This window comes from Mixophyes fleayi, chromosome 1, assembly GCF_038048845.1.
Source record: "Mixophyes fleayi isolate aMixFle1 chromosome 1, aMixFle1.hap1, whole genome shotgun sequence".
Lineage (NCBI taxonomy): Eukaryota > Metazoa > Chordata > Amphibia > Anura > Limnodynastidae > Mixophyes > Mixophyes fleayi.
The window spans coordinates 318,359,944-318,648,301 of NC_134402.1; the positions used below are offsets into that span (position 1 = coordinate 318,359,944).

Below are 288,358 nucleotides of genomic sequence, written 5' to 3' on the forward strand. Positions count from 1 at the left end.
GACCCTGACTGCAGCAGTCGCAGCACACAGAGCACAGAGCAATCATCGTGAACGTGAAAGGGAACGTCAGAAAATAAGAGAGCGAGAACGAAAGAGAGAAATTGAAAAACAGAGAGAAAGAGAGAGAAACATGGAGAGAGAAAAAGAGAGGAGGAGGCAAAGAGAAAGGCAGAGACAGGCCGAGAAACAGAGACAAACGGGAAAAGAAAGGAAGAAAAGAAAGAAATAGGTTGACATATTTTACTTTTACTGTGTACCAGGTTCCAAAAACAACTGTAATATCACCTGTACATATATCATAGCAAAATGCTATTCAAGCCATACAATCCTTCTTGTCGAATATAAATTCCCAGAGATTCTTTCCAATCCTAAGCATTTGTATCATTGATCCCATTGCCTTTGGTGTCTAAAGAGTTGCTGAGAGAATGTTGTCCCTTTTGGAGAAACCATTTTGATAAAGTTGATTATGTAGCCTTCAGTACATAATTGTGCGTGAAATGTGCAGCTCCCCCTTATTTTGTAGGCCTGTAAATACCTCAACTGCTTGGCCTTAAACTGGCCCTTCTTAATCTTGCCATCCACTTGCCCACTCCCATGATCCTCTGTTATCTGAAATGGAGATTCAGCTCATGCACCTTCTCTCAGTGTTGGAGGATCAGTCCATTATAATTTTTCAGTAGAGCTCTATACATTCTTCCATATAGCTGAATTGAGGCACTGTGGAAGGCTTGTTGTGTGCTAAGTAGAATGAGACGCAGCAAAGCGGCTCTTCAGAATAAGTAACAGGTGGGTTCCTAGGGGAACCCCTATTTGATATACTTAGGGGACAGGATTGGTTGGGAGTTGTCCAAAAGTCTGTATATCCCACCAAATATGTTTTATGCTTGTAAGAATACATGTAATCCCAAGATCCAAGCAAGTGCCTGTCTTGAAAATTTCACATTTAAGATCTAATTACATCTCGTATTCAATATTAAGGAGTCTATTTAATAGATTAAAGGCCCTAGCTCCAGAGATTATACAGCTTCTCCATATTTAACAAAGCCCTAGGCTGGTAAAGTACAGGTGTAAGCCTTCACTGGGGGCCTCCAACCAAGGGTGTTTTCACTGGAGAGGGGGCTTTTCCCTATCGATGGTAGTAGCCCATGCTGGCAAAGAGATTTGCCAGAGTCTCCATACAAAACATGGGTAAGCCTATTTACAATGTACAGCGGTGGTACTGTACTCCTAAAGCTATCTCAGGATGGTGATGGCAGTGGCTCCCCATAGGAAAAAGTGCTTTAATATTTAAATAATATTTTTTTCCTGTTTTTCTTAATAAATCTATTTTTGCTTCTTTGCTATTTTTTACATTTTTTTTATTTTAATCATGTTTTTTTAAAATTTTTTGAAGTAGAATAATTTCAATAATGCCCCTTATTACTAAATAGACCACTAAGTAAATATTATATTTATAAAAATAGTAGGTATTAAAGTATAGTATTCTCACAATTGCATATATACTTTTATACGCAAAATAAAACACAGAGAACTTGTAATGTGAAACACCATGGAAGCTTCAGCCGTTCAGACAATTTAAAATATATTTGTATATAAATTATTTTATCTTGGTTTAGGTGTGCCTAGACATTCTGTTGTCTGAGGCCTCGTAGACAGTGTGTAAGACGATTGTGCTTTCCCTCAGGTGGAGATAGCTGCATTCACCACATGGATCAGCTGCCACTGTAGAGATTACTGAACTCTATAATAACTATGACTTTTTACTCGTTAAGGAGCAGGATGCACCTCATACAGAACATACAACAATTTAAGTGGGGAATTCAATTAGCCGCAAGGCGTCTCCAGAACGTCCGTGAGCCACCTTGTGGCGGAGATTTGACAGAAATCTCTGCTCATTTTTCCTTGCACCCCATAGGTGCGAAGGAAAATGAGCAGAGATTTCTACCATAACTGACGGCACATCGCTGGCAATTGAATCTCACCATAGTGTACTACTGAATACAGAGGTGGTGTTTAGTGTAGAGATGAATGAACTCTATGATGGCAGCCATTTTAGGTGCATCCACCATGCCATGGATGCAGCTAACTATACCTGAGGCATAACACTCTCATTTTACCCACTTGAGTACAGTTATAAAAGTGTTGTTAAGCAAAAACATACGACACAATTAAATATTTGTTTTAACCGTCGGTCGTCAACAGGATTGACCTTCCCCCCCACACTGTTTTAAATGGTTTCAAAATGAAAAAAATAAGACAAGTGTTAAATGAGATGCAGGCACAAAAAAATGCTGTCACTGTCACTGGGCAAAAGTTACCTTCAGGAACTTGAAGTACCACTTTTTTTGTCTTAGGGCAATAACATTTCTGTAAAGGCAGTATAAATGTCACAGTTATATTATTGTTTGTCTATGATATCAGTATTTCAACATTTATCCCAAGGGGCAGACCAGGGCAAAGAAAATATTGCAGCAAAATTTTTAAAAGTGTTGTAACTGAAAACATAACTAATAACATCAGGGGGTAAATGTATCGAGCTGAGAGTTTTCCGGCGGGTTTGAAAAGTGGAGATGTTGCCTATAGCAACCAATCAGATTCTAGCTATCATTTTGTTGAATATACTAATAAATGATAACTAGAATCTGATTGGTTTTTCAAACCTGCTGGAAAACTCTCAGCTTGATACATTTACCCCCAGATATTTTGTGTAAGTACTCCATTTTGTATGTAGCCTGGGGTAGGTATCCCTCATTCCTTTCACAGATTAACATTAAATGTTTGTATTAGTGCAATATACACTATAATGCATAGATATTATAATTGTCACCATTACTATATTTATAAGCAAGCTAGAATCCATCTATTAGACTTTGCAGCTAGCACGCTAACATATATACTTTTTTATTACCTTTGTTTTGCTGACCACAAAATCCTGCTGCCTCACTAAAAGTACATCTCTCTTGTTCATGTTTCTAGTGCATTCATATGATTGGATGCAAAGGACACCTCACACCAGTTTTCATAAATGTTTCCACTAGAGACATCCAAAATTATTTTAAAAGTTGTTCTCGAACCAGTTCTGAAGTTTTTGAAAATTTGCAAAATGTTTTCAAACATTAGATAGACTAAAAAATAAAAATTGATAAATTCAAGCAAGGAGAACAGGTTCAATCATGTTTCAGGTGGTTCAAGCTTAACAGCCTATATTGTATAGTATTTTTAAAGTTTTTACCATGTGATGGTGAATTTAAACTACTAACATGGATACTAAAATGTTCAATGTTTGAATAAAAAAAAACACTGAAATAATTAGTTGAAGTTGAATGTGTTTTGATTTACTGCTGTCTAGGTAAAATATTTTACCAAGATGACCATCCCTCTAGCCAGAGATCTAGGGGCTGTTACAAGCAACCAATTTTCCCAAAGCTTCACCAGTTCTGTAATGGAATCCATCAATTCAATTAAACTAACCAACGTCAGACAAGGAGTTGTGTGATCGGGAGGCCCTATTGCAAGCTGCAATCTCTTTGATGAGCCTCTGGAATAAGGATGCACAGAGCTCTTGCTGGGGGTGAGCGATTGAGGTAGCTTTGTAAAATCTTTTGCCTAGGTGGTAGTGCGGCCTTAATTTAGTCCAGGTAAAGTAAGAAAAACAGGAGCAGGTTAAAACAGGATGGGAGGTATGAATGTAGAGAAAATTTACACAGGTATGTACTAATGTTATTGTACATTATAAGGATAATGACATGATAATATATATAAAAAAAACTTATCACTTTATATAAATATATAATGCATTACATGTATTTATACAATATGACACTATGGACTTGTTCATAATATCACCATGGAAGGGTCACCAATAGCTCTTACTGTATGTTAAATTTAACTGTAATGCTCATTTGCTGTACAAAACTAGAAAATAATGGCAAAAAATATAGCCACAAAAGAAAGATGAGTAGCCAGGGCCATCTTAACAACATTATGGGCCCCCGGGCAAAGCAGTGCACTTGGGCCCCTACCTACACAACCAATCACAGGAATAAAAATGTAAATTATCAATAAAATTATGTTTATTGGTACCTGCAACAAAAATCAGTGTTTAAACATTAAAAAAACATGCTGTACAGCTGTGCCTTGATACATAGGTGAATAGATTTTTTTTTTCTATTTGGCCCTGCCTATGGGGCCCCTATGCTCATGGGGTCCCCGGGCAACTACCCAGTGTGCCCAGGGGGAAAGACGGTCATGTGAGTAGCATTAGGGGATCTTTCAGGCAACACTCCTTGGGAAAATTATTTAAATAAGCTTCTCAAAAAGGAGGCGGGACAGCATTGTCTTTTATAATACTGATGTGAATGAGTTCTCTGTACAGCACTGCGGAATCAAATAAATGGTGATGATGGTGATAAAAATACAGGGCAGACAAACCGTCTGGACTTCGAGCAGAAGATGATTTCATGGAACGAAGAACATTGACCATTTCCTCTTCCAAGATTTTATAGTTAAGTGATGCGGCTGCCTCAAGGGAAAGTTTTTCATGACAGGACAGGTTGTTCTGATAAGCAGTTTGAAGAACTATAAAAGCGGTTTCACTACAACAATGAAAATCTCACTATTGCTCCTACCTGGACCACCTGTTCTGCACTGGTGAAGATAAAGCCGACTGAAACATATCTGTCTGCAGGTAGATGTTCTGTGGCAGCAGAAGCTCATGTCATGCTCTAAAAGTCCAGCAGGTGGGGAACTGCCACACAGTGCTGCCATGAAAACGGTCTTCCCAAAACTCCATTATCCCTTTGGAGTGGCTTAATTACATAAAACGTAGAAATAATGTCATGTTTTTTTTTCAGTTCACCAATACAACCACACAAGGGCACTGTAGGAACTATATAAATGTTTACAAGAAAATGAGTGACACAGAAGCAAGTGAAAATGATTACAGCTCGGATTTTATTCTCTTTGGTCACATGAGGATTAACACACGTAATCCAGTGTTAACTGAAAGATCTCAGCAGCATAACTTGTATGAGTACAACAGGGCCCTCTTAAGAACCTCTTGGGCCCCCGGGCACAGCAGTGCACCGGGGCCCCTATATATACAAAAAAATAATAAAAAATGATTATATATATGGGCCCTGCAGCCCAGGGGGGCCCTCCGGAGGCAGGAAAAAAAAAAACCCTGCAAAAAAAGAAGAAAATACTTACCGTGCTGTCAGCTGGCGATCCGGCTCCCTCCCTGGTCTCCTCCTCCGTCGCGCTCCGCAATGGATGTCGGGCGGGCGTGATGACGTCACGCCCGACATGCAGTGCCAGCGCGACGGAGGAGGAGACCAGGGAGGCCAGCGTGCCCAATGGGAGAGACGGCCCTGGAGTACAAACAATATTCTGTATGTATCTACATTTACCAAGCTATTATTTCACACAAATCTAAAATCAATACATTGATATAGCAGAAAAAAACCCAGAATGCATGAATTTGTGCTGCCTTTATTCATGCTTTATATGTGACTCAATAGAATTTTTAATGAAATGTGTTTTCAACTTGTGTTTGTAATGTACAAGGTTAGCCAAGGTGGAGGCTACAAAATCATTATGAGCTTAAGAAAGAAAAATAACCCTGACCAAATCCCAGCAATAAAATATTACAACTTTGACCCTAGCCCAATCTAACACTGATCTCACCTGCTTCAACTCTCAAGAGGCTCCTTGGACAACATAGTCAGTGTAAATGTAGAACTTGTTTATGTTGTAGTGTTACTGTATATATCAGCTTTGGGTACAGATACAATCAAGGGCACAGAGAGGGGGGGGGGGGGAGCAGGCGCAAAGTAATGGAGCCCATGCCTGCCTGAGGGGCCCATGTCTGTCTGTGCAGTGGGAAGAGCCACCAACTGGGTGTGACCATGTCCCCTTCAGAAGCTATGGAAGGGGACCCTTGTACTTAGTATTCCTGAATACATAAAAAAAAGGCGCAACACAAGCAGACTGAACACATAATTCAGCCAGTGAAAGAAGAGCATTTGTTTTGTTTGAATGTAATAATTTTGCTTGGTCATTACTAATAGGGTGAGAATCCCAAGTATATGATATTGTCAAAAATGTTTAAATATTTTAAACATTCGTACTATATTAGAAATCTGTGTACCCTTTGCCCCTCAGTATGCATTTATATGTATAACTATCTGGAACGGATTTGATTCATTTGAACATATTTGTACTTGTGGACACATAATAGTACCTTCATGCATGTATCTTATGCCATATACAATATCAGAAATATGGAAATGGGTGCAGGGTGACAATTTAAAAATAGACATCGTGGGGAAGATTTAATAAGGGGCAGTTCTGTATGCGGTTTGCAAACCCCAACACATTAAATGTGGTTTTCAGTTTACTATCCTATGGTTTTAAGGCTGAAAACTCAAACTACATCTGATTTGTGTTTAATTTGCGGTATGTTACGTGGAGTCCAGGCAAGGTATACTGTGCCTGGTTGTAACCCACCTTGCAAGGCTTAATTCTGTTAAATAAAAAAATAAAAAAAATCCCTTCCCTTAAATTCCTGAGCCCAGCCTAGTGAGCAAGGGACCTGATCCTCTAAGGTATGAGGGCCCAAAAATCTGATCGGGTCCCCGCACCTATAGAATACGGCCAAGTAGCACTGGGCCCCTTCTGGTACCCCTAGCTACCAGGGTAATATTGTCCAACTATCATGCCAGCACTTAGTTTAAGTGAAGCCATAAGCTGAAACCAATTAAAATATCGTATTTATACGTGATTCAACACTTACCATTAGGGGTTAAATTTCAGGCACTGCCAGCCAATCATTTTGATAGGGTGAGTGGTTATGTAGGTAATAAAGCATACTGTCCGGGTGGGCTGGTCCTCTTGGTTCCTGCATCTCCGGATAGGAAGCATCTCCAGTGTTAATCAAGCTTAGTATATTGTGATTTTTGTACTGTCTCTGTTTCTATACTAATTCTCTATCTCTCTCTTTCTACTCTTGCTATATTTTCTTCCTTTTCTTTGATATTGTTTTTCCTGTTAATAATCATCCTCTCCTTGCCAAGCGTCTTCCCTGTCACCCCCTCCTCTCTCACCGCACTCAGTCACAGTTAATTCTGCCCAAACTTCCTATTTTTCTTTAAATTTACTGCCCCTTTGTTTAGTCATGTCCCGTCCCCACCGCCAAGTAGTTCCCCCAGCCCGTTTCCTAGAGAGAAGCTGTAGCCATTGCGGAGGTGGTAGCTCCGCCTCCTGTCAGTCCGGGCACCGGCCATATTGGAATCCCCTTTGAATGAGTCTGCGAGTGGACGAGGGGAGTTTTGCGCTGCCACAGACTCTGGCCACAGACACGGCACCAGCGCCAGAGCTCAGTAGTGGCTCCGTGCGGCAGGTGTATAGCAGATCAAATAGGGGCAGGAGAGGTCATGCTCCAAAGAGGGCTGTGCGTCCATCTAATGTTGGAACACAGGCAGAGGGGGAGGAGGGGTAGAGCCTCCTCTCCTTCAACCACTCGGGTGAATAGGCATAATTCTTCCTTTCAAGCAGGGGATAGTATAAATGACAACACAGCTACAAAATTTAGTGGGCACACGGATGCCACATCAACTGTAAATAGGGATGCAAGGCCACAAAGTGGATTTTTTCCACACACCCCTCCTCCTGTTAATTTGGAAAGGGATAATATAATAAATACAGGTACACCCCCTCCTCCAAATCAATCAGACCATAATCCCACATTTGCTCAACCACAGCATGCCCCTTCAAGATTACCACTTCTCATGCCCGAGGGGTGGTCGAGGTACAGAGGCCGCCCACTTACCTGGTCCTCCTGCAGCTTTTGCTGCCCCCTTTACGTCAGATTCCCAATCTCCCCTTCTTTTTTCACAGGACGAAGGGCTATTGAGCCAAACATCACACCCACCCTATATGTTTTGGCAGGGACATCATTCTTCATCGTTCAGGCCCTTTAGTGCTGTTAATATATTACCGCACCGTGATAACATGGCGATGCAGTCAGGGAGCATGCCATATCCACCTCCACCCAATCAGAGTCGATACCCGCCACCACCAATGCAGAATGTGCAACCTTTTAATACCCCAGCAGCCTGGTCTCTCCATTACCCTACCCCTGCTTCACAAAGGGACCTTAGCAACTGGCCACAATGGATGGCCCCCTACCCACCACAGGACAGAAGACTGCCCCATCATTATTCTGACACTTCATCACCACTACATGGCCCATTTCCCCCGCAAGGTTTTAATCAGACCCCTACTCCCTTTGTGGTTCATAGCAAATTACCTCAGCCACCAGCCCCGGGGTTTTCGAATTAATACAGGTGTTGATGTCTCTGCATCTGCTTCACTCAGTAGTGAGGGCCAGGTAGGGGTTTGTAGGTCAGATGTGTTGCCGTTGTCTAATATACTTTCTCGCCCAGTAACGCAGACACGTCAAGGAGGAGAAATGAGTGCGTCTAGAGGAATTGTCATTATCGCAAGCTGAATCGGCGGGGAAAGAGACACTGCAAGCAAATATGACAACAGAGAATGTGCCTCAGGACAGCTCCTCACAGCAGGGACCAGGGATCTCAGTTTCTACAGTTGGTGAGAATATTTCTTTACCTACACAGCAGTCACAAGCACACACACATAGCGCCCCAATGTCATGTACTGAAGACGATTCGTCGGATGACAAACAAGGTTCACATAGGCTGCTAAAATTATTGAAAGATCATTTGATTCAGCCCGCTAGGATGGCTCCCGCGATAATGGCTCCTCGTGCAGCGATAGGTGGCCCCATGGTATGCTGCGATAATACAGCGCTGTTAACGGGAGTGAGGCTTTGTATAAAGGACAGGATTAAAATGGGAGTATATGTGGATATGTTTTCACTAACGAAAGAAGCCAAAAAGACTTTTCCACGGCTTGCAGTAAAGGGGGTATAGGTGAGGATGCAAATCGCACCTTTCATAACTGGGTGTCAGGATACTGTGTTTTTGCTGCATGTTATATAGAGACTAGACCTGATGCTCTGATTGACGTGTGGCATTATCTTCATTTGATAACGGAAATGGTGATTAACGACGGGCCTAATGCGTGGAGAACATACAATGAGAGTTTTAGGGAGAAAGCCAGTGGTTTAGAACAAATTCTGCTGGAATGTAGGGACGTGGAAACCTGGTTGAAACTTATGTGTTCTTCGGGGAGTGGTCCAGGAACTGAGCGGCGTGGCGCTCCCCGTAGGAAGCAAAATAGATGTTTTGCTTTCAACAACTCCACCTCCATTAGGGAGATTCATGCAGATACAGACATATCTTCGCAATTTGTCGAGGTTCCCATTCTGCACGTGAGTGCACCAAGAATACAGCGGCCAGCGGGAGGGGTTGTGGTATGCCAGGAGCTGCTGCGCAAGGCTCCTTCTCCAATTAATTTGAGTTGTTTATATAAGTGGTTAGGTTTCTTTCCAGGTACCTTTCATGCCAATTTTCTTCATGAAGGATTTACCCACGGGTTTAGGTTGCCCACTGTCAGACTGGCGCGGTCCAGTGATGGTCGTAATTTAAAATCCACCTCTCTGTTTCCCCAAGTATTGTCTTGCAAAGTGAATAAGGAAGTCACCTTAGGATGCATGTTGGGTACTTTCAAGTTTCTCCCTTTTTCGGACTTGATATTGTCCCCGGTGGGTGTTGTACCAAAAAGAGCGGCAGGTAAATACCGCTTAATTCAGCACCTGTCTCATCCTCCGGGTTTTTCATTGAATGATGCCATTGATGCGAGACACAGTTCAGTTATTTATCAGTCTTTTGAAGAGGCACTAACGCTAGTTAGATCATATGTGAAGGGTGCCCTTTTAGCTAAATTGGACATAGAAACCACATTTAGGCTTTTCCCTCTTTACCCAGAATCTTTAAGATTCATGGGTTTTAAATGGCAAGACGACTATTATATTGATCGCTGTCTTCCAATGGGCTGCTCGGTATCTTGTGCATACTTCGAGCTCTTTAGCTCTTTCCTGCATCGGTGTATACAAGCAGGAACGGGTCACGTTGGGTTAGTGCATTATTTAGATGATTTTTTTGTTTATAGGCCCTGTCGCATCTTCAGTTTGCGAGGAGGTTTTGTTTGCGGAAAAATCTCTTTTTGCCGTTATGGGAGTTCCAATAGGCCATGACAAAACGGAGGGCCCTGTGGCTTGCCTGTCTTTCTTGGGGATAGAAATAGAAATAGACACCATGTTGTCATCTACCTAAAGAAAAGATTGTTAAGTTAGGTTTAGTTATTGCAGAGGTTCTTAGCTCAGACACTAGTTCCTTGCGGCGGATACAGTCATTGCTTGGATTATTGAACTATGCATGCAGAGTCATTCCGAAGAGAAGGATTTTCTGCAGAAAGTTGCAATTAGCTACAGCAGGGCTAACGAAGCCGCATCCTCAGCTTTGGCTATCAACGGACATCCGATGTGATCTTCGGATTTGGACCACATTCGTAAGAGATTTCAACGGAGTACGGATTTTGCCGACTCCTAAAGTGTCTAGCTCGGAATTAGAGCTTCACATGGATGCCTCTGGAGCTCATGGCTTCGTGGACTTTTTTCAAGGGGAATGGTGTGCTGCCCCTTGGTCTATGGAGTGGAGACATAACGGGCTGGTAAGGAACCTATTGGTGCAAGAATGGTTTCTAATAGTGTTGTCTCTTGAAATATGGTCCAGTCGTTTGTCGGGTCAGAATGTAGTTTTTTGGTGCGACGACCTAGGGATGGTTCAGGTCATAAATCAGCAAAGCTCATCTTCGGTGCTGGCGGTTAACCTGTTGAGCAGATTGGACTGTGTTGCTTACAGTTTGATATCTTGTTTCGGGCTAAACATGTCCCGGGCATAGAGAATCATGTGGCTGACTCCCTATCCTGTTTTCAATGGCGTCGTTTTAGGTCATTGGCTCCCCATGCTCAGCTAATTGGAATTCCCTGTGCTCCTTCTGCTTGGCAGATGGTCAAGCCGATATAAGGGGCCTGGCGGAAGCTTCCTTGGCACTATATATGAGACGGTCTTACCAGGATTCCTTGCAGCAATGGCAATTGTTTCTGAGTTCATACTCTGAAGGGTTCATCTTCAGGTCAGACCGATCACATTTTAGAGTTCATGTGGAGCAAATATTTACATGGTGCCTCAAAATCCAACATGGTGGCTACCCTTTCTGGTATTTCTTTTATGGCCCGACTGCACGGAGTTACATATCCCACCGGGGGCTTCATGATTTCTAAAGCATTGAGGGGATGGGTGAGAGAATGTCCCGTTGAGGCTGACACGAGGCACCCCATTTCCATTGAGGTCTTGAGGCAATTGATGAGGACACTCTCGGCAGTTGCGTTAGATCCATATGAAGTACTTCTAATTAGCACAGCTTTTTGTATGGCCTTCCATGGGGCTTTTAGAATAAGTGAGCTAGTAACGCGGTCTAGCACTGACATTGGAAATGCTTTATTGGCTAAATACACACATATTACTGTCTAGCATGTTTATTGTAAGTTGTCCCGTTCAAAAACTGACCAAAGGGCATTGGTTCAACATACCCGTACAACATGACTCGACCATATGCTCGGAAGTGTTGTGCTCTAAATTTGTTTTGATTTGTCCTAGAGAAGGGGATATGTGGCTGTTACACGCAGATGGATCCCCGCTTTCAAAATTTCAATTTAATGCATTATTTAAGCGCTCCGTAAGTTATATTGGTTTGGATCCGTCTCTTTATGGCACCCATTCCTTCAGAATTGGAGTGGCTACAGCTGCGGCCGAGAGAGGAGCTTTCTCTGCTGATATACAAGTTGTCGGCCATTGGAAGTCGGAGGCCTACAAGACTTACATACGTCCACAACCTTAGTATAGTTGGCTGCTTGCCTCGCCATTTCGTTAACCCAGGGCTATGCCGCTTGTCGCTTTTAGCGAGGGCATGAAGGGATGTTTCCCGTTTCTCCTTGGATTAAGGCCTGATTGGCTATTGGTCTCCAGGGTTTGTCGGGTTTTTTGCTCTTCATATGGGTTACAGTTTACCCCCCCCTTCCCATTGGCCACAATCATTGTCTATAACATAATAACAGCTTGTATGGCTGAGCTTTGGTATATTAGTGATGAGAAGTAAGCATTAAAGTGTCACAGGTATTTGTGATTGCTTGGTTTGTTTGATTTTAAGTAAGCATATTGGTCGGTGTTTGGTAAAGCGGTCCTGTGTATAGGCATTACGCTTGGTGTGACATGATGATCAAACAGTCATCATAGATGTTAGTAAAGCGGTCCTATGATGAAACAGACCTGCTTGGTGTTATACATTTAATGTTTGTGGGGCAATTATTATGACATACTGTTGTGTGCAGAGGTTAGTCCTAGTATCCAACTGCTAATGCATATTTGGTCAAAAGTATATAGTTATCTAAATGGTCCTAATGACTGAAATATTTTCTTTGGTTATAGGTAATCTGAACCGGAGGACTAACATATGGCATTTGCGTCACTCTTATGTTTTTTGGGCAGAGAAGCATAACCTTACATATGATTGGTCCTTATTCCCTGGCCCGGTGGCCATCAAATGGGTGGGAAAAAGGGGCCTTAGATGGCATTCGATCATGCCCCTACTGGAGGAAGAGATCAGTAATTGTGGCCCTCCTGATATATTATTGGTGCATGCTGGAGGAAACTATTTGAGTCGTTCGAAATCCGTAGATTTAATAATAGACATGATAGAGGATTTAAGGGCAATGCATGCTAAGTGGCCAACGATTAAGCTGTGTTGGTCACATATTATTCCCCGCCTCTACTGAAGGGTTCCCATCGCTGCTCCCATTATACAGTCTATATTAAAAAAAAAAACAACGCTGCAGATAAAGTGGTTATTACTTAAGGAGGTTCTGTAATAGATCACCCATGGATTTCAGTGAGGCACTCTCAATTTTATCGTCCGGATGGAGTACATTGAACGAATCAAGGGTTAGAGTTTTTCATCTTACAACATATGGGCATTTACGGTTTTTAGTTAAGAGTCTGTATGGCGGGCTGGTAACCCGTTAAAGGGTTTCAGCGGTGAGTAGAAGAGCAGTTCAGTCAGTGACTAGTCGAAGTTGCTACCGTTGATTGGCCACACGTCACTGCCCCTTTCGCAGTAACCTGACTCTTGGGCCTGTTGGGTGGAGGGTCCCTTGGCATGCTGTTAGGCAGACGCGTCAATTTGGGTCCAGAAGGGGGCAGTCGCGATGACACCAAGTTTAGCTCCGGCCAATGGTAAAGACTTGGGTATAGTAAAGTCTTGGGACAGTGGTATTTGCAGTTTACTGTATGCTGTATTGGTTTCAAGATTGGTTGTTAGCTGACTGCTTTGCTCTCGCCGCCATCAGATTTTAATAAATATGTTATATTAAATAAACTGCAACCTTTTTGCCAAATATATATCTTGTGTCCGTGTGGTTATTTTTGTTAAGTACTGTTATGAAGTATAACGCAGAAGGTATCAGGCTTGTGGTAGAGAGTATTAACACTGAGCATTTTATGTCAAAACAAGTGGCCTGCAGGTACTGACAGCCCATGATTGTTCTTGCATGCGGGTGCTTGTATGGCTGCGTGCTCACGCATGCACTTGGTTGCCGCTGCATACAATAAAAATAATTTAATCATGTCCCCATATGAAATAACTGTGTGGTACAAAACAGTAAAGGCACCAGGGACCCAGTGCTACTCAGCATTGGACCAGTACTCTCTAGGTGCACCCTTCCTCCTAGAGGACCAGGCCCAAAGCTGAATGTTTTTATATTTTCATTGCCGTTTAAGCAGTCACCTGTCAGAACCACAACATTATTTTTCCTTTTTTACTAATAAGCGGCAGTCTGCAGCAGCAGAACACATTACCCACTCTGTATGCCTCACATTTAAAAAATAAAAAATAAATCCGGAATTGCAGTTTCAGACCGGCTGTTTTTTATTCATGCCCTTTCATGCCTTTTGGCTTTCAATAAATAGCACAGTTTCACGGTTTACAAATAGCAGGTTTGTAAATCTCTCCCTGTGTCCATCACCCCCCTCTCCCATTCCCCACAAATGCTGCATTTCATCTTAACTGAAACAACGGCACTATAGCGTCTTCACCTCTCTCAAGTGCTGGGGACAGGAGAAGGCAGCGCTGGGAGTCACCACACTAGCTATTTGCAAGGATTGCTGAAAGAGCGAGTGGATGTAAAGAGGCCTGGCAGTATGTGTGCTGCTGCAACCCCAGTTCCCCATGTGGGGACATCAGAGCTGCAGCATCTGACCCTTTTCCTGTAAAACCATCAGAATTCTAATGAATCCTGCTGGTGTCTGCCCCTCTAGAGGCTCCAGGGAGCAAAGCTTCACAGCCAAGCTCTAAAAGCTCTGGCAGCAGGAAGACTGATGCTGTGGGATCAGTGTCGGACTGGGGCATGAAGGGCCCACCGGGGGACTGCACCGCTAGGGGCCCACCAGAGGGGGTGTGGCCAGCCATCAAAGAGGCGAGACCAGACACTAGAGGGGAAGTGGTCAGCCCACGAAGGACAGCTAGCACCATAGTGTAGTATATAAAGTATGCAGCGTGTATATAAAGAATACAGTCTTAACCTGCCCCTTAGATTGGGCATAACAGTCACCAAAAATCGGGGTTGTCCCACTAGACTCAGAACATTTGACAGACTGTCCTACCTGTTCTTGTCACTTTGACCACCTGTGGGCGCTGGTTTCTTTAGTTGCAGCTTGTCTGGATCCTGGAATGTTGGGGGCTCTATTTGGAAAAAAAATGGGTACATTTAGAAAATTCCAACAAGCCCCGGCGTTAAATCAATAGGACCCACAACTAATACTTAAGTTTATTTATTAAATGTGAATACTATTATTTTAATGTTGGGGCTGGAGGAAGGCCTATTTCCCTCCCTCCAGACAGCCCCAGCAATAAAATAATAGAATTTACATATAATAAATATACCTGTTTCCCGCAACCATCACTGCCATTAAATAATTCATATTCACATTTAATAAATTGACATCATGCTCCTCAAACTCAGCCCTGCATTCAATTAATAGCGCCCAAACCACCCCATCTTAAATGAATAGTCCCCACTATAAAATTAAATTGCCCTATCATCACCCCACAAACAAAATAGCACCCATTAGTTAGCCACCACCTACCACACACACATTACATTGCCACAAGCCCGTTGTGCCATCACACACACACATTACTGTGCCCCTTCATCACCATGCTGTGCCTCTTTATGGTCACACTGTGCCCTCCATGCTGCTTTTGCTCCCCCCTTCTCTGGGCACCCCTTAATCAACCTGTGCCATGCTGCTTTGGCCCCCCTTCACACTCTGCCATGCTGACCTTGCCCCCCTTCACACTCCTGCCATGCTGACCAGCCTCCCTTTACACTCCTGCCATGCTGACCTGCCCCCCTTCACACTCTGACATGCTGACCTGGCCCCCCTTCACACTCTGCCATGCTGACCTTGCCCCTCCTTCACATTCCTGCCATGCTGACCTGCCCCCTTCACACTCCTGCCATGCTGACCTGGCCCCCCTTCACACTCCTGCCATGCTGACCTGGCCCCCTTCACACTCTGCTATGCTGACCTGGTCCCCCTTCACACTCTGCCATGCTGACCTGGCCCCCCTTCAAACTCCGCCATGCTTACCTGGGCCCCCTTCACACTCTGCCATGCTGACCTTGCCCCCTTCACATTCTGCCATGCTGACCTTGCCCCCCTTCACATTCCTGCCATGCTGACCTGCCCCCCTTCACACTCTGCCATGCTGACCTGGCCCCCCTTCACTCTCTGCAATGCTGCTTTGGCTCCTTCTTACTCTCTGCCATGCTGTCTTTGCCCCTTATTCCTCATGCCTCTACCCATTTCCCTCTTTCATCCCTCATTTTCCAAAATTTCCCCCTCATTCTTCTCTGCTTACTTCGCCGCCATCGGAAGTGTTCCGTAAGCTCTGCCCTAACAATGGAGGGGGCGGAGCTTCACCCTGGGGGCCTACCGGTGGTTAGCCCGGCTGCCCGGCAGGCCAGTCCGAGGCTGCCTGGGATTGTTTGACTTGAAGAGGGTGATAAACCCTAGAGCAGGTATTCTGAAAAACTTTCAGGGAAGTTTAATGATAAATGTCCCAACCCAGACTCAGTGGCACCAGGGTAGAGAGGGGGCTGAGCATTCCTTAATCCTGGCAGTGTGCAGACAAGGGGGGGGGGAGCCCCCACCTGTCACTGAGTGTAATGTTATAGGTGTAAGCCAATTCTGGCTAATTCTCATGCAAGATAAGTCAATCAGCCTGGAGTGGTTGAATATATACTGTTGTTATTTTCCCTTAATATTCAGGTATGACAATGTATATCTCAATGTGTGCTTTGTAATGTAATCTCAATGTGTGCTTTGCTAAATGACATGAGTGTGAACCTATGCAAGTGTCAATAATTCTTTGATATTAGTCAGACCCAGGGATAGATAAGCATCTCTGAGGAGTTCTTTTGGCATGCAGAGGATGTGGACCTGACCAGCCAAGTAGAACGAGCAGAGGTGAGATCTCAGGCCTGTGAACATTCCAGATCTCTGAACATCATTTCACTTCGGAAAGCTCTGTGTCTTATTGGGAATCAATCTGACTAAATTGAAAATGTAATTCCTAAGGTGGGGGTGAAGAGGCATGTAAGAAGGGTTTAAAATCTTCTGCTTTAGACATTACAATGTGCATTTTCATGAGGGGGTCTATCAAGACAGACATGTCCCATATTTCTTAAATGTGTTTCCTCTCATACACCAAGTCTTAACTAGTAAGTAGTGACTCTGGTTTTATTTCCTATTTTATTTCTGAAAATTATTTGTGCAACTTACTGTATGTCTTGTTATTAACTGTTTTGTAATTAAGCTTTGGAAACATTTTTCGGATTAAAATACATTTAATCTATCTTATTCTCTGTGATTCTTTGTATACTTACAAAGCCCAGTGAGGCTCATGCTACATGTATATGTGATTTAAATGTGAAGCATTAATAAGTGGCTTTGGTGACCGTAAGGACACCATAGTAAATCATATGTGATGACCTAGGCAGCAATCTTGTAGGGTAGGATGTATTGTTATGTTGTCAACAAAAATATAAATGGCATATAAATACATTCTGTTTTTGAAAGATCAATTTGAGTTGGCAAGAGGAGATCTTAGCTGAGATGGCAGAAAGATAATCAGTAACGTAGGCTCACACAGATGGTGAGAGATCCAGAGAGGACAGATACATTTGAGTATCAACTGCATAGAGATGATGCTGAAATCCAAAGGAGCTTATTCGTTTTTTTAAGAATAGTTTTATAGATAGAAAAGAGCAAGGGACCTAGGATTGAGCCTTGTGCTACTGATAACAACTGATAAAGAAAGTGGAGAGGAGATGGATCCAGACAAACTGACACTGAAAAAGTGGTTTGATAGGATGAAAACCCAGATAGGGCAGTATCCTGTAGACACTTGTATTAGAAGAGAGTGGTCAACAGTGTCAAAGGCAGCAGAGAGATCCAGGATAAATAGAAGCAAATGATGTCCTTTAGATGATCACATTATTTATAACATTTGTCAGTGCAGTCTCTGTGAAGTGTTGGGAACAAAAGCCCTGACTGAAAAGGGTCCAATAGGTCATGTGAAGAAAGAAAGCATGTGAGGCAAGTGTAGGCAATGCAGGAATACAGCGGATTGTTGAAAATATAAGGAATGCAGTGGATTGCTGAAGATACAAGAATAAAGTGTATTGCTGAATATACCAGGAATGCCACGGATTCCTGAAAACACCAGAAATAGATGGAATTACCAGGAAAACAATGAGCAGATGGAATTACCAGAAACACAGTGGAACAGATGGATTTGCCAGGATCACCCTGGAACAGGAATCAAAGGTCTGCTGGTAAGGCAAGAGACTTCATAAATTGGCCCCCCATATTGCAGTCACAGCTGCTTTTTATAGAGTGGAAGTAATTGGGGGCTGGGAGGCTGGAGCCAATAGGAGTTAATGGAAAGACTTATAAGAAAGCAGAACCATGCACAGGCAACATCGGCAGCACTGGGAGAGATAAGGGGCCTGATTCCTTAAGGAAAGTAAACCAAAAAAATAAAAAAGAGTAGATTTGCATCTTGGCAAAACCATGTTGCATTGGAGGGGGATATAAATTTAAAATGTGATGGCAGATTTATAGTTGGGGTGCAGCATGTCCTAGATTAACTTTAAATTTCAGTGTACAAATAAGCTATCAAGTATTTGTGTGCTACATGAAAAAAACAGACAGTGTTTAAGTTATGTGCAAAATAAAAATTGCACCCCTTGCATTGTAACATGGTTTTGTCCAAGTGAAAACCTTTTTTCACCTTTCCTTAATGAATCAGGCCTAAGGGGTGCAAACTCTACCCTAGAAAGCACATTGGAAAGGTCAGGCATGTGAACAGGATTGGACAGTAAGGTCTAGGAGGGAGTAGGGTAGACAAAAAAAAAGTGGGTTTTGTGCGAGGTTTTGAGGAGAGTCTGGTAGGGTGATGCAAGGAGTTCCATAGGTGGGATGTAGTGCAGGAGAAGTCTTAGAGACAAGTTGTTGATGAAGAGGAAAGTTGGTCAAAATCAAAGGTCAGAGGTGGAGTGGGGTGGTCAAATAGGGGTGTATCAAGGGACAAGGTCAGAGATGTATGGGGGAAAGCGATAGTGAGAGCTTTGTAAATGAGGATAATGGGTTCCAGACGGAATGGAGAGCCAGTGAAGGGATTTACAGAGAGGAGCAGCTGATGTGGAACGTCGGGAGTTGAAGATTAGTCTAGCCATTGCATTCAGGATGGATTGTACAGGGGGAAGGGGAGGCCAGTAAAGAAGAGGTTACAGTAGTCAAGGCTGGAAAGAATGAGTGAGTGGGTTAGGGTTTTGGGTACTTCCAGAGATAGGAAAGGATGTATTGTATTTTGGCAATTTGTGAAGGAATGCGGGAGGGACTGGATGTGCCCGCTAAAGCTGAGGGTGAAGTCAAGGATGACACCAATGTAGTGGGTGTGGAGAACAGGGAGAGGCTGATGCTGTAGACTGTGAGCGAGATGTGGGGTGGGGTGGGGTATTGACATTAGCAGGGGGAAACATAGTGAGCTTGGATTTGGACATGTTAAGTTTGAGGAAGTGCTGGGAAATCCAGATTGAGATGGGAGAGAAGCAAATGAACATACGGGATAGGAAAGAGGGAGAGAGAGGTTGGGAGAAGAAAGGTAGATTTTGGTGTTTTCTGCATAGTATTGGTAGTGGAGGCCAAAAACCAAAGGCGTTCTCCAAGAGAGGAGGTGTAGAGAAAGAGCAGAAGACCAGGAACAGAGCCTTGAGGGTCCTGACAGAGAGAGAGACGAGGAGGAGGGAAGGAAGTGCCTGAAGTATTGGCACTATGAATACCTTGTGATGCCATTTGGATTCTGTTATGACCCAGCAGTCTTTCAAGAGTTTGCTAATTAAATATTCCGGGATCTCTTTTACCTATCTGTGGTTGCCTACCTTGACGATATTCTGATTTTCTCCCAAAATCTCTCTTGTAAACACATTAGGGAAGTCCTCGGGCAAAATTACCTATATTATAAGTTGGAGAAATGTTTCTTCGAGTTTTCCCAAGTACATTTTTTTTAGGTATCTGGTCTCGGGTACTGGGCTTCAAATGGACCATAAGAAAGTGGAGGCAATTCTAAACTGGCCTCAGCCTGTTGGGTTAAAAGTTACTCAGTGGTTTATTAACTTTGCCAACTACTACCAGCAGTTTATTAGGAATTTTTCCACTCTCATAGCACCCATTACCTCTCTCACTCCTAAAGGGGGACAAACCAAAATCTGTCCTCCAGAAGCAGTCTCCGGTTTTAGTGCGGTGAAGAAAGCCTTCTCAGTCACCCCAATTCTCAGACAACCTGGCCAGCATAAGCCATTGTCTGGAAATGGACCCCTCCACTATGGGAGCTCGGGCTGCGTTATCTCAGAAGAATTCTTCCGGAACTTTGTTCCCATGTGGGTTTCATTCTAGAACTTTGTTCCCATGTGAAGTCAATTATGGCATTGGGGACAAAGAACTCTTGGCAATCAAGATTGCACTGGGAGACTTGCAATACCTTTTGTAAGGGGCTCTTTATCCCTTCACAGTCTTCATGGATCACAAAAATCTTGTTTACTTACAATCTTCACAATGTCTTAACCCTGCGGTAAAGTGCTCAACCACTCATCCGTGCTACCATTAGTGCGGATAAAGAAAAAGAAAGGAAGAATGGTAAGGATGAAGGAAAAGAGGTCAACCAAATGAAGGTAACAAACCCGAAAAACGCCAAAGGCACACCACTAATCAGGTCTTGATCCAAGTAAAAAACAGGAAAAATCATTTCATGCCCTCACGTAAAAGCGACAAGCAGCATAGCCCTGGGTAACCAAGTTAAGATGAAGCAAAAGACAAAAGGGAGAGAGAAGAAACAAAGACACATCATAATCAAACATTCGGCCTAATGAACTTTCTATATGTGGCTGATTGCCATCTGCCTAATGCTTAATGGCTGCTACCGATGAGCAAGCCAAGGCCCAGGACGTAGCCGCCCTAATGCGGAAGGAATGTGTTTCAAATCGGGTGGGGTCTAAACCCAGCACTATTAACGTTCTCTTAAGTATGACTTGAAATTGGTATCTTGTGAGGGGAGACCCAACTTGGTGTTCTAGAAAGCGTGCAATTATGGTGTCTGATCCCACAAAATTGTGTTGCAAGTGTCAATAGACCAATCTAAATGTCAACTTACAACTGCAAGTGTATCCAGCACCCTTTTCCAGTTTGGTCCGTTTTGGAGTTCAATTGATTGTCTTGTATTATAATGTGTCGCTCTAGTAAGCCTGGTAATGGTCTTGATTTTGATTGGGCGACCAGTTCAGAAATTGTAAATGCTCCAAATAACGCAAGTGCAAATGCTGTGCGAAATAATAATAATTCGTACTTATCAAGCATAAACAATCGGAGGGCCTGAATTAATTTGTGCAAAATATTGCTATCTATTGGTCTCCTCGTATCTGCCGGGACCGGTCTATCATGAGCCCAACCTTTTAGGGTCCTTGCAGGCGTGACATGAATGAGATACATGCGAGGGTCGCGACCATAGCTGTCTTGGATGCCTCCTCGCTGTATCGTTCCCACATGAATGCTGCAATGGCGTCATCTGAATCTAGAATCTTCTTAGATTCCAGGAATTGATACCACTGCCGCCACGACTTTCGGTAGGATCGTCTTGTGGATTAGGCCAGGGATCATTTGTCCAGTCCTGTTATGCCCGCTTGATGATCTGACAAACACAAGAGGAATATGGGATCCCTTTTAGGTTGGCATGCAGAGCCAATGCCCTAAACCTGCACCATTAAAAACGTGATAGCGCGTCTGCAATGCCGTTTTTTATCCCAGGAACGTGATGTGCATTGGACGATATATCGTGTTCCAAACAGCGTAAAATATGATGGCGCAGTAGAGAAATGGCGTGATGGGACGATGCGCTCTGTTTGTTGTCCGATTAAACAACACCCAGATTATCACACCAGAAAACAATGTGCCGGACGCTTAAAACTGAAGCCCAAAGCTCGATGGACACGATGATTGGAAAGAGCTACAGGACTAACAAGTTGAACACAATAGCCCCCTGATGCCAGGATTCTGGCCAGTGTGCCGCACACCATTTGCTGTTCAGGTAAGCACCAAAGCCTTGTGCTCCTCACGGTGGCTGAGTGGTTAGCACTTCTGCCTCACAGCACTGGGGTCATGAGTTTGAATCCCAACCACATCCTTATCTGTGTGGAATTTGTATGTTCTCCCCATGTTTGCGTGGGGTTCCCCCGGGTGCTCTGGTTTCCTCCCACATTCCAAAAACATACTAGTAGGTTAATTGGCTGCTATCAAATTGACCCTAGTCTCTCTCTGTCTGTGTGTGTGTATGTTAGGGAATTTAGACTGTAAGCTTCAATGGGGCAGGGACTGATGTGAGTTCTCTGTACAGCACTGTGGAATTAGTGGCACTATATAAATAGATGATGATGATAGGTCTAGCTGATTGTTAGGAATAGGAGGAGTGGGCCATATTCTTTTACCGTTAAATTCTCGAAGGATCCTCAATCACACTTGTAGGTCCTATTTGATTTCCTGCTATATTCTTATCCCTGGATCAGGCTTGGACCTTCTTGCTGTGGTGCTTTGCAGTTTTCTGCAGAAAATTTGGCCCATAGGAATAACTCTACACACAAAGTTAAAAAGGCCTAAAATGGACTGAACCTTGCGTAACTTTGTAAATTGGTTGGACTGGATTTCAGCTATTGCTTCTATCATTTTTCAGATTTTCTCTTGTGGGAGCCTACAGCTGCCTACCATGGTGTCAATTTCTATCCTTAGAAAAGATAACAGAGGGGCTAGTCCCTCGGTTTTGTCGTGTGCTACAGGGACACCTAACACGAAGAATAGTGCTTGCGCAGCTGCTAGGATGTAACCGCATTGAGGAGATCCTACTGGGCCTATAATCTGGAAATCATCCAAATAGTGTGATATTCCGTGATTTCCTGTTCCTGCTCGGATGAACCAATGGAGGAACAAACTGAACCTCTCAAAGTATGTGCAAGAAATGGAACAACCCATGGGTAGGGGCAGCGGTCTACATAAAACCTGCCCTGGTGTTTGAAACCCATGAATTTAAAGGACTCTGGATGAGGCGGCAGTAAACGGAATGTCGATTCAATGTCAAGTTTGGCTGGAAGAGCACTGCAAACGTTTTCCTATACTAGTGAAAGTGCTGCTTCGAACGATTGGTAGTTCATGAAGTTATGAATGTGATCTATGGAATCGTTGGAACCAGCTGGGTATGAATGATGAATAAGTCGAAATTTGCCTGATGACTTCTTGGGAAACACCGCTATTGGGGACACTATGAGGTTGTGCAGTGGGGTGGTACACAAAAGGGCCTAAAATGCGGCCTAACTTAATTTCCTTCACTATCTTTCCAGCCAGCACTTAGGGAAAGATGTAGGCAGATTTCAAGTTCCTGGGGATGGGTGGACATAAGGTCCCTTGAACTGGTATATGAAAGCCAAATTCAAAACTGTTTCTCAGAAATTCGTCAGTTTCATGATATGGGAAAAGGCTAAGACATCTATCCAATGCTGTGATATTAATTGGGAAGGGAGCTTTGGTGTGAAGTAGGCGCATGAGCTCCTCTTCCTCAATCTGCTAAGTGGGTGGGCCCGGAGAATTTGGTGGCATTATGCGAAGCTCTGCAAGTGGAGCACGCGTGTCTGTATTTACATGCTGTGCCACGAGTGCAGGATCCAGAGTTGAACGCGTGACATCTGTTTCTTTGGAAACAGATGTGAAAGTGAAATAGTTTGTCATAGAGGCCTGGCTACTGGGCCGCATCAACTCCATCCATCAGTCGATGTCTTTATGACCAAGTGGAATACTGGTCCAGCCGCTCATTTTTCGCCTAAATATGTCATTGTCGGATCGTCAAATAGTGGCTTCATCTTTCATAAACATGTCATTCATCATATACAAATGGCGACAACCGTCCGTGCGTTCGTCCAGTCTATACTCTATGTAAATGGCCGTGAAGAAACAATACCCATTCACCCAGTTGCGGAAGGACCAGTACACCTCTTCGCCTGTGCCTTTCTTCATGTGTGCCTGAGCTAGGTTCTTTTTACCTATGTCCGTAATCGTGAACATGTCTACGAGCATTCCTCTTTTTATTTTGTCCCCAGGGTTGTTGGCAGTCTTCAGTGCAGTTGGGCAGCGTCATAGCTAAAACAGAAAGAGGAGGGTTGCAAATGTTCTTCAAAGTCTCCAGTGACATTCTACAGAGTTATAGGTCACACAGAAAAAGGAGAGGTGGGAGTTTTCAGTGCTGAAAGACAAATTATAAGGCTGGCAGTGTTCTTCAAAGGCTCAAGTGACATTCTACAGAGATAGAGCTCACACAGAAACAGGGGAGGTGGCAGTGTTCAGTGCTGAAACAGCAATTCAAATAATAAGGTTGGCAGTGTTATTAAAAGTCTCCAATCACATTCTACTGTGCTATAGCTCACCCACAAACAGGAGAGGTGGCAGTGTTCAGTGCTGAAACAACAATTCAAATAAAAGGGCTGGCAATGTTCTTAAAAGTCTACAGTCACATTCTACTGTTTCATCAAAATGGATTCACATCAGTCCACAGAAAACAAGGAGCACCAAGCAGCTGATGGCACCAGTCATGATGATAGTAATTCCTCTACATCATCAGATAAAGCCTATGTTAAAGTGCATAACAGTTTTAATTCAGGGAGACAAAAATGTAAAAAAACACCTGTATTCAAGGCAAAGATAACTGCAGAAAAAAGTTAAATTGCCAACATGTCATTCTACACACGCAGTGGCAAGGAAAGAATCAGGCCTTCGCCTTTCTTTATGAGTGCTAGTTCTGCAACTGTCACTGAGGCATCTTTTGTAAGGTCAGTCTTGACGATGCAAGACCTTGTCACTCTGACTCAAAAAGTGGTGCCCAAATACTTTTATGTGTAAAAGCCAAGCTGGAAGAAAACAAATCCCTGAGGAGAGTCTATCCTCATGTGCTGTGTGTAAACCTGACCTTTCTGATACTGTACTCAGGGGCGGGCAGGGGGGCAGTGGGCACCCGGGCCACTCAGTCTAACGGCTGTTCAAGCCGGCCGCCTCCCCCCATTCCCCGCTGTGGATGCAATATTTTTTTTATATTACCGGCGCGGGCTGATGCCTCCCAGCCCGCGCCTGACTGTACTCATAAAGAAATCCCCTTTCAGCATTTCTGCAGATGTGTGGATGAGCAGCCTAAGTATAGCCAGTGATACACATATTGAGGATGCCACTTTGGAATTGCAACAGGATGAGGGGGATATTTGTGCAGCTGACGACAGCGCTAATGAGAATGTTGGTGAGGATCCTGCACCAGTGGAAGCAGTTCTTGCACTAAAGACTAAAAAAATCCACCCATTATGTGTGGAATTATTCTTATCCAAATCCTAACAACAGTTGTCCCGCAATTTTTTAGCAGATGTAAAGCCACAGTCAGTTGAGGTAGGGACCTTAACCATCTAGGAACCTCATCCATGTTACGCCATTTGAAGCGAGTTCATGGCAAGCTGAAACTTATGCTAAAAAAATAACAAACAGTCCAGCATCAGCTAGGTCTCTTCTCTCAGCTAAATCCCAGCACCTGCAATCTACACCCACAACAATTCCCTCATCAATGTCCTCAGTAGCGATCGAACTTAGTCCTACAACGAGGTTGCTAAGGCTAGATTACTCCTCCCCTATCCAGGATTCCTCACAAGAATTCTTGAGCGTTAGTCCCAGAAGCAGACCAAGAAGAAGACGACTAGTAGTTTACAATAATTGACTGTTAAGCAATCCTTTGCAAGCGGAAGCAAAGCGGATCACAGACACCATGGCGACTATGCTAGTATTACATCTGCGTCCAATATCCACTATTAATGCAGCTGGTTTTAGACAGTTAATTTAGGTCCTGTTTCCCTGTTACCAAATTCCATCACAACACCATTTTACTAAAAAAGTTATTCCTCATCTGTACCAGAAGGTTCAAAAAAATTTAATCATTGGGCTACAATATGCCATGCTACCCACAGTACCCTTAACCACAGATATGTGCACAAGCCGAACTGGGCAAACTAAAGATTATATGACTGTTACAGCCCACTGGGTTGCTGATTCGCCTTCACCAGCAGGGACAGCATCAGCATGTACCCAACTACGTTAAATTCTTCCGAGGCAGGCTACTCTGTGTATCGCCGGCTTCACTAAGATGCATACAGCTGACAATCTATTACAAAAACTAAGGGATCTCATTGCAACATGGCTTATCCCATTTTAACTCTCCTCAGGATATGTAATTTCTGATAACGCCACCAATATTATGAGAGCATTACAACTGGGTGAATTACATCACATTCCCTGTTTTGCTCACACAATAAACTTGGTGGTGCAAAATGACAGGGCCATGCAGGAGATGCTGTTTGTCTCCTGTAAAATATCTGGACATTTCCAGCATTCAGCAACAGCATGTAGGAGATTGCAGCAGCTACAAAAACAATTTAATTTGCCCTGCCACCAACTGAAGCAAGAGGTGGTAACAAGGTGGAATTCCACCCTGTATATGCTTCTGAGGATGGAGGAACAGCGAAAAGGAGGGGAATGTATTTTACTCAAGCGCAGTAGAGAATACTTTCCATGTTGTGTCAGGTGCTGAAACCATTCAAAGTAGTCACATGTGAAGTGAGTTCAGAGACTGCTAGCTTGAGTCAAGTGATTCCCTTAATTAGACTTTTGGAAAAGCAGCTTGAAAAATTGGCAAAATTATGTGATTTTAGCATATTTTAGCTATTTTTCCAAAGAATACAGATCCAAAACAAAAAACGAAAGGGCAGTTTTGTCAAAACCAAAACACGAACCTAATCCAGATCTAAAACCAAAACCAAAAATACGGGGGTCAGTGAACATCTCTACTTTCTTCACATATCACACTGAGCACTTAAGCTTTTTGACAACCTTCTGCATGGTTGTCAGGGGCATTATCACAGATCAGAGGGAAGGAAAGAAAGGTTGAATGCAAGGTAGGATGGAAATGCATTTTTTATACATTGATGATATCCATCTACTAAGGGTCTTTATGGTTGCTACCGAGGAGCCAGCCAAGGCCAGATATAAACCCAGGAAGCCTAATGTTTTTTTGAACAAAGCATTAAATTGATAGTGGGTGACCGGTGCACCGTCTATATGTACCAGAAATAAGGGTTTAGTCAAGGGTGTGAACACTGCTAACCGTCTAACTTTAGTGAGCAAATTTCAGTGTCGCTGTGACAAGGTGTCTGAATCGCAATATGAAACACAAGTTTTTCGTATCAGTTATCCGCCACAACTTGTAAGGATTGGACTACCTGGCGCAACAACTGCAACTCAATGGGAAGCCTGGTGTGGCTGGGGACTGGTCGTGTACCTAACCTTTTAAGGCTTTCAAGATGATAAAGTTTTTAGTCCGATCTTCTGCTGCATTCGTCCGAGCCATGAAAAATATGCCTGTCTGTGTTGCAGTCATAGTTCACTTATGCACCTCCACATAAAAGCTTCCATTGCAACACTCCTGAGTCATGTGGTCCTCTAGCAGTTAGGAACTGTTGCCACTGCTGCCATGCTGCCCAGTAGGCTCGTCTCGTGGACTGTGCCAATTACCTCTCCACCATATCTATTATGCCGGCTTGATGATCTGCTAAACACAAGGGGGACAAGGAGTGCCCCTGCGGTTAGCAAGCAGAGAGAGAGCACTAAAGCATTGCCTTTGAAAGCGTGATAAGGCGTCCGCTATGCTATTTTCTATTCCTGGCACGTGGCCCACAGCCAAGGCAATGTCAAACTCAAGACATCTCAATATCAATATGCTCTGTTTGTTGATCGATTGAACATCTGCCAGACTGTTGCACCAGAATACAATGTGCCGCCCCACTAGCTTCGCTGTCCATAGCTCTATGGCCACGATAATTAGAAACAACTCTAATACTAAAAGGTTGCCGACTAGGCCGGATTGATGCCAGGAATCCGGCCAGTGTGCAGCGCACCATTCACCATCCAGGTATGTGCCAAAGCCCATTGAGCCTAAAGAGTCAGTTTGTAAGGTCATTTGACGGATGGATATTGGAGGTGTGAGCCTCTGCTTTTCCCACTGAATTCTCCCAGGAAATGGCGCCATACTTGCAGATCGTCTTTGGGCTTTGGTGATAGTTAAACTGTAGCATGGGGCCTAGTTATGCCTGTTGTGGCTCTTTGTAGTTTTCAATAGAAAACCCGGCCCATGGGAATGATACGGCAGGCAAAATTGAATAGACCTAGCATATATTTCACTTTGCACAGGGGGACAAAGTGGGCATTTTGAATATAATTTATGGTATCTATCATTTTTTTAAATTTTGTCTATGGGGAGAGGGCAACAACCTGCCAGGGTGTCAATCTCGATACCCAGGTAGGACAAGCGGAAACATGGACCCTCCATTTTGTTGTGCGCAATAGGAACACCTAGCACTACAAATATCGCTTGTGCTGCCATCACTGTATCTGAACATTGGGTTGACCCTGCCGTGCCTATAAAAAGGAAGTCATAAAAGAAATGGGCTATCCCATGATTGCCGGTACCTGTTTAGATACACCAATGGAGGAAGGAGCTAAACCTCTCAAAGAATGTGAATGATATCGAACAACCAATGGGAAGACAGTGGTCGATGTAAAACCTTGCCTATAATTTAAAGCTCATGAACCTGAATGAGCTGGGGTGAAGGGACAGTAACTGGAAAACAGACTTGAGTCTTATTTAGCTAGTGAAGGTCCCAAATTCCTGAACTAAGTGCTGACTCGAGCGACTGATAGTTCACTGAACTATGCTGTGCATCAATTGAGTCATTGATTGCATTTCCGGTCGGGTAGGAGAGATGCTGGATTAAGCAGAATTTACTGCTTTCTTGGGTATCATCCCTATGAGAAAGACTACCAACTTTGTAAGGGGAGGGGAAAGAAAAGGGCCTAACATGCTGCCGGTGTTATGACTCGCCGGACACTCTGTCAGAGTAACTAGATAGATAGATAGATAGAAGATAGGTAGGTAGGTAGGTAAGTTAGATAGCCACTAGGTGATTAGATAGGTAGTTAGTTTAGTTCTTAGATAGATTAGTTTAGGTAGATCAGATAGGCAGATAGATTAGCTAGATAGATTAGATGGGTATTAGATAGGGTCAGTTAGGTCTGTTCTCTGTCAGAATCTGCTTTCAATTCATGCTGTCATTTCTATATTATGCCTCACCTGGCCAGCCTGTTTCTCCTAGCTCATTCACATGGCTTCCTCATTATCACCTGCATCCTATTGGTTCTACTCTCCTTAAACAGCCGACTAATTCTCTGCAGGATTGCCGGTAATACATTTACCTTAGTGTTCTGCTCCCTTGTGTTTGCCCTGTTACCTGCTCCTGTTGTTTTTTGCGTGCTTAGTGTATTCCCTTGTACCAGACCATTTCCGTTCCTGACTACTCTTCATTGGATTTTCCTGTGTACCGACTCGGCTCTGCTTTGACTCTTCTCCTGTGTTGATATCCCGTGTACCAGACCTGATTCGGTTCCTGACGATTCTACTATCTACTCACCAGTCCCAGTCAGTTTTCTCCTGGACCCCGGTAAAGTCGTGCTCCCAGGCATGGCTCCGGCGTGATCTGCAGCTCCTCTGCTCATCCTAACCTTATACAGAGACGCAGCTCTTGCAGCATCTCTGCGCTCAGATTTCAACAATCTTCCTTTGGCTTCGGACTCAATCTTGTCACAGGTACCATTGACTGTTTACATATATCACCGTATGCCTATAATTGTAGTTACTCCTGGCAACCGTCAAGGAACTGTTTCCCTCCAATCTCCGTACTCTCACCGGTACTGTGGGTTGTAGTTACCCCTGGCAACTGCCTAAGAACTGTTTCCCTAAAATCTCTGGACTATGATGTACTGTCGGTTGTAGTTACCCTTGGCCTATGTTCAGTTTCATCATCTTTACCTATCACTTGAAGTTCCGTTCCTTTCCAGACAAGCACCGCTACAGAAGTCGCTGTGGATCAAGGGACTTCTCTCTCCACTGTTCCTTATTTATTCTAGTGGCCACGAGTGATATATCAGTCTTGACACCATCCACTCGGTGTCTCACCAGACGCCCTCCTGCACTTCCTACTCTACGGCCTCGGTAACTCTATTCCTGGGTTCTCCCCAGCCAGTGCACATCTGACGACCCTCTGTTTGTCTGCAGCCAAGTCTGTCCCCACCACTAGGGGCAACAGTGAACACCAGACTTACGGAGCAGACTTCGAGTTTTGCTGTACTGGCTGGAGGGGTTCCTAACAGCCGGATTTCCTTCAAGACATTATTGATTAACAAGTTAACCCCTGCATGATACTCATGCATTCTAGTCAAATCAAGCTACTTAAGGTGTTAATAAGGTTCTTGTCATGCATTTGGGCCTAGCCCAGGCCTCCTCAGGGGAAGAGCGTTACTTCCCGATGCAAGCGCCCTTTTTTAACGTGGTTTTGTCCACATGTCACCACCTCAACATTTTTCTCCATCACCTCATCCTTCATCTTCATCGCCACATCCTTCATCAAGCTACTTAAGGTGTTAAAAACTCCCCACTGTCACCCCCGGCAACCACCAACCACTCCCAACTGTCACTTCTCCTTCAAGAAATATATAGGTCAGTGTATAACTCTGCCCAGCAGGTGGCGCTGCAGCTTGGTTTTTTTTTTTCACACACGCCACTAGGCATTTATATAGTAGATATATCAGGGAAATTGACTGATGACTTTAAATTCTTAGGGATGGGTAGGTGTAAATCTTTCTGAATGGGTATCCTAAAACCTTCTTGAAAGCCTAGCTCCCAAAATGAGGCTGCCTCTTGATCTGTAAACAGGCAAAGCCATCTACTTAAGCCTTAAATGGCGAAGGGGCTTTGATGAGGAGCTGAAGCCGCAGCCTCTCCTCCCCTCCCTGCGCCGGTTGCGGGCCTAGTACATTCTATAGCTTGGTGGGAGCCATCTGCATGTGGAATAAATGTTACAATATTTACACGCCATTTCACGCGAGCATGATCCCGTATTATATGCATAGCATCGGTTTTTGCTGAGGTCCCCTAGGGACCAGTTGTTTTCAGGACTTGACTACTAGGACACATGAGCTCCATTCAGGTTTCAACATCCTTGAATCCAGTGGGAGCCCGTTCATCTTCCTTCTAAAGCATTCATCATACAATCTCCGTGGCACCATCACAGCGCCATCATTAACAAACATGTTGTTTATTAGGTGTACGTACCACTAGATGTCTGTGTGTTCGGAGGGCCTGGTCTCAATACATACAGCGACAAAGATGCAGTATCCATTGAGCCAAATGGGAAAGGATCAATACGTCTCCTCTCCAATGTAATTTCTTTCCCACGCTGTAGCCAAGTTCTTGTCTGTGATAGAGATTGATTCACTATCACAGACATGGCAAAAAAGCCTGATTCATTAAGGAAAGTTAAGCAAAACATTTAAAAGTTTTTTTACTTTTGTGTTCTGGACAAAACCATGTTGCAATGCAAGGGGTGCAAATGAGTTTTGCACATAAGGAAAATACTGTCTGTTTTTTCATGTAGCACATAAATACTTTAGAGCTTATTTGTACACTGAAATTTACAGTTGATCTAGGAAAAAAAAGCCAGTATTTTCCTTACGTGCAAAATAATAAACTAATATGCACCTTAATGAATCAGGTGCCATGTCAATAAAAGCTCCTTTCCTGATTTTGTCCCTTGCGCTATTCCTAATGCCCCAATTCTCTGCTCTTTTTTCGCATTGCATTGCCTCGCTGCCATGTGCTCTACTTTGGATTAATGGTACCTGTGGTATCCATGTAGTTCGCTTGATTAGCAGGTGAGTGTGAAGTAACTTAAGCCGTTTTTGCACTAATATTTATGTGCTATATGCAAAAGCCAGTATTTACTTTCAAGCTAAAACTGCACCCCTTGCATTGCAACATGATTTGTCCAGAAGCAGATTTACTCCTTTTTTAGCTTCAGGCCCTGTGCCTCCAAACCTTTCCTTGTCACACTTTGTGCTTGTGGCCCATGTATTGATGTACCCAGGGCCATCTTAACAACATTATGGGCCCCCGGGCAAAGCAGTGCACCGTGGCCCCTACACACACACACATATATATATATATATATATATATATATATATATATATATATGTATATATATATATATATATATATATATATATATTGTGGTAAAAGCCCGCTACTGCAGAAGCACACGCAAACAACTTCTTCCTTTTTTTACGTAGTTTTATTGTCAGGATGGTAAATGTTTTGACACTGTACAGATTTCACAGCATTTCTTGGAGACCCTAAACGCTAGCTAGACATAGCTCAGCTCTTTCAAGACCAGCCAGCTTTCCCAGCGTTGATCTCCCTGAACAAATGGCACAAACAAGCTTTTATACATGTTACTCCTCCCCCAGCCTTAGCTTGATGGACAGGTGACACACCCACCTTCTCTTTAAAAGAAAACACCCATCAGTGGCTCTGTTTGCACAGACACACCCTGTCTGTTTGCTGAGAGGAAATCATGTAAGTTAACAAACTTTAAACTACACATACGTTTTTACCTGGTTTAATCTCCACCTAGGTGCATAACTGTGCCAATGTTTTATTCTGTTTGTATACTTTCTCTGCCTCTTGTCAGAAAAATGCCTCCCTTTGTTACACATCCCTCCCCCTAGCGTCTCCAAGTAGGGGGACGCGGACTTCGCGAGGAGCGCATATTTTCGGGACAATGCATCTGCATTCTTGTGCAGAATCCCAGGTCTATGTTCTACTAAGAACTTGAAAGGTTGCAGTGCCAAGAACCAGCGGGTTACTTGGCATTTACCTACCGGTTGTTCTGCATCCATCTTAATGGTGCATGGTCTGTTATTAAGGTGAACTCTCTGCCTAGGAGATAATAGCGCAGAGCTTCTGTAGCCCATTTTATGGCGAGACATTCTTTCTCTACAGTGGCATATTTTTGTTCCCTTGGAAGCAACTTCCGACTTAGGTACAGGACAGGGTTTTCTACTCCATTCTTCTCCTGCGACAAGACTGCACCTAAGCGAACACCAGAAGCATCAGTTTGGAGGAAGAACCTCCGGGTAAAATCTGGTGCTTGTAGAACTGGAGAGGAACAAAGAGCTAACCTGAAGATCACACCAGGCGGTTTCTGCAGAGTCAGACCAGGTTAATCTATCTGGACAACTTTTTTTTAACATGTCCGTAAGTGGAGCAGCTCTAGTGGCGAAGTGGCTTACAAACCGCCTGTAGTAACCTACTAAGCCTAAAAAGGTTCTTAACTGTGACTTTTTCCCTGGTCTTGCCCAATTTTTGACTGCCTCCACTTTGTCTAGCTGGGGTTTTACATGCCCTCGACCAACAATGTACCCCAAATATTTGGCTTCTCTCATGGCTATGGCACATTTCTCTGGGTTAGCTGTTAATCCTACTGACCTTAATGAAGCTAAGACCGCCTCAACTTTGGCTAAATGTGATCCCCAGTCTGGGGTATAAATCACTATCGTCCAGGTAAGTGGCTGCATAAGCTGTGTGAGGTTGTAGCAATTTATTCATGGCCCTTTGGAAGGTGGCAGGTGCCCCATGCAACCCAAAGGGTAGGACTTTATATTGATAGAGACCATCAGGGGTGGAAAATGCAGTCTTTGGCTTGGCCGTTGAAGTCAGGAGAACTTGCCAATAACCCTTTGTTAGATCAAGGGTTGTTAAATAATTGCTACCAGCAAGATTTTCCACTAGTTCATCCACACGTGGCATTGGATAGGCATCAAACTGCAACATACTGTTTAGGCGCCTAAAGTCATTGCAGAACCTAATTGTCCCATTGGGTTTCGGGACAAGCACAATGGGACTATTGCATTCACTAGTGGACTCTTCAATTACATCTAACTGGAGCATCTTATCGACCTCCTTCCTCACGTCCACCCGTCTAGCTTCTGGAATACGATAAGGTTTCTGCTTTACAATGACTCCTGGCCCAGTGACAATGTCGTGTTCGATTAAGGTAGTGCGCCCAGGAATGGAAGAGAAGACATCCCTGTTCTGGCGAATCATTTCTTCAGTCTGTTGTCTCTGCTGAATGGACAAAGCTGGCTCTATGGGCACTTCAGACTTTTCAATGGCAGTACTCACTACCTGAGGAGAGGTTTCCTCATCATGCCATGGTTTAAGGAGGTTAACATGGTATATTTGCTCCTCCCTTCTCCTACCTAACTGGCGGACTCTGTAATTGACAGGACCGACAGCCTCTAGAACTTCATATGGACCCTGCCAATAGGCGAAAAGTTTGCTTTTCTGGGTGGGAACCAGGACTAGGACCTTGTCCCCAGGCTTGAAAGATCGAACAACAGCACTTTTATCATAACTTTTTTCTGTTGTTCCTGAGCCTCTTTTACATGTTACTGAACAATGGGCCCTATCTTTCCTAGCCTCTCATACATTTGTGACACAAATTGTACCAGATTTGGCTCCCTGGGACCTTGCTGCTCCCACCCTTCTTTTAACATATCCAAGATACCCCTGGGCTGTCTCCCAAACAATAACTCAAAGGGACTAAACCCTGTTGAAGCTTGAGGTACCTCACGGATGCCAAACATCAAATAGGGAATAAGAGTGTCCCAATCTTTTTTTTCTTGAGCCACTGCTTTCCTGAGCATGTGCTTTAATGTGCGGTTAAAGCGTTCCACCAAGCCATCTGTTTGTGGATGGTATACAGAGATGTGAATCGCCTTAACCCCTAGCAACTGGCACATGTCCTTCATCAGTTTAGACATGAATGGAGTACCCTGATCTGTGAGAATTTCTTTGGGTATTCCCAAGCGTGTAAACATCAATACAAGTTCTCTAGCTATGGTGCTGGACTTTATGTTTCGTAGGGGAATTGCCTCTGGATACCTGGTTGCATAGTCAAGCACCACTAGTATATATTGGTGCCCATGTGCAGATTTTTCCAGTGGCCCCACAAGGTCCATAGCTATCCGTTTAAAAGGAACATGTACTATTAGTATTGGAATGAGAGGTGCCCTGTACATGGGTTTGGGACAGGTTCTCTGACAAATGGGACAGGACCAGCAATACTTTTTCACTGCCATGTGTACCACGGGCCAGTAAAACCTAAGCAGAACTCATTCCCGTGTTTTATCCTCCCCTAGGTGTCCCCCACAGACATGTGTATGTGCTGCTTTTAAAACTAGGGTTACATGGACCTGAGGAACCATTAATTGTTCTACTTTATCCCCCTGTACAGTAGCAACTCTATACAGGAAATTATTTTTAACAATAAAATATGGTATACCTTCTGCAGGCTGGGCGGCTTTTCCTACCCCATTTACCTCAGTCACACTTTTGAAGGCATGTTCCAAAGTGGCATCATTAAGTTCGTCTCGAGCAAAGTCCTGCAAAGGAAAACAAAATTGGTATCCGTATCCTCACTGACAGGCGGGGTGGGCTCATCTGCGACATCACCGACCAATGCTAGTTTGGACTGTCCATGTTTCCCCGCAGGTGGATACTTTTGTGGAACTCCTGCTGTGACTCCCAGGATGGCATTCCGGTTTGGCGGTTCCCAAAGATCGATGCCCAGATGTTGTGGATTCTTAGGCGGTTCCTTTAAGACCGGGCTTCCGACCGTTGCATCAATTGCCGGCATGTCCGACCGGATCCGCTCACCGAGGACATCATTAAACAGTGGGAAGTCTCGCCCCAAAATGAGTGGATATGGGAGTTTAGGTGCTATGGCAGCTACCACCATAACAGTTTTGTCTTTGAGTGTGACTGGTAGTATTGTTCTTTCATACTCCTCTGTCATGCCATGTACGCAAAGAACCTTCACCTTGGGCAACCGAGAAGTTATGGTTTCGGGTAAGGCAGAGCTGGAAACCAATGAGAGTTCACTCCCCGAGTCAACCAAGGCCAGAACAAGGTTTTGGTTGATTAGCACAGTCACCCGGAACAAACAAGGACTTCCTGATGTAGGACTCATAGTAAAACAGCTTGGAAAAGCAGGCCCAACATGTGCCATGGAACAGTCCATGGGTTCCGGTAGTTTAGGACACTCTGCCTTAAAGTGGCCAGGCGCACCACATTCAAAACATTTCAGAGTAGACAGCTTTGCACCTGGCCCTCTGTCCATAGCAGTTTTGCCATTGGGCCCTGTAGCAAGGATTGTCAAACCTGGCTTTTGGCGTGGCAGCGGCTTTGGCCCAAATGCAGGTTCTTTACTCATTTGCTGTAGCGCACAAAACCTTTCCACCACGGTGGCAAGCTCTTCATAAGTTTGTGGGTCTGATTGCAGAACGCACCTTTGCAAATCGTGGTTCAGCACCCGGATGCAGTGATCTATCGCCAGAACTTCAATAATCCAAGAAGGCGAATTCTCCTCAGGCTGCAGCCATTTCTTTGAAATTTTAGAAAGCTCAGCCACTTGCGCTCTGACCGGTTTTTCTTTATCATAGGGCCATTAGTGATAGCGCTGGGCTCGGCCTGGCCCGGAAACTCCAATGCGAGCTAATATCTCAGACTTTAGGCACAGATAGTCAGAGGCCCGTTCCTCATCTAGATCCATATAAGCTCGCTGAGCTTCACCGGTCAGATATGGCGCCAGCCTCTTAGCCCAGTCTTTAGGAGGCCATTTTGCCCTTTTTGCAAGTCTCTCAAAGGACACCAGATATGCTTCTATGTCATCACCTGGCGACATTTTCTGGAGAACAGGACCAAGTGGTTCATTTCTGTCATGCCTCACCTGGCTTAACTCTTTTCTTAAGAGCCTTGTGTTTTCCACCTGTGCCTCGGCAACTTGTAGCATCTGAGCTTGCTGTTCTTGCTGCGCAGCGGCCACATTAACGAGGGTTCTCAGTACTTCCTCCATGTTGACGTCTACGCGGGTTGGGTAGCGGAAACTTGCTTCCCGGAGCATCCCACTTCTGACACCACTTGTGGCAAAAGCCCGCTACTGCAGAAGCACACGCGAACAACTTCTTCCTTTTTTTACGTAGTTTTATTGTCAGGATGGTAAATGTTTTGACACCGTACAGATTTCACAGCATTTCTTGGAGACCCTAAACGCTAGCTAGACATAGCTCAGCTCTCTCAAGACCAGCCAGCTTCCCCAGCGTTGATCTCCCTGAACAAATGGCACAAACAAGCTTTTATACATGTTACTCCTCCCCCAGCCTTAGCTTGATGGGCAGGTGACACACCCACCTTCTCTTTAAAAGAAAACACCCATCAGTGGCTCTGTTTGCACAGACACACCCTGTCTGTTTGCTGAGAGGAAATCATGTAAGTTAACAAACTTTAAACTACACATACGTTTCTACCTGGTTTAATCTCCACCTAGGTGCATAACTGTGCCAATGTTTTATTCTGTTTGTATATTTTCTCTGCCTCTTGTCAGAAAAATGCCTCCCTTTGTTACAATATATATATATATATATATATATATATATATATATATAGATGTATAGAGATACAGATATAGATATAGCGATAGATAGATATACTTGCTCAGTGACCCTTGAAGGCTTTTTTTGCAGGTTTTTTTTTTTTCAGGATTAATTATTCTAATTAAGAGCCCTGCCTATGGGGCCCCCTTGTCCGTGGGGCCCCCGGGCACCTGCCCATCGTGCCCAATGGAAAAGATGACCCTGGATGTACCCCCATATCTTATCCCTCCTGACTGATTCTCTCACCTATGTTATCTCCAAATCATGGCCCCTCCATATTGATTTTCCTCATATTGTGCTTGCCTCTGTATTGCTTCTCCCCAATATCATGTAACCCTGTATTAATTCACCCCAACATCATGCCACCCCTGTGTATATTGTCCCCCATATTATGTCACCCCTGTTTTCATTCCCCCCTATTATGCCATCCCTGTATAATACTCCCCCATATTATGTTACACCTGTATTCAATGTCCCCCATATTATGCCACCCTTGTATTTATTCTCCCCCATATCATGCCACCCCTGTATTCATTTTCCCCAATATTATTATATTATATTATGCCACCTGTTGTTAGTCTGGCAAGATGTCAATGGACTATGCTATGATGGAACTGTGTGGTGTGATATGATTAGCCCAGACACTATGATATTAGGGCTGTCCAACAACAAAAACAGAAGGTTTGCCTACTTTCCTGGGAGAGTAGGAAACTATAGGTAAGAGCATACTTGCCAACTCTCCCGGAATGTCCGGGAGACTCCCGAAATTCGGGTAGGTCTCCCGGGACAGCAGGCAAATATCCCGCATATGGCAACATGCTCTTCAAAATGACGCGATTTGCAGTGAATCGCTTCATTTTGGCCCCGCCCCCGAGGAAAAAATGTCACTTTGTTGTGGGGGCAGAGCCAAAATTACGCTAATTACTGCGCCCGCCCCTCACGCCTCCAACAACGCCCCCCTGCCTGGGATCTCCCGGAATTAGCTTGCCAAAGGTTGGCAAGTATAGGTAAGAGACAAATCTGTAAAATTACTTCCACCCAGACAAAGTGGCAGTGTAAGCCCATCCTGACATACGGTTCACAGATATTACCAAACTACAAGAATATTTAGTCATGTAACAAATATGAGAACAAATTTCACTGGTTATGTAACGTGTATTTTTATGTGTCTGGTTTTAATTTGGCTACCTGGCCCCTATATTCATACTGACAGCTTAAAACTATGTCCACACTGACCCTTTTTTGGGGAGCACATAAGTGAATTTCAGTGGGCAGGAGTGTAGAAAGTGAAGTCTGCGTCATTTTTTTAACTCATGTCTTCAAGCCCCAAAATCATCAGGGTGTATGTTGCCTTACATATACATATAAGGAAAAAAAGCACTTGGCTCAATACACATGCGATGATTACAAAGGAAATATTTTTGTATAGACTTACTTTTAGACTCGCAGGGCAAACTCACAGAATTACATGTCACATATATAGAGAAACAGTGATATGTGCCCAGTGTGGTGAAGTGCTTAATGGGTGTGTGTGTGTGGGCTGGGGGCTCCTCCTCTCCACCCACCCCAGTTAGGGCTAACACAATTATCCCATTCTTTGCACAAAGAAGTTCATTTACCAGTTAAAGTGACGCAGGAGGCCGCTTTTCTCTGCATACTCACTCAGTGCTTTGCCTTTGAAGATATATAATTCACATCAAGTTAACCCTTTAGTGGCCAGATACTAGATTTAAAAATTCTGCTGTCAGAACAATATGTTATTTTAAGATAAATAGACCTTAAAGTTCCATTGCAGACCGCATTTCATTGACAAATCTATCTGTGCTTCTAAGATATGTTTTGAAAGATGAGACTAATGGCTACAATAACTTCGGTCAACTCCAACGACAGCTTTTGAAGACCAAAAGCTAAGGTGACTTAGCCCAGAGCTATAGAAAACATATATACCAGGACCAGAATCATATTCTGCCAGTGATATATATTTCGAAATGGCGCTCCTCTCTTACACCATATAACCTTTTACGGTATTTTGTGAATAGGGCCAGAAAGCTAATTCTATGCTCCTCAGCAGCACATTCCTAAAGGCTCCTACACGCTAATAAAAAATAGACCTGGGGCTTTTCTTCTAATGCTTTTGGCTGTGTTGCAATGGGCACAGCTTAAATGGTTCTTATCACCAAGATCACTAATATAAACTCAACCTAAGTAAACGCTTTAGCTCTGGACAGGCCTGGAGCACAACATAGTCTGTGTTTGGTTTATTCAGTAGCACAGTGTGTACTGAGGACACGTTTTCCATAGAAATCAATGATGTCTACCACAACAGCAGTTCCAGCAGCATTCACTATGAGGCAAAAGCAGTTCAAAGCACTGAAACAACTGTTTTATTAGAAGTATGTATGGATGACATGAATGCAAAAGGTATATAGAACCATCACATATATAGTATAAAAATTAGTCACACTCATTTATTGTCTTTAACTTGTTAACTGCATTAGGCTGTTTATTGCTAGCTTCCTTTGGTACTATTAAACTATGCATTTATACCATCAGGGGGAGTTGTTTATTGTCATTGTGTTGTCTAATTGAGAGCAGCTTTGTGTTGTATTCTAGGACAATGGAAATAAATAATGGTGCATATTGTTCTAAATACTTGGCTACAAATTATAGAATGGAAGCTAGAAAGAAAACAATCATGCATTTAATACAATGTAATAAACTATGCAGGATGGCATGTACAATAAATGCACAAGTGTTTACATGCCGTTTCACACGTGGTTTGCACTTTTTTGATACAAAGACAATATCAGTGAGCAATTCACGATCAAGATGAAAAAAAATATTTACTTTAACAATACATTGTTAAGGTTTGGTCACGTCTTCCCCATCCTGAGATGACCTGAACAGATCAGGTATAGTGGTATGGCAGAAGGCATTTATTAGCTATAGCCTAAATTGATGCAAACAGATTCACGAGATAATAATTAATTTCACGCAATCTAAATTATAATCAGGTTTGTGATACAGCAATGGGTGTAGATAGACTGCTGCTTACATATAGACTTATTAGGGCTTACAATTTATCTTTATGTAACGACTACTGGTTCTTACAATGTAAAGCATATGCCAAATACCCACTGCATATTGTATTGCTGCATAGACTGTACCTAGTCCCCAGTAAGGCTAGGTACAGTAAAACTCTAATGATTAGCGATTTGCTAACGACAGCTGAAAACACAGTAGTGTGTACCTTGCTTGGGTATACAAACAAAATGCTATGCATTCCGAAGACATGAATTTCTTACATGCACGAGGCTTATGGTTCATTCACATCAGCAGCTAGCAAATCATATCAAACAGATTGAATCACATGCAGACATGAATACACGGTCACTTCATACAACTATGTTTTGTGAAGTTGTATTGACTCCTTGAAAAAAATGTTTCTCCAAATGGTAACTATACAAGGTTAGGATGTATGACAATACTAGAGAAACATAGGTCACTTAGTAGTTATATCAGCTGGTCTTTATAACATCACTTCTGTCATGGATCCTATGAACGTGTCACCCCCCCCCCCCCTTCACTCACATGATGTGAGGGAAAAAAAAAAAACAAGCTGCAGCGCCACCTGCTGGGCGGAGTTATACACTGACCTACTAAATTCTTAGTGTGTGTGGAAAAAAAAAATCAGAAAGGGCTGAAATTTGGTATACTAAGATGTTTTTAATTTGTTAATTTAATTTGTTAATTGTTAAAAGTGTTTATAAAGATTTTAAAAAAATATATATATATTTCTTGAAGGAGAAGTGATAGTTGGGAGTGGTTGGCGGTTGCCGGGGGTGACAGTGGGGAGTGGTTGGTGGTTGAGGCCTGGGCTATGGCCCAAATGCATGACAAGAACCTTTTTAACACCTTAAGTAGCTTTATTTGACTAGAATGCATGAGTATCATGCACGGGTTAACTTGTATATATATATATATATATATATATATATATATATATATATATAGTAGGAGGGGTGGGGGGAGGCAAATGTGAACCAAGGTTCCCAAATGGGATCATATTTATCCGCTTTTCCCTGCAGAAGATAAGTGATTTGCTCCATGGAGGCAATGAACCAAATTTTCTCCTTTACACGCTGGAGAAGAGGTGGGGAAGGGTCCTTCCAGAATTTAGCTATGGAGAATTTTGCAGCATTGAGAATATGCAAAATAAGTTTATTAGTCCTGGTCCCCAAACTAGGAACATGGGGACAGCAGAGCACTCCAAATGCAGAGGCGGAATATTCAAAATCTGCTCAATAAGGCTATATATATCCCTCAAAAATTTTAAAATCTTGGACCATCACCACCAAATATGGATAAAGTCCCCTCTGTGCCCACACCCCCTCCAGCACAAAGATGAGGAAGTAGTGAACATCTTGTTTAACCTCGTAAACACCAGATACCTCCTAGAATAGATTTTATCAAAGGTTTCCTTAATCAAGGTATAGATAGAGGCCCTAGAGACCCCAACCCTAATCCTGCTCCACATGTCACCATCTATCAGGGGGCTAAGATCTATTTCCCATTTGAGTTCATGTCCCAGTGAGGATTCTGCAGGGGTAGATCTAAGTAAAGAATACAGAATATAAATCATGCCTCTTCCATTAGGAGTGTAGTAGAAAATCCTCTCAAATGGAGTTAGGCCTTTAAATACTGGAGATCTAGGTATAGAGTGTAGATAGGAGTATAATTGGGAGTATTCAAAGACAATAGACCTCGCCAGGCCATATTTCCCTGACAAGGAATCCATAGCTTTTAAAGGAAATTGTACATTATCCTCGGACCTCTGGGAAATTTTCGCCAATGCTACAAAAAAGAGGGAGAGGGGCTACCTGTTAGAAAAGCAGGGTTATCCAATACAGAGGTTAATAGAGAGGGTTTGGGAGTCAATTAAAATTTTCTAATGGAATACAATCAGGGAGATCTAGAAAAGACAATAACTGGATCACTTTAGAACTATCACTGATGTAGAAAATTTAGGAGAAGTCAAAATAGATGCTAAGAAAATGACACCACTAATAGTGGTTTCAGAAACCACAAGGAAAAGGACAGGGGGTGGGGGGGTAAACCAGGCCAGCAGTTGGTACAGATGGTTAGTGTAATAATATTTGAGTAAGTCCAGAACTCCCCGTCTACCCTCTCAAGGTGATCTAATAAGAGTAGAAACCTAGGTGACCTATTTGTCCAAATGAATTTATTGATAGATTGCTGCAGTTGTTTTAGGATAGGGACATTCTGGAATTGCAAAATATTCATTTTTATTGTTGAAAAGCAAACCAGGAAAGAGTGTACCTCCTCCATGGGTGCATATCTTTTTGGATGTCAGAAAAGAGGGTGGGAAAGTTTTCTTTGCACAGTAAAGAGTAGGAGGTTGTAGTGCAGGCATGTCAAACTTCCAGCCCGTGGGACACATGTGGCCAAAACACATATTTTCTTCATATATTCTCGCCAGGGCCCAGAAAAAAAAAGTATCTGTTATCTTCTCTATTAGTCCGCAGGCTTATTGTAACTAATGCGCACGCCGCCGGCTACCCTGTGTTGCCGGGATGCGGCGCTGATTACAAGGCGTCCTGGCTGTTGCCATGGTGATGGACGGGAATGTAGAGAGGGTAAGTGATGTCCTGACTGTTGCTATGGCAGCCGGGACGCAGACAGAGGAAGTGAGCCGCGGATCGCTGCGGCTCGATACACACATCCGACATTTGCAGTGAGGAGCGCACAGAGAGGAGTCATGGAAAGAAAAGAAGAAAACAGAAGAGAAGAAAGAAGGCAATAGAAAGGTAAGGGAAGAGGAGCAAAAGTTGGATGGAGGGCACAATGTGCAACAAGGGAGACAGGTAAAGGGGAGCAAAAGCTGCATGAAGGGCACAGTGTGAAACGGGAGACAGGTGAAGGGGAGCAAAAGCTGCATGGAGGGCACAGTGTGAAACAGGGGAGACAGATAAAGGGGAGCAAAAGCAGCATGGACAGGGGCACATGCAGGGGGGTTTCTGGGTCTCCAGAAACCCCTCCTCTCCGCTAAAGAAGTGCCCCTACATAGCGGCACTGTACTATATAGCAGCCGCGGCCCTGTCAAAGAAGCGTCCGTGGCGGTGCTGTATTGTATACAGCACGGCCGCGGACGCTTCTTTGACAGCGCCGCGGCTGCTATATAGTACAGTGCTGCCGAAACTGAGCTTTTGCGCGGGCGCATGCGCAGCAGCTCTCTTGCTTTTTTTTTTATGGGTGGGGGGGAAACCCCCCCTTAAAAATCCTGCCTGCGCCCCTGATGGAGGGCACAGTTTGAAATGGGAGACAGGTGAAGGGGAGCAAAAGCAGCATGAAGGGGTCATTGTCAAACAGGGGAAACAGATGAAGGGGAGCAAAAGCAGCATGGAGGGCACAGTGTGAAACAGATGGAGGGGAACAAAAGTAGCATGGAAGGCACAGTGTCAAGCATCAGGAAGAAAACATTACTTTTTTTTGCGTGATTTCTTAATAATAAACCTTACAAAATTGCATATGAGACGGCCCACACAATCTTAGACTTTGATTATTTGACCCAATTGGGGTTTTAAGTTTGACATGCCTGGTGTAGTGTATATTTCCAAATATTTTATTTTTTAAGTCCTTCAATTAAAATTATGATTGTGTAATAAAAAGTGCTTATGAGGTTCATCAAGGCACGGATCTCAAGATACGTGTGCTGTTGAAATCGGGGGCAGGTCTGCTGTGCTTTATTACACAAGACACTGCAGGAAATGTCTATGTGGATCATAAATTCGTCAAAGAATCCACAGGAACAAAATATTAAATTAATGACACCTGCTAATAATATAGGCATTAATGATAAAACATACTGTTGTTTTTTTCCCATGAAATACATTTATTAGGATGTTTTTAATGTCTACTGAACAAAAAATAAATTTTTAGTTGCTTGTGATTGTAAACACATGTTATAGCATGCATACGAGAATGTGATCACTACTGATCAGGATTTAGCCCTTTAGCTAGAGCAAGTGATACGATAGAAAAACAAATAACTTTGATACGCTCAGAACTTGATTCGGACGTGGTTGCGTATGCTTGACTTTGGCACTCCCCTACTGTAGGAAATTGAAGACTGTAATATATATCCTTTGCATTTAGAGACGCAGCGGACAGGGCTGTATTCACAGACGTAACTCCCGTTCTGGGCATGCGCAGAGTGATTTTGCGTATGATGAATCGGCAAATATGTGCCTTGATGAATCAGGTCCCTTGTGTCTGCCCCTGGGTGCAATCATATGGTCACATGATGCAAGTTAAACGATGCTTTAAATGCTTGTGTATATTCACACTACAGGTCATATGCAAAGTGATTTAGTGACAAATACATTTAATTTAACAGTAGACATTTATGAAGACTGGCACACAGCAAAATGTGTGCAGTAACCCATGTGTGCTAGTCATAAATTCACTTTTATTTTCTAAACTGTAAAAGAAAATAACAGAAGTGGATTGGTTTCATCCCTTTTTTACACAGTTACTTGTACAACAATTTCCATAAAACCCGCAATTAATATTATACATTTTAAATATTGGATTAATGCTGAATTCTATTCAGGCTGGCTTATATTAACCAGTGGTGGACATATAGGTGTCTTGTGGGCGACCAGCAGCCCCGTGAGCTTTCACCCCGTGAGCGGCCCCAGACAACTGCTCCTATTCTGACTTATTTTCTGGTTTTATATAAAGCAGAGAATGATACTGAACAGGAGCAGCCGACTTCTGCATCACATGACCTCCTCTGCACAGCGAATACAACTGTAGGAGGAGGTAGAGAAGTGTTAGGAGGTGGCGGAAGGTCTGATGAGCAGGTGGAGGAGGTCAGATGGGCAAGTGAGGAGATCTCAGTGGTATGTTGGGAACATGTGGGAAAGTCTGAGTAGCAGGTGGGGGGAATTTTTGACTACATTTTGGATCTGAGGACTTGTGGGAGTCTGAGTGCATGTGGGTGCATGTTGGGGCAAGTGGGGGTCTCAGAGCATTTGGGGGTATTTTGGAGCAAGTGGGGGGTCTGAGTGGCATGTAGTGGACTTTTGGAGCTAGTGAGGGGCATGTTGGGCATTTTGGGATGAGTGATGCGGGCATGCCCAGGTCATTTTTTTGGCCTGTTTTTGATTCTTAGAATTAAGGCAAATGAGTGGCACTATTAAAGGTTGGAGGGCCACACATACAGCCCTTGAGGTATATCAGGTTGCCCATCACTGACATAAATCATCGAAAAGTAGTAGCTAATGCTGATAGAACAATGTTATTTTGTTTATGATTCTTTTGTATTTCAGCTAATACATTATCATTTTGCTACTATCTCATTTAAGCTAATGTCATAACATGCAATAATGCTGGGATATTTTATTTTAGCTATGCAGTTCACAATGTATTCAGTAAAAGGGGAGGTCTGGGCAGCTTGGTTTGGCCACTAGTAAAAGAAGTGAGAGTGAGAAGAATCTTACTGAACTTTAGGAGTAGCTGACAATGTTTCTACAGAGTCAGCAGCTGGGCTGGGTTTGGAGTCTAGAGATAAAGTGCTCAGCGTATACTGATTCAGAGTCAGTGCTAGCTAGAGTTGGACTGAGGAACAGGAACAAGAAGTGTGTATATCCACATGGACACAAATAATCAACATCACTCAGCACAGGGTGAAAATCTGATACCAGGATTCGTGACTCTACTCCTGACTATCCGTGTGACCCCAGGCATGGAAACAAAGGAAGGATTGTTAATGGCACTTTACAGAAAATCTGAAACATTTCCCTGAATATTTGCATCTGGCATGAAAGACTATCAGGAAAAGAAGAAAGAAGAATTGCACTTAATGAAACAGAGGAGAGGAAGACAAAAGATAGAGAGGGAGTGAGAAAGCTAGACACACGACAACAGAAAGAGAGATAAGGGAAACAGATAGGAAACATAGACGGGGGAGTAAGGAAGTGACAATAAGTTAAAGTATAGGATAGATAGATTAGGAGAGTTAAAAAGAGAGGACGGACAAAAGTGGCAGATGGAGAAGTGAGAGAGCAAAAGAAGAAATAAGAGATGAAAAAAGATGGAAGATGAGAGAACAGAATTGGAGATAAATGGAAAAAGCCAAAACTGTAAAGTGTGGGAAAACGCTGGCATTTAGATTTAGATGAGAACAGAGACAGGACTAACATTGAAAGGTATTATAAAGGCAAGGAAACAGAGAAACTGTACACAGAGAACAAATCAGAGAGCAAGAGAGGCGGTGAGGAGAAAAGAGGGGGGTGCTGCTCTGTAGCTAACCCCCTAACAGGTCCCCCAGAGTGAGTAGAGAGAGAAGGCAGAAGGAGAGGAGGAGATGCTACGAGGAGTCTGACTTTCACATACTAAGAGCTGCACACAGTGAGACTGCCTGAACCTGTGTCACCGAGACAGCACTGCAGGACAAGGACACAGACAACTGCAGAGGCAACCCGCATAGATATGTGACTGTACATCCGCAGCAAGACATGGTGAGGGTGGCACTGCCCTGTCTGCCACTGTCTCACTCCTTTCATATAAACTGGCTGCCATATAGCTTCTAGACATGCATCTGTTTCTTTCTATCACTCCTCTCTTTTCTAAACTCGCTCACATCTTCCTCTCTCTCTTTCTTTGTCTGCTTCAGTCCTGCTCAAAGAATCTCTTTCCAAATCTGTTTTCAATTACCACAAATCTGGTTCTCAACTAAAACATACTTCCTTTAGGGAATATTGTCTTTCCGACACTCGGTCTAGCCTTGCTCTGCAGATCGAGGTTAGGAGGGGTAAATGATGGAGGACTTTGGGGGAACAGTAACAGTTTAGGCTCTTTGGGCTGAAATATAAGGCAATGATGCTGTGGTCCATAGGTCAACTCCATCTGTCCATCTGCCATATTTCTCTGTCTCCTAGCCTGCGTCAACCCATCATCTACCCCTTATCATTTGCTGTGTCTTTCTGTATTACTGCCCATTTACTTTACTTTTCTCCTCAGCGTCTCTTTCATCCTCTCTCCTCCTCCCACACTTAGCTCTGTCTCCCTCACATTACTGCTCTGTCTCCTTTCTTCGCTCTCTCTCTCTCTCTCCAGGAAGAAATGATCTCACACATTTAATGATTTGCAGCTGGTGTTATGGCTGAGAAAGGACACACACAGACATGCTTGTACACTGAATATTGCTACACATAGCAAAACACACAACTTTCCCATGTATCGATAAACAATGTTTTGTACACTTATCACTCTTAAAGGTAAATAACCTTAAGACACCAATGTATACCAAAAGCTGTTAACCTCCCAATATAGAAATTCATACAAAATTCCTCTTGCAAATCCCCATAAAACCTACCATCGTGTAGGATAGATAGGCGTTATAATACCGCTTCACGCAATAAGCAGAACACTTTTTCCTGCACCTTTTATTTTTCGCTGTATCCCTTTATATTAAAGCAAATTGCAGTAGTTGATTTACTTAGTACAATAGACACAATCTAGGAAGATATAAATACATTGTTTGACTTGTGTTACGCATTGACTGGCTTAATCCTAACAAATTTGTGCTAGTTATTTTTATCCATAAAGTTGAACGTGAAGATTTTTCACATACAACCTCTCACATACTGATTTTTCAATCAGTGGTGAGAGGTTTTTGGCTATCTGTCTCTTGTGAGTACTGGGCCCAAAACTGTTTTGTTTTTTCTAAGTTGACTTTAGTTCCGTTCAGTAGTTTTCTGAAACTTGGAAAAAGGCTAAAGGTTTTTTTGGCTGAGATGTAACAGGAAACAGCTGGGCCGGCAGAGTGAGATTGAGACACCAATGCTGCAAGCATGTAGAGTATAATCCTGATTCAACTTTGTCTCTATATACAAAATTTACAGATACTACTAATTCACACACAAGTCTCTCAACACATGCAAGATCCAGTTACATTGTACATTCTGCATATGCAAAACTGAAACTCAAAATATCACTCTTATCTTACCCCAGTCCCTCCAACATGACCGCGTTACCTACTACAAAATGATCCAGCAATTTCAGTGGAAAGTTCGGCAGCAGAGCATTTTGTACCAGGTGGAAGGAGACATGTTTTACATAGACAAAATTCAACAAAATACAGATCTCTTCATACAAAACTGTTGTGATATTAAAGGGGGTGTTCACTTAAAATCATTCACATTTAATTCATATACCAAAGCTGAAAATAAGGAGATCTGCAATCTCTTTTATTCATTTCTCTATTGTCTAAAGACTGAAACCAATCACTAAACCCAACTGTTCATCTTCAGCATTAAGGGATAAAATGGTTTATCCTTCTAATGTATTGATTGTGAAAGAGATAGTCAAAGAGAGTCTATTGTATGAAAGGACCGCTGGAGCAGAGAATACTACCATCTTACTATGCATTGCCCGCATGCAGCACTTGCTTCATTTTTAACTTTAGTTGGAGAAAATTTTTAACCGTTTTGCAGAGAGTTGCAATATTTTAGCAACATAATGAAAAAAAAAACTAATAGTAGCTAATAGAGCCTATACTGATAGTAGTTAGCTTTGGTGATGAAAAGTCACTTATCAGCACAACTTACAATTATTTTATTACCATGAGCGGTTCTCAGCTGTAGCAGGGAACAATATCCAGAGAGACAAGGGTTACCATTTGGAGACTCCATTCTGCTTTTTTTTTTTTAAAAAAAAAAAAGAAAATACAGTTGTAATGGTAGTAAAGTGCATGTACAAGGATATGACAGTAGAAACCATTGTTTCTACTGTTGCCATTGACAATAATAGTAACAACATTGCCAGCATTGCGGTAGAGATCCGTTTGTGTTCTGGTTTTGAAACATTTTTGCATTTTCTCAAAATGTTCATACTCTTTATAGTCATTCTTTACTATTGCTGCCATATGTATAAATATATAGCCATGAATTCTGGTTATTTAGCCCAAATGAGACATAGATCAACATCTTTTCTGTTGGTGCTCTGATTCTGGATTTGTGCAGGGGATCTTCAATTCTGCCACAGCATTCGGGGTTGTGGAGGAAAAGGGCAGTGTTTGCACTAGGTGATGAGAGTTTGATGGAGCAAAGGCTTTCCATGCTAAGTGGCAAGATTATTTTATTGAACAGGGTACATTTATAGCAGCATTTCTTATATTTAAGGGGAGCATTTTGCATCTTCCGGTTACACTTTGCTGGAGAGGTGATTCAAGCGCATTTAATAAATGTAATAAATTAAATTCTGATGTCCTTAAACTTGTGATTAATGTGAGCATAAATAAGGCTAATTTTAGGAGACAGAAAAACATAAGTTTTATTTAAAGAACTGGGTCAGCAGACCATCTAGACACATTGGTGCACAACCAAGTCATTTTTCGCTATTCAGTGTGAAAAGGGTCCACAATATGCCGTGTACCTCTTGTTCTGAAAAAAATCTACAAATTATACTACCATGTTATATATTTCTCCTATTAAGCTTACAAGTACAGTCTTGTAAGAACTGCATGACATATGAAGAAAAATATATCACATAGGTATTTTGCTATTCATGGAAACAAAGCTATTTCCACTTGTTGCATGCAGTGCAGTAGTGCAGGTGGGAGATTAATAATTACAGTATGAATTCTGTCTAGATATTGTTTAGCTATTACACTATTTACATCTTCAGTAAGAACAATTCATAGACAGTACAACTTACCATGTAAGTGGTAAGTGGTCCTCACTACCCACTTACTTTAGGTAACTTGCTGTGTTTCTGGATTTCAGCTATGTACAGGAATACAGTTCATTTCTCTCTAGTAAGCACCTCTTATGTGTATCTAGCAGTACATAGCATGTTTATTGTACTAGGCTAAAATATTCAACAGAACATCTGAACTTTTCTGAGACCCTACTGTGTATAGACATTCTTAGACAACAGCACATTTTTGATTGGACCAGCCATAGACTCCACCTCTTCGCTTTTCTGCTTTCAATGTTTTTCATGACCTTCTACAGAGATCAGGAGGAGCAAAGAAACCTGGATGTTTTGCCACTGTAGAATGTACATTTATATTTGTACATGTTACAAGATACCTTTTCATATGGCACCAACTTTACATTTAGCTACTGTCTTTGTTCATTTGGCATTTTCAACACAATTAAGATACATTAGTATATATATATATATATATATGTAATTCCTAATAGAATGTATACAGTATAATGAATAGAAGATGTATGTTTTTCAGACCCCGCAGTCTGTGGAGGATTGCCTGCAGAGTACTCTCTCATCCCTGTACCCTCCCTTTGAGGTGACAGCCCCAACACTCCTGACCCAGGTTTTCTCTGTGCTTGAGAGGACATATCGTGAGGATCCTCTGAGGTATACTCTGGAATTTCTCATACCAGCCAAGAGAATCCTGCAAAATGTACAACACCAAGCTTGTGTAAGTGTCACCTCTATATCCAATCATCAATTTATTATAGGTTGATTTCTAGATCTGACATATAGTGGCCTGTTTATCAATACAGATATCTGCATTGCATTAGCCAGATGGTTAAAGTTCAAAATAGGTTTCAAGAAATGTAAGAAAATTAAAAAGATATTTAGAAACCTCTATACATTAAACAATTGTTTATTCATTTTTTTTCCAATGATTCTCATACGTTGTTGCCATTCTGAGATTGCGATAATGGAATAAGTATAGCTAAGTACTGCTGTGATATATGGTAAATAGACTTACACGTGTAAAGGTGATGTCATTGCAGGCAGTAACCCTTTTATGCATTGGGCAAAGCAAGAAAAAGCCATATCACTGGCAATATGACATTTCATCCATTGATAAATTGGCCCCATAGTTTGTGCTGTTCATTAAAGTCACCATTTGTTTTGTTTTAGAGGTAAATGCAGTATACATGTCTACAACATAGAATAACTGTAAGTCAAACATGCGCAGAGTTAGTTTCCTTAGACAACGGAGGGGAGAGCATGAGGCCTGCCGGAGAGGAATTCGAAGATGGTCTGTCTGTAGGATAGAATGGCTAATGCAATCTTCAGATAGCGTCAGCCATCGTGGACAATTGGCTTGATAAATTGTCCCAGACCGCAGTCACCATTGAACATTATGGAGACTGCTGTATACTGCAATACTTGGCCTTAGGCTTTTGTTACATTGATAGGATACTATAATATGCCTAAACCATGCATAAATAGCTGTTTAAGGCTTGATAAATAGGCCCTTACATTACCTCAGTTCATAGAGGACTCTAAACTTTCTTCCAGAAGTCTGAGCTGGGTACTTTTGTCATTGTATTTTAAAATAAAAACTGCATCGCCCTTTAATTAAAAGACAATAAGTCAGTTAATGTTTCATTTACTCTCTGGCAAACTTCTTTTATCATTTTTTTTTTTTTTGCAGTCTCAATATAGTGGGTTTCTCTTCTTTCACGAAGGCTGGCCGCTTTGCCTTGGAGACAAGATCCTTATTCAGCTTTCTTCCCTTCCCTGGCATTTTCTAAAGAATGGGGATTTCTACTTACAAGTGGTGCCATACTTGGAATGCTCCCCAAGACTTGTGCTTAAGTGCCTTTCCCAAGATGGCAGTGGTGTCCAGGAGATTGTGGTGCCTGAAAGCTCCCATCCATTTCTTTTCTCTGCTGAATGGCTTAATAGTATCAATAAAGACCGTAGCTCAGTGCGTCTTGAGAATTGTCTAGCCTCTGTGGAAGAAAAAGTCCTTCGACTACCATGGTCTGAAGTCATCTATCCTCGTTTTATACACAAAGAAGGCTTCATTGTGGGAAGGAGGTGCCCCCCCGGCCCTATAATGCCACCGCTAGAGTGCCGAAGTCCTGGTGATGGAGGAATCACCATTGGAGAGTTGGGGGACCCCAAAGTCAGCACCCATCTGTCACTGTCAAATAATCAAGAATATATTGAGAGTTGGAGAGAAGGTGCTGTCTCACACATGTCGGGTTCTCTTTCTGGCACTGCAACAGACTCTATAGAAGGGGAGTATGTGGAACTCAGCGCTCCCAGTCCTGGGTTTGTAGGAAAAGTAGAGAGTCATAGGGACACATGGACTTCAAGAGCAAAGACTGCTCCAAGCAGGAAAGGTAAAAAAAAGGGACATGAGTCTTGGCTACACCAGAGGAAGCCAGGAAAGGTAGGTTCCTTGAGCACTTTAAAGGGGATGACTAAGGAGATATGGGAAGATAGCTCTTGCGTGAGAAATGCTGGAGAACAAACTAACTCTGCAGCAGAGGGTCACAGTTATTGGGATGTTGATACAACAAACTGTTCTACTGAGATCGATGTGGTGGCTGAATGGAGAAAAGGTTTAAATTGCCTTCAGAGGCAAGAGGAAGACATATTTTCAGCAAGGCAAATGTGGGGTTCTTCTGAAAGAAAAGTATGGAATGATAAGGACTACTCAGAGGAACACAGTGAGGTATCTTGGGGAGCTGAGAGAGCTGAAAATATAAATAGTTCTCAGGAAGATGCCATTTTATCAAAGACACTTAAAGGATGTTCATTAAAAGATGATATTGTTAAAGAAAAGGATAATATACTATCTTTAGATGGCACTGAAGACATTTCTGATGAATGCAAAAAAGTTTCCTCTGGAGACAGCTCACAGCCATCTAAAGAGGGACAAAGTGAGACATTCAGAAGTAATAATAATATGATTGCTATTGTCGATTGCCAAAGTAACTGCCCATTGGACTTTTTAAAACAGTTACTTAAAGAAAACAGCCAGCCATTGGATACACATGAGGAAGTCTGTCATTCAAGAGAATCCTCACTGACCCGGCCAAGCAGAACATGGGCAGATGGTCAAGAAACTTCAAATGTACAAGGAGAAGGTGATAATACTGTTGGGGACTTTCAAGTGCCATCTAATGAGACAAAATCTCACCCAGGAAAAGGAAAGCATCATGTTTGGGGTCAGGTCACTGAAATATCCCATAAGACTGGAAGAGGGAGAAGAAAAAAGAGGAACAAGAGGGGAAGGGGACCTTTAAGAGCAGAAGCAAGGAAAGTAACTCACAAGGTTGAACATCTCAAAACGAATGCCAAGCAAGAGGAAATTGAACCTGTCACCACATCCAAAGATGAAGTGGAATTGAACATAAATGATCAGGATATAAATGACCGAAGATTATCTGGTGAGATATGTGTAGTATGTATATCGTAGTGTTTAAATGTAATAACCTCAATAAGAGAAAAGTTGCTTTCAGACAACTTCAGTCAAAATAATTAATATTTGTAGAGGTCAAAATAATTCTAGGGCAACTACATTGTCACCTCTTTTTTTCTTTGTTAGCAGAAACTGTCCCTCCATCTGTCAGTGAACTGGAAGAACCATCCATCTTGGCAGATATGGAACCAGAGCCATCACTTTCCCAGAGCCCTTTGCTGCAGACATCTTGTATTTCAGATTTCAAGTGCCTCCTTAGAGATGTTAATTGGGACATACTGGAGTCAGAAGTATTCTGCTTGACTGGTGAGAAGTATCTTTATGCTTTTCTTAATTGGCATCGAATCAGATAAGCACTAATATAAACTAGACAAGTGTTCAAAGAAAACTCCCAAGGACCTGTACTGAGAAGTAAAGCCTCAAAACAAAAACATGGAGGACAGACTATATATCGCAGGACTGAATCCAGAACAATTATTCTAGCTTTCCCTGTTCTACATACCAGAAAAAAGTCTTAAACCATTAGAAAGACCCTAAGTATTAGGTTGTACTAGTATGTAACACAGGGAAAACTAAAATGTGTACAGAATGTTAACTGATCCTATTAGCATTATCCAGTCAGCCAATCAGGTTAAAAAAAGAAACAATTTAGTACTGGTTTTAAGATGTGTTATACAGGCTTGTCCTGACAAAATAATAATAAAGCATTATTAGTGCCTACTTATTGTTCAGCTGTATCTACATGTTGACAATAACCTCCAATCCCATTTATTCCTTATTTCTTTGTTAGGATTTCCTTACATCTATAACAAGCATGTTTAAATTGTTCTACTGTATTAGCCTCTACCACCTCTGATGGGAGGCTATTCCACTTATCCACTACCCTTAAACAGACAAAAGGGTAAAAATTAATTTATTTGAAATAAAAACAGCCCTAGACTATGTCCTAGAATCGTGTATGAGGAATTTTTATTTTCTCAAGCCAAAGACCCTGGATCTAGGTGAGAAATAAAGAGGCTGAATGAGAAAGATTGTTCTTACACTGGTGTCTTGGTTTTGCTAGTAGCAGCCTAGACTGGGGGATGGTTTTTATCATTTCCTGACGTTTATTTTGGTGTTTTTTTTACAATGTATTGCCTTTTAAATTTGCTTACATGTGTGTCAACATTTTGAATATCGACTGTAAACCCTGTCCACAGTTTGCATACAAACATTTTAACTGTGTCGACATTTTGAACCTGTAGACAGTATGACTGTCAACCCTATAACTGTGTTGTTGTTAGCTATGACTGTTGTCATTTTGGTGTACACATGTTTACTGTCGACATTTCATACCCAATCCGACAGTAAGTAAAATATTCTGAACAGTTATTTTCAGTGATAGTTGTTAAAACAAGAATAGGTACATCCTGTAAGAGTGTAAGTAGGACTCTCTTACCTCTCTGGCAATACCCAATCTTGTTTTATTACTGTATTTCTTTGTATAAATAAATATATTCTTCCAATGTAGCTTTATACCATGCAGTATACAGCAGCAGCTGTGTCATCTATTGAGATACATATTGCTCTTACCAATGGCCACACTGGGCAGAATGTATGTTTATTTATTACAAAATATACAGGCACCTTTGACTTGAATTACAGCGAGTTATATGGATTCCTGTAGCTGTGTGCATACTGATGCAGTACTGACCATTCTACCATCTAAATGTATTGCAGCTGTCTTTTCTATTCTATATTATTTGCTATTCGGCTGTGATGCAGCAATGCTAATCACAGTGTCACTATGCCACCCACAAAGTTTAAAATGTTGGTCTTTTGTACCATGAAAAAGTAAATAATGAAGCGTTCCATTTGTGACTTTGAAACCAGCTGTCATGAAAATCACACCCACTGAGAACTATTCCATCCCAAGACAAAGCCCAACAGTCAAACACACAGATTAAAACTTTACCGGTCTTTCACAAGTCCCTGTACTAAGTGTTCAGTTCAATAATACCTCTATCTGCCACATTAACATATCAATAAGTTACCAGACTATGGAAACCATTAGAAACACATATTTCTCTGGTATACAGGGTGAGCTGCGTAGTCTTTAGGAGAGTCCATTCCAGTTGTTGTCTCTAATTGCTGTTGTTGCTTTGCAGGAGGACAAGACAGAGACAAGAGAGCATTGCTGATTGTATCCCCAGCCAAAGCACCAGCAGAAAATACCCAGAGAGACCTTCAGGAAGCCATTTTATATCTGTTCTTTCTTCTCAGGTAAAGAAGAAGGAGTGACCGGTAGGGAAAGGAGTCGGAGTGAACACAAAATAAATAGAAGAGAAATACTGGCTTCATTGTGTATTAAGATAATTCATTTCATATGTCAGTGTTGTTTTAAACACTACACTGATCACTGAGCCAGACCCCAAACAAAATGGTTCATTAACAGCTGGGGGCCATATTAAAGAAATTTGTCTGTGACAAAGCAATCTTATGTTTATACCTTTGTAGTGACCTTCTTATAGAGCTTTAATGCGGGATAGGATTGAAAGAGACGTGGATGCGCAAACGTCAGGGACAGAGAGAAAAACTATATATTGTCTTATGAAGAAACTTATTCCCTCTTTCTCAGGTCTGATCTTCGTGATTTGGGCATGACCCTCATTCTGGATCTGCGAGATGGCACACCCCACCCTGAGACTTTCCTACAAATGCTTGACAACGACAAGGTACCAATGTTCTGAGTATAGAAATGTTTGTTTATCTAAGGCCATGACAACCTGGATGGGTGTGTTGGATTTTACAGCCAATTTCTTTATTGGGGGAGCAGGTAATTATACAGTATTGCTCCAGGGGAATATTCTGCCAAGCAGCAGATATCTGGGAAGTCATTCAAGCAACAGGTCAAGAAGAAAATGAAGAAACCCAGGAAGATAGCTGAATAAGTGAAATATAATAATAATAATAATAATAATAATAATAATAATAATAATAATAATATTGTAATATAGCATACCATGATATACAATGTCTTTCTATTCACAGGAATCCGTCCATAGATGTATAAACCGCACCTTATTAGTCTATGATATGGAGAACCCTGCTGCAGCTCAGAGTGATCTTCTCAATGCTCAGGCAAGCACGCCTCTTCCTTACACAGTAAATCAATATGTAAATAAGGGATAATAAGTGCACAGTGATACAGCACAGTGCCATGCCAAAGTCTGCTCATCCACTAGCATAAAGACTGGCATTGACAGCACACACATGTGACTCTTCATCAGTGTTTCCACATCACAGCAGTTTATCCTGGACCTGGCAGCATTAGCTTAAGGGGGAGAAAGGAAACTTTCCTGTAGAATGGAAACTCTGCACTTTGATTTCTATGTCAACATTTTTCCCTCAAACCTTTCTACAGACTTATATATTTAGAGCAGACAGAAAAATAACATGTGAAACCTGTCTGCATACCTACAGACAATAAAACTATAGTCCCTACAATAAAATGAGCCTACTGTATTCTTTGTTACCTGAGTCACATGTGTTCCGTCTGCTCAGTTTGCACTGATTGTACCATGGTTCTCCTCTTTGTCCCCTGCAGGTTGTGTTGACAACAGAACTGACACAGTATGTTGAAGCAGATGAGTTGCCGGAAAGTCTTGGAGGAAAGAGACCCTACATACACTCTGAGTGCGTGAAGAGCCAGCAGGTGAGATGTGCATCTATACGTGCGTTCATCTTGATAGAGCTTCATGGAACATAAATAAAACTAAAATGAGTGTAATAGAAACTGACATTATCCATCATAGCTATTAAACATGCATCTCCTGCCTGTGAAACACACCGAGTACATACTGATTTATGAATGAATTGGTCATAGCCAGATGGTTTGTAACAAAACACAGAGACAAAACATAACCAGACAGTCACATCTGGTGTGACGGAGGATATCTGGCTCTCATATGTCCAAATGGAAATATTGTGCACATTTTTTATTTGAAAGAATACAATAATTCATGTTGATGCTTAATAATGTTATGTATCCCATTGCATGGACTCTGTACTGATTTATTCATATGTTACCCTGTGTTTATAAATCTTTAATAGAATAGCCAGACTTACAGTCAGGAATATATTTTCGGATGGGAGCAGAAAGCCAGAATTATTCTTCGTTGATTGATGACATGGGAGAGGGTACCGTCTGTTTCTTGCACGTACTGCAATTCTGAATATTGTCTTCACTGCATTTATTCTGGATATTTAGAAATGATACATGGCCTGATGTAGAGCTGAACATAAAGATATATACTTTGTGTGTGTGAACAAAGGTGTGTCTGCACACTTGCGTTTCCACGATTGTGTTTACTGTTACATGCATCTTAAGATATGTGCAACCTTAAATCTAGCATAAATATGTGCTTGGAGCAAAGATACAAAAAATATCATTATCATTATCAGCTTCAAATCTTGCACCCAGTTTCTGTAGGTGCAAGATTTACGTCTTTTAACTGACATATGTCAAGATCTGTGTAAATAAGATGCATATCAAAGAGGTGTGCTTAACATGCATCTGCATATCCCCTTACAGTATGCTCTGATCCACCTCTCTAAATATGGATTTAAGTTGTGCACATGCTCAGTACATTCATTTTCTACCAAGACACATCTTTACATGATGCAAATGCACCCAACTCAGCTTAGGCCCACAGTGCATGTCATTTCACTATTAACTGCAATTCACTGTCACTGCCCTTTAACCTAGCATTTCCTCAAGATATTCTTACAGGATCATTCCTCATCTACTGTACCGTCACCCCAAAATGTTATCTTTTATTCAAGATGCCACCAAAACTATGATCCATGCTCTCATCATCTCCCGTCTCGACTACTGCAACCTCCTCCTTACTGGCCTCCCCTGCTCCCGCCTTGCCCCCCTCCGCTCTACACTCAATGCGGCTGCGAGACTCATCTTCCTCTCACGCCGCTCCTCCTCTGCCTCCCCTCTCTGTCTTTCCTTACACTGGCTCCCCTTCCCCTGCAGAATCCTTTTCAAACTCCTCACCACCACTTACAAGGCTCTCTCTCAGTCTACTGCCCCCTACATCTCTGACCTCCTCTCCATTCACACTCCCGCCCGCTCCCTGCGCTTAGCCAATGATCGCCGCCTCTCCTCCACTCTGATCACCTCTTCCCACTCTAGAATCCAAGACTTCTCCCGTGCTGCCCCCCTTCACTGGAACGACCTCCCTCGCTCCATTCGTCTCTCACCCAATCTGTGCTCCTTCAAGCGGGCTCTTAAAACTCACCTGTTCCTTAAGGCCTACCAACCACCCACTTAACCTCTCACCTCTTCTAGTTCTCCCCTGCCCCCTTTCTCTCTCCCCGTTGCTTCACTGGCTCCCTTATGTACCTGATTCTGTTTACCCTCCCTTAGGATGTAAGCTCGTATGAGCAGGGCCCTCTTCCCTCCTGTCTCCATACCTGTTCTTCCACTCCGTCTCTACTGTATCTGCCTGCCTGGAGTTTCTGAAGTACTGGTACTTTGTGTTTATTGTTCTGTACTGTCTTACCCTGTATAGTCTACTGTTTGTACCATGTACGGCACTGCGGAAAACTTGTGGCGCCTTACAAATAAACGATAATAATAATAATAATAGTTTCTAACCTATCCATAGTTGCCAACTTTTAAATCCTGTCATATAGGAAGACAAGTCATGTGACAAGTGTAGGGAGGCCTGGGGACGCCGGTGCATCACCATAGATCCACCCTCTACTATAAAAAAGCCGAAAATCACGGCATTGAATGGTGAGGGTGGGGCTTAATTATACAGTTGTATCATTAAGCACCACCTCCAAAAGTGTCAAGGAGGTTGCCTACTCTTCCTGGAGGCCGGGAGGTGCCTCCTGTAAATTCTGGGAGAGTAAGCAATCATCCCACCAGCTCATATCTAGTAAGTGGCAATACCCGTCCATGCTATCAAGTATGCTATCTTCACCACCACCACGCTTTCCCAATGCGCGCTGCTTCCGTTTTGCTCCTATCTTTATATGGCACAGTTTGATCTCATATTGCTAATAAAGTGCAGCTGTCACCTATACACAGTGGAGGCAGACATATTGTTGGTCGAACCAATATTCATGAGACCACACTGGACAAGTGGTGTACTTTACGTGAACTGCTTTTATATATAAACACTTTTTTTTCCAATGCTCTCTGCTTCTCTTTGTTCCAGGCCATCCAGTGTTTTTTCTACTGTGTGTTGAGTTCTCAATGTCACCCATCCATAACCCCTGACTGACATGTGTTTGTATAACCCTGACCTAGCACAAACACAACACTTCCATGTCCCTTATACTTTATTTAATCCTTGTGTTTCAATTATTCTTAGCTCTAAAGTGTAAGCTATTATGAGCATGGCACTTGTCTCCTATTGTATCACAGCTTGTATTTGTTGTAAGCCTGTGCTGCATGGCACTGTAGCGTATACAGGGGCTATGTAAACATCTATAACAATAATAACTATTCAGATGTTGCTATTATGCCCCTTGCTTTTCAAAACAACATCCAAAAGGTTCACAGGAGCCCTACTATCAAAAATAACATAACATAGTCTTATTTTATATTATTTGTACACAAAATAACAATAAAATAAATCGTTACTTTATTGTGCAAATCAACTTTATATAGAGATATTAAGCACTGGATATAAAGTGGATCTGTCATAAAACATGGTTGTCCAAAAATAATCAAATAAAGATTTGTCTAGTTTATTATGAGGACCATTCACAAGAAACTACTTGTTATGTCCTCATGTGGCTACTACTACTCCTGTTGCTCCTAATTTCATGTTGCTGCATATGGATTTAGGTGGCAGGTTGGTGCCCATTATGAGGAAGTAATTGTTTTGCCCCTGGAGGCAGGTCAGTCTGGTCATAGCTCTGTGATTGTGCAAACTGATATTGCATTTGTTTGTCCTGCATACAACTATAAGAAAGCTCCTACGGAGCTTCGCACAGCACCATCATCATGAATTGTAGGCAAGTGTTCGCAGTGGACACTCATCTTCACTCTCAAAAATCATCATCACCATTTATTTATATAGCGCCACTGATTCTGCAGCGCTGTACAGGGAAATCATTCACATCAGTCCCTGCCCCATTGGAGCTTACAGTCTAAATTCCCTAACACACACATAGACAGACAGACAGACAGACAGAGAGACTAGGGTCAATTTAGATAGCAGCCAATTAACCTACTAGTATGTTTTTGGCGTGTGGGAGGAAACCGGAGGATCCGGAGGAAACCCACACAAACACAGGGAGAACATACAAACTCCACACATGGTTGGGAATTGAACTCATGACCCCAGTGCTGTGAGGCAGAAGTGCTAACCACTAAGCCACCATGCTGCCCCACAGCAACAAGCTGTTTCATTAGGTGAAATTGCTGCTTCAAATAGGAAAATGCTGCATTCCTCAGCGGGACACACAACGCATGCACTGAGTTGGTACTGAGGGAATTCCAGACCAGCGTTGTTAGCAGGGACATTGACACTGCTGCTAAATTGATTAACTGGGATTGGAACAGTTTTCAGCAACCTCATCATCATTGGTTATGCCAGAAATCTTTCCTTGAACCAGCAGTTGTTCTCATATGCCATCTTGGGATTTTCACTGTCTGAAGCTATAGGTCTGTTTTGTTTAATGGTTACTTTTCTAATCCTTCCAATTAGACTCCTTGTCACCCTGCTGGACATAGGCTGTGAAACGGTGCATACACTGGTCATAAGGTAGTAGAGCGTGAGTCTCACACCCGTAAAAGTTAATGTGCGAAGCTCCCAGCATGGCCAAAATGACTGGGATGTTGTTTTCCAGATGATCATTGCAGCAGTGCAAAAGTTCAAATAGTAGAAGTTGTGATTGCTTTTGTCTGGAAGACCTGCAACATCATTGGATGAAATTGTGGAGCTTTCTCTCTCTCAGTTGGCTCTCACCTTGTGTGTTCTCTTCCCTGGTGAAGTGGAACCACTGAGAAAAATGAGAGCTAAGGTAGGAAGTCATGGGGCTTTGTTAGTATAGGAATTTTAGTGGGTATTCCCAAGAGAATCGGGCTGCAGCCCCCATCCCTTCCCCCTTTCCTATAGGAGCGCAGGAAGGATACTTATTCTATGCTTTGTTAGTATAGGACTTTAATATAAGGCAGACCCCCACATCAGGGTGTTCATGAAACTGCTATGCTGGCAACAGTGTGGACATCAGCCTATTTATGTTAGGCATGGGATTGGTGTAGGCATACGGCTGGGTACAGGGTACAGGGCTGAATGTGGTGGGAATATACAATACTACACTATACTATATGCAGTATTTATCTTTGCCACACTGTGCAAAACAGTCTAGGTTCACTTGCGCAAATGGAGACGCACAACACCACCAAAGACGTAACCGCTATGCACGTAAATGAGGACCAATGTGTTTAAAAAAGTAAATATAAATACAATGACACAAATAAATGAATTTTCTATAAATATAACAATGTCCTTGTACTCTTCTGAGCTAGTGCAGTGTTTCTCAAACCCAGTCCTAATTCCTCAGTGCAGGTGTTCCAGGTGACAAGAGAACTAATTATGCCACCAGTGGATCTGTTGCAAAGTGTCAGTCAGTAATGAATATACCTGTGTTAAAGCAAAGATATATGGAAAACCTGCACTGTTAGGAATCCTGAGGACCAGATTTAAGAAACACTGAGTTAGAGAATAACTAAATTAAGATCACATGAGCAGTATATTTCAAGGAAAAAGGAAAAGTTCAAATTAAATTTTGGGGAAATAATTGCAAAGAAATCTACTGTCATTTATCATAACTTTTTTTATCTTTACAACTTAACATTTGCAATTATTGCAGGAATGTGTATGGTTCTCTGCAAAAATAAATAAATAAATAAAACGGAGCAAATCCTGCTAATTAGGAATGTACTGCCGGTTGTAATGCATAATAATAAATTATGTCATGAATAAATAAGCAATAACAAAACAAGCTTATGTGTAAGCAATGTCCTTCATGATGATTTGGAACCTCATATGAATTTAGAAAAAAAATGACATAGCGGCAGGTCTACTTTCACACAAAGCACTAAGATATATTTAAATTAATCTCACCAAATAGCTACATTGTCTAATTTTTGGTCTCTTTCCTCTTGTAGTCTCTGAGCCAACTCCACTCTTTATGCTGTGATGTGCTGCACTCACTGGAGAAAGTCACACAAGATGTAGAATCTGACGTCACGGAGGTCAGTCATCCTATATAGCTATGAGAGACTCTGGCTAGTCTGATAAAAAAAAGTCTACATAACCTATAAATCACAAAACAGTGCGAACACAGCAACACGAAGGATAAAGTACTTTTATTTTTAGAATGCTCTACACAATGTCTTGTGCTATTTTAAACACAACTAAGTGGTATTTTTTACAGTGAAGGCTTAAAAATACTGTACTATACTTTTTTGGCGTAAATAGCTTCCTACCTTATTTATTTATGGCAATATATAGTACATTTCATGGCAACAATATTGCTCATCTCTAGTTGGGAGGTATGACTGCTTCATCTTGTCAACATGTAGGACTTTCAGTGGTTGGTTTCTCATCACCGAGATGCCATGAAGACAACACTGACCGATGAGAGACTTCAGAAACTGCAAAGAGATGGAGGCACTCTTGTAGCAAAACTGCAGAAGTCACCTTATCTGAGGTAATACCAGAGACCCAAACAGCTCAACCTTAACAAGGTCAATCCAGACAAACTTGAATTAAAGACTTTAGTTTGCTTTGTGTTTGGCAGGCTTTATGACCCACTAACCTTTGACCTGTATGAGAGGGTAGATGAGGCCCTACATCGACTTGTCCAGCTGTCAAACAAGAAACTGCAAGAGCTGGAGGCAAAACTGGTGCCACAAGACTATCGAAACAGAACGATTGAGGTATTTATTTATATATTACATTTTGTTATACAGCACCAGTACATTCCACAGCATACAATAATGGAACATAGGTAAGATCACTTATTCATGCGGCAAACTAAATCCCAATGCTGTGATTATAAAAAAGATTCAGCAATGCACTACATCGATGTATATAGGTTATATAAGGTTGTGCAAATATTCCCTGTGACAACATCACAGTGTCATTTTATAGAAACCCAAAGTCCTTTTATCCCATGGTAGCATAGGATGTACAAACGAACTGCAATTAAATCATTTGCAACAGAATGGTGACCTAGCATTGTGTAAAAGTATTGTGTATCGCATCTATAGTGAATACTGTATTTGCTATTACCAGCACTTAATAGAAAACTAAAACATTTAGGACCTCATTTAGAGTCGGACACAAAGTCTGTTTTAGGCGCAAGTGTCCAAAATGCAGGCGGATTTTGTCCTTTCTGCACATGCATGATAGTGTTTGTTTGTTAGATGCGCCTAAAACGGACTTTGCGTCCGACTCTAAATGAGGGCCTTAGTATTCATTCCATGCAAATGTATTTCTTGTAGACAACATGTTCTAAGCCACCACTAAGCACGGTGGCTTAGTGGTTAGCACTTCTGCCTCACAGCACTGGGGTCATGAGTTCAATTCCCGACTATGACCTTATCTGTGTGGAGTTTGTATGTTCTCCCCGTGTTTGTGTGGGTTTCCTCCGGGTGCTCCGGTTTCTTCCCACACTCCAAAAACATACAGGTACGTTAATTGACTGCTAACAAATTGACCCTAGTGTCTCTCTCTCTGTCTGTCTGTATGTATGTGTGTATGTTAGGGTTTAGACTGTAAGCCCCAATGGGGCAGGGACTGAAGTGAATGTGTTCTCTGTACAGCGCTGCGGAATTAGTGGGGCTATATAAATAAATGGTGATGATGATGATAATGTTTGCCTGTATGTCAATATGGAAAGTTACTTTTCACTATAGCTCCCTTATGAGTCACCCCTAAAACAGTCACCTGAAGTAGATATACTGTAGACGACCTGTTGATGTTGTTGGACAATACCCAGATACACTACAACATACTGTATTTGGTTGAGCATGACTTTCTACAACCTAAGCTGGAAGTTTCTGACACAGTAGATAAAATAGCATTGACAATTTTTGTTAAAATTTCAATTTCTATTAAGAATCAGTATTAACCCAGACGTGTGACTTACAGGATAAAGTGGCTGATATTCTCATGTTCCTTCTTTTGAATGTGTTATATACTTGTAGGATTCTCAGAACCTGCTTGATGCACCAAGACATGGCGATATGGGAACAGAGATCCATGGGGAGTCCCAAGACGAGGTAAGTTTGCCAAACATGGGGCATAGTTTTTAGCATTTTTATTTACCTATTTACATCTGCTTGGAGAGAGAAGTACCTTGTTAGCGTCTACTGACATTTACTACTATAGTTTTTCATTTTTCTATTGCATTCCTGGTGTTTGGTTACAGTGCCTAAAAAACATTGAGGATAAATGTAAGGGTCAGTTCAAGTCTTGCTCATGATGATATCAACAATGACATGAATTATTGAGAGACTATCTAGCACTAACCGCCTTAACCACTTTCTGTAGACACGAAAGTTAGAGGAATGGCGAATGCCAGCTGTGGAGCCAGAAGGTCGCAGGTTAGAGGTTGGCGTTAGGATCCGTGGTCTAGAAGTCAGTAGTCGAGAACTAGCTGACCGTACCTGCAGCCCACCTCGTGGCCATGTTCTTAGTAGAGGTGATGGAAGAGGGCCAGATGCTCCTTGGGGAGGAATTCCAAGACCAGAGGGAAGGAGGTGAGCACCTTCCTTACTAGATATTTTTGTTAATTGTCGTTTGAATGGCTAGATACTAAACCCTCTGTAAAATGTGCAATAACCCATAGCAACCAATCAGACATAAGTTTTGCTCCAACTTACACCACATTGAAGCTAATTTCTGATTGGTTGATATGCGTTTGTAAAGTTAGTAAATAATCCACATTATCTCTTATTAAAAAATGACCAAGCTTAGAATAAAAATGTAAGTTAAGTTATATGTATATATTTGTGTACTCTATATTTGCTGATATTTCATCCCTTGAGCACTGTACGAGTTTGTCAATTTATTTATTAGATATATTTCCTCATGTGCATGAATTCTGGGATACAAGTTGTCATAGGGTACAGTGACTGCTGCTAGCAGTATTGGCACTAAGGAGTTAACAGAAATGACTGTTCTGCATACAGGCATTAGCTACACTAAGCTTTAAAGTTTTCCTTAGTGAAAAGGCGAATGTAAGTCATTGTGGTGTACGGTTTTTCCTTTATTTTTACCAGCCGGAAGAGACCTACATGAGATGAGTATAGAAATATGAGATGCTCTTGTCAGATTGCTTCCAGATTGCTCTTTGTTTGTGGTCTATCTAAGCTTCTGCTGTTTTGAATTAGCCTCTGTCTGTTCAGATTACTGTTCCTCTACTAATCTCCAGGAACTTCCTTTACCTTAACATCAGGCTTCTAAAATATATTTATGCAAGATTCTATCCTGTGAAAATTGTGAAGCACCCTCTTTGGGACTTCATTAAACACCGGCTTTGTTCGCCTTTGGAATATTCGGATAATGTCCTGTGTCAACAAAAGTTACAAATCAGAAAATAGACTTTTTGAACTAACCATTAAATCTTTCTGGTGAGAATTGTCTCAAGGTTTTCATGGCAAACAAAGTAAGGCCTTCGATCATTTGTTCTATAGTTTGCTGAGTGGTCGTGTTCTATATGACCATTTGTCTCCTCTGTGCTTTCCAACATTTCCATTTTTCTGGTATGAAACTTAACTAGCTAGCTGGGCATCTTCCTCATAGAGTCATTTGTATTAATTCCTTATGTTGATAGTGACAAAGACTATACCCAATTGATACCTGCTCACTTAATATGCAAAACCGTTAAAATTTAGCAATAACATTTTATAGCATAGTACTTCATCATAGTAATTGGTGTTCAATCTCTAGCATTGGTTCTAGTAAACCTTCGTTCTTACAGAGTTGAAACGCCAACGCACTTGAAGGGGGAGTGGTCAAGCCACACTGAGGCATTGCCACGGCACATTGGGGATGTACCTAGCACCTTGCCCTGCCTTAAAACATGCTTTCAATGCCATGCCCACCTGTATCAGAATCCATTCTCAAAGTGAGGTACATAGGGATTACTGACAGATACAGTCAACATTTCCCCAAAGGCATTTATTTTACCATGATTCAACATACTTTAATTCCACCTAGGAATGAAGCTTAGTAATTTGTTTTTGAAATAACCTTCTGGGCCACTGAGTACCCTCTTCATCCACCTAATATCCCTTGTCATGCCCCTCTCTCTCTCCATCCCTCTGCTTCCCTTCACTTAACTTAAACACACAGTTGTTAGAAGAGATGCTCTAGGTGATCCCAAAACCTGGCAGGGATCCTAACAATTGCGATGGCTACAGGCCAAACTCATTGCTCAATGTAGACCTCAAACTCTTTGTAAAACTGTTAGCAAATAGACTTGGTGGAATCGTCACCTCTCTGGTCCATCAAGATCAAGTCGGCTTCGTTCCTAGTCATCACACCCTAAATATATACTAAAAATGATCAATTTTGATCTAAGCTGCCAGCACTTTGACTACATTTCATAATCCTTAATGCGAAGATCCCTTCTTCATTTAGGGTTCAGGGGCCATCTTCTCAGGGGTGTCAGTGCACTTTATCACAACACCACTATGTCAGTGCTGTCTAATGGCTTTACGTCCCCACCTTTCTGTAACAGGATAAGGCAGGGATGCCCTCTTACCTGCTAAGTTTTGCATTGATGATGGGGCCCTTCACCTCTAAAATTCATGCTAATCCAGGCATCTCTGCAATCAAAACAATATTTTATTTTATTTATCAGTTTTTCACCTTGAATGTGGACTATTTATTTATGCTTTTTAAGTGTTGTAAATTGAAGACACAGTATATCACGGCAATTGAGCCAGATTTTCTCTTAGATTTATAATATAGTGTAGGTAGCGCCATTACTAGGTTTTCTATTTTGGTGTATCTCTGCTATCATGGTTGGCAATGTCATGCTGTATGCTGATGATGTCCTGATGTTAGTGACAAACCCTCTTATATTGCTTGGACCATGAAATCATTCGCTATGATAAGATATCTAATCTGAAGTATTGGATGTTAACCTCTCCCCAGCACTCAGAGCCCAATTGTCCATGCACTTTAACTTTAGGTGACAAGCCCATAGACTCAAATATTTAGGGTTCTCCCTTACAAGGAAATATGAAGCTCTATGCGGTGATTTATATTCATCATTATTCAAAAATATCAACATGTTCTACATCATTTGGACTGGATGTGTGAATGCAGTTAAAATGAACGTTCTAACGAGACTGCTGCATTTGTTTCAGTCCCTTCCGACTGCGATCTCAAACTATAATCCACATTTTTGCAATTTTTTGGGCAAGTAAACAAATGCGAGTGAAAATGCGATCTCTTCACAAATCTGTAAACGGGGGAGGCCTTGGAGTTCCTAACCTCCAATATTTCTTTACTGACATTTAGCTCAATGCATCCTTTGGCAATCCCTCAGAGCTCCAGAATATTGGTATCCACTGAATCTTCTCTCACTAACACAATCTCTGTCTCCACATTGCCCTGGATGCAAACCCAGCATAGAGACCAGGAAGTCTAAAGAATTCTCACAGCATTTTCAATTACAATGTGTGACAGATAGGGTCGCTACTTTGCTCTTCTCTGAAAACCCCAGCCCTTCCTCCAGTGAGACAATCCGGCTTTCCCACCAGGGTTTAACCATCCCTTTTTTACCTCTGGATTAGATGCGGACTGATATTCCTTAGTGATATCACTTACCTCTGGGGCTTCCCTTCCTTTGCAGATATGCAAGATAATTACCACATACCAAATATGGGTCACTATCAATGGCTCCAACTGCATCACTTTATCAACTCTTAACAAGGGACGGGATTGCCTCCAACTATCCACACTGGCTTTGATTCTCTACTCTGGGCCTTCTATCCACAATATACCAACTCCTATTCTCCTCTAACTCCCCTCTCAAAGATGCCCATGAGCTAGATTGCGAGCTTAACATGGGAGATACCACTGAACTTGAGCTTTGGACAAACATTAGAATTAATTCATTTGATGCCAAGTCTTGTCACAGATTCATACATTTTTTCCTGATTCATCACCTCTCTGTTGGTGGGTGGCATTGCAGACAAGTAGGTACTTTTCTCCACATATTTTGGCCATGTCCAAAGATATCCCCGCTCTGGAAGGTGGTACGATGCCTTATTTCCAACATTACCAAGGTGTAGGTGCCCAGGTCATTTGCTTCTACCCACGTCCTATTCCGGATGCACCTAAACATACTCAGTGACTAATACGGCTCATTCTTAATACTGTAAGATGTCAGATTGTTACATGCTGGAAAAAGCCAGATTAACGCTTACTGATATTATAGAGAGAATTTGGTTAGTGTATAAAATGGAACATATATTCTGTATTATTTCCAACACCCAAGTTAAATTGTCCCCTGTTTGGTCCCGATGTCTTGACTACCACAACCAGTGCTCGGAGCCTAGGCCTCCCAAAGTGTACCCTTGAGTGTCTACAGCCATTCAATGCGTTTCTTTTCACTTTTTATTTTTTGCCTTTACACAGATTGACTTGTACTTATGTTAATTGTGGTTAACGCTCTGTAACTTATTTATCTGTATTGTGCCAATTGCACTGCATTCCCCTCTCCTTTTTCTCTTTTCTGTACCCACTTCCCTGATTTATGTGTTTAAAAAAAAAATAATAAACAGATCTTTAAAATGAAAAAGAGGCTCTCTGGTCTGATCATGTGACATGGTGGTTCCCAGTCACTGATAGATTGGGAGCTCACTGCGTGCTGAAGCGGTCACTGCCCATCGATGACTGGGAGCTTTTCCACTGTGGCTGGAGAACGGAAACAGGTGGCTACAAGCCCACCACATGGGTGAAGTATAGGCCCATAAGTCAAGCTGCTGGCAAGTGGCCCTCCTGCCTCATGGGCCCATGTTCACTGCACACCTGGCACACATGGTAGATGCACAAATGTTTATGTCTCACATTACCAGCAACTATTTAAAGCTGATAAATGTTGCTTATGTTCTACTTGTTGGATGTCCAGCTGAGAGTTTACTTGATGCTACATGTGTGACAATTGCAATTCATAGACAGACTTGCCAAAAAGGTGCAATTGAGTCAGTGGAGAGCTAGCAAATCCTAGCCCAGGAGGCAAAGACTCGACTGTTAGAAACACTTTAAAGGACAATAAAGCCCAGTGACCCAGCCCTAGGTAGCCCACTATGGGACCGGTCCGGGGGGTGGTTGCCCCCATGGCCCCCAACCCAGCCTGCTCCTGAATAGTGGTGACCTGATTAATGTTTACAAATATATTCTGAGCAGTTTTTTTCCACTCAGTACTGTACTGCTGAGAAGTACAACTGAATGTATTTGAATATGAATTGCTGCTTCTTGCGAAAAATTGTATCAATAGAGCAAATTAAGCAGTTGGGGTGATTGACCTTGGGAATTACTGTATTTGCCATGTATGGAGTCAGAAAGTAATTTTTCCCCCTTTGAGGTTACATTGGGGATTTTGTTCTGCCTTCCTCTGGATCAATACATGGGGAATTGATTAAAGGTTCAACCTCACTAACTATGAAACAATGGAATAAATGAGCCAATTGATATTAGCATGTGAATATTAATTATAGTATGTTTTCCCCACCAAAAATATGTAGTCACCCTTGAAATTACAGTGTTCTGGAATCCAAACCAAAGCACGTTCTTACAATGAAATATGTAGTAGCACTCAGTCTTGTTTTTCTCTCACTACACAGTTCTAAAAAATACTAAACAGGATAAATTTATTTTGTGTAACACACAGCTGATACTAAAATCGTGTTGTAATAGTAGATTAGTAATCATAACTTTAAGTTTGTTGTAACTTGAGAGCTTAATTTGTTTCAGGGGATCATGGGAAGTGTTTTGTTTTTTTTGGGGTTTTTTTATAACTTTTTATTAGAAACATCTTTTCCCATAGAAAATGCATTACAGAATCTCGAGAGATTAAACAGAAATAGATAACACGTTTACATACAACAGGTTCTCTCGCACTTGGGAGATAAATGTATATTTATCTATCTAATACTGCAAAGATGTTATTTTAACTTTTCAAGTTTGAAGGGTATAAAGGGGGGGGGGGGTATACAGGGACCAAAGGGAGGGATGGGGGGGAAATGATTCACGCATCCAGTAAAAGAACAAGTGTGCTTGCTTAGGAATATCTTTCTATGTCTAGATTCCACTAGAACTGGAGTGGAGATTGATTGTGATGTATGGCCCAAGGGGTCCAAATTTTGTAGAAGGAGACGGAATGGGAAGTGTTTTTTTATATTTGTAAATGTGCGTTTTCCATCTGGTATTTTGTACATAAGGATATAGTGATCACAATTCAATAAACAGAATATTGTGTCCAGATGACTGCTATTATTAGAATAAATAGTATTTTTTTCCCAGCTGAAAGAGCGCCACGCCCATTATTACAACAATATAAATTCAACAACATGATTTGCTGGGCACAGCACACCACCCTGTGGTCTATTCTAATACTATTAGTATTCACAATGGAAAGTATGTGTTTCTTCCTTTATAAAAGATTATATGGACTCATTCTCACATGTATAAAAATACAGGAGTGTATTGTACCAATAGACTTCTATTATCCCCAAGGCAAAGAGTGCAAAAAGTCTTCTAAAAGTCTATCTATTAGACTGAACCTAATCAGATCTGGGAGTAAATTTATCAAGCTGCGGGTTTAAAAAAGTGGAGATGTTGCCTATCGCAACCAATTAGATTCAAGTTATCATTTATTTAGTACCTTCTACAAAATGACAGCTAGAATCTGATTGGTTGCTATAGGAAACATTTTCACTTTTTCAAACCCGCAGCTTGATAAATATACCCCCTGGAGTTGCTATAAAACAATATACATTTCTAGTCTCCAATATAAAGGATTTTGATAAATATCAGCTATGTGACGAAAATGTCCATCAAAAAAATGTTTGTAGATGAAATTTTTATTAAATACTGTTAATTTCCTCTAAATAATACCATACTTGCCTACTTTTTAAATCTGTACTCCGGGAGATCGGAGTACAAATCATGTGACAGAGAGTAGGAGGGGGTGTGATGACATCATTAAGTCACCATAGCCCCGCCCCTACAATAAAATACAATTATTATTCACGGTATTGACAGTGGGGGGGGGGGCTTAATGAAGCAATTAAGCCCCGCCCCGCTATTCAATGTCGTGAATTTCGGCAAATTACAGGGTTCCGGAGGTTTGCCTACTCTTTCGGGACTCCGGTGAGGACTCCCCGAAATTCCGAAGCCTTACGGAAATTCCGTGAGAGTAGGCAAATATGAATAATACTCATCACCTACAAACAGTGAAGGCAGCCATTTTGTGGGTTGAACCAATATTCATGAGATTTCAGCCTCTAATGATGCTTCAGTGATGTCACTAATTCCAAGTGACTAGCTAGGCTGAATACACAGTAGAACCAGTCTGAAACATGGCTTTATATATAAGTCTACTTTAATGGTCCGCTACATTACAATTAGAGCTGTTCACTGACCCCTGTGTTTTCGTTTTGGTTTTGTTTTATGTTTTTTGCAAAACCGCCCTGGCGTGTTTTGGTTTTGGTTTTGGATCCCTATGTTTTTCTAAAATCCCTATTTTTTTCTAAAATCACATCATTTGGCTCTTTTTTTGTTCCTACATTATTATTAACATCATTAACATTAACTTCCAGTCAATTTTTGTCAAGTGACAAGAACACTGCTACCCCTCCTGTTTCTGTATGAGCAATGGCACTGAGCAATGGCACTGGAGAACAGGGCCGGACTGGCCATCTGGCACTTCTGGCATTTGCCAGAAGGGCCGATGGTCAGTTGGGCCGGTCCGGTCCCCTGCGCAGCGATCATGTGAGTATTTGTATACTCACATGATCACGTCCAGGGCAGTCCGTTTAGTACAGCTTGTCACTGACAGGCTTCCTGCTGGCTGGCTCCTCCCCAGGAACCAGCCCCCAGATGAAATGTGCCGCGCGCATCGCTGCAAATGTCCTGGCCGGGTCCTGCAGCTGTCTGAGGAGCGGACAGCAGAAGAAAGCAGAAAAAGGCAGAAGACAGCGGAAACGAGTAGAGACATGAAGGTGAGTACACTAAAGGGGGGGGGGAGGAGGATTGTACATAAAAAACGGGGAGAGAGGGAGGATGTCACATAGAAAACGGGGAGAAGTGAAAGGATGCCACTGGGGGGGGGAATAAGAGACATGGCAGTATGCCACTCGGGGGGGGGGGGGGAATAATAAACAGTATGCCACTTGGGGGGGGGGATAAAAGACATGACAGTATGCCACTCGGGGGGGGGGGCGGGCGGAGTAAGAAACGGCATGCCACTCAGGGGGGGGGAATAATAAACAGTATGACACTTGGGGGAGGGGGATAAAAGACATGACAGGATGCCACTCGGGGGGGAGGATGGGGGAATAAGAGACAGGATGCCACTCGGGGGGGGGGGGGGTGGGAATAAGAGACAGGATGCCACTCGGGGGGGGGGTGGGAATAAGAGACAGGATGCCACTCGGGGGGGGGGGGGGAATAAGAGACAGGATGCCACTCGGGGGGGGGGGAATAAGAGACAGGATGCCACTCGGGGGGAGGGGGGGGGTGGGAATAAGAGACAGGATGCCACTCGGGGGGGGGGGGGAATAAGAGACAGGATGCCACTCGGGGGGGGGGGGAAATAAGAGACAGGATGCCACTCGGGGTTGGGGGGGTATAAGAGACAGGATACCACCCAGGAGATGGGGGGGGGGAATTAGAGACAGGATGCCACTCAGGGGGGGAGAAGAGCCAGAATGCCACACGGGATTTGGGGGCACTACTGTATGGCATAATATGATTTGGGTGCACTATTGTGGCATAATATCAACTGGGGGCAGTATTGTGGTATAATATCATTTGGGCGTACTATTGTACGAACTGGGGCACTATTGTGGCATAATATGATTTGGGGGCTATTAATTGAAAGTGGGGCTGTTTGGGAAAAAATAACGTCTATTTATTAAATGTGAATAGGAATTATTTAATGGCAGTGATGGTTGTGGGAAATAGGTATATTTCTTAAACGTAAATGCGATTTAATTTATTGTTGGGGTTGTTTGGAGGGAGGTATATAGGTTTATTAAACGTGAATACTAGTATTTTAATGTTTAGACTGGAGGGAGGCCTAATTATAAAACGTGGATTGCATTGATTAAAAACCGGGGGGTAAATGTATCATACCCCAGTTTTCTCAACTCGCGGGAGATCGGCGTCTTCACAGCTTAAATTTAACCTCCCTTTACAAGGCAGCGCCGCTTTAAATTTAAGCTGAGAAGACGCCGATCGCCCGCGAGTTGAGAAAACCGGGGTATGATACATTTACCCCCAGGGCTGGTTGGAGGTTTCTAAATTACATGTACCCATTTTTTTTTTTTCAAAATAGGGCCTCCAGCATTCGAGGATCCAGACAAGCAGCTACTAAAGACACCAGCAGCCACAGGTGGTGAAAGTGACAAGAACACTGGTGGGGAATTCCCGAATTTTGGTGACTGTCTCGTTTAGTGAGATTTGGCCCGACTACAAGGACAGTTGGGAGGTAAGTCCCACTTCACACTGTACTGCTTGTGAAGGCAGAGCTGCGTGCAACTAACAGTATTGCACACAGTATTGCCTGTGTATTTGTCTAATATGATAACCATGTAGCAACCAATCAGATTCTAGTTATCATTTTGTAGAAGGTACTAAATAAATGAAAGCTAGAATCTGATTGGTTGCTATAGGCAACATCCCCACTTTTTCAAACCCGCAGCTTAGTAAATCTAGCCCTAAATCTCACAAGATGTGGTAATCTTGTGAGACTAAGAGCTTCCCTGCTCACTCTATAGGAAGTTCCCACCCTGATGGATGTCAGCAGCACCAGAAGCATAGATAAGTACAGTGGGCTGGGGGTGTCATAATGTGCCTGGGGGGGAATGGCGTGATGTGGATGGGAGGGCGTGATAAATGTAATGTTTTATTATAATGTATGTATCAATGCCCCATGTTGGCCACACCCACAACACAATGTGACCACACCCTTTTCGGTGCCGCTGCTGTACGGCGGCGCACAATTTCTTTCCTACTGGGCCTCAGGTGGGCCTGTGTAATTTAAATGCCAGGGCTGATTTTTAGTCCCAGTCCGGCCCTGCTGGAGAATGAAGAGTGACAAGAACACTGCTGCCCCTGTTTCTGTGTGAGCAATGGCGCTGGATCTCCTGGGGAGGTACTTATGTAATCCAAAACCTGCGAGATCCGACAACGCAATGATGATGTTTTGCTTCGATTCAGATCCAAGGACCCACAAAAGTACTGAGCCGGCTCGCGAGCCTACTCGGATCCCCTAAGTTCGGGTGGGTTCAGTTTTCAGAAAACCGAGCCCGAGCATCTCTAATTACAATATTGAAATTGGTATGTGATACAAAAAGCTGAGGATGGAGTAATTTCAGCTGTGATATCACTGCCCTCCAGTTATAAATCCACGAAACCACGCTGCACATTTATGATAAGCAAGTATGTCATGTTATCAGTCACTCTGTGTCAGCTCTGCTAGAGAACAAACTCCCTTCTAACATGGAACCTGAAAAATGTTATTTCATTATAAATACTCTAATTATATCATGTATATTTTTCAGCTCATCAATACACAGCCTTTGATATATATTAAATTCAAATGGTAGTTTATTTTTTCTTTAATGTGCAGGATGTTTTATATCAAAGAGGACTCTGAAATGCAAGAGATATTTATTACAAAAAAAACACTTTTAAAACTATCAATATGCATTCTGGTATACATAGTATAAAATGCAGATTACATATAATAAGCTAATGTAACGGATGCCATTGAGAGAGATAAAATGGATACCATTGAGAGACAAGCTCAAACACGCAGCTAGATAATGACATGTTGTCCCTCTGCAGTGATGACTTTTACTGCATCTTTGATTACATATGAAGTAAAATATTTCACTTATATAAACTGCAACGTTTGTAATTCAAGTTTCTGGGCATTGCTTTTTCCTCCACTTTAATCTGTGATTATATTTTTATGTAACCTATTCCATACTTATCGCAGACATGTACATTTTCACAGAGAGGATTTCACTTTTCTTTGTCTTTTACCAAACTACACTGGAAAGCATTTCTGAAAGATGTAGCACAGGAAAAGGTGCTATAGTTCGTGGAAATCAGATTCTGATATTTCTCTAATTCTGTTTAGAAAATGAAAACTATTGTCTTATATAGAGATAGCATGATTTTTCTGTGCCCCAGTCTTCATAAATAGCCCTTGACCATTGCTGGAGGATAGACGTGTTTTGTCTCAGACTGACAGATTTAGTGGGATCATTTGCTGACCAGGAAGTACTTTTTAATAATAAATAAACTATACCATGCAATGAAAAGAAAAAATATCTTAATTTCTTAAAATAACATCTCAACATTCAAGGGCTATTCATGTGGCTCAAGTTTCCAATTTTGAAATGCAGCAATTTACCAAAACCTACATTACTTTGTTAAGCTGTGTCAGCATATAAGATTTCCATTAAATTGTGTTGTCATTTCATTTTCCATTTTATTCAAGGTTTTGCATTTTTGCCCTCATTTTGCCCAATGTCATTGTATTATGTTGTTTGTGTTCATGCCAGGTCTCCACAACGCCTGCTGTTAGACCTCCTGTGCTCTGAGCGGAGCTACGTGCAGTCTCTGCGCCGGTCCCTAGAAGTCAGAGGGTCGTGTCCAGCTGGCCTGGCACTAAGAGGGAACCTGGAGCAGCTCCTCAACTTCCACACTTACTTCCTGAGAGATCTGCAGAACTGTGTGTCTCATCCCCTGAACGTCTCCTACTGCTTCATGCAACATGTGAGGCCATGCTGCCTTTGAGGCTTGTATATCTTTACCTCACACACAGACAGGGGCTGGCTAGGCTGGGCCCCATAGTGGGCTACCTTGGGCTGAGTCACTGGGCTACCTGCATTTATTTTCTTTAAAATATACCTAATAGGCTGCTGAGTCGAGTCTTGTTCCCCCAGGCTAGATTTGAGATCACCCAGTTTTATGCTATCAATTATCTTTTCAATTTTGCAACATGACACTTTTACCAGTAGTTGTAAAAATGATGAAGTCACTTCTGCTGTCTCATTTATTTTTCTAGGAGGAACAGTTGCGGTTATACTCCCTGTATGTGAAAAACAAGCAGAAGGTAGAGCTATTCCTTCCATCCCCCAGTGGGAGTTTAAAGGTGAGTAATGTGGAAAGTTAGTCATGGCTTAGGATTAGCCTCTTTCCCTGTCACTCACTGTTTCCTGCACGGCTTCTTAACCTCTGTCTTTTGTTCAGGATCCAGGATATCTATGAATCAGCTTTTTCAAACCTGTGGTTCACAGATCTCTCTTTGTTTGAAAGGCTAAAATACAACATCGGGTAGCACTTCTTTACTGGAAACGAGATAAATCTATGGAATTCCCTGTCTGGAATTAAAGTAACATAAAAATGATATGGGTCATTGCAAGTAAACCCAATATTGGCCATTAATATGGTATAACAGACTGCGAATAAACATAACTAAATTATTTACCTGATATAACTGAGGTGGTTAAATTATATCTGTCCATCTGGTGACCTTTCTCTTATGTCTTTTGAATATGACTAAGGTTGAATTCACCTTCATTGGACTTTATTGATTTAACTTAAAATAGACCCTAAGACCTATTTTCATGTACAAATTTCCAATCTTACAGTACTGGCAGTGTGTGAGGCCCCCAAAACAAATTGAATATCTGATTATAATTATTTCACATCATACGGTGTCATTACCATACATGCTATAAAATGACTACTATTGGCCTGTGTGTTCGGACCTAGCATGTTCCAGAAGTGATTAAAACAAAGAAACCCTTCTCAAGTGCCCTTTGATAATCAGCCCACTCCCTATTTGATGGTTCCACCAGACCCAATATATAGAGAAATGGATAAATAAAGAAAATGGGTAACGCAGACGATACCGGTCTATTAGTCCTTCATTAGATGGTCTTCTGTGGTGAGAAGAGCTCAGGCTTTCTCATATAAGATTTTTTATCAGGATCTATATAAAAAAGGAAAAACAGCTCTACATAGTGTATTACCATTTATTGACAAATGTTAAATGGGATAAAAAAAAAAAAAACACTTACACAAGACACAAACAAATTGATATAAAAATATCTCACTTCACATTTGCTTCCTATCAAATCCAAATGGTATAACAGCATGACAAGAAAAATGCCGGGTATGCTGCACAGTTCTTGTAGGATCCGTCGGTAGTACAAGCACAAAATCCTCTATTTTATCACAAATATGGTGGTAAATACCAATCTGGTGAAAATTCTTTTATTTGTTTTCCTGAAAATACTACACTACATATTGTGTATGATTTTTGTCTGGGTGAGATATAAATGAGTGCTCCAGTACACCTCAGAAGATTCATAGTTACTATTACAAGTCTTCTGAAAGGATTTTCCTATTTTCAAGAATCTTTTGAACGCCTGTATTCTCCATTATTTTATTTATTCATGTTCCAGAAGTGATATGGTCACTTGGCCATAGAGCCTTGGTCCATGCAATTGGAAAATACTGGACTGTGATCCCGTTGCCAGGCAAAGCTACAGGATTAGCCAACTTCACTTTGTTACATACATTCTGTATTAAAAGGACTTTCCTATTTCCGTCTGACACCTTCTATACAGCAGGTGACACTTAGCTGTACACAGGAGTCCCTTTGAGCTACCTGGAAAGCAGATAAATGAAATGTGTAGAGTTACAATACTTCACGGTTACAGACTTACATGTGTTTGCTCTTTCCCAGCTCTGCGACTGATCTCCTCTAACAGCAGTCGTTACATAAAGCACTAATGAGCAAAGCACAGCCGTCGTACTAGAGGGATAGAAATGAGTATCTCACCCAGTCTTCCAATCATTCCTAAGCTCCAGGCCCAGAAAACAGCATTTACTAAACCCTTAGATATACATCAATCAGTCACAACATTAATACCACCATTCACAATATACACCGATCAATCACAACATTAACCACCTGCCTTATATTATAAGGCACCAAAACAGCTCTGACCCATCAAGGCGTGAACTTCACCTCTGAAGGTGTCCTGTGGTATCTGGCACCAAGACGTTAGCAGGAGATTCTTTAAGTTCTGTAAGTTGCGAGGTTGGACCTTCATTGCTCTGATTTGTTCTTACAGTACATCCCACAAATGCTCGATCTGATCGAGATCTGGGGAATTTAGAGGCCAAGTCAATACTTTGAACTCTTTGACATGTTCCTCAAACCATTCCTGAACAATTTTTGCAGAGTGGCAGGGTGCAATTATTCTGCTGAAAGAGGCTACTGCCATCAGGGAATACCATTGCCATTAAGTGGTGTATTTGGTCTACAACAATGTTTAGGTAGGTGGTACCTGTCAAAGTAACATCCACATGAATGCCAGGACCCAAGGTTTCCCAGCAGAACATCGGCCAGAGCATCACACTGCCTCCACTGGCTTGCCTTTTTCCCATAGTGCACCTTAGTCCAGGTAAACGACGCACACGCACCCGGCTGTCCACATGATATAAAAGAAAATGTGATTCATCAGACCAGGCCACCTTATTCCATTGCTCCGTGGTCCAGTTCTAGCGCTCACTTGTCCATTGTAAGCGCTTTCGACGATGGACAGGGGTCAGCTTAGGCACTCTGAATGGTCTGCAGCTATTCAGCCCCATAAGCAGTAAGCTGTGATGCACTGTGTGTTCTGACACCTTTCTATCATAGCCAGGGAGCACCCCACAAGACCTGGAGATGCTCTGACCCAGTCGTCTAGCCATCACAATATGGCCCTTGTCAAAGTCGCTCAGATCCTTACACTTGCCTATTTTCCCTGCTTCCAACACATCAACTTCAAGAACTAACTGTTCACTTGCTGCCTAATATATTCTACCCCTTGACACCAGGGGTGTGGAGTCTATTGGCAGACTAGTCTACGCTGGGGACCATTTAAAGGTGTGCTGTCCCATTGTATCGCCGAGTTGGCATTTGTACACTATTGCCCACTCCTTGCTCCTACCTTATAATGTCACCACACTACAATAATTGCATGACTGTGTGCAGGAGACTTGTGCCACTCCCTCTCCTCCCCCTAGGATAGAGCTGCCTGAAATTAGATTTTTACCTCCTCTCATGGGAGGAACAGCCATGTCTGGATAATCAGAATACATAAAAGTTGATGCTTTGCTTTACCTGTGATTTGTGGTCTAGAACTGGGATTCTGAAGATGTGTTATGTGAACCACAAGGGTACTACACAGATGTAGGGGGAATTTCATATGTTATGTTTAATTCATAATAACAGTTTAGTGTACTCGGGTATTTTTAAACATTTAACCCTTTTGCCACTTTTTTGGACTGATCACATTCCAACATCAATATCAGTAATTTGTACCCACACAAACTATACCTTGTTTTTTCCAGAATATTTTGAATTATCAGAAAATACTATTAGTTTGCTTATTTCTCCTGTCACTGCAAAAGAAATCTATGCAAAATGGCCAAAAAAGTGTTTTCTTAAATGAAATTGCAAGAGAGTGCATTAAAAGCAAATGTGTGTATTTGTTTTCTAAACAACACCAACAAATTATATGTGGTTCTTGCTTTGGCACCAGTCCACCTTTCCGAAACAGCAAAAGGCAGGATTCTACGCATAGTTATTCCTAATAAAATCTGCACTTGAAAATGATAACGCATTTTTTAGTTGCTAGTTTGCACAGTCTTGAATGAATTGCATAAATTGTGTAAGAATAATATGGATAGCCAAACAAGGCATACCTTTATGATGCATCAAATGAGAGTACCCCTGAGTGTATTGAAGCCAGGATGAGGGAGATGTGGGCATGATTGTTATTGTCTGGTGATCACATGTGATAACATATGATCACTAAACAGTAACTACTAAGGAGCCATATCATTTGAAAGAGGGGACTCCACTCTTTCAAATAAGGGAGCCCCTAATTTTTTTTGAAGCTAGGATGGGGGAGATCTGTGCCCTGCTGTTCCATCCCTGGTCTTGTTAATTATTTCTGTAGTGTAGGGTATTATCATATGTCAAACAAGGGTGCCCTGGGCCCTGAGTTTCTAGGTTGCAAGGATAGAGGAGATAGAGCACTTTTAATGCCCTCTCCCCATTCCCTGGTTCTTTAGTATTTTTCTGTAGGTGGGGCTTAATGGCCACATCACTGTGATGTCATTAAGCTCCTCCACCAACAGCAAATAGCTTATTTGAACCCCTGTACTATGGCCGAGTCCCACTCGTCTTTAGCACTGAAGGTGTTAAAGGTAGGGGATGTTTGATCAAAATTTACACCCAGTAGGGTATAAAAGTACATACATTGGGGAGAACAACCATTTACCATTATACAGTGCTACACAATGAAAACAAAGTTCAGAAACCCTGTTGTAGTGTCAAGGCCCAGCATTCATTGGCTACCTATTTCTGCCCAGCTCCCCATTTTATTTAATAAAATACCCTTACCAGGGGGCTAACATTGGGCAGTTGTACTGATACATTGTAGCACACTGCAGCTAATGTGAACTAAAGACCTCAGTACTTAATAGTGAACAGTAGGGAATTTATTATTTTTGCTTAATTAATTTTTTGGATAACTGAAAATACTGAACTTTCAACATGAGTTAAGATTTATTTAACTTTAAAAATGTTTTATTTTTTTGCAATTAGTATATACACATAATAAACACAATTTAGGCATATACGTCAGTTTAAATTCTTTATCATCATTTTCTGACTTAACTATAATCTATAACTATTAACCATTTCTCCAGCAGGGCAGGAGGAAGGACCAGAAGGAAGAGGATGAATCATGGGGTATTCTGCAGAGACCACTGGAGCAGTTGGACCAGTACCAGCGCTTTCTAGGAGACATGATGCAGGAATGTGACCAGGATACTGAACAAGAGCGCCAGTCTCTACAGGCTGCCCGCGAACTTGTTGGCTCCTTGGTGCATCATGGGAAAAATATGCTAGCTGCTGAAGCCATTCGTGGATTTGAGGTAAAAACATAGCAGAATCAATCTTAGTTCAGTCCTTAAAATGGCAAATATAAGGGGATTGCCTTGATCACCTATTGTTTGTTGCAGTCCTACAAAATTTACTGGTAATAAAGTTACATTAATGGGCCAAATGTTATCTTAAATGTAAGTTGTGTCAAATGAAATGTGTACTGAAGTGAGAAATTTGCTGTTAAATTGGATTTTTTTTGATATTTAGACGTTATCTCTGCTTTATATATGGCATTTTTCAGAGATGCTTGCAACTAAAATGAGAAAGTAGTGCTTAAACACTACTTATTTATCTACTTACCTACATAATTGCATTGTATACAGTTGTGAATTGCTGATGATAACTGCAAGAGCAGTTTATGCACATATGTTGCACCAGTTATATAGGCCTCCACATTTCTGTATCAAAATATGATACCACATACACTGCAATGAATATCATCAGTCTACCCATTGTTTAGGCATATCTGATCCAAGTGGATTTGCGTTTGATTGGGTAGGACGAATCCACACCCTGTACAATGATTGGACAATTTCATTTTAATTTAAAGGAAAATACTGTACCATTCCATGTAAAGCACCTTTTTATTTGTACAGTGTAGCCTGCAGATTATAATAGGACAGGATCATATATCAGACTTGTGAGCATATCATATTTGTGCTATACATTTAAAAAATGCATCTTAGCACTTGACAATAAGTATGAATATAATGGCACCTATGAATATCCTGTGTTTATCTGTGATGGTGGCAGTCATTTTTCTCTGTGATAGTTACCATCTACTGTCCATTTTACATTTGTATTCCCTCTACATCTGCTGATCTGTCATGGACCTGTCACTTTGGTTGCTCATTCATCTTGGTTGGTGTCTGATATGCTCAACCTTAGGTAGATGAGAAGGAACATGGCCGCCTCCTGCTGAAGGATGTTTTCACTGTATTATCTGGAAGAAAAAAATCCTTGCGGCATGTATTCCTCTTCCAGAGACTTCTGCTTCTCAGCAAACTAAAGACAGCAGAGGGAGGCTTAGAGACTTACGGGTTCAAACAAGCTTTTAAGGTAAGAGGTCACTGACCTAATTTAGCAAGAATGAAAAAACTGTTAATGAGCTAAACATTGGTAACAGGTACAATAACATGAACATTGTATATTTTAGAGAACTACATTAATTTTAGAATAGTCAATTACGTTTCATCCCATTTTAATTGAGTAAACAAAAGACATTCCTGAAATTATTTACTTCAATAAAAACAAATTGTTATATGTTATATTGTATGTGTACTTTAACTTAGACAGCCGATATGGGCCTCACAGAGAACGCTACAGAGGGAGACACGCGGATTGAGCTCTGGTTCCGGCGCCAGAAATCCCGGGAGACATTACTTTTGCAAGCAGAGACCTGTAGTGTAAAGGAGACCTGGACTAATGAGATCACAAAACTATTGTGGGATCAGGGAGGACTCAGCAGAGGTGAGTTACAGTTATGTTGTACTCATTCAGCTGCAGAGGAATATCCTAGAAGTAGCCACAAAATGGTTGGGTTGGATTGTAGTTTACATTTAAAAATAACAAACAAAAAAACAGACCTCCAAGAAATGATTTGATTTTCAGTATTGTAATCCTGATGTCTGATAGCAGCATTGTGCATGTGGCCAATACACACCCAAAAGTTACAGCTGTAGCCATCAATGCATTGGCTCATCAGTGATGCGAGTAACTGCACCAACAGCAGCTATTGTGCCAGACCGTGGGGACAAGAGCCAATGAGCTCTCTGGAACATTTAATACATTTCCTCAGTTTCCAACAGTGTTGAAATATGTTAGATGTACTCATGCCATTAAGAGGGATAAGGATCTTCTCATGCCATATACAGGTCAGCTGTGGTTAAATAACACATAGTGAGTTACTCCATACTTTCCAACCTTTTAACATTGAATTCCGGGAGATCCAAGGCAGGGGGCGTGGTTGGAGGGCGGGAGGGGATGGTGCGTGGGTAATTGACGGCAAAAACGTCATTTTATCACGGGGGCGGGGACAAAATGACGAGATTCACTGCAAATTGCATCATTTTGGCCATCAAATAGCAGTATGCTCTCCCGGGAGTCCAGGAGACCTACCCGGATTTGGGGAGTCTCCCGGACATTCCGGGAGAGTTGGCAAGTATGAGTTACTCTGAATTTTTCCTAACAATGACATATTTTATAAGGACCCAGTATTTTGAGTATGATTGAAGGTGAATAAACATTACAAAAATGAAAATATTTAAGATGTATGTGATGCTATTTGTATATGTTAGGCAGAAGTTTTCTTAAATCACCATTGTTGTGATCAAGATTTACAAGAGATACGGCGCCTACAGAAAATCACCATAACCTGTCAAAATTACCTTTTATCACATTACACCATGGAAATTGAAATACATTTAATCAAACTTTTCCCAGTCTCTCTATGCACTCAGTTTATTATCAGCCACACAAAATAAATGCACCCCTCTAATTTTATTATTATTAACATGATTTCATAAATGTTTTACTATATACCGCACTAAGTACCCTGTAACTGGTTACAAAGATGGATATGGCCTGCTCACTTCTACATTTTTTACCTGACACTACAAGGCTGTTTGGAAAGTGCTGTGACACTGCCCTCTCCTGGTGGATATCACATATATTTTCTGATTTTTCTTGAGTAAATTATTTTTTTTCTTGTTGACAATGAAAAGAATTGAGTAAAACATTATAAATGCTTGCATCATAAAGTAAATATACTTAAAATTAATATATGAGGGGATTAAGATGACCAATATTTACTGTATTCAAAGACTGCCCCACTAGAGAGCTATAACACTGGTCATTAGCTACTGAGAATTCCAGCAATGAGACCTACATTTTGGTATATCTGGTAATTTTCCATACCGCACATGGGCAAGGCATTCATATCACAGGCAAGTCACCTACTAACTGTAGTGGAACATACATCCAGAAAAGAAGGACATAGAAAGTTAATAAAGGTTATATCGCTTTGCTCATATTTGAGCAATTTTTTCAAACACTTATCAGAATGCAACTACAAAGTCAAGACAATTGAGGGAAAAATAATTTTAGAAATAACCTTATTTACTGTGTATGCTAAAATCAAGTGGAAGAATGTGCCGTTGGCATTGGAGGTAGACACTTGGATTTTGATTTCATTTTTATTTTCTTTAAATGGAGATACTCTACTTGAATCATATGGTCTGTAGCTGAAATCACTGAGGCATAGAGGGCATCCAAAGCATTGACCATCTCTTCTTCCAGAAGAGGGGTCTGCTTCTCCATTATTTATAGCAAGCAGCTTACCTTCTAGAAACTATGTTCCTGATTCATCAAGGCTCATATTCTGAGCACAACCCTTGTTCAGTATTATACGCACATATTTAGTCTTTGTGTACTCACATATTCATCAAGGCACGGATCTCAAGATATGTGTACTGTTGAATTCAGGTGTAGATCTGCTGTGCTCTACTATACCTATGTGGATTATAAATTTGCAAAATAAAATATTGAATTGATGTCGCCTGTTAATAAATTAGGCATTAATGATAAAACAGTTTTTTTAAAAAGTGGGGTTCCCCCCCCCCCCATGAAATACATTTACTAGAATGTTGTTAATGTCTACTGAACATAAAATACATTTTTACAGTTTCTCATGTTTGCAAACACATGTTATAGCATGCATATGAGACTGTCATCACTACTGATCTGGACTTAGACTAGCCCTGTAGCTGGAGCAAGAGATATGGCAGAAAAACAAATAACTTTGAAACGCTCAGAGCTGCGTGCGCTTGAATTTGGTACACCCCTACTGTACATTGACTTCTGCAAAATGCCCCTTTCCCGCCCTGTTCACTCTTCAAATTCGTTGGCTGTAGTAAGTGTCATTTGCGCTTGTGGATGTAGCGGACAGGGCTGTGTTCATGGCAGTGCCTTCCAGTTCTGGGCAGATGCAGAGAGATTTTGCGGACGATATGCACAAAATCGGCGGATATGTGCCCTGATGAATCAGGCTGTACATGTGTAGGAGTGGAGTCGAGCTGAAAGGGCTAGCCATGGCTTTAGTTAATTGACATCTAAAATAATAACTTGAACTAGGGAGTAGACCTGAAAAGTGACAATGTAGTATCCAACTACCTGGATGATAATGCTGTTTATGTTAGTCAAAAGAAATTAAAACTTGGCAACAAAATATCCTGCATATATTTTATTTGCAGTTAACATGTACACACTGGGATCAGGGATTGTTCTAGAATACCTTTATAAATGATCCATTAATTATTTGGTATTTTGAGAAGTAATTCTGTCCCTCTGGTAAGACCTCAAAAATGCAGATTATGTAACTCATCCATTGAGTTCAATTAAGGTTGAGTGGATTGTTTTGGTGGTGGTTTGGGGATGACAAAGCTGGATTGGTGCCTTTATGCTGGTAGATGAATGATGTAGCATGGGTGGAGAGTTTTTGGGTGTTAGAAGTGGGAAGACAAGGTCTATTTATTGGTCAGTATATTTCTTGCATTATCCTATCCAAAGAGAGGAACTCTGTCCTTATGCAAAGTGACAAAAACATCATAGTATCTTAGGAACCAAGGAGAAAACTTCTGATTAAAATACAGTACCTATTATTAAGTGTTATATGACATTGCAGCAGTCTAACATTGTAATATCTGCCGAAAGCATTATTTTAATTAAAGTGCGTATCAAAGCTTTGTTTCAAGGATATTGATAGATTGCTATGGATTATTTGCAGGTGCAGTTACCGACAGCTGTTTTACAGCACCAGACAACGCCCATTTTGTTCTATTAGGTCAGCTGCTGTGCTAGCTAAATTCATATAAGCTGACTAAAGAGATGTCTGAAACCTTACTTTTTTCATTTGAAGTCTTCATGTAAAGATTGTCAGGTTACAGTTTTATTTTAGATATGTGATATAAAGTTGATGTCAATGAAAGGATGAATTTGGTAATAGGACAATGTGTTGGGACATAGAGACACATCAGATATTGTGGGTATGGACATAATTAAAGTTATACTTCAGTTATTCATTCATCAAAATACATTGTCACCAAAGTTCTACTTTTCTTAATCAGAACACAGAGTACAGGATACATCCACAATTGGTTCAAGTCACCGCTCTTTTCTCGACATTAAGGCTGGATTTAATGCAATAAGTGAAAGAACAGTGAGTGCACTACTGACAGCGAGAGGTGAGTCTAGAGTCTAGACGTTCTCCATTAAAGCAGAGTGTACAAAGGCATTAATGTAACAATTTGCTTTTTGTAGGTTCCCGTTCCCGTGCATCTGTGCCTCTCTCTTCCTGTGAACACAGTTCACCACCATCATCTCTCAGCCTTGCACTTACATCATGGCCAAGCCCTCGGAGGCTGCGTTCACCTGGAGGGGTCTCTCTTCCAGACAAAATCAGTGAAGAAGGAGGTGAAACATTCACAGGTAAGAAAGCGTGCATCCATCTTTTACAGTTATTTCTCTGTTACCAAAACACTGGAGGCTGTTAATGAAGAGCACCCGCCCAGCAAACATGGTCGTCTACTTTTGAACACCTTATCATAATGGAAATACGCCAAGATGTGCAGAGAGGCAGAAAAATCTGGAGAGGTGCAATATGCAAAAATCTAAATGTTGCAGGAAAATTTCACCCTTCAACCACTTTAGAACCACCAGTTTCATTAAATAAAACACTTCAGGTTTTGAGTGATAGTAGAAGTGCAGCTAGAACTACGTTACGTTGCGGACCAAGATGGCTTCTCAATAAATAGGATCTGTAGCTGCAGGCTGTTATAATCCTTCAGATTGTCATTAATGCTCCTATTTGAAACACTTCAAAGCTGGAACCTCGTGGCTATGCAGAGGAAGCAAAAAAAACATTCCTCGATAAAGATATCCACTTTGCCAGAAAATATTGTTGAGAAGAGCTGATGCAACTTTCCCAGAGAGAGCTTTGAGATGAAAGTTGGAGGTAGAATTGTAAATTCCAGTGACTAGAAAAGACTTTTCTTCTTTTACAAAAGAGATTACCGGATTCATTCAGGCAGAAATACAAGGCTTGTATGAAACTACTTGGTAACCAAGTGTATAATTTGATACTACCATACAGGCACAGCTAACACTGATGTTGCTATTAATGATTAACAAAAGCAAGTAACAATACTAGTAGACTAAATAAAGTTTAGAGAAAACAGACCATGCCGGAGAAATACCAGAAGAGGTAATGGCTGGTCACTTCGGTGCATTATTTGGTGCCTGATTCAATACCTACACAGATGATTACAGAACACTATGGCCCACAAGCATGGATTCATCTACCCCAAGGATGTGTTAGTGTATTTACATTAACACCACAGCAAAGAGTCACCACTATAAGCAGCAAGGAGGATGCATCTTATTAAATTTGAGAATAATACAATTGAAGTTTTTAAGAAAGTAGCTCTTGCCACTCATCAATGGTACTTGCTATAGACATTAGCTACTGGTGCGGGGGTTTTCATTGTCCCATTATTATCTCCCATGAGGGAAAAAACATAATACTTAATTCAGTGGAAGATGTGATCTCCTATTTTATCAGAACAAAAGTTGGCTCAACTGGATTCACGGGAGACACAGAAAACGTGTTCTACTCCGCCAACACCTATGGCTCAACCACCATTCCTTGTGAAGACAAAATCAGCAAAACATGGCTGACCTTACAGAAAATGTATAGGCTTGTTAAGCCATTGCCCTTGTTTTACTGGATTATTATTGGGGTTTTTGGGTCTTTAGACCTAAACTGATTCAGCTAATCCCATGGTTAATAAGTATCAAGTATCTAACCATTATACTTTCAAGACAATTTCATCAATTGCACTTTTTAATTATTCACCCCTTTACACACTTGAGTATTGAACATGTTTTTTTTTACTATGGTGTATTATGCCTGATGCTATATTTTCTTGCTATGTAGAATTGTGTTGTCTAATACACTGCATTAAGTCACCATTCTGACTAAGTTTAAGCAATGATATGAACAGTAATTATGTTTATACTCCTTTTTCTAGTTTTTTTATTTACTAAATCCCAATTTAACTCTAGTGCTGTTAGGTTACAACAGGCCCACCCCTTTTTCTCATTACCCTTGGCTTGTACAATTTTAGCTGAGAATGTCAATGACCTTAATCATCGGAGTCAGAGACACATAGTGATGGCAAAATGCAAAACATTACAAGATGACAGTGTATTTGCAGGACATGCATTTTTTTTAGCACAAGTTGCCCTTTAGACTGTATGCCAAAGAGAATGCCCAATTTTTTTCTACGAAAATACATGATATGGTGATTCTCATTCACAGGAAGCTGTGAGTGAGAATCGCCACATCAGACAGAATATACATAGGCAAAGATATTTAATTATTATTGGGACTTTAAATAACCTTTTAATCATCTTAGTTAATGTTTATGCCCTTCATATTCACCATAGCAATTATTTTCCAAATGTTAACCAATCAGAATACAAGAACATAGACAAGGCATCTTGCCTATAAAAAGAGTTTTTAATACAGCTCTCAGTTTAATTTTGGATAAATCAGGCTAACTAGCCAACTCGTCACGAAGCAAGAAGCCCAACTGCACTTGCTTCCTTTTCAAAATCATTATTATTAACAGATGTTTGGCGTTACTTCAGTCCAGATACTAGAGACTTTACACGCATAACAGTTTCTCACAGACAAATGTTTTGTTGGATTTTGAAGCAGGGGTGTCGGGGGAGCGGGGGCCATACCGGGTGCCATGCCGTCCGCCAGGCGATAAGTAGTTTTTTTTATCACAGCAATAAGTCTTTATTTGATAACTATACTCCATAGACTTAAAGAATGACCTATTTGAGGATGATGTAATACTTACACTCAGCAGACACTTACTGACGCCCCTAAATCTCTTTCACACATTAGTCTTATTTAAACCTATATCTGGCTTCAATACTAATAATGCCAAAACAGTTTCTCTGAATATCATTCTTAGGCTGTATGTATCTCGGCTGTTTTGCACTTTGTAAGTTACCTACACTGGATGTATGCATTATAACTACAGAATTGGGACTAAAGGATTTCTGTAACTTATTACAGTATACTAAATTACATTTAAACGGACCCCTATGTTTCCTCACACTGCCCCTGGCACTGTTACATTATGTAGCAGCATTCCTACTGCAGGTAGAAGTACTTGCTGATTGTGTTTGAGTGTAGCAGCAAATTATCTTTTTCTTCCCCTTTTTTGTTTGCTTTAGAACTACCTGTATAACAGAATCCACCTAATAGAATCCATGAATATCATATATTGGGGGCACTCCTCTATTCTTCAGGAGTATAGTATATGAGAATAGAGGAGTGCCCCCAATATATGACAATCTCTTTCTTCTTTTCAAATGTATTCATGGTTTCCATTCTCTAGGGGCAGCACCCCCTGCTCATATGAATAATTGTTAATTGAAGATTATCTAATCCAAGATAAGTGATAAAAATTTGATTCATTTTGAGCAGTCTATTCATTATACTATGCTACTCCTTATAATAATGGCAGGTAATTCTTTTTCCTTTTTCCCCTTTTCCTTTTATGCTTTAATAGAATCCATGCGACCTTTCTTACGGTTGCAGAAGTGCCAAACCATAAAAACTGTGTGCCATTGGCTGGGTAGTATCAGGCGTGAAGAACTTTGCTTTATTTCCCTTTTTTCCCCTTCATTCATATCTAAAGGGGAATGGGCTTAGCAATCACTAGCTGGGCCATGTGACCCCATCATTACACTCCCATACACATGGCCACTTCTCAAGTGTCAATGCTGCCCTGAGTGATCAAGCTTGAATGTGAACACACCAAAAATTTGGGATTAAAGATACCTTTAGTGAGCATGTCCTGAGTACTCATGGGTGTTCATAGTGTGCGCTGAGAAGACCTTTTATGGTTTCAAAATGTGAATATGCCTCAGAGTTTTGCATCGCGGACACTTGAAAAGCACCTGTGTGTACAAGGCCTCAGTGTTGTGGTCACATTTCCCTAAAGGTCTCAGTTATCATAGGGCAGTGATGGCTAACCTGTGACACTCCAGGTGTTGTGAAACTACAAGTCCCAACATGCTCTGCCAGCTATCAGCTAGTTATCTACTGGCAAAGCATGCTGGGGCTTGTAGTTTCAGAACACCTGGAGTGTCTTAGTTTAGCCATCACTGTCATAGGGTATACAATGAATTAATGCTCGTGGACCTTACTAGTTGCTCTTAATTTCAACTCTCTGTATCCAAGTCCTGCTTGTTCTGATCCATGTTTGTGTTTTAGGTGGACCAGTGTGCCTCAAATCAATCTCACCCATTTTGGAGGGGGAGAAGCCAAAGGTAAAATTATCGCCTCTGCCTTTCTCATGTTCATGCTACATTCTCCAGGGTCGGCATATATTGTTTACAATCCTCATTTATCCTTTCTTTTAGGATGTCGCCATCAAAGCAATCTTCCCTTCCACCTCTGTTTAAAGAAATATGATTGGGAAAGTTCATTGAAAATATACATAATCTCCCATACAGTGCCATAACCACTGACAAACAGGATACCAAATTCATCATGTCAATTAACTCAGCATATTATGGTGCTAAAACAAATGCCATTCATTTGCACAATGAACCAAATAAACTGTTACATAAATAGAATGAGAATGGACAGCCCCACTCTGGTGAATGGAATGGATCCAGATAGTACGCTACTGTGGCGACCAAGGATAATTATTAAATGATGGAGTATTAAACTAGATGGCAGGGGCAGGCTGACCAGGGGGCAGGGGGCATCTGCCCCACCGGGCCGGACCCATAGTTGGCTACCCAGGGCTGGGTCACTGGGCTACCGGCATTTTTTTTCCTTTAAACTGTTCCTAATAGGCTGCTAAGTCGAGTCTTGCCCCACGGGCTAACATTTGCCAGCCTTCCACTGTTAGATGGTAATAACTGCTACAAGTAGCAAATCTCATTAAGCCTGTGACTTTCATCTCTGTTAACTGGTGAAGCAGCAAACTACATGGACATCTTACTTCATTACAAGCGTTTCACTACACAGACCACTGAAAGTTATAGCTGGTCTTAGTCCTGGTGGAGAAACTGGTTTTAATCCTTAGAGCCATACTGAGTACAGACCCAATATCAGGAGGTTTATAAGACCAGACAATTGGGTATTTTACAGTCACCAAAATCTCATGAAATCATTTTGCTACATTTATTTTGGAAATATCAGTATTAACTATCAAACATGAATGTATTTGTGCTTCCATTTATATAAATGGCAAAATGCTAAATATTACCCACTAGTTATTGTAACTAACCTAATATAACATAAGAACTCTCTGTGTAATCTAAATATAACCTGGTATGGCAGCTTTATAACAAACCTATTATTACATTCTCTTATTAATAACTGTGCCTGCACCAAATTCTTAGGATTAGTATTTTTGGCAGTATAAATAAAGCAATAGTATATTTCATGAATAGGATTGATATCCTAATGGTACTTACTAGGAAAAGCTATATAAACATATCACATTACATCTCCAAATTTAAATGCGCTAGCTTGATGTTATTAATGCCAAGGAATATATAAGGAATGATGTCACAAATGAAGCACTATGCACATAGAAATGCATAGAAATTCTTAACTGGATTAAATGAGGAAACTGGACAACGAGACCCACCTAGCTGGTCCCTGGTAATCAGACGTGCTTTAAAGAGATAAATTGTATTAAACTGGACATCAAAGCCAGGAAATCAAGGTTGTATGGTTCTAAAAAATGGAGAAACCCCCAAAGTCATATGAGTGAGATGTTTTTTATACATGTCGCACACAATATACAATGTTGCAATGTATGTGTCTGTATATATAAATATATATATATATATATATATATATATATATATATATATATATATATGTGTGTATATATCTCAAGTAATTAGTAAACATGTCACTTTCCTCAGCTATTGTGCCTTTGGCAAAAATCTATGTTCTTCCTTTCGAAGCTTGCACTTTTTTTTAAACAACGTCAGTTTTCTCATGATAAACGTGCAGTAGTATATTTTCTCAATGTATGTTACGTAGAGGGAAACCCATGCCTATGAATGGGAAAGTGTTTTATGTAATATTTGTATGTGTCACTCTGGAACCACATTCCCCTTTGCCTACCCTTGCACACATTATTACTAAATGCAATAGACAGGGTCTAACCTGGTACGTGGAGATCAATAAAACCTCCTAGGCTGCCTTTGGAAGAAGCATTTATCGATTGTATCCTCGCTACAGGAAAGAAGAGAGAAAAGGAAGGAGAGAATCTCCACATGACAGTATTGCTACAGTAGTACAGAGGGACTAGAAATGTATTATTCTCTGAAACCTTCCATAGGGCTATATGAGATACACCTATTTGTAATTAGATATAGTTCTTAGTTCTTTCTGTATTGTATTATGGTACATTCCTAACCCTGCTTTGTTAGAGGATGGTGCAGTCTGTGCCTGATAGTTCTTTGGAATGGTACAATCTGTTCTTAATAGGATGGGGCAAGTCTTTGCCATTTGTTTGGAAAAAGTGGTAGAAATTGTCCCCTCTCCATTTATTATGAAACCGTACAATAATTTTAAGTGTGGCTTTTTTATTATGAAGTGGTACAAATACACTTTTTGCTCTTAATGGCAAGAGGTTGTACAATCAATACTGTCCTTGCTTTTGTCCTTGGGTATAGTAGACATATTTCAGCTTGTACCAGAGGATACAAAGCAATGACTTTAAATGCGTACTAAAGTATTATTCTCATGTGTCTATGCCAAAATTTGTAGCACTCATCCTCTAATGTTAAAAGTGTATTGTTCATTTTCTGATATGTTTTTTTGTCTACCCTGTGTACTGTCTGTGGTTTCGTCTTTGGCACATTTGTTTATTAAACATATATCTTTGACCAGTAATATTCTTCTTAATATTTGTGTCTTTGTATTTAGCATTTTATTAACTTGTATTTATAAGAGGCCACAAGGGTTCTGCAGCACCTCACGTTTATGCGTTAGAACATACAACAAAGTACAAAAGTGTCAAAATTAAATAAATACAAATAACAAATTTACATATTTACATTAAAACCATCAAAATGACATAATTGTGTAATGAAAACACTAGGAGAGAGGGCCCTGCTTGTGACATATAACATTCTAGAGAGATGTTAGTTTCAAAATGAATTACATTGTGTAATAAGCAAAGATATATTCTTACTACAGCCAATTAATATAAAAATAATAAAAATAATATATATATATATATATATATATATATATATATATTGAACACTGATTTTATTTATTTATTTATTTTAAAAAAAAGTCTTAAGCGGCCCCATGGCATCAGGTCTACTGAGAAAACTGGCCAATCCACCCCTATTTATGTAATACACATTTTAGACTATTAATACACAATATACATTTAAAGGTGCCGTTTAAAAAAAAAAAAGCACTTTGATTCATCCAGTCACAAGTCTAAACTTCTGTAGGTAGAACCAACGATAAAAAGTGTAATATTCTGTATATAAATACATTTTCATTAAAGAGAACACATGCATAATCAAATCTAATTACATTTTTTGCAAACATTCCCGTCAGTATGCTGGGTAGCTGGAGTTTTCAATATTTAAGTTTGTGATCGTATAGTTTATTGTTTATGTGTTGTCATTAGTCACTGACTAATCCTTTTCTACAGCAGTATCTTCGCCAACTGCATTACTAAATAATAAATGTAATCAAAACATTTTTTATACCTAATAGCATAACATTGCTAATTTTATATATATTATTTACACTAATTACGGGGGATATTCATGCTGAGTTAAATTAGTACCTCCATATGTAAGAAACGCCTTGTTCAAAATGTGTTTCTTGGAGATGCTATGTAATTATGCTGTCATTTTCCATATTGTGTGGCCTCCTGGTTGCACTGTTATTTTTATCTATGGATTAGATACTAATTTCATTTTCACTTGTTGAAAGCAGGCAATCCTACCAGCATCGACTCAAACTAATCAATACGAGTCTATTGACAGTTCTCAGTGATTAATGAATTATATACATATCACCAAACTTTTGTAGACAAGGAATGCAAAATAATCACATCTTTTATGTATGCAATCATTTTTCTGCATAGTGTATGTAAATTTGAAAAAAATATTTTCATATATTGTATAAGTGTGTTAACTTAATTGCCTTTACTTGAATGTAAGTACAGTTCTGGTTAACAGCAAATTTATCCTGAAGTTGTTCACTGCATTTTGTTACATTTCTGGGAAAGTCTGCCTCACATATCAAGTCAGTGGGACTCATTTAAAAAATGAATTCATTTTGTACAAATGTTTTTATTAATCCACCTTGTACATACACAGGTGTATGTCCACATTATGGTTTTTGGAACTGTCCTAAGAAAACACTCTGGGCCTCATGTAGAGTTGGACGCATTTGCATCCAAAACATACAGGTCGAATGTGTGCCGCAACAATGGTGCATTTACGCGAGTATGTCGTATTGCACATATCTAAGGTACTCAGCTACTCAGATACTATAAAGATGTCAAGTGCATCTGATTGAGAGCCAGCCCTATAGGTGTACATGGCTGAAAAGATGTTAGCTTTATTGATACTTCCAGTTCAGCGCACCCAGTAACACCCTTTGGCTGGTGTTGATGGACAACAGTTTTTTAACATTGTGTTATTAAAGCTCCTTGTTATTCAATCTTATTCCCTATGTACCAGTCCAGCTTTTTCTAACCATGGCTTGTTACCATTTACCGACCTGCACTGCCAGCCCTAAACTTAGACTTGTATACTCAACAAGAGCTGCCAGCATAAACCTTGGTCTGTTCTTGGCTTGACCTGCTAGCTGATGCCAAATGAGGCTAACCTGAGAGTTGCAACCTATGGGTTCCACAAAGCCAAATCCTTCACTCACTTGCAGGGGTCTCTATTAGACTCTACACACCAGTTTAGCCAATGTAAATATCTAATCACCAATCTCTACCTTACAGGAAGTCGCTTCGAATGTGTGGAAAAAGCAAACAACACTAAATCACTTTCTGCCAGGTACTTCTAGTTACATGAATATGCTTTAGGTACCTTTGGATTCTACTTCTGGCATAAAGTTTTAAGTGCTACTAGTTTCTGAACCAGTTATGACTTTTCCTCCACAATATGTGCCTAACCTGAGTATTTCTCCACCATCTCACCATAATGAAGATCTACATAACTGTAGATGCTTTCTCTATTAATGTTCAATCCATTTTGAATTGCAACCTGGCAATTCTCAACAAGCTAAATTATCTTTCATTGCTTCTTTCTTGTTTGATCAGGTCCTTGTCTCAGTTTTTCCCTCATGGCAAAAGAATGATCACCTTATTTACGTTTGTTCCATCTTTATTCTGGCATTTCATAAAACATTCACATTCATTGCAGTGAAACTTTGAGCCAACATGCTTTTATGGGCTCACAACTCTAAAGTTACTGGACACCCTCAAGTTAAAAAGATCTTGGAGATAAACTGAAGTTACTGATGACCAGGTCTAATAAAGGATATCCCAAAATACTACTCTGGACTTAAATCTTAATGCTTTTCCAGCCCCAGGAGGGTTCTTTGTCATTTGAGTCATAGATCATTTTCCAAAAAGGTCTCATTTTGTCTCAAATGTCTCCACTGAAGGAATTTCATACTGCTTCTTACCTCCCAGACAAGAATGGAGATCTTTAGCCTAAACAGTTTTGCAAAAAAATTAGATTCAAAATTACATTTTTCTTTGTTTTATCACCCACAATCCAATGGTCAGACTGAAGGAGTGAATCGTGTTTTGGAACAATACTTGAGATCTTATATTTTCGTTCATCAGAATGAATGGATTCACATACTAACTTGAGTTGAACATACTAATTGCATTAATTGTGCTAATTCTTGACTGTCTACAGTACTCATCCAAGTTTCCTAGATCCTTTTTATTCTTTGTCTTCCGGAGTACCAGCTGCTGTTTTACTCTGTAATACATTTTCTAAACATCTGGTCTGAAGTCAGTAAAGCCATTTGCACAGCTACCACCTGTCAAGAAAGTGGCAAGTAAACACTGAAGGTGTGTTTTTCAATTAGCATATAGAGAAAAAAAGTGTCTTTCTAGCAGAAACATCAAATTGAAAGTATACTGTATGAGATAACTGTATGAGATAACTGTATGAAATAACGAAATAAATCAACCTTGTGTCTTTCTATTCAAATTGCGCCTTTCATTGGAAGTACCCAGGGCCTTATTCATCGTAATTCCCAGTGGGGTTGTCCTATAATTGGTCCAAAATTGCCACATATGCGAGCAGAGTGGGCCCGGCTATCACTGGTGTGGGCAGTGTGAGCCTGGCTGTCACTGGTGTGAGCGCAGAGGGCCCAGCTGTCTCTGATATAGCCGCAGTGGGCTAGACTGTCACTGGTGTGGGAGCAGTGGACCCGGTTGTCTCTGATATAGCCGCAGTGGGCTAGACTGTCACTGGTGTGGGAGCTGTGGACCCGGTTGTCTCTGATATAGCCACAGTGGACTAGGCTGTCACTGGTGTGGGAGCAGTGGACCCGGTTGTCTCTGATATAGCCACAGTGGACTAGGCTGTCACTGGTGTGGGAGCAGTGGACCCGGTTGTCTCTGATATAGCCACAGTGGACTAGGCTGTCACTGGTGTGGGGGCAGTGGACCCGGTTGTCTCTGATATAGCCACAGTGGAGTAGGCTGTCACTGGCTTGGGCGCAGCGGACTCCGCTGTCACTGGTGCACATTTCTTGTGTATCTGGCTAATTCTGACCATGTTTGTTTGCTTGTGCCCTGACCAAGGCTTGTTACCCACTTATGAATCTGCATTGCCTGTCCTGACCTCAAACTTGTATACAGACTTCAGTTAGCGCTGCCACCCCAAAATCAGCATGTATGAGGCAACCCTTCTATTAGCAGCTGGCTACAGAGACTAGCCTGGAACCTATGACCGATGGATTTCCAGAGACGAACTCCATGACTCTCTTGGTTTCTTCATAATATCATTTGTTCCTATTAGATTTCGAGTCCCGGGTTAGCCAGTGCAAATTGCTAGCAGTATATTGAGTCTATATATGCAATTTACTATTACGGTGTATGTTTTTCTTACCCTGTTTTAGCATTTTTTCAATAGACCTTTAAAGTAACTTAAGTGTAAAGCTTCATTATTTAATAACTTGCCAGACTTTAAAGAAGAATTTGACCTTAGGTATCCTAGCTGACTACAGGTGTTATATGCCGCAATGCTTTATATTTCTTAATTTAGCTGTATTTAACACAGGTGTCATCATGTAAACAACTATGCAGCTATAACTGGTGACATCAGCTTTCTAATAATTAGAGATGGGCGGGCTCGGTTCCCCGAGAACCGAACCCACCCCAACTTCCGGTATCCGAGTACCGAGCCGATTCGGAATTTAAAACGAGGCAAAACGTCATTGTGACGTCGTCGGATCTCAGAACTTGGTTCTCGCGATGTTTCAAATGCATAAATATCCACCTCCACAGTGATCCAGTGCCATTTGACAGAGGGAGAGAGAAGGGTTAGGTCGCAGGATTAGAGCAGGGAGAGAACAGTTATAACAGCAGTTATTAGAGCAGGAAGAGAGCAGTTATTAGAGCAGGAAGAGAGGAGTATAGAGGAGGCATTTTTCCAAACATTACAAACTGTTTGGGGTGTCATATTCCCACCTAAAGAAACTATTTTCTGCCTGCAGAAATTGTAATATACCAGCACAATTTCTTTCTGAATTTGCACTACAAGTGTTGGGTGTCACATATTCCCCTGTAATAAAAAGCTATTTTCTGGTGCTGAAATAATTATATACCAGCACTATATATTTCTGAATTTGCACTACAAGTGGTTTGGGGTGTCAGATATTCCCCTTTTTGAAAAAAGCTATTTTCTGGTGTGGAAATTATTATATACCAGCAGTATATATTTCTGAATTTGCACTACAAGTGCTTGGGGTGTGACATATTCCCCTGTTCCAAAAAATCAATTTTCTGGTGCTGAAATTATTATATACCAGCAGTATATATTTCTAAATTTGCACTACAAGTGTTTTGGGGTGTCAGATATTCCCCTCTTTGAAAAAAGCTATTTTCTGGTGTTGAAATTATTATATACCAGCAGTATATATTTCTGAATTTGCGCTACAAGTGCTTGGGATGTGACATATTCCCCTGTTCCAAAAAATCTATTTTCTGATGTTGAAATTATTATATACCAGCAGTATATATTTCTGAATTTGCACTACAAGTGTTTTGAGGTGTCAGATATTCCCCTTTTTGAAAAAAGCTATTTTCTGGTGTGGAAATTATTATATACCAGCAGTATATATTTCTGAATTTGCACTACAAGTGCTTGGGGTGTGACATATTCCCCTGTTCCAAAAAATCAATTTTCTGGTGCTGAAATTATTATATACCAGCAGTATATATTTCTAAATTTGCACTACAAGTGTTTTGGGGTGTCAGATATTCCCCTCTTTGAAAAAAGCTATTTTCTGGTGTTGAAATTATTATATACCAGCAGTATATATTTCTGAATTTGCGCTACAAGTGCTTGGGGTCTCATTAAAATGGATTCACAGCAGTCCACATATGAGCAGGATCGGCAAGCAGCTGCTGCCACCAGTCCTGATGGTAGTCTTCCCTGTACGTCACCTGGTAAAGCCTATGAAAAAGTACATAGTCTTTTTAAGTCAGGGAAAATAACACACAAAAAAAAACCTTTTACGGTGTTAAAGAGAAAAAGAGCTGTAACTGATGAAAAGTTAACTGCCGAGAAAAAAAAATTGTCAACATGCTATTTTACACACGCAGTGGCAAAGAAAGAATGAGGCCTTCGCCTTTCTCTATTAGTGCGAGATCTAAAAATGTTACTGAGCCTTCTTCATGTAAGGTCACTCGTGACCAAGCAAGACCATGTAATTTGGAGTCCAAAAGTGGTGCACAACTACTGTTACGTGTGAAAGCCGAGCTGCAAGAAACCAGTAAGGCATTATAGGAAAATGTATGCTCAAAATCAGTAATGACACCAATCCCTGAGGAGAGTCCATCCACGAGTGAAATGTGTAATCGTGACCATTCTGATAGTGTACTCATAAAGAAGGGCCCTTTCAGCATTTCTGCTGATGTGTGCCTGAACAGCCCGAGTGTAGCCGGTGATACACCAAGTGAGGATGACACTTTGGAATTAGAAGAGGATGAGGGGGAGATTTGTGTAGCCGACGAGGGCGCTAATCAGGATGTTGATGAGCATGAGGTTGTTTGTGCAAGTCCTGCACCAGTGGCAGCAGTTCTGGCACGTGAGGTTCTGGGACCAAATTGCACTTTCCAAAGAGAAGCAGGGATGACGTAGGTGGCAGACCACAACGGTTTGAAAGATTTTACCAAAAAATGTGTGACCTTGCCCATAACTCCATCCAATCCTACTATTAACATGCAAAGGATGGTGGAGGGTAAGTGTAGGGTGTAATCTAGACCCAAACAGAAAATCTGCTTTGGGCATTTCTATTTATAAAACAGTGTTTGCAGGCTGATTTTTTTTCTCTTTAACTATAAGTGTAGGGTGTAAAATACAGACAGACACCCAACTGCCTTTTTTGCTATGAATTTCAATAGTTATTTTTAGACCATTGCCTGCCACCCTGGATTGGTGTGTGTAGCTGTAGAATTAAGGAGGGTCTAGCAGGGATTAAACAGTATTTTTCATTATTTGCACTAATAATGTTTGGGAATAATATGCATCCAAACAGAACATCTGCTTTGGGCATTTCTATTTTATTGTACAGTGTTTGCAGGCTGCTTCTTCATCTATTTCAATTTTAATCTATGGGAATCATCTAGACCTAAACAGAACATCTGCTTTGGGCATTTCTATTTATAAAATAGTCTTTGCAGGCTGCTTCTTTTTCTATTTAACTATAAGTGTAGGGTGTAATATACACCCAAAGACGATGGCTCCATTGCCAATAGTCAAAGATGGAGAGGAAGACAAGCAGGCTTGTCTGTAGAATTTGCAGGCAAGTGTTACATTACATTGAATAAATAAGACACATAGGAGGAGAAGGAGAAGAGGGAGACAGAAAATGAATCATCTTTCTCTTACTCAGGACTGTCAATGGTGGTATAGTCTCTTAGTAGGCTGTGGATCAGCCTGCGACAGTCCTGGATGGTCATCTTCTCCCTTTTTAAGATGAGTCCGATACCTGGCAAGCCAAATAACGTCCTTAAAGCATTTCATTAGGCTCCAGGCCTCCTGGATTGCCCCAATGATGTGGGTCCCAGGAAATAATCCATAAAATACGTGGAGGGCGGTACTTATAGAATCCAAAACATAAATATGGATAGAATAAACTGAAGGAGCAAACATTAATTTTGGTGGATATCGATAAAGAGTCTACGCTAAGAAGGCCACAAAAGAAAGTACATTACATATCTTAATATGTTTAAATAAACATTGAATAAACCATTTGAGGCGGAGAATGGCTGTACACAGTATCCATGAATTGACTTCCGAGGGTAATTGTATCAAGCTGCGAGTTTCCAGCAGGTTTGAAAAGTGAAGATGTTGCCTATAGCAATCAGATTGTAGTTATCATTTATTTAGCACATTTTGCAAAATAAGAGCTAGAATCTTGGTTGCTATAGGCAACATCACCATTTTTCAAACCCACAGGAAACTCCCAGCCTGATACATTTACCCCCTGGACTCTTTTTTGTGCATTATTATGGAACCCTTGTTTTTTTGGCCAGGTTCAAGCACTCTGTCAGTGTATTTACTTGCTGAACTATTGTTCTTATGCTAAATAAGAGTCAAAAGTACTGTTTATACTATTCTGCATTTGAGTAACAGCAATAGTTTTGATACATGGCTTGATGCAGAAGAGTTAGGGATTTGTTCACTGTCAATTTGTAGAATAGGCGAGTAAAATCTAATCGGGTATTAATAAAAAGAAGCATGAATACACAAATGCAATTTTGTCTCTACAAATCTTTGGTTAAACTTCCTTAAATCTGTCTAGTACAGTGAAAAACAGAACGAGGATAGAGATGCACAACTAAATGAATAAGGAAAATAGATACTTTTAGCTATAATGCAGCTAAAATAATAGTGTTATTCTTTAGCACTTTATACATTACAGTGTTTGTGAATATGATTCATTATATTACTTGCTGTCAAAAACCTGGATGAAAGTATGTGGTTTGAAACTGCTTTTCAATAGTTCAAGAAAGGTTATTCATTTGCAAAACAGAAAGCTCCAGAAAGTAAATGCAGCAAAAGGTTTGCGATCCAAAGAATTTTTAGCAGACTGGATATCTTGGCGCTCAAAGGAAGATTGTGGCTGCATGATGGACCAAAAACATTACAATTAACTGATGTTGCTCCCACAACAGTGATGGCTGGAGATGTTTCAGAAAAGTTACACAATTGTGTATGCAGCAAGTCATAAGGGTTTACACATATTGGAATTCTTTTAGAAAGTGACATGTGCAAGTACTATTAAATAATTATGGTCTGAATAAGTTCCTTTGCTAACTGCATTGGACCTTAAGTAAATTGCACTTACACTAAATGGACAAAAGTATTTGGACGCACCTGTTAATTATTGAATCAAGGTATTTCAATCAAACCCCTTACCAGAGGTGTATAACATCAAGTACCTAGCCACGCAGTCTCTATTTGCACTTCAAGCGTAGTACTGTGATAGGATGCCACCTTTGCAATAAGACGGTTCGTGACATTACATCCCTGCTGGGCATTCCATGGTCAACTGTTAGTGATATTATTAGAAAGTGGAAACATTTAGAAACAACAGCAACTCATCCAAGAAGCCGAAGACCACGTAAAATCACAGAACGGGGTCAATGACTGCTAAGGCGCATGGTGCGTAAAAGTCGCCAATGCTCTGCTGATTCCATAACTTAAGAGTTCCGACCTTCCACTGGCATTAATGTAAGCACAGAAATTGTGCGGCGGGAGCTTAATGCAAGCCTCACATCACCAAGACAAATGCCAAGCTTTGGATGGAATGGTGTAAAGCACACAGACACTGGACTGTGGAGCAGTGGAAATGTGTTCTGTGGAGTAACGAATCACGCTTCTCTGTTTGGCAGTCAGGTGGGCGAGTCTGGATTTGGCAGATGCCAGGAGAACGTTACCTGTCTGACTGCATTATGCCAACTTTGATATTTGGTGGAGGAGGGATAATGGTATGGGGCTGTTTTTCAGGGTTTGGGCTAGGCCCCTTATCTCCAGTAAAGGGCAATCTTAATGCTTCAGCATACCAAGTCATTTTGGACAACGCTATGCTTCCAACTTTGTGGCAACAGTTTGAGGAAGGCCCTTATCTATTCCAACATGACTGTGCCCCAGTGTACAAAGCGAGGACTATAAAGTCCTAACCTCAACCCCATCGAACACCTTTGTGATGAACTGAAACGGAGATTGCGAGCCAGGCCTTCTCGTCCAACATCAGTGCCTGTCCTTTTAAATGCACTACAGAATGAATGGGCAAAAATTCCCACAGAAACATCTTGTGGAAAGCCTTCTAAGAAGACTGGAAGCTGTTATAACTGCAAAAGGGGGACCAACTCCATATTAAAGTATATGTATTTGAATTCAACGTCATTACAGTCCCTGTTGGTGTAACGGTCAAGCGTCCAAATACTTTTGTCTATATAGTGTATTTGGTATTCCCAAACTCAGGAGAATTTTCTTGAGTAAAAATTCTATAAATTGCATCAGTTACATGTAATGTTTTTTCCTAGTAATTGTATATCATTTCTAATCTTATCTGATCATTGAAATGTAGGGATCAAATACATTCTAAATGACCAGTCAGTATATATGTCCTATAATCCATAAAAATGCAGGCTTGTATGTATTTGTCACCCACTTCTTTCCACATAGATCCAGTGAGATCATATGCTGTACTAGCCACTCATGTTTTTCAAATCACTAGTCAAAAGGAGTATGAAAAATAAATATGCATACTTCTTAAAAATGATTATCTGTTGTAATGCTTTGATCCTATAAATGGAACTTTGTTAAGATACCCATTCGTAGATATGAAAGTGAATATTGAATGTCTTGGCTAGGCCAGAAAAATAGGTGCCAAAAACAGTAACTATGGTAACCCCTACACCAAGTGAAATGAACGGCAATGTGTGGCGGTAGTGAAGGATGGGAATTAACTGAGCTATCAAACGGAATGAAGATGAAAATAATTCTGTTATCATGATATCTTTTGGCTGCATTAGTAACATTCTGTCTGCCTGTGGGCACGCTCTTAGGTGGAAACATTGAGGATGCATTTATAGGTGGACTCATTTGCGTCCTGGCGCACGTAATAAAACATGCACGCATGAAAAAGTGTACTCTCATCCGTATGTAGTTGGACCCATCTTGCAATGTTAACAAAATATAGTACCTATGCCAGGGGTATCAGTAGGTCCATGTATGACTGATAAAAACATAAGATAAAGAAGTGTTATTATTATTATTATTATTATCTTTTATTTATAAGTGCTGACATATTACTCAGCACAGGACATTCAGGCAATCAGGACACAGGCAAATTACACACAATGACATGAAACCAGTGGCGGAACTACCATTGATGCAGCAGGTGCGGTGCACCGGAGCCCATGGAGATAATGGGACCAGCTGCATGGCATGTGCCAAGGGTCAGGGGACCGGTTCCCTCCACCCTGCCTCCCTGAACCGGGGCCCACAGCTCGCTAGTTCCGCCTCTGCATGAAAAAGAATGTAAAGATGACCCTTACAATCTAAGAGGTGTGGGAAACTCTTGATACATAAGATAGAGGAATAACAATTGTAGCTGCTGCTGTTGAAAGTGTGGCTGGCTATTGAAAGCAGCGGCATTATAGGCCACCAACAATAAAGCAGCCATTGGCGACTGGCATTTCTCTGCAGCTATTGAGGGTGGTTGTAATGAGAAGACACTGCATAAGGTGGAGACACAAAACATGAATCTGTCACTGTAGAACTTTTAAAATAGTGTTCTGCTGTCAATCATAACTGTCTTTGGCCATTTATTATCTATTTGTACACAACCTAATAATGTAATAAAAACATGTTTTAATACATTATATGTACAGATAGGATAATACAGCCAGGAACACACAAGAGAACGGCTCATTAATAAAATTGAGCCTCCATTACAATATACAAAAAAACCAAATAAATACATTTATCCCCATACAAAGTAAATAAGTATCATCTTTCCTGTAGCAGTCCATAGGTAATGACAAATGATGAGTATAGACAAACTTTACTAAATGATCTAATAGAGCCCAGATACTAATGAAGTAAATAAGTATCGGCAGGCCGCCACTACACAAATAGATTATCAGAAGAGGCTATATAATGCTGCTGATAGCCATAATTATCATTGCATACATCTACTCTAGTACTCCAGCACCAGCTAGACATACAATTATGGAAACAATATTCTACATAATAAATGTGAGTGTGATGTGGCATTAGGAGGGAAAGATACTTTCAATTAAAAGTGTAGCATGAGACACACCAGCTCAGTTGGTACAAAAATAAAGGTATTTGCCGAGTAGCAATAATCAAATGTCTCTCAGCACACTAATGACAACCCTCAAAATATGCCCTAACCACCCCGTTATCTCCAGTACTCCTTACTTAGCAAAGAACAACCTCATCTCCCCCATGGATTTTCCACTCTTTCACAAACCCTGCCTTCTATGGACTTTGGTGTAAATCTAGGCCCACGTGTGGAAACCGCACAGTGGGACCAAAGCTGAATTTGAACCATGCATTGGACATTCTTATGTCCTCAGGAACATCGCGGCCAATTGAATCTGCCCCATGAAATATTATCTTCAGGTGTACATTAAATACAACTGAATATAAGTACACTAAAACAGCACTTATTTTATTAATTAAACCCTTGCATGTCCAAAAATAATTTTTAGAAGTTATCCTCCCAGTTGAAAAAACACATGTGTATGTGCGGATCTCCTAGTTTAAGAACATACGATGTAAACTGCTTGAAAAGCAAGCTATTGTCTGGTCATATTCTTTCCCTGCATTTACCTAATCCCCATTTGCTTTGTTTGACTTTGAGTCATTTGTTATCATTTAGTGGAAATATATATATTTTTTTAAAACTCCATATGTGTACCACACATCCTGTCCATGTTTAACCCTCTTGCTGCCTTGGGCTGTCTAAAAATGCTGCTCTTGTAAAGGTGCCAGTAAAAATCAGCGATGTTTTAGATACTGTAATACCAGGAAGTGTGCACAGCCGTACATCCTGTTGAATTGAATTCCCCCCTCAGTGTCTGCTTCTTACAATGTTCTGTCCTCATATTAACAGTATTATCAATAATATTACCTTAACTATATCCATAGCAATGCATGCAACTACTATGGAGTCCAGCAGCACAGAGTGCCCTAACCCAGAGGCAGGGCTGTAACTAGGGCTGTGCGACAGGGGCGACCGCCCAGGGCGCAACGCTGAAGGGGGGCGCAATTTAGGAATATTTTAGGTTAATTTGGTTAAAATTGAGGGCTAGGGGGGCGGCATTTGTCTTTCTCGCCCCAGGCGCTAGAATTCTAAGTTACGGCTCTGCCCAGAGGAACAAATAAGCCCTAAAGTACAAACTTTACATTGTTTCACAACCCATGTATCCATGCAGTTAAAGGATTTGGAAAATAATGAGGATTACATTACTTTATTTATAAAAGACTAAGGGCCTGATTCATTAAGGAAAGGAACGCAAAACAAATGAGTAACTTTGCACCTTGGCAAACCATGTTGCATTGGAGGGGGAGATAAACTTAAAATGTGATAGCAGATTTATAGTTGGGCAGCACGGTGGCTAAGTGGTTAGCACTTCTGCCTCATAGCGCTGGGGTCATGAGATCAATTGGCCTTATCTGTATGCAGGGCATTTGCCAGAAGGGCCGATGGCTCTGTGGGCTGGTCCGGCTCTTAGCACTCTTGGGTCCCGGCGCTTTAAATTTCGCGCGGCTGCGTGACGTGCCGTCATGCGCGGCCGCGTAGGAGCACTCGCAATGTGTTGAGTGCAGCGCAGAGTGAATTCCTGCAGGCTGATGAGGTTAGTGTTTTTGATTGTCTTTATTTTTAGTGTCTTTATTCCGTTCGGGGGATAGGGACAGATACTGGAGGGGGAGGAATAAGTAAAGAAGACTTCACCGCGGGGAATAAGTGAACATGTGTACGGGGGGGTGTAGCTTCTTTTAGTTATCTCCAACCTCTGGGCTCTCTGCAATGGGCACAAACCTATCCAGAGATCAACTTTGTATTGTATGGCAAAAAAATAAATACCCTATTTGCTGGCGTATAAGACTACTTTTTTGCCCTGAAAAACATGCCTCCAAGTGGGGGGGTCGTCTTATACACCGGGTCCAGTATCGCGCGGTATCCAGTGCGGCCACGGCGGGTCATCAGCGTGGCTGCGGCGAGCATCAGCAGCGATACAGGGGTGCCAGCCTTTTTGGCGTGACCGGCCCGTTCTGCTGACAGGGAGGACAGACAGGGAGCAGGGACCAATCCAATCAGGCTTTGTATACAGCTAACAGCCAACCACAGTACTGCACCTTTGTACAGTACAATACAGCATAGAAAATGTCCAGCAGTCAAACCCCTATCAACCCTATCATGGTACCAGCAAAAAGAAAGAAATATGATGCAAGTTTTAAACTTAAAGTTGTAAACTTTGCCATGGAACATAATAATTGTGCTGCTGCAAGACAATATGGAGTAACAGAAAAGATGGTTCGGGACTGGAAATCAAATGAAAAAGCATTAAAGATTATGCCAAGGGGTAAGTGTGCACTTGCTCTCTCCCTCTATTTGTTATCTTCCTTCTATCATTGACTAGTGAATTACGTTTAATAAACTTGCACTGTTTTATGTTTACTGTACATGTTTGATAACATACAGCCTTGTGACAGTTTTCCTGCATGTCATAGGCATTCGAATATAAATTAACATGTTGAAATCAAATCTGATGTTCTTTTACGTTTTATTTGGTGAGTGGAAGGTGTGCGGAAGAGGTGGTAGTCTTATACGGCGAGTATATAACAAACTCTATATTTTGAGTGGAAATGTTGGGGGTCGTCTTATACGCCCAGTCATCTTATACGCCGGCAAATACGGTAACTAAAAACACGCAAGAGAAGACAGAAGTATCAAACAAGATGTTTAGTAAATTTTGCTTAGATATACAGTCCAATGAGTTCACATTTTAATGTGGAAATCCACTTTGCATCAAACAATTTAATGAAACATCAGCTATCGTAAAAATTTGTGCTCTACATTTCAAATAAAATGGATGCAGAGTTATTTTACTTCATCAAGGCAATAGCAAGACATTTGTGAGTGAACATGGCTGCTGTGGGGGGGCTGAGTGAGTGAACATGGCTGCTGGGGGGGGGGGGGGGCGCTGAGTGAGTGAACATGGCTGCTGGGGGGGGGCTGAGTGAGTGAACATGGCTGCTGGGGGGGGCGCTGAGTGAGTGAACATGGCTGCTGTGAGGGTCGGCTGAGTGAGTGAACATGGCTGCTGTGGGGGGGGCTGAGTGAGTGAACATGGCTGCTGTGGGGGGGGCTGAGTGAGTGAACATGGCTGCTGTGGGGGGGGGCTGAGTGAGTGAACATGGCTGCTGTTGGGGGGGGGCTGAGTGAGTGAAGATGGCTGCCTGCTGGGGGGGGGCTGAGTGAGTGAACATGGATGCTGGGGGGGGGGGGAGTGAAAGTTTGTTAATATAGTGTGTGGCTGCAGTATTTTAATTAGGCGTGTGAGGGAAAGGAGGATCTTAATATAGTGTGGAAGGTGGGCTATTTAATGGTGGAGTGTAGGTGGGGGCTAATTATTTAAGGTGAGGTGACAGAATATTTAATTTAATGCTGGGGTTGTTTGGGGCTATTAATTGAACATGGGGCTGATTTTGGGGAGGAGGGCTATTTATTAAATGTGAATATGAATTATTCATTGCCAGGGATGGTTGTGGAAAATGGTTATATTTATTAAATGTAAATGCTATTTATTGCTGGGACTGTTTGGAGGGAGGGAAATAAGTTTTGATTAAATGGGTATACTGTCAATTTAATGTTGGGGCTGGTTGGAGGGAAATAGGTCTACTTATTAAATGTGAATATTATTGTTGGGAATGGGGGAGGCCTAATTATAAAGCGTGAGTGCTATTGATTTAACACCGGGGCTGGTTGGAGTTTTCTAAATCTCATGTACGCATTTTTTTCAAAATAGGGCATCCAACATCACAGGATCAAGACAAGAAGGAACTGAGCTAAAGAAACCAACTGTTACAAGTGATGAAAGTGAACAAGACAGGTAGGAGAGAGCAGGACAGTCTGCCAACTGTCCTTAATCTGATGGGACAGCCCTGAATTTGGGTGGCTGTCTCGCTTAGTCAGGATTTAGTCTGACTACAAGGACAGTTGGGAGGTATGTCCCGCTTCACCACGTACTGCTTGTGCAGGCAGAGCTGTGTGCAACTAACAGTAGTGCACACAGTATTGCCTGTGTATTTGTCTAAAATGATAACTATGTTACATAATAGGGGCCCTGCTGTCTTAAATACCCTTGGCCCCCCGAGCCTTAATCCAGCTCTGGTTAGGGGAAGGGACACAGCCTGCAGAGCAAGCTGAAGAGCTCTATGTATCACAAGATTTGGTAATCTTGTGAGACAAAGCTTCCCTACTCACTCTACAGGAAGTTCCCACCCTGATGGATGTCAGCAGCACCAGAAGCATAGATACAGTGGGCTGGGGGTGTCAATGTGGCTGGGAGGACATGATAAATTTAATGTTTTATTACAATATATGTATCCATGCCCCATGTTGACTACACCCCAGCACAATGTGATCACTCCCTTTTTGGCGCCGCCGCTGTGCGGCGGCACACAGTTTATTTGTTACTCTTCTATGGAGGGGGACCCCAAAAGTTCCCAAATTTCTCTTGCTGGTTCTGTACATACCATTTGCTCATACTGGTAAGCCCTATGCTACAAATAGAGAGTCAAGCTGCACGTAATACATTTATATCTCACTGGACACTGTATAACAATGACCTTTGCAAAAAGCACTGTAATATTATCTGCAATATAGGTGGGCCTGTGTGCTTTAAATGCCAGGGCTGATTTTTAGTCCCAGTTTGGCCCTGTTTGTATGGAGTTTGTATGTTCTCCCTGTGTTAGCGTGTGTTTCCTCCAGGTGCTCCGGTTCCTCCCACACTCCAAAAACATACTAGTAGGTTAATTGGCTGCTATCAAAAAACAAAAATTGACCCTAGTCTGTCTGTCTGTGTGTGTCTATATTAGGGAATTTAGACCGTAAGCTCCAATGGGGCAGGGACTGATGTGAATGAGTTCTCTGTACAGTGCTGCGGAATCAGTGGCGCTATATAAATAAATGGTGATGATGATGATAGTTGGGGTAAGGAATGTTCCATAATTAGCCTGGTTCTAGAGGTTCAGTGGAGGACTACAGTGATTGCCATCACAAAGACATATCTAATTACAATCCTAAATACAACACAGCACTGTAGTAAGTTCTGAAACCCCTCCCTCCCAGACAATACAGATTCCTTATTTATTCAAACTGTTCTGTGACTTAACATTGTCAAACTTCCTCATAGCCCAAAGTCCTACTTTAGAGTTCTCTAAAATGTCTCTGACTGGGGGCTGCCATGTTGATCTCTCCAAAGTGGGTGGTACGCTGATAATTATGCTTTAAAAAAATCTGGTCTAGCATACATTGCTTCTTTACTCATCCAAGTCAATGACTTGGGATGAAGAGACACACATTTGCCCAAAAAAATAAAATAACAGCAGTAAGAAGCACCATGTTTTTTTTTCTACTAAACAGAGCAATTTTGATATTCAGAAATGTCTTTTCCTTGATGGATGGTAAGATCTCCATTATCTGTAATAGAATAATATGACTCGTATAACACAAAATAAATGAGGCGACACAATTTCAGACTTAAGCACGATGGTGATTATTGACAAGTTGATGGTTGTCCCATATTTAACATCCTCGTGGTGTTATATGCAACCGTTACATACTTCTAACAGATACAGCAGTTGGCGGTTCTGGGCTTAAGGTTTGTCTTTGTGATCATAAGACCCCTGTCCCTTATATGCTCCAACATATCCAGTGTTATCAGACAGCTGCTTGCGTCCTGCAATGCCTTTGCCTTTGCCGCTGTCATCAAAGCGCTCCTTGTGTGAGCCAGTGTACTTTGATGTGTCTGTTAGTCGATCCACTACTCCTGCAGCCACAGCTTTCTGTAAAACAAAACAGAGTTGTGCTATTAGCATTAATGTCATAGCTCGTCCAGTAGGTGTGTCCACCACTACACCAACTAACAGTTCTGTTTAGAAAGAAGTACCAAGTGTTTATACAACGTTACAGTGCTGCCGAACCTGGGCTCAGAGGATGAAGGTGTCTCTGGCTGGCTGGCAGGTAAGGGCTTACTCAAACATCCCATCCAAATTAAACAAATTAAAAGAAAATAGGATTTGTAGGAGGTCTGCACTCACAAGCACGTCGGAAAATGGAAAAGCATCTGCAACCAACACAATTCCTTTTGTTACAGACCTTCATGTTTTATTCTTCAGGATTAACATGGTAGAAATACAGAAACATTTACAACACTCGTTTAGAGAAACCATTATTCTGTCACTTTTTTTTCTGGTGTGATATTACAACTGCTTTAACACATAGATCAGAGAGGCAGCAAAATATTTTAGCAGCTATGAACCTGGTGACAAAGATGTCACATTGTTACATATTATATACCAAGCTGTAAACATGGGGCTGTATATCTAAACAAATCATATCATCCACTAACTGAAACATTATTATCCCCTTTTGACGGGCAGACTGTCTGCTGAGAGCTACTCCAATTATTTATCTCATAGTAAGAAGACAAATGAAAAGTATGAAAGTGATGCTGTAGCCAATGGGAAACGTTTAGACGTGTGCAGGAAGAAATGTTACTAGATTAACCAGCTCTACATTTCTGCTACTTGGAATACTTTTTCCTGACTCCTGTTAGTGACCTTGGCTCACTTCCTGACTCATTTCTTAATCCCAGTCTGCAGTCTGATTCATTACCCCCCAAACAGCCCATTCTTCATTTATGTAGAATTTTAAACATAAACCTACAGGTCTGGAACGGTTACCTGTTTATTGGCCTGTCGTAACCAGTCACACGGCACACAGTTTTAATTAATATATCTGTACTATACCTGAATGAGTATTGTGATCCATGAGATCTGTATAAAAGTAACACTAACACTATTAAGGTCATTTACAAAGTGCACCTGGATGCACAGAGCAATACACCTGCGTTTTCATGGGTTCTTTGAAATGGTCTGCCCAGCACACAACAAGGTGTACACCTTCTCTCTGATCTCAGGAGACACATCTGCAAACTGAAGGTGTGCACCTTGGTGTGCTGAGAGGCGAATAAAATCTGTGCACTGTGCAAAAGTGTAAAGGTCACAGCATAAGTCCACTTCTTTAAATAAGAGTGCCCAGGTTAGCCTCATTTATGGTTTAGGGAATGGACACAAAGACAGCCTTTATTATAAATGGCACTCTGTGTTTTAAGGGAATATTCAATTAAGTCTAAAGATTGCGGACACACACGGATACGCACTCCCATAGGGTTGCGAAGAGAAATCCGCAATGTTACGGTACTGTAATGTCACTTTACACGCACAGCCGCGTGTATCCACAATGTATAGACTTAATTGAATACGCTCCTTAAAGTTTTGTTTCACTGCAATACTAGGAGCACTAGCGTGACTGCGCAATACATTACAAGGAACACCCATACTCCAACAAACACCTTCTTTTGGTCAGTGCAAACTTCTCCTCTACTAATGCTATTATCTTGTTGTGGTAACACACATATTTTGGTAGATATCTGTGCAAAATGAGGCAAACAGATCAATAAAACACAATTTTGCTCTGTGCTCGCCCATTTTGCTCTATGTAAATGAGTACCTCAATGTTACAACATGAGTAGAAGCTTATACATCTGTAATAAAAATTAAACTTCCTCACAGTGGCTCCAGTGTTTGCCGGTTCTTTCCCTTCTACAAGTTTCTTGATGTCTGCGAATGCCTCATCAGCTGGCATTCTTGGGAATCTCTTCACTGACAGCAGTTGCAGGGCCTTTTGAAATTGATCATAACTCATCACATGGGATTCCTTATTTCTGAAACAGATAGTATAACAAAAATACATCATTTGCACTACAGCACTACACAGCATCATCCGTTGTTTTCAATAATTCTAAAATTATAAATATAATTACATTTATATGATGAATTCATGTTTAGGATTTTTTTGCAATCAAGTACAGTAGTTATTATAACATATAATTTGCTCTCCATATAGAAAACGTTTATAAACTAGAGCAGCACTGCTCGACAGCATGCACAGACACACACACACTATTCTAATAATAATAGTTATTCAAGACTCACTTGACCTTAGTGAACACAATGTCCACATCTGTGCTGGTACACCCACTCTCTATTATCTTGCAGTCTTTGCAGAGTTTGCTAAAGTTTTTACCGGTCATTCCGTGTTCAGATTTGGAACCACCGTAAGATGCAAACTTACGGAATGTCTTCTCTAGTTCTTGAGACATCTGAAGGAAACAACACAATCAGTCAGTGACACCTGGAGATTCTATAATATACATAATTTTGGGTTACATTAGTGATTACAGTAATCAACCCAGGTCACAATTGTATAACGGTTTAGGGAACTAACAGCTTTACCACTTCCATAGCAATTAGGTTCAAGCTCATTAAATAATAGGGAGCACTTGTATGAAACTGTGAAGATATCAAAACTTACTAAGAGAAAATGAAAATCAATCACCAACAATTCATATTATCCATTTAGGGTACAAGTGGGCTACAGCTAGCGACTACAATATATATATATATATATATATATATATATATATGTATATATATATAAAATAAAACTAGTGTCCAGCTCTTGCTTTCCATGTTCAAAATACATGTTTTTATTTCTTGATCCTGTTCCTTGTCCTGGGTCATTTCAGACAGAATATCTATGTGAATTATGTGCAGCAAGTGCTGTTCTACCCCTTTATTTATTTCAATCAAGATGTGTGCTACTCTTAGTAAATTATCTTACACTACAAAACAAACAGTGCTTGCCAGCTCTCAAACACCACAAAAAACAAACAAACGCATTCTACATTTCTTAAATATACGTATACGCATATATATGTAAATACGTCTCTCACTATAAAACAACTTACACAGTGGACTAAGAAGTAATAGCAAGACCAAGAAATACATTTATAAATTACAGAACTGGCACAAACACCATGACACAAACTTGAAATACTGGCATCAAATAGTTAAGAACAAGACATATGGGTAATGATAAAATAGCCTGAAATTCGCACCTTCCTGCTTCTCTCCACTGGATGAACCAACTTCTGCTTGTCATTGCCTGAATGATATGCTCGGTATTCAAACAGCAGTTAAGTGTCTTTTCCTGCTGACATCACAAATACGGTGACATGGGCTTTATGACATCAGTGATGGCTTAATGCAAGGGGAGGTACATGTTCAGTACCAGGGAATTTAGACCAAGGGATTACTCATTTTATGAAGCAATTAGATACTATTTCTGTTTTAGAGTATATATTTAATTGTGTCTACTCTATTCTGAATTAAAACCTTATATGATATTATAGATGCCACCCAACAAATATCAGGTAAAATTGATGCAATAAACCCAACCAGCAATCCGCATAAACCCCAATCCCTCACATTGACCAAACCTGCCCTACTGGTAACAACCACACACACATTCTGACGGAGACCCACTTTTTTGAGGGTCTACAAATTGGGAGTATATGAGAGTTTGGTATGAGTATTGTAGGTGGGGGAATTGTGGGATGATGTCCTAAATACAATACACAGACATACATTCATCATACTTGCCAACATTTGTATTTCTTTTTCCGGGAGATGCCGGCTGGGACGTAGCGTGCGGGTAGGGGGGGGGGCGCCGAAATTGCGTCATTTTGGCCCCACCCCCGTGACTAAATGATGCAAATCGCGTCATTTTACAGTGGGGGCGAGGCTAAACGCTGCAATTCCGGGTGAATGGCGGCGTTTAAACCGAATTCTGCCCACTTCCTATCAGGGAGATTGCCACACTCGTCCGGGAGACTCTCGCAAAATGCTGGACTTATACTGCAGAATCAGTGAACTTTGTAATATAGCAGTACCAATGGACTTATACTGCAGAATCAGTGAACTTTGTAATATTGCAGTACCACTGGAATTATACTGTTGAATCAGTGAACTTTGTAATATAGCAGTACCACTGGAATTATACTGCAGAATCAGTGAACTTTGTAATATAGCAGTACCAATGGACTTATACTGCTGAATCAGTGAACTTTGTAATATAGCAGTACCACTGGACTTATACTGCTGAATCAGTGAACTTTGTAATATAGCAGTACCAATGGACTTATACTGCAGAATCAGTGAACTTTGTAATATTGCAGTACCAATGGACTTATACTGCAGGATTGTTTTTGGATATTTTTTTTTTATTTCTTTGTTTTATAATTATTATTTTTTTATATTTTTTTTATAACTTTTTTTTCAATTTTTTATAACTTGGGAATAATGGGGAAATAACAATGCCCTTAGAAGGACAGAGCACAGGACACAGCAGCACCACTGAACTCAGAAGGACAGAGCACAGGACACAGCACCACTGGACTGAGCAGAACACAGCACAGCACAGAACTGAACAGCACAGCACAAGATATAGCAGGACAGAGGACCACCTAACACAACCTCCCTCTACCCTGATCAATGCCCGAGTGAAGATGGCGGCGGCTAGCGGGGAATTTATAGAATACGAGTATCGCGAGATCCGACAGCGGGATTATGACTCAGAGCCTCGGTTTCAGTTTTGCAATTGGCGGAAATGGCCGGATCTGTCTCGGATCCGGCTCGGATCGGCAACGTTCGGGTGGGCTCGGATTTCAGATATCCGAGCCCGCTCATCTCTAATTTATTCCATGCAATTTCTCTTCGTCAACATAATTTTATGTCACTGCTTCACTGGTCACGAACAGTGGATACAAAATTAAAAAATGTGTGTGGTCCCTTAGTATAGAGATTTACAGCAAATCATGGACAAAACATGGTATGCAACACACAATAAATAATTGCAGGTACAAAGGACATGGTCCGGACCTCCTAGGACTAAGAATCTAGACCGCATTTCCAAATCTGATAGTCCTTGTAGCTATACCTATTACATAAATACTTGTGCATCAAGATAAGGATCATCTATTCAGACATGTGAAAGTTATACATTATATAACTGATGGCACACATGCACACATTGTATGATGCTGGAGTGGTATGGCCACAGAAGTTGTATTAACACAAGTAAACATAAGCAATAAGAAAACAAGGTAACATTAATATAACAGTGCAAAGAACAGTAAACTGGAGGGTCCTTTACCTTTACACAATTGTTTTGCTCAACTATGTAAAAGACCCATCTCGTATTGGGGCCTGCTCAACTATGACAAATCCCACTTGATCTGTCCCAAACAGACTAGGAATAAGGAGACTTTATTTATTGGCAATTACTTTTGCATATATTTGAGTTTCGTGCTAGCAGTTGATAATTTTGGCAGTATGTTGGCTGGATCTTTACCAGATTTTGGTATAGCTATAATTTGCTCTTCCATTATTTCTCTAGGAAAATTGCCTTTTCAGAGCCCTCGTTGGTATAGTTTAGCGAGAATCTTTATGTTATTGCTGAAATGTTATATAAAAATGATTTGCATATCTGTCCAGCCCTTATGCTTTATCTTTCTTTAAGGATATAATAGCTTATTTTACTTCAATTTCTGTCCCTTCAGTTTTGAGAACATTCCTAACCTCTGGTTCTAAGCGGAGCAAATTAAAACCGTCTAAGAATGTCTTATTCGTGTCGCTTGAAGGTTGTACCATTTTAGAATTATAAAGTTGCTGATAATCAGCAACAAAGGTATTAGTGCCTGTGCAGTAGGGCAGTCCCAAAAAATATTCTGTGCTGTTTCCCTTCTGGTGATACAAAGGGGAAAAACCCCTGGATAGCCATCCATGCAATGTCTATTAATCAGCCTTAGAGGCCACATTCTCCCACACGTTTTGCTGTGACAGCAGGGAGCCCTGAAACATGGACAGTTTTTGGCTTCCACAAGTCTGGTTTAAGCCCTGCCAGATGGTGCTCTCACAAATTGTCCAACATCCAGGTAAATCCAAGGTGTAGTCCAGCTTTTAAGGGAAGGAGCTGTCCCAACCAAGGGACCTCCAAAGAGGCAGGAGGAAAAAGCTTTCCAGCAGAGCAAATGTTGTTTTCAATCAAAGTCATTCGGATGCAGTTACAAACAAAGAGGGCTCGCAGCATGGTGGGGATGTCTGGTATAACTTTCCCACCTTTGAGAGGCTCCTTGTATATAACGGACAGCTTCACTCTATCCATTTTGGAGCCCAAGATGAAGTAGAAGACTGTCCTTGTGATGGTCTCGCAGATACCAGCAAGTGGTGGCCAAGATTGGGCCGTGTATTTAGAATGGGAAGATTATTGTTACACAGCACCTGGGCTTGTCCTTCGATGGTATGGTTTCTGAGGCTCCACAAGCCAACTTTCTGGCTTACTGTCATCAGCCTCTTTCCAGCATTTCAGGGTCACCACCTCTCTGCCAAACCAAACTCCAAGAATATTGACGAAGTCTGATTTTACTGTGAAGGGGAATGCAGCGGGGATAACAGATGCCACTGCCCGAAGAGCATTGCTTCTGACTTCACACAGTTGTCCTTTGCCCCTGAAACTTGCCCGAAGTCCTCGCATGTCTGGACGAGTGCTGTCTCCAAATTCCGATCAGTGCAGAAGACAGTGACGGCAACCATGTAGAGCAAGCACTTGTCCTCGAGACAGTCTGGACCCGATGCAGTGATGCCTCTTATCTCTGGATTTCGTCTGACGCACATCGCAAGTAACACTATACGACAAACAAAAAGAAGAAGTGAAAGAGGGCAGCCTTGTCTGACCCCAGACATGACAGAAAAGGAGTTAGTCTTCTAGCCATTCAGCGACACTGAGCTGTAAATGTCAAGTTACATCAGGTTAACATATGAACAAAACATTTCTCCCAAGCCAAACCCGCACAAAACCCTGTGCATAAAATCATGATCAAAATGATCAAAGGCCTTCTCCTGATCAAGACTGACTAGGGCCACGTGAGCATGACGATCTTTGATGTAATGGACTGTGTCCCTCAGTAGCACAAGGCTATCTGCAATCCTGCAACCATGAATGCCGCAAATCTGATCTGGATGAACAATCTGCCCAATGAGAACCTTTAGCCTGTTGGCTAGTACTTGGCGAGGATCTTGTAGTCCACGTTCAGGAGAGAGATGGGATGCCAGTTAGGGTCAGATCTCTCCCCCTTGAGCTTATAGAGGATCGTGATCAGTTCCTCTATCAAAGTAGGAGGCATTCTGCCCTCCACCACCATCTCCTCATACAGCTTTAGCAGGTCCGGGCCAATGAGGTCCCACAGCGCTACATCTGTTATAATGCCTGAAAGAAATAGGAAGAGAGAGAAAACAACAATATGCACAGGCAAAACAATGCTGTCCATCACCTTTTGCCCACTAAAAAACAATCTTTATGTTTTTGTGAGGGAGTTTTAGCAGTTTCTTCATCTATAATAATGCACCTGTAGACCTTCCTCTGGGGATAGAAATACACAGGTCTCTTACCACTGCCGCTCCAAGAGCTAGTACCAGCACTTATGTTGACGGCTGATCAGAGCACCTAGATTCCTCTGTTACAGCTGCCCTCTCTGCTTGTGGGCCAATCCATAGGCAAGGCGCTCCAGACATACGCTACTAGCGGGACAGGCAGTGCTCTGCTCGCTCCTGCACTGGCCCTCACTTTACAGTGGAGCATAGCTCTGAACCACTGGAGGCACGGAGTTTCCACTTCCCTTGTCCCTCTGCACAATGTGTCCAACAACATCACAGGTCCAACGGCCCTCAGATCCATGGCCGAGTACTCTCAGTGTCAAGTTCACTTCATGTAACAGTCTTCACTTTGGCTACCACATTACTGGGAATGCATACTGGGCTAGTCTGTCCTCCACTAAAGTGTGCTCCCTATTACCGTGCAACTCTCCCAACCATCTTCAGATGCTACAGTATTGTTCAAGCTGTTGATTAGTGGCTGTGCTACACATCTCCTCTTTATCTCAAAGACATCACGTGAATTTGCTCTTACTGCTTCCAGGTGTCCGGTGAGTTGCCTTTACATGACTATGTTTGATTGCTAAATTTTGTCTGATCAACTGCCCCATGTCTTAATGCCATCACCTGTTGCTAACCCAATGTTACATGTGATCCTGTTTCACGTCTGAGTGAAAGCCTTTCATTGAATAGTTTTATTCCTTATATATACATTATGGGCCTGAAAAAAACTTAAGGGTACTAAACCTGTCCCTGCAGTGAACTACTTTAAATTCCTGGCGGCGGGCCCAGAGAAGAGGGTCTAATTTCCATCAGTTAAAAATCCAGTGTTAGATCCTGTTACCACTTTTTCTATGGGGAGTATTGGACACACCAGCAGTTTCTGTAGTTCCTTTGGATCCTAACGCTCCTCGGACTCTTGGCACTATGCAACTTATGCTCACTAACCACAATTCAGAACTCATCACTAACATGAGAGCATCTATATGGAAACTCAACGGTGAGATTGGGGAAATTAGATACTGCACCAACCACCTTGAGCACAAAATGGTTGAGGCAGGAGGGCGGTCTCTCTCCTGTCTACCCAGCCTTAGCTAATGTAGCTATTGAGATATCTGCAAACGCCCCAGAAATACTTCCATTGAGGATGCAGAGGGCTGCTTTGAGAATTCTCTCTTTATATGGAAGTATTGAAGCATCATAAGTATCTCTGCAAGCACTTGCAGGAACACATTTTGGCTTTGGGAGGTAATGAACATGATCAATCAGAAGGTTTATATCTGGCTCAGAAAGTAGCAGCTTCTTTAAAGCATGGTGGCAAATTCAGTTACATCAGTTTTGTTGACAGATTCAGTGATGCCATAGATTTTGAATTATTTATCCTTTGTGATCTGTCCTCCATATTGATTAGTTTACCTCTTAAAGTGTTACTTCATTTTGTTGTGCTTCATGGGCATTTATAAGCTCATTAAGAGATTCTGCCAAATCCCCCATGTTACTCTATATACGATCCGTACAGCCTCCTTTTATTTCCCTGAAGGTAGACTTAATTTACGCCATAATGTTGGATTTTAATGTAGCTACTAGTTGCAACATCTTACCTGCTGTCAGAGGTTCATCCTTATCAGTTAACTGTCACACGCCGGTCCCATAGCTAGGTGCTGGCGTTGTGACTTGCCCTTTAAGAACTATGTTGGTGCTTGCTTTCGCTTCAGAGTCTCTACCTGTCCATAGGTGTTTCTCGTTATGTTGAATGCTGTCTGTTAGGGGGGAAGGAGGGGTGAAACAGACATTTTCATCAACAATGTTCAAGAAAGAATTGCCACAATTGTCGGTTCCCCAACAATGACTCATTGAGATGCTGAATCTATTTTGCTACTTAGGAGTAGCTGAGGTGCTCTAGAAGGTCTTGTGTGATTCAGCTACCAGAGTCCATGACACGGTTGTAATAGCACCACCTCTCTCACAGAGGGGCTCTGTAATAGAAAGACTCACCCTGGTCATCCTTCTGCATCTGGCAGTGAGAGACTCAAGAGATGTAGGCGAGGTGATAATCTTCACTAGGCTTAAGCTTCAGGTAAGTTCAGCTGTAGAAGCGAGCAGTAGGTCAGGCCCCCTGCATCTGAGAGTGGGAGAATCGCTGGCTAAGTCGCAGCATTTACTGTATAAACACCTTAGAGTAGAAGACTATTTCATCTCCCGAGGAAGGTGCTGTCCATTGGCAATCTGTATTATGGGTGCTCCGACTGTTCATGGGTTTGGGCGGCACCCAAAATAGAGCAAATCTAGTGTAACTTAACACCGGTGAGATCTATTTTAGAGATGGGTATCCTTGATATAAGCAGATTTTGTTACATCTGTGGACAGATCCTCCAGAAACAGATTCTTACCAGAATGGCTTCCAAACAGGTTTTTTGGGGTTTAAAAAAATAAAAAAAGAAGTGCTAACCACTAAGCCACCGTGCCTGCTGCCCCTTAAAATTAGAGCATTCATTCACCATTACAAGTTACAAACATTTGTTAAATAACTGTTATTATATGTATGCTAATATAAGAAGAGTAATTGAATAAAATCTAATGCTAGTTTTATTGATGGTAAACATTGTTAGCCATAGAGTATTTCAGAATAGATACATTTCTACTTAAATGTTTGAATGGTATGATTCTCAGGTTAATTTTAGTATCAGTTTACCAATATTTAATTGTTGCAAGGCTTACCACAGAATCCTGTTAGGAAACTAAAATGGTTGTTTTTTCCCAGCAGATTACTAATTTTCTCCATGTTATGAGTATTTATGAAAATATGGAGAGAGTAGTAAGAATAGCTATTATTTAATCCTCTAATTAAATAAATAATTCTGGTCAATTTGTTATAGTGGCTTATCTATTTAATTGGTAAATAACTGGTAGGGGAAATCCCTGAATCGGCCCCTAAATGCTCAAATCCCGTCTATCAAGATTCAGGTGGTGGCACTGTTCCATATTTCTTAAAGGTACACTACTTGGCAACCTGGGCTAATCTTTATAACCTGGTTACATACATGACCCATCACAATCAATAATCAATTAGCTCTTACTGGTTTACTTCAAATTTAATTAATTTGAACAATGAGATCAAATGTGTGACTGGTAGCAGTGGGGTATGGCCAGAGTTGTATTAAGGCTCTGGGGGACCCGGGGCACTTAACCATATTACATCATAGGGGCCCCCATGTCTTATCATTTTATACAAATGTTATACAATACACAGGCAAAACTGTGTGCACTACTGTTATGTGCACACGGCTCTGCCTTCACGAGCAGTACAGTGTGAAGTGGGACATACCTCCCAACTGTCCTTGCAGTTGGATCAAATCCTGACTAAGTGAGACAGCCACCCAAATTCGGGACTGTCCCACCAGATTCAGGACAGTTAGCAGACTGTCCTGCTCTCTCCTACCTGTTTTTATCCCTGTCACTACATGAGGCTGCGGGTGTCTTTAGCTCAGTTGCTGCTTGTCTGGACTGTTAGGGGCCCTATTTGGAAAACAAATGGGTACATGAAATTTAGAAAACTCCAACCAGCCCTGGCGTAACATCAATAGCACCCACATTTAATAATTATTCCAACCTGTAGCCCCAACATTAAAATAATAGAATTCATATTTGATAAATAAACCTATTTCCCTTCAACCAGCCCCAACATTAAATTAATAGTATTCCTATTTAATGAATAAACTTATCTCCAAATAGCCACGGTAATAAATTAATAGCATTTACATTTAATTAATATAACCATTTCCCACAACCATGCCAGACATTAAATAATTCATATTCACATTTAATAAATAGCCCTCCTCCCCAAATTAAATTAAATGTCCCATCACATCTTAAAAGAATAGGCCCCGCTATTAAATTAAATAGCCCCACCATCACCCCACAAATAAATTAATAGCACCAACATTAAATAATTAGCTCAGTCCACCATTAATTTAATATCCTACCTGCCACCCAAAGTACAGTAAAGATCCCTCCCTAACCCTGGCAATATATTAATAGTATTTATGCTTACTAAAAATACATATTATCCGCAACCACCACTGCCATTAAATAATATTCACATTTAATAAACATACCTCATTCTCCCCAAACAGCCCCACATTCAATTAATAGCCTTCAAGCAACCCCTGCAATAAAGTTCCTATCACCTCATCTTAAATTAATAGGCCCCACTATTAAATGAAATTGCACCACCATCACTCCACAAATAAAATAGCACCTATTAAATAATTAGCCCCCACCTACACTACACCATTAAATTAACAGCCTACCTTCCATCACACATTATATTAAGACCCCCACTCCCCTCACACATTATTTTAAGATGTCCTCCTTCCCTCACACTTACCTTGTTCCATCTACGCTGTTGGAAAGGCAGACTTGTCTGTCTGTCACTCTTGCAGTTCTGCACACATGGGACAGCACTTGTTATGCATTGCGCGTCTCATGTGACACCTGTCTCTTACTGGGATAGGAGGGGAACAGACAAGGGGGAAGAGAGGGCCGGATGATTACATCTGCAGCCAAATGAAGAAAGGTGGCTAGTCCCGGAGGAGGGATCAGCCACCATCTACCACACTGTTCCCCCCTGCTGGCACCCCTTGTGAGTACTTGGTCAGAGGTATTACCCTGACAGAGGGTGGCCCAAGGCACATGATCCCCCTTAATCTGACTCTGGGAATGGCTCATTCGTACTGTGTTAATAAATAACATCATTACCTCTTCCGCCCAATACAAAATGTTTTTTTCACTAATGTCCACCTAAATTTACTCTTGAATGAATGAATTGATAAGAAGATACATTTTTTTTATCATCAAGGACTTAAACAAGCACATAATTATTTAATTAATCAATTCATGCTCAGGAGCAGATAATGTTGTACTTGTTGAAGGGTTAGGGTTAACCCTAACCTGCGTGTTCCGGGCTGCAAAAGTCCATCCTGCCTTGTGATGGTTCTTGGTGAAAACCAGTCAGACTCCGCACCTCTGATTGGCCAACGCTAAACCAGGCTAACGTGTATCCATCACCCCAGGGCTCTCTTCCTGAGACAATCATTACAGATGAGCACTTATGTAATGCACATATTGAAATCAAAAACTCACAGGGAATCAACATGGCATCAGTCCAGAAGAGTAAGTAAAATATGCACTGATCAGGTTTTTATTGTCTTGAGGAATAACAGTGGTTGCAATGTGGAGTGGGAAGGGGGGGGGGGGTGGAAGTGAACCAGGTGTACCGAATTTAGAAGAAAGGGAGATCAGGCTGAGAAGGGGAAGTTTATATGAGGCCTAAGGATCCCGTACAATTTTGAAGGATTTAGAGGTGTTTCGGAGTGATCCCCATTTTATATATATGACTTTATTGATTACTGTCTGTATGTCAATTGCTGTTACCCATGTCCAGTGTGCTTTTCTTTTGTAACTTCTCAAAACATTCAGGTCTCCTTCTCTCTAGCAGCATCCTCTCTGAACAGCCATGATGCTGATGCACACCCACATATGGGCTCTATAAAGAATCGTTTACATGACTAACCCCCCCCCCCCTCCTCCCAATCCATATGCCTGCTATTTAAACCCCTCTGTGCACCATTTGGGTGCTAGAGCATTTATCTCTGATCCTTACAGAGAGTAACAGCAGATTATCTGAGTTACAGCAGATAATCATCTATTGCTTGTTCAAGATCGGGGGACAAGGATGGGGGCAAAAATTATAGAAGTTAGAGTAGAAGGACTGGAATTATTTTACAATTAAATCAGGGTGATAAAGGGCCTGGCCAGTTGAGCGCTTAATTTGAGAGGTGGTAATACACGATTACCCAAGTTTCCTGATGACAAGTAAATCCGTATTATATCTTTTTTCTCGTAGAAGTGCTGTTGGACCCATATAAGGGACCTATCAATTTGTCTTTTTCTAAAAAAAAAAAATCAAAATGGATTGGGAAACAATGAAGCCCAGACATTTCATGGACCATGTCCCATTTCTGAAACAGTAAAGTACCAAATGTTTACATGTTACAGCGCTGCCGAACCTGGGCTCAGAGGATGAAGGTGTCTCTGGCTGACTGGCAGGTAAGGGCTTACTCAAACTTCCCATTCAAATGAAACATAATAGGAGACAATAGGACTTGTAGGAGGTCTACACTCACAAGTCCATCTGAAAATGGAAAACATTAGCAAACACCACAACTCCTTTTGTCTTAGACCTTCATGTCATTTCTTTCAGATTAATGTGGTAGAAATACGGCAACATTTACAACATTCGTTGTTTTTAGAGCAACCATTATTCTGTCACTTATTATGGTGTGAGATTACAACTTCTTTAACACACAGATCAGAGAAGCAGCAAAACATTTTAGCAGCTGTGAACCTGGTGACAAAGATGTCACATTTTTTTCTCTACATCTGTTTTCAGATATTATATCAAGCTGTAAACATGGAGTAGCAAAAATTATAAATCATAATATCATCCACTAATTGAAACATTACTATCCCCTTTAGACGGGCAGACTGTCTGTTGAGAGCTACTCTAATTCTCTATCTCATAGTAAGAAGACAAATGAAAGATATGAAAGTAATGTGTAGCCAATGGGAAAAGTTCATGTGTGCAGCAAGAAATGTTACTAGATTAACCAGCTCTACATTTCTGCTACTTGGAATACTTTTTCCTGACTCTTGTTAGTGACCTTGGCTCACTTCCTGACTCATTTCTTAATCCCAGTCTGCAGTCTGATACATTACCCCCCAACCAGCCCATTCTTCATTTATGTATTTAAAATATAAACCTACATGTCTGGAATGGTTATCTGGTTTTAGGCGTGTCCTAACCAGTCACACAGCACACACCTTTAATTCATTTATCTGTACTATACCTGAATAAGTACTGTGATCCATGAGATCTGTATACAATAATGTATTGTTCATCATCATTTTCATTAACACTATAGAGGTCATTTACAAAGTGCACTGGATGCATAGAGCAATACACCTGAATTGTCAAGGGTTCTTCTAAATGGTCTGCAAAGCATACATCAAGGTGTACACCTACTCTCTGATCTCAGGAGAAGCATCTGTAAAACTGTAGAGTTTCCACCAGTTCTTTAAATAAAATGTTTATGTTATATCTTAAACCACTCAGATTAGCCTCATTTATGGCTTAGGGTATGGGACATCAAGTTTGGTTTCACGTTGGACAAACTGTGCCTAGAACCTACACTTTGAAGGCACAAAATGCCTCCCAATAAATGTAAGATAAAACCTAAACTCTACTGGCTCAAAACGGTGTAGAAACTAAGCTCTTTTGCAGAGTGGAAATGACCATGCAACACTCCGCACAGAAAGAAAAACCCCTATAAAATCAGTTTTTCCTCTCCTCTACTTTATGCAGTTCTATAATCTCCACCTTCAATATTAAATCTTGTATTTGCACTACGCTGCAATGCGAGGACCTGCCGGCTGTATAATGTTTTTTTAACTAGGATTCTACATCATACAACCGGCAGGTCCCTTAATCGGCATTGCTCCCTTAATCCCGGCAATGTGACTGTCGCCATTTTATGTGATGACAATCATACTGCCGGCATATTCTCCTGTCGGAATTTATAGCAGAGCAGTCGGATATGTGCTCTGTAATTTTTTGGGCAAGTCTCTATTTCCTATATGTTGGCATTGTAGTTATCGCCATTATAGTGTCACTATAAGTGTTGTCGGAATTCTCATAGTCTAAATAATGACTACCACTGTTTAGCACTTTGTAAATGCCTACTATTATGTTACAACATGGAAAAAACCTTATGCACCTTGAATAAAATAATAGTTTTTCAAATTGCTTCTCATGGTTGCTGGTTCTTTCCTCTCTTGAAGTTTCTATATGTCTAGTAACGCTTCATCTGCTGGCTTCCCTGGAAATCTCTTCATCAAAAGCAGTTGCAGGGCTTTTTGAAACTGTTCATAATTGATCACATGCAGTGTCAGACTAGCCCCATTCCTGAGAGTCTGTCCACTACCCTCATTGATCAAGGCTAAGACCATGCACTGTACGCTAAATCCTTAATACTGATGACAGCGGCGTTGTAACATCATTGGGTCATGTCTGTGGGAGTCAGGGGAAGCTGTTAGGTATGTCCTGCTTCAAACTGCTCTGCTTGTAAAGGGGATGCTGTGTGCACCAAACAGTAGGGCACACAACATTACCCTTGTATATGCAGTGGGTGGGAAGGGGTTGGAGTACAAGCTATGAATGGCTAAAATTATATCCACGCATCTGGAATGTTGGTCATGCCTACTCTGGTGGATGCCCTCTAGAAATCCTGCATTTGCCCCTACCCTGCCCCCACCATGCTTGCTATGCGGTATGTCAAAATGACAGATGAATTACTGCCCTGGTCACCAGAATTATTCTTCTTTCTTTCTGACACTGTGGCAGAAGGAAAGAAGAATCATTCAGGTAAAATGACCACGGCAGCTATAAGCACAGTCCTTACCTAAGGAGAAATAATATATCTTCATTGCTGCCTATTTACAGAGGACTATATCATTTTATCTACTGAACTGGGTATAAGTTGCTTTCAAGTTAAGAAAAATAGAATCTGTATCTGCCAACTGAGCCATTATCCCTGATCATTCAAATATCAACAATTAGTTTATATGGTTTATTAGGATATTTTATGCATTGCGAATTATAGATGTTAAATTATTTTTTAATAAATGTGATTTATACTTTTAAAATGAACTGTTTCCTATTAGCATTCTTATATGGATTCTGCCATAGTTTGACCAATTTATTAATTTAATTTGATTCATACCTCTCCAATCTGCATTTTCAGCGCTGCACAATGATCAGGCACAAGATTAAAACCACCTGCCTAATATTGTGTAGCAAAGCCCACGTGCAGCCAAAACAGTGCCGACTCATTGAGGCATGGACTCCACAAGACTGAATATGTCCTGTGGTATCTGGCACCAAGACGTTAGCAGCAGATCCTTTAAGTCCTGTAAGTTGCAGAGTGGGACCTCCGTGGTACAGACTTATTTTTCAGCACATCCCACAGATGCTCGATCAGATTCAGAACTGGGGACTTTGGATGCTAAGTCAACACCCTGTAGTCTTTGTCATGTTGTTCAAACCATTCCTGAACAATTTTTACAGTGTGGCAGGGCCCATTATCCTGCTGAAAGAGGCCACTGCCATCAGGGATAACCGTTGCCATGAAGGGGTGTACTTGGTCTGCAACAATGTTAAGGTAGGTGGTGCTTGTCACAGTAACATCCGCATAAATGCCCAGCAGAACATTGCCCAGAACATCATACTGCCTCCGCCAGCTTGCCTTCTTCCTATAGTGCATCCTGGTGCCATCTCTTCCCCAGGTAAATGAAGCACATGCACCCGGTGCCCCCGGTCATCTACATGATGTAAAAGAAAAGTGATTCATCAGACCAGGCCATCTTCTTCCATTGCTACATGGTGTAATTTTGCGCCGACATGCCCACTGTAGGCACTTTTGGCAATGGACTGGGGTCAGCATGGTTAATCTGACCAGTCTGCAGCTACGCAGCCCCATACATAGCAACCAGTTATCCACTGTGTCTTCTGACACCTTCCTATCATAGTCAGCATTAACTTTGTCAGCAATTTGTGCTACAGTATCTCTTCTGTGGGATTGGACCAGACAGGCTAGCCTTTGCTCCCCACATGCATTAATAAGCCTTGGGGGCCCATGATCCTGTCGCCAGTTCACCAGTTGTCTTTGCTTGGACACTTTTGGTAGGTACTAAGCTCTGCATACCGGGAACTTCACACAAGACATGCCATTTTGCAGATGCTCTGACCCAGTTGTCTAGCCATCCTAATTTGGCCCTTGTTAAAGGTCGCTCAGATCCTTACGCATTAATCCTTAATTAATTAAAACCTCATGTGATAAGGAACATAACTCCCACCATATATTAGATAATATCGGACACAATAAACTGAAGCACAAATCCAAATAACCACACCATCAATTTGTCCAAATCTACCCTAATCCTCACAACTACATACACATCCTAACAAAATCCAGATCCTTTAGGGGGTCTGAGAATCAGGACTATTTGGAGGTATGCATTGAGGGTCTTATGTAAAGTTTTATGCAATTTCCATCTAAACGAAGGCATACATTGTATCCGGAATAAAGAAACAATCTACATAGTATGTACAGTCAGACGCATCTCAGCTAATCAGCATTATCAGTTTGTAACATACACCAGGAGTAAAGCACCCACAACAGATATGTTTCCTGACAGGTGTATCTGCATCTGCGTCAAAGTCCACATCGGTCACATTTACTTGAACACTTCATTATTGTACTTTGACTATTCTTGTACACCCATTGCCTCCCCCGATTCACCTCTATAAGCATAAGGACACCCTTTGCCTCCCCCGATTCACCTCTATAAGCATAAGGAGTTGAATACACAAGACTGAATGACTATGCATAAAGAATCAAGTGTAATTATTTTTTGTGGGTATGACCAGTAGTGAAAATAGATTTGTGTCCAACTCTACATGAGGCTCTGAATGTTCTACTGAAGTTAAAAAAGCTACAAGTCCTCACAAAAAGTCACTGAACCCTACAACAGATGAGTTGTAAAATATCACACAACACAGATTATGATGTTTTTTTCCTAAATGACTAAGAAGGCCATAAAAAAACTGCTATCAGATGGGTCTGTCCTGAAACCGATGGTGCTATTATATTAATGCTCATACAGTTGGATTACTGTAATACATATCATAGTGACAGATCACTGGAGAGTCAACAGTGGCATCCTTTATCCACATTAAAATCCCCATGTTTATCATTGCCAAACACCTATATTTCAATTCCTTCCAAGTTACCAATTTAAACAACATAACCAAGAGTGCAGTAATATGAAAAAGTATGTAACACTAAGATTTAGGAATCTGGTTGAATCTATGCAGTCAGAATATCTGCTCTTTATGCAGACCCAGCTATGGATAATTTAGGGCTACTTTGGCTGTGGACGTCACCCTGATAAATGTGGTTGTCTCATACCAAAACGGTACCAAGATATGGTTGAGAAGATGAGATTGTATACCCCATACTGATTTAACTGACATGATGTTTATTCATCAATTATTTGGACAGATCTTATGGTAGCCAAGAGGATGTCTGTTAGTCATTCAAGCACTCTAATCAGAAGTTTAAAATTGGGAACCAGGGTGAGCTCCACTTGACAGGACCTAATTCCTTAATTTACAGGGAACAAACACAGCTGTGACATACCATACTCTTCAATTGATTGATTGATTGATTGAAAACTCAAAAAGGAATACCTAGTTGTAATACATTCTGGTGCTTTCAGTATTACCGTAGATAAGTCTGCAGTCCTCCTTATATGAGGCATTACAGACATGGGTTTCTATTCACTATTTATGCACTGTGGACTGCAATAGGCAACAATATGTATAGCAGCATAACGCTGCAATGCATAATGTTGTATCACAGGTATTTACTAATACATACCTTGTTTGCGATGCAATGCAAAAGTCCTCCTCCTCTGCTATAGAGGATAGGGCTTTGCATTGCTCCTAGCACTGCTGCGATGGTCCTATGGTTCTTCTTTCTGATGATGATCATCTGTGCATGTGTGAAGATACCAGGTTTATCTGGCCCAATTATACCAGTATCACGCTGGCTGGCCATCAAGGGTTGCCTTAATATGCCAGGGAAGCATACCCAGTACTTTCTAGGGTTCTTATAGTCACTCAGGCAAATGCAATTAAAAAATACATAGTACAACAGTACTTTCATTGTAATAAACAATCACTAGAATACTATATACAAACAGTTAAGAAATCCCAGGCAGGTTTACCACATTATCTGTTCCTTACCCCACTAGCTTAAGGAGTTAAATTCACCTAGATACCCTGATTTGCTAAATCCCAGTCACTTGGCCTGACAATCTCTCCTCTACCAGTGTGGTACGAGTCAAGCTCGTGGTCTCCCTGTTAGATCAAGCACACCAAGTAACAAGACCAACGGAGTTCTTCTGAGCTGCAGATGAACCAGCAGGATGCGCAGTCCAGCAGAAGCCTAGACTTCAATGTTGGAGTTCTTCCGAAGATCAAAGCATAAAGAAACAACTGGCTTCCCTGGCTCTCACTCTATCATCTATACCCTGAAGTTTTCCGACTCTCCAGGGGCTGGGTCAGGTGTGGTCTTAGATAGCATTCTCCACTGTCAAAAAGGGGCTGTTACAGTGCTGTTCCTTCTAAATCTAATAGAAGGAACAGCCTGCTGGGCTGACACCAAGAAGTCTGGCTAAGAACAACCCGAGACATTGGGGACATACTCTGGTTAATTAAGGGGAATGGCCAGGATGATTAAATGGCACTCCCAGTATTAACCCCTTACAAGCTTTTTCAGCCAGAACTAGCTCTCTGCTGATCAGGACTTCCTGTAGAGAAGTAAGGGGGAATGAACACAGTTACACGTTTTTACAATGAATAACATAGAATGAAAAAGTCTTCTATATAGGCATGGCTACAATGTCCCACTATCCGCAGTGAAAGACATGGTTTCCAGTGGTTTAGTTAAATGTGACAGGCACACCGCTCTTGCCACTGCATGCACTGGTAAAATATCTTTGTATGTATAGTTCAATGTATACCAAAGGCTCCAGCTGCTAATTAAATTTATAGATATCTCTGCAAGATCATGTTTAATACCATCCTGAGATGGTATTAGGAATTTAAGCTTTGTTTTTAATAGTGTCATAACTTGGGTACCTTTGTAGCCGACATATTGATATATAGGACCTGCATTAAATGGGTTATGGCATGAGAAATCAGATTGAACCCTTCATAAATAATGCAATGAGGTGCGATGGCTATTTTATGGAGAAAACTGCTGTTTTCTCTGTTTGCATGGGTCATCGCACCTTTGTAAATAGACCCCAAAGTTGCCAACATGTCAAACTTCCAAGGACACCTTAGCTGCTGAGCAAATACATCTAAACACAAGCAGGGCTGGCTAGATGAAAATGGAGCAATACAATCCCTACTATGACAAATTTACCGAGCTTGGTTTCAGTTTATATAACATGGAGGGATTGGAGGTACATATAATTAAAAGCAAGGAAGGGGCCAAGGGCCACAAATTAGGAAATACAGAGGCACAATACATTAGTTTGACATGCCTGAAATTAGATAATTATTACCTTTTATTTAGAAAGCACCAATATGCTATGCAGCACTGTACATAGAGTGGACCATGATACAAATACATTACATACACTGAGAGGAAACAGAAGGTAAAGATGACCCTGCCCAAATGAGCTTACCAATACTGCTTTCATACTGCCACCCAGGCAATATCCCGGGTATATGAACCCGGGATATTGTCGAGGGACAGAGGTGGGCAGAGGCTCCCCCGGAGTCAAATTCCCGGGTAGACCGCGTTCCTACTAAACACGGGTCTGCCGGGGTCTCCATGGCAACATCACAAGAGGAGGCTCCACTTGTGATGTTTTTTTTTTTTTACTTTTACATTGTGTCTGGTGAGACCCGGGTCGCACAATTCATAGTGCAGGATTTCCGGGGCAGTCCCGGGAACTAACCCACCAAAAGACCCGGGTCATTACCAGCCACCAGTATTAAAGCTGCTATTAGCAACTGTCATTTCTATGCTGCTACCAATGGTGTGCTATGGTTAGAATGAGGAGAGACTGTTGATTAGGAAGTCAACTTGTATTGGTCAGTCATGGCACTTAAATGATCAATAAAAGCACTAAACACTGATATTAAAAATTACATTTATGAACATATAGCTTTAAACCACAGAATGTGACTTGTTTGTGTACAAGCGGTTTTGCAAGGCAAGGGTGTGAAAATTCATGTCTAGAAAGCTAACATTTTGCCTTGTTTTTGCGGAACAGCACATTCCTGATACAAGGTGCACCTTTTCCTTATTTCCTGTCCTTTCCTTAACCTTCTTAAAATAAGGGGCATATTTATTAAAAATCACAATTTTTGGGTGTTAAGAAAAAACATCTTTTACTGAAGTATTTTGCAGTGATAAGAAATGCAATTTCAGATCAATTTACCATAATAGTCATGTCAGAACAGTGTCTCCGATATGTGGCTGTCTCGGCGATGAGTGCATAACCATGTGAAACCATTTGACGTTTGCTGACTGCAGCGGCGAAAGACTACCATTCTAGGCTCTGTCCCAGCATCTTCACTGCGCATGCGCAGCAATCAGTCAGCACATGTGCACATAAACATTAGTGTCCAGAAGGAGCATACAGACTGCCGGGAAAGATCAGAAGATCCCTCTCTGGCGATGCTGCTAAACCCATCCTCAGATGGCTTTAGCAATTGGAGACTAAGCTTGTCGGACCTTGTTAAACCGCACAATTTCACCGTCCCCATACAGAATTATAGGGATTGTGTTAATTATTGTTATTTTTATATCTGTCATATCTTTAGTGTTATACTATTAAAAAAAAGCTGCCTTACTTTAATTTGCCATAATCTTGCAAAATCAGAAAGATAACTTGAAGATGATAACTGAATAGGAGTACATGACTGCTGTAGCCTTGGATTGTCCCATATAGAGAACACCATGCAAGCTAAACAGATGGCCTGTTATCTCATTTATATGATGAGAACAGTGGATGATCAGTGAGACACTCTCTGAGCCCTGTGGACAAATGTCATATGTGTATAACTTATTCCTTCCTACATACTGGAGTAAGATATCTCCATAGCACTGAGCAAGACAGAATTGGATATCTCTCCACTTACTATGCCAATTCCTACATTCCAGTTCAATTCACAATAAAATGCTAAGTTTCTTTTGGCCATTGGGTCAAGATACTTTTTTCTTTCAATTGACCATTGCTTACTGTAAGCAGTAGGACAGGCCTCCCAAAGGGTTGACTGGTAAGAGTATGCATTTTAATTATGTACAAATGTAACTGAGCAGAACCTGGTTGTGAGCTAGGTAACAGGAACCAAACCAGACAGACACTGCTCCCCTAGGGGGTGTAACTTCTAAAAGTGACACCACCCTACACATGTAGGTCACTTGTTTAATGGTCACAAGCAGATATGTCTTGTGATTAGCACTTTCAGTTCATGTAATAAACTTTCTTTTACCAATAAAAGCACTTTTGTGGCATAAACGCACCTGCTTTTGTGAAAGGTTGTGCTCTCCAAAAGGTTCCTATTTGTGCATATTTGGGTTGACATTGTCTGGTATGTAACCCAGCATAGGAGGGGCATTAGGAGCACTCCCTCCTTTAGGAGAGGATACAGAGCTTTGCAATAACCTCTTTGCCCGATTTCAAGGTGGTATTAAAGGGGTTTTAAGGGAGTGTCCTCCCCATGTGGCAATTTCATTGGGGCCCGCTCCCCACACACGATAACTTAAAAAACAGTGCTGTATTGTAGCATACTGATTGTAGACAGGTGTGAAGAGCGACTTGGAGGACTGGAGCACTTTACACCACACTGGGGATTCTAACTCCTATGGAAGGAAATGCAGAAGTGAATGTGGCTTATGATTATACAGGTAGTACAGCCATCCAGTCATGTACTCCCCAGAGGTTTCACCATCGCACCCCATAGAATCCACTGCTGTTGAAGTCTCTCTTCTCTCCTGCCTTGCAAATGGCACCATCCGGCACCTACTTTCAGGAAATGGAGTCGTGCAATCCCCTCCCTTCCCAGTGAAGGAACCTGAGGGGATAGTAAGTAAAGATGGCTTCTAAGACACAGAAGTGAGTGTGACATGCACACATTCAGCTAAACATGAAACCATTCCAGACAGACACATTTGTACATGTTGTAGGCGTGTGTTCAACTGCAAAATATGCAAAATGAGATGAACATATCTGCACTGTTTCCTACATTTTTAAATGATCATCCATGTTTATTTATATATGTATATATGTTTATATACCCAGGCTGCACACGTTTCATTTTTGCTGCCCTAAAACAGACATCATCCCTCTGCATGCTGAAATAACAGACATGAAATAGGTAAACAAGACTGTAACTGACATCCAGTGTGGGAAGGAAAACTGTGGTTGTGCACATGTAATGCACCTCTGGTTGTGCTGTGGAGAGTGCGAACGATTAAACCACATAGGAATATGCCAAGTGACAATAATATGGTGTTATAGCAGATGTCATGTGGAAGTTTAACATAAGTATTTCATCAGAATTTTGCTTGAATTATTACAATATTAAGTTTTGCTAACTGATATGTCAAAGTGAGTGGTGGTGTGCTACATATACTGTATTTTATGGAAAAAATAGACATTTTTGTGACAAAGAAACAGCTATGTTCTAACAGTTTGTAAGCCGCGTTACATGTAAATAGGCTAACAGGACATTTTCTTTAGAAATTTATGCCTCTCGCATGGAAAGTTGCACTTTAACAGATCGATGGCAGCGAACAGCAATAAATAGTTGTACGAACATTCAACAAACACAAAAAACAATACAGTTTATTCTCCTTTTACAGCATATCAATATATTTTCATGTAATAATACTCAAAAACTGTGGACAGCATCATTTTTTCCATGCAACAAGAATACTAGAAATGGCTGTTAGTTACGTATTTGAAGGGGTTAATAGCAAGTGCGAATTTAGAAATATTATACAAATTGTATGTATTGTATAAATGTGAAGCACATTATTAGAAGCATTTGAAGATGGCGGATGCTTCTTGCGTCACTCTGGTGACTTTGATAAAGAAATAAACAGGGAGACTGTAGTGTTAATATTCCATCTGCAGAGCTGCTTTAGAAGAGAAGCCCTGATTATTCAATCAATCTTATTAATATTCATTAGAGATGATAAATATTCATCGTCCTGTTTTAGACGACTTGTTTCTATGGCAACCATCTACCCTCTACACCCCCCCCCCTGCCCCAAACAAACACACACAGCTCTGTCAATGCACCTCAATCAGACACAGATGCACCCTGTGCTATTCCTATACTCACCACACAAATACTCCAGGCCTCAATCATGAAGTGTCAGTGTGTTTCTGTGGTGTATATTATGCAGACATCACGTGTGATATAATACATAAATGTATGCAGTCATGTATTTATCTTTTAGATGGCTTACCATGGTTGTGTGTTTTTTTTACATGATACTGTATATAAGCATTATTTGTGTATGATGTGATGCATTTATTCTAAAAAGTACATATTTTTCAGAGATGCTGGTAATTATATGTCAGATTCACTTGACATTATGGCGTTTATACTTTCTTAATTTTCCATGTGACAGTGTACAAAATGACAATACAGTTCACACATTGGATCGTTATAGTGCTCTTTAAAATGGGCTAAGCATATAGGTGACTCTTTACACTGATTCGTGATTAATAAGGAGAATTAATGGTGGTAATGAAAAATCTTGTCAAGGAGGAAAACACTTTTTTTAAATGGTTTACAGATGTTTCCGTACATTATAGTCACCTTGTGAAAGGACCAGAATACACTTAAAACACCGCTCATCTGTGGATTATTTGAAAGTCTGCACTGCAGTCTATAAAAATGAAATATGTTTATGTGTCAAGGGGTGGACCTAACCATTTTGCTAAGGCAGCAACTGAAACTTCACCATTCTTATTCTTTACGTAAACTAGATCAAACATTTGCATCGATATGGTGTGCACGGTAAACAGCAGATATTGTCAGTGTACTATTACATGTACCGTCAGTGGAGAAAACTTATGACAGGAAAAAAAAAAATTTACATCCAAAAATCTGAGAAAGCTACTTCCCTCTGCCTTATTATAGAGGCATCCCTGTTTTGTGTACTGATGGAACAGGCTTGTACAGAAAATGTAACTCAAAATGTCACAGCTACAACCATTCACTTCAGTGTAAAAGGTATCTAACAGCTCAAAGCAAATATTACACTGACATCTGTTCCACTTGTACATCCTTACATTGACCAAAGAGGGCCTGTCAAGACATTGCAAAATGATATCCCAAGTGTGTGCAGCTTTGATGCTCTTACCTTTTAAAAATGATGGTATATAAGTCAACGTAAAGCAATTTGAGGATAAAGCTTATGAAGTAGAAACTCGCATGAAAACATTTAAACAAATGAGTATATGAAGTGCATGTGGTTTGTATCTCGGTCTGTGTGTGTATATGTTAGGGGATTTAGATTGTAAGCTCCAATGGGGCAGGGACTGATGTGAAGGAGCTCTCTGTGCAGCGCTGCGGAATTAGTGGTGCTGTATAAATAAATAGACAATGATGATGATATACACATCTCAGTATCTATATAGAAGTCTGAACATGCATGGATGTGTGCAGGTTTACATATACGGAAAAAAACTTGATATTGAATAAATATAACAGAGAAGAGTAAAGTGTTTTTACACTGGCATCAATTGAATATATCCAAATATATGGATTTTTGTTCTTTTGACATTTTAAGTTAAAAAAAAAAAAGCATTTACAATTTAAAAACAATTCCAGTTTTAAGTGTTCAATATACATGTTGCTTTGGGGTTTGGTCTGTATCTGACCAGAAGCACAGTGTACCTGAAATTATAATGTGAAATTCAACATACTATTACTGTATGTCTGACTATGACTAGGACTATGACCATGACTATGTCAGTACAGCGGGGTGGACTCTTAAAAATAACAAAAAAAAGGATGGGGGAAGGTCCTCACCTCTCAAAACATTTGTCTACAATCATTCTGTAAACAAAGTGACCATAAAAAGTAGGTTAAATTAAGAAGACTAAATTAAAGAAAGTTTATTGTACAGATAGTAAGTACAATTCCATAAAAAAGAACCTAATGCCCAAGTCAGTGATGATATATGATAGTGAATCACACTGCCACTGTTGACTGTTTTGCAAAAACTGTGATACTATGGGGGGAATTCAATTGGCCGCGTTACTGTTTAAAGTAACGCGACCTGCGCATTATTAGAGTTATTACGGTAACAGTGCGCGTAATTACCGTTATTACGGTAGTTCTAACGCCGGCTTTTTGCTCGTAGCTCCCCGAGCTGAAACCCGGGCTAAAACGACCGTAATAACGGTAATAGTTTTAGCGCGGCGGTACTTCGGGGGAATTTAATTCCAATTATGTCAGTGAGAAAAAGAAACATTTACACTGCCAAAAAAAACAGTGATAAAAGAAATAGATCACCTAGTTTATGACTCAAAAGATAAACTGAATGGGACAAAATGAAACAACATGAAAATAGGAAATTAGAAAGAACAGGAAATTGTAGCTCACAAAAGCTATCCAGTAAATAGGAATCAAGCTTCCTGTATGACATACGGCTCTGAATGCTGCTTTGTCATGATGTTACTGTACATAACATTTCACTTTTACTTTGTTAGGAATTTCTATCTTGTTTGGAAAAGTCCTTACTTTCCATATTGTTCCTGTTTGGTTATAACGATCTTCATAGACATTACTCTGGCTTAAGAAACTATTTCCCTTGATTCTAAATTCAACATAACATAATTAGTTGTATCTACATTACTCACTTTTTTGTGCTATAGAGGCCTATTTATTAATGGCCGCATATGCCCCCTTTAAATATCATCCATTGTCACATTGATAAGGGATGATATTTCGCAGCCATTTATTTAAAAAAATCATCCCAGAATAGCGCTTCCGATAGGAGGCTGTCCCAGGGATGATTTTCCTTACTTTTCAACTCCAGGGAGAATCTGATTAGTTGCTATAGGCAACATCTCCCCTTTTTCAAACCCGCAGTTTATTAAATATACCCCTGGGAGTCTGTACCCCGCAAGCCAGTTTGCGATAGCAACTGGAGTTGAGAGCAGGAAGGCTGTGGTGAGGGATCCTCTACAGCAATGCTCTCCCGATGTGGTAGAATGGCTAAAACAGCATGCTCAAGCTCCGAAAAGTTAGGCTTTTGGTACTAGATATATGGAATAATGTACTCTCTACTGCATTGATGGGCAATCCAATATACTTCAAGCGCCGCATGTGTGGCAGTTCAACCTACGTGAGGGCCACATATTGCCGTTAATTTCAATAATAAAAAACAGCCCCAAAATAACTTCAGCACCCTCACATCGCACAACCAAAAATGCATCCACATGCCCACCTGCTCCAAAATTCCACCACATCACTGAGATCTCCCACTTGCTCCAAAAATAGCCCCATATGCCCTCAAAGCCCCACTTATCACACATGCCCTCAGAACCCACGTGTACTCCTAAACGCTCACATGCCACTCAGACTTCCCCACATGACCAGACATGCCACTGAGGCCTTCCCCACATGCCACTCAGATCTCCCCGCATGACCCTTACAAATAACTCAGACATCCCCACATGTCCCTCAGACCACCGAGATCCCTTCAAGCCACTCACACTTCTCCACAAGCCACTCACACCTCCTCACAAGCCACTGCACATGTGAAGGGTGCCCTGATGGCATTAGCTGCAATTACAAGTGGTACTTTCTGCCCTGGCAAGCTGGTGGGTATGGGCAACCAATACCAGAGGAATCCCCCTAAAACATGCGCTTTCTACACAGTCTTGATGTGGAGAAGACACTAGTGTGTACATGGTGCAATAACATTAAGACTGGGCCAGGCTATCTCCATTCCAAACAGAAACATTCTTTATTTAGCTCCTCTTCCTCCAACACAAAAAGCATAATGGTTGCTAATGGTATACATTTAAATGCCTTTTCCTCCTGCACATTTTCTTCAGTAGATATTATTGCTATCTCTGCATTCCTTCTCACTCCGGCACAGGATTTATAATCTCACAGCATGGTACATACCAGCAGTTGCTGCTGGGAGCAGTAGTTCTACAGGCACATGACACAGGCTTTGTATATGATACAGCTCACCCAATTGCAGGCATGCAGACGACCACCTCACAAATATCCAGAAACTCCATCTCAATCTCCAGGGACTCTCTCCTTATGTAGGGAGTTTCTGGACATCCCCTCATTCAGGGACTCCTCTACCATGCAGTCTCCTCCTTCCTTACAGTTGCAACCCAATAACCACGTTGCCCACCTTACGATATGAGGGACTTTCCAGGTGGGCTACTCCATGGGGTACAGGTAGGAAGGTACTCTCCAGACTTTTCTGACACACTGCCTTTTATCCTGTAGTGGCAACACTGCGTCTGCTGTTAAAGAGGTTGCTTCTGGGGTATCCCTGAAGGCCAGAATCCCTCTGCTGCTATATTTGGCAGTGGTCCCTAAGTTACTGATGGGGCTCTTCCCCTCTCTTTAAACACATACCTGTATCCAATATGTTGGGGACTCTCCCAAGCTATGGAGAATTCACTCCTGGGCTCTCAACACCCCTATTGAGACTCCAACATGCGTCTTGCGAACCATCCATGCACCTCTCCGCTTAATAAGAGGTATTGGAGGGACTAGAATCTCTAGTGGAGTTACAACTAATTGCCCCACTCCTCTCCTCCATGGGCTCTTTTAATTTGTGGCCTTGGAACATTGGACGTGCAACTCCCCACCCCAGGGAGCATGGACCTCTTCCTTACTCTAGTGTCCTGGCAGCAATATGCCTGCTCTCCCACATAGGGCTCGCACAGCCAGCGTTTTCAGGCCTCACTGCCAAGCTCTGCCCACCCCCACCATGTTAGGCGAGGCACTAGCCTCATTAAGCTAAACAATACCCCCTGTCTCCAAGGGGGGCATAATAATGCAACATTCTATGCATTTACACCTATCTCCCACAAGCCACTCATGTCCCCCCCACATGTCGCTCATATCTCCCTACACTTACCTGCACATCCAGATCCCGCAGAGGATGGTGTAAGAACACATGGTGAGGAATGCACTGCACTAACGCCTCCTCCTTTGATTGGATATGCTGCGTGACCACCCTGCAGTGTGCAGAGGTGATCTAAAGACACGGATCCAGCTGCTCCCATTCATTCTTATTTTCAGATAAAGAGACAGATTGTGAGCAGCTAGAAGTAGGCACAACAAATAAACACAGTTTATAATACAGTGCAATTCGTCAACATGCAAATAGCCAAATCAACTACCTATTTACTCCCTAGAGACCACAAAAATGACATATACTTGATGATATTAAAATGTCTAATTATTGTAACTTAAAGGGACATACCAAGTATATTTTGAAATAGGGTTGCAATAAAAATAAATATGTATATAACTTTAAAATAAGTTAAGGTTCTGGCTCCATGGGGTGGTTGTCATGTTGTGAAAGCTGCTTCACGGATACCATGTAGCTTTCTATAGGCATTTCCTGTAGTATGTAATCGTATAACAAGTGAAGATGAACATATTGAGCACTATAGCACTTGTCTACTTTGTTTCCCTGGTACTTATGCCATTAGATGCACATTTAAAATAAACTGTGAAAACACGGCAAGAATGCATGTCTAATCGTTAACCTTGTTCATTTTTGTACAGCAAACATTAATACAAAATGATACGCAAGCAGAATAATATAAATCATACATAGTTTTTAAAAATGTCACCTATGAAGAAATGCCAGTACCAGAGGTTAAAACATTATAAAATACCTTTATTTGTAGGCTTACTGCACATTAGCCAGGTCCATAAGCCAAAGAGTGATATTTCCATTGTCATAGCCTTATCTTCCACTCTGTCTGTACTGCATCACTTGTTGCTATGATGTGATAAATGTGTTAACATATTTATAGTAATCATTTATCTTGGTGGTACTGCTGGTTCTTGCTGCCTGTAAACTTTTTATACAATGAACAGCCTACTAAAGTCACTCCCCCTTACTTTCTGTGCTTGTTTTGGATTGGATACAGACTGCATCCATCGCAAACAATAACTCTATGCTACAGAAAGGTGTTACACCAATGATTAGTAATGCACTACACAAAGTGGTTGTAATGCACCAGGCCCCCAGGTCTTGTTACTTACCGCTTTGCGGTCTTTCTAAGCTGTCCCTGTGGAACGCAGGCTCTGCTGCTCTCAGATCTCTCTGCAGGATGCTACTCCGCCTGTCTCCACTCAAGATCCCTCTAAAACCCGTACATGGGCACTGCCATCTTGGATTCAGTCACCTGCTCTCCCTCACCCAGTCAGTGTACTGCTTCAGCTCAGCTGACTGCAACTTTCAATCATAGGATAGCAGTCTTCACTCCAGGGTTTACACCAAATCCAGTTCCTGGACACTGCCATCTTGGATCTAGTCACCTAATCCCTCTCAGCCAGTCAGAGTGATGCTTCAGTCCAGCTGACCAAAGCCTCAATCAGGTGACGACAGTTAGTATATAAGGACTTCCTGAAGCCTTAACCTGTTGACAGTGCAACACTGATTCTTCATACGCCAACCTGGTTCTCAGCAGTCTGCAGGCTTCCCAGTTATTCCTGCTCAGACAATGCAGTCTAACATTTCAGCTCCAGTCAAGTCTCCTTTGCTAAATCTGACCACCGTTTTGCTATTCTTCACTACTTGCCTGTCTCCAGTGCCATTAATTTTCTCTAGTTTCCTGAACTCAGAGCAACCACCATCTGTACCAGTCCTTTCTCTTCCATGCAAAGGAACTTAATCAAGCCATTCACCGTTTTGGACAGTCACCAGTTCTGCTCCAGAGACACAACCCATCCCGGGTACAGACAGACACTCAGGTGTGACTGTTTGCACTGGCCTAATGGATCCTGCTGGTGATCTGCCCCTAGTTGTGGGCTCATTGCAAAGCCTGGTGAATCAGATCATGAGCCAGGAATCAGCACAGACATATCATGCAGTTCCTTCAAGAATTGTCCTCTTGCCTGGAAAGCATTAAAACTACTCTTAGCTCAGGCGACTCTTCTGTTCCTGCATAAGTTCCACTTCGTGCCATGGCTTCTCATCTTCATCTGTCAACTCCTGCCAAGTTCAATGGAGACCCAAAACTGTGCAGAGGGTTTCTGAATCAGTGCGAGATCCATTTTGAGCTACAGCCCAGCAATTTCCCTATGGAGAAACCAAAAGTTGCATTCATTATCTCACTCCTATCGGGACAGGAGTTAGCGTGGGCATCTCCATTATGGGAAAGAGCAGCTCCCCTGCTTTCTTTGTGTTCTGCATTCATAGCAGTACTCCGTCAGATCGATCTTTGATGAGCCAGGCAGAACCACTTCAGCATCCTTAGATATCTTATGCGTTTGTTAAGGCTCTGGTCCAGTGGGTCAATACCTGGTGCAGTTCCAAATACTGGATTCCGAGTTGAAGTGGAATGATGACCTTGATCGCAGCCTGTCGGAGTGGCTTGTCCGATAAAATTAAGGACGAGCTATCTACTAGTGATCTGCTTTCTACACTTGATGAATTACTTTTCCTGTGTACCAAAGTTGATTTACCCTTCGGAAACATGCCCTGGAGAAAGGAAGTGTTGAAAGGGTTAAGCCACATCACCATCTTCATCCCCGGCAGCCCTCAACGCTGAGCGATGGGCCCATGCAGCTGAATCGTTCTCACTTAACCCAGGAGACGGATTTATGCATTTACTGTGCAGCTCCAGGATACTTGCTTGATTCCTGTGCTAAACATCCGGGAAACTCCCACTGCTAATCTGTGACAGAGAAGCCAGTTTAGGAATAGTTAATACTTCTCCACAAAAATCTGATTGTATACTACCAATCACTCTTTAACATGCTCAGAGAACTAATAACTTATCAGCTCTTTTTGATTCTGGTGCCGCTGGAAAATTCATTACCGCCAAAGTGGTTCAATATCTGCGGCTACCCACAAAGCCATTAACCAGACTGTTTTACATCCCGTCAGTAGATGGAAGTCACATCTCTGATAGTATTATCACCCACCAGACTCTTCATGATTAGAGAGGGGGCACTGCACTCAAAATTGATAGAACTTCTCATCATTCCCAAAGCTTTACATTCCTTAGTTCTAGGTTTACCTTGGCTTCGGTTACATAACCCCCAGATTGATTGGACTATGTCTCAAATTGCATCCTGAGGTGTATCTTGAAAGGACTCCTGCCTTCAGCGTGTTATATCACTTCAGACCACAGTCTCCTCTGGTCAAAAGCTTTCACCCTTACTTTACAGGGACTTCTCCAATGTCTTCAGTAATGCTGGTGCCAACTCCTTACCACCACAAAGAGAGTGGGATTGTCCTATAGATTTGCCAGGGAAAACAACTCCTAGGGGGCATTCCTACCCACTCTCTCTCTCCTTGAGACTAAGTTCATGGCAGAATATATCCAAGAAAACCTTGAAGGGGTTTATCCATCTATTTTCTTCACCTGCCGGAGCAGGTTCCTTTTTTGTCAAGAAAAATTATGGCGGTCCCCACCCCTGCATTGACTGTAGAGGTATGATTGATACCACCATTAAAAATCATTATCCTTTGCCCCTTATCACGGAACTGTTTAATCGTGTCAGAGGTGACACCATTTTTACCAAACTAGATTTGAGAGGGGCTTCCAACTTAATTTGATTTCGTGAAGGAGACGAATGGAAGACAGCTTTTAAGACTCCAGCATTAGGTCAATGAAATTTTCCGTGACCTACTCTACAAAACAGTTGTCTACTTGGACGACATTCTTATGTTCTCCTGTAGGTGGGTCCCTAAGTCAGTGATACAAATTTATATTTAGAACCTTCTCCTGAACCTCCATCTTATAAAGCATGCAGCACCTGCAGGGAGTAGTCAACTCCCAGAAAAACAAACTATAAAATACTGAAAGAGAAAAAGGAGCACTTCTTTAAATTAATGAAATGTGTACAAGTGAATAAAAACATTTTTGTTTGCACATGCTCATTGGTCTCATTTGTCCTTGGTTGCCGTCACAAATGATTGAATTCACTCAGAGAGGTTCTTTTATGACTACGTACCAACTGGCTCTTTTGCAAATTGGAGAAATTCACCTTTGAAGTATCATCCATCTCCTTTTTAGGTTACATTATATCTGGTACTGACTTACAGATGGACCCAGAGAAGCTCATGGCAATTCTCAACTGGCCTCTTCCAACCACTCTCAAGGTGGTTCAACGCTTTCTGGGCTTTGCAAACTATTGCATTAGCAATTTCTCCACTCATGTGGCTCCCCTCACAGCCCTTACCAAGAAGAGGTTTTCTCCCTCCGAATGGTCCAAAGAAGCTAAAGCAGCATTCCATTGCATCAAACATTTCATTTCTGCTCCAGTCCTTTGCCAGCCTGATATGTCCTGACCTTTTATCCTGCAAGTGGATGCCTGTGCAGTAGGTGTAGGTACTGTTTTATCCCAGTGTTTCAAAGATGGATATCTGCATCCCTGTGGCTATTTTGCTCGCAAATTTCTGCCGACAGAGAAAAACTACTCTATAGGAGATCAGGAATTATTAGCCATTAAGTTGGCTTTGGAGGAATGGAGACATTTGTTGGAAGGTGGCAAATATCCCATCTCTGTCATCACAAAAACCTTCTGCATCTAAAGTCAGACCAGTGCCTCAATCCAAGACAATCTATATGGAACTTGTTATTTTCCAGGTTTGACATCAAGGTAACCTATTGGCCAGGATCCAAGAATTGTAAGGCTGAGACCCTTTCTCATTTTATGGTTCAAGATGAGGATCTATACCTAAAAAAGTCCCATCATTGATCCTGTGTCCCTTTCTACTACCAATATTGTTCCTACTCCTCCTCCAAGGAAAATTTTTGTAGCCCAAGCACTTCGCAAGAAATTGCTTCAATGGACTCATGTTTCAAGTTTCCCTGGACATCCTGGAGTTCAAAAAACTCAAATTCAAAAGATTCTATTGGTGGCCTACTCTCAAGCAGGACATCCAAGAATTCATAGCTTCCCGTCCAAGTGTGTCCAGTATAACATATCTCAGACGACACCTGTTGGCCAACTTCAACCATTGTCTGTTCCTCACCAACTCTGGAGTCATCTGTTTATTGACTTCATTACAGATCTACGAGTTTCTAATGTGTTCAACACCATATGGGTTGTAGTTGATAGATTATTCAAGATGGCCCATTTTATTCCCCTCACTGGACTGCCCTCTACTCCAAAACTGGGCAGTATGGTGGCTTAGTGGTTAGCACTTCTGCCTCACATTACTGGGGTCATGAGTTCGATTCTTGACCATGGTCTATAACATATCTGTGTGGCTGTTTGTATGTTTGCGTGGGTAACCTCTGGGTGCTCTGGTTTCCTCCGACACCCCAGAAACATACTAGTAGTTAACTGGCTGCTATTAAATTGACCTTAATCTCTCTTGGTCTGGGTGTATGTGAGGGAATTTTGACTGTAAACTCCAATGGGGCAATGACTGATGTGAATTTTCTATACAGCGCTGCGGAATTAGTGGCGCTATATAAAATAGCTGATGATGATGAAAACTAGCTCTATTGCTTTTTCTGGAGATTTTCAGACTTAATGGCTTGCCTTCAGAAATTATCTTCGATCGGGGGGTCCAGTTCATGGCCAATTTCTGGCGGTCTTTGTGCTCAGCTCCCCAAGTGAAGCTTAAGTTCTCATCTGCCTAACACCCACAAACAAATGGCCAAACTGAAAGGGTGAATAAGGACTCCTCTTCACAAGACAACTGGAAATAACTTTTACCCTAGGCAGAATTCTCCCACAATAATCAATACCACTCTTCCTCTGGGTCTACACCCTTTTTCAGTCTATGGTCCTCATCTTAGAATACTCGATAATACTTTTACATCAGTCCACTAAAATATGGAAGGAGGTTCATTCTTCTCTGTTAAAGGCTTCCTCCAATTACCAAAAATTTGCTGATCACAAACGAGCAATATCCAGTCTCAAACCAGGGCATAAAGTCTGGCTTTCACTCGCAACCTGAGGCTTCAGGTATCTTCCATGAAGTTTGTCCCTCGCTACATTGGTCTATTTCCTATAGGAGCGAGTCATCAACCCAGTAGCTTATAAACTTATAAACTTTATCCATTCCTATGAATCCCAAACCCCTACCACATATCCTTGTTGAAGCCTTTGGTCCTAAATAGGTTTCATTCTCCACTCCCTAAGACTCCAGAATCCAAACTCAAGGAGGGGTTGAGTATGAAGTAGAAAGGATACTCTATTCACAGATTCATCATTTTCAGTATCTTTTCGTTTGGAGAGGTTACAGCCCGGAAGAACGAGCCTGAATTAAAGCCACTAATGCACTAGCTCCACATATCTTCTATGCAAAATTTCCTTTGAAGTCCAGGGTCCACCCACAAAAGAGAGGGTACTGTCACGTACCAGGCTCTGAGGTCCTGTTACATACCACTTCACTGTCTTTTGAAGCTGTCCCTGCGATCCACAGGCTTTGCTGGTCTCAGATCTCTCTGTAGGATGCTGCCCAGTCTGTCTCCACTCCAAAGATCTCTCCAAAATCAGTTCATGGGCGCGGCCATCTTGGATTCAGTCATCTGATGCCTCTCAGCCAGAGTACTGCTTCAGCTCAGCTGACTGCAGCTTCCAATCAGGGGATAACAGTCTCCACTCCAGGGTTCCCTCCAAAACCAGTTCCATGGTGCTGCCATATTGGATCTAGTCACCTGATGCCTCTCAGACAGAGTACTGTTTCAGCCCAGCTGACCACAGCCTCCAATCGGGTGACAACAGTTAGTATAAAAGGACTACCTGGAGCCTTAACCTGTTGCCAGTGCAACATTGATTCTTCAGATGCTAACCTGGTTCCCAGCAGTCTGCAGTCTTCCCAGTTATTCATCCTCAGACAATGCAGTCCCCAAACTGGTTCCAATTCGGTTCAGCAATCCAGCTCCAGTCTGGTCTCCTTTGCTAAATCTGTCCACCAATTTTCTATTCTTCACTACTTGCCAGTCTTCAGTGCCATTCATATTCTCTAGTTTCCTGACCTCATAGCAACCACCATCTGTACCAGTCCTTTCTCTTCCATGCAAAGGAACCTAATTAAGCCACCTACCTTTTTGCACATAGTTGCCAGTTCTGCTCCAGACACAACCCAGCCTGGGTACACACAGATCCTCAGGAGTGACAGTGGTTAGTTGTGTAAAGTAGCAGGAAAGGTTTTTTAAAAGAAAAAAAAAATCTGTCCTGTTTTTTGTTTTATTTCTAATACTACATTGGGCGGCACAGTGGTAAGCATGGTTGCCTCCTAGTGCTGAGGCCATGGGATCCATTATGACCAGGGCACTGGAGTTTGGATGCTCTGCCTGTGTTACTGTGGGCTTCCTCTGGGTGCTTCAGTTACACAGTCCAAAAATATACAGGAAATTAATTGAAAAAAAATGGACCCAGTGTGTATGTGTGGTGATTAATTTAGACTGTAAGCTCCAATGGGACAGGGACGGGTGTGGCACTATACAAATAAGCAATAACAAATAATTGCAATTCGGTTACAATTAATCAAGTGGAAGACAGGATCAAGGTTGGAAAATAATTCAACAGCCTCTATGCTACTATAGCAAAGAAATCAACACTGGCAGTCATATTAAGAAGAAGAGTGGACACAAGATATTTATTTTGCTTACATGAACATCTCTGCATTGGTAGATATTTCATAGTTTTCACATACCTAAATTCTCGAGAATCCATATGCTTAAAGGAAAATTATTAAAATGTAGTGTAAGGGATATGTAATCCTGGTTTAATCAACCCTGAAACAGAATTAAATATTATACTCACTACTTTTTAAAAATCCAACAACTTTCCAAATCGGTGGCTTTCCTTGCCCCCAAAAATGGCATAAAAGTTATTTCTTGTTGTTTTCCATGGGGCTCACATTCACTGTATTCCGGAAAGTTTAAGTATAAATGTGCCAACATGCATTAGAATTCTATAAATCTTCCTTGCAGTGATACAGATATTGACATTTTACAGAGTAACTGTATAATTATTGTTTAGTTTAAAAAATCCCAAACATTTTATTGTTAATGATCCCAAAATCATTGAATTACCCTGGCTGTTCAGCGGCAGAGATTACCATCTGTTAAACTCAACACTCGGTGGGGGTGGGGTTTTGTTGCAACATTTGAAATCATGTGAAGACCCTCCCTCCACCATGTGCTGTATTAACTCTGATGATAATCCCTGCTTCACAGCAGCCAGTGTAATTCACTTCCAAATCTTCACGGACAGTGATGCACAGATATTTATATATGTGTTTTGGCTCTGTTTATTTTGTGTAGATCACAATTTCTTTAGATTGAACATGGCCTTTGCACTTTCTGTGTGCCAGTACCATACCTCCCAACATTTGGACAAATTAGAATAAAATTCCATCCACTCCACTGTTAAGCTCCGCCCCTTTTACGGCCTGCGGATATTCCACCAAAATCAGTTAGGAGGTATGCAGCATGGTAACTGTTGCATATTCCCAAAAGTCCAGAGTAACTGCCAACAGTCCAAAACTATGCCCTGGACTGTGTGTGAGGCAACACCCCTTTGGAATGCTGAGAATTGTGACTGTTGGCAGGTATGGTCTAGTTTTTCTGCGGCAAAAGGCGGTATAACCTAGTGATCTCAGCAAAGATATAGTGTTGGTCTGGGGCGGTAGGTGAAGTGGCTGTAGAATATTTGGCATACTTGCAAACTTCTGCTTCCCCTCCCCCCCATGAGGCGAGTTGGTAGTAGTGGAAAGGGGTGTGGTGACACCATAGTCCCACCCCCTGTTATGATTTGAAGAAATGCACAGCAGGGGCAGGGCTTAACAACACAAATCTCGTTATCAAGAAACCGCATCCCCCTCTGCCTGGGAACCAAAGTGCCTGCTCTTTCAGAAGGACTACCCGAAATTTGTGAGCCTCTCAGTTATTATGGGAAAGTAAGCAAGTAAGACATTGGAACGTGGTAATATATCTGTCAGGCGCCATCCCTGCAGTACGGTTGCTGCCAGGGATGGACACATGACTACTTGTGGCCGCAAGCGTTCTGTTGTCTAGCAACAGAATGCAGTGCTCCCAACCATCTGCATAAATACGCTAGGCGTCCTGTTGCCGAGCAGCAGGGACACTTCCTGTCTGAATTGGCAGGCTGTTCACTTTGCATCTGCCTATCTGGAGCAGGCATTCTCATGCTCCAATCAAGAGCGCCCTGCCTCTATTTAAACATGTCTCTGACACCACTAGGGTGGCAGAGTATTAGGCTCACACTTGATCTCCAGCGTTGTTCCAGTCTTCTGTTCCTTGTATCCTGCTGACTCAGCTTGTTACTGACTTCTTTCTGGATCCTGATTTGGCATTGACTCAGCTCTCCTGGTACTACTCGGCTTCCCTGACTACTCATTGGCTTCTGACTCGGTACTGGATGGTCCTCCAGGTTTTGACCTCGGCTGTCTGACTATTCGCTGTTCACCTATCTCGCTGGTGACTGTCTTGAAGAACCGCGACCTACGCACCCTTTGCAGCCAAGTCCATAACTCTTTGCAGGGGTCCCAAGGGTGCGTTAGACTCCGTGCCTCCCTGCTCAGCCGCGTCAACACCAGCAGATAGCCTCCATCACATTTCCATTTTGACAGTATACTCTGGCCGTGGGTGGACAAGGTGAACCCTCTGTCCTGGGATTTGTTGTTACACCTAGCACAGCGTGTGGAACAACAGGAGAATAACTTTCTGTTTCCCGGAATTCAGGTTCCAGGGGTCTTCGCATTCCCACACCTGACATGTATGATGGAGATCCAAAGAAGTGCCTTGGGTTTTTTAATCAGTGCTCGAACTTACTTCTGCGAAAGCCAAGGTCGCCTTCATCATTTCTCTCCTCACTGGTCAGGCCTTAGCCTGGGCATCCCCTCTGTGGGAATGCAATGAAATCTTACTCTCCAAATCCACTTCCTTCATTGAGGACTTTCGTAAGGTTTTTGATGAGCCTGGTAGGGTGTCATCTGCTGCTTCCAGTCTGTTGGCCTTACGTCAGGGGACGCTTTCCGCTGGTCAGTACACAGTCCAGTTCCGGACCCTCGCTTTTGGGCTGAAATGGAATGAAGAAGCGTTGATCACCACCTTCTGGCAAGGTTTGTCTGAGCGGATTAAGGTCGACTTTGCTTCCAAGGATTTGCCGACCAAGTTGGATGACTTGATCTCCCTCTGTGTGAAGGTGGAATCCATCACAGGGAGCATTCTTAGGAGAGGGATCGTTCTCACCGCCTTTTTTCCCCCCGGCTAGCGCCTCGCTTCCATACTCTACTACTCTGCTGTTCTACCCTCCACCATGCCGCTGGAGGAACCTTTGCAGCTGGGCCATTCTCATCTCACACCCGAAGAGAGAGAGCGCCGGATCAGGAATCATCTCTGTCTATACTGCGACGAGACTGGGCATGTTCTCTCTGCTTGTCCAAGGAGACCGAGAAACGCTATTCTCTAGATGATACAAGGGAGGTCGCTCTAGCATTCAAATCCTGTACTTCCTGTTTCCTCAAGAACCCCGAATTTTTGATGCTCGTTACCCTCTTTTCCCTCCAGGGTTTTCACTATCCGTCTGCCTTCGTGGGCTCCGGATCTGCCGGGAACTTCAATTCTTCCTCCCTGGCAAGTGAACTCCATCTTCCTTTGTTTCCTTTACCGCAGCCTTTGGCCCTGACAGCAGTTGATGGCAATCGGGTCTCAAATGGCTCTCTCTCAACCGTCACCGGGCCCATTCAGCTGCAGGTAGAAGTCAGCCACTCGGAGTAGATCAAGTTCCTAGTGTTACCAAAATCAGTCAACCGTTATCTTAGGGTTACCATGGTTGAGAACCCATTCTCCCCAGTTTGATTGGCATCATGCCCAAGTTGTTTCTTGGGGGTCCTTTTGTAATAGGCACTGTCTCACCCGTGTCATTCGGGCCAGATCTAACATTACGTGTCTTTCCCTTGCTAACATCACTGGTCTACCCAAGCCTTATTCTGCCTTCCTAGATGTGTTTAGCAAAACCACCTAGGAGGTTTTACCTCCTCATAATCCTTGGGATTATTCCATTGACCTCATTCCTGGCAAGAAGATTCCTCGAGACAGAGTGCATCCGTTATATCTCCCTGAGACTCAGGCCATGGCAGATCACATCACTGAGAACCTTCGACTGGGATTTATCCGTAAGTCCTCCTCTCCTGCGGGGGCAGGATTCTTTTTTGACGGAACACTTAGATTTTGCATTGACTATCGCCAACTCAATGCTATAACCACCAAGAATCGCTATCCTCTCCCCCTGATTTCTGAATTATTTGACAGAATTCGTGGTGCTTGAATTTTCGCGAAGCTGGATCTCAGAGGAGCATATAACTTGGTTTGCATTCAACAGGAGGACGAATGGAAGACTGCGTTCAATACTCGCAATGGTCATTACGAGTATCTCGTCATGCCCTTTAGGCTTTGCAATACCCCAGCTGTATTCCAGGAGTTTATCAATGGGATCTTCCGGGACCTGTTCTATTGATTTGCTGTCATTTACTTGGATGACATTCTCATCTTCTCCCCGGATATCTCTACTCATCAAAACAACGTTTGTGAAGTTCTTTCTCGCCTTTGCAAGAATCATCTTTTTTGTAAACTTGAGAAATGTCTGTTTGAATTGTCACAGGTACCCTTTTTAGGCTACTTAATCTCCAGCTCTGTTCTTCAAATGGATCCTAAGAAGGTTGATGCAATTATCTTCTGGAATCTGCTTTCGGGTTTCAAAGCCATTCAACGTTTTATTGGTTTTGCCAATTATTACTGTCAATTTATTAAGAACTTCTCCACCATCATCGCTCCTATTACGGACCTCACCCGTGCCACTGCTCATTCTAGACCCAGGCCTCAGTCTGCAGTCGTCGCTTTCAACACATTGAAAAAGCCCTTTTCCTCTGCGCCAGTACTCAATCGACCTGACCAGAGCAAACCTTTTTTCCTGGAGGTTGATGCTTCCGCGGTTGGGATTGGTGCTGTTTTATTCCAAAAATCTTCTTCTGGTACCCTGCTTCCTTGTGGCTTCCTGTCCAAGAAATTCTCTCCTTGTGAAAGGAATTATGACATCGTTGATAAAGAGTTGTTGGCCATCAAGTCTGCTCTGGAGGAGTGAAGACATCTCCTTGAAGGGTCTCTTCACCCTGTTACCATTTTTACGGATCACAAGAATCTGGTTTATTTACAGACTGCTCAATGCCTTAACCATCATCAGGCCTGTTGGTCTTCATTCTTTTCCTGTTTCCAGCTGAATCTGACCTTCTGTCCTGGTTTCAAAAAATATCAGAGCTGACACTCTCTCCAGATCCTTTGAGAATTCCGATGCCATTTCGTCTATTGGATCAAAACCTATCTTTAGCCCTTCTAGCATTGTTGCTCTCATCCGCTCCTCGGTCAGGACTCCGCCTGTTGGCCGTTCCTTTGTTGAACCTCATCTCCGTCACAAAGTTTTCCAATGGGCTCATGTTTCTAACTTTGCAGGTCATGCTGGTGTTAAAAGAACAGTTGCTTTATTGTCACATTATTATTGGTGGCCTTCTCTCCCTGCTGATGTTCAAGATTTTGTTGCAGTCTGCCATGTTTATTCCCGGCACAAGACAACCAGAAGTCTTCTTGGAGGGTTGCTCCTTACTCTTCCTATTGCCGACTCTCCGTGGGTCAGTATATCCCTGGATTTTATTACAGAACTGCCGAAGAGTCATGGATTCAACACCATCTGGGTTGTGGTGGACTATTTTTCATAGATGGCCCATTTTACACCTCTCAAGGTCTTACCATCTGCCGCCCAACTCGCTCCTCTATTCATCCAGAATATTTTCCACCTCCATGGCTGTCCTAAAGAGATCATTTCGGACAGAGTTCAATTTGTCTTCAAACTTTGGAAATATTTCTTTAAAAGCCTTGGGGATATATTTACTAAACAGCGGGTTTAGAAAAGTGGAGATGTTGCCTATAGCAACCAATCAGATTCTAGCTGTCATTTTGTAGAATGTACTAAATAAATGATAACTAGAATCTGATTAGTTGCTATAGGCAACATCTCCAATTTTTCAAACCCTCTGTTTAGTAAATCTAGCCCTTGGTATTGAACTTAAATTTCTTTTGGCTACTATTCCCAGAGCAACGGTCAAATGGAACGCGTCAATCAAGACCTTAAGTCTTTCCTCCGATTGTATACCTCTGAACACCAAGCAGCCTGGAGTGAGTTTTCACCTTGGGCTGAATTCACCCTCAATAACCACCTCCACAGCAACTCCGGTGAATCTCCCTTCTTTGTTGTCTTCGAAAGACATCCTATCATTCCCACTTTTTCTGAGATTCCTGTGTCCCCTGTTCCTGCCGTCAACTTTGCAGTACAGTCCTTCTCTAAAATTTGGACCCAAACCAGAGCCAACCTTGCCAGATCTGTCGCACGTTACAAGAACTCTGCATATCGTCAGCGTAGATGTTTTCCTATTCTCCATGTGGGCGATAGGGTATGGCTGTCCACCCGCAATTTAAGACGTGTTCCCTCTATGGAACTGGCACCACGTTTTATCCGGTCATCAACGCTGTATCTTATAAGCTCCAACTTCCTCCATCCCTCAAGATCCACAATTCTTTCCACATTTCCCTTCTGAAACTGTTGGTCCTCAACAAATTCATTAGAGATCCTCCTGCTCCCATTCAGACTACCTCCGGGGAAGAGTTTGAGGTAGAACATATTCTGAAATGTCGAATCTCTTGAGGCAGGACACAATACCTGGTTCATTGGAAAGGTTATGGGATTAGAGGAGAGATCTTGGGTCTCTGATGAGGATCTCCATGCTCCCCGCCTTTTGTCCAGATTTAAGAGAGGTCTGGTCTCCTCGGCAAATAGGAGGGCGGTACGGTCAGGTGCCATCCCTGCAGTACTGTTGCTGTCTGGGATGGATGCACGACTCCTTCTGGCAAGCGTTCTGTTGTCTAGCAATGCAGTGCTCCAAGCTGTCTGCATACATACGCTAGTGACGCTTTCTGTCTGAATCGGCGGGCTGTTCGCTTTGTATCTGCCTATCCGGAGCAGGCTCTCTCATGCTCCAACCAGGAGCGCCCTGCCTCTATTTAAACATGTCTCTGACACCACTAGGGTGCCAGAGTATTAGGCTTACACCTGATCTCCAGCGTTGTTCCAGCCTTCTGTTCCTTGTATCCTGCTAACTTGGCTTGTTACGGACTTCTCTCTGGATCCTGATTTGGCATTGACTCAGCTCTCCTGATACTATTTGGCTTCCCTGACTACTCTTTGACTTCTGACTCGGTACTGCATCGTTCTTCTGGTTTTCACCTCGGCCTGTGACTATCCGCTGTTCACCTATGTCGCTGGTGACTGTCTTGGAGAACCGTGACCTGCGCACCCTTTGCAGCCAGGGTCCATACCACCTTGCGGGGGTCCCTGGTGAATACCAAGGGTGCATTAGGCTCCGCGCCTCCCTACTCAGTCGCGTCAATACCAGCAGATAGCCTCAATCACACTTTCTTTGTGACAATATGAATGCATCATGGTATAAACAAAACATAACTAATGGCATAACTCGTATGTGTGGCAAGACGTATGTGTGTCTGTATATGCAATATACACTTACTTTATTAGATATACCTGTACCTGTTCACTAATACAAATATCTAATCAGCCAATCATATGGCAGCAGTTCAATGTATTAAAGTATGGTGATGTGGTCAAGATGTTAATTTGTTGTTTACCCGAAACACCAGTCTGGAGAAGAAATGTGATCTAAGTGACTGTGGTATGTTGTTGCTGCCACACATAGTAGTTTGAGTATCTCAGGAACTGCTGATCTCCTAGGACACAAATAATGTATAGAGTTTACAAATAATGGTGCATAAAAGAAAAACAAAACATCCAGGGAGGGCAGTTTTGTGGGTGAAAACACCTTGTTAATGAGAGGTCATAGGAAAATGACCAGACAGGTTCAAGCTGACAGGAAGGCGACAGTAACTCAAATAACTACAGCAGTATGCAGAAGAGAATCGCTGAACCCACAGCAAGTCGAACATTGAAGACGATGGGCTCCAGCAGCAGAAGACCACAAAAGGTTCCACTCTTGTCAGCTACAAACAGGAAACTGAGGCTACAGCGGGCACAAGGTCACAAAAACGTTATAGTTTATGTTGGAATAATGTCACCTGGTCTTATGAATCTCAATTTCTGCTCATATGGTAGGGTCAGAATTTGGTGTAATCAACCCAAAATCCAATGATCCATCCTGCCTTGTGTCAAAGGTACAGGCTTGTGGTTGTGTAACGGTGTGGGAATGTTTTCTTGGCACATATTAGTCCCCTTAATACCAACTGAGCATTGTTTAAATGCTGTAGCATCCCTGAGTATTGTTGCTGACCATGTGCATCCCTTTTTGACCACAGTCTATCCACCTTCTAATGGCTACTTCCAACAGGATAACATGCAATGTCACAAAGCACACGTCATCCCAAGCTGATTCCACAAACATGACAATGAGCCTCCACCGTCACCAGATCTCGACACAATCAATCCTTTGGGATATGGTGGAACAGGAGATTTGCAGCATGAATGTGCAGCTGACAAATCTGCAGCAATGTTTCCAGCACCTTTCTGAATCCATGCCACTAAGGCTGTTCTGGGGGCAAAGGGGGTTCTACCTAGTACTAGAAAGGGGTACCTAATAAAGTGGCCACTGAGTGTATACATGTGTATAATAATAAATAAACAAATATATATAAATATATATTGCATGAATGAATGTTAGTATACATGTAATCATGTATTGATTGTCACATATGTTGACTATTGATTTATGTATACTATGTCCCATGCTCTCCATTTAATTTAACCTTAACATCTACAGTCACTGCAAAGTGCTTCTCTTTCTCTTGTTTGGGTACAATCACTTCACATTGCACAAAAATGAACAACAGTGCTAGATACATTTCTATCACATATGTAATATATAAAAATGTGTATTTTTTAGTCTCTCAAGTCTCTTTGCAGATGGGTAGTGTCTCTGTGTTTATGAACCGTACATGTGTGTATACTTGAGAGCGATATGTATATCTGTCTGGGTGTAAGGTGATAGCAGTTCTTTCTTGCCTCTGTCTCTCTCCTCTCTGTTGTCATTCAGACTGTGTCCTCATTATCTGCTGATCAATAAATTGAGTCTTCACAGAGATGTGAAGAAGAAAAGAGGCACGAAATAAACCAGAACACAGAGAAATGGAGATGGGGAATACAGGTAATATACAGAATAAAAAACGATGATGAAACAGGGGAGGGTGGGTGAGATATATATACCTAAATGTACTTTTACTATACTGAATGTTGCAGGCCTACCCCTGTACTGTGGTATTTTTGTATCAATTGTCTGTTGTTTGTATATAAATGTATTGTTACTTGGCATGTTAATGCAGGTACAGCTTGCAAATGAGTTTGCTCAATGGGGTTTTTCTGGATAAGTAAATAATTTTATTGATACAATTTGAAGACTTTAGTAGATCACTGCACCAGGTACAATATGAAGAAATAGACATGGAGCTCACAAAGAGACCGCATCTAAAATGTGACACTGGGGTATAGACTGGCAGAGAAAGTAGAAACACAGAGGGTCATTTGTGAAGAGACAGTCGTTCACACATTTATATATTACTGCACCTGCCTTTGCATGTTTGCAATTGGTTATATGACTCGGATGGTGGAGCAAAACTGATATTAAAATTGACCAAAAGGAGAGAAGACTATGCAAACTAAAATGTGCAAGGTGTAGCAGGGTTTTCAGCGCCACAAATGGGCTTCATTTTACACCTGGTTCAGAAATGTTAAGTCTCAATTTCAATAGGAAGCTGCTGGTGCATTCATGCAAACCTAGTGAGATTTATACACAGATGTGTACTCAGAAAGCAATGTGTATGCTTAAATCTCAAATACCAGATTGATGAATGAAACATATCATCTTCCTTTCCTGAGTTATTTAATATAAAACAACCATACTCAGGTAATGGTGACCTAATGGCAGTGTGGGCAAAAGGGACACAGACATATGGCACTGAGATATAACCTTGCTTGCACACAATCAGCTTGCAAAGGGTGGTGCATTGCCATCCAAGTGTGCCAGTGATCATGGGCCAAAATGATGTCCATTATAGGCATCCACGTAAATGTTTGCGCAAACAAATGCAATAGCATTTAGGTGCAAAATAACAGACAGGCAGAACTGCGCTGTGCCTGTCCATCACAAATGAACCCCATAGTGTGTGGACACAAAATAGGTAACGACAAAGAGAAAGATGAGAGACAGGCATAAAATGAAAACAAATTAGATACTGAGGAGTCCACGAACAGGACAAGAACGAGACAAGGAGATTTATAAGAGAAATATAGGCAAGTGTATGTGAGGTAAGCATCAGAGCGAGAGTACAGTAAGAGGTGCACAAAACAGACGAGAGGAGATAATCAGAGACAGGCAGACTAGATGAAGGGAAAAGTGACGGGACACAGGTGAGAGACAGAGGAAAAGTGCTGCAAATAACTACTATGAAAAGGCAATGTGCGAGTGCCAGACGAGAGAGCACAGAGAGTGCAGGTGTGAGACTCATTAAGAGAGAAAGAATCTCAAAAGAGATATATAGGTGTAAAAGGGGAGGGACAATGTTAGGATACAGACAGGAAAACTGTGAGTTTAGAAAAGCCACGGGAAGAGAAAATGAAAAGAAAAGTATAGTAAGAACAGAAGAGAGAAGTCAGCAGAGTGGAGACGAGGGAAAGCAGGAAAGAGCAAACGATGTAGTGAGACATTATGAGAATGAGAGAGGGATATTACAGAGTGAAAGAGAAAAAAAAAATCTACCCAGAGAGAGAGACAGAGCAGTGTTGACAGACAGAAATTAATCAATAGGCAGACAGGAAGAGAGACAGAGGGAGTGAAAGAGAGACTGTTTATAAAAGAGAGGGAAAAGGAGAGAAAGTGAGAGAGGCAGTCACTGAGAGGAGAGAGATAGAGGAGGAGAAGGGGGAGGAAGGGGGGCATCCATTTTTGTGGCGGGGATTTGAGCTGCTTTTGTGTAACTCTCCCTGAGAGATCGCATGCTTGATGAAAGGCCCTTAGAAAATGCAAATTGCAGCACGCATGAAAAGCACAAAGAGGCATCTCGCTGTCCCTGCCATGGGTTTAATTCTTCACCAACCACGTAGCGCTGACGTCGGGAGCAGATAATCTCTTCTCTGCCCGGGAGTGTGAGTATAACACACAGACTTTCCTGCTCGGGGAACACTATTTTATCCGTTTATTGTCCGGGATTTGTGACTCTGATCCTGTATAAGGTTCTGGGGAGTGCAGACGGAGTACAGGTTGGGAGGGTGTATTTATTTGAAGTGGGGTGTAATTTTTTTTGTTTTTTTGTTAATGGTAACAGAAGGGAGAGAGAAAAAAATGAATTATTGGTAAAAAAAAAACTTAGCAGGTGCAGAGGGTACTAGAGAGGAGGGGGAGAGAGAGAGACAGAGTGAGAGACAGAGTGAGAGAGGATAGAGAGAGACAGAAATGAGAGACAGAAAGAGAGAGAGCGAGAGAGAGAGAGGAAGAAGGAAAAAAAGGAGAGAGGGAAACAGAGAGAGGGGGCGGAGAAAGGGAGTAAGAGAGAAGGAGAGAAACAGAAAGAGGAACGAGTGAGTGAGAGAGAGAGAATATATAGAGGAGGATGCAGAGAGACACCGGACGGCATCAGAAAGAGAGACGGAGACAAGTGTCAACATGCAGAATATGAGATAGCATGATTAAGAAAGAGTGTTTAAATCCAGGAAAGAAACATTAAGGGAACAACAGGGCAACTTTTTCCCTTTAAGTGTGTGTTTTTCTCTCTCTCTCTCTGCTGAGCATTGGAAGGGGGGTAGGAAGAGGGGGAATGTGAGAATAAAGGAGGGAGGGTTAGGGGAATGAGAGGGTCTTTGTACTGTGAAGCAGTGGGGGGGTGAAGAGAGTGAGGGAGGGGGAGCCACAGAATAAGGTGAAAGGGTTTTTGGTGAAAGAAAGAGAGGACAGGGTGCAAGAGGGAGGGGGAAGGATGCAGTTTTAACCCATTGGTTACTGAAGTAATGAGAAAACAGTTTGATAAGTCCCTTGACCCCCCCTTCTCTGACAGAGGGGCCTGCAGTGCATTAAATGCCTTGCTACTGAAAGAGAAAGGGTTAAGTGGGGTGCAGCAAAGGGTGGGTTCTCACCCCCGCCCCACATATACATGCCCGCCTGTCTGTCTGGGGCCTGGGCAGGGAGGGGGTAGAATGAGGCCTTGTGATTTTCTGTCTCTCGCTCTCTCTGTCTCTATTACATGGCTGAGTGAGTCTGAGTAATGAATGTGTGATGAAATTACACGGGCGCACACATACACACAGGAATATGCACATTCACAGATACATACAGAATCACACAGAGATACATAAAACTTATCAACATATAGGAATATGCACAGACAAGCAGACATAACCTGTCACACCGCAATACACACAAGATTACATGCACAAACACAGTAACCTATACAGTTACAGGGATGTACAGGAACAATGTTATAAACTACATCGCTATTCTCAAGGGTATAGAACTACAAACGCACATGGAAGAAAAGTTACACATACAGTCACACAGGCTAGCTTAAATACCCACCCATAAAAAAACAATCACATACATAAACACACAGAATAATAAATACATATTCCACATAATATGGCATGTTTCAACAGAGATATGATAGAGATAGAGTAGGAATGCAAACTGAATTAAACATACTGTGTTACAATGTTAGAGTATTTTTATGTGGTATTTAAAGGGACACTCACAGAGGCAAGGTTACCACTAGATACATACATATACAGTCTATGTTTCAAAAGAGTAATGCTGTATTCTGAACTGTTGCAAACTATTTTTCACAAGTATTGTTTATTATGTGGTGAGGAAACATACTACATCTGTGCCTCAGAATGTCTACTGGTAACTGCATGCACCGTAACAAAGGCACAGGGGGACACAAATAAAAGTAAACATAAGCACACAGCTTTCATATGCATGTTTCCTCATTCCAACATGTAGGTAGGTATACATTAAAAAAACACATAAATGTTGAACTCCCGTGAGCAGGGATAATATGAACAATATGAACTTGTTCCTAGAGAAGCAGATGAGGGCCCTAATTTAGCAGTTTGCAGTATGTGATAGGAGATGATACAGAAGGTGTGAGTGCCTCCTGGTGTGAAATGCACAATACCACACACACAATTCCACCAAAGTATCAGGGAGCTATCATAGTGCTAGAAAGCCAGCCAGCCACCCATCTGGTGCTACTGAGGAATGGAAGGTGAAAGTCTGCTGCCCACATGCTGTATCCCTGTAGGGAATATACTGTGGCCAGCTGATTCCATTGGTAGTGTAAATAAGGGCCGTGACCATTTGCACCTAAAAGCCCTATTTTATTAAAGGTTCTAATTCTAAACAATCCCATTTACCTTAGATACTCTATTACATATTGTTTATTTTTCTCATTACTATGCATGCACATTTTTACCAATTTATGTCCATACATTTTTACTAATCATCTGCAGACATTTAAACTTCTTTAGAACACTGCTTTTCTCAGACTACACTTCAACACACCATTCACAAAAAATCTGTAGGGCATCTTACTCTTAAGAAATGACACTAATATATATTACACATATGCTGCTGTGAGCACTTCCTAATAAGTCCCCACAGGAACCACCATATTCTCACATTTGAAATGGACAGCAGGGATATATACGGCCAGGATGTTACCGCAAGAATATGGTGTTCTGCATAATTTTCTTGTGGTAACTTTCAGCCACATATATCACTGCTGCCTGTGTGAACAGCAAAGGTGTCAGGACACAGAGATCAATGGAACTCTATGCCTCACTATTTCTTGTGTTGTGTTCCGAGAGGAAGCTTGTGTGAATAAGCCCTAAGAGAGCTACCTTAGCTCATTAGCCACACATTCATAGAGGTGTGCAAAACAGTGATAACATGAACAGTTGTTTTCCCAGGCATAATGTTGTTCATATTATAAAACAGGCAGGAGTACATATGCACACCAGGAATGCAATTGTAATACAGTACATGCACACAAGGCTAAATACAAACAAGTCAAATGGACATGAGGTATACAGCAGGAATTTATGGGGTGACTCGGATATTGGCACAGACAGCCCTGAGTATAGATCCATAATGGCGTTAAATGTCGGCGACACAGCATTTCACTCCTTTGGTCCCAATTCATATATTTGCAGCAAATGCAAGGAAACTGAGCAGGCAGCATCTAAACAGCGCAATTGTATCAGACTGCAAATGCTAGTGGGTATGGGGTCACTGTAATCAATTGGTTCCATTCACATACTTTTACTAGCGTAAAAAAAAAACCTGTTAAAAGCATGTATTTTGACACCAGTGGCAGAGGACCCTAATGATGTTCAATAAATGAGAGACTTTGTTCTAAGGTTTCCTCTATTCATCTAGAATCAAGAGGTATTTAAGGGAAATAGGACAGACATACGGAATGAGAACACATGCTTGGGGTTATAAAAAAAAAAGCTAAATGTTATTAAAAGGATATTCTGTGTAAAAGATTGTAATAGCAATGGGTAGAAGTACAAAGTAAAATTAACTGAATGGATAGTAAATGTGCATGGGGGAAATAGAGTATATAAGGGGCTGAATGTATAAATAAATGGAAGAAATTGTTGCAAATTAGATGGGAAATATGTGTAGCAGGACCTGGCAGCAAAGGCAAATGATATTGTTGTAAAGACATATTGTATATTTGTGATATAGTTACATAAAAAGATTAATGGGATGGAAAATACAGGATATCTTAAAAAATATATATAGATAATTGTGAAGGAGTAAAAGTAAGTAATATATAAATGATTAATAAGAAATCTAATGTGTAAATAGATATTGGGATGAGACTAAGGGCTAGATTTACTAAGCTACGGGTTTGAAAAAGTGGGGATGTTGCCTATAGCAACCAATCAGATTCTAGCTGTCATTTTGTAGAAGGTACTAAATAAATGATAGCTAGAATCTGATTGGTTGCTATAGGCAACATCCCCACTTTTTCAAACCCGCAGCTTAGTAAATCTAGCCCTAAGTCTATTGTTAATATTAGAAGTGTAAAAATAACAGATTTTGAAAAGTGCTTGAAGACATAGAGGCACATATACAGTATACTGATTCATACACACAAAGCAAACATTTAGGGCGCACACATAAAAGTCATAATAAAACATTTAAAAAAAATGAACTTATAGTACGAGCACAATACCCTGCTTATCTCATTTAATATAAATATCTATATATCTATATATCTATATATATATATATATATTTATATTTATACACACACACATAGATAGACAGATATATATATATATATATATATATATAAAAATAGATAGATATATAGTGAGGCACCCTTATGGGAAGGGCTTGCACATTTCACAGTGACTGCAGAGTTTTGTATAACACTCATCATGGGTATTAATTTGCAATATACATACTTACTGCTATCAAGGATTCAATACATGCAAACTCTACTTGAAATGTCAGAGGTCCAAATAAGAATATGAACAATACGATAAGAGGCATATAAAAGCAAAAACAGTAATAAAATGTCCGGGTACATAAACAAAGAAAAAAAGAACCCTGTATTATATAGTGAGATAATTACATTAGCTCTTGCTAAGCTTATATCTTTTATCTATATAACGTATATTTCCCTAGAGTGTAACAGTAGTACCAATTATCTGAAACGAAGAGTGCACATACATACTGTGGGGCACATGCTGAGTTCCGCTTATGGCTGTTTGTTTAACCTAAAATATGCAAATTTGTACTGCGCATGCTACAAAAAACATACACCCATATGTAGATTTGGTACCCCTGCTGTTCTTACTCTACAACTCCTCTGCTGATGATACCCAGCTTTACCTGTCCACCCCCCACCCCCCCTGCAGATTTCCAACTGTCTCTGCGGAATCTCCTCCTGGATGTCACAACGATTCTCAAGCTAAATTTTGGCCAAAAACTAGCTCATTCTCTTCCATTTTTTGCATGTCATCACCCCTCCCTCACTCTTGACAACACCACAATATCCTCAGTTCAAGTTTGCTGCCTTGACATCAATTGACTCCTCTCTACCATTCACACCCCACATCCAATCCCTCTCCCAATCCTGATGCTTCCATCTCCGGAACATTGCCAGGATTCAACCTTTCCTCTCCCTTGATACCACCACACCATTAATCCTCTCTCTCATCATGTCTCACCCAGACTATTGCAGCCTTCTATCTGGCCTTCCCCTCAACTGCCTCTCTTACTCTTCAATTTCTCATTACCGCTGCGGAAAGATTGATCTTTATGTTTCATCACTGTATCTGAATTTCTCCGCTGACAATCCTTCTGCTGGCTTCCCATGCCCTATAGAATGTAATTCAAACTCCTCATCTCACCTACAAAGCTGTTCCCCACTTCTGTCCTCCCTACATCTCCCTTCACATTCCTTCCCATCTTCTCCAGTTAGCCAATGACCACAACCTCTCCTCCCCTCTGATTACCACTGCTTACTCCTGCCTCCAAGACTTTTCCAACGCTTCTCGACTTTTCTGGGACATGCTCCCTTGCTCAATCAGACTCTCCATCAGCCTCCAATGTTTCAAATGCTCACTCAGAACTCACCTGTTCACCAAAGCCTACCTAGGCCGCTATCTAATCCCTTTTTCTCCCCCTATATGTGTCACCCTCTGTCTTCCACTCCAACTCCTTTCCTTTAGATAGCAAGCTCTGAAAAGCAGGACCCTCCTTCCTCTTATGGTCCTCTTCCCATGTCACCTTCACTATCCTTGTAATTGCCTGGAAATTGCCCTTTGTAATATGACTTGAATTTTGTTACCCATCTTGTATTATCACTTTTAATTGTTATTCATGCTTTTCAGTTCTACTTGTGCTATGTAAATTTTTTTAACTATTGTTTGTTTATGTGAACTGTGTACCTTGTTTGTACTACAAGAGCTGCGAAACTTAGTGGCATCCTATAAATAATTAACAATATTAATACTTGCACCTCCTTATGAGGTGCGGAACTGGGAAGGGAAGGGGGGGGTCTAAATACAGTAAGGGTGAATTGCGAACTGAGCCAGACCTGTACGGAGACACAGATAGGCCCGTCAGATGCTATATCAATTGCAGTTGGCTGAGGGCTAGTACAAATACACGCTGATGAGGACAGTTGCCAGTGCTAGCTAGCTACTTCTGATTGCTGGTACACCTCTGAAGCTTTGCTCGTGACTCTGATTTAGCTTGCCTATTTTAGAATTAATTTATCGCTACTTTCACTCATACACAGAAAGGAAGATGGTACCTGCAGTATTATAGAGTTACTTGTTATTTGAAACAAACCTAATTGAGACTGCGTTTTCATTATCAAAGTAAATGTTAAAAAAACATTTGTTGTGCTTATGACCTGGTTTTCTGCAAATGTAACTGGGTGTTAACACGCCTGACTTAAACCTGGTGCACATGCTATTTGGTGCAGAGTTACATGCATTTTCAGATGCCTCCAACTCAACATATTGGCGTAAATACGCTATTTTTATGTGCAGTTTAAAGCTTACTTTACATGCATACATACATGCATGTCCAACTCAGCATGAGCCCCCGCCTGTTTTTTTTAAGTATAGAAATCTCTTTGCATGAATGCTACATATCCAATTTTATTTAGAAATGGCAAAAATATCTGAGGTTAGTATAACTATATAACAATATACCATGTCATCCTCGATTTGTCATAATGACCAGAAGTGACATGGTCAATGTTTATAAATTTATAAGCTGCATTCATAGGGTATGTGCACACAGCCATTTGATATCCATTATTCAAGTGTATGACAGGTGTACACAAAAGCCAAAAGTAATGCAGATAGAACACTGTATATCTTTATTAACCTATCTTTATGTTATTTGTACATTGCTAATCGAATCCAAGCAGCAAGCTTGTATTCTGCTGTATTTTCATGTCCATTTGCTGAATTTAGACCCATGTATTAAGTTTTTAAATATATTCCACAATTATTGTGATTCTAAAAGAAAGAAAAAAAAACAACTTATCAAAAATAGACTTTAAAAAAAACCATGACATCAGTTTTTCATGTGGGTGGCGACACCAGAAATCTGCAGCATGCTGTGCTTTTGAAAGACAGAGCAGAGATCGAAAAGATGCAGGAACATGGATGCATAGAAAAACATCTCTGTGAATACAGACTTATGTACATTAGCAGCTGTTTTCTTTCATTCATTATCTTCCCACGGTCAGTCAAACATGCATTTTGGAAAACATGTCCCTGTACATAAACCAATATTTGTCATTTAGAAGGGGTGTCTGATGATCAGAATCTTTCATTTACATAGTTGACTAAATTTGCATAGACCTACTAGGGACAATTTGCTGATTGTAAAGTTGCGCTATGTATACTTTGGTTATGTATAAGTTACTATACAGCTGTAGTATAACATACCATTTGCAGAAATGTATCATTTAATTCTGCAATACTTTGTGATTATTCTCTTATAACCGAATATTGGCTTATGTGATTGCTCACAGTGCCACTGGTTTCCCAGATGGAAAATTAAGTCATCACAGTATTCCTAAAATTAGGTTGTCCAGGTGAGATTACCATTACAATGTAACCTAGGCACAAGCCTAGGGCCCAGCTACCTACATTATTAAATTGGCCCCCACAGTGCAGACAGTCTGGGACTCTGTACCTTGACTATCACACCTGTCAGTATTAGAGCCAGCATTGCTGCTCAGACCAGAGATGGGCTATTTGGCCTGGCAACTGTAAGACGTGATGCCACATGCAGCATCGCACAACAATCAAGTCAAAAGTTGAAAACTCTTTGCTGCCCCCCTTCAGCCAGCCCAGTGCAGGAGTAGAAAGTCAGAGGCCACCTCTCCTCCTGTGGGTCCAAAACCAGGCACCAACCACTCTTCTCACATTCAACGTAGCCAGTTTAATCATTGTTGTATGTGTGTTGTTAAGGGGGGCACTGGGCACCCTCTTGTAAAGAATTATGTGGTACTTTCTTAAGTGCCAGGGAAGAGTGTGAAAGGTCCCCCCCCCAATGCTGAGGTTACAATGCCGATCTCAAAGCTTATTAATACAAAAGTCTGGGGAGAATGGGAATATAAAGAATCCCTCTCCCCTGGGATCCTGCCAGTACAAAATCTTATGGGAACTTTCAGAACGATATGTAAAATACCTGATCAAAAGCATATAGGCACTGTAAGTAGAATATGGGAAAAAGCTAGTACATAATGACACATGGGCACTGCTGGACCAGTCTGTATAGTGACTTGTACTTAATCTTTTCTGAACTTCTGGCACATTTTGGTCACCAACTGGTAAGTAACAATGTGGGTATCGCTGGTATATAGTTATATGAGCACTGCTAGCACATAATGATATGGGCACCTACAAGTGCATGATCATATAGACACTTCTGGTATAATCGGAGTCCCTGTTGTTATTTAATCATATTGTTACTTCTGCTATAGTCATAAAGACACTAGTGGTATAATCTGGGCAATATTGGCACCTAATCATATAGGCCCTGTTGGTATAATTTAGCCACCTGCAAGTAAGTTATACTATAGGCAATACTGGTATATCCACACATTACTAGTTCACAATCATAATTATATGGACCTGTATATGTACTGTTTCTACAATATAGTGCAATATGGCTTATTTGTGATATTTTAAGTGCATGGTGAGTATAACAAGGCTAATGTCCAGGAGACCTACCTGGAATTCAGGAGACTCACGGACATTCTGGAACAGTAAGCAAGTGTGGGCTAATGTTTTTATATGAACTAAAGCTCCGTTACCACTTTTAAAATGTAGTATTGTAGTGATAAGTGAATGGACAAGTAACACTGAGGTCAGAGCAGGTAGGCTACACTCTTTATAGGGCACAATTTAGTCTTAATCTACTCTTTAGTTGCCATGGGTAGTAATGATGACCTATAATCTCTATAACAGCTTTGCTCCTTCAAATTCAGACAAATTGTAACTCATGAGTTAATATGTAGAGGATAACACCAGTCATTTTTCATCTAGAAAAATATTTTAACGAGATAGCCTCTTTGGTTTTAGATTTTTACTGATTTTCATAAACCTGTAGACCAAAGAGAGGTCCACTCAATTCTATAGACAGGGGCGGATCTAGAGAATACTTCTACCTGGGGTGATTTAGGGAGGGGGGAGGGGGGTGATTTAGGCCCTGCCCCCTTTTTGACATCCAAGGCTGCCGGCGGCTGCATACTATGTGCAGGTCCGTTCGGCAGTGACAGTGTGCTGCTCCGATTGTGTTTAAAACACAATCAGATCAGCCAGGCAGCACACTGTCCCTGCCTGTCACTGCCGAACGGACCTGCACATAGTGTGCAGCCGCCGGCAGCAAGCCCGTGCCAGGGGGAGGGGGCGCCCGATCGCCCCCCCCCACCCCTGGATCCGCAACTGTCTATAGAACAATATTTATAAACTATTATTTACATAGCTCCTACATATTACACAGTGTTTTACAGAGAATATGTAATTATTCACATCAGTCCCTGCCCCAGTGGAGCTTACACTCTATATTCCCTACCCCACCCCACACACGTTAGAATAATTTTTTTCAGAAGCCAATTCACCTACCACTATGTCTTTAGAGTGTGGGAGGAAGCCGAAACACCCGGAGGAAACCCACGCAAACAGAGTGTGAACATACTACTGAGGTAGTGTCCAGGAACAATCACATCACCACTCTCCCTTCCGCACACTTGTCGCTTCACCTTCCCTCCGTGGTCTCTCGGAGAGGAGAATCTAAAAGTAGGCACGTATGCGGTTCACCCTTACATATAAACCAAAATCGCTTCTACATTATATGCATCACATCAGTTTCCTGGTTCATCATTACTTCTGATTAAGAGGATATTGGGGATCTCAGATAAATCCCAAGGGCTTCCCATCAGCTCTAATACCACTAAATTTAGTGATAATGAAGAAACACTAGGTAGATGCTCTGATCCTATAATGGAGAAATACATCAAGTAAGCAACATAGGAGACTGGAATCTTGTGCCAACGTAGCAGATAGGACTGTGAGACCCCCCTCCCCCTCAATGCTGAGGTCCTAATGCCGACCACAAAGCTTATTAATATAAAAGTGCCTTATCTCCATTATACTGGAGACTAGAGGAGGGGCAATATATAAAAAAATATATTTTAAAAATACATTTGTCCACTTATACACTCCCCTTTCTTCTAGTCCCCTCAACTCCCCCCGTTTCAAATACAAACACCAAACTAGTTTGTAAGTTTTTCACGACATTCACAATGATAAAAATTTTATTAAATTTTACATTACATTTAACATTATTACAAATAGACTTTTTAGGTTTCAGAGTGCCATCCTTGGGCAGCAAGTTGGCAATATATGGACTCACAGTACATCTCTATGGAATATGGTACTACAGTCTTGGCCCTGTAGCTGCTAATGTCTGTGCAGCTCTCATAGTCACTAAACATTCCCAAGGATTTTATGAAAAACTGCTTTACCTACAGGGCTGTCCTAGGGAGAATTAACGCACTTTTTGCAAGCCCTAATTGAAGCATCCTTACTTTCCTGCTAGAAAAACACACTTTGCACAGCAGATAAATATATATAAGGCACGTAGTATGTTTTAAGGAAAAGGAACACTGGAGCTATATTTCCATAAGATCCCATATCCAAGGTACTGTGGTTTAGAATAATGCTGAAATTTTATGCAGCCTAGCCAATGAGTCATATAACAAGTAGTGAGGCTTAATTCACAATTTATTGACATTTATGTGTTTACTTAATCACACCCATAGGTCAATGCTGTGTCATGATAGGGACATGCTCCCACATGGGATACACACCCAACGACTTTTGAAAAACCCAATTGTGATTCTATACAGTAATACCTAGATGGAAGCACAAAGATTCTGTGAAAAAAGTGCCTAAGAGATTTGTACAAGCGTTTATAAACATAACCTATTGTAAACTTCATTGTTTTTCTTTGATAATGTTACTACCAATATGGGTCCTATATGCTTGAGAAATGCCTCCATACCTTCTCAAAGGCACACACTCATAAACAATTGTGTCATTTAAATTAACGTTTAATTATAACTGTTAAAAGCATATAGTTAACAGCTATTTCTTATGAACGATGTCTCAATTGTTATCATTTTATTGTTGGAGCTGCAACTGCTTTGATTGCTGTTTTTGCACCTCAGTCTGAATAGCTGCAAACCATAGGTACTTGGTATTATCAGTGATAATTAGATAGCCCAAGCCTAGCTACATTAATGGAATAAGATATATCTTAGAATTAAACCTTGCAGCTTTTTTTTCAGTGACTCTTTAACATCATATTCACTTAAGATCTAATTTTATTTTCAAGGCCGCTACATTCAAAATGACAAAAGTGATGTTATGACTAAAGTTGACAAGCTCGAAAAATGACATTACTAGCACTGAATTCGTAATAGTTATTTGCAGTATACGTGATTTTAAGATTCAGTTGGTTATATTTTGGTTAATTTTTTTGAATGCAACTTCATACTTGTAAAGCAAGAAGTGTCTGCTAAGGATAAAACATATTATTTGTCAATAATTTTTAATAGTTGTTAATTTTGGAGTAGACCAGTGTTGGCTAACCTGTGACACTCCAGGAGTTGTGAAACCCAGCATACCCTTCCAGCAATTAGCTGTTATATAATGGCAAAGCATGCTGGGACTTGTAGTTTCACAGGTTAGCCAACACTGGAGTAGACTATTGAACAGTGTGTCGGGGGTGTGAACTTATTGGCAGGCATCAAAAATGTAGTTTATGTTGTTGTCTCTACACATTTAAAAATTCTTGTTTGAAGGATTAGCAAATGGCACCTAGCTAGTGGGAGCTAAATATCCTAAAATCAGAAAATAAGTTCTGCTTAAAAATCTTAGACCACATTGTAATTGCAAACATCCGAACTGAATATGGTTGTAATCATGGTCAGCAAACTTGCCCAGGTTGGCACATTGAAGCCACAGTCAGAAGAGGTCCCTGCTTGACCAAGAACAGAGCAGGGCCCACAAGGCTGGAGCAGCACTACTGGGCCTTCCAACAAATTTTGTTATGGGACCCGTCGATGCGGTTCTGCCCCAGCTTACAGGTGTCACTGTTGCTAAGAATGGTCTACATGAGGAAGAGTGCTTTGTACCAAAAAGTTTTGCCACTGCCCTCAACAATATATTCAGGCATTTAGTGCTCTAAAGGGCCTAGATAGCACAACATGAAAATTACTTTGAAACATTCACAAACATATTTGTTAAAATGTCATGTTTTCACAGAAACTGAACTATCTAGCACTGCATTTGCAAACATCATGTAGAGTTTGCAAGTCAGGGACCCCATTGCCAGACAACATAGGGATTGCACATCCTACCAGGCCTGTGAATGCGCAGTGAAGCCCTGTTTCTCTACGCTTGTTCTGCCATGATAGTGGGTGCAGGCAGTGGCAGAACTATTGCTGTTGCACACAGTGCACTTATTTTTAGACCCCATACCCCCTGCAACAGTGGTAGCGAGAGCTCTGACACAAACTACTGTATTAAGTGATTAAAAAAAATATCTAATTCTGGTGGGCATCACAAGTATAATGAATCCTTCATGATTATTGACAAATCCTTCCTTGGAACCCCAATAAAGGAGTCCTGCATCTCCATGTCCCATTTCACATAATATATACACAGACTAAAAGATGGGCAGGCAGTTGACATTGTCAGCTGTTAGACAGCAACCAAATATAGGCCATTTAATTTGGTCCCTGGCACTCCGTTTGCAGCATACAGCATTCAAAGTGAAAGCAATGCTAATTTTTACTCTCTAATTCCACCTTTTCCATGGAAATTTTACAAACTAACTCTATCACCCTTGATACTACATAGCTTAACTGTAGGGGTGCTTTCCTCTGGGATCCCTGTCCTCTGTGCTGATGGGGTTCCTAAACATAATGGACACCCACAAAGGAAGACTCCATTTGAATAAGCTGCAATCAGAGTTATGTTGGTCCTGCCACCTTTCTCTGTCATTACATTGCTTTAGACTACCGATATAATAGAATGAATGGCAGCAGCTGTAGCAGTCCAGCAATGCCCATCATATTATATCCGGGAATTATGATATATTATAACTAGCATTGACCAAAATATAATGTCCAGCAGTGCCCAAACCAAATTTCCCAACAATCATCAATAAACTGTATAGCTAGCACAGCCAAATACTGTATACCCCAGCAACATTCAACAAAATATACAGGCCAATAATTCCCAGCAGTGGCCAATACAATATACCCACTGTTGCTCATAGAATAGGGTTGGATTCTGTGCTCTCCCAGCAGCTACTACTTTTGATATACATCTGTCTGTTGGCTAGGTAGCTTTGCTATTCTTTTACATTGAACTTCAGGAGCCGAGTTCACTGACTTATCAGATTGGAAATGTGGTCACGACAATCGGGAGCATGGTTGGTGGTGTTTGTGGCTTGGATAAGTCAGAGGCCTTATTCCAAATTTTTTGTCCCAATTGTGTCCGACGTTTTTGCTTAGTAATGTTGGGAGGTGTGAATATGTTAATATGTGTAACTGGGATACCAGTACTGAGACAAAAAGCTCTTGGGAGAAGGCATATAATATGTAAAGAGTTGTTACCTGGACTAAAAGCTGGAATTTAATTTGTCCTCCCCATTTCCTTCTGTAATCTGATTGGTTTAACCTCTCTGTCCCTTCCATTACCTTTTTTTCTTACTATTATATATTTTAAAAATCTATAATTTTGCAAAATGATGTTACTCTTTATTACAATAATGTCATAAACCAATCAATCAATATAAACCACTAATATGAAGAGTAATCAGGTTTCATAAATTTTAGCCTTAGAGCTTTCAATTTTACTTGACATTGGTATGTATGGCTTTTAAAAGGAAGCTACTTTTACTTGCTGGCTACTATAAAAGTGCTCAGAAAGCGAAAAGCGAGCAATGCAAAGGAAAATTGCCTTTGCCAACTTCAAAACAACTCTATATTTTATATCTATATAGAAATCTCACTTTTATCTTTGTAATGTGCAAAACCATATAATACATAACTAATGTAAAAATATAGTAGTGTTGTAAAATCAGTATTAATTCTACATTTCTACTTCTGCTTTTCCCTTCTATCCAGCAACACGCACAGTGTTCAGCCAATGACAACTAACCTCTTTATAGGCGAGCAGTGGCTATATCATAGCTGCCAACATTAGGGCTCATGTAGAGTTTGATGCACTGTAAATCAAAAACGTCAAAATGAGCCCCGCTAAAAAGTATGGTATTTCATGTGTATGCTGACTCGGACTCATCTCAAGATGCTTCTGGCTCTGCATCATTAACATATGCTCTCGTTTACAACAGGAGTAACAAAAGCATAGGGATGTGATTATTGGTACATATTTTGCATCCGCAAGAGTTACGCCTCCTGACAAGCGCATATGCCTCTGTGTCTAGGTCTACATTGGTCGCATTTACATGAAAATGCTCTTACTGCAATTGGCTGACATTTGCAGGGGTCTATTTATTAAGACCCCTACATTGATAACATTTTAGCTTGCTACTCATCACAGCAATCAAAAACCTTTTTTGGGCCAATTTTTCAAAAAAAGTTAGTGGGGCAGGTGAGCGATACTCAGCTCGGTGAGGATTACTGGAATTGGGGGCACATTTATCAATCTTATCATAAAGTGAAAAATAGTTTTCAATCCTTATCGCATTAATAAGGATTGAACTATTTCTCAAATTTATGAAAAACGCAACACAGAAACAGCAGTTCCGAAAAAGTGCTGTTTATGTGATAAAAAAAAAAATGAATCACACTTACCCCGCCTCTTCGGAACTCGCTGTCTCCGGATCTCCTCCTGGTCCTCTTCATTTTTCTTCACACTAGAATTGCGCATGTGCAGTTCGAAGAACTGCACATGCGCACAGACATCTCCGCTTTGTTTCTGCAACTATAGTTGCAGAGAGCGAGTGGTGAGTGACAGGGAGGGATCATGTGATCCCTCCATACATGCGCTGTCCAGCTCTGCTCTTCGGAGCAGAGCTAACAGCACTGAAATCCTTCAAATATGATAATGAAGCTGGCGTACATTATCATGACAAGTTACCAAGAAAAAACTTTTTCGGAACTTCTTAGATTACGGTTGGGAGCCCACCATACTGTAGAATGGTGACTGCTCCCAAAAACGAAAAGGAATGCAAAGCAGCAGATATCCACGATATCTGCTGTGATGCACCCTTCTTAAATATGCAGGACACGCAGAGGCACCTGAATTTCATGGTAAGTGCACGATAGTGCACTATCATTATTTGTTAAATATGCCCCTTGATGAGGAGTCTCGGCCTTGGGCATGCAAAATTGAACTGAAACCCTGAACTTCCAGTTCTAGGGGTAGATTTAACTTAACTGCTGGCAATGTGGTGCGTGGACATCGTGCTGCACACACTGCTGTCAAATACAGTGCATGGACAGCGTGCTGCACACATTGCTGTCAAATACAGTGCATGGACAGCGTGCTGTACACATAGCTGTCAAATACAGTGCACGGACAGCGTGCTGCACACATTGCAAGCAATTACGTTAGGAATCTCCGCTAACATTCTTCACAACCCAGTGCAAGGCAAAGTGAGCGGAGATATCAGCCATAACATCAGCACAAGTTGTCTCCACAGACGTTACAGAGACATCTCACGCTGAAATGAACCTAGATTCTATTTAAAAAAAAAAAAATTATTAAAAAGAAAACAGAAAATAATAATTTAAAAAAACAGAAAAATGCTTTATTTTAATAATAAGTGTTTTTTCCCCCCCTGCGGTTAACTCCTGAGATGGCATTAGCTATTGGGGTCTGATAATCTCCTGCGTTAGGCCGTTGTTAAATAGCCCTAATACTAAAATATGCCTAAACCAGGCAGAAATAGCAGTTTCTACCCATAGTCACGTTTAAAAAAACTTTACAGCAGGGTTTCATTAAAAACTATTTATAAAAGCTGTTACTTGGCCCCACAGAGCATATCCAGCATCACTAACTATGAAAATACAACTTTCTATAGCAAGCACAGACCGGTATTAACATTCAACATTGGTGATGGGGTGGAACAAGAAAATGACACTTGTCACAACACTGACTAATGTTAGGAAACAACAAATGTCCTGCCTGACCCTGCAAGCCTGGGGTGACTATAATGCACACCAAGCACTACACAACACACACTTACACTGCCCATGCTGGTTGTATGTAACTACCACACTGCGCCACATTCACCCTGCTGCACTTTCTGCGCCCACTCAGTTCCCCCCAACTTAGTGCCATCTGCCGGTTGCCAAATCGCCGCCCTTAACACACCTCTTGATAGGACTGGTGGGCAGAGCTTGCATTGTTGTGACTGAAACGCCGGCTTGTTCGTTCATGTGGAAAGTGCCAGCCTAGGGAAGAGGAGACAGAGCTGCTCCTTCTTTCCACTTCCTGCGTCCGCGACCCTCATCTGCCTGACCCCCGCTCTATGAACTCTGAGACCGGGACTCGGATGACCCCGGGATGTTACTCCAGGGCCTGTCCTGGTAAATGCACGATTGTTGTCAGTATATTGATGTGAGACTTTAGTACCGGACATCTCTTCCGAGCCATAGAAACCACTACTTGATTCACCTCTGTTCCCAAAACCGCACTAACATCCAGTAGAAACAGACCCTCCTGCTGAAGTTAGTACAGCTGCACTGCATGTTGTAGGGATAGTATTGTTAGTGTCTTATAATGCTCAACGGAAGTTGAAGCGTCACATCATGATTTAATATACGGGAATGGACTATAAACTACAATTCCCATGAAACAGCAGGGACGCCAGATACTGCGTGCATACAGCATCCAATATAGGCCTGAATGTACTCCTGTAGTCCTCAGCCACTAGTCTATACGCTGAGTTTCTATACACATTTTAGAATTTGTTCCAATGATTTATATGAAATCTACCCTTCTCTGCACCTTTTGTATGATAGAGAATAACTAAACCCCCACTAGAGTCAAACTCCTTTCTTACATTCCCCGGTCATGGAATTAACACTTTGTTTTCCTGCTACTGTCCCCTCAAACCCTAATGCATTTCAATGGGGTCATTTAAATTATTTTTTTTAATGTTTTTTTTATTTTTTATTGAAGATTATATAAAGATACATTTGTACAAATATTTTAGGTAATAAACATTTGCATGATTTTATACTATTTTTTCACATATTTTAGACCACATAAATAACTAAAATATAATATCTTGTACTGTTATGGTACTATACAGTAGCTTTGTTTTGTGTATATCTTCCAATTTTCCTGATTTAGGTGGAACTTCCTTATTCGGAGGTGTCTGTCACAACAGCCTGGATGTTTGTCCCACTCGCCTATGCTCAGTAGAGCAGCGATGAGTTTGTGCCAAATGCATGTTGCCACTGTTGCATGCTGCAGTGCAAGGGTGTTTTGGGGTGAAAAGTGATTTAGGGTCGGCATAGTGCTTCAGAGGTGCTAGACATGGACCACTTTTGAGGTGACACACCTGCACGGTCATGAGGCCACAGGCCATCTAGTTTGGAATGATGTTAGTATCCATGTAATAATGCAAATGTTTTGTTTATTAAAGTAAAATAAATTTATTTATTAGTTCATGTTCTAGTATAGCAAAAAGTTAGGAAATAAAATATACAGTATATAGGGCTAATATTTATGTGTGTGTGTATTCAATTGCAAATGACTTGGTGTTCCCACCCAGCCTTGCAGTTATGAGCCCTAATCAAAAGAAATTGTCATATAAGCTCACAGAACTTCTCTGTATATCTGTATGTATTTATTTTATGTGTTTTACCTTTCATAGGATAATTCTTAGTGGTTAGATCATGGTCTTGAAAAAAAAAAAAACAGCATTCAGAAATTTGTATAGCGTAGACTCTAACAAGAAACTCTTTTTGCCACACTACAGGGCATAAGGGTTTGCCACTGAATGCTATTTTACATTTACAAACCTTCTGCCTGGAAAAATATGTGATATTCTAAAACATCAGAGTGACGTTGGCTTTGCAGTTTACAAATTGATTTTTAAAGCATACATATTCTCGCTCGTTTTTCTAAGCCTCCATATTTTGTTTTCTTAGGAGAATAATCAACACCCCTGGAGAGAGACCCTTTGAGACATCCTAGCAATGGACTCTGTTCCACCACTTCTCACTCAAGCACTTCCTTCTCAATCTCCTCCTCTTTCTCACATGAACCCTTCACCACCTCCACAATCCATTTCTCAACAAATCAATATATCCCCAGCACCTCTTCAACCTGTTTCCCCTCCAAACTCTCCATCTCCTAATTACACCTCACCCTCTCCTACTTCTCTTTCATCCTCTCCTACTGCTTTAACTTCTCATGTCACTATTCTGCCTGTCTCCTCTCAAAGTTCACCTTCCAAATCTTCACCTTCACCATGTATCAGTCCTGCTGCATCTTCCCTCCCTCTAACTTCTCCTCCAGTTTCCCCTTCAACTGTCTCTCTCTGTCACCCACCTGAGAGTCTTTCTCCTCAAATGGTAACTTTCTGCCCCACTCCTGTAGCTCCAAGTCCACCTTCCAGTGCCCTATCTCCCCCTCCACCATCTGAATCTCCTCCTCCAATTTCTCCGTCTCCATCACCAGTTTCATTCTGCCCTCCTGCAGACTCTTCTGCTCCTTCCACACCTCCAGCCTCCCCTTGTATTTCAACAATTCCTTCTTCCCCACAAAACCCTGAGACATGTCCACTATTTACACTGCCTCCAACTTCTCCCTCTCCTCCTCCATCTTCTCTATCTCCATCTCAGGCATCACCCTCCCCTCCTCCTCTTTCACCTCCTACCTCATCTTCCCTCCTTGGCCTTTCTTTTGCCGATGAAGAACTGGATCTACAACGTCATTCCAATGGCTTTTCTGATGGTTCAAGCTCCAAATCCCGTCAGTTTCCATGCACAATTTGTGGGAAGCAGTTTCGCTTTATCAGCATTCTGGCACTCCATGCAAGCACTCACAGGGTACGTGGGACTCATACCCCTGGTCGTGGTGGGCTTAAGACTCCCTTTGACTCAAACTCCCAAAGGCCTATGTTGCTGGGGCACCAATATCCGAAAGAACCCAATTCCTCTGCAATTCAAAATTCAGCACCAGAAGAAATTGAAGAACCAGTTCCTCTTTTGTCTATTCCTGCTCCACTCCCCACACTTCGCCACCCTTGTCCTTTCTGCAAAGGTAAATTTCGTAAGGCAGCTGAATTGGAGCGTCACCTCAGAATACTTCACCGGCCTTATAAGTGTCACCTGTGTGACTTTGCAGCATCTCAGGAGGGGGAGCTGATGGGACATGTTGAGAGGAGACATTCAGCCCCTCAACGACCTAAGATTGTTCCACCTATACCAGCGCCAACTCCAACTCCGGCCCTTCCGCCTGCTGAGTTCAAATGTGAGGTCTGTTCCCAGAGCTTCACCCAGTCCTGGTTCTTAAAGGGCCACATGCGCAAACATAAGGACTCCTTTGATCATCGATGTTCAGTTTGTGGACGATGCTTCAAGGAGTCATGGTTTCTGAAGAACCACATGAAGGTCCACATTGGCAAGATAAAAGGGGTAGCAGGGCAGGAGCCCCTTGTGCATCAGTCTACTCATGCCACCACTTCAAATTCCCCATCATCTTCCTCTTCCAGACTTCTTGGATATCAAAATTTCTATTCTGGCCTCCTATTGAGGTTGCCTCCTCCTGGGGATGCCACCTGTTCCCAAATGCTCCAGGCCACAGCAAGAGCAGTGCAGGGTGGGGATGGAGATCAAGATGGAGCTGGGGCATCTTCAAGAGGACAGGCAATGGGTGCAGCAATCGGAGAGGGAGCCGCTTCCAAGGTTATGTTACCCCAGGGCTCATCTGGAATTGTTCTGAAAACAGTGGGTTTTCCAGGTAAGCAGGATTGTTTAATCATGCTCTTTACTGGAATGGCATTCAAAAAATAATTGAAATGGTTATACACCATTCTTCTCTATTAGAGTCAATCCCTACTGGGTATTGAGAGCAGAGATTTGAAAAGGAAAGGGGGTATTAATTGCTGTAGAAGGTGGAATATGTCTACTGTTCACCGTTCCCTTTTCAAAAGCTGTACTGCAGGTCCCTGTCAAAAGCAGGGATTGACTATACCAGAGAGGCATGACATACAGTCCCTTTATAGATGGTTTGTTATATGTTTTTTGCAAGTATCATTAAGTAGTGAGCAGTGTTATTGTTCCCCCCAGGATTTGAAAGATTTAAAAACTAAATGATGGATACTCCAAGAGAAATTGTAGGTAACACATAGTAATGGGCAGTGGTACCATTTTGCATACAAGTTACAGTGAAGAAATGTTTATCTGATGTTGTCTGTTATTAATCGTACCGCTAAGTCTCCCTCTTCTCCAAACAATCAATGTTCTTATTTTTATATGATTGAAAAGAAAGTTAGATTTTTTTGGGCTACTAATTAATATCCCCCTCCTTCTTTGGAAAAACTGAAATGATGCACTTTTATATATATATATATATATATATATATATATATATAAACTTTCTATAAAATACAGCACAGTTTAGGTTAATTTATGTCTTAAATTAATAATGAGAGTGAAGGGACACTGATTCAACTACTGTCATCTGCTGGTGCAAATGTTTGTTCACCCTGCAGACGCCAACAACTTGGTCCCACAAATCCATATGCTCCATGTAAATCTTGGTACGTTACCTGATAAAAACATTTCCTCTGCCGTTTTAAATTTTTGTAGTTCTTAAATGACCCTGGCACACTTTAATGAAACTTATAATTTGTCACAAAACACGTGCAACACAATATACAATTCAAACTGGTCCAAAGTTAAAGAAGAAACAAAGAACATATGCAACTTATTGTAGCCAACACTGTTTATAAACTTTATACAACAAACTGTAGTTTAGCCTCTCAGATAATATTTCATTAATACTAATATTTACATACATTCAAGGGGAAACCTATCTGCTTGAATTAGTTCTACAGGCACATACAGGAGTAAGTTATTTGTTTTTCAGCACTCACTTAATTTCTTATCCAGATAAGAATGGATGGAGCATCAACTCCTCTCAGGTGGAGAGACCTCGTGGAGGGACTGGGAGAGACTGTCCCTTTTGCGCCAAATCCTTCCGTTCTTCCCATCACCTTAAGGTCCATCTCCGTGTGCACACAGGTAAGAGAGTGTCTGTTCATTTCTGAGATTTTAGTAACATATTCTGTACTTTTTTGTTTTCTTTTTCACTTATTATTAGACTCTTTCTTGTTATTTACACAAGTTTTGTATGAGTAAACATTTAGCAGTTTTATGGATATTTTATGCATACTACAAACCAAGCATTGAATTATATTTACATTTTTATGATTACTTTTCATTTAATCAATTCTTTATTTTTCCTTTCTTGTTCATATCTTTCCCCTATTCCTACACTATTTCTTTTCTTCTTCCTACACAGGAGAGCGACCATATAAATGTCCTCATTGCTCTTATGCTGGCACTCAGTCTGGTTCTCTAAAATACCACCTCCAGAGGCATCACCGCGATTCCAAACTTTCTGCAGGTGTCCCCTTAAGGGGTAAGAGCATTCAGCAAGGTGCAACCCAGCAAGAGCGACTACTTCCTGCTGTGTCTTCTGCTTGGGGAAGCTCCTGTTCTGATCTGCCCACTTCCTGTGAAGATGGGACCTCCCTGCCTCTCCGTCTTCACCTGAATGAGGGTCAGGGTCCTAGTGCATTTCCTCGCATGACTGGCAGAGGTGGACAAAGGAGAAGAAGCCCTTCACATCAGCCAACTAATGGGAGACCAGAGCATGAGCCCTTGGATTTGTCTCAAGGAAACCCTTTCCACCGCTGCATGTACTGTCCGTTTGTAACCTCTGTGGGGGAGCTAATGAGTCTCCATCTACAAGTGCATCATGGGAGGAGATCACGTAGAAAGGGAGGCTACATAAGAGGAAGACCCCGGCCTGTGCTTAGCCCACAGCCCCAAGGCCCTAATCTGAGCGACAGCCCAGAGCCATGTGAAAGCACTGAGTGAACTAACAACTAAAGGGCAGATGGTATGAGAAGTGCCCTGTGACTGCCCAAAATCCATGATCCACATAAAAAGAGAGATGACATGTTTAGAAGAGGAAATATGATGGATAGCAAGAGAAAATGGGATGGCTTGTGTTGGATAGCGAGGGGATACAGCTAGTAATTGGGAAGGAATAACTGAGACAGATAGACAATGGGAGTGTGGTTGTAACAGCTAGGAATGGATAGAATGTGGCAGAGACAGGTAGAGAAGGGGGCCGAATGTGATAGCGTTAGGGAAGAGACAGTGAGAAGCAAGCTGGGTTTGAGAGGTAAATTATGGCTTTGAAATAAAGACAGTCAGTGACACCCTTTCCTGGGAGAGACAGTCAATGACAGCAGTGGCAGACAGGACAATAGGGATGGCAGTCAAGAGACAACTAATGATGGAATTGACTGTTTTTCAAAGGCATTGAGAGTTAGCAATAAATGAGAGATGGAAAGAAAAGATTGGAGGATGCGTACAGACAAAACATACTGAGCACTGTAGTGAAAGGGTCAGAAAGTGCACTTTTCACTAATGTGACCGTATGCTTGCAACATATCTGTGTTATAAGACAAGAACCAGCTAGACATAGGATCACAGAAAGTTAGTGATAGAATGAGAGACACTAGAAATAGGGTTAAAAAGGATAAAATAGACATGTTAGTAATAATGATTATTTTGTCTCCAGAAAACTCCCCTCTGGTTTTTGCTGAGACTTTATTTTTGATAATATCATTTGGATCATTCTTCAGACCCAGCCACAGGTAGACACCCCAAAAAACAAATCGCCCTTCTTCCGCATTCCCTGATTATTTAGGTTTCTGCTCAAAAAATACATTTCCACGTTTAGAGATTTCTATATTTTTTTTTATTCTTTTCTTGTAGAAAAATAAATAAATATGAAAAAAAGAAATAAAATTTGTCTTAAAATAATAATTTGGCTTTAACAGTGGCAAAGTCCACAAATGCTTTCCAGAGCAGCATTGTTAACAGCAATAGCTGATGCGCAGTTTAATTGCAATATGTGAACTCCTTAACAAGAAATGTACATCTCACACAAGTTGGTGAACACAAAAAACTTCAAGGGTACACCCAGATGTTGGTTTTACTTCTCTCAAAACACTACAGATATTTGTTGCCCCACACACACACAAATGAAATCCATGGAAAATCCAGACCTACATTTGGCATGATATAAAAAATGTTCATAGGTGTTTAGAAGCATATTTGAAGCGTCATAGTGATATAGATGGGGTCTAAATCTAAAAAGCTGTCTGGATGCACCCTAAGGCTACAACACTGACATTTTTGGGTGTAGTCAGCGTTGAAGCAAGAAGGTAAAAGAAAAATATACAAAACATAAACCCAGCCTAGGGGGAGACCATTACATTTTGTCGTAAATATTTTTTGTTAATGTGCCATAATGTGTGTTTTCATTACATGTGATAACCATTCAAACACTAGACTTGGCGTGACACCCTCCATAGCCTCTTTAAAATTCAAAGATAAATGCGAGGAAGTGAGTAAAAATAGCAGTTTTTGGCATGCCAGATGTTGCTTGAACATAATGGGAGTTACAGTTCATAAAGAGTGCTGTATGAAAGCTGGTGGGAAGGAAATGAGCAAATGTATATGTAAAGCTTCCACGCACATTCCAACCACCAGATGGCACACTAGAGAAATAGATCACAACCACTAGATGGTGCTTTATGCTCAACATACAAGTGTTTACCTGACTTTTATGTGCATAGGTACTGTGCATTCTACACGGAGCTGAGGCCTTAATAGTTGCAATACTACTACTAATATTATATATTCAGACAAAGGCATTAGTATTATAGAAGCTATTTTGATATAGCTAAATAAAATATGTTCATTAAGTGGTTTTGGGGTTTATGCAGGAAAGTAGGATGAGCCATTACAACAGAGAAAACAGCAGTTTTCTCCATTAAATGACCATCGCAGAATGCATGAAGGGCTTCAGGCATGAGAAAGCACTTTCTCCTTTTCTGCGGTAGGCTGGCAGTAAAAAGGGAAAAGACTTTGCTGAAGAGGGGTTCCCCAAAGTAGCCCCGACATGATGCATTCCAGCGGTGCTTAAAAATGCATCACTGCGATTTGCAGTGATGAATATTTAGTGGCACCACATTTGAGTGGTAGCTACCCCCAAAATACTATTTTTGTCAATGTTATGTAAATTGAATCGGGAAATAAGGGGTAAGGGTTTTAACAAATAGAATATAGAACCAAGAAAAATATTAACCATTTTGGTTGATACTACTTTTCATGTGTACTTAATTATTATAGAAGCTTAGTAACCACTACTAGGCTGTCCGAATAATTCTAAAATGCAGACTTATAATTTTTGTGTTTTTGCAGCATAACCCATTTTTACAGCAATAAAAGATCACATGGTGTATAAAGTAGACACTTTTTACTATACTGGTGCCTATGTGTCATAAATGGGACAGTGTGCGTACATAGGTCTGAAAAATTAGATATGGGCGAATCAATGCAGTCCGAAAATTTGCAGAATAATAACTCCCACTGGAAAATAAAGCCAGTTGCAATACATGGAATGTAAAGAAACCTATTGGTAAATAGCAACTACTTTCCCTTTTATATAGCCTTGTACAATGAACTTAGAGCCCCTCTTACACTTAATCACCTTGGATTGTACTAGGGCATGCCTGGCCAACCTGTGGCTTGCCAGGTGTCATGAAACTACAAGTCCCAGCATGCCCTCCCAGCTATTGACTGGCTATCTTCTGGAAAAGCATGCTGGGACTTGTAGTTTCAAAACACCTGGAGAGAAACTCGTTGGCCAGGTCTGAGACTTGTGATATGAGCTGCAACTCTCAGTTGTCCAGACTATTCTACACTTCTGTGCATACTCCATTGGGTATATACCTGTCTGAAGAGTAGAGTAAATTTGCGTGATATGTATATTTTTTTTTACATCCCACCAGTTTGCTATACTGTCAGAAACTAGTACAATACATTATTAGGTTTGTCTACATTGTACAAATGACTTATTATATTCATAATTCTCCCACTATGGTTTTAATCTGCTGTCAAAGGTCCAAAGTATTTTTTTGTACTTATCATTAGCTATGTAGGTGTACAAATACTGAAGCATTATACTGTAATTCTAATGCAGAGGGAATACATTTTAATGTTACAGGTGTACTAGGTGCCAGAATGGTAGTGAACTAAAACACAACACCAGGACCCTCTTATTTATCCATGTAACCACTAAATAAAGTACCTTTTGTATGTTTACATTTTTGCAAAAATAATATTTAAAACTGAACATTTTATTTTTACTTTCCAATACAAATACTGAAATATTTAATATTTTCTCTTTAAAATACGTATGTCCTGGGCAAAATGGCGGCTGCACGCTCTAAAACCTATTCCAATAACCCCCTCCCAAAATAAAATTCTATCAACCCCACAAATTTAAATGAATAAAAAAATTGCTTGAGTGGACCAAGAATTGAAAAAACGTTGTCCTGGTTTAACCAGTGCATCACATTTTTGTCAATATTGGTCTGGATGAGGTTCAAGCCAATAAAAGGCTGTTCAGCATCTTTGGTATTGTTTCAAAATTATTTGCTCTTACCTGATGGCAGCTTTTGGCATTTGAAAAGGGAAATATTATCAAATAATGAAATTGAGCCTAAAAATATCTAGGATTTCTATACTTAAGATTTCCATTGGTCATAAATGTGAGATGGATTATTCAACCATGAGACTACTGTTGGAGTATGCAGGTTTACTATGAGCACATAGCACAATGGAAGTTGGCAATTAAGGTAAATTCAAATAACATATAACTAAAAAAAAAATGGGAGGTATCTAAACATGGAAAATACCTGCTTCCTATTTACCTGTCAGATATGTGACAATAAGCAGATAGTCCACAGACTCAGTCTGTGAGAAAAATTCAAATTTAGTTTCTTATGGGTGAATGTTGTGAAGAAAAAACCACTAAAATAAGTGCTGATTGGGATTTCTAATAGGTTACCGAGTATATAAGAGTGTACAAGAAGTCAGTTATTAATCATACTTGCCAACTCTCCCGGAATGTCCGGGAGACTCCCGAAATCCGGGTACGTCTCCTAGACTCCCGGGAGAGCAGGCAAGTATCCCGCATACCAGAATTTACCTGCCAAAATGACCCCTTCCCCCTGCGACAAAATGACCTTTTCATCACGGGGGTGGGGCCAAAATGACGCGATTGACCGCCCCCTCCAACCAGGCCCCCTGCCCGGGATCTCCCGGAATTCACTTGTCAAAGGCTGGCAAGTATGTTATTAATGCAAATACAAAAAGGCAGCCAAGCATACTGCTATAATAAATGTGGAGGATTTTAATTGCCCAGATATAAATTTGGACACTGAAACTAGTAGTGCTGGCAAAATAAGTATATTTTTATTGATATTAAAAGACGACTAACTTTTCCAGATAGTTGAAGAACCAACTAAAGGGGGAACCAGAGGGGAAACTATTGGACTTGGTAAGTACAAGTAAGTAGGTGTTATGTAATAATATAATACATCACCTGGAGAGGTTAAAATTACTCAGCTAAGAAGTGTCAAATGAAATAAGAACCAAGGGCCTGATTCGTTAAGGATCTTAACTTGAGAAACTTCTTATTTCATTCTCCTGGACAAAACCATGTTACAATGCAATGGGTGCAAATTAGTATTCTGTTTTGCACATAAATTAAATACTGACTTTTTTTCATGTAGCACACAAATATCAACTTTAAATTTCAGTGTACAAATAAGCTATAAAGTATTTGTGTACTATATGAAAAAACAGTCAGTATTTAATGGTTTTGTCCAGGAGACTGAAATAAGAAGTTTCTCAAGTTAAGATCCTTAATGAATCAGGCCCCAAGAGGCCAAATGGGACATTTGTGTTGCAGGTATATAAGATAAGCTCTAGGAATAAAAATAAGCCGATGTGGCTAATAATGAAGTATTAGAGGTAAAAACTAGAGATGTTTTAAATTGTTAAAACTAAAAGGGTCTAAGCATACATAGGCTCGCTGCCTAGGTGTAATCCTTGACTCACACTTATCCTTTGTTCCCCACATTGACTCTATATTTAAATCATGTTACAGACATCTAAAAAACATTTCCAGAATTCACACATATCTCACATAAGACACTGCAAAAACCTTAATTCATGCACTTATCTCCCGCATTGACTATTGCAATTCCCTCCTTACTGGCCTTCCCAAAAACAGACTCAAACCCCTACAATATATTTTGCACACTGCGGCAAGATTGATTTTCCTTGCAAATCGTTATTCCTCTGTTGAATCACTCTGTATGTCTCTACACTGGGTGCCTGTTTTCTACCGAATCCAATATAAAATACTCTTACTAACCTACAAGGCCATCAACAAAGCTGCACCAACATACATCTCCTCTCTTGTCACAAAATATCTCCCAACTCGGCAACTCCGTTCTGTACAAGATCTGCGTTTCTCCATCCACACACACTCATTACATCCTCCCATTCCTGATTACAGGACTTTTTCCGGGCTGCACCAACTGTATGGAATTCTCTCCCTCGCACAATAAGACTCTCCTCTAGTCTACAAGCTTTCAAGCGTTCTCTGAAAACCCACCTCTTCAGACAAGCTTATAATATTCCTCAACCACCCTCTTAACCTCACTGCATTACCCTATTACCACCTGTTATACAACTACCCCTTGACCAACGTTGTGCGACAGGATCATTTAGCTTTAGCTTATGAGTCACTTTTACCTTTGCAGTCTGGCTGGGCCAACTGAAATGTAGACTTAACCTCATGTGTCAAACTCCCATTGTCCCATAGATTGTAAGCTTGGGAGCAGGGTCTTCTCACCTCTTTGTCTGTTTTACCCAGTTTGTTTATAAGTTTACTGTGTTTGTCCCCAATTGTAAAGCGCTACGGAATATGTTGGCGCTATATAAATAAATGATGATGATGATACATTTTTGGAAAAACAGACAAAGTAAAACAATCTGTAAAAAAGAGAAATTAGGATAGCAACTAATTAAGATAGGAACCAGGGTTGGACTAGCCATCTGGCATTTCTGGCAAATGCCAGAAGGACCAATGGCTAAATGGGCGAATCCGGCTAGCAGCAGACTCTCCCGGTAGCAATTCCCCCCCCCCCCCCATCAGGTGGCACGCAAGGGACCGGAAACTTCGCTCTGGCTCTGGACTGGGACAATTCACAGGCAGGCTAGTCCCTCCCCCGGGACCAGCTGTCATACAGCGCTTGGCAACGGATCATACAGATTCGTTTCTCCCCTCTGTGCCCGCCCCTTTCTCTCCATAACAACAGTCGCTTCCCCTCTATGAAATGAAGCTGTGCATGCCCGGGCGCGGAACAGAAGACTGTCTATGTGATTAGCCTGAGGTGAGTACATAACAGTGCTGTCTGTGTTAATGTCTTTAATGGTAATTTTGGGGTAATGCTAGGACAAACTTTTTATAATACAGTACTCTGGCATCAATGAGACAAATTACATCCGTAGTCTGTCCCATGTTTATTAAAACTGCTATGAATATACTACGAGTCTACTGGTCACTAGTTAAGTGATCAAGTTGTTAGTACCTTCTGCTGATTGCAGTGCAGGGCGATGCACCATGTGTGGATATCAAACAACCCATGAGTGCATACTCTAAATGCAATGAAAGATTACAAAATAAGCACATACAAGAATGTGTGTGTGTGTGTGTGTGTTATTATTTGAAGTGGAGGCATTACTGTGCCATATTATGAATTGGTGGCACTACTGTGTGGCATAATATTAATTAGGGTAAAACTTTGGCATAATATGAATTGGGGGCATTACTATGGTATAATCTGAAGTGGTGGTATTACTGTGCCATAATATGAATTGGGGCACTAATATATGGCATAATAGGAACTAAGGACACTACTATGTGGCAGAATAGGAACTGGTTGCACTACTGTGTGGCTGTCACGAAATCTGGTGAAATTTAGAGAGTCCTGTGTATCTGCCAATAACTGATGCTCTAACTGGGGCGCGGAGTCTAACGGTAGGTGGTATTCACCATTACCCCTAGGAGAGGGTATGGACTTTGCAGCACCTATTACCGCAGATCGCGGACCCCAGCAGAAGTGATGGCAGAACAGTAGATGGAGCCTAATGTGGCAGGAACGCTATGATAGTGGGAATTGCTCCAGGAGATATAAGTAAGCTACTAGTAGGAGTTTAGCTGATCCGTCAAATGGAATCTCAGAGTAACGGCATGTAAATGCTGGTGCAGCGGCAGTTCGAGGGAAACAATAGTGATGAAGAACTTGCTGATCTGTTAGTTGGTAACTCAGAGCAACAGCAGGTGAATTACTGGTACAGCGGCAGTTCAGTAGAAACAATAACGATGAAGAACTTAGCTGATCCGTTAGATAGTAACTCAGAACAACAGCAGGTGAATTACTGGTACAGCAGGCAGTTCAATAGAAACCATAATGTTGAAGACTTTAGTTGATCCGTTATAGGGTAACTCAGAGCAACAGCAAGCAGGTTACTGTTACAGCGATAGTTCAGTAGAAACAATAATGTTGAAAGAACTTAGCTGATCCGTAGGTGGTGACTCAAAGCAGCAGGTGTGGAGAGTTCCTAACGAGGCTGGAGTTCCAGTAGTGAAGCGCTGAAGACGGGGCAGTCAAGCCGAGCAGGAAACATAGAACACGGCTGCAGGTGACAGGTATTGTAGAAGTTCCAGCGGAGGCACCAAAGAGAAACTGCAGCTGACTTTGGAAGAGTAATGCACAGCAGCTACAGGTAAGTCACACGAAGAAAGCCCAATCCTGATGAGAGTGAGTAACTCGAAGAACAGGCACCAGACAGCAGGAACTGCAAGGTTTAAATAGCGCTCCAAAGTGCCAGGGCCAATGGGAACGGGTAGGAGATCATAAAGGTGAGTGGGGGCTGACACATGCTCAGAACGAACCACCAGGTGGAGACTTACAAGCAAAACACTGAGTTCAGGATGCCGTGTTTACTGCTTATGAAGCAAATGCAAATATATAAATTGGGCGCTAGAAAAACCTTAAAAAATGTATATCAGCTGCGCCACTTGTAGGCATCCAACCTACAGAAATTTATAGGATATACAAAAAAGATTGTGGGCGCTTGATATAACATTTAACACACATTTATTAACACAAATAAAAACATAAAAATAGATACGAATATCCCTTGGCCATATATATTAAAACAAGCAGCACGTTGCAAATTCAAACTGCGTATAATATCACTAGAGGACAAATAACATATATGTTAGAGAACATATATCTACATAGATATCATATAGATATATAACTTGGTGTGGACAACTCTAATATATGGATATGATTCTGCAGTATTCACATTAGTACATTGGAGAGATATATCACCTCGGGACTTATATACATATCACAGTCTCTTTCAGCTCCAGCCCATGAAGCGGGGATTGGTTGAACCAATTCCCCAAATGAATTCGACTTTGTTCTGGCTATTTGTGTGGATAGAATATATTCCTTACCTATCCTTTTGAAGGTAGAAATAAACACAATTAAGTGTGTCAACGAATTATTCGAGCATTGGTAGTAATAGGCTCAAGATGATCAGTATGTTAGTTATCACCTGTTGGTCAGAACGGGTTGCGGATCTCACAAAAAGCTGTACTTGTCCTGCTCATGAGCGCTTGTGTGGTGAGATAATCTCCGTATAAGCTGAAAGGTACCTTGCATGAGAAATAATGTCTCACTGGTCTTGCTTATCTGCATTAGGTAAAAAATCAAATCCGTGTTGTCTGTTGTTTGGAGTCCTCTAAACCTCTTGCACAAAGAGAGTAAACACTTGTAGGATATGGCCACTGTATTTCTTGACGCGTTTCTCGGCTACATGAGCCGTTTCATCAAAAGCAGGATCATCGCTTATGAGACAGAGGTAACAAAGCCAGTACCCTTCCACGGGGCCGTCGTGTGACAGTGGCATATTATGTTACCTATGTGATGCTAGACACGCACCTCCAGCAGCAAGCTGAGGCGCAGAATATCCTTTTCTAGGTTTCCTTGGGTGCACACCCTAATGAAATGTACTGCACACACCCATGTGTAACACGTGGGGCGTGCATCACCTGACATGCGTGCCACCGACATATGACTGCAGCAAGAGAGGTAGACACGAGAGTCTACATCTGAAATGCAGAACGAAGTAAGGTAAATGTGTGGGGAAGAGGGGTTAATGTAATGTGGGAAGTGTCTTGCGTTAATAATTTAAAGGTGGGTTTGGGTTTAATCACTTAATGGTGGGTGTCTAATGCTTAGTTGAGTATATGCATAAGATATCTGGGTCTGTCGGTGTGTCTATGTAAGTGTCAGCAGATGTTGTATTTCTGCACCTGTCGTGTGTATACACAACTCTTGTATAATACATTATAATTATAAGATACATTATAAGTATCCAATGGTCTGAGATTTGACAACTTTATGGATCAAGTTACTTAAACTCATTGGACATACACAGTTATGTACAATGACATCATTTTGCTATGCCAACAGTTGTTGTACGAACTGTGCCCACCCAGAGGTTGGGGAAAACCAGCCCTTGGTTCCCTCAACCAGCCCTGACATTAGGGCTGGTTGGGGGAAAAATATCTATTTATCAAAAGAATACTAGTATTTTAATGTTGGAACTGGAGGGAGGCCTAATTATTAAACATGGGTTGTATTGATTTAACACTGGGGCTGGTTGTAATTTTTTCAATTACATCTACCCATTTTTTTTTCCAAATACGAACTCCAACCTCCCAGGATCCATACAAGCAGCAGCTGATCTAAAGACACCAGCAGCCACAGGTGGTAGGAGAGAGCAGAACAGTCTGCCAACTGTCCTGAATCTGGTGGGGCAGTCCCGAATTTGGGTGACTGTCTCACTTAATCATGATTTGGTCCGACTGGAAGGACAGCTGGGAGGTTTGTCCCACTTTACAGTGTACTGCTTGTACACTAGCGGTAGTGCCCACAGTATTGCCTGTGAATTTCTGTAAAATGATAACCATGTTACATAATAGGGCCCCCCCTGTCTTAAATACCCTGCCCCCCCCCCCCCCCCAAGCCTTAATCCAGCTCTGGGTAGCAGGAGGGAGTTGATAGCTGCTCCCAGTCGTGGATAGGACACAGCCTGCAGAGCAAGCGGGGGAGCTCTAAGTCCCATGAGATTTAGTAATCTTGTGAAACTAAGAGCTTCCCTGCTCACTCTACAGGAAGTTCCCATCCTGATGGATGTCAGCAGCACCAGAAGTATAGATAAGTACAGTGGGTTGGGGGTGTCATAATGTGCCTTGGGGGGATGGCATAATGTGTCTGGAGAGGGTGTGATAAATGTAATGTTTTATTGTAATGTATGTATCAATGCCCCATGTTGAGCGTACCCCAACACAATGTGGCCACACCATTTTTTGGCTCCACCGAGTAGCAGCGGCGCAGAGTTTCTTTCCTACTCCTCTATGGAGGGTGGCCCTGAAGGTACACTGTACCTGTGCCCCAAATTTCTCTTGGCAGTCCTGTACATGCCATTGTCTGATACTAGTGCACATCATCATCATCAATATTATCTGGAACAGAGGTGGGCCTGTGAGCTTTAATTGTCGGGCTGATTTTTAGTCTCAGTCCGACCCGGATAGAAACTGAAAAATGTGGATTGTAAATATTCCCAGCAGACGAAAATGCTGTGAAATGTGTTGTGTAGTATAGGGTTAAGTTATATTGAGTATCAGAAACTGTATTTGTAGTAATTTTCCCTAATACAAATGCAAATTTGCAACTCACACAGAGTTTTCAGAATCGTGGTTTCTACCCTAGATTTCACAATTCACTCTGATTTCAGGTCTGAATCGGTGAGTCATCAGTCATCTTGCCCAGATTTTAAGCTTCAAGGGGTATATTTACTAAGCGCCAGTTTGCCGTAATTTTTTTTTAAATGGCAATATTATTAAAGTCAAAGCCCATTGGGTTTTGTCTTTAATAGAATTGCAGTTCCTTTAGAATGACAGCACTGTTGGCTAAGTGGTTCGCACTTCTGCCTCACAGCACTGGGGTCATGAGTTCAGTTCCCGACCATGACCTTATCTGTGTGGAGTTTGTATGTTCTCCCTGTGTTTATGTGGGTTTCCTCCGGGTGCTCCGGTTTCCTCCCAAATTCCAAAAACATATTAGTAGGTTAATTGGTTGCTATCAAATTGACCCTAGTCTCTCTCTCTCTCTGTCTGAGTGTGTGCTAGGAAATTTAGACTGTAAGCTCCAATGGGGCAAGGACTGAAGTGAATGAGTTTTCTGTACAGCTCTGCGGAATTAGTGGCGCTATATAAATAAATGGTGATGATGATGATGACAGCAAACCCCTGGAAGTTTCAGATCTGGGAAATATGACTCGTGACTCACTTATTTAAATCTGCAATTCAGAGTGAGAACCATCGCTTAGTAAATTCTCGCTGATTCTTGCTGATTGGTTTCCTTATGTTCCATGCACTGTGATTGGCCTGATTCTCCAAATGTGATACCAACATTACAAAAAGGGATAAAGATTAGAACCAGGAAATTATAAGTCCATTCAGAGTACAATATTTGAAGGAATTCTAATAGATGCAGTGGCAGAACAAGTGTGGGTGCAAGGGCAGGGACCACTATTGGGACCAGTACCGCAACCCCAGGCCCATGCAGCTCTGTTCTGTCCCTGAATGGATGTTATTCACAAATATGTAGAAATTAATCTCATAACACATGGGTTCATGAAGAATCAGCCATGCCAAACCAATATTCTTCTTTTTTAGGAGAGGGTAACTTGCAAACTTGGATGTAGGCAGTGTAGTGAAAAGGGGCGGGTTGGGAACTTAAAGTGGCCCTGAAAAAAATTCTGAAAGTGGTCTCATGTAGGCGGGACCAAATAAATGGTAGGCAGGGCCAATACAAAATAAGGCATGGTTAGCAAACCATAATCCTTAGCCACATCAATGCCACACAATGCAACACACAACGGCATTTTAGGGACTTCTATACAAGGCAGGGATTTTAGGAATCTATATACAATACAGAAAGCATTTCATTGAGTGATATAAAATACAGAGATTATCCCAGAGACAGATATACAATAAGGCGTGCATCCCAGTGACCACCGTACAATTCAGATAGCAGTAAATATACTGATCAGGGTGTTGTAGGAAGACATCACCCTCCACTCAAAAACTTACTTGAGGCTGTGCAAATGCTGACATCCATATTGCCTTGTCCCAGCCACTTCTTCTTGAGGCCTAGTTGCCCAGTAGCGATGGCGGAGGCCCCGTTATTGCTGAGGCTCAGGCATTAACTAAGCAACCTGTTGGAATGAGTTAGTTCTCCTCTGGAGAATTTCCCTTCTTCGCTGCCGGACAGGAGGAGGAAGAGGGGAATCTACACCTTGGAGCTTCTTCTGTGGGGGAAGGGATACTTCTCTGGTGCAGGAGTTTAGAGAAAGTGGAAGCCAGGGAGTGGCTGGCGTAGGAAGGGTTGGGGCTTGAGAGATGTTTCTCTGCAATGCTCCTTGGGAGATCTTCAGCAGAGCCTAGAAGGGGTCTCTCTCAGTTCTCAGCCTGTGTCTCAACAACCATAACTGCATCTCACGGCTGCCTCTCTCTCTCTCTCTCTCTCTCTCTGTCTGTTTTTCTTTTTCTGAGCCTGTTTCTCTCACAGGGGTCTCCTTCTCTCTCAGCCTTTCTCAGTCTCTCTCAACATGTCTTTCTCACAGCTGTCTCTCTAAGCTCTCCAACTGTCCTTCTCATTTCTCAGCCCGTGTCTCTCTCTTTTACCTGTCAGCCTATGTCCCTCTCATCTCTCAGCCTGTGTCCCTCTAATCTCTCAGCCTGTGTCTTACTCAGCCTGTGTCTCTCTCTGTTACCAGTCAGCCTATGTTCCTCTCATCTCTCAGCCCATGTCTCAGCCTGCGTCTCTCTCCTCTCTCAGCCCATGTCTCAGCCTGCGTCTCTCTCCTCTCTCAGCCCATGTCTCAGCCTGCGTCTCTCTCCTCTCTCAGCCCATGTCTCAGCCTGCGTCTCTCTCCTCTCTCAGCCCATGTCTCAGCCTGCGTCTCTCTCCTCTCTCAGCCCATGTCTCAGCCTGCGTCTCTCTCCTCTCTCAGCCCATGTCTCAGCCTGCGTCTCTCTCCTCTCTCAGCCCATGTCTCAGCCTGTGTCTCTCTCCTCTCTCAGCCCATGTCTCAGCCTGCGTCTCTCTCCTCTCTCAGCCCATGTCTCAGCCTGTGTCTCTCTCTCCTCTCTCAGCCCATGTCTCAGCCTGTGTCTCTCTCTTTTACCTGTCAGCCTGTGTCCCTCTCATCTCTCAGCCCATGTCTCTCTCAGCCCATGTCTCTCTCAGCCCATGTCTCTCTCAGCCCATGTCTCTCTCAGCCCATGTCTCTCTCTTTTACCTGTCAGCCTGTGTCCCTCTCATCTCTCAGCCCATGTCTCTCTCAGCCCATGTCTCTCTCAGCCCATGTCTCTCTCAGCCCATGTCTCTCTCAGCCCATGTCTCTCTCTTTTACCTGTCAGCCTGTGTCCCTCTTATATCTCAGTCTGTGTCTTACTCGTCAGGGGCTGGCCAGGCATAGCTAGTCAAACCCAGAGAAACAGATCAAACAGCCATCCAGCCTCAGTCATATAACCAATAACTAAAGGCTGCAGGCTCTGCAATTGATTACAAGATCTTCAGGTCTGCCAAGCAGGGTCTGCTTCCATTCACAATGGAAGTTTCAATAAACCATTTTTGTTGTAGAGGGGCAAAAATGATTATTTTCTTACTGTGGACAGTTTATTTTAAAAATAAATTATTGTCCCAAATGTAATTTTTATAGATAAAATGTAAGTTTGTTTTTGTTTTTTAATTACAGTGGCTTACCATTAATGGGGCAATATTTATCTTTTTATGATATGGCAACACTTTCAATTTTCAGATGGGGTCATCATTTAAAGTACAGACTGGTGGCACTACAAGTGCTCATGTGCATGCTGACACCTGTTAAGGAGTCCTGAAAATGGGGAGCTATGCGGCAGATGTCAGAAGAAGAGCAGCTGGGTTAGATTTTATGGGTGAGGTGAGCAATTGTATTCTGTATTTATTAGAAGTATATAACGATTGACTAAGACAAGCAGAAAATGAGCAATAGTCGGCTTTGTATATGAGCTGAACAGCAGAATCCATAGATTATTCTCACAATATGCTTAGTGGTGTCCTATGTGGAAAAGGCATGCAGTCTTGAAATACTGGGTGAGTGGAAACAGCAGAATTAGAGATTGTCTGAATGTAAAGGTAAAGGGCAGTATATTGTCAAATATGACTCGAAATCAGTGAGCTTGGAAAGTAGAGATGGGCAGGTCCAGTTCCCCGAGAACCGAACCCACCCGAACTTTGGGTATTCGAGTACCGAGCTGAGTAGCTCGGTACACTCCCGCCTGCTCCGAATCCAAATCGAGGCCGAACGTCATCGTGAAGTCGTCGGATCTCGGGGCTCGGTTCTCGCGATACTTTAAGATTATAAATACATGCCTCCACAGCAATCCATCGCCATTTGACAGGGTGTAGTCACAGGCTGATTAGAGCAGGGACAGAGAATCCAATATTCTTTTTCCAATTGTTGTAACAAAAATCGCTAGAGAAGAGAGGAGGACAGAGGTTTTTTTTCTTTTCAATATTTGGCACTCCCCAGTACTTTTCGGGTGTCCCCCCTAATTGTGCATAAATATTTCTAGCTGTCAAAATTACTATCTGTCAGCAGGGCCGGATTTACCGCTAGGCAACCTAGGCACCTGCCTAGGGCCTAGCGGCTGTCAGGGGGCCCAGAGGGTAAGGACAAAAGAAAATATAAAAAATAAAAAAATAATAAAACAAAATCGTGGCCCCTCCCCCAACTTGCGCCGCCCCCCCCCCCCGCGACTCATGGGGGGTAATATATTACAATAAGGTTGAAAAGAATAAGGTACTTAGCTTTTTTACCTATTAATTTTAGTGCATATCAATATTTGCTTTTTTATGTGTGATGTCTATTTATTATCCACCTTAATGAACTCCTGTCTGTGGAATGTTTGTTTATCATTAGACTAATATCCATGTTTCTAGTGTGCCTTCCATTTAAGTAGTACCTTTTCTTTTCAACCTTATTATATTATATAATGTGTATTATGTGTATGTGAGGGACCACTGTGTGTGTGTGTGTTTGTGTGTGTGTGTGTGGGGCCACTGTGTGTGTGTGTATTATGAGTGCGTGAGGGGCCACTGTGTGTGTGTGTGTATTATTTGTATGTGAGGGGCCACTGTGTGTGTGTGTATTATGTGTATGTGAGGGGCCACTGTGTGTGTGTATTATGTGTATGTGAGGGGCCACTGTGTGTGTGTATTATGTGTGTGTGAGGGGCCACTGTGTGTGTGTATTATGAGTGCATGAGGGGCCACTGTGTGTGTGTGTATTATGTGTATGTGAGGGGCCACTGTGTGTGTGTGTATTATGTGTATGTGAGGGGCCACTGTGTGTGTGTGTGTGTGTGTGTATTATGTGTATGTGAGGGGCCACTGTGTGTGTGTATTATGTGTGTGTGAGGGGCCACTGTGTGTGTGTATTATGAGTGCATGAGGGGCCACTGTGTGTGTGTGTATTATGTGTATGTGAGGGACCACTGTGTGTGTGTGTATTATGTGTATGTGAGGGGCCACTGTGTGTGTGTGTATTATGTGTATGTGAGGGGCCACTGTGTGTGTATTATGTGTGTGTGAGGGGCCACTGTGTGTGTGTATTATGAGTGCGTGAGGGGCCACTGTGTATGTGAAGGGGGGGGGGGCCCAAACAAATTTCTTGCCTAGGGCCCCATGAGGTCTAAATCCGGCTCTGTCTGTCAGCAGTATCTACCAAATAATTTTTAGCACTCCCCAGTGCTTTTGGGGTGTCCCCCCTAATTGTGTATAAATATTTCTGGCTGTCAAAATTACTATCTGTCAGCAGTATCTACCAAATAATTTTTAGGACTCCCCAGTGCTTTTGGGGTGTCCCCCCTAATTGTGCATAAATATTTCTGGCTGTCGAAAGTCATATTTGTCAGCAGTATCTTACCAAATAAATTTTTACCACTACAAGTGCTTTGCGCTCAGAATGGATTCAAAGCACTCCACATATGATCAGAATGAGCAACCAGGTTCTGTCACCAGTCCTGATGTTAGTGTTCCCAGTACGTCATCTGGGCAAGGCGATGTCAAACTACACAGTGTTTCGAAATCAGTCCAAAAAACCAAAACCCAAAAAAAATTTACTGTGTTGAAGCGAAAAAGAAGTGTTACTGAGCAAAAGTTAAGTGCCGATAAAAAAAAATTGCCAACATGCCATTCTACACACGCAGTGGCAAAGAGAGAATGAGGCCTTCACCTTTGGCTATTAGTGGCAGATCCAAAAATGTTACCGAGCCTACAAGTGGTGCACAACTACTGTTACGTGTCAAAGCCGAGCTGCAAGATAACAGTAAGGCATTAGAGGATAATGTTTGCTCTGAATCAGAAATGACATCAATCCCTGTGGAGAGTCCATCCAACAGTGGAATGTCTAATCGGGAGCATTCTGTTAGTGTACCCATAAAGAAGGGCCCTTTCAGCAGTTCTGCTGATGTGTGCCTGAACAGCCCGAGTGTAGCCGGTGATACACCAAGTGAGGATGACACTTTGTCTTTAGAAGAGGATGTGAGGGAGATTTGGGTATCCGACGATGAGGATGCAGTTGATTGTGTAAGTCCTGCAGCAGTGTGGCACCAGTGGGAGCAGTTCTGGCACGTGAGGTTCTGGCACCAATATGCACTTTCCAAACACAAGCAGGGATGACGCAGGTGGCAGACCACAACAGTTTGACATCTGGGCTGGTTTAAAGGATTTGTCAAAAAAATGTGTGACCTTGACCATAACTCCAACCAATCCTACTATTAACATGCAAAGGATGGTGGAGGGCCTATCAGGGATTAAACTGTATTTTTCCTAATTTTCACTAATAATGTTTGGGTGTAATATACACCCAAAGATGAGTGCTCAATTGCTAAGAGTCATTGATGAAGAGGAAGACAAGCAGGCTTGTCTGTAGAATTTGCAGGCAAATTGTGCTGCGTTATATAGGTAACACCCAAAGAGAAGAGCTCCATTGCTCCATTGCTAATTGTAATTGCTGAAATAGAAATAATAGGGCTGACAGTCTTGGTCTAAATCTGCAGTTACATTTTATTGTACCATAGCTCACTGCGAAACTGGAGAGGTGGCAGGGTTTAGTGATAATCTTCCTCAAACAATATTAATTCATCCCACCATCATAGAAGTCTGTGTAGTATGATGTAATTGCCGATAATGGCCTTCCAAAGGGAAGGACTAGTTGATTTTAGGGCAGAGCTGTCACTATTTTTGGGCAATTCTTTTACAGCACAGCAAATATCAAAATGTTGAGCGGACTCATCTGCATCACCACTGGATGTCTTGGGAAAGCAATTTCTTTTACAACAAGCAGTTGCCAGAGAAACTGAAGGAGAAGACGTCCCAACAAGATGTTGATAAGTCTGGGATCCTTGCAAAGAAAATTAAGTATTTAATCTACAATTAAAATATAGTTAGCACTTTTCCTTTGTTTTATTGCACACTATAATTGTATGTAGCACCTTTTCAAAATGTATTATTAAGGCAATCACTTGACTCAAGCTAACCGTGTCTGCACTTTCTTCACAGGTAACTACTTCGCTGGACTTAAGTATATTCCCCTCAAATGCTAGTCTTCTTGCAGCTGCTGCATTCTCCTACATGCTGTTGCAGAAACCAGAAATTGACCCTAAATGTTTCTGGACACAAACAGCATCTCCTGCATGTCATTTTTAAAAAGTTCTGTAACACCAAGTTGATAGTGTGTGCAAAACAGGAAATGTGATGGAATTCAACCCCGCTGTAATGCTGGACCAATATTGGGGTCGTAATCAGAAATGACATATCATCATCTTTCAATGACATCCCTTAGTTTTTGGAATTGTTTGTCAGCTGTATGCCTCTTACTGAAGCCGCTGATACACAGAGTAGCCTACTTCTCTGTGGGCTTTCACAGTCATATAATCTTTAGTTTGCCCAGTTCCGCTTTTACACATATCTGTGGTTAAGTGTACAGTGGGTAGAATGCCATTTTCTCACCCAATAATTAAATTTTTAGTAACTTTCCGGTACAGGAGAGAATTAGCTTTTCTAGCAAAAAGGTATAGTGATGACATTTGCTAACAGGGACAGAACACCTCAATTAAATGTCTTAAACCAACTGTATTAATAGTGGACATTGGACGCAGATCTAACACTAGCATAGTACCCAGGGCGTCTGTGATCCGCTTTGCGACTGGGTGACAGGTTTCATTCTTGCTTCCTCTTGCAGAGGATTGTTTAACTGCCAATTGTTGGTTCAGGGGATATTGATTATGAAGGTGTTGGGGGGAAGATTGCAGGTGCTGGGATGTAGATGAGAGAAGGGAGGTAGATTATGCTGGAATGCTTGTTGTTATTTTTTTTAACCGAAGTTTCTGATTTTCCCAACAGTTTTCCAAGAATTCGCTGAAAAATGACGAAACATGGATGAGGATCCCAGATGGTTAAGGTCCCTACCTCTACTGAGTGTGGCTTTAAAAACGCTACAAATGGATAGACAACTCTTGCCAGGATTTGTGTAAAAATAATTCCACACTTAAGAGGTGGATTTTTGGTTTTATGCCCAGGCATGACAATGTCCTTTTTGTTATCACTGGCAAGAACTGCAGCAATTTTTCTTTTTAAGTGTATGAAAATCATATTGTGACATAGGAGGTGTTCAAAATTGAATAAAAAAATGACTGGAAATTAGTGTTACTGAGGTTAATAATAATGTAGCTACAAAATAATACCTAAATTATGTTATTTTAGCACCAATAAATGTAATTTTTTAACAAATTGCAAAACAAAACCAAACAAAACCAAAACCAAAACCAAAACACGCAAGGGCGGTTTTGCAAAACAAAAACCAAAACACGAAGTTAATCCAGATCCAAAACCGAATACAAAACCAAAACACGGGGGTCAGTGACCATTTCTATTGGAAAGTAGATTAAGTGGTGTTTCTGTTGACTATCAGGTACTATAGGATCGGAAGATGAAGAGACAGTAGAATTAGTGCAGTGTCTCTATGTTTAGTTAAGAGCCTTTAAAATTCCACGAGTAGATATGTAGCAGGCAGTTATTGGCTTATACAGACGGAATAAGTTCAGGGGAGAAAAGGTAAACCTCATCAACATACAAGTGATATTGTTAGTCATCTGTATGAAGAAGATAAAGATGGATGTTATTATAGAGGTGGTGTATGCTGAGAGCAGGAGTGGGCCTGAATATTGGGCTATAACAACAGAGAAAGGTATATGAGAAATGAAGTTCATTTGATATGAACACTGAGGGCCAACTCTGAAGCACAGTATGCGCATTTCCATAAATGCAGTAAAATGGCTTAGTCTAAGACCTTATGCAGACTTAGATGTATCTGACCATCACATATAGAGATGCAGAATGGGGGGGAGGGGCAGGCTAGCATAACCTGAGTACATTAAAGACATTCCACGCATCTTAGTACTATGTAGAGCATACTTGCCAACTTTTCCTCATTGGCTTCAGGGAGATCCCGGGGGAAGTGGGTGTGCGGGGGTGGGGCTTGATGAATCGCATCATTTTGGCCCCGCCCCTAAACGATTGTCACAATAGTGGCCAATTACAACAGGGGGTGGGGCTAAGATGACTCATTATTTGCGTCATTAAGCCCCACCCTCCCGGCACTTATCTATTACGGGGGCGAGAACAGGGTGGTTGCTCTCCCGGGAGAGCAATTTTAATGGAGTGTGCAAGATATAAAGCCAGATTGAAGATGGTCCAGTAACTAGTTAGTTTCAAGTACAAGTGTATTGTACAATGTACAATCCTGTAGATTGGAGGCAAATAGGAGGAATAATCTAGTAGATAAATAAGATGGGATCGTGTAGACATTGAGCTGAAAGGGACAATGTGAGTGATGTGGTCAAGTCAGATGTCCTGTAAGTTCTGTTTGTAAAATAACTGTCAGTGTCTTGGGAACAATATTGTGGGTATAAGTAAAGTTGAGTTATGTAGGGAGCCAAATGTTGAGAATTGTGGATTGAAAACAGTGTAGGATATGAGTGAAGAGAAGTATATTTCTGTAACATTTTTAATTACTGAGAAAATCAGAGTTTAAAAGGACACACTAAACCTCACATGCAAATTGGCTTATTTAAAAGAAATACCAATAATGTTTGCAAATAAAAGTGTAAAAGAATCAAGTTTACCAAAACAGTAGATATTTCAGATAAAGTTGTGATTGTGGAGGAAAAACTTTGCTCCATGGTGCAGACTACCTGTGAGCTATTTCATTGATGGGAAACTGTAGTCAATCTCTCCTCAGACGGAAATGAGTGACAATAGAGAAAATATTGTATACTTAGTTGCATACCAAATGTAAACAAAATGTTACAGATATATTTGTGATTTTTTTTAGTAGCCTTTTATTGTAAGGCAACTTGTGTTTAGGGTTTTGTGGTCCTTTAACATGGATTTCCTCCATGCGTTCAGTAGTGCAGATTTTGTAGACCATATGTGACGTGTTGTGGCTGGATGTGGAGTTTACGGCATAGTTCTGAAAGAGATGGCATGTTGCTGTATTGGAAGATACACGTGGAATATAGTCTCTAGTCAGCATGAGGGAAGGCAGACTTGGATGGAGAAGGGCAGCAGTAATGGCTAAGGTAAGTAGTTTCTAGTCCACATGAGGGAAGGCAGATTTAAAAGGAGAAAGGCAGCAGTGATGGTTAAGGTAAGTAGTCTCTAGTTAACATGAGGGAAGGCAGATTTAGTTGGAGAATGGCAGCAGTGATGGTTAAGGTAAGTAGTCTCTAGTTAGCATGAGGGAAGGCAGATTTACAAGGAGCTAGGCAGGAGTGATGGTTAAGGTAGGTAGTCTCTAGTCAGCATGAGGGAAACCAGATTTAGTTGGAGAAGTGCAGTGATGGTTAAGGTAAGTAGTCTCTAGTTAGCATGAGGGAAGGCAGATTTAGGTGGGAAAGGGCAGCAGTGATGGTTATGAAAAGTAGTCTCTAATCAGCATAAGGGAATGAAAAGCTACTGACAAAAAGGAAACTAGTAAATTGAATATATTTAACTTTTCACAATAACCAGACTTAATAAAAAAAAGTGCAAAACCCCATCAATTAAATGAGATGTAGACACACAAAAATATCACATGTCAGTCCTATAGAGCATCAATTTTCTTCAGGTTCCTATTTATGGCAACCTCCTAATGTCATGATTAGAAGAACACCTTTTTCTGCCTTAAAACTGCTCTACTACTTAGTAAAAAATATTACTAGGGTGTCGTATAGCTGGAACCCTGGAGGCTGCTACATGCAGTCGCTTTCTCCATGTATCTGCCAATTAATTATGCTGACTAATTTGAAATGGAGGTGGATGGGGCTGTGAGTGGGAGGAGCAATCATAAGACACAATCTCTTGACTACAACTTATATAAGTATAAATGTGGCAAAGGGGAGAAGAGCTATGGGCCGATAGTTAGAGGGAGAAGTGGGGTCAAGATTAGATCAAGTACTTTAATCGCTTCGCCAGGATCCAAGAGTTATCAAAATCTTGAAATCGGATCACTACATTTTGGCGACTCTGATTGATCCTCGGTTTAAGAGCTTTGTCTTCTCTTTGTTTCCAACTGACCTAGATCTGAAGAGATGCAAGGTACTCCTGGTGAGCAAGATGACAGCTTTAGTGTTACATGATAGGACGATGTCTCCTCCTTCAGTTTCTCACTCAACTGCTGCTAGGAAAAAACTTAGCTTTCCCAAGAGACCCAGGGATGATACAGATGACTCAGCACTAAATTTTGACATCTGATCTGGTCTAAAAGAATTGACCAAAAAACGTGACACCTCTGCCGTAAATCCACCTGATCCTACTATTAGCATCCAAAGGATGGTGGAGGATAATTTTTACAATAGCATAGAAGTAGACACATCAGACAGTCCCTTTTCATACTGGGAGGAAAAAAAGGGAATTTGGAGACCCATGTACCAACTCGCTTTGCACTGCCTAAGCTGCCCACCCTCCAGTGTGTACTCGGAAAGAGTTTTTAGCCCAGCCGGGAACCTTGTCAGCGATCGGTGTAGGAGGATACTTCCTTAAAATGTGGAAAAGATGATGTTCATAAAAATGAACTTCAAGTTCCACGAGGAAGGCCTTTTCCGCCAATTACATCAAAATAGTGAAACTTCTGTAACGGTGTATTCCAGCGGTGATGAATTAATAATGTGTGAGGATGATGTACACACTGATGAAGGTGAGGATGAGGCTGACGATGATGACAACAACATCTTGCCACAGTAAAGTTAATTAACAGCACTGTTACCTTAGGTGCTTCAAGGCCATTGTTACCTTGTTTTGTGGGGGCTCAAACAAACCAAGCACTTCAGCCACAAGAAGTGGCACTTTTGTGGCTGAAGTGCTTGGTTTGTTAAAGTGTGCATGTCCTTTTTAAGATCCAACATAAGGGTGGGTGGGGGGCCCAAGGACAAATCCATCTTTGGCTAGTGAGCATCTCTACTTTTTAGTGCATTGTCTGGCACCCTGAATTGGTGTGGGCTTATAAAAGCATGCATACTGGGGGAAGGGGGGGGGGGGGGTTGGGTCAGCGCTGCCGTTTATTAGCAGTAGAATTACCTCAGTTATCCAAGAAACACGTGGAGCGATCAAATGAACCATAACTGGTTTCATGATCCAAGGACAATTCCATCTTGCACCACTTTTCTTTTCTGCCACTGCTGTCTGCCAATGTGGCCTAGATGTGCTAAGAACCGCCATGTGTTTGAGTGATTGCTCTGTTGCTTAGCATCCAGCCAGGTCGCTGCAGTATTTGTCCTAAAGTGTATGAAAATAATATTGTGACTTGTGAGGTGGTCAAAATTGACTGCAAATGACTTGAAATTAGTGTTATTGAGGTTAAAAATAATGTAGGAACAAAAAAACAAGAAAAGAGCAAAATTATGTGATTTTAGCATATTTTAGAAATTTTTCTACAAAGCCAAAAACCAAGACACACGAGGGCGGTTTTGCCAAAACCAAAACCAAAACACGAAGCTAATCCAGATCCAAAACCAAAACCAGTTCACCAATTATTTATGCTCCTTTTCCATATGGATCAATTTCTGAATGTTATAATTGGAATACTGAACTAATTATCAATCATCAGTTTAAATGGGATAATTTCCAATTGGAATTTACATGAAATTGGAAGATATTTCTCACAAACTAACTCTCTGGATTTATTAACAGCAGTGTTTATCGTCTTTTTGGTCCTTTTGATACTAATCAGATCTGTTTATATTGTTTGTGAGCACACATTTACTACAGAAGCCGAACCAAAAACTGTGAATTCCAAATTTCTTCTTAACCTGCCGTTTATTTTGATTATCCAATCAAGAACTGTTCTGAAAGAAATTAGCTCGTTGAATATTTTTTGTCCTTATATTTACATAGTTGAAATTGGTTTAGACACATTTATTGAGACCTATATTAATATGTAATTATCACTTGAGTGAGTTCATATATTTTAACCATTGATATATATTGTTTTTATATATGTATTAAACAAATTATTTTAGTTAATTGGTGACCAAGAATATGTTGTACCTATATTGTGTGTGATTCATATATTTAGTATCAGTTAGCGCTGCAGATATTTTATTTATTATAGGAGAAAATAGTTGTTTTAGTGAAGATGAGAAGTGGATTGGGTAAAGAGTACTTAGGTGTTGTTGTCTATGTGTGGATTTGGGTGTAGGGGGAGGGCTTGAGGTAAAGTGAGGCTGAAGTAAAGGAGGTTGTGGTCGGATAGTGGGAATGCTCAGTTGGTGAAACTAGAGATGGAGCAGTAGCAGGAGAAGACAAGGTCAAGGGAGTGCCCATCACAGTGGGTGGGAGATGAGGTCCACTGGGAGAGACCAAATGAGGAAATAAGTGAAAGAGGTTTATTGGTAGAAGAGACAGTGGGATAAACAATGGGAATGTTGAAATCACCTAGTATGAGTGTAGGCAGGTCAAAGGAAAGGAAATAAGTGAGCCAGGCCGTGAAGATCCCAAGAAATTGAGAAACTGGACCTGGGCGATAAATGTCAGCAACACGAAGGTGGGCAGGATAAAATAAATGGATAATGTGATTGCGGGTTCAGAGGGTATGACTTGCAAGGTGCAACTTGGCTTACTCCTCCACCTTGTCTGTTTCCAGGTCTGAGGGTATGACTGAAGGAGAGTCCCCCGTAAGAGAGTGCTGCAGGGGATGTAGTGTCACTGGAGGTGAGCCAAGTTTCTTTAGTGACAAGGAGGTTGATGGATTTAGAATTGAACAGATCATGAATGGATGCAAGTTTGTTACAAACACATCTGGCATTCCATAGTGCACAGGAGAAGGGTAGAGAGGGTAGTGGAGATATGTGGGTAAGGTTGTTGGGATTGCAAGTGCGGGGTGGATGGAAAGGTTTGGGATGGAGCGAGGAGCGTAAGCAGAGTATGTGGATTGTACAGGGTACAGGGTTAGGTGAGATGTCACCAGCAGCCATGAGAAGGAGCAGAGTGAGGAAGATGACATGTGAGGAGGATTTGTGGGTGTGAGGTTTATTTCTGTTTATGTAGGCTGGTGAGTGTGATGGGTGCAGGAGACAAAACAGTTCATGTGCACATACTAGTAAAGACTAGTTTTCTTTATTTTGCAACATATTTACCAACCGTCCTGTGATATTTTTGAATTTCCCGTTCCTCTGTTTCTCCTCCTAGACCAAGTATTCAAATGCTGACATTATAGGCTTACAAGACTATAGTTGTGGCATTTAGAATGGAACATTTTTACGAACCTTCTGGTAGAGTTGAGGAATAGTTTTTGTACTGAAATGGTGTTGTGATGGAATTTGGTAACGGGGACACAAGACTTCAAGGTACTGTCTAAAACCAGCTGCATTTATAGTGGATATTGGACGCAGATCTAATACTAGCATAGTCGCCATGGCGTCTGTGATCCGCTTTGCGACTGGGTGACAGCTTTCATACTTGCTTCCTCTTGCAAAGGATTGTTTAACAGTCAATTGTTGTAAACTACTAGTAGTCTTCTTCTTGGTCTGCTTCTGAGATGAAGATTCACCCCCAGCAGCAGCAGCAGTGGGACTAAGGCTCAAGAATTCTTCTGAGGAATCCAGGATAGTGGAGTCATCTAGCCTTAGCAGCTTGGATGCAGGACTAACTCCGATCGCTACTGAGGATATTGACGAGGACGGTGTTGTGGGTGTAGATTGCAGGCATTGGGATGTATTTAAGACAAGGGTCCAAGCTGATAATGGACTGCTTGTTGTTATTTTTTTAGCATAAGTTTCTGATTTTCCAAACACCATGACATGAACTCGCATCAAATGGCGTAACATGGATGAGGTTCCTAGATGGTTAAGGTCCCTATCTCAACTGACTGTGGCTTTGCATATGCTACAAATGGCTAAACAACTGTTGGCAGGATTTGGGTAAAAATAATTCCACACATAAGAAGTGGATTTTTTGGTCTTATATCCAGGCATGACAATGGTTTTCTTCTTATCACGTGCCAGAACTTTTTCCACTGGTGCAGGACTTACACAAACAACATCATCCTCATCAACATCCTCATTAGTGCCCTCGTTGGCTACACAAATATTCCCCTCATCGTGTTGCAATTCCAAAGTGGCATCCTCAATTACGATTACACATAGCACTCGTGGATGGACTCTCTTCAGGGATTTATGTCATTTCCGAATCAGAACATACATTTTTCTCTAATGTCTTACTGTTTTCTTCCAGCACGGCTTTTACACGTAAAAGTATTTAAGCACCACTTTTGGAGTCCGAATGACAAGGTCTTGCTTGGTCACAATTGACCTTACAAGAAGATGCCTCAGTAACAGTTGCAAAACTCGAAGTCATAGAGAAAGGCGAAGGCCTCATTCTTTCTTTGCCACTGCTTGTGTAGAATGGCATGTTGTCAATTTTATTTTTTTCTGCCGATAACTTTGCCTGTATTACAGCTCTTTTTTTCTTGACCAAGATAAAAGGTGTTTTTTTCATTTTTGTTTCCCTGACTTAAAAACACTATGTACTTTTACATAGGCTTTACCAGATGATGTACAGGGATTACTATCATCATGCCTGGTGGCAGCAGCTGCTTTGTGCTCCTGCTCTTCTGTGTACTGCTGTGAATCCATTTTGATAACACCGTACACTTTGACTGCAAATTCAGAAGAAAAGCCTGCCAGGCCTAATATTTGTATCTCAGCAATGGCAATTAGCAATGGAGCAATGGAGCTCTTCTCTTTATGTGTAACCTATATAACACTGTACAATTTGACAAAAGTCAGAAGAAAAGCCTGCCAGGCCTAGAATTTGTATTTCAGCAATGACAATTAGCAATGGAGCTCTTCTCTTTGTGTGTAACCTATATAACACCGTACAAGAATTACACTGCAGAATTACACCAAGCCTGCCAGCACTAGTATTTGTATTTTTCTGCAATGAGAATTAGCAATGGAGCTCTCCTCTTTGTGTGTTACCTATATAACACAGTAGAATGTGACTGCAGAATTACACCAAGCCTACCAGCACTAGTATTTGTATTTTTATGCAATGAGAATTAGCAATGGAGCTCTCCTCTTTGTGTGTTACCTATATAACACAGTAGAATGTGACTGCAGAATTACACCAAGCCTGCCAGCACTAGTATGTATATTTTTCTGCAATGAGAATTAGCAATGGAGCAATGGAGCTCTCCTGAATGTCACTGTAGACTTTGTTGAACACTGCGAAAAGTACCGAGCCGTCTTGGCTTGGTACTCAGATATGCTAAGTTCGGGTGTGTTCGGCTCTCGAGGAACCAAGCCTGAACATCTCTATTAATGACTAGTACTTCAAAGTTAGATCAAGCACATAAAGTGTCAATTTGCTAGCGGTGCTCACCTGTCCAACTGACAGCTTTCCCATGATAAATTTAGATAACACATCTAATTGAAAACTCCGACACCCGTTCAGAGTGTTTTCAGCTGAAGGTCCCGCTCTAGCAGACTCTCAGATCTGATAATCAGCAGTCTATAGAATACGTGCGCTACGGCATTTGTGTCACGGGCACTAGGAGTTTTACCCAGAATTCACCAGGTGTAGCTACACTTACCAGAAGTGCGGACCCCTGGGTAGTGTGGTGAATCAGTGGAACCATACAATAGAATAGAGGAAAGGAATGTCAATAGTATAAATGCTGAGTCTTGGCACCGTGGAACTATGATGGTACAGCAGTTTAATAAACAGGATAAAATGAGGAAAGAGTCCAAGTGCCTTAGCACGCAGGTAGCATATAGCAGGCCAGTTCTTGTTAACTGGATAACGTTAGGCAAAGACCAATCAACAATATAGTAGAAGAGTCAGCGACTTGCAGCTACAATACAGAGGCACTTGTAGACTTTAGTCCAGCTAATAGGTACCATACAGAGTAGTAGCTATATCACAAGGAAACATGAATGGTCTACTGCTGGTAAGTTTCACCACGGATATGTAGAGAAGACTTGTCCAGCGCAGGTGTGTAACGGAAAAGCGTGAGTGGTCTGCAATTGGCAAGTTGTACCACTGATGTGAAGGGAAGACTTGTCCAGGTGCAGGCGTGGAACAGAGTAACGTAGGTCGTCTGCAATAGGCAAGTTTTACCACTGATGTGTAGAGAAGCCTTGTCCTAGCGCAGGCATGTATCCGGATAACGTGAGTGGTCTGCAATAGGCAAGTTGTACCACTGATGTGTAGAAAAGACTTGTCCAGGTGCAGGCATGTAACGGAGCAACGTGATTGGTCTGCAATAGGCAAGTTGTACCACTGATGTATAGAGGAGACTTGTCCAGAAGCAGGCAGGTAACGGAGGTAGCGAGAGTAGTCTGCAGCGGGTAAGTTCTACTACCGATGTGGAGAGGAGACTTGTCCAGAAGCAGGCAGGTAACGGAGGTAGCGAGAGTAGTCTGCAGCGGGTAAGTTCTACTACCGATGTGGAGAGGAGACTTGTCCAGAGCAAACGGATAACACAAGCAGAAACAGGAAACACCTCAGAGTCTCAAGGAATGACAACCAAGAACAGGCAAAGGTAATAGGGCAACAGGTGCCTTAAGTACTGAGAGGTGATTAATTAACCTATGAGACTAGAGGCGAGGTATTAACAGTTCAGGGTTTCTGCACATGCGCAATCTTAGTCAAGATGGCGGACGGCCGCGGCTCAGGAGAGGCGCCGGCAGGAGCGAGAGAGACCCATGTCCCAAACTAGAGGCACTAACAGTCCGGTGAGTGACAATTTGATTGTGGTATGCCGTCTGCCGTACCCCAAATAGGTGTTCCGATCCATGTGGTCGAAAGCTACTTAGATAGACACTGCTGTGATCCGATGTAGATAGGAACATTTTCAGGTACAAAGCTGTTAAACTTGGCAGGTTATCTCTAGAAATAAGGGACAATTCAGTTGGCAAACTGTAGTAAGCTGTTCTTCAAAACAGTTTTATTTAAAATAATTATACACCCAGCTTATAACCAAAGAGTGGTGATATTGGTTTTTTTATTTTGCTTTACTAAAATTTTATATACAATTAAAATCCACTTTCTGTTTCATTCACTTCTATGGAATCACACCCTTGTCTTAAAAAAAAGTATTAAATCTAAATTAATATTTCCACTACAAACTATTTGATTTGGTTTCCACTAGATGGCGCTCATACATCACAAATAATGGTTATCTAATTGCTAGGCTGGTCCAGGAAACTACTTTAGAGATTTATTTCTCTCCATTTTCTGTAGAAACTGTTTTCATACATTACTGATGATTAGCATTCAAATAGGATTTGATTGTGGCAACACAGGGAACAATTTGACCATTTGGCCAGACTGCTAAACAACTAGTCTTGTGGTCAGTTTCCTCCCATACAAAAACAGCTAAATTGACTAAATTGACAGATGTAAGTAATCCTCTAACAACTTACACTTTACACTTTGCAATTTCTATTTCCTATTATATAACTGTATAAAATAAAAAATCACGTCTTACAGTTCACTACACTTGAACAAAAAGAAACTTTGCACCAGTATATTTTCTAATAATATATTTAGTATATTATATCCCAACCTCAATGGGTTGAAAAATAACACTCTGTATCATTATTTTGTAAGTCACATACAAAATGAAATTGTATTTATAATGCAAGGAGCAACTCAAATCAAACCATTTTAAACATTCCAACTCAAAACAAAGACCACTGGGCAGATTCATATCACACATGTTTATGGACTAATGAATTTACTTTTCTGTGAGGTTTGGAATGCAATACATGATCATCATCATTTATTTCTATAGCACCACTAATTCCGCAGCGCTGTACAGAGAACTCACTCACATCAGTTCCTGCCGCATTGGGGCTTAGTCTAAATTCCCTAACACACACAAACACACAAACAGACAGATACACAGACTAGGGTCAATTTGTTACAGCCAATTAACCTACCGGTATGTTTTTGGAGTGTGGGAGGAAACCGGAGCACCCAGAGGAAACCCACGCAAACACAGGGAGAACATACAAACTCCTCACAGATAAGGCCATAGTTGGGAATTGAATTGAACTCATGACCCCAGTGCTGTGAGGCATAAGTGCTAACCACTTAGCCACCATGCAATACTAAATTTTCTACACAAGGTATGCATTTATATAATGTTGTGTCGAGAACAAAACTCACAAGATTCTATTTATGAATCATGCAACCAAGTCCCTCTGTTGCATATTTATTGTAATAGACACTATTGTCAATAAACATGGTACAGATGTCTATGACATCTGCACCATGTTTAGCCAGTAGCAAGTCACAAGGGACATCCTACAGAACCAAAAAAAGTCATTTATTAACTGCAAACACTTCTATGTGACCTCCTTGTTAACACAGACACATGGGAATGCCCACTTACCACTTGTGGACAGAGCTTTGGTGGAAATAAAAAGAGACCCCACAAAGTCATATTTCTATTACTTCTAACCCCCCTTCCCCCCTTTAATAAGACATATTTTATGTTTTTCATTTAAACCACTCATGGGGCTAGATTTACTAACCTGCGGGTTTGAAAAGGTGGAGATGTTGCCTATGGCAACCAATCAGATTCTAGATTTCATTTATTTAGTGCATTCTACAAAATGACAGCTATAATTGATTGGTTGCTATAGGCAACATCTCCACTTTTTCAAACATGCTGTTTAGTAAATATACCTCACTTTCTTAAATAAATCGTGAAGGTTAAATGACATTGGGGTTTGGTTTTTTTTCATTTCATTATAGTTTTTACATTTTTTTTATTATTTTAGTAGAATTATGCCATAAATGCACATTTCGCAATAACTGCCGCCTCTGTGGACATTCTGATCATTTTGCAGTGGGAATGGGCTCTGGAAAAACATCCCACAGCACAAAATCTAATTTGTATATGAGTGCTATACAAGGCGAGTTCCTGCTCCTAGCCTGCCTTCAGCAAGCCCACCAAACTCCTCCCATCAGAAGGAGCAAGAGTTTACACCTCTATATATACACCTCAACACCACGTTGTTACACTAATTCATGGACATACCCATTTGTACAGTCTCATTTTTCATTTACACTGGTTTGTGTATGTTCATAAATATTGTTTCTCACATAAAATGCACTTGGATGGCACGCACAACGTCCCATAGAAAATAGTACCCAATGTCTTCAGAGGACATGCAAAACTCAGGTTAGTTTGCACATTCAGAAAGGCTCTGTGGCCTCTACCAAACTTGGTATAGTTCTCTAAAAACAAGCCCAGATTTGTTGAAAGGCCACATAGGTTCAGGCCGACGATGACAGTGTTGTTGGGTAAGCACTCTACTCATTTTGTTTTTATATAGCATATTAATAATTCATTATTTTTATAATTCAAACATTTAAACGTGGCTTAAAAAAGGCTGAATTAGTTACTTTCTTTTTACTTTATGTAGATAGCATGCTGTAGAAGATGGGGCCGTGCAGAGCTTCTGTTGATCCTTTCCTCTCTCCTATTACTTAGCTGTCCTGCCCTTACATGACAGTCTCTTTAAACAACACTGAACTCACCACAGCCTTACGTAAAGCAGCTCTAACCATCACACATTGTCTCCTGTGATGCAAACCCCAACACTGGAACTTCAAGCAGACCACCTATCTGCACCATCAAGCTCCAATGAAGGAAATGTTGCTCAATTAACTTTCTTCATTAAATTTACCCTGTCGTCCTCCAGTACTGTCCTTTCTATCGCCAAGCAAACCTACTTTAAGTCCCTAATATTCACCCAGTTGACCAAACCTCGTCGCCTGTTCGCTAATTTTACCTTACTTTTCTACGCATCCACCTCCATCTTCCACCTACCAGCTCCTATTGCCTAAATAGTCTCATCTTTCCCTTTATATTGTAAGCTCTGCCCTCTGTAGGACATCTGCTCCATCACAAACCTTGAATGTGTTTATTTGTATGACTTTCAAGAAAAGATGATGATGATAAGTAGAGCATCAAATCAGTCTCGTTATTGCAGCTAGCACTCATTTAGAAGCCAAACCACCTAGCTTCTCCCATCAGAAGTAGCCAACGTTTGCTCCCCCACAGTCACTGCTATCATGATAAACTAAACCATGCCCTGACCTGTAAAAACTGACGAAAATAGGCCAATGAATCACCATCATCATCATCATTTATATAGCGCCAGCATATGCTGTAGCGCTTTACAATTGAGAACAAACACAGTAATAAAACAATAGTGGGTAATATAGACAGACAGAGAGGCCCTTATGACACGCCGTACTTAACCTTAACAGTAATTTAAGTGTGGTGCACAACAATCAGGAGTTAAAGGGAATGGATTAATGTACTGCTGGCAGTGATTAAAACATCTCGTACAATAACTTCTCTAAGAAACTTGCAGTAATCTACTAAATCACCTATATCAATTTTTTTTTAAACTGAAATAGAGAGAAATTATGCAATCACAGTCATATGACAACTGTATTATACTTGTATCCAAAGTCTCTTCTCAAGCAATATTGTAAGTTAACTATTTAAGTTTGTCAATATATTTGTACTTTGAAAAGGTTGTTTAAGATTTCAAATATGATTAAATTATTTAAACAGCAGGCAAGGTCCCCAGGGTGGGAGCAAGCTAGGTACGGGCCTCGCAATAGTGTAGGGAGCCGGGGACGCAGGTTGTATTATCTGGAAGCAATGTAGAAGTGTTCATTGAGAAGTATTTGCCAGCATCATCTTAGTTGTGCATGAAGGTCCCTGGATACTTGGGATTATAGTCTGTACAGCAGTAGAAGGGTACTCTTGGAAAGTACCACTATACTGTGAGGGGAGGTCACTCCGTTAAGCTAGAAGTTGTGGAAGAAGGCACTTGGTGTAAGGGATAGTGTGCACATATGGAGGAGAGTCCCAGGAAATTGATATGGAAGGAGAAGAAGAGTGCAAGAACCTCTGACACATGCCAACTGTGTGCTTGTATGAATAACTCTATTTGCTGTATAACTACTGCACTGGGTACGTGAAGTGACAGAATTATTTTATATCTGCCAAGTGCTGGAGGACTTTGTGCTATGGATTGTAAATTCATTGTAACTGTTATGCGTATGTGGTGGAGGAGAAGGAGTTTGAACAAAGTTTTTTTGCATTTGAGCTGAGAGCTCATAATTTCTTTAAGTATCACTGCACCACGTTACCTTCATAAGTTTCCGCTCCGCACCACACCTGTGTCAAACACCTGTGTATTTGGGGTTGGGCCCTCTCATTTGTCTGACCAAGAGGGGAGTTCTGAGAAAATGTAGTCCCCCCCCCCCTCACACACACACACAAATACACTGTGTAATGCTTTACAAATAAGAAAATATAAGTGATGTATGTAAAGACCCCTATGACCTGGCTCAAAATATGCGCTGGCTCCCATTTCATATCTCTAATCTGTACTGCATGTGTGTGGAGTCATTGGCCAGCAACACTTGATTGGGCTCTACGTGAAACATAGGTAGGTAGCCAAATTGAATGAGATCTGTCCATTTGTATTCTCAGGCTAAACGGCCAGATCAATTTTGACATCACTTGGGTCACTGGTGTACTCTATAGAGTGACAGGAATAGGAAGCTATACGGAAGTCCTAACTGAATATGGGGGTTTGTATGTGCGACAGATATTTCAAAGCACACCGGTTACATTAAAGATACACAATGCACTCCAATGCCGTCCACAGTCACAATACAAATAATAGAGCCCCTCTGGGATGTTTTGGAATGGGGGATCTGCAACATGAATGTGCAGCTGACAAATCTGCAGCGATTGTCTGATGCTATTATGTCATCATAGACTAATATCTCTAAGGAATGTTTCCAGCACCTTGTTGAATCCATGCCAAGAAGAATTCAGGCTGTTCTGGGGGCAAAGGGGGGTTATTCCCAGTGCTAGAAAGGTGAACCTAATAAAGTGGCCATTGAGTGTAAATCCAAGTGTCTGATTTACGCTTTACTAATATGAATGCAATTTTTTTGCAATTGATGTTAAAATAAGGATTTTCTTTTATGTATAATGTTATTGTCATTATCGACTGCCAATATTGCATTGCTAATTTTCTCTCTTCCTTTTCTTTTCATGTTATACAGTATATCTCTGATTTTGTTTTCAATTGATAAGAAAAGGTTTTAACGAGCACCTGTTATACACCAATCAACCATAAAATTAAAACTACCTGCCTAATACTGAGTAGGTCCCCTTGTACCGCCAAAACAGCTCTAACCCTTTGAGGTACGAGGGACTCCACAAGACCTCTGTGGTACCTTGCACCAAGACCTTAGCAGGTCTTGGTGGAAGGTTACAAGGTGGATCCTCCATGGCTCTCACTTGTTTTTTCAGCACATCCCACAGGTGCTCGATCAGATTGAGATCTGAGGAATTTCAAGGCCAAGTCAAAACCTTGAACTTTTTGTCATGTTCAAACTATTCCTGAACACTTTTTGCAGTGTGGCAGGCACATTATCCTGTTGAAATTGGTCCCTGCCAGCAGGGAATATTGTTGCCATGAAGGGGTGTACTTGGTCTGCAACAATGTTTTGGTAGGTGGGACATGTCAAAGTAACATCCACATGAATTCCAGGACCCAAGATTTCACAGCAGAACATTGCCCAGAGCATCACACTGCCTCCGCCGGATTGCTTTCTTCCCTTAGTGCATGTTGGTGCCATCTCTTCCCCAGGTAAATGACGCACAAGCACCCGGCCATCCATATGAAATAAAAGAAAATGTAACTCATCAGGCTAGGCACTTTCGGCAGTGTACAGGGGTCAGCAAGGGCACTCTGACTGGTCTGCGGATATGCAGCCCCATATACAGCATGCTGTGATGCAACAGATGTGTTCTGACACCTTTCTATCATAGCCAGCATTAACTTTTTCATCAATTTGTGCTACAGTAGCTCTTCTGTTGGCTTGAACCAAACGGCTTAACCTTTGCTCCCCACGCACATCAATGAGCCTTGGGCACCCATGACCCTTTTGTGGTTCACCAGTTGTCCTTCCTTGGACCATAGTTAGTAGGTACTAACTACTACATATTGGGAACACCCCACAAGACCTGTGGCTCATCACAATTTGGCCCTTGTCAAAGTCGCTGAGATCCTTACTCTTGCCCATTTTTCTTCCTTCCAATACATCAACTTCAAGAACGGACTGTTTACTTGCTGCCAAATATATCACACCCCTTGACAGGTGCCATTGTAACGAATTAGTCACTTCACTTGTCAGTGGTTCTAATGTTGTGGCTAATCAGTGTATGTATATAGGTTGGAGGACAGAGAGATGGTCAAGCTCCCTGTGGGGAAGAGCCTGTTGTCTTGAAACCCTGTAAAAGGAATATATATTACCTATTGCTGAAAGCCTATGTTTGTTTTTGAATGTATCAAAGATAAGACTTTTTATATAAATCCACATAAAAGCCCTCATTATAATGTTTTGTTTTTCTTAGTAGGTCTCTCTTTTTTTACTGTTTATTTTATTTTCCCCACTCTGTTTCATTACCATAAAACCATTGTGATATTCTATATTTTTTATTAATAGAGTAAATCTAAGACATGTATGTCATTCTCCTTATACTAATAAAACAGAGCATCAAGATGCAAAGGTTTTGTAGCATTTCGAACTGTTACATATTTTACATACTTGTAGATAAACATTCTGCACATGGGAAGAGTAATACTTGCCGTTCATGTGGGAAAATAACTTTTAACCTATTTTTATCATGATATGTTGTTTTTTGGATTTTGTTACACAGAAGAAATTTATTGCACTGCACTCTGTAGAGATTTAGTGCAAGGTCTCAGGCATACACATGGTTCCAGTTCCCTGTTTTAATTCTCTATTTATGTTTGCAGAAAAGCAGTAGTACAAGTAACTGGCAGCGCTCCAGTCTAGTGATAACATAATCTACAATAACAATACATTTTGAGAAATCACATAACACAAAGTTTCTGTTTAAATTGACCCTTATTTAAAGTATTCCTCATACTTGTGTCAGGACCCATATATACAATTAACATTGATTAGTTCTAGTAGGTAAACCAGTTATTGAAATGGATTGTTGAAAGTGAGACTATATTGTATAATGCTTCTTGGTGGATCAAACTTTTAGAACTGTTGGAAATAGTAATAAGATTAATATTCTGCAGGTTAAACAGGTAAGGTGGTGTACAGACATAGAGGATTTATTTTATGTGCTCCGGGAAAATAAACTAGTCTCTGAATATACAATTCTGTGAAACACATTACTTTTCACATAATTATCTCTCATTATCTACCCACATAGTGTGATAGTGGGAAAAGCATCATGTTGGTGGATAGAGCCTGTGAAATGCCCTCTTCTTCTCCCACTGACCTTAACTTGAATGACTGAAACTATTCATCAAGCCTGCCTTATAGACTTCTCCACTCTCTCATAGTGTGCGCCCATATTCTTGGTTTCCAAGTCTCACCTAATACAAATCTGGTGCTTTCCAAGCTTTCTGTTTCTCATACTTGTCACATGCCCTACCAATCACTCATCTCGCCTCTCGACTGCCACTCTCTCAACAGAAAGTCATAAAATATCTTATATACCACAAAAGGGCATTACACCCTCATTCAACCAGCATAATGCCCAATGGACTCCACTCTTAAAGGATGTTATGCTAATTTGCACACAGTAACCACACCCAGCTATGCCTACAGTTTGCATAAACTACACAACATGAGATCTCCGCTCTCAGCAGATAAAACAATGCATGGAACTTTCTCAAAGCTCTCCCCTCCCTGCAAATAAAACCATGAATAATACTAAACACATTTTCCTCGCAAACATATGTTTTTGCTTCAAAGCCCACTAGATCAGTGTTTCTTAAACCTGGACCTCAGGACCCCTAACAGTGCATGTTTTCCATATCCCCTTGCTTTAGCACAGATGTATTCATTATTGACTGACACATTGTAACAGATCGACAAATCGCTTCTCAGCCTTTTGGCTAAGATCAAGTGTAGTTTCAGTTCTTATCAGGCCCAACACCTGGTGGTCGTAATGTTGATCGTGGCTGACTTCAGGCCATGATCTAACACTGGTGAGGGATCAAACTGCTTAAGACTGTGCTACATCTGGCTTCCTACGCCGACCAAAAGAAGGAAGACGATGAGGAAGATCAACTTCGGGGTAAGAAACTCTACTAGATCCTGCCTGCTAGAAGAAAATTATGTGATCAACTCCTGGTGAAAAAGCCTTCTTCCCTTCGGGAGACCCTGCCCTGCTCTTCTCTGCTTGGTAGAAGACTTCGGGTGACAACCCCAGCAGAAGAACCCCTCTTCTCAGTAGAAGATCCTGCTCTACTCTGCCCAACGGGAAGAAATCTGCATAGCTCCGCCCCCTTGAAGAAGATCACCCTCCAGACCAGCTTTTCAAGCCCTTCTGCCCCGGGAAGAAGAGCCAGGAAGATGCTTTCAGCTGCTGCAGATCCTGCCTCCACCCCTGCTGCTGTCCCTATGAAGAAGGGAAAAAAGACCCCTGCATCAAAACCTCTCCCTGAGGCTGGAACCTCTGCCTCCACCGCCTCAGCTGCCCCAGGACAAGGGAAGCCCAGCCAGGATGCCTCCCAGAGAACCTCTACCCTGGAACCCTGGATGAGGTAGGCCGTCGTCCTGAAGCTAAAGCAAATGGATGGCAAAATTCCAGATCTGACAGCTGAGACCTTTGGGAAGAAGACGGTCCTTGAGCAAGGCTTCTTGAAGGCTGAAACCCTAAGCATTAAGACCTACATCAAGGGCATCTTCTACATCCCCTTCGCCTCCATAGCGATCTGCAAAAGATACTGGGAGGCAGTGAAGTCAGCAAGACCGGAATCTCTATTTTCTCAATTTGTGGGGAACTGTCCCATCCAGAGAAAGGAAAGAAGAGTGACGATCTCCATGATGAATCCTCATACCCCTGACAAGGATATCGCACCTGCCATCAAGCTTTGCCCTGGGTGGCTCTGCCAGGCTTCTTCACTACGCTGATCAGCCAAGGAACTGCAGGAAGTGCAGGGAAGCTGGCCACATGTGGAGAAGCTGTAAAGGTTCAGCCTGCAAGAACTGCCAAGTGGCCAGGGCATGAAACCAAGGATTGCCCAAGAAAGACATCCTGCAATCTCTGTGGCCTGGACAGCAACATCTACAGGGACAGTCCCCAGAGGGCCAGAACCTACACTAGAGCAGCTGGTAAAAGACTACTGGAAGGTGGACCTGCTTCTGCCCTGCAGCCTAAGCCAGCCCAGAAGCCCCTAACACAGCCGCGAGTGGGTGAGAAATTTTCCACCCCTTCTCTCCCAATCCCCCTTCCAACCTCCCTCCACACTCCTTCCTCCCCTGCTCCCGTTGTGATAGCATCTCTCTCCCTTCCTGCTGTCACAACTCTCCCACCCTCCCCAACCCGCTTCCGTCCTCTTCCCACCTTCACCCCTCCCCCCATCGCAACTCTCCCTCCTCTCTCCCCTGCAGTAGCTCTAACCCCCTCCAACGCTACAGCAGCTCTCTCCCTTTTCCTGGAAGATTTTCTGCTGCAGGGAAGGAGAACAAATTTAGGAGGAAGAGGAAAGAGCTTGACAGCCTAGCTGCTGACTCTGAAACTTTCAAGAAGCCAGCGGTCAAGCTTGACGAGGCCCCCCTTCCACAGGAGGAGACCCTGGAAGAGATGGAAGAGGAGCTGCTGGCCGCCGAGGATTCTGAAACGGAGGAGTTGGAGGTGGAGGAAGTCCTGCATTTGCCCAACATTTGCCTTTTCGATCAGCTGGAAGTGAGAGGTCTGCTCCCATCTCAACAGGTGGACACAGGCAGACTGGACCAAGACCCACCTGAAGGATGGTAACTGATGTATTGTATGTGATAACTTTCCTTTTTTTCCCAACTAATGGCTAATTTTTCTATTTTTACCATTAATGTGAGGAGTGTTAAGGATAAGATTAGACGTCAGTCTGTGTTTACTTTTCTTGACAGCCAGAAATGTGATGTTTACATATTGCAGGAATGTTCTTTGCCTTTTTTGCCGTTTTTTTTGCCTAGCTCTTATAGACACCTGGGCAGGCAGTGGTCTAATGGGCCCTCCTATTGGTCTGGGGGGACTGGCTGTAAGTCTGCGGGGGTCTCCATATCAGGGGAAGCCTCTTAACACTAGATTCCGTTCAGGAGTTTGTCTGCGGCAGATTGCTTATCGTAGATGACTCTATCGTAGATGCATCCCCTGGTAAGAATGAGCGTTTGGAGCTTTTCCAGACCCTGCAGGCCCAGCTTGCGACCACCAGGCCGGTAGTGATGGCTGGGCATTTTAACTGTCCTATAGAGGAAATAGGACGTAGTACTAACAGCACTGCTAAACTTGATGTTTCTTCTAGGTTGCTGCAGGAGATGGTAGCCGAAGCATCCTTTTGGGGATGCAGTGGGATCCATGGGGGCTGGCTCTGTAAATTATACTTGGAGCCGCCCTGATGTCTCAGTGTGTTCCCGGATTCACTTTGTGTTTACCTTGAGAGCAGTGAGGCAGAACACGAATGTCATGGTTCCCTGCTTATTTTCAGACCACAGGGCCATTCTCTTTGAGGGGGTTCTGGGCCACGGTTTTTCTTCTGGCCCAGGTTTCTGGAAATTGAATTGTGCTCTGCTGGAGAGGGAGGATGTGTTGGAGGAGCTGAGGGATGCCTACATCACGTGGAAAGATGATAAATGTTAATTTGATTGCATGTCTAACTGGTAGGAATATGTTAAGGTCAAAATTTGCAGTTTTTTTCAGGCTAAGGGAAGACAACAGGCGTGTGAGAGGAAGAGAAACTTCAGGAGGCTGCAGCATAAGCTGCAGTCCCTGTTGGATCTCCAACTTTCCGGCTGGGATGTGAAAGATGATCTGGTGGAGGCTAAGGGGGCCCTGAAAAGGCACTTCAAGGAAGAAGCCAGGCGCAACGTCTTCCATTCCTAGGTGGAGAACCTGGAAAATGGTGAGAAATGACACGGATGCAGCTGAATCATTCCTGTCAGGTATCACTAACACTATTGATCCTTCCGGTAAAGAAGCCATGGACGCCCCCTTGACCTTGAGGGAGCTGCACTCTGCCGCTAGATCCTTTAGGCCGGGTAGGACCCGGGCAGTGACGGTCTCCCTGCGGAGCTCTATGTAGCGCTGTAGAACGTCATTGGTCTGGACCTGCTAGAGCTGTATGAGAAGATGGTGGTGGAGGACAGAATGCCTCCTACTCTAAGCGAGGGACTGATCACGATCCTATATAAGCGCAAGGGGGAGAGATGTGATCTTAAAAATTGGTGGCCCATCTCTCTCCTGAATGTGGATTACAAAATCCTCGCCAAGGTACTGGCCAACAGGTTAAAGGTTGTCATTGGGCAGATTGTTCATCCGGATCAGACTTGTGGCATTCCTGGTCGCATGATGGCAGACAGTCTTGCGCTGCTGAGGGACACGGTCCTTTACATCAAAGGTCACCATGCCCATGTGGCCTTGGTCCGTCTTGATCAGTAGAAGGCCTTTGATCGTGTTTCTCATGATATTATCCGTAGGGTTTTGTGCAGGTTTGGCTTGGGTGATATGTTTTATTCTTATGTTCACCTGATGTACCTTGTCATTTACAGCTGGGTGTTGGTTAACAGCTAAAAGACTGACCCCTTTTCAGTCATATCTGGGGTAGGTCAAGACTGCCCTCTTTTACCTCTTCCTTTTGATTTTTGTATAGAGCTCTTCACGATGTGCATCAGGCGGAATCCAGAGATAAGAGGCATCACCGCACTTGGCCCAGATGGTCTAGATACTGTAACGATCTGCTTACAGCTTGCTGCTTGTATTGGCAGCTCCTGTCTCCTGGAGTTTTGGACTGTATTATTGTGTTTCATTTTATGTGTTAGCAGCAGTACCTCTGATAACCAGAGGTGCTGCAATTGTGCCTGCTTTTGTGTTTTAGGAGTTAACCTTTCTGTTCACTCATTATCCCATGCACCTGGGTGTGTTCCATTTAAACCTGTCTCTCCCAGCAGTTATTGCTGGTTATTGTTGTCATATCCTGATGGTATACTCTGTGGTCACTTCCTCCTGGATTCATGCTGCCTGGAATCTTTCCTCACCTCCCATTTACCTGCAACTGCTGTACATCTGGTAATTTCTGCAATTTCATTATTTGATCACCTGTTCATACTCTCCAGCAATAAACATTGTTGTTTTTTCACCTTATCCATGGCTCCTTAGCTGTATTTCTACATTGATCCGTGACAGTATAACCAGCCCACAAAACAGCTTAGGAGTCAGGTGAAAGTTTTTTTTAATTTCTGGGACCTTTTTTTTCTGCAATCAATTTTTCATTTATTTTTTGGAACATGTCTGCTTTACCAGCTTTTGAATTGCCACAGCTACAGGCTTTACAAATGGACACAATCCTGCTACTCTCTCAGCTGGCTAAATTTTCCACCCTGCTTATGGACCCACTCAGGAGGCTGTCAGAATTTGTCTCTTCTAATGCAGAAGCAGGTGATTTATCTACACCAACCCTCTCTGCTGTGGAATCTATGCAAGCAGCACCTGGTAATTGTGCTCCTAAAAATTTGCCATTTACTAAGAACTATGGCTTAGCCAATTCCCGGTTCACAGGTTATCCATGCCCCCATCTCTCCGAAGAGGAGCGGCGGCGCAGAATAACAAATTATGTATGTACTGTGCCAGCAATGAGCACTTCTTACAGGACTGTCCTATCCGTAGACCACAACATCCTATGCAGCAGCCTTCAGTGTGCTCCTCTCCAGACCCTAGATTTGTCTGCACTTCACCTCCTGTTGCTATATTACAACCTGATCTGTTCCCTGGGATGGAGCCTAATACGCCGGCTCCAGTTGCCACCTGTCCTGTGGTGCCAGCTCCAGTTGCCACCTGTCCTGTGGTGCCAGCTCCAGTTGCCACCTGTCCTGTGGTGCCAGCTCCAGTTGCCACCTGTTCTGTGGTGCCAGCTCCAGTTGCCGCCTGTCCTGAGGCGCCAGCTCCAGCCGCCTGTCCTGAGGCGCCAGCTCCAGCCGCCTGTCCTGAGGCGCCAGCTCCCTCTGTCTCCTGTTGTGAGGTCCCAGCCTCTGTCTCCTGTTACGAGGTCCCAGCCTTTGCCTCCTGTTACGAGGTCCCAACCTCTGCCTTCTGTTACGAGGTCCCAACCTCTGTCTCCTGTTGCGAGGTCCCAGCCTCTGCCTCCTGTTACGAGGTCCCAGCCTCTGCCTCTTGCTCCGAGGTGCCATCATCTGCCTTTGGTCCTGAGCCTCCTACCACTGTGTCCGGTCCTGAGTCTCCTGCCACTGTGTCCGGTCCTGAGTCTGCTGCCACTGTGTCCGGTCCTGAGTCTGCTGCCACTGTGTCCGGTCCTGAGTCTGCTGCCACTGTGTCCGGCCCTGAGTCTGCTGCCACGGTGTCCGATCCTGAGTCTGCTGCCACGGTGTCCGGTCCTGAGTCTGCTGCCACGGTGTCCGGTCCTGAGTCTGCTGCCACGGTGTCCGGTCCTGAGTCTGCTGCCACGGTGTTTGGTCCTGAGTCTGCTGCCACGGTGTTTGGTCCTGAGTCTGCTGCCACGGTGTTTGGTCCAGAGTCTTCAGCTGCTGTCTCCAGTTCCGAGTCTTCAGCCGCTGTCTCCAGTTCCGAGTCTTCAGCCGCTGTCTCCAGTTCCGAGTCTTCAGCCGCTGTCTCTGTTCCTGAGCTACAGTCTGCTCCAGTGGGGGCGCCGCCCTTAAAGCCTGCTCCAGAACAGTTTCCTGTCCAGGCGGTTCAGCCCGAGTTGCCTGTCCAGGCGGTTCAGCCCGAGTTGCCTGTCCATGCGGTTCAGCCCGAGTTGCCTGTCCATGCGGTTCAGCCCGAGTTGCCTGTCCATGCGGTTCAGCCCGAGTTGCCTGTCCAAGCGGTTCAGCCCGAATTGCCACTCTATGCGGTTCAGCCCGAGTTACCACTTGGTGCTGTCTGCTTTGAGGCTTCTCACAGTGCTGTCTGGCCCCGTGGCTTCTCACAGTGCTGCCTACCCTGAGGCTTCTCACAGTGCTGTCTGCCTCGAGGCTTCTCACAGTGCTGTCTGCCCCGAGGCTTCTCACAGTGCTGTCTGCCCCGAGGCTTCTCATAGTGTTGTCTGCCCAGAGACTTCTCTCAGTGCTGTCCCTGCCGCCCAGTCTGGGCCTGCTTCCAAGCCTGCAGCCCAGTCCGGGCCTGCTGCCAAGCCTGCCACCCAGTCCGGGCCTGCTGCCAAGTCTGCCGCCCAGTCCGGGCCTGCTGCCAAGTCCAAACCGTCACCTTTCTTTGAAGGGCATCCTTCCCAATTTAATGCCCTTTTGAGGTTTTTTGCTTCACAGATCCCCTCCATACCAAGCCTTGCTAGTAGCCCTAGGAGACAGTATTATTCCTAATATCCCATTTCAAGGGAGAGGCATTAGAATGGGCAAACCCATTTATTGAGATGGACCATCCCATCTTATCGGACTTACAATCCTTTATTGAGGCAGTAATTAACAAGTTTGTAACTCACCCTGATATGCCATCTTGAGGGGCCTCTGCAATATTAGCAGTACCACCCATCTCACCTGGCCAAAATATACCTTTGTGCTCCTCCCAGTTGGTGCAGGTCCCAACTCCAAGGAAGTCCCGTAAAAGGGGAGGACATAAAAAGAATGGAGGTTCTGCAGTGCTTCAACTTCCATCTGGCATGGTCTCCTTTGCCTCTCTGCCCATAGACGAGGACTTTTCTGCCGGGCCCCCCATTCTGGACTATGATACCGATGAATTCAGACATTGGTGGTAATTTGGGAGTCTGGAATCCGCCCTTAAGGGATGGGGTACTGTAACGATCTGCTTACAGCTTGCTGCTTGTATTGGCAGCTCCTGTCTCCTGGAGTTTTGGACTGCTTTATTGTGTTTCATTTTATGTGTTAGCAGCAGTACCTCTGATAACCAGAGGTGCTGCAATTGTGCCTGCTTTTGTGTTTTAGGAGTTAACCTTTCTGTTCACTCATTATCCCATGCACCTGGGTGTGTTCCATTTAAACCTGTCTCTCCCAACAGTCATTGCTGGTTATTGTTGTCATATCCTGATGGTATACTTTGTGGTCACTTCCTCCTGGATTCATGCTGCCTGGAATCTTTCCTCACCTCCCATTTACCTGCAACTGCTGTTCATCTTGTAATTTCTGCAATTTCATTATTTGATCACCTGTTCATACTCTCCAGCAATAAACATTGTTGTTTTTTCACCTTATCCATGGCTCCTTAGCTGTATTTCTAAATTGATCCGTGACAGATACCAAGTGTTCGCTCTACATGGACGACGTCACTGTCTTCTGTGTTGACCAGTGTTCAGTGACAGCACTCATCCAGACCTGCGAGAATTTCAGCCGTGCTTCAGGGGCAAAGGTCAACTGCAGGAAGTCAGGGGCGATGCTCTTTGGGCAATGGCACCTGTCATCCCCCGTTGCATTGGAGTTTGGTTTGGTGGAGAGGGAGCAGTCCTGAAGTGTTGGAAAGAGTGACTGGCCACAGTCAGACAGAAAGTTGGTTTGTGGAGCCTCAGAGACCTTACCATCGAAGGAAAAGTACTGGTGCTGCGCAACGAGATCCTTCCCGTTCTGCAGTACACGGCCCAAGATTGGATGAGGACAGTTTTCCACTTCATCTGAGGCTTAAAAATGGACAGAGTGAAGCAGTCGGTTATGTACAAGGAGCCCCTCAAAGGTGGAAAAGGGATCGACAGATATTGACAGACTTTGACTGAAAAGAACACTTGTTCTGCTGGGAAGACCATTTCTGCTTTTTCCTCCTGTCTCTTTGTAGGTTTCTTGGTTGGGACAAGTGGGATAGCTCCTTCCCTTACAACTGGACTACACCTTGGTTTTACCTGAATGTTGGACAATTTGTAAGGGAGCACCATCTGGAGGGACTTAAACCAGACTTGTGGAAGCCAAAATCTGTCCACAAGCTCATCAGAGCGAAATACATTATGGAGTCTGTTTCAGGCTACAGCAAAACATACGTGGGAGAAAGTATTCTCTAAGAGGCTGACTAATAGACATAAAGACATTGCATGGATGGCTCTTCATGGCAGTTTGCCTCTCAGGATATTCATGCAAAAGGAGAAGATGACCATCCAGGACTGATGCAGGCTGATCCACAGCCTGCTAAGAGACCATGGACAGGCCTGAGAAAGTCTCCCTCGTCTTCTTCTCCCCCTATGTGTCTGTTCATTCAATAAAGCCTTGGGCTTGTGTCTTCCCTCCCTTACCCCCTCCAACCCATTCTCCCATCACTGTTTGAAGTTTTATTGAATGTCTTGCCTTAATTTAAACATCCATCCCTATTTTTGTGTCTGCCCTCAATAAAGTTTTGGGCTTGTGACTTCCCCGCCCTTCCCCTCTCATTTACCGTCCTATCACATCCATTGCTTTTTGAATATGTTATATTGTGTAAGTTTGCATGGTTAGTACAGTACTCGATGTATAGTGTAGGATGTTATAGCTTGTACTTTATGCCTTGTATTGTACTAAAATGTCTGAATGATTATGTTTCACGGTGTACTGCGTACGCTTGAATGTAATGTATTGTGGGTTTCTTGTACCTTAATACAAATAAAGATACTTTTTCAATAAAAAAAACAGATTCACAGGTAGTATAATTATTTTCCTTGTCACCTGGAAAACATGTACTGTTAGGGATCCTGAGGACTGGGTTTGAGAAACACTGCACTAGATAACACATAAAAGTATTACAGTCACAAATGTATTTTTTTCTTTGAGCAGATTATCTGCATGATAGTGCAGTTACACTCAAATGTACAGTTACTCTGTGCAAGAAGCATTGCTGATCTATGATTCCTCTCTGTTCCCAGAGACAAGGAAAAAACCAGTAGCTCTCTGGGTCTTCCACCTAAATAGACACAAACATTAAACCCTCAATCTTCAAACTGGGCCTGGGTCTGAGAAACAAATCATGGTCGAAGGGTGAACTAAATGACACCTCCACAAAAGACTAAAGGGTCTTCGAAAGTCACAAATCCCAAACTTTTACACAAACAAATAAAATTCAAAACACTATCTTTCGAGGTTCATATGTTGTAATGGTTGCAGTATCCAAATCTTGGATCTTCCTTGGTCAAGATAGTAATTGACGTACCCATTCTCTCTTCCGTGGTCGGTACCAAATATAACATTGTGCTTAAAAGCACTCAAATCTTGGCAAGATCTTGCCAAGATTAAGCACAACCAGCGAAACGCGCGTCGGCGTTCCGCTGGATGCCTCAGCCGAATCATATTACTATAGGGGAATTTTTTCAATGATTGACTGCTCTTGTATACCCAGAGTCAGTGGAGCGCTATTTAGGCAGTTAGCAAATCACACCCCATAATTTGCATTTGTTTTGCCTCTTATCGCGCTGTTACTATCACTAGGACTATCCATATCCCATTCTACCTTATGATAGGAATACCATCATATGTTTCAGCTAATTCTAGCTAGTAGAGAGCTATTTAGGCAGCAATACATCGTCCACTAAGCTAAGCAGCTAGCCCATCATTACGGGATAGTGGTTATTTCCTGATATATTTCTCTACTTTTTTGAACTTATTTAGATTCAGCGCGAATCATATTGAGATTGCTAACTGGATTTTTATAGGAGCTAATCTACTCCTTATAGATTATTTACAGATTATAAAATCAATCATATCTATACCCTTTATTATCAATACAGCAGGCAAATAGAGAGCATCCAGCCAACTTCATTGTACAATTGTTTTAATAAGACATATTTTTTATATATCTCGCTATTTTAGTGACTAATAAAAGTTACGTTTTAACTTGTATTCCCCTAATTAGAATATGAGATAGATTCTCAGAGCTCTAATGCACCTACTGATCCTTTGCTTCTTTCTTACCATTTATTTGTACACTATAGCGATAGGTTGCACCCCCACTGGTACTAGATTGACAGGTATCTACTCATCTATATTACCATATAAGGTTGGCGCTCTTCACTAGTGCGATAGGAACCACACTTTATCTTCACTCTTTGTTTTTTCTATTAATTTTGACAGATATTAACCAGGTGCCAGTGAACTTAATACAGCCTGAAAAGCAGTTTAATTAAGTTTGTCTGTGAAGTTCTTTTGAGCAGGGAACTCCATCCTAATCTTTTTTCATGTTGCACTTATTTTTCCCATTTTGTATTGTTTGTTTTTGTAATTTTGTAAGCTGATACATACAGGTTAGGGTCTCTAAGGCAGGATTTGAATTTCTAGAAGAATGCTCAAAACGTTGCTGAGCAAAGATACACAACCATCCTCAAAACTCAGGTCCCACTTTGGTTACTTTTTAGTTAATACTTGACAGTGTTTCACATTTGTCCAAGGACCTATTGAGCAGTTCAGTCCCCTGTGATCATATATGAGATCTTGAAGTTGGCGATCTGCAGGCAGATCTGGTCAGTCAATTTGGTTGTTTTCAATCAAATTGACATGAAATGGGAATGTGTGCAGATCCTCTGGTATTGCACATTTCACCTGGTACAACATGCTCTGCTTCCAAAACTTTACACTTTATATACAGTTACCTGGGCTTAATTAATAAATGTATATTTTCAAAACACCAATCTTCAATTAATTAATCACAGGTAACTGCAATAATAAATTAAGAGGGACATTTGGGAGCAGAGTACTTTGTTCATTCTTCTAAATGATTAAATCTGCATTAGATTTGTAATGAAAACTTGTGTTGGCCCATTAGGTTATGAGCTCCCCGCACTTTGCATTACAGTCTTTTAGTTTTCCTCCATTTTTCTTTTTGCTTTCTTTTCTGTATGTTTTTTTTTTTTTTGCTGCTCTTCTTTTGAAAATGTATATTTATATATCTACAATATGGAAGAGCAACATACTACTTAATTATGCTTAATGTGCCAGCTGCAACCCCAAATTATTACACAGACTAAGGGATCACTTAAGAAGGACAGAGGGCATATAAGATATAAGGGTGGAGTCAGACAACAGATAAGAGGCAGTTTTTAAAAAAAATAAAAGCCACAAAAAAAGCAGGCAACACAGGTGAAAATTAAGTGAGTGAGATGTTTGTGTTGTTTATATGTGGGGTGAGTATAGTAAGTGGTAGGGGTTGTGAGAAGGGGGCTGCAACTTCACTGGTTATGACACTGGCACAATTATAGGCTGTTTCCAAAACTGAAGAGGGTTCTATTTGTGTTGCATTCTTACTGAAAAAAATTAGTATTTTTGAAAGGACTCAGAAATTTATCAGAGATAACTAAAATTGCCCACATCTGGGGAGATTCTATTGGTCATTTTGGCTGATTTAGAGTAGACTGCCTAAAAATCATAGTTTGGGAGTTTGGGGAATCACAGATACTTCCAACAATCACCAAGAATTATAAAAATCTGATCATAAAAGTGCACGTGTGATCAGCTGACTGTACTGATTGGGTAGCATGTGATAGAATTGTTTTGCACAAGAGCTGTTTATGTGATTTATTGAGTTCTGCAATCCTTATATGTATCCAAACTGTAGTTTGATTTCAGAACAACCAGTCCTAAATTATACTTCCCGCAATCCAATTTTTGAAATCGGAACACTGTGAGAAAGGAGCGTGGCCACTGTGCAAGGAGTATGATTGACTGATGCAGATATAATTTTCTTATGTTGTTATCTTTGCAATCATCATCATCAACATTTATTTATATAGAGCCAGCAAATTCTGTGGCGCTTTACAATTAGGCTCAAACAGTAATAAAACTAAACTGGGTGATACATACAGACAGAGAGGGAAGAGGGCCCTGCTCACAAGCTTACAATCTATGGGACAATGGGAGTTTGAAATACAAGGGCATGTGCTACATCATTTTGCACATTGGACCAGCTAGAATGCAAAGGTATAAAGTATTGAATGGGCTGTGTGATCAGTCACACAGCAATGTTGGTGAGAGGGTTGATGTCTTGTGTTAGCTGTGTCCTCAACCAGCATCTTAATCTCCCTAGGTTACCCTATTACCACCATTTGGTGGTAATATGGTAACCTAGGGAGATTAAGATGCTGGTTGAAGAATATCATAAGCTTGGCTGAAGAGGTGGTTTTTTAGAGAATGCTTGAAGGTTTGAAGACTAGAGGAAAGTCTTACTCTGCGAGGGAGGGAATTCCATAAAGTGGGTGCAGTCCGAAAAAAGTCCTGTAAACAGGAATGGGAGGATGTGATGAGAGTGGAAGAGAGACGCAGATCTTGTACAGAACGGAGGTGTCGAGTTGGGAGATATTTTGAGACAAGAGAGGAGATGTTTGTCGGTGCAATTTTGTTGATGGCCTTGTATGTTACCCTCTCTTCATTTGACCGCACAAATGAAGAGGAAATTTCTACTCTCTTCTTATCCTCCTACTCTACCTCCTGTCCTCTTGATCCTATTCCCTTGCAAATTGGTAGATCCCTGTCTCCTGTGCTCATCTTACCTCTAACTAAAATCTGTAATCTCTCGCTCTCAACTGGCATCTTTCCGTCACTTTACAAGCATGCAGTGATTACTCCTATTCTAAAAAAAACAAGATTCCGACCCAAACTCTCTCTCAAATTACAGTCCCATCTCTCAGCTGCTGTGCCCCTCCAAGCTTCTAGAGAGACTAGCCTACACTCACCTCACACACTTCCTTTCCGCAAACAACCTGTTGGATCCTCTTCAGTCTGACTTTCGTTCTCAATACTCCACAGAGACTGCGTTGACTAAGGTTGTCAATGATCTGATCACTGCTAAAACTAAACGCCATTACTCTCTCCTAATTCTCCTGGATCTCTCGGCTGCATTTACACCGCTGACCACTCTCTTCTCATACAAACGCTGCAATCCCTAGGGCTTCAAGACACTGTTCTATCCTGGTTCTCATCCTACCTTTCTAATCGCTCTTTCACTGTTAATTTCTCTGGAGCCACCTCTGCTCCGCTTCCTTTATCAGTTGGAGTACCGCAAGGCTCAATGCTAGGTCCTCTGCTGTTCTCTATCTATACCGCTTCTCTTGGAAATCTAATAAGTTCCTTTGGATTTCAGTATCATCTCTATGCGGATGATACCCAATTTATCTATCCTCTCCTGATCTCTCGACATCTGTGTTGTCCCGTGTAACTGACTGTCTTTCTGCCATTTCATCTTGGATGTCCTCTCACCAACTCAAACTTAATCTTTCTAAAACAGAGTTAATAATATTCTCACCCACCAACAAGAGCATACCTGACATTTCTATCTCTGTTGATAACATGACCATAAATCCCACCCCACAAGCACGCTGCCTAGGTGTAATCCTTGACTCACACATATCCTTTGTTCCCCACATTGACTCTATATCTAAATCATGTTACATACATCTAAAAAATATTACCTGATTCGCACATATCTCACACAAGACACTGCAAAAACCTTAATTCATGAACTCATCATTTCCCGCATTGACTATTGCAATTTCCTCCTTACTGGTCTTCCCAAAAACAGACTCAAACCCCTACAATCTATTTTGCACGCTGCAGCCAAGATTGATTTTCCTTGCAAATTGTTATTCCTCTGTTGAATCACTCTGTATGCCTCTACACTGGTTGCCTGTTTTCTACCGAATCCAATATAAAATACTCTTACCTACCTACAAGGCCATCAACAAAGCTGCACCAACATACATCTCCTCTCTTGTCACAAAATATCTCCCAACTCGGCAACTCCGTTCTGCACAAGATCTGCGTCTCTCATCCACACTCATTACATCCTCCCATTCCCGATTACAGGACTTTTTCTGGGCTGCACCCACTCTATGGAATTCTTTCCCTCGCACAATAGGACTCTCCTCTGGTCTACAAGCTTTCAAGCGTTCTCTGAAAACCCACCTCTTCAGACAAGCTTATAATATTCCTCAACCACCCTCTTAACCTCACTACATTACCCTATTACCACCTGTTATACAACTACCCTTTGACCAACATTGTTGTGTGACAGGATCATTTAGCTTATGAGTCACTTTTACCTTTGCAGTCTGGCTGGGCCGACTGCAAATGTAGACTTAACCTCATGTGTCAAACTCCCATTGTCCAATAGATTGTAAGCTTGCGAGCAGGGCATTTTCACCTCTTTGTCTGTTTTACCTAGTTTGTTTATTTAGTTTACTATGTTTGTCCCCAATTGTAAAGCGCTACGGAATATGTTGGCGCTATATAAATAAATGATGATGATGATGATGATGATGTTAGTAGAAGAATTTTATATTGGATTGTTGAAAAACAGGCAACCAATGTAGAGACTGACAGAGTGGCTTAGCAGAGGAAGAACGGTTTCCAAAGAAAATCAAGCCGCTGCTTGCAAAATAGACTGTTCCAGTCTGATTTTGGGAATACCAGAAAGGAGGGACTTTCAATTAGAGATGCTCACTGACCCCGTGTTTTGGTTTTGGATCTGGATTACCGTCGTGTTTTGGTTTTGCCAAACTGTCATTGCGTGTTTTGGTTTTGGTTTTGTTTGGTTTTGTTTTGATTAAAAATCAATGTTTTTGGGCCTAAAATAACCAAATTTAGTGCTCCACCTGTTTCTTGGATAAGTAATGTAATTGTAAAGCTAATAAATTATCCAAAAAACAGTTTCATTCCTTGTAGGCCTTTATTAATTCTACACACAAACCAGATTGTCTTCCTCTCCATCTATGAATATTGGCAATGCAGCCATCGTCTTTGGATGTATATTACACCCTACACTTATACTTAAATATGTAAAGAAATGGACAAAGGCAGTTTGGTTTCTGTCTCTCTAGGCCCCCCTCCAGTTGTTGAAAATACCAAAAAATTCAGCCATTATAGACTGTACAATATTAATTGAAATGGAGAAAGCCAGTTTGGTTTCTGTCTTTCTAGGCCCCCCTCCAGTTGTATAAAATACCAAAAAATTCAGCCGTTATAGACTGTACAATATTAATAGAAATTGAGAAAGCCAGTTTGGTTTCTGTCTCTCTATACCCTCCTCCACTTGTATAAAATACCAAAAAATTCAGCCTTTATAGACTGTACAATATTAAGAGAAATGGACAAAGACAGTTTGGGGTCACTCTGTGTATGACACCCTACCCTTAAGGAGAAATTGCCCAAACAGCAGCCTTTCAAGACGGTACGTGATATAGAAATGCCCCAAGTCCCTTTCCTCTTTGGGGGTAGATTGCACCCTACACTTACATAGAAAGTTTTAAAAAGATGTTATCATTATCATCTTCAGCTTCATCCTCACCCTCATCAGTGCGTACGTCATCATCACAGACTATCAATTCATCGCCGCTTGAATCCGCCATTAGAGAACAGTCAGTGCTTTGATGTCTTGGATGGTGAAGGCCTTCCTCGTGGAAGATGTAGTTCATTTTTATAAACATCATTTTCTCCACATTTTTGGGAAGTAACCTTCTACGGCGATCACTGACTAAGTTCCCTGCTGTGCTGAACACTCGTTCAGAGTACACACTGGAGGGTGGGCAGCTTAAGTATTGCAAAGTAAGTTTGTACATGGGTTTCCAAATGGCCTGCTTTTCTTCCCAGTAAGGAAAGAGACTGTCTGACATTTCCATATCAATTACCTCTTGAAAGTAATCCTCCACCATCCTTTGCATGTTAATACTCATACTGGATGTAGTTATGGGCAAGGTCACACATTTTTTGGAAAAATCCTTCAAACCAGCCCACATGTTAAACTGTTCTGGTCTGCCCTCTGCGTCCTCCCTGCTTTTTTAAGAAAATTCAATTTTTTACAAACAGCAGTTGCTTGAGAAACTGAAGGAGGACACGTCGTCAAGCCAAGGCCCAGTTCAGCGGACAACTTGCTGAGCAATAGCTTCTTGCAAAAGTTCACATCTCGTTCATTTTGAAGCAAAGACTCAATGTAGGTCTTAAACCTTGGATCAAGCACAGTGGCCAAAACGTACTGATCCGAGCTCAAAATCTTAATAACTCAAGGATCATTGTGAAGCGAATTAAGTACTTGATCGACAAGGCCAACATACTTTGCGGAATTGCTTGCTTTCATCTCCTCCCTCAGTTTCTCAAGCTGCTTTTCCAATAGTCTAATTAAAGGAATGACTTGGCTCAAACTAGCAGAATCTGCACTCACTTCACACGTCACAACTTCAAATGGTTTCAGCACCTTGCACAGCACTGAAAGGATTCCCCACTGTGCAAGACTGAAATACATGCCCCCTCCTTTCCCAACGTCATGGATTGTGCAATACGCTTGGCTTTGCGCTGTTCCTCCATCCTCTGCAGAAGTTGGTGGCAGGGCAAGTTAAACTGCTCTTGGAGCTGCTGCAATCTCCTACATGTTGTAGCCGAATGCCTGAAATGGCCTGAAATCTTACGGGCCACCGAAAGCATCTCCTGCACCTCACAGTTATTTCGTAGGAAGCTCTGCACCACCAAGTTGATGGTGTGAGCAAAACAGGGAATGTGCTGGAAATCACCCAGCTGTAATGCTCGCACTATATTGTTGGCGTTATCAGAAATGACATATCCTGGGGAGAGTCCAAGTGGTATAAGCCATGTATCAATCACATCTCTTAGTTTGCATAACAAATTGTCAGCTGTATGCCTGTTAATGAAGCCGGTTATACAAAGAGTGGCCTGCCTGTGACAAACGTTACGTAGTGGTGTACATGCTGCTGCTGTTCCTGCTGGTGAAGGTGAATGACCAACCCAGTGGGCTGTCACAGTCATATAGTCTTTGGTTTGACCACTTACACTTGTCCACATATCTGTGGTTAAGTGGACAGTGGGCAGAATGGCATTTTTCAGTGCAATCTTTACATTTGAAACACACTTTTTGGTATAGTTGTGGAATAGCTTTACGGGAAAAATGGTGTCGCGATGGAATTCTGTAACGCGAACACAAAACCTCAATTAACTGTGAAAACCCAGCTGCGTTTATTGTGGATATTGGACGCAGATCTAACACTAACATGGCAGCCATGGCGTCTGTGATTCGCTTGGCGACTGGGTGACTGCTGTCATATTTGCTTCCCCTAGCAAATGATTGTTTCACAGTTAATTGTTGAAATGTAGGACTGCTCTTTTTCTTGGCCTTCCTCTGGGCTAACGATTTACCCCCAGCAGCAGCAACAGCAGCAGCAGTGGGACTAACGCTTTCTTCAGGGGAATCAATAATAGTGTAGGAGTCATCCAGCCTTAATAATTGGGATGCAGGGCTAACTCCGAGCGCTACTGAGGATATTGATGAGGATGGTGTGGTGGGTGTATTTTGTAGCCGTCGGGATGTCGGTGACCGAAGGGTCCTAGCTGATGATGGAGAGCTTGTAATTTTTTTGGAAGAACTTTCAGCTTTTCCCAACACTTTGCCATGAACTCTCGTCAAATGGCGTAACATAGACGAGGTTCCAAGATGGTTAAGGTCCCTCCCTCGACGGACTGTGGCTTGACATACACTACAAATGGCTATACAGTTGTTGTCTGGATTGGGGTAGAAATAATTCCACACATAAGAAGTGGATTTTTAAGGTTTATGGCCTGGCATGACAATGGCCTTTTGCTTGTCACGTGCCAGAACTGCTGCCACTGGTGCAGCACTTACACAAACAACCTCATCCTCATCAACATCCTCATTAGCGCCCTCGTCACCTCCACAAATCTCCCCCTCATCCTCTTCTATTTCCAAAGTGGCATCCTCAATTTGTGTATCACCGGCTACACTCAGGCTGTTCAGGCACACATCAGCAGAACTGCTGAAAGGGCCCCTCTTTATGGGTACAGTAACAGAATGCCCATGATTAGACATCCCACTGTTGGATGGACTCTCCACAGGGATTGGTGTCATTTGTGATTCAGAGCAAACATTATCCTCTAATGCCTTACTGTTATCTTGCAGCTCGGCTTTGACGCGTAACAGTAGTTGTGCACCATTTGTAGGCTCGGTAACATTTTTTGATCTGCCACTAATAGACAAAGGTGAAGGCCTCATTCTCTCTTTGCCACTGCGTGTATAGAATGGCATGTTGGCAATTTTTTTTTTATCGGCACTTAACCCAAAAGCACTTGGAGTGCTAAATATTATATTTTTAGTCTGCTGAAAAATAGTACTTTTGACAGCCAGAAATATTAATGCAAAAGAATGGGGGACACCCCAAAAGCACTTGGGAGTGCTAAATATTATATTTTAAGTCTGCTGGCAAATAGGGCTTTTGACAGCCAGAAATATTAATGCAAAAGAATGGGGGACACCCCAAAAGCACTTGGGAGTGCTAAATGTTATATTTTTAGTCTGCTGAAAAATAGTACTTTTGACAGCCAGAAATATTAATGCAAAAGAATGGGGGACACCCCAAAAGCACTTGGGAGTGCTAAAAATTATTTTTCAGATTGCTGACAAACAGGACTTTTAACAGCCAGAAATATTAATGCAAAAGAATGGGGGACATCCCAAAAGCACTTGGGAGTGCTAAATATTATATTTTAAGTCTGCTGACAAATAGGACTTTTGACAGCCAGAAATATTAATGCAAAAGAATGGGGGACACCCCAAAAGCACTTGCAGTGCCAAATATTGAAAAAAAAGACTCCTCTATCCTCCTCTCTTGTCTATCAATTGTTATCTGAATTGTAATCAGAATTGTATTCTCTGTCCCTGCTCTAATCAGCCTGTGACTACACCCTGCTCTCTCCCTCTGTCAAATGGCGATGGATTGCTGTGGAGGCAGGCATTTATAATTTTCAAATATCGCGAGAACCGAGCCCCGAGATCCGAAGACGTCGCAATGACGTTTGGCCTCGATTTGGATTCCGAGCCGGCGGAAGAGTACCGAGCCTGCTCGGCTCGGTACTCAGATAGGCAAAGTTCGGGTGGGTTCGGTTCTCGGGGAACCGAGCCCGCCCATCTCTACTTGCAATAGTCGATGTGGGACATAATGAGTACATAATTGTATTTATTCAATGTCCATGTGGACACCACAACTCTGTTCTGTTTCATTTCACCTTTGGTTTAACATATTGGATATCTTTTCTTTTAAGGTATTTATTTTACATTATAAACTCAAAATAAACAACAACCAAACAGACCGGGAAGAAGAAGGGAAAAGATAAGAGTGAAGAAACAATAGGAGAATACTATGGTGCACTGTACCAATACCAACTTGAGCCTCCCTATTCTAGAACCCACCCTTGCCTGCATATAACCCATAACCGGGACAAATCAGTCACACGTTACAGGTGAGGCACTAGATATGGTTTGAAGCACAACAACAGGTCTGAAGGAAATTTAGTGCCCTAGAAAATGAACTAGAAACAATTTAGGAAATTACCAGACATTTACTTTAATTAGACATAAATGTCTAACTAATCCAGTCTGGATTACCACAACATCAATCTTAACATCTAGTTTGACAACAACCTATACACAGTATAATGCTGTTCTTACAGGGACATTGGATGCTTTCAATGTCATCAGACAGGGCTTAGTGGTTTTAAAATCTTGCAGTCTAAATAGGAATCAATCAGTACCCTGCACAGCCTAAAATCTAATTGTAGATAGATGAATATGTACGGGTGTCACATGCAATGCTATTTTTGCCTGTACACACTCAAATGCATTGAATATTGTTGGTAATTTGTGCAGCCTCATTGTGCATTGGCGCCTGCTTCTGGAGCTGGAGGCTGGCAAACAACACAAAGCTGCGTGTGCCTAATGTTGCACTGTACAAACAGAGATTTATCCACTGTACCCTGAGTGACAAAGCACTCATCATCCTTGTGTGTCTGAGACTTGTTCCTTGGACTGCCTCTGATAAGCACCCACTATTCTCCCAGCTGAGCTTTTCCTTTTCCTGCCAGAGAATCTGTGCAGCTGTCTCAGAATAACATTCATTTCCTTCCTGAATATAGGTCTAGAGTAGCTGAACTCCCCAATGTACAACTGAGAGGGAAGACGCGGCAGCAGACAATACATAAGTCAAGAGCTGGCACTGCCCCAATCACTAATGAACTGGCACTGATTTTGTGATGAAAGGGATGGAGAAACAGGACGTATGCACACACAATGTCACAGTGTCATGCCCCGTGGACCAAAGACAATAACGAGTGCAGAGTTGACAAGGACAAGGGCACACAGTTAATGAGGTCTTTTGAAACGTGAGCAATAAGCTAAGGCTCACACAAAGAAAAGTAATTGACCAAATTTCATTCTGAGACTGAATTTGGACCTATGAACTTTTCATGTTGGTTTAATTCAGACAAATTAGATTATGAAGGTCATGAAGAGTTGACAATAAGTCGCTGTTTTGAGCATATGTTGCGTTTTTTGACAATGCACATGCTCAGAAAACAGGAGCCCTCATTAGCAATTGAGGCAAAGTTGTTCGTATCTAAAGCTGGGTACACACTACACTGTTTTCGTCCAATAATCGGCTCAAACAGCCGACATACGACTGCTCGTTCAAAAGTCGGGTCAGTGTGTGCAGTGACATGATGGTCGAAAGTCTGCCCAAATGGACGATTATCGTCTCATTTGGTTGGTCGTACCGTTTAATATTTTCGGTCCAATCTCATTTCCGCTGTGTAGTGTGTATAAACTTTCGACCGATCCACAACAGTGAGTACGAAATTACAGTCATTGCTCACGCAATTGCGATCATATGCAGACCTTGCAAACAGATGTAAATGCCTCTGACACAGGCGTTTCTTTTGCACTTGCTCGACCCTGGTGCAAGGCTAGTGATGACAATAGAAAGCTGACACTCACACACAGGACAGTGATGCCAACCAGGGGCTGGATGATTGTGAAATTACCTACACAGCTGAAATCAGTGTTTTCAATCAGGCCGCTAATATAAAGTGATGCACAGCTTGAGTATGTGCAGATGTTCAAACCTTGTGTCACGCTGGGTTAGAGGTATGAGAAAGTATTTACTTTTATTAACAACAATGAATGTATGCGCGCCTCCAAATAAAATGTATATTTTTTTATTTTAAAATGTAGCTTTCGTTTTCTGAAATGTACAGGAAGATACATTTTCAATATTCAGTTATGATGGCAATATTCTTTCCTGTTGTAAGTGCTGTGATAGCGTAATTGAAATGTTTCAGCAGGTTCAATTTTTTTGGTATGTAGAGCCAACAAATACCTTATAAACATTTCAGGTTTGTTTGTATTTGTACCTTATTTTATTTTTTATTTTATTAAATGGAAATTAGAACGTGCCACATATTATATTGTGTGTAATATAGTATCGGGCACCAAAAAAATGTTACTGCAAAATTTTTAAATGTTTTTTCTAAACTTTTATTCAAAATTTACTTGTTTAAAATATGTTTTGGGTGTTAGCACGTTGTTTGTTTTTAACAATAACAAGATGGGAAGGATGGGGATACAAAAGAGAAAAAAAGGGGAGGGGAGGGAATACAATCTCAACAAAGCAAAAAGAGTCATTGGTGTGAGGAGACACAGATTATATAGCAAATAAATTCTACAATGCACAAATGAACAATAAACTGATTGACATCTGAAGATTTTGGCGAAGAATTCAATCTGGGGACCATGATATTATTTTATGTGTTATTCACATTTCTTTGTGTTATCTCACATATAGAATAGAACCAAGCTTGTTATGGCAGCTGAGTCTCCACCTCATTGCCTCCCACGTCAGCAACTACAAAGACATTGCCTACATAGGGACTGTATCTACTAGTCACGTGTATGCCACTTTGGGATTCCAGATGGAGAGGTGATACGCTGGTTCAGACTATCAACTCATGTCATCATGGAAACCCTGCACATTGTGCAGAGTGACCTAGAGTCACTTATTACCATCCATACATTAATACCACAGCTGATTGTTGGCCTTGCTACATTATTGTGCCTCAGGGTCCTTCCAGACAACAATTGGTGTTGCGGCAGGAATGCCTCAGACAGATTTCAGCTGTGTGCTGAAGGTGGTGTTGCAGGCATTTCTGTTGTGCATCAGTCATTTGTATGCCCTTTGCTAGATGTACACAGGGCTGCCATCAGGGGGGTACAGGGAGTACAGCAGTGTGGGGCCCCACCTCTGCAGTGAATTAAGGGATGTAAAGGGCTCCATATCTATTGAGATGTGAGGGGTGGGAAGAGGCTTCCCTGCTGAATTAAGGATGCAGCAGCGGGCTCCCTTTCAGGCAGCATGTCTGCCTCCACTTCAAAGATGTCAGGACCCCATGGCTGCTGCCATTTGCTCCACTCGCAGCCCCCAGTTGCCCAGCACCTAGACAAACAGCCGTGACAAGGCAGGGGTACGCCCTGCAGCATCGCTGACGTCATGTAATTAATAATGTCACATTGCTGTCAATAAAGTGGAGCCGAAAGGAGACAGCAAGAAGAAGCAGAGGGCTAAGTAAACTACTGCATGGAATAGATAGAACCGGAGACTGGGGGGGGACTGAAGAAAACCGGGGGAGGCAAATGTTGGGTAGAGGATAATTTAAAAATGAGGGTGGGGTAGAGAAGGAAGGAGGGGGCCCTGCCTCTTACATTAGTACTGGGCCCCACAATTTCTGATGGCAGCCCTGAATGTACAAACTATATGAGATGCCTCTCTCCTTATCCACAACATTTGTGCTGATTTCCCAGGAAGTGCCCATGACTCTTTTGTCATGAGGCAATCCCTCATATGGTGGAGGCAATCACAGAGACAATGGGGAAATGCATGGCTATTGAGCAAGATTATTAGTTATATGTACTTTATTGAACCTTTGTTGATTCAAGTTAGAATTAGTCTCCTATATGTGCCACAATGTTCCTTGTCAAACATGTCAATATGGACATGTATGCACTGTTGATTTTACAAGTGGTTGCAATCGTTATCATATGGTATAGCAATGACTGAGACAAAAAAATACATATATGATTGTAAACACACCACTTAGTTCATGAAGTTTGATTCCTGACCATGGCCTTATCTGTGTGGAGTTTGTATGTTCTCCCTGTGTTTGCGTGGGTTTCCTCCGGGTGCTCCGGTTTCCTCCCACACTCCAAAAAACATACTGGTAGGTTAATTAGCTGCTATCAAAAATTTACCCTAGTCTCTACCTCTCTGTCTGTATGTATATGTCTATAGTGGCGCTATATAAATAAATGATGATGATGATGATGATGAAGTAAAACATTTGCAAAAATATGACACGTTCTGATATCATCAGCAGCAGCAGCTATTTATATAGCGCAATTAATTCCGCAGCGCTGCACAGACTCACATCAGTCCCTTTCCCATTGGAGCTTACAGTCTAAATTCCCTATCATACACACATACAGAGAGAGAGAGAGACCAAGGTCAATTTAATAGCAGCCAATTAACCTACTGGTATGTCTTTGGAGTGTGGGAGGAAACCGGATATCATGATGATATAGTTTCTACATGTTTTATAAAATAAGCTGTGTATGAGTTAGCTTTTGACTTTCAGCATTAAGCTGTGTAATATGTGTAATAGTTGGTGTAAGCCATAAGCCTATTAATGACAAATGCAGAATGTCACAGTCACTATTATTTCACTTTTAGCCTGGCCCCATAAAATACCTCAAGTTCAAACATGTAAAAGAATCAAATTTACACAAGATGCATAATTATGTGTATGTAGTATGTGGATATTTGCTGACCACTATTTACATAGAAGGATACTTATATGTGGTAATTTGTCTATCTCCACAGCTCCTGGGGAATCTTGTTCCAGATGACAAAATTAACACATATTATGAGTTATTGTAATGAATATTGCAGAAGCAAAACAAACAATTATATTTTTGTATTTAATTTATACCAGGCCTATATAATAAACAATATATTTATTTTTTATTCATATCAGTCTGGTTTCTTGATAATAATAGTGTGTTTTAGTGTAGAATAAGGGAAGAATAAGGTTTTAACATTGCAGTGACAGTAGGTTATACGTGTATTTAATAAGGTGTTAAAATGTACATTTATATTTGGTACATGGGAGTGTCACATAACATTAACAAAGTGCAATACAAAGACAACAATATATTACACTTAAAATAAAAGTATGCACTTTAATAATTAGATGTATAATATATATGGGCCATGCATAGCCTTATGTATTGATTCCACGTTTCATCCAGCCGCACAATACGCACATCAGTACGCTCCATATAACTGGAGCATCTTGCGGCTGATACCATGTGAAGCGGTTCCTCAGTTACGTGCGACTCTGTGTGGGCCACAAATATACTCTCATTTTACTCACACATTCTCCAATTGTGTGCGACTTGCATTCCACTCTGCATTCGGCCCTATAAGCACATAGAAAATGTAAAATGTAAATCTATATTGGAATCTTCAGATCTTCATACTGACATTTACATGTTCTGCACTGTTCAGATCTCTCAGTTAATGCACTGTACATGAAGTGGGGTAATACAGCGCTGCTAGCACACTTTGCGTATTGAACATGCAGGTAGCTTTGGGATCAATAATTCATATGCCACGGCGCCTCTCACATTCACATCTCAATACATAATGGGCTAGGAACGCGGATATCTCCTGCGTTAGGCAAAATAACACAGAATACAGCAGGCCCCATAAGTCTCAATAGGGACTGCAATCTGCAACAATTTACGAACTCCGAAAAGCTTAGATTTCCAAAGCTTGACCCCCATTTTTTCTTTTAATAAATTGGCCCCGTAGTGGGCCTCAGTCTCTGTGACCAGTTGGGCAGCACGGTGGCTAAGTGGTTAGCACTTCTGCCTTACAGTACTGGGATCATGAGTTCAATTCCCGACCATGGCCTTATCTGTGAGGACTTTGTATGTTCTCCCCATGTTTGCGTGTGTTTCCTCCGGGTGCTCCGGATTCCTCCCACACTCCAAAAACATACTGATAGGTTAATTGGCTGTTAACAAATTGACCCTAGTCTGTGTGTGTGTGTGTGTGTGTGTGTGTGTTAGGGAATTTAGACTGTAAGCTCCAATGGGGCAGGGACTGATGTGAGTGAGTTTTCTGTACAGCGCTGTGGAATTAGTGGCGCTATATAAATAAATTATGATGATGATGTGTCTATGCTCATAATAATACCCCCAGGGATCCAGGTAAAGTATGAGATCCTAGCAACCTGTGCCCTTTTTGGTAATAATTACAGTATGGTAGCCTCTCCTGAACCAGTAGTAGCAGTAGCAGCCCAAGTATGATTATAACGCTTATAGTTACCCTCTCACCCCTAGCCATTGGTGTGGTGGTCTCATGGTTCCCTCACTAGACGGATGAGGCATCACAAAGCTGGTGTAGGTGTCCACCCCTGGTGTGACTCATGGAGACACCAAACTGATTCTGACTAATGACAGCTTCTGTGGACTGGGGGGAAAAGTATGTGTTAGAAACCCCCTAGCCGATACTGCACAACCCAGAATCTACTCTGCCAGTCAGGTGTTCACTGGAGCCCCTAGTGGTGGGGACAGACTGGGCTGCAGACTGACAGAGGGTCGTGAAGTACGTACCGGCTGGGGAGAACCCAGGAAAGCGGAGTGAAGTCCAGGCAAAGGTCAAGGGCCGGCAGCAGACAGCAAATCCAATAAACAGGCCGAGGTCAAGGGTCACGAGCAAACAGGAAGATCGGTAAGCACGCTAGAGGTCGGGGTCACAAGAAATACAGGCAGGGTCCAAATCCAGGCAAGGGGTCATACATGGGCAATCCAACAGAATATCCAAAGGACAGGAGCTAGGAGCAGAGCAGGTCAGCAGACTGGTAACAGAAGCTATAACCGGCAGTGAGGCTGCAGACCTCACTGCCTTAAATACAGACATAGACCAATCAGGGCTTGCCCCTGGGAAATACACACCTGCAGGCTAATTGCCTGCTATACCAACAGGCCAATCAGGGCTTATCCCTGAGGTATACAGTCCCAGGCTAATGCCTGTTAATTCAATACCAGCTGCAGCTAATTGCTGATTGTCACGCTGTAGGCCTATGAGGCTGAAGATAATATGACACTAACCGGTATTGGTGCCACTGGTCAAACAGGCGCGGAGTCTAACGTACCCCTGGTGTTCACCAGGGACCCCCGCAAGGAGGTTTGGACTTCGCAGCAGAGAGCACACAGGTCGCGGTCCTATTAGCCAGTTACCAGTGTAGCGTAGAGAGGTCAGCCGGTTCCGGGTCACAGCAGTCAGGAATATCAGGTACAAAAGGGTAATCCAAAGGAATAGTCGCCAAGCCGAAGTCACAGTACAGAATGGGTCACATAGAAGAGTAGAATGGTCGCCAAGCCGGGGTCACAACAGGTAATCAGGAATAGGAATACTCAGGAGTATGGAGGAAATAGGGAAGCCAGGAACACTGGTGGTGAACCTGTTACTCTGGCACCCTAATGGCGCCAGAGGCAGGTTTAAATAGGATCCAGACTGAATTGATTGGTGGAGAGCGGAGAAGGCAGCGGGAACAGGAGTAGCGTCGCATTGCCTAGCAACGGAAGTGAGACCAGGGCGCATGCGCTCGCTACCCGAAAGTCCTGCGGCAGCCGACGGGGGGATCAGACGTCCGTTCCCCGTCTGACAGGGAATCAGCGGGGACGGCATCTGACAGTACCCCCTCCCCTCCTCCCTCTCAGAGAAGGATTGCCTTTCCTCAGAAATTTTGCGAGGAGACGAGGAGCATGAAGGTCGGCCTCTGAGACCCACGATCTCTCCTCCGGACCGTAACCTCTCCAGTGTACGAGATACTGAGGTTTGCGCTGGAAGAAACGTCTCTTCAGAATCCTCTCGATCTCGAATTCATCCCCTAAAGATGTTTTAATAGGTGGAGGAGGAGCAGGTTCTCTAAAGAATTCGTTGAGAATCAGCGGTTTCAGCAATGAAATATGAAACGTTTTATGGATTCTAAGAGACGGAGGTAATGCAAGTTTATAGGAAACAGGATTGATGACTTGTGATATGGCAAAGGGACCAATAAACTTAGGAGCCAATTTCATGGATGGAACTTGAAGTCGAAGGTTGCGTGTAGACAACCAAACACGGTCTCCTACCCTTAGTACTGGAGCAACTCTTCTATGAAGATCAGCCGCTTTCTTCTGTCTCTGTACAGAAGTAGACAGTGCTTCTTTGGTTTGAAACCAGATTTGAGAGAAGTCCTGGATGGGAGTATCAGCCGCTGGTACTAGAGAGGAGGGAGCTTCGGACAAGAGAGGAGGAGTGGGATGTCTGCCGTAGATAATAAAAAATGGAGAACACCCAGAGGAGGAATGTAGGAGATTGTTGTGGGCGAATTCGGCCCAATACAGAAGATCATTCCATGTTGTTTGATGATCAGAAGCAAAATACCGTAGAAAACACTCCAAGTCTTGATTCACTCGTTCTGTTTGTCCGTTAGTCTGGGGGTGATATCTGGAAGAAAATTTGAGACTGACTCCAATCTTTTTACAAAAAGCTCTCCAGAACTTAGCGACAAATTGTACCCCTCTGTCAGAAATGATCTCTTGAGGGCATCCATGAAGACGGAAGATGTTCTTTAGAAACAAATCTGCGAGTTTAGGAGCTGAAGGGAGTCCTTTACAAGGAGTGAAGTGTGACATTTTTTAAAAGCGGTCCACCACGACCCAGATGGTATTGTAGCCATTGCTCAAAGGGAGATCGGTGATGAAGTCCATCGTAATGCTGGTCCAGGGAGAATCCGGAATAGGCAGAGGAAGGAGAAGACCAGGAGGACTTTGTCTTGGCACCTTGTGGCGTGCACAAACCGAACATGCAGATACGAATTTTAGAACATCTGAAGCCAGTTTAGGCCACCAATAATATCTGGAGAGGAATTCTTTGGTTCTCTTGTAACCGGCATGGCCGGCAAATTTGGACTCGTGAGCCCAACATAGTAGTTTAGAGCGGAGATGAGGTTCCACGAATGAACGCCCTGGAGGGGGAGAGATTACTGAAGAATTGGTGATGGCCACTGTTTGTATTGGGTTTAGAATCATTTTGTTGTCTTAACAAGTGAGAGTACCGTCATTCTCAAAGGACCTGGAGAGAGCATCGGCCTTGGAATTTTTGGAACCGGGACGAAAGGTGAGAATGAGTTGGAACCTGGCAAAGAAAAGACACCAGCGAGCTTGACGGGGGTTAAGACATTGTGCCTTCTGGAGATAAGTAAGATTTTTATGATCTGTCATGACCGTGACTGGATGTAAGGCACCCTCTAGTAAGTGACGCCACTCCTCAAGGGCAATCTTGATGGCTAATAGATCCTTGTCACCGATTCCATAATTTAGTTCAGTGCTAGAGAATTTCTTAGACAGGAATCCACAAGTTTCTAATGTTCCTGAAGCAGATTTTTGGGAAAGTATAGCTCCAATCCCAACTGAAGAAGCGTCCACTTCAATAAAAAACGGTTTCCCTTGGTCTGGCTGTTTGAGTATAGGGGCCGAAAGAAATGCTTCTTTAAGAGTTTTGAAGGCCAATATGGCTTCGACAGGCCATGGTTTGCTGCAGGCACCTTTTCGAGTTAACGCTGTAATTGGACAAATAATGGATGAAAAGCCTTTAATGAACTGCCGGTAATAATTGGCAAAGCCGATAAAGCGTTTGGTAGCTTTGAGACCAATAGGTAATGGCCAGTTGACAATGGCCTTCACTTTCTGTGGATCCATCAGCAGGCCGGTGCCAGAAACTATGTATCCTAGAAATGGAACTTGTGAACGCTCAAAAAGGCATTTCTCCAGTTTGCAATCTAAGGAATGTTTCCGGAGGCGAGAAAGAACAGTCTTGACATGGAGACGATGAACATGTAAGTCAGATGAAAATATCAAAATATCATCCAGGTAGACAATTACAAATTGATACAGAAGATCTCTGAAGATCTCGTTGACAAAATCTTGAAACACTGCAGGGGCATTGCAAAGTCCAAACAGCATAACTAAATACTCATAGTGCCCGTCACGGGTGTTAAATGCCGTTTTCCACTCATCGCCCTTTCGAATGCGGATTAAGTTGTAGGCCCCTCTGAGATCTAATTTAGAGAAGATTTTGGCTCCTCTAATCCGGTCGAACAATTCAGTGATCAATGGGAGCGGATAGCGGTTCTTGATGGTAATATCATTAAGACGGCGGTAGTCTATGCACGGTCTTAATGAACCGTCTTTTTTTTTTACAAAAAAGAATCCGGCTCCTGCTGGCGAGGTAGACTTTCTGATAAATCCTCTTTGAAGGTTATCTGATATATATATAGAGACATTGCCTTAGTCTCAGGGAGAGCCTGAGGATAAACTCTACCTTTGGGAATAGTTTTGCCGGGAATTAGCTCAATAGGACAATCCCATGCTCGATGTGGAAGGAGCGTCTCTGCAGCGGTTTTGCTAAAGACATCAATAAAGTCTAAATACGGCTCTGGTAGTTTGAGGTGGGAATCCAGAGAGAGACAAGGAAGTTGGTTAGGGGGAAGTATTTTTGAGAGGCATTGATTGAAGCATGAGGAGCCCCAGGAGGTAACTTGAGCGAGAGCAAAATCGAATTGTGGCGAATGTTTCCTGAGCCATGGTAGTCGTAGAATGATGGAATTAACGGACTGTGGGATAACCAGGAACTGAATCCACTCTTGATGGAGAACCCCTACCTGCAACTGAACTGGAGCAGTAGTGTCAGTGATGGAACCGTTGCTGACACGGTTACCGTCAACTGCAGTAAGAACCAGAGGTTGCGGTAATGGAGTGCAGGGTATGTGAAGCTTCGACACCAGAGTGGCAGAGATAAAATTTCCTGCAGATCCGGAATCCACAAAAGCAGAACAATTTAGGGAAGAGTCCGTAAATGAGAGGGTGACAGGCATCAGAAAACTGTTATCTTTGGAAGGAGAGGGAGAATGGAGACATGAACCTAGAACAACCTCCCTGGTGTTGCCTAGGCGGTGAAGTTTTCCGGCCTCTTGGGACAAGAAGATAGCAGATGACCGGATTCTCCACAGTACAAACACAAACGATTCTTGATCCTGCATTCTCTCTCATCCTGTGACAGGCGAGAGCGTCCAATTTGCATTGGCTCTTCCGCCGGGAGAGCTGGAGATTGAAAACGAGGAGCCAAACTTACAGTGCGACGACCTTGGACCCTCTCCTGAGAGCGCTCTTGAAGGCGAATGTCTACCTTGACACACAATGAGACCAAGTCGTCAAGCTTGGATGGAAGCTCTTGCGAAGCCAGTGCATCCTTGATAGGGTCTGACAGGCCTTTCCAATAGGTGGCGGAAAGAGCTTCATCATTCCAGCCTAATTCTGAGGCTAAGGTACGGAACTGAACCGCGTATTGACCTGCAGTTAAAGAACCTTGGCAAAGAGCTAGCAAACTGGATGCAGCCGAAGACACACGACCAGGTTCATCAAATACCCTCCGGAAGTTCTCAATGAAAGTGTCAGAATGAAGGAGAGATCCGTCTCTTCGTTCCCACAGTGGCGAGGCCCAAGCTCGGGCCTGTCCCGTCAGGAGGGAAATTATATAGGCCACCTTAGCTCTCTCAGATGTGAAGTTTTCCGGTGAAAGTTCAAACTGGATGGAACACTGATTTAGGAATCTACGGCATCCTTTGGGATTACCGTCGTATTTCTCTGGGGTTGGAATCCGTAGTGTTCTAGAGGTAGCCAGTGCTGCGCTTGGTGAAGCAGCAGCCGGAGCAGGCTCAGGAACTGGGGCTGCTGCCTGAGAAGTGCTCAGGGCATCCAGGCGGGAAATCACTCCTTGTAAACACTGCAGTAGTTGTGCTTGGTTGGCCTCCTGGCGTTCTACCCGTACTCCTAAATGGATGAGGAGATCTCGGGATGAGGGTTCTCCGGTACCGTCAGTCATGGCCAGAGTAAACTGTCACGCTGTAGGCCTATGAGGCTGAAGATAATATGACACTAACCGGTATTGGTGCCACTAGTCAAACAGGCGCGGAGTCTAACGTACCCCTGGTGTTCACCAGGGACCCCCGCAAGGAGGTTTGGACTTCGCAGCAGAGAGCACACAGGTCGCGGTCCTATTAGCCAGTTACCAGTGTAGCGTAGAGAGGTCAGACGGTTCCGGGTCACAGCAGTCAGGAATATCAGGTACAAAAGGGTAATCCAAAGGAATAGTCGCCAAGCCGAAGTCACAGTACAGAATGGGTCACATAGAAGAGTAGAATGGTCGCCAAGCCGGGGTCACAAAAGGTAATCAGGAATCAGAATACTCAGGAGTATGGAGGAAATAGGGAAGCCAGGAACACTGGTGGTGAACCTGTTACTCTGGCACCCTAATGGCGCCAGAGGCAGGTTTAAATAGGATCCAGACTGAACTGATTGGTGGAGAGCGGAGGAGGCAGCGGGAACAGGAGTAGCGTCGCGTTGCTTAGCAACGGAAGTGAGACCAGGGCGCATGCGCCCGCTACTCGGAAGTCCTGCGGCAGCCGACGGGGGGATCAGACGTCCGTTCCCCGTCTGACAGGGAATCAGCGGGGACGGCGTCTGACACTGATCTCACTATATTGCCGGGTGCCGCGCTGCAGAAGCGTCCGACCGTTGCCTTGACAACGGTCGGGAATTGGGCGGAAGTGACGTCCCGGTCGTCACCATGACGACCAGGATGCCGGGGAGCATAGGAAGCGAGCCACGGCGGCTGTGAGTACCGCTGCGGCTCATGACAGTATGTCATTCGTTTTTGTATCAGGAGAGTGGTATAGTAACCAGTTTATTTCCTTAATCAATGCAGTGGCATAGCTAAAGATCCAGCCACTCCCGAAAACATTCTCCAGCATGTTTTCTTTTATTAAGGTTAATTTGCCAAGTACTGAGTATAGTCCTCAAACAATACAGACTCATGACGATTATGATACAGCCACATGAACTGTATTTAATAGAGCTTCACACTTATAAAATACTGCCCTGTTCCCCAGTATACAGTACAGCTCCAATGCCACCAGTGTCATTCACCTTGATGTCCTGTCAGTGAAAGAGACAGACAGACCTCATTCAGACAACAGAGCTACTTGTTAGGAACCCCTACAGCCAGTACAACAACACACGGAGTCTGCTCTGAAAGTCTGGTGTTCACTGTTGCCCCTAGTGGTGGGGACAGACTTGGCAGGGTCGTGTGATGTGTACCGACTGTGGACAACCCAGGAACAGGGAGTAATGGCAGACAGCGTATCCAGAGAACTAGCCGAGGTCAGGGGTCACTTGCTTGATAGAATAGTCAGAAAACACGCCAAGGGTCGGGGTCACGAGCAAATCAGCAGTATCCAAGGTTCAAAGCCAGAAGGTCAAGGGCACAGGCAGAAGAAAAATCAAAGGTACAGGCAGGGGTCATACACGGTAAACGAAAGTCCAAAGGTTTTTACACCAACAGCACAACAGCAGGCAGCAAACAGGAGTCTGGAAGCTATAACCGGCTAAGCCCTCCCTGCCTTAAATACCAAAAGTGACCAATCAGAGCCTAGCTCTGAAATTGCCCTCAGCCTATGCCTAAATAATAAACTAGTTAATAATTAGCCCATAGGCTTGTTAGTATCTTGCGCATGCGCCCGGCTGCCTCATAGTGCCGGGACGCAGCGATGAACAGAATAGCGTCCAAGCGTTGCCTTAGCAACGGTCGGGCTGGCCCCGGAAGTGACGTACCGGTCGCTATAGCGACGGCCGGGACGCAGGTAGGAGATTTGCGGCGGCTGGGCACCGCTGCGGCTCGTAACACTATGAAAGTTGACTATCACAGCTTACAAGCGCTCCATCTGTTTCCCTTTCTATGATTGGCTGTTGGGTTTCACTGGGCAACTGGATCATAGCACAGGTTACTATATTGGAAACTAAGTTCACTGTACACTGTGGGCCTGGGACAAGGTGCGCACCAGGGACTTATAGGCCTTTAATATATTTTTTTGTAACAATTTTTGCTCTCTGTTTTTCTTTTAAATTATTATTTAACTGGATACACACAAAACACATCACACACATAAAATAAACACAGTGGTCCGAAGCCATATTTTGCAAACATTTTACCAAATTTATTTGTGTTTTGTGTGTGTATTTATAAAGGTGAGAAGCAGTGTTAGCTTTATATAAATAGATAGCCTTACCCTTGCATGCTGCAAATAAGTGGGTTCTTTCTAATATTATATTTAGAGTGGCTCAGACCATGCGACGCTTGCATATTCATTCATTATTATTCACTGCCAATCACATCAATGATGGTTATACAGCAGTTTATAGAAATGTATTAGAAAGGGTTAAAATGAGCTCTCCTTAAGTATGGACAGGTATCCAAGAACATAAACTTTTTAGATTGGGCGTGCTCACATCTCTTCCTGTTTTTTCTCTCCCTTTCCCCTGTTGGATTAATGCAACTATCCGACACATGCAGCAAAGGAACCACTGATTTACTGATTGGTGTTTTTTCAGAAGGACTCCTCTGACCCTCTTAAGACAATGGCAGGAAAGTGCTCAGAGACAGGCTGATGTTTTCCCCAAATGTATATATATATTTTCTTTCAATCAGGTCTTTTTTTATCTTAAATCCTCCTTCCTGGTCTCTTCACCCTTGAATCACTACTGCCCTTCAGTCCAAGAATTAAATTAAGACTCCTGTTTTTTGTCTGGCTATCTCAAGGGGGTATGTGTGATTGAGGAAAAACAGCAATTTATTTCATTCAAAACACTTATGTTTTATGAAAGAAAAAACGTGAAGCTCAATTTGCTATCTTTAAAATCTAAATTGCAGAAACACCATAAATGGAATAGGCAGGATGTAAATGATTTATCATGATGTTTCCCCAAACAGAATTTCAAGGAATAATGCAATTTAACAATCACTTGAGTGTTTCTTCCGCTGACATATAAGGGTCATTTCCATAAGTGCAGAACTGAAACACAGAGAGTTAGCACGCCAATATGGCAGCTCTTGTATTAAAAATGTTGCATGTTCTGATGTGACAAGCTGGACAGAGAAGGGACATTGACAACTAATTGAGGTGTGGGCTCATTTGTACTGTTCATTTTACACCATTCCCAAAAGATTTGTTTTGGTGGGACTGACATATTCAAATGAGATCGAAAGCTGGAGAGGGTGCATTTGTGGTGGCGTTTCCTGGTTTGTGGATGGGCTCAGAACACCCCCCTCCCACAAGAAGATTGTTTTTTAATCATCACCCATGTTGAAACCCAGTTCAAAGGGATGGCCATTCCAGGAGCCCTTTATAATACACATCTCTGACAATAAAACATTCAAATGTATGATAGAGAAACATGTAAAAAAAAGTCCCAATGTCCATTTTTACCATTTCCACCATGTACAATTTACAGCTGGACCTAAAATACAGCAAATGTAGATTAGCTGGTAAATGCTCTTTGCTTTCTGCGAGTTGGACATTTGGGCAAAAATAAATGTCCTATGCTCCTGTAGATGTTGTGGTTTGCTAATGAGCTTTACAATCTGTAAACATAAGTTAAACATAGGTTTTAGAAATCATTTTCTGATATCTTCTATTGTTCGCCATTCACTAGATCACAAGTAAAGATATATATAGGTTTAGTCAAGTGGTCAGTAACCCTTCTGCTCCACGGGAGGTTTCTGTCCTCCCTGAGCAGCCTAAATACTTACACTTGCATGGCTTAATCTTTGAGACAAGCATATGCTACTGGCAGGATCAACCTGGTAGCTTCCCTCTCCCGAGCGGAAGGGGGTAGCCTGGGGCTCAAAAGTGGCCCATGGACCCATAAAAGCAAGGAAGAGTCCCCATTTTGCTCACAATCTTTGGGTTATGAGATCAGAGCACCATTATAATTATGATCATGCAGCCCAAATAATAAGTTAACCTAGTGAAGATGGTGAGGAGACATCATCATCTATGAACTAAAGTACTACATAATCTAGGAATGTACTGTACTTATTTTGTGACTTCATCATCACAAAGTGGGCAAAGAGGCAAAGTAATTCTACTATTACAAAGTGGGTGGCATGTAACTCTACACACCACTGGTTTAATCCTTTAACCAAGCTGTGGCTTGCTAACCAGATACGGAAACTATTGTACACTCGCCTCCTTGTTTGCTGACTCCTAATTATCTAATAACCCTAAGAAGGGAAACAGAGGAAACAGAAGTATAGAAGGGATGGGGCTAATGTGCAATTTGTTTGAACATCTTTTGTTCAGACGTTTTTATGAATTAAATAATTAAAAGTTAATAATACACATCCCTAACAGCTCCTTCTAAAAAATAAACATGAATCATGTCTAATAATACTTCCTCTTCACACCAGATCATTTCATGGCCACAAATGTAAGTAAATAGGTGTCTTCACATAAGGAATGGGTGGTGTTATGCATATTATCATCATCAACATTTATTTATATAGCGCCAGCAGATTCCGTAGCGCTTTATAATTGGAAATGCATATGGTTGAAATAAAACGTATGCTGAATATGTACAATCTATCATTTGCTAAAATGAATACAAGCTTTTCAGTAATACAATAAGGGTCATTTACAAAAGTAAAAAACACGTACGTACCACAGTGCCAGTTGCAAGTGTTTTGGGTCACATTTTAACCTGTTTGTGCAACAAGAAACAACTGTATGTCCTGCTGTGTGGTTATGCACTACTGCATGTACCCAACACACACAGGAACCTGGTTGTCGCTCTCACTGTGTAGTACACTACTGCAAAACATTCAATATAGGTGCATGTGCAGATTCTATTAACAGTTTTTTATTTTTTTCCTGTAATAAACAATTTTAAAAGGATATTTGTGCCAATATGCTACCAAAAGATAGTATGATGTGCCCTGAAAAACTAAAATTCACTTATGAAAGTTACGAAATAATAAAGTTATTCATGATGAAAATGGCTAATAGAAATATGTTAACATTGGTCTAGCCATACAGGCCGAAGCATCTGTGTTCAAGAAGCTTTTTTGCACATGCATGAGCACAGAGCCGTAACTAGAGATTTTAGTGCCCTGGGCGAGATAGACCACTAGTGCCCCCCCAGCATCAATTTTGGTGGGTAGTAGATGCTGCCTCCCAAGGTGTGCACTGCTGGAAGAGAAGCAACCATCCTATTGTGGAGGGGGGGGGGGGGAATGCCTAACCTTTTAAGTACTAGATGGTTCTTCAACTCTGTACAACTCTCTGTTACCTGTTCTTGTAGTTTGACCACATGGAGCTGCTGCTGGCATCTTAAGCTCACTTGCTGCTTGGCCAGATCCTGGAATGTTGGGTTCCTGCTTGGAAAAGAGATAGTTATTATTTACCTCCTGGAAAGTTGAGCAGTGAGTGAACAATCTAGGCCTCCCTCCCCCTCAACCAGATGGACATTAAACCAATAACTTTATGTTATTTAATAAACAGGCCTCCTTCCACGCTACAAACCCCAGAATTTAATTGATAACATTCCCATTTAATAAATGCCTAATCTCCCCCCCTTACAGTCTTGACATTAAATTAATAACACCCATGTTTAATAATTAGGCCTCCTTCCCCCTAACCAGCACAACATTAAATTAACAGTGTTTACGTTTAAAAAATAAGCCTCGTTCCTCCCAATCATCCCTAACATTAAATTAACAGCATATATTATGTAGATCTATTTCCCCCCACTACCAATAACATTAAATTAATAGCATTCCTATTTATTATGTAGATCTATTTCCCCCACTACCCGACATTAAATTAATAGCATTCCTATTTATTATGTAGATGTAATACCCCCACCATCATAACATTAAATTAATAGTATTCCTATTTGTTATGTAGATCTATTACCCCCACCACCATAACATTAAATTAATAGCATTCCTATTTATTATGTAGATCTATTACCCCCACCACCATAACATTAAATTAATAGCATTACTATTTATTATGTAGATCTATTTCTTCCCACTAACCCTGACATTAAATTAATACGATTCCCATTTAATAAGCCAACATATTCTCCCACTGCCAGCAGCACCAACAATAAATTAATTACAGTCCCATTTAATAAGACATATTCCAACTCCCTCCCCACCCCACTTCCGCCATGCCCGACATTAACTTAATAACACCACTAGGCATTTAATATAAAGGCCTATTTCCCCACAAGCCCCAAAATCAAATTAATAGCTTGCAAATCCCGCCCACATTTAATACAGACATCATCTTCTTTTGAATATATTACTGATTTATTTTTTTATAGTTTTACTTAATGACTTATGTTTTGTGGTATTCATGTGGCATACAAAAAATTTTTCTCCAACACACAGCCCCCTGAATCCCCCCCTTGTTCTCTCCAGCCCCTCTAACCTCCTATTCTCTCCAGTAACCTCTCCCCTCTGTTTTCTCTATCCCCTCCCCCCTTCTTTCCAGCACCCTCTACCCTGTTTTCTACAGCCGTTTTACCCATCCTCCCCTTCTCTACAGCCAATCTCCACCATGTTTTTTCCATCCTAACCCTCCTTCTCACTAGCCCCCTCTACCCATTTTCTCTAGCTGCCTCTCCAGCGCGATTTATACAGCACCCTCTCCCCCCCCCTTCTTTTTAGCTCCCTTTCCCTAGCACCCTCACAAGCGTGATTTATACAGCCCCCTCACCATCTTCTTAGCCCCCTTTCCCCCAGGCCCCTCTCCAGCATGATTTATACAGCCCCCTCACCCACTTCTTAGCCCCCTTTCCCCCAGCCACCTCTCCAGCGTGATTTATACAGCCCCATAACCCCCTTCTTAGCCCTCTTTCCCCCAGGCCCCTCTCCAGCATGATTTATACAGCCCCCTCACCCACTTCTTAGCCCCCTTTCCCCCAGCCACCTCTCCAGCGTGATTTATACAGCCCCATAACCCCCTTCTTAGCCCTCTTTCCCCCAGCCCCCTCTCCAGCATGAGCTATACAGCCCCTTCACCCCCTTCTTAGCCCCCTTTCCCCCAGCCACCTCTCAAGCATGATTTATACAGACCCATCAACCCCTTCTTTGCCCCCTTTTCCTCAGCCCCCTCTCCAGCATGAGCTATACAGCCCCTTCACCCCCTTCTTAGCCCTCTTTCCCCCAGCCCCCTCTCCAGCGTGATTTATACAGCCCCATCACCCCTTATTAGCCCTCTTTGCCCAGCCCCCTCTCCAGCATGCTTTTCATCCTAACCTTCCTTCTCTAGCCCCCTCTACCAGTGTTCTCTAGCCGCCTCTCCAGCGCGATTTATATAGCTCCTCTCCACCTTCTTTTTAGCCTCCGTTCCCCAAAACCTCTCTCCAGCGTGATTTATACAGCCCTCTCCCCCAGCCCCCTGTCCAGCATGATTTATACAGCCCCATCAGGTGGGGTACGCATACCCGATGACTACCACACCAACAAGAATGCAGAGGCAGGTAGCGGACGGTCCCTGTTCCCCCACACCTGCATAGTTACAGCTCTGCACGAGCACGGCCCTCTTTCCTCTCTGTCTGTATTTTCCAGCATTGTTTTTTTATTCTGTTTGTTCCGAAAGAATGTTATGGAATTTGCTGGTGCTATATAAATATATGTTAATGATGTTGATGAAGAATAGCATCTGTAGGGGTGAAACATTTCATACCCTCCTATATTCCACAGCTGAAAAAAGGTACACACATACCATACTTGATAGCTTGCACAGTGGCACCCTGCCTTAGAAGGTGTGTCTTGCACCAACCATGGGGTGTGTCTCTCCCAACCTTCATTTCCCACATAACTATAACAAAGTCATTCCCACTTAGTCTTAGGACCTACCCTCCGGGTAGATACAAGGGGCAGTTGTGTGGTGTATGGGGTGATGTTTGTGCATTTATAAACCTAGATCCCGCTGCGCAACAAAATGATTCACAGTATTGTGCAGAGGAGACATGGTCTGCTGATGCAGTGTCATCAAGGCCCCCATTCTCGGAGGCCTGAAAACCATGCTTGTTCTTACAATGGGACATATTTTGCACCTTCCAGGATCACTTTTTATTTCTGTGTACATTTGCACCAATGTAATAAAAGTGGCAAAATATAATAAAAGCAACACAAGTAGTAAAGACAACTCCAACATCCCCTCATTCTGATGACTTATACAAGTCATAGATGAGGCTTAACTGAGCAGTATTTTAGGAGAAAGGTTGTAAATAATAATGGAGGTGGTACTTCATCAGTAATAAGATGGACTTTGAATTTATGTTTTAAGTATTTTCAAAGGTGAGTTTGTATGATGATGATGATGTTAGGATGTGGTTGGTTTGCATGATGATGATGTAAGCATGGGTTTGGTTTGCATGATGATGATGTAAGGATAAGGTTGCTTCACATGATGATGATGTAACAATGGGGTTGGTTCGCATGATGATGATGATGTAAGGATGGGGTTGGTTCGCATGATGATAATGTAAAGATGGGGTTGGCTCACATGATGATGATGTAAAGATAAAGTTGGTTCACATGATTATGATTTAGGGATGGGGTTGGTTCGCATGATGATGATGTAAGGATGAGGTTGGTTCACATGACGATGATGTAACAATGGGATTGGATCACATGATGACGATGTAAGGATGGCGTCGGTTCGCATGATGTAAGAATTAGGTTGGTTCACATGATGATGATATAAGGATGGGGTTGGTTCACATGATGATGATGTAACAATGGAGTTGGTTCACATGATGATGTCAGGATCAGGTTGGTTCGCATGATGATGATGTAAGTATAGGGTTGGCTCACATGATGATGATATTAGGATCACGTTGGTTCGCATGATGATGATGTAAGGATAGGGTTGGTTCGCATGATGATGATAATGTAAGGATGGGATTGGTTCACATAATGATGATGTAAGGAAAGGGTTGGTTCGCATGATGATGATATAAGGATAAGGTTGGTTTACATGATGATGATATAAGGATGGGGTTAGTTCATATGATGATGATGATGATGATGATGTAAGGATGGAGTTGGTTCACATGATGATGTAAGGATGGGGTTGGTTCACATGATGATGATATAAGGATAAGGTTGGTTCACATGATGTTATTGATGTAAGGAAAGGGTTGGTTCACATGATGATATTGATGTAAGGATGGGTTTGGTTCACATGATGATGATGTAAGGATGGGGTTGGTTCACATGATGATGATGTAAGGATGGGGTTGGTTCACATGATGATGGTGCAAGGATGGGTTTGTATCACATGATGATGTAAGGAAAGGGTTGGTTCACATGAGGATGATGTAAATAATGTTTTTTTGTAAATGATGATATTAAAAGAAATGGTTCCATTCAGAGGATGATCATGATGTAAGGAATATATCTATTTATCTATTCAAGTGGTGTTGATGGCAATGCCAGGACATGTTTGCACCAAAAGCTTTCTTCATACTTAAACTGCTGTACTTCATTTTCAAAATATTTCCTTCTTACATTTGGTTCGTATTGATATGCCAGTTCATTTTGTAACAATCTATCTGAAATAGAATATTTTATTATTAAAGGAAGGTCAAATTGCTACTTATGGTGATTGGCTGAAGAACTCGACAGCATCGGGGTGTATCTAGGTGTAGCGGGCCCACCAAGATTGGATGTCAATACCAAGTGATCAGCTGACATCCTACTCTAGTTTCCCTTTGGCAAGATGTTTCCCACTGCTACCAAGCCCCATAAGCCAATCACAGTATACACTCAGTGACCACTTTATACGGTACACTTTTCTAGTACTGGGTAGGACATCCCTTTGTCCCCAGATCCAGGATTGAGATCTGGTGACTGTGGAGACTATTGGAGTACATTGAACTCATTGTCATGTTAGTGGAACCAGCTTGAGATGATGTGTGCTTTATGACACGGCATGTTATGATGCTGAAAGTAAACATTAGAAGATGGGTAGACTGTGGCCAGACTGTTACATTTAAACTATAACAAATTGGTATTAAGAGGCCTAATATGTGCCAAGAAAATATTTTCCACACCCTAACACCAACACCAAGCCTGCACCTTTGACATACGGCAGGATGGATCCAGGAATGCATGCTGTTTACGCAAAATTATAACCCTACCATCATCAGCAGCAGAAATCGAGATTAGCTTGTCCAGGCAACATTTCTCGAGTCTTCTACTGTTCAGTTTGGTGAGCCTGTATCCACTGTAGCCCCAGTTTCCTGTTCTCAGCCGACACAATTGGAACCCGGTGTGGTTTTTTGCTGCTGTAGCCTATCCACTTCAACATTCAAAGTACTCTTCTGCATACCACTATTTGTAATGCATGCTTATTTGAGTTACTGTAATCTTAATGTCAACTTAGTCCAGTCTGGCCATTCTCCTATGACCTGTCTCAATAACTAGGCATTTTTGCCCAAAGACCAGCTTGTCACTGGATGTTTTTTTCTAGAAACTTTTGTACATGAAAATCCCAATTAATCAGCAGTTTTTGAGATACTCAATTTTCACCAATGGCAAAAACAATCATTCCACAGTCAGTAATTTACATCACATTTCTTCCCCATTCTGGGAAATGAACAACAACTGAACCTCTTCACCATGTCTGTATGCATTGAGCTGCTGCCACATGATTGGTTGATATTTGCATGAATGAGCAGGTGTACAGTCATGGCCAAAAGTTTTGAGAATGACAAATATTATTTTTCACAAAGTCTGCTGCCTCAGTTTTTATGATAGTAATTTGCATATACTCCAGAAAGTCATGAAGAGTGATCAGATGAATTGCAATTAATGTCAAAGTCCCTCTTTGCCATGACAATGAATTGTATCCCAAAAACAACATTTCTACTACACTTCAGCCCTGCCACGAAAGGACCAGCTGACAACAGGTCAGTGATTCTCTCATTAACACAGGTGAGAGTGTTGACAAGGACAAGGCTGGAGATCACTCTGTCATGCTGACTAAGTTAGAAAAACAGACTGGAAGCATTAAATGAAGGGTGGTGCTTGAAATTATTGTCCATCCTCTGTTAACCATGTTATTTGCAAGGAAACACGTGCAGTCATCATTAGAGATGGTCACTGACCCCCGTGTTTTGGTTTTGGATTCGGTTTTGGATCTGGATTACCGTCGTGTTTTGGTTTTGGTTTTGGTTTTGCAAAACCGCCATTGCGTGTTTTGGTTTTGGTTTTGGTTTTGTTTGGTTTTGTTTTGCTATTTTTTGGGAAAATCCATGTTTTTGGGCCTAAATTAACCCAATTTAGTGCTCCAACTGTTTTAGAGACAAGTAATCTAATTGTTGAGGTAATAAATCATCCAAAAAAACAGTTTAATTCTTCGTTGGTAGGCCTATTCTACACACAAAACAGATTGTCTTCCTCTCCATCTATGCATATTGGCAATGCAGCCATCGTCTTTGAATGTATATTACACCCTACACTTATAGTTAAATATGTAAAGAAATGGAAAAAGCCAGTTTGGTTTCTGTCTCTCAAGGCCCCCCTCCACTTGTATAAAATACCAAAATATTCAGCCATTATAGACTGTACAATATTAATTGACATGGAGAAAGCCAGTTTGGTTTCTGTCTCTCTAGGCCCCCCTCCACTTGTATAAAATACTAAAAAATTCAGCCATTATAGACTGTACAATATTAATTGACATGGAGAAAGACAGTTTGGGGTCACTCTGTCTCTCTAGGCCCCCCTCCACTTGTATAAAATACTAAAAAATTCAGCCATTATAGACTGTACAATATTAATTGACATGGAGAAAGACAGTTTGGGGTCACTCTGTCTCTCTAGGCCCCCCTCCACTTGTATAAAATACCAAAAAATTCAGCCATTATAGACTGTACAATATTAATTGACATGGAGAAAGCCAGTTTGGTTTCTGTCTCTCTAGGCCCCCCTCCACTTGTATAAAATACCAAAAAATTCAGCCATTATAGACTGTACAATATTAATTGACATGGAGAAAGCCAGTTTGGTTTCTGTCTCTCTAGGCCCCCCTCCACTTGTATAAAATACTAAAAAATTCAGCCATTATAGACTGTACAATATTATGAAAAATGGACAAAGCCAGTTTAGGGTCACTCTGTCTATGACACCCTACCCTTAAGGATAAATTGCCCTAACAGCAGCCTTTCAAGATGGTATGTGATATGGAAATGCCACAAGTCCCTTTCCTCTTTGGGGGTAGATTGCACCCTACACTTACATAGAAAGTTTTAAAAAGATGTTATCGGCATCATCTTCAGCTTCATCCTCACCCTCATCAGTGTGTACGTCATCATCACAGACTATCAATTCATCGCCGCTTGAATCCGCCATTAGAGAACAGTCAGTGCTTGGATGTCTTGGATGGTGAAGGCCTTCCTCGTGGAAGATGTAGTTCATTTTTATAAACATCATTTTCTCCACATTTTTGGGAAGTAACCTTCTACGGCGATCACTGACTAAGTTCCCTGCTGTGCTGAACACTCGTTCAGAGTACACACTGGAGGGTGGGCAGCTTAGGTATTGCAAAGCAAGTTTGTACATGGGTTTCCAAATGGCCTGCTTTTCTTCCCAGTAAGGAAAGGGACTGTCTGACATTTCCATATCAACTACCTCTTGAAAGTAATCCTCCACCATCCTTTGCATGTTTATACTCATATTGGATGGAGTTATGGGCAAAGTGACACATTTTTTTGAAAAATCCTTCAAACCAGCCCAGATGTTAAATTGTTCTCGTCTGCCCCCTGTGTCTTCCCTGCTTCTTTTTTGGAAATTTAATTTTTTACGAGCAACAGCTTGAGAAAGTGAAGGAGGACACGTCGTCAAGCCGAGGCCCAGTTCAGCGGCCAACTTGCTGAGCAATAGCTCCTTGCAAAAGTTCACATCTCGCTCATTTACAAGTAAAGACTCAATGTAGGTTTTAAACCTTGGATCAAGCACAGTGGCCAAAACGTACTGATCCGAGTTCAAGATCTTAATAACTCGAGGATCATTGTGAAGCGAATTAAGTACTTGATCGACAAGGCCAACATACTTTGCTGAATTGCTTGCTTTCAGCTCCTCCTTCATTTTCTCAAGCTGCTTTTCCAATAGTCTAATTAAAGGAATGACTTGGCTCAAACTAGCAGAGTCTGCACTGACCTCACATGTCACAACTTCAAATGGTTTCAGCACCTTGCACAGCACTGAAAGGATTCCCCACTGTGCAAGAGTGAAATACATCCCCCCTCCTTTCCCAATGTCATGACTTGTGCAATATGCTTGGATGGCTTTGCGCTGTTCCTCCATCCTCTGAAGCATGTACAGGGTGGAATTCCACCGAGTTACCACCTCTTGCTTAAGTTGGTGGCAGGGCAAGTTAAACTGCTCTTGGAGCTGCTGTAATCTCCTACATGCTGTGGCTGAATGCCTGAAATGGCCTGAAATTTTACGGGCCACCGAAAGCATCTCCTGCACCTCACGGTTATTTCGTAGGAAGCTCTGCACCACCAAGTTGATGGTGTGAGCAAAACAGGGAATATGTTGGAAATCACCCAGCTGTAATGCTCGCACTATATTGTTGGCGTTATCTGAAATGACATACCCTGGGGAGAGTCCGAGTGGTATAAGCCATGCATCAATCACATCTCTCAGTTTGCGTAACAAATTGTCAGCCGTATGCCTGTTAGTGAAGCCGGTGATACAAAGAGTGGCCTGCCTGTGACAAATGTTACGTAGTGGTGTACATGCTGCTGCTGTTCCTGCTGGTGAAGGTGAATGACCAACCCAGTGGGCTGTCACAGTCATATAGTCTTTGGTTTGGCCACTTCCACTTGTCCACATATCTGTGGTTAAGTGAACAGTGGGCAGAATGGCATTTTTCAGCGCAATCTCTACATTTTTACACACTTTTTGGTATAGTTGTGGAATAGCTTTACGGGAGAAATGGTGTCGCGATGGAATTCTGTAACGCGGACACAAAACCTCAATTAACTGTGAAAAACCAGCTGCGTTTATTGTGGAGATTGGACGCAGATCTAACACTAACATTGCAGCCATGGCGTCTGTGATTCGCTTGGCGACTGGGTGACTGCTGTCATATTTGCTTCCCCTCGCAAATGATTGTTTCACAGTTAATTGCTGAAATGTAGGACTGCTCATTTTATTCACCTGCCTCTGGGATGACGATTCACCCCCAGCAGCAGCAACAGCAGCAGCAGGACTAACGCTTTCTTCAGAGGAATCAATAATAGTGCCGGAGTCATCCAGCCTTAAGTGGGATGCCGGGCTAACTCCGAGCGCTACTGAGGATATTGATGAGGATGGTGTGGTGGGTGTATTTTGTAGCCGTCGGTATGTCGGTGAGCGGAGGGTCTTAGCTGATGAGGGAGTGCTTGTATTCTTTTGGGAAGAACTTTCAGCTTTTCCCAACACTTTGCCATGAACTCTCGTTAAATGGCGTAACATAGACGAGGTTCCAAGATGGTTAAGGTCCCTCCCTCGACTGACTGTGGCTTCACATACACTACAAATGGCTATACAATTGTTGTCTGGATTTGGGTAGAAATAATTCCACACATAAGAAGTGGATTTTTTTGTTTTATGCCCAGGCATGACAATGGCCTTTTTCTTGTCACGTGCCAGAACTGCTGCCACTGGTGCAGGACTTACACAAACAACCTCATCCTCATCAACATCCTCATTAGCGCCCTCGTCGCCTACACAAATCTCCCCCTCATCCTCTTCTAATTCCAAAGTGGCATCCTCAATTTGGGTATCACCGGCTACACTCGGGCTATTAAGGCACACATCAGCAGAATGCTCACGATTAGACATCCCACTGTTGGATGGACTCTCCACAGGGATTGTTGTCATTTGTGAATCAGAGCAAATATTCTCCTGTAATGCCTCACTGGTATCTTGCAGCTCAGCTTTGACGCGTAACAGTAGTTGTGCACCAATTGTAGCCTGGGTAACTTTTTGGGATCTGCCACTAATAGCCAAAGGTGAAGGCCTCATTCTCTCTTTGCCACTGCGTGTGTAGAATGGCATGCTTGCAATTTTTTTTTTATCGTCACTTAACTTTTGCTCAGTTACACTTCTTTTTCGCTTCAATACAGTAAATTTTTTTTGGGTTTTTGTTTTTTGCACTAATTTGAAAACACTCTGTTGTTTGACATCGCCTTGGCCAGATGACGTACTGGGAACACTAACATCAGGACTGGTGACAGAACCTGGTTGCTCATTTAGATCATATGTGGACTGCTTTGAATCCATTCTGAGCGCAAACCACTGGGGAGTGCTAAAAATTATTGAGTAGATACTGCTGACAGATATGACTTTTGACAGCCAGAAATATTAATGCACAATTAGGGAGGACACCCCAAAAACACTGAGGAGTGCTAAAAATTATTGAGTAGATACTGCTGACAGATATGACTTTTGACAGCCAGAAATATTAATGCACAATTAGGGAGGACACCCCAAAAACACTGAGGAGTGCTAAAAATTATTGAGTAGATACTGCTGACAGATATGACTTTTGACAGCCAGAAATATTAATGCACAATTAGGGAGGACACCCCAAAAACACTGAGGAGTGCTAAAAATTATTGAGTAGATACTGCTGACAGATATGACTTTTGACAGCCAGAAATATTAATGCACAATTAGGGAGGACACCCCAAAAACACTGAGGAGTGCTAAAAATTATTGAGTAGATACTGCTGACAGATATGACTTTTGACAGCCAGAAATATTAATGCACAATTAGGGAGGACACCCCAAAAACACTGAGGAGTGCTAAAAATTATTGAGTAGATACTGCTGACAGATATGACTTTTGACAGCCAGAAATATTAATGCACAATTAGGGAGGACACCCCAAAAACACTGAGGAGTGCTAAAAATTATTGAGTAGATACTGCTGACAGATATGACTTTTGACAGCCAGAAATATTAATGCACAATTAGGGAGGACACCCCAAAAACACTGAGGAGTGCTAAAAATTATTGAGTAGATACTGCTGACAGATATGACTTTTGACAGCCAGAAATATTAATGCACAATTAGGGAGGACACCCCAAAAACACTGAGGAGTGCTAAAAATTATTGAGTAGATACTGCTGACAGATATGACTTTTGACAGCCAGAAATATTAATGCACAATTAGGGAGGACACCCCAAAAACACTGAGGAGTGCTAAAAATTATTGAGTAGATACTGCTGACAGATATGACTTTTGACAGCCAGAAATATTAATGCACAATTAGGGAGGACACCCCAAAAACACTGAGGAGTGCTAAAAATTATTGAGTAGATACTGCTGACAGATATGACTTTTGACAGCCAGAAATATTAATGCACAATTAGGGAGGACACCCCAAAAACACTGAGGTGTGCTACAAATTATTTAGTAGATACTGCTGACAGATATGACTTTTGACAGCCAGAAATATTAATGCACAATTATGGGGGACACCCCAAAAGCGCTGGGGAGTGCCAAATATGAAGAAAAAATAATAAACCTCTATCCTCCTCTCTGCACTAGCGATTTTGGTTAGAGCAATTGCAAGAACAATATGGTATTCTCTGTCCCTGCTCTAATTAGCCTATGACTACACCCTGCTCTCTCCCTCTGTCAAATGGCGATGGATTGCTGTGGAGGCGTGTATTTATAAAGTTGAAGTATCGCGAGAACCGAGTCCCGAGATCCGACGACGTCACAATGACGTTCGGCCTCGATTTGGATTCGGAATGGGCGGGAGAGTACCGAGCTGCTCAGCTCGGTACTCGGATACCCAAAGTTCGGGTGGGTTCGGTTCTCGGAGAACCGGACCCGCCCATCTCTAGTCATCATTGCTTTGCACAAAAAAGGCTTCACAGGCAAAGATATTGCTGCTAGTAAGATTGCACCTAAATCAACCATTTCTCGGATCATCAAGAACTTCAAGGAGAGAGGTTCAATAGTTGTGAAGAAAGCCTCAGGGCGCCCAAGAATGTCCAGCAAGCGCCAGGACCGTCTCCTAAAGTTGATTCAGCTGCGAGATCGGGGCACCACCAGTGTAGAGCTTGCTCAGGAATGACAGCAGGCAGGTGTGAGTGCATCTGCATGCACAGTGAGGTGAAGACTTTTGGAGGATGGCCTGGTGTCAAGAAGGTCAACAGAGAAGCCACTTCTCTCCAGGAAAAACATCAGGGCAGACGGATATTCTGCAAAAGGTACAGGGATTGGACTGCTGAGGACTGCGGTAAAGTCATTTTCTCTGATGATTCCCCTTTCAGATTGTTTGGGGCATCTGGAAAAACGTTTGTCCGGAGAAGGAAAGGTGAGCGCTACCATCAGTCCTGTGTCATGCCAACAGTAAAGCATCCTGAGACCATTCATGTTTGAGGTTGCTTCTCAGCCAAGGGAGTGGGCTCACTCATAATTTTGCCTAAGAACTGAGCCATGAATAAAAAATGGTACCAAAACATTCTCCAAGATCAACTTCTCCCAACCATCCAAGAACAATGATGGTGATGAACAATGCCTTTTCCAGCATGATGGAGCACCTTGCCATAAGGCAAAAGTGATAACTAAGTGACCGGGGGATCAAAACATTGAAATTTTGGGTCCATGGCCAGTAAACTCCCAGACCTTAATCCCATTGAGAACTTGTGGTCAATCATGAAGAGGTGGGTGGACAAACAAAAACCCACAAATTCTGACAAACTTCAAGCATTGATTAGGCAAGAATAGGCGATCATCAGTCAGTATGTGGCCCAGAAATTGTTTGACAGCATGCCAGGGCGAATTGCAGAGGTCTTAAAAAAAAAACCACTGCAAATATTGACTCTTTGCATAAACTTAATGTAATTGTCAATAAAAGCCTTTGACGCTTATGAAATGCTTGTAATTTTACTTCAGGATACCATAGCAACATCTGACAAAAAAGGTCTAAAAACACTGAAGCAGCAAACTTTATGAAAACCAATACTTGTGGCATTTTCAAAACTTTTGGCCATGACTACATGTAGACCTAAAGTGTATATTGCAAAGAGGCAGAGTTTGAATCCCCTAAATAATAGGACTACACATTACTTATCTGTTGTAATCTGGTACTAAATTTCCCTTATATTCAATGTTAGTAAATAAATCTATTCACGTACTAGTGTTGAAACAGAAGTGCAAAGAGTATGTGCTTTGTGTGACATATTTATATTTGAAAATGCTCACTAAGTTTGAAGCCCAAAAACAGTGGCACTACAGCCTGCGAGCACAATGAATATTATGTGGTTGGACATGTGCTGAGACTAAAGACATTCTAGCATGACACCCAGAGCTTCATGTTTCATGTTCATTATCGTTACTGCAGCAGTTGAAGTATGGAACAATGACATAGTGCTAAGGGTAGGACATCTGTAGTAGATATCCCTTTCTGGAATATCTGGGGCCGGCTGAAAGTAGGAAAAATAGGGATACAGGTAGTAGTCCAAAATCACAAGTCAAGCAGGATGAGGTCAAAATAAGAACAGACATTAAAGTACCAAATCACAAGATTAAAACCTTGTTTAGTGGTAGATAAGAGTCTTGTTTAGTGGTACCTGTGCTTTCAGTCAATGGAATAACCAGTGTCAGATCCATAAAACAACACAGAAGAATTCACTCAGCAATGCCTGGCTTGGTCTTTTAGAATAGATGGACACAGTACACTTGAATGACATAATAACTATGTCATTCATAATATGTCTACTGGTGAGTAATTGAAAGAACAGGTAAGCAGCATGTATCCCACAGTACCCCATATTGGAAGTGTAGATTACTGTTTAAAGGTAACCCGCCGTATGCGGGACCTTACCCTCTCCCCCCCCCCCCCCCCCCTGCCCCTCTAGCTGTGCTTTGAGCTCACTGAGTTACTGTGCGTTTTGTTTACTTTATTGTGCTGTCTCATCTTTGTATTGTAATTTTGTTTGTCCCTGTACGGCGCTACGGATACCTAGTGGCGCCCTACAAATAAAAATTAATAATAAAAAAATAGAGATCTGATTGAAATGCCACTTGACTACATTTGACTCAGTTGGAGCCCATCATGATCATATGACTCAGATAAGTGTCCAATCATCTCCCAATTTTTGTTCCAAGGCAAACCTATAGTATTTCAAACCAGTGGGATCATAAGTAAAGAGTTACAATTTAATACTTCATAGAATAAAATACAACCGTTTCCAACATTATCACAAATGGATTGCCTAGTATGTATGCAGTGTGTACAATGAGAAACATGAGTACATGAATCTCAGTTCATATAAATATGGTAAGAACCTAGAAGTGTTGAAATATCCTGAGTCCCTGCCACAAAGGAATACAATATATAGAAAATATATATATACATATAGATAAAAGTGATGGCTTTAGGTATACCAACCTATATAATATTGAGGTGCTGACCCATTTCCCCTTAAGAACAACCTGAATTAGTTGTCCCTTGGACTCAAATAAATGCCAAAGTATAGCACAAGGATGCTGCCCCATGGTAGCAAAGTAACTGGTAGCTGTGTATCTATTCCAGATACCTTATTCCAACTAGTCCCACGGAGGCTTGATTGGATTGAAATCTGTTGAATGGGCAGACCGCTGTATTAAAATTAATTAACAGCCATCCACTTAAAGACTTTCTTAGAAGCATGGTACATTATTTCTCTAAAAATTCCAAATTAGGGAAGCCTTAGACTTGAAAAAAACTTAAAGATACTTTGGAATATAAATGGTGCTTTCATAGTATCCATGGACCCAATTAGTAACGAGAAAACACATCTCACACCATTACACCGCCACCACCAACCTGCAATGATTACATTTTGACATACCCTGGTCCTATCAGTACAATAAAACAGCGTGAACCTGGGGATATTCAAACCAAGCAATGTGTTTCTAAACATCCAGTGTTTGTGCCACTGTACTCATTTTATGTCCCTTCTCAAATGGACTGCAACTTGGTCAGGACACTGTCTGCCATACACAAGTCATAACAAGGTATAACAAGTTGAGCTTTCATGCATTCAGCACAACTGTTAGATGACTGACAGCAAATCTGTTACTCTGCACGAATCCTGTCAGACTCCAGCCCCTTTCATTAATGGTCTGTTTCTGACTAGAGGACCGCCATTAGCTGGTATCTGGATGGTGGTCAATGCATAACAAATAAAACAACACTTTTGATTCTGATGCACTTGTACTCAAAACAATTTTGTTTATTTTGCCGATTCCCCTTCTGGGAAGCTTGATCAGTTGGTGCCATTCAAACTTGGCTTTAACCGGCATTGTTTGCCCAGTGGCTCTTCACCTCATGTATCAAAATCCTATTTTGCTATAGACAGTAAGCTTATGAGCAGGACTCTATTCACTCTCTGTTTGTCTGTTAATACCCAGTCTTATTTTATTACTTTGTTTTTCCCCAAGTGTAAAGTTCTACGGAATATGTCCGTGCTATATAAATAAATGATAAAAATAACATAAATATAATATGACCCTGTCACTGATTAAGCTGACAAATACATGGAAATGACAGGTATGCTTAATAAACTGGTCACTCAGTATATACAGGCTAAAATACAGAGTGTTTTACTAAACTCAGTTTTACTAAACTCATTACCTCTCTATGCCCCCACAATCCTACCCGTCTCAATAATGTTACTATTGTATCAGAGTTGCATAGCTAATTTTACTTGTTATACTTAGGGAAGCAAAGAATATTTTATTTCATTTTAATGTTAGATATTTATGTATTTATTTCATTACATATATGTTTACTACTTCTCTATTGCACGATGGTTCACTCAAAAACAGACCTGGCTTAATGTAACATCAGAAACATTTATGAGTTGTGCAAGCAACAACAGCCTACTGTTATGGTAATTGTATACAGAAATAATATACACACATGTTGCAGTCCATGTTTCCTCTGCGCTTGCCACAGCACACAAATCTGCATGAGCTTACTGTAAATCAGCCTAATGCTGTAGGCAGCCACCGCTGTCAATTTTGGTGGAAATTTAGGAAAAAATATGCACATGCTGGAGCAAATACATCATCATCACAAAAACACAGTATTTGTGCTTTGATGCATTTTCATGTCTTTCCAGTTAATGCTCTGTAGAGGTCTTTAATGTGGACACCAAAAATAGAAGTTTCTTGTAAAGACCCTAAATGTTGTACCTCTAAGAGCTGAAGGGGGTAAGTGTGAGTAGACACTTGGCCATCTGCTTATGGATTTTTAAGTAACCCCACAAAAGGGGGCACATCCCAGAAATGTTTTATTTATTTATTTTACAACTTGTTAAGGGAGAGAAGTTAGCAGATGGTTTCCTGGTCAGCCCCGTTAAACTGAAGGTTTACATTCCGCTTTTAGTCCCTCTGATGTCTTTTTCCTCTGGCACACCCCTAGTCTAGCTCTTGAGATTTGCACCTAAGGCCTTGAGGAAAGCAATAAATACACCTTCTAACACAACCATCTGTTAACCTAGTGTACCTTCTGCTAACTGGTAGTGTGCCATGGGCAATATTTGATTAACTACAGTGTACTCTCAATTTATTTATAAAAAAAACATATTTTAAATACATCTTGGTAATATTGCATATACCCGTACAGCTGCTTTATTAGATTTAGCAAACTGTGATACCCCAAAAATGTGCAATTTACAGCAATACATAATGATTGTTACCACAGCTCATAATAAATAGACCCCTTAAGACAGGGGTCCTCAAACTTTTTAAACAGGGGGCCAGTTCACTGTCCCTCAGACCGTTGGAGGGCCGGACTATAGTAAAAACAAAAACTATGAACAAATTCCTATGCACACTGCATATATCTTATTTTGAAGTGAAGAAACAAAACGGGAACAAACACAATATTTAAAATGAAGTAAAGTTAAATCAACAAATTTACCAGTATTTCAATGGGAACTATGAGAGTTGGACAACAATTCTCATGATCCAGCGCTTCAGCCGTCCAGCCAATCGGCGGCGGTCGCCGCCCCCTCTCCCTCTTCCACCAATGACCGTCCTTCTCATGTAAAAAAAATGACAGACAGGCAGCGGCGGCATAAACACCCGGCGGGCCATATAAATGTCCTCAGCGGGCTGCATGTGGCCCGCGGGCCGTAGTTTGAGGACCCATGCCTTAAGATAATGTCACGTACAAATATTTACATTTCTAAATGTTTCCCATTTACTACTGAATTTTTCTGATAATTCATCTGTATAGCTTTAAATCTCCAATATAATTTTATTTACCACACATTTATTTGATGTAATAGTGTGTGGACCATGACTTTCTGCATTGCACAGTGCTGTAGTTATGTTGGTGTATGTTATTTGCACAATCTACTAAATTCACAGGGGACTGTCATGATTTTTTGGAGGCCAAAAGGGTGTTGTCTACAGGAAAAGGGCCATTATTTCACTGGAGTTGTTGTTTGGCCAGATCTTGGCTGTGTTTGGGTGGATAAGTGAAGTGACCTAATATGTCCCATGTGTGGAAAGCTCAGGTTATGCCAATCAGGTTTTAGATGCTATTAATAAGATGCTATTAAAAGGACTCTAATCCAAATAAATAATAGGAGTGAAGAAAAATACACCTTCAAAATATGTATTTAAATTGCACTAAAAATGTCAACTCCAGTTGAAAACAAATGTTTCTTAAACTCACAGTCTAAATTTAATTTCCATATGTAAAGTCACAGTGACAGTGGCAATCTTTGTCAGCCATACTTGCCCACATTCTAAAAATCATGTCAAGTGTATTGTGCAAGGAACACAAAGATGCTATGTGTAGCGAGGTGTCAAAGTGGCAGAGGCAGGCTGGGATGGGGGAGGGCAGGGGAGCATATGTCCCCCTGGCCAGTCCCATAGTGGGCTACCTTGGGCTTGGTCACTGGGCTACCTGCATTTTTTTTCCCCCTAAAATATTCCTAATAGGCTGCTGAACTGAGTGTCGTCCACCGGGCTAAAATTTTCCAGCACCTGCAAAGGGGCCTTGTCGTACTCCAACATTTCCTTCCTCCTCCCTTCTTTTTCTGTGCCACATTTTTCCCTCTCCTCCCATTTTCTCTTTCTTACACTCTTTCTCTTTCCCGCCTCCCTTCACCCCTACATTCCATCACCCCCACACTTTCTCACCTATATCTACACTATATACAGGATATTCCCTGCATTAAATAAAGGTATCATCCTGTGTACAGTATAGAATTAGAGCTCACTGTTATATTCTGTGTGCAGGACAATCTCACTGGCCAATTATCCTTATAAATCACTGTGGAGAAGATAAATTAATTACTGCATCTGTTTACTCGTGATCGGTTTATTTTATGTACCAGGAGAAGATGTACTACAAGAAAATGGCTGTCGCTCATCAGCATGTACAATACCTCCCAACTGTCTTGATTCCAGCGGGACAGTCCTGATTTCAGGTGGACTGTCCTGCTGTAATCGGGACAGTTGGGAGATATGCCCACAGAAATGTTCCAGAAAACTCTCGTTTAGAACAGTACAATAGTTTTCGGGTCCAAGATGAGCTTCAACCAGGCAGATCTGTCACAGGCAGGGCACATGATCGCAGGGTAAATGAATCCTCCACCCCTGCGATCGGATCCTGGTGAGCCCGGGCCCGGTACAACAGTACCCCCCGTACCCCCCTGATGGCGGCCCTGGTCGGGAATCAAACTCATGACCCCAGTGCTGTGAGGCAGAAGTGCTAACCACTAAACCACCTTGCTGCCCAAATGACCAGTTCAAACCTACAGCATATTTACACAGGCCAATTCCATATATCCCAAGCCGCCGAACCTTCACAGGGGTCGAGCTTAGACAGGTGGGCATGGCTTATTTTGTCCCTTTTTCGGGACTCTAAATGTTGGGAGGTATGATGTACTCATTGTTTATTTTTCTCCTAAGGGTTTCCTCCGTGATGGACGGAGTGCACTGGCAGACCTAATTATTTTTAGTTAGGGCCCTGCCCCTTTTTTCACTAATAGCAGTAGTGGATTGCCTGTGGCAGCACACTGTATACATGTTCAGCACAAACAGGCAGGTAGAAGATGCTGTTCGGCCGTACTGATTGTGTTTAGAACACAATCAGAGCAACCTGACAGGATTCTCTGTCTGACTCTCAGCAGACGGGAACATGTAAATAGTGTGCGGCTGCAGGCAGCCTGCCCCCAGATTTCCACCTGGAGAGAGATGACATGAATAGCATCATCACACACACTGTGCTCTGCCACCTCTTCACTGTTTGGCCCAGCTTCCAGTAGATTGCCAGACTTGCTTGGGAGTCCGTAAGTTCACCCACTATTTCCAGAATGCCATGGACATTACAGTAGAGTTGGAAGTAGGTTGTAAGCACGATTTGTCAAAGGCAAGTAAATACTTTTGCGTTCATCTGATCGTGTCATTCATTATGTGTTCCATAACCAGACCCAAATGCTCTTGTTGCATGTCTAATTATGAATATGATCCATGAGAGTATAAATTACAGTAAAGGCAAAACACACCTACATACAGTACAAGGATCACCCGATACAAGCAGTTTTATCATCTACAACAGTGATGGGCAACCTGATATAATTCAAGGGGCGCATGGGACGGCCCTCTAACCTTAAAAAATTGGCCACACATTAACCTCAATCTCACTGAAAAGTTAAAACTCTGCATTTAATCAGATAAAGAAGCGCCTATCTGTAATATCATATCAGCAGACATTTTAAACAAGTGCTACAGGCTATAACATAAAATCTGACAATAAAGCAAAAATAAACTGGGGGCCGCAGGTGAAGGCTTAGAGGGCCGCCTGTGGTCCATTACTGATCTACTACAATGCTTTTTATATCCTCTGATATAAATTGGATTTATTTCATAGTAGGAGGAGTAGAAGATGGAGAAAGCATAAAAACAGGTAAACAAGCATAATTCATCATAGTGTACTTACAACAACTGAAAGTATAGAATACTAGAACATTTACTTTTCCATATACATGTAAGATAACAAATAGTATTAATATATAAACTCGTGCATAAAAAAGTAGAAAACAAAATAATGATCCGACCATGTATTTACTATATATATAATACATATATATACACTGTTTACAGCCTATATATCACTGATACAATACTTAGAACATTCAGGGAAAACAACACACAGTTTGGGGTGTTTAGTAGAAAAGAGGTTGCCCCAGTCCCTTCATTTTGTGTAATCAAGACTGATGATCCCCAGAGAATCTAATTACTAGGTTGTCCTGAGTTTTGTGACTTTCTCAGGAGCTGTGCAGGATTTGGGTCTTTGAGAGAGACATGTAACAGCTGGAGGACCACAAGGGGCCAGGAGAGCTGATGAGAGGTGAGGAGCAGCAGGTCAGTAAGATTACATGAATTTCATGTATTCATGTAATCTCAGGCTCCTTAAATTAACCCTTTGCTTCTCAGAGACAATGCTACCTTAATTAATGTGTTATATAATTATTATACCAAATCCACTAAACTCATAGGAAACAACCAGTTCAGTATTTAAATACATAACAGCATGCAAAAATTAACCATATAAACCGAAGAAAGCCCTGGATTATATTGTATATAGAATATAATAATAGTTTGTCCAGATGTAACTTGTTGCAATCTGGGATTTGTCACTATAAAAGTCAATGGTTGAAGTGGGCTGGTATACAGTGGTAGGCCATACCGCCACTTCTCCTACTGCTTTCATTGTAAACCTATCAAACTTAATTCATTTAAACTTTCCATATTCTAAATTTCTACTTCGACCTCTTATAAAAGTAAAATATCTCTATTGTTAGGACTTAATTTCAAATTATTATTATTATTAGCAATTTTATATTATATACGGTATAGCTACATTTCAGTGGTAATATAGGTGCAGAAACAGGGCCTCATTTTTGATGTGCACTGCAAAAAGCCTTGGTTTTGCAGGGGTGCCTAGAGAGACCTCTCTGCGCACAACAAAGCGCATGCTTACTCTCCTCTCTCAGGCTTCTGTAAACTAGAAGTGCTCCTAGCTGTGCAGAGAGAAATCTGAAGAGGTGCACTGTATAATGTATAAACATCACATCAAAGTCCAATCTCCTATTACTTTAGTACCACCCCTTCTTTGCAGGGGCGGATCTAGAAATATTTTCTACCCCGGGCGATTTAGGGGGGGGATTTAGGCCCCGCCTCCTTTCTGACTTTTAAGGCTGCCGGCGGCTGCACATGCCAGGGGTAGCGATCGCCCCGATCACCCCCCCTCCTAGATCCGCCACTGCTTCTTTGTCACCGTGCAACTGGATGGTGGAATATGCATCACATTAAAAGTATGAGACAATTCTTGATTTCCTCCATTTCAGGGCAAGTGAAAAATTCATGTGCTTTTGTGGAACGGGAAAGGCTGTGCGCCCCTAATAATGCACCTTCCTTACCACTGTAATGCATTTTAATAATCTCACCCCATACAATAAAAAAACATGTTATTTTTGCATGGTTCCACAAAACTAGGTGTATCTGTGCGCCTACTGTGTAATTTGAAAGGAGCGCCCTCACTCCACCTGCACACTTCTGCTTCTCCACAAACACCGCCATCTAGCTCACTATACCAATGTGCTTTGGTGGATATCTAGGCGCACTTACGCATATTGAGATGGATGGCACTACCAAAGCGGGTATTGTCCTGCTCGCTGGCCATTTTGCACTTTGTAAATTTGTCCCACTAAAAACACTGCGTCTTCCCGATTCTTAGCTCCCTACATACTACAGGAAAAACTACTGCTTCAGTTTTTTTTCGGGTTTTTTCTTACAATTATGGGTATCCATATCCACCTAACACAGACATCAGCAAACTGGCCGCGAGCACTGCTGGAGCAGGGAGAACCTGATAACAATAGATTTGTATATTTTCCATCATAGAGTATATTTTTGGACAGTTAGAGCTCGATTTATTAAACTGTGTGTTTGAAAAAGTGGAGATGTTGCCTATAGCAATCAATCAGATTCTAGTTATCATTTATTTAGTACATTCTACAAAATGACAGCTAGAATCTGATTAGTTGCTATAGGCAACATCTCCACTTTTTCAAACCCACAGATAAATAAATATACATCCAAGTCTTAACATTATGTAACTGTGGTGTATGTGTGAATGTAGTAGTTTCTGCTACATAATAAAAGTAGGATTTTCTGCTTCCTGTCCAAACAAGGATGCACCATATTGTCTCAGCTCAGCAGCTACACAATTGATATAATTTCAGTTTCACTACTGGTCATCACTGTAATAGTCATAGCATTTTAATGCTGCTCTAGCAGCAAATAGGTGAGAATGAATTTCTATAGGATGGTGAACTTGGAGGGGAGTGAGGACAAAGGAAACAGAGATCTGGAGCGCAAAATAAGGGTGACACCCTGAGAACACAAAGCTGTTTTCGGTTGGGATATACACCTTCTAACAGCTGACACACAAGGTAAATCCACAAGGGACATCAAAGCTCTGTCTGGGACAGTGTATCTCCCACCTAAAGAGAGTCTTTCAGAGTCAATAAAGTCATTTCACACCTTTTAATCCTACAACCTGAGCAGGTCTTAAAGAAAGAATGGGATTTCAGGCTGCAGGCCATCTCCGCACATGGGCTTGTGAAAGGTGCATTAAAGAGAGTGGGGTGTGAAAACTGACACGTCCAGTCTTGCCCTAGACTGATGTCCTAACTGCATTATATTGGGCTTAACTGGGCCACTGTAATCCCCTTGTGTTTCTAAAGGATTGATGAATTTAGCTTTACTGACCACTGATTCAGAAAAAATAGTTTTATTAACGGAATTAAATAAAAGAAAAAAATAAAATTATGGTTTAATGATGTTTCAAAGTATGCAATATATTATTTATTAATGATAGTTTATTAACAGCATATAATCGTGTGAACATCATGTTACAAGGAAACAATTTAAAAATTGCGCATAATGAGCTGAAATTTGATCGACATTCCTCTTGACACCATTCTATTTGATACATAGTCAATGTTATGAATAGTTTCTGAAAGACTGTTGTAGGAGCCACTTACTACACGTGACTACAGAATCTGAATACAGTAGCTTCTGGCATAATTAATGGCTTTGTTTAGACATCATTCTCAAGCCAAGATAAACCACGTTGTATTCAGCATAGTATTAATAATACAACATGTTAACAACACATTAAATTAAGAGACGTGCACGTGACATGTTGGGCAGGGCCGTAACTAGGGCTGTGCGACAGGGGCGACCGCCCAGGGCGCAACGCTGAAGGGGGGCGCAAATTAGGAATATTTTAGGTTAATTTGGTTAAAATTATGGGCTAGGGGGGGCGGCATTTGCCTTTCTCGCCCAGGGCGCTAGAATTCTAAGTTACGGTTCTGATGTTGGGGTAATGCTAGGACAAACTTTTTATAATAGTACTCTGGCAGTTGTACCACAAATCAGACCAACCATCAATGAGACAAATTACATCCGTAGTCTGTCCCATGTTTATTAAAACTGCTATGAATATACTACGAGTCTACTGGTCACTAGTTAAGTACTCAAGTTGTTAGTACCTTCTGCTGATTGCAGTGCAGCGATGCACCATGTGTGGATATCAAACAGCCCATGAGTGCATACTCTAATTGCAATGAAAGATTACAAAATAAGCACATCAAAGAAAGAGTGGGACATTATCATTAAAGGCAGTGCTGCACTCAATAAGATAAAGTAGTGTGTGTGTGTGTGTGTGTGTGTGTGTGTGTGTGTGTCAAGAGAGAGTGAAAAGTTTAGTGTTGAGACAAGAAAATGTGTATTAAATAGTGCACATGACATACTTGCTGGTTTAAAATTTTCCATTAAAGTTCACTTTATTGGGGTAGAGCAGCCTCTGCTGCTGAAGTGGTGTAGACCATGTATACAAGACCATACCTCGAAGTACTGCAGAAAACACCAAAAGATGGAAAGATAGACTCATCAGACCAAATGCTGCCAGTGTTCTAGAAATCAAAGATTCAAAGATGTGTCACTCTAACACTTACACTACCACTAAATACTGTGCTGTGATACCAGATGCTATGCTGCATATATATATATATATATATATATATATATATATAGATAGATAGATATATATATATATATATATATATATATATATATATATATATATATATATATATAGTACCTTTCTACAGTACCATACAGGAGTAAGATAAAAGCTACTTATACCACCAGAAATATCCTGTCTCCAGAAAACTGAAAGTACAAGAGTGGAGACTTAAAGGAGAAAAAAAAAATAATGTTAGTTGGTTGGAGGGTTTCATAATGGTATGAATGTTATAAACATAGAAAGAGGGGAAGTTTGTAAAAGAATCAGGAAACGTTAAGAGCAAAAGAAAATAAGAGAACAAAACTCCAGCTAAGAAATGTTATTATGATGCTGACACTGCTAAATACTGCTTGGAAAATTAAATGTCACTATATAAAGTATTTGTGTCCATGTCTATTGGTTTTTGCAGTTGTAAAAAAAAATCCACTTAAAGCTTTAATGCCAAATGTAAAATAGATTCAAACTAATCATCTAAGTTTGCCTGAGTGTATTATAATAAATTTCCTTTTACAGTGTTAAAATATTCAGTTTGACTTACAAAAACTATTTGGCTTTGTATAGTTGCAACAACATTTTTTTTTTCTCTGTTCAATAAAAGTAGATGAGATTATTTAACAAATGATTTAATACAATATGTATATAATAACATTCTGTAATGATCACACTACTAGGGCAGGCTGCATAGCTGGAGGTGCACAGAGCAAAGGGGAGGGGGGTAAAGACAGTGAGGAAGGTTCAGAGCCCAGGGAATAGTAGGGGAGGAGCTGAAATAATATGGATAGAATCCTGATTGATGTCAGTGGGTGGCCTTTTGCCTTTAATTTGTCTTTCTGGGGGTGGGGAGTTCAGGGGATTCTTTAAAGAACTTGAGTGAAGGCAGCTTTCATATCTTAGGTCAGAGCAGAGACACACCACAGAGCCTGGACTCCACTGCTTTCAGAAGTACAGAACACTTCTTTACTTTGCTTGCAACAATGCAGAACAATGATGAATCTGAATCTTGGACTCCCTATGGCCCAGATGACTATGATTACCTGAATGACACAGAGTATGCATGTGCTGAATCTGACTGGGACTTGTCATATTCCTTGCTACCTGTATTCTACATGCTGGTTTTTGTCCTGGGACTGTCTGGAAATGGGGTAGTAATCTTCACCGTATGGAAGGCTAAGCCCAAGAGGAGATCTGCAGACACTTATATAGGTAACCTTGCCCTTGCTGATCTGGCTTTTGTTGTTACCTTACCTCTGTGGGCCACCTACACTGCTCTTGGCTTCCACTGGCCCTTTGGCTCTGCACTCTGCAAGATCAGCAGCTACCTTGTATTGCTCAATATGTTTTCCAGTGTTTTTTGTCTCACCTGCCTCAGTTTTGACAGGTACTTGGCCATTGTTCATTCATTATCCAGTGCCAACCTGCGCTCCCGTTCAACGATGCTGATATCTTTGGCAGTCATATGGCTCCTGTCAGGGTTGCTGGCACTTCCAAGTCTGATTCTCCGTGACACACGAATTGAAGACAACCACACCTTATGTGATCTGGACTTCACTGGTATCTCCAGCAAGGAGAATGAAAACCTCTGGATTGTAGGGCTCAGCATCCTCACCACAGTGCCAGGCTTTGTGCTTCCGCTACTCCTCATGACCATCTTCTACTGTTTCATCGGAGGCAAGGTTACCATGCATTTCCAGAACCTTAAGAAGGAAGAACAGAAGAAGAGGAGGCTTCTAAAGATCATTATCACACTTGTTGTTGTGTTTGCTATTTGTTGGCTGCCATTTCATATTGTCAAAACAATTCACTTCCTAGGCCTCATGGGGGTTTTAGACCTCACCTGCTCTGTACAGAACTTGATAGTCAGCCTGCATCCATATGCCACGTGCCTGGCATACATTAACAGCTGTCTCAACCCTTTTCTCTATGCATTTTTCGATCTAAGATTCCGCTCCCAATGTTTTTTTTTTTTTGGACTCAATAAAACCCTCCATGGACAAATCAGCAACACCTCCTCCAGCCTGAGTGCCCAGACACAAAAATCTGAAATTCACTCTTTAGCAACTAAGGTTTAATTAGAACAGAGACCCGAGATGGACAGGGAAGGGAGAGAGACATTGTGCATTAGACTGTGGGGCTAATTGAACTTTATCTCTCAGTGATGGAATGGGAATGCATCTGCTGATAACAGAAACGTCTGCTGGATATTGCATTGGAGCCTGAAAGACTTTATTGGTGGCTGTCTTAGCGCAGAAAATAACATACACAACTGTCTCCAGGACACCAAAGTCTTGCTCAATCTCTCCCTGTTGTACAGGAGAGCTGGCTGGATGGAGCAAGAAATGTTATTTCCTGGGTCAGTTATGGTTGTTAATATAGCTCATTTGACGACAATAACAAAGAATTGGTTAACACATATTATTCTCCCATTATCTAGTGATTTTAATTTTAAATCTGTGTATATTTCGCTTGTTAAAGCACTTGCATAACATTACAGAGCTTCTGTCTAACACACTGGCTAATGGCAATTTTGGGATTTGTAAATTGAGCTGATGAATTGTATAATGCCTATTCTGAAATGTCTTATAATACTTTAGCCACGCTGTGACAGAGATTAGACGAACACTGGTGGCACTGAATGGGTTAATAATCAACTAAGTTTTCTAAGCCTTTACAGCAACAATTCCTTGCAGAGCAATGCATTGCTGTTCTGTCCACTAACATGTTAAGTGTGTCTCGCTCTAGTATATGTATGTATGTATATAAATATAACATATTCCCTCGTAGAGGGGCATCCTTTTGAAACGTTTAGTATACTTTTGTATTATGATACAATAAAATCTTTGAATTTAGCAAAAAAAAAAAATCAATGTGTTGTCTTTCTTGAATGAATGGGTGAAATGCTCGTGTTTCCCATGTTACATCAATGTTCAGCTGCAAAATATAGCTGTGGAGCTTATTCATTAAACAGTGATTGTTGTTTACATATCATTATTAAGCCACATGTAACATCTAATGTACTTCCTCATGAAAAATGGTGCATCACAACATGACACTCAATGGGTCCAAAACAGAACATTTCCATCAAATTCAGTCCACTAACACACAATATAGGGTTTTACAAAGAAGGTTCCTTGCTCAATTACTAATACAAAATAATACTTTAAAAAATCTGTACAAAATGATGTGACAGAGTAAGTCTGAATAGTCACACACTGGATACACATCATTAAACGTATGTCTCTGTCTATATCTTTGAGTATATTGTTGCAGATATTCAGTACTATAAGAGCATGGTTAGAATAATACACGTACCTGTAGTACAGATAATTAGAAGTAAAATAAAAAGGATAATGTAGGTAGATGATACATAGCAGTTATTCTACTAAGGAATTTCAGGACCCATGAAAGCACATTACTACAGTCCTTTTATATTAGCTGAGGGACATAGAGATAACTTCATATATTCTTACAGTCCACTGCAGTTGGAATGTGTATAATGATTACAGGAGTGAGTGGCACCATTTACCTTACCAAGACACAATTCTAATCGATGAATATCACTTACTTTAAAAACATATTCCACAGTAGAGTTTGACAGTTACAGTTATGTTTGCCCACAAGCAATGCTTTAAGCATGCAATTTCTCTTGACTATAAAGTTTATTGTGCTTTATGGCTATCTTAACAAAACATAACCTTTTCTCCTCTAAAGGGACTGCCAAGCAATAGATAAACTGTCTGCACCCTACCGACTTTATCTGTCAGCCTGGATTTTGTCAGATATGTAAGTCTTGATGTTTGGGGGGAGGTACTTGCCATTTGCCAAGATGTTTACTTCTAACTACACTCTGTGATAAACCATCTGCTACATCTCTGTCTCCTACCCCCTTGTGCAAAACAAGCATCACCTTAAGCCATCACTAATGTCCTAATGACACAGTGCCTTCAAGTTCAAATCCACATCACTTTGCTTGTGTACTTATATTTAAATATCTGTATGTGTATATATGGTAGTTTATGTAGATATAAGACAGGTTATATATATATATGCCAAATGTGTACAGTATGTATAACATTATTATCCTTTATTTCTATAGTACTGACATGTTACTCAGCACTATAAAGAGACTTTATTCATTCACATTGGTCCCTGACCCAGTAGAACAAACAACCTATCGCTCTCTCTCTTTATATATATATATATATATATATATATATATATATATTACATAGATTGCCATAAATATGTGTATATATTATAGATACTGACTGTAATAAGTCTTTATAAATAAGGTATAAAATATTCCTTACTAGGCAGATATGTCACTTTTATGTATTTGAAGGATTTAATTTTATTGATCAAAATGTGCTTAGAAATACGATTACATTAGAAGTGTAACACTAAGGTACACAATGGATCCATAGTAAGTACAGGCACGAGACATGATCTACAGGACCTCAGGGCTAGATTTACTAAGCTGCTGGTTTGAAAAAGTGGGAACCAATTAGATTCTAGCTTTCATTTATTTAGTACTTTCCACAAAATGACAGATAGAATCTGATTAGTCCCCACTTTTTCATACCCGCAGCTTAGTAAATCTAGCCCCTCAGAGTGGCAGAGAATTCAACACCTTTTGTGGTGAGGAAACAGCTCTGTACACCCTCCCGCAAATACATCCTCTCTACCACTTTAAATGATTCCAACCCACAACATGAAATCTTGTTTCTGCACTATGTGCAATGAGCGCACGTAGCAAGGAACACCTTCAATTCGCCAAACTAATCACAATGGCCGATGCAAACTCCTTGCACCCCTGGTAACCAGCTTGGTTCACAAAAGTATGCATGTTCCTAGAAAATCAGCAATGTGATGTCACAAAAAACATTTGTACTGGTGCTTCACAGTTTGTAAACGACAGTTTGTGAATATGTGTATGTAATTATATATATATATATATATATATATATATATAAAATTACATACACATTTTGACAAGAACCAATTTTCGGTACATCACATCATTTCAGCGTTTCCAGCAGCTTCTACCCAAGTCAGAATCAATCGGTTTTCTCTGTTGTATTCCTAACATATTGTTTGACCCTATGATTTCATAGAAATAATTATTTGCACCAATAATATACGTCCTTTATAATGTACATAAAGTATCTCCGCACCATGGGCCAAAGCACAGATTCTACACCTAACTATACTCAGGTGAGTGGCAGAGATGCCCTATTCTCCTGTCTATCTCTATATATCATCTCTCTCTATCTCTGTTTCCCCTTTGGGTTTCCTCTCTTTCTCCAATTTTCATTGTCTACCTCTCACCCTCTGCCTCCCCATGTCTGCCTCTGCCCACCCTTTGTGTTTCTCTTGCTTTCTGTCTCCCCGTTTGTGTTTATGTCTGTCTCTAAACATAGAAACACATTAATCAAAGTTTAAAATATCAATTAAATGAACTTATTTTTTTTTTAAATTCATTTGGAAAGCATTTTTTTTATGATATTAATCTGTTCAGAGATTTTTCTGACTGAAATCTTGGGAAGTCAGCCCCACAAGTAATATCAGATAATTACATTAAGTCCTATGTTATACCCTTTATAAAAAAATGTAATACAATTACCATGGTACACAATGGCATTACCAGGAAATTTTATGGTAGGTTCCAGTCATTCAGTTGCCAGGTCAAAGACTGTATTGCAAAGGACACATATGTGTCTGCGAATGATTTTACACTTGTGCTACATGGGCATCAGGTTATTTGGATTTCCATGATGTCAGATCAAATCCAGTTTCCACAAACTGGGCAATGTCTGGCCAATTTATTAAACAATTAACAATCTGTTCAAAGAAATCTGCTTGCGTGTGGCCAGCATCTAATCTGAAAAACAATCTTTTCCATAGGAGTTCATCAGGGAGGAAGAGTGTATAGTCACGCCCCATGCTGCTGTAACCTTCCAGGCACCTTCCGAGGAGAGAGGGGACCTCTTCTGAGCATGTGCTGCTCAGAGAAGGTTTACCGCTCTACACTGTACTTTTCAGTGTAGAGCGGTGGCCTCAGACATGATGTGAGGGCCTCATATCTGTGGGGGGTTTTCTGTGGGGGGCTTGGGGTGGGGAGGGGGGCAACAGTAATGCCCCCTTCCTCACTTCTGGGCCCCATAGTAGACACACACCCAACATACATGTTAGTTCAGCCACTGGAGTTCATATTATATGGACTCTGCCTTCTCTATCACCCACCTGGACTGCTATAGTTAATATGTCTACTGTTTTCAAGTATGTCATAATTGTGCTACTATGTCAGGCACTATGGAATTTGTAGCGCCATGCAAATAAACAATATTAATAATAATACTAATATAGTACTATAAAAACAATACCAATGACCTTTCTTTAAGAGAGTTTATACAATCCACATGGATAAGGTAAATTACTCCCTGACCCAAAGACTACTGTGTTGCTGAAAAATCTGTAACAAAATTCTACAGAAAACAGTAAACTTTGTCCTTTCTCCACTCTGAATATCACCCTCCCCCATCTCTTTATCTTCTTATCTATCACTCATTGAGATAAATCCCAGATGGGTTTTGTTCCTTCCAATGACAGACAGGATGAAGACGCAAAACAATAACATTTAAAAAAAACAAAAAAAAAAAACATTTAGCACCTGAAATCATATTGACACCCCTAGAAACCACTATTAGGCATACACTATATAGAATCTATAACAGTTGAACAGCATGAGTTACAAATGCTGTCCGGAAATTGATAAAATGTTTTAATTAGCCAGAAATAAATACCGTATCACCCTGAGGTAGTTTTTTTGTAATTACTTTTAATCAGTACCTGGAGGAGGGTGCGGCAAACAGGGCTTGAATCGATAGCATTTTTCTAAAACTAGCGGTCATGGAAGCTTAAAACTCACAGGTTTTCAAAATTACTATTGTCAATCGTTATCCTGCAGCTCTTTCTCAGTAAAAGCAACCAAACATGCTCCTTGTCACTCTTTATCATGCTTGTCACATTTCCTGTCACAGACACACAACGGAAACTGGAAGTCACAAAGGAAAATGTAAGCTAGTTATTCAATCTCCAATAAAACACATTGATTACCCAGAATGCACATGGTCACTCAGGGAGCACCCAATCAGTTGGTTCGGTAGTCTGGCTTGGGAGGCCAAATATGGGATCAGAAGTAGGTAAACCAAAGTGCAATTAGGGCTTTAGTTAAGCTGGGTACACACTGCAGAAAAAACCTCCCCATGTGATATCTTTAACGATTTTACCAGCGACTGAAAGTCCTGATCAGCATGTTGATTCATGTGTACACACCTACACGATTTACCTTCAGATCTGTGCTCTTCATCTGTCATAACCATCTGCTGAATTGATCATGACTCTGTAAACCCTATGGAGATCTGCCTACACTGCTGGGTGTGAGTGCATACATACTGCAGAATTTGCCCAACATCGCTCAATCATTTATAGATATTTTTAGTCCAGCTATAAAATCAAATGAAACAAAACAATGTGCTTTAGTACAATAAAACATGATTGTGGGAGCGTACACACTAATGCAATATCGGACCTAACAGTCGTTTATCTTATGATTGGCACAATAATCAGATGAAAAACCTGTAGTGTGTCCCCAGCTTTGCTGTCTAGGTAAACAAGCTATATATCCATGGCAAGACTGTTCAGGGGATAGCATGGAAATGTTTCCTGTTAATATTATTTACCTTTTAATGTTTGCCACTTTTCTCATTACATATAAAGGACTAGGGAGTAATGGAGAGAGCATCATGAGTATCTCTTTAGTTGCCAACATTTAAAATAATGTCCAAGGACATTATGGGGTTTATTTTTCAAAACTGCGATGAGCCTAGAAACTGGAGAAAATAGCTGTTTTCTCTGGATAATGGCTATCGCAGGTCTCCATCCTATTTAGCAAAGGGTCAACTTGAGAAAAAACTATTTACTGCAGATTAAAGCTGTCCCCATAGACCTCCATCTGGACGTTGACAGACTTCAACACTTCTCAGAACTATTATTATTACCATTTATTTATATAGCGCCACTAATTCCACAGCGCTGTACAGAGAACTCACTCACATCAGTCCCTGCCCCATTGGAGTTTACAGTCTAAATTCCCTAATATAGACACACACACACAGACAGATGGAGACAGACAGGCAGAGACAGACAGATAGAGACAGACACACAGGCTAGGGTCAATTTTTGTTAGCAGCCAATTAACCTACCAGTATGTTTGTGGAGTGTGGGAGGAAACCGGAGCACCCCAGTGCTGTAAGGCAGAAGTTCTAACCACTTAGCCACTATGGCGTTACTTACATTTTTTTTTTTTTAATAACTTTATAAGTTTCATCACACATCATACAACGACCCAGTATGGACATTGGGGCTCAAGAGGTTAGACATCAAATAGTTCAAACAGGGAAAATAGACCCACTCCATATAGGGCAAGCTTACAGTGCAAAGAGGGTTGGTAAGTTATACACACAAACAGCTTTTCAATAACCTCAATGAGAGATGCAGGTGTGTTAGTTTGTATTATTGGATGGGAGAAGGAGAGAGAGATGGGTAAGGGTTAGGGAGAGGTGGAGCTGAGACCAAACATGCGGCAGCCGGGGGGTGCACAAAAAGTGACAAAAGGTAAGTTACCATTGAGCCTTTGAGTACAGGAAGAGAGTTGACACGTTCTGAGGCTACTTACATTTTTACACGGAGTCCAATGCCACCGGAGAGGCTTCGCTTGATCCCTTGGTGGGTCACATCGCTATGCGAAAGGCTTTCTGTCTTAGTGAACTTTGGAGAACTGCAATCCCCATCAAGTCATGTTTACTGAACTTTGTTATAATGTATCTTTTGCATTTTAAATACTCATCTTCACCAAAGATTTAAATAGGGAGTAAGAACAGTCGTGAATAACTGCATCTAATATGCAAAGATATTGTATTTCATCAATAAAAAAAATAGGGATATTTCTTTAAAACTTGGGTCTGTCCCTTCCATATTTAATATAGAACCACAAATCTCTCTTTTCTGTAAATGCTCAATTTATCAGCATCCTTTGCAAAAATAGTGCACTACTAAATTAAATGTATTATGACCAGAATAATCCATTTCTCATTCTTTTCATCACATCCATTATGTCAGCTAATGGAAATCCACATTACGCTCTCCTTCCAAAATGATGCTGCATTTTCTCCCTGTCTATCACTCCTTCCCCCAGTCTGGCTATTATGTGTTTATAGTGGACTTTGCATTTATGCTATTATTTTTACTTTTTAGGCTAAAAAAATTAAATGTTAACATCACTATTTAACTGTTATTTATGGACTGTATGGCCGTTTTTTGTATTATTACAACATATAACATAAGAAATTGTTTAAACTGACCGTTGTCACCATATGGAAAACATGTATAAAAGAAAAATCAATTGAAACTTAAGGTCAGCACTCAAACTGACCTTAAATGCACTTTTCAGAAATATGAGTAAGTCACATTCACAGCATAACATCGATAGACACAATTCCATTCAGCCATTTAGACCCATATGGTGCACTCAGCTTAGAAATAGACAGCCCATATTAAATATGCAATATGGAGTGAGGTGCTAGGCAGTAAAATCACATTTATTGCATTTGCTATCAAGCTTTCAAGGTAAAGGAACAATGCCACATACATGAGGTTGTTAGAGAATTTGCTGAGTGTGTTGCGAGGTGGTGCAAGTGTCAGATGAACAATATACATGTGCTTTGTGGGCATGTGCAGTGCAAATTTTCAAAATCCATGCTGTGCAAACTGGTGTAAGAGCAACAGAACATTTCTAAATGTTAATGTGTTTATTTGTCTGACTATCTATGGGCAGCACGGTGGCTAAGTGGTTAGCACTTCTGCCTCACAGCACTGGGGTCATGAGTTCAATTCCCGACCATGGACTCATCTGTGAGGAGTTTGTATGTTCTCCCCGTGTTTGCGTGGGTTTCGTCCGGGTGCTCCAGTTTCCTCCCACACTCCAAAAACATACTAGTAGGTTAATTGTCTGCTAACAAAAATTGACCCCAGTCTGTGTGTCTGTCTGTGTGTGCATGTGTTAGGGAATTTAGACTGTAAGCTCCAATGGGGCAGGGACTGATGTGAGTTAGTTCTCTGTACAGCGCTGCGGAATCAGTGGCGCTATATAAATAAATGGTGATGATGATGATATCTATAGCTGCATGCTCACATTCTGGTTATGGGAACTGCCTCCAGAGAATATATCTGCAACAACTTGCTGTATTGTAGAACTGACAGTAAATGCACATGGTGGCAGAGCCTGACTCAGGCCCCATGGGGCCCTAAGCTAGATACTGGTTCTGGCCTCCCACAGTTTGTCTAAAATGAACCGCATTAAAATTAGAGCACATTTTAGGCCCCTCTGGGCCCTATGCAGAGCCCAGGTGCTTAATGATCGGGTTCTGCATAATGGAAACTGAATATTTTATTTTAAAGTAGTATTATTATTACTAATTTACTGCTTGGTTTAGCCTCATTTATGTGTTAAATTAATCATAAGTTAAGGACATTAAGACTGTCTTTATTACGTAACTTTTAGGTGTTTAAAATATTTGTTCTGCAATGATCAAATT

The 288,358-nt window shown here is 41.6% G+C and overlaps 4 protein-coding genes, 1 long non-coding RNA gene and 1 pseudogene across 13 annotated transcripts in view; 5 read left to right on the forward strand and 1 right to left on the reverse strand.

Moving 5' to 3' along the window:
* LOC142158637 (uncharacterized) overlaps nucleotides 1-1,339 on the forward strand; it is a 7,276-nt gene extending 5,937 nt beyond the window's left edge. For both annotated transcript variants that reach the window (XR_012692834.1, XR_012692829.1), the window contains one exon: nucleotides 1-1,339. This exon is cut by the window's left edge and continues 62 nt beyond it. This is a non-coding gene — a long non-coding RNA (uncharacterized LOC142158637).
* A 44,383-nt stretch (nucleotides 1,340-45,722) lies between these two features.
* On the forward strand, nucleotides 45,723-93,695 carry ARHGEF40 (Rho guanine nucleotide exchange factor 40). Of its 4 annotated transcripts, none has more exons than XM_075212819.1 (22): nucleotides 45,723-46,709; nucleotides 50,441-50,638; nucleotides 51,611-53,360; nucleotides 53,519-53,698; nucleotides 55,540-55,654; nucleotides 56,010-56,106; nucleotides 56,423-56,512; nucleotides 56,979-57,086; nucleotides 62,577-62,663; nucleotides 62,994-63,121; nucleotides 63,212-63,350; nucleotides 64,623-64,697; nucleotides 64,969-65,177; nucleotides 76,236-76,449; nucleotides 76,742-76,828; nucleotides 81,451-81,678; nucleotides 82,577-82,747; nucleotides 82,981-83,158; nucleotides 86,812-86,928; nucleotides 87,005-87,172; nucleotides 91,041-91,096; nucleotides 91,190-93,695. In XM_075212819.1, exons 1-22 carry the CDS (start codon nucleotides 46,707-46,709, stop codon nucleotides 91,229-91,231), a joined length of 4,440 nt encoding a protein of 1,479 aa, XP_075068920.1. In that variant the 5' UTR covers nucleotides 45,723-46,706; the 3' UTR covers nucleotides 91,232-93,695. The 4 variants fall into 4 exon arrangements, with proteins under 4 accessions (XP_075068920.1, XP_075068927.1, XP_075068935.1 ...); XM_075212826.1 differs by having other exon boundaries at nucleotides 81,454-81,678; XM_075212834.1 differs by having other exon boundaries at nucleotides 53,522-53,698.
* Nucleotides 93,696-110,844: 17,149 nt separating this feature from the next.
* LOC142158683 (tubulin polymerization-promoting protein family member 2-like) lies at nucleotides 110,845-175,278 on the reverse strand. Of its 3 annotated transcripts, none has more exons than XM_075212912.1 (4): nucleotides 175,176-175,278; nucleotides 113,372-113,538; nucleotides 112,947-113,100; nucleotides 110,845-111,157 (listed from the first exon to the last, which is right to left on the reverse strand). In XM_075212912.1, exons 2-4 carry the CDS (start codon nucleotides 113,536-113,538, stop codon nucleotides 110,969-110,971), a joined length of 510 nt encoding a protein of 169 aa, XP_075069013.1. In that variant the 5' UTR covers nucleotides 175,176-175,278; the 3' UTR covers nucleotides 110,845-110,968. The 3 variants fall into 3 exon arrangements, with proteins under 3 accessions (XP_075069013.1, XP_075068998.1, XP_075069006.1); XM_075212897.1 differs by lacking the exon at nucleotides 175,176-175,278 and adding an exon at nucleotides 175,048-175,071; XM_075212905.1 differs by lacking the exon at nucleotides 175,176-175,278 and adding an exon at nucleotides 114,337-114,440.
* On the forward strand, nucleotides 158,301-181,867 carry LOC142158669 (zinc finger protein 219-like). Of its 3 annotated transcripts, none has more exons than XM_075212870.1 (4): nucleotides 158,301-158,858; nucleotides 176,963-178,778; nucleotides 179,933-180,064; nucleotides 180,345-181,867. In XM_075212870.1, the coding sequence occupies exons 2-4, from the start codon at nucleotides 177,011-177,013 to the stop codon at nucleotides 180,923-180,925; spliced, it is 2,481 nt and encodes an 826-aa protein (XP_075068971.1). In that variant the 5' UTR covers nucleotides 158,301-158,858; nucleotides 176,963-177,010; the 3' UTR covers nucleotides 180,926-181,867. The 3 variants fall into 3 exon arrangements, with proteins under 3 accessions (XP_075068971.1, XP_075068979.1, XP_075068987.1); XM_075212878.1 differs by lacking the exon at nucleotides 158,301-158,858 and adding an exon at nucleotides 175,276-175,390; XM_075212886.1 differs by lacking the exon at nucleotides 158,301-158,858 and adding an exon at nucleotides 176,214-176,412.
* Nucleotides 181,868-217,698: 35,831 nt separating this feature from the next.
* LOC142137189 (U2 spliceosomal RNA) lies at nucleotides 217,699-217,807 on the forward strand (annotated as a pseudogene).
* A 60,715-nt stretch (nucleotides 217,808-278,522) lies between these two features.
* On the forward strand, nucleotides 278,523-280,560 carry LOC142158665 (apelin receptor). Its single transcript, XM_075212856.1, has one exon. It carries the CDS (start codon nucleotides 278,681-278,683, stop codon nucleotides 279,773-279,775), a length of 1,095 nt encoding a protein of 364 aa, XP_075068957.1. The 5' UTR covers nucleotides 278,523-278,680; the 3' UTR covers nucleotides 279,776-280,560.
* The last annotated feature ends 7,798 nt before the right edge of the window (nucleotides 280,561-288,358 follow it).

Excerpts from the sequence above, each read along its gene's own strand:
- ARHGEF40 (XM_075212819.1), top strand. Across the intron at positions 50,639-51,610 it reads ATGTACAACACCAAGCTTGT|TCTCAATATAGTGGGTTTCT; the intron begins GTAAGTGTCACC and ends TTTTTTTTGCAG. Across the intron at positions 91,097-91,189 it reads TGGAGGGGGAGAAGCCAAAG|GATGTCGCCATCAAAGCAAT; the intron begins GTAAAATTATCG and ends CCTTTCTTTTAG.
- LOC142158683 (XM_075212897.1), bottom strand. Across the intron at positions 113,101-113,371 it reads ATTGTGTTCACTAAGGTCAA|AAATAAGGAATCCCATGTGA; the intron begins GTGAGTCTTGAA and ends TATCTGTTTCAG. Across the intron at positions 111,158-112,946 it reads CGGCAAACACTGGAGCCACT|AAAGCTGTGGCTGCAGGAGT; the intron begins GTGAGGAAGTTT and ends TTTGTTTTACAG.
- LOC142158669 (XM_075212870.1), top strand. The coding sequence starts at position 177,011 with ATGGACTCTGTTCCACCACTTCTCACTCAAGCACTTCCTTCTCAATCT. Across the intron at positions 178,779-179,932 it reads GAAAACAGTGGGTTTTCCAG|ATAAGAATGGATGGAGCATC; the intron begins GTAAGCAGGATT and ends TTTCTTATCCAG. Across the intron at positions 180,065-180,344 it reads CCATCTCCGTGTGCACACAG|GAGAGCGACCATATAAATGT; the intron begins GTAAGAGAGTGT and ends CTTCCTACACAG.
- LOC142158665 (XM_075212856.1), top strand. The coding sequence starts at position 278,681 with ATGCAGAACAATGATGAATCTGAATCTTGGACTCCCTATGGCCCAGAT.